Source organism: Pseudopodoces humilis, chromosome 1, assembly GCF_049639895.1.
Source record: "Pseudopodoces humilis isolate 2021_Gansu_Grassland_sample_001 chromosome 1, ASM4963989v1, whole genome shotgun sequence".
Classification (NCBI taxonomy): domain Eukaryota; kingdom Metazoa; phylum Chordata; class Aves; order Passeriformes; family Paridae; genus Pseudopodoces; species Pseudopodoces humilis.
Window position 1 is genome coordinate 135167998 of NC_142200.1, and position 288358 is coordinate 135456355.

General features: G+C 40.3%; 1 protein-coding gene and 1 long non-coding RNA gene across 3 annotated transcripts; both read left to right on the plus strand.

Moving 5' to 3' along the window:
* Positions 1 to 13821: 13821 nt before the first annotated feature.
* Positions 13822 to 25678, plus strand: LOC148185232 (uncharacterized). The gene is made up of 3 exons (XR_015774142.1): positions 13822 to 13959; positions 21771 to 21957; positions 25205 to 25678. It is a non-coding gene; the product is annotated as an uncharacterized LOC148185232 (long non-coding RNA).
* An 8444-nt stretch (positions 25679 to 34122) lies between these two features.
* On the plus strand, positions 34123 to 220005 carry GPR158 (G protein-coupled receptor 158). Of its 2 annotated transcripts, XM_088065160.1 has the most exons (12): positions 34123 to 35192; positions 49329 to 49434; positions 113033 to 113135; positions 119346 to 119563; positions 138282 to 138350; positions 167676 to 167785; positions 196031 to 196269; positions 207320 to 207458; positions 211435 to 211540; positions 213423 to 213569; positions 214321 to 215143; positions 215270 to 220005. In XM_088065160.1, the coding sequence occupies exons 1-12, from the start codon at positions 34321 to 34323 to the stop codon at positions 215773 to 215775; spliced, it is 3438 nt and encodes a 1145-aa protein (XP_087921286.1). In that variant the 5' UTR covers positions 34123 to 34320; the 3' UTR covers positions 215776 to 220005. The 2 variants fall into 2 exon arrangements, with proteins under 2 accessions (XP_087921286.1, XP_005518791.2); XM_005518734.2 differs by having other exon boundaries at positions 214321 to 220005.
* Positions 220006 to 288358: the final 68353 nt, after the last annotated feature.

Genomic DNA, 288358 nt, shown 5'->3' on the forward strand with positions numbered 1-288358 from the left:
GCAGAAATCAGCTCACCAAACCCTATAGTTCTGCTGTAAATCTGAGGAGAGATAAGAGGCATATGGCAAGAGCTCTGGTAGGTCCTAAATCATCTACTGATGAATAGCAACAGAAGACCTTTCTCCCATATTCTGCCCAGCCAAAACCTGACACCAGGGAAGGGCTGTAAATCCAGTACATGAATTTTGAATTTGTTTTACCAGCAATGACACTCTCCTGAGTAGGATGTGACAAACTAGGAAAAGAATTTGAACTCCAGCTGGCTTCCCACAAGCCAGGGAGACCATAGAATCATAGCATGGTTTGTGTTGGAAGGGACCCAAAGATCATCAAGTTCCAACCCCCCTGCTGTGGTAAGGGACACCTTCCACAAAACCAGGTTGTTCAGATCCCCATTCAACTTGGCCTTGAACACTTCCAGGGATGGGACATCCCATCTTCTCTAAGCAACCTCTTTAGTGCCTCAAATCTCACAGTCAAGAATTTCTTTCTACTATCTAATTTAGGCCTACTCTCCTAGTTTGAAGCCATTTCCCCTTGTGCTATCACTACATGTCATTGTAAAAATCCTCTTCATTTTGCTTGTAGGTTATTTACTGTAGGTAAGGTACTGGAAGGCCACAATGAGGTCACTCCAGAGTCTTCTCCTCTCCAGCCTGAACAATATGAGTTCTCCCAGCCTTTCCTCGTAGCAGAGGTGCTCTAGCCTTATTGTCAAGTGGTGGCCCTCATCTGGACTTGCTCTAACAGGTCAATTTCTTTCCTGTGCTGGGAATCCCAGAGGTGGATTCAGCGCTCCAAGTGGGGTCTCACAAGAACAGAGTAGAGGGGCAGAAACAGGTGCCTTGACCTGCTACCCACACTGCTTTTGATACAGAAATATGCTGGAGAAATGCTGCCTGACTGAGGAAATAGGCAGGCTGTTTCTTTAAGGGCATAAAAAGATCAGTGTCTGAAAGATCTCCTGACACTATAGGGATGACATTTGCTGTATGACATTACATGAATGTTAAGATCATTTAGAGTGAGGTCTCTGCTTGGCTTTTACACTTCCACAGTACAGTGAGGTATTTAAAAGATATGTAGAATCTGGCACTTAGAGAGATGCTTTAGTGTTGGGCTTGGCAGTGTTAGGTTTAACAGTTGGAATTGATGATCTTTAAGGTCTTTTCAAACCTAAATGATTCCATGATTCTATACTTGCTCAGTTGTTCCTGTTGGACAGGAGGGGCACTGCCAGGGTCCCCGCTGTGCACTCAGAGCTGACAACATTCATAGGCATCTTCCAGATTTCCTGCCTTAAAGTAACCTGAATTTATCACCTGGCAAACTCGGCAGTGAAGTCTAGTTTTTATCTGTCACAGAGCAGACAGCAGTGGAAATGAAGGTTCATTACTTTCTCTCCAGGACCGCAGAGCTCCCCGTTTCACCCACTGGCTGCTGGCTGACAGACTGGCCGCTCTGTCTTCATAGCTGACAAGGGCTGTTGCAGACGCCACCTCACCACTGATCTGATTATGTCGAGATGAGGGAGGATGTGGTTTTGAAACCTTGAACGCCCTTCAGTCTCCAACTGCTCTGCCGTGTGGCAGCTGCTGTGTGGTGTGGGCTCTTCAGTTGTCTCCTGGATGAAATGATCTCATTAGGTGATTTCAAAGAGCTGGATGAAGCAGAGCCACCTGCTTTCTCAGAAGGAGAGTCCCATCAGCTTTCCTGGAATTGATAAAGCATATGTGGAAGGGATGTCTGCATCCCATGAAAACCATACTTTAAAGACACAGCTCCAAGATTTCTTTGTTTGGAGAGAAGTGAAACAGACCAGCCCTTTGCCTCTTCTCCTTCCAATCCTTTCCCTCCCCTTTACCCAGGCTTTTTTATTTACATTATATTTCCCAACATCTCAGGGATATTTATCAGTCACCAATATTTTTTATTCTGGTGCATGTAATATGGATACATAGGAATAAATCCCCATGGGGAAACCTCACTTCTGGAATATGGGGATTTTTGATTTCTAATCCACAGTGGTAAAATGAAAAAAAACCCCAAACCCTTCATCCTGGAGTAAGACCAAGTCTGGGGGTGTATTACCAACATGGTTGTAATTATATGTAGTGCCATGTAGGAACATGCTGGTGCAGCTCTTCTACCAAAAAGAGCTGTTGCATTGTTAGAAGTGCTGCTCCTGAGACTCAGGAAGGCAAATTCTTGTGCCTGCCAGTGGAGTGGAATGGGTATGGCACTTGAGGAGTGCAGACTGGGCATCCACATTCCTATCTGTCCATGGGCTGCACAGAAGAACCATTTCTGGGAACAGATGGAGACTTGGGACTAAATTGCCTCCGGTAAGAAAAACAATAGCTCTGATGGAGATTTTTCTAATGGAAGTATCTACTGCCTCCAGAGTGGGTTGATATTAGCAGCTCATTTCATGCAGATCATAACGTAGCTACCTAATCTGCCTTTAAATGGTGGCCTGCCCAGTTTTGTGTTGCAGTATCATTTCCCAATTCTACTTCTGTTCTGTAAAACAAGCAGTATTAGAGCCGTAACTGAAGCTACCAATTGTGGGGTGGCCTGTTATCTTTTTAATAAACATCATGGGCTATTTGCTCAGCTTACAACTGACATTTTTTCATTGCAATCCTTTTAAACATCACCTGTATTCTGGAAAGCCAGGCTGGCTTTCTGCAGTGTGTGCACATCGGTAGCTGAAAGGTATAAGGCAGCATTCAGTTTTCCTGATGATGCAAAGGGCAGACAGAATCTGCTGCTCTCCTCTTGTGCTACTGCCTTTGTGGGGCTTGCAGATGAAGGTTTTTTGGGTAGGAAATGTGGCTGGGTAAATCAGGAGGGATCATGTACATGCAGAATGAAAGTGCCGTTCCATGAGGTTTTTTATGTTAATGGAATTTTTAAAATTACAGTTGGTTTAATCTTCTGTATTGCTTTTGCTCAAAACCTGAGGGGCTGCTAGTTAGATTATGGAAAACATGCACTCTCATGAGCTGGGTTTCTAAGACCTTCTCAGAGCTATTAGAGAAAAATACCCTTTTCTCTCAGCATCATAAGTACAGTCTGCTGTCTTCTCCTGTGATCTTCAGACTGGTTACTATTTAATTATTGATATTTACAACCTGGCAGTAGTTAAATGTGGCTGCTGTTCTGAAGGTAGTCTTTATATGTCTACATTCAGCTAGAAAAATATTTGTATTATGATGAGTCACAGGAACTGATTTAAAATGCTGCATGTAAATATCTATACAGCCTCTATCTGCAGCCTGAAATCCTTGGCGTAAGCAGCGGGTGCTGACTGAAGTCTGCAGGGTTTAATCTGACTGTTGTTTCCCTTTGCTGACACGCAGGGAGCTGTGTGCTTGCTCCTGTCTCTCCTTGCTTGGCAGTGACTGTGCCTGGCTGGGTGCAGTGGTGGAGCCGAGACCCTCGGTAGCACCCCTGCAACCAAATCCTCCTGCTGCCTTCACCAGATGCATGAGACACTGCCTTATGGTTGCCAAACCCACTTTGCTTTTCTGCTTTTACATTTTGGTGTTGGTTCCCTGAGGGATTTGCTTGCAGAAAGGCTCTGCAGTGACAGGAAAGGCACTGCTTTCCTCCTGAAAGGCATCCCCAGCCCTGGCCTTTGCTGCTGGGGTTTCTCCAGGTGCCTGAGTCTCCTCTGTCATGTGCATTAGCAGCAGTGCTGGAGAACAGCCGTGGAAGGCACCAAGAGCAGCCATGCTGCTGGATGTGGCACACCTTTGGGGAAACATCAGTGACAGCAGCTCGGGCACTGCCTCTCTTTAGTTCCAGGTGGCTCCAGCAGCAGGCACCGGGGTGAGGATGCTTTTGCCCTACCTTCTGCTGGAAGCACTCTGGCTCCAACTGCTGACAGCCCACATTCTTCCAGTTGATCTTCTCCCTGCCCATCCAGCTGGATGGTAGGTTTAGCTTTCAGTAAAAATCAGACCAAGGGATCCATTAAACAATCTCACATTAGGGCCTAGCAGTCTGGGTAGTCTCTCTTGCAGGCAGGTTAGTCATGCCAGGATTTTACACTGGTGGTTGGATGGGGACCCATTCCCTACAAGTGCCCTGGGTGCCAGTGCATAGTGGTTCACACTCTGGAAAAAGTGGGCTGTTGTTCAGAGCCTGGTGACCTCTGCTGATCTACTGCTCTGGGGACAGGCTGATGAGGATTAACTGATTCATCTGGGGCCACCAGCTTTCTCAGCTGGTTGCCACTCCCAGAGAAACAGTATTTTCCTTCATCAGACTTGACTAATTGTAAGCCTTTAAAAATGACACTTCCAAAATAGAGGGACCTGCTGAGTGAGTTATTAGTCATCCTTATCTGGGAGGGAAGCGACGGTTGCTGTAAGAGCTTCTTTATCTCTGCAGCACCATGTTCTCCGGAGAGGGGGCTGTGGGACGCCAGGTGCAGGGAGCTGCCAGACACCTTCCTTCAAGGGGACCAAAGGGTAGAACAATTTGTTTCTGAAGGGCTATCTCTGCACTCTTCAAATCACAGCTTTGTTTTTAAAAGCTGCTTATTTTTAACAGGTTGCAACTAACAAAGCCACCTGTATTTTTCTGTTGATGTGTGACACAGGTTGGATTTTGGGGCTTTTTATGCAAATAGAGGAAGCTCAGTGGATGGATGATCCAGCTCTGTGTCTCAGAGCTTGCAGCAGACTCAGAATGTCTGACTGGGAATATTCTCACTCTGCAGAAGTGTGATCCTCTGTTTGCAGGCACAACGGAGCCCAGAACACACTTTGAAGAATGCTGTGGTTGAATTCACTTCCGTATGTCCTCTGATACCCTTCCTCTTGGGTTTAAAATGATTTCTCACATACTTTCCAAGCTTAACTGTGTTGTGACTCCTTTTCTGTGCTGATGAAGAAGTCTCCAGAAAGCATATTGAGCATGTTAGATGTGTACATATGTGCAATCCACTGCTGGGAAATGGCTAGGGCTGTACGAAACTGGTCTTGTCCTAAATGGGTACGTGAGAGCATCACTTTTTCTTCTTTCTTTAGTCCCCAAATGTCTTGAGAAAGAAGAAAAAGCCTTGTTCAAAACCTTTCTTAGTTATGCCCCCTCACCCTCTCCCTCCCACAGCAGCCCCAAGGAACCTCTGGGGAATGCTGCCCACCACAGCCAATAAGTGTAACTGGTAGATGTCTTCAATCAAAGAAGTTTTGAGTTTGATCTGTGATTCAGAGGTTCACTCATTGGCATTTCCTATCAATTAGCAAAATACTTGTTCTCCAGAAAAATGGCAGTGATCTGCCTGTCTAAGTAACTGAATTGCTGTCAAACTGTCGTCCATCCTGCCCTTCCTTCACATAATGCACTCTGTACAGAGCCTCTTTAATACAGCAGCATTGCACAAGAAATGACATTTGGCTTTTGCCTTGAGAAGGGTTTGACAGTATCTTGCCACTTTTCCCATTACAAGTTTTATCCCTAATGAGGCTGAGAACAGGGGCTGCTTTGCTCCTCTCACAGAGATTGTCACAAATGAATTTACCCCCAGTTTCTTGGAAGGACCCATCAACACCCAGTTTACTGATTAGACCTTGGGAGTCTAATCAGCAAATTCCTCTGGTGCAGCAGAGAGATGTGTCTCTGCCAAGCCCTGGCTTCTGCAGGTTGAGGAGCTGCTCTGCTGTTTTCATTAGCTGTGATATCCACATAGGCATTAATGGGTCAGGTTTTGCTCCTTATCTGTGACCTTCAGTCCTGTTTGTCAGGACACTTGTGTGATAAAGGAGTGCGCCTCCCAGGTTGATAACATGGTTTGTTTTTCATGGGACATGTATTTGCATACAAAAAACACAGTATTACTTGAAAAAAACAAAAATAGTCTTAAATTTACTCTTTAAATCTCTCTTGTGTTTAAAACATTGTAGGCAAACTCTGTACCAAGAAGTATTCACAATTTCTGTTTCAGAAATTTTCTGTTTTCTTTCTCCATCAGCAGAATTGACCTCATCTGGACACACAGAGGGGATGATGTCAATGTCAGGGGCTGAGGTTGACATAAGGTTCCTAAGGCTATCATCCTGTATTCTCATTTTCCACTGGAAGAAAAACAGAAAAAAAAAATGCATTAAGCCATTTTAGAAGTCAGAGTATCTAATCCAATCCCTTCAAGCCCCTCACTACAAGAAAAACATTGAAGTGCTGAAGCGAGTCCACAGAACAGCAAGAAAGCTGGTGAAGGGTCTAGAGCACGAGTCTGATCAGGAGCAGCCAAGGGAGCTGGGGGTGTTCAGCCTGGAGAAAAAGAGGCTCAAGGAGGATCTTACTGTTCTCTACAAGTAACTGAAAGGAGGTTGAAGCAAGCTGGGGTCTTCTCCCAGGTAACAAGAAGAAACAACCTTAAGTTGTTCCAAGGAAGGTTCAGACTGGATGTTAGAAAAAATTTCTTCACCAAAAGGGCTGTCAAGCCCTGGAACAGGCCATCCAGGAAGGCCATGCAGTTACCATTCCTGGAAGCATTTAAATTACACGTAGATGTGGTGCTTAGAGACACAGCTGAATGGTGACTTTGGCAGTGCTGGGTTACTGGTTGGACTCAATGAAGCTGAAGGGTCTCTGCCAAACGATTCTATGATTCTGTGTAAAGTCTTCTAATTCAGAATACACCACCTACTTATTGATCATGCTGCAGAGTTTATAATTTTCCATACATTGCGAAAGGTTGTGAATAACTGATGAGGTAATAAATTTTGTTTCAGCACATGTTTCTGGTTAAAGTCACATATGAAAGTGCTCACAGTTTCCATTATGGTTTACAAAACAGGACAAAATGTCTAATGGAAAATTTAGATTGTTTTTCTCAGAATTTAGCTAGGTTAAAATGTTGTTGAAAAAATACCTTTTTCATTTATACACATATAAATTCAGAGTGATTTCCCTTTTAATGATAGACCAGATATGTGTCATCACAGTGACAGCTAGCTAAGTCCCCTGGCTGATACAATGCTGTTTGTCAAATAAATGGCAAGGAGAGCAGGTTGCAGGAGCCTCTCCGCCAACGAAGTGCCTCCTGCCAGCACCGTAGGTGGCTGACGGACAGTTCCTTCCAAACAGGGACAGTTACATAATAATAACTCCACTCTGTGTCAGTGCTGATGCTAATGTATGCAAATAATATATAATGAATATAATATAATTAATAATGAATCTGCTATAATGAATCCAATTAGATTTCTCTGTATATAGAAATATGCCAGACTACCTGTATCTAATGCCATGATAAGGAGAGAGAAGAGGACTTCAGCCTTGGAGACATCACCCCTGTCTCTGCTCCTGGAGCTGCTCTGCACTGGGCTGGGGTCCTGGTACACAGCAAAAGTCCCAGCCCCTGCCAAGTCCTGGTGGCTGCTGCAGCTGCCTGGAAAGAGAGGCACTGAAAAAGAGCTGAGGGGATGCAGAGGCTGGCATTGCCCACTTTACCAGGCTGCAGTAGGTTCAGATGTACAGCTGGCCAAGACCAACAGAGTAACAGAGACCTGTGGAGACTGATCACCTGCTTTATGTTTCCACGGGCTCATATTCACGTCTCTTACAGAATCATAGAAGAGCCCATGTTGGAAGCAGCCATGAAAGATCTTCTGGTACAACCTCTTATGGGAAAAGGAGCCCTATCTAGCACCCTGAGACTGGCCCAACATAAAAACCTCCAGTGATGGTGACTTTACCATATTCTTGGGAAGGTTGTTCCACTGTAAAAAATGTCTTTATTCTATCATGGTTAGGTTACTGCTATTCTATATTTGGTTTCATGACAAATCTCTTTGAATGTTTTCAGCATAGTGAGCAGACTCTGCTGCACCAGGAGGCTGGAGGGGAAGCTGCTGGCTCAGTAGTCATGAATAGGACACTTCCAGACTTCATGAAAGACAGGTTGTTATTTACTATGGAAATTTTTCTTTAGGGCCTCCTGTATACTTACTATGTTCTGGTTCCTGCTGATCAATGTTTCTGTTGTCTTGATTAATCAACTGATCTTGTGAAGAGTTTTAATCAGCTTCAGTGTTGCCAGGAACTAGCCCCACTTCAAGTGAAGGAAACATGACTGTCAGCAGCTGACAGGACATGCAGCTGCTCATTGGGCCTGAGGCTGAATGTATAAAGGCAGATTCTGGGAGAAGGAAAGAAGATTCTGGGAAAGACAAGAAAAGAAAAAAGATCAGGTAAAATACCAGGAGGCCAGTGCTGTGAGCTGTGACTGTGGACAAGGCACTGGCACCATGAGCATGGCAACATGCAGGTGGCCAGAGTGGTGTCCAGTGGGCTTATCTACTGCCTGGATTTTTAGGTCACACAGTGAAAAGTGAGGAAACACTGCATAGACTTCATTTAGCTGTATTTGTACCATTGGCCGTGATCCCTAGGGGACAGATTGACTTAAAATCACAATATTTCTATGTAATATATTTGTGTTCCTTTTTGTTTGTTTTGCAAGCTGTGGATTCACCCAAATTCATATGCCAATATTTTTCCCTTGTAATGACAGGAACCACAGTGACAAGTACTGTGCATGTATGAGTTTGTCCAGCTGTTCAAAACGCAGTGAAACTGTGGGCACTGCTTCAGAGAGACAGATCATGCTGCTTCAGTTGTCTGGGCAAGGCAGCTGGCTCAGACGTGGCAGTCAGGGAGCTATGGCCATGCTGTGCCACACAGCTGCAGACAGGCCAAAGCACTCATAGGGCGCTCAGCTTAATGCAACCTGTGTCCCTTTAGATGGCTCATGTAAAGTTCCTGCTTCCCATCCTCCCAACACAGACATCAGGCTCCATCTAAAAGACCTATTAGTTTCCCTGCTCAAATGGAGCACAGCATAAATGGGATCACGTTTCCCAGGTCCAAGCTGCACCAAGCAAGGAAATACTTGTTTTGACCCCCATAGGTGCAGGGTTTCTGCTGCGCATCCCAGGGCATGCTGGAGCAGTTCCCCTGCACTCCCACACCCACTGGAGGTTCACATCCCATCCAGTGGTCCTCTCCTTGCGCCTGGCACTGATACTGACCTGATGGCTGCATTTCACAATGAGATTTGTCTTCTTTCAGCTACAGCCTGGTGTCCACCTGGTCTAGCTGCAGCTCTGCAAGGCACAAACTGTCTCACATGGTGATGCCTCACACATCTCATGGCACATCTCTCCCCAGAATTTTAACTACTGGGTGGTTAAGTTTGTCTTACAGGGCCAATGGATTTGCATCCCTGACTGCTGGGTACCAGCCAAGGAGGTGAAGTGGCTTCTTTTCACCATCTTGAGTAAAAAATGCCCTTTTTAGGGCTGACTCCCCTACCAGCCACCAGTGACAATGAACACTGGTCACCAGTAGCATGACTCCCTCACCATCATGGGCAGCTGTGCTGGACCCTGCTCTAAAGCCACATCTTTCTATGACCAAACTCCCTCTGCCTTCAGCCTGGTACCAGAGTTGCACAGCAGATTTCTTACCCTGATGAGAGCAGAAAACTGATCAGCCATGAGGTGCAGCCAATGATCATCCTTTTTACAATCCAGTTCCTTTCCAATACATTCATTTATGACTTTTCATATTCCTACAATGCATTTTTCTAATGACTTAATTATATTATCTGTATGCTGAATATGTGTTAAGTGGGATCCTATTGTTTGCAGCTGGTGATCTGTAAACATGAGCTGAAAGGAAGAGGGTCTAGGAATGCCCTTCACAGAAATTCCTCCACAATGAGGTTGTGGATGGAAAAGAGTTGAAAAATGGACAATCTGCTACTGCTAAAGCAAAAGAATTTCTATAAGGCTTCAGTACTAAATTTCTGATAACAGGCCCAGGGGAGAGAATTACTGCTGGAAGCTCTGAGCCCTACCTTCAAGATCACTCACTGATAAAGAGGCCAGTTCTCTGGCAGGGGAGAATTCTTACTTGAATTTACCTGAGCTCTAAGGAAGCCCTGAAGCCATTTGCTGCTAGGAATCTTCACTTGAGCATGAGCTAAGATAGGGGTTGATTCCTTCCTTTAATATCTTACCTCTAATATGAAATTATCTCTCTTTTTAAGGCCAGCAGATATCCCTCCTTGCTGTTTGCAGTCCAGCTTCTTTCTGTTAATCCAGCAGATAGGATGTCATGGTTTACCACTCATATCTGACACTCTTTGCCTCTAATACTTTCCTGTTAATTTATTTCCCACTAACATTAATTAGAATGATCAAAGTGAGGCTGAGGCTTGTGGTATCATTCAGTCACATTCTTCTACCTCTCCTACTTTAAACTGCATCTAGATTGCTACTACGATTTAGCATACCAAGGCCCACAATAATATTGAATACTGGAATATATAGAATCATTAATATTGTCATGCTGCTCATCTTTTAATGCCAAAAGTAACCATTTCCTTGTTTGTGTCCTGCTCAGTGCCCATGTACCACAGTTGTCTCACCTCAGCCTCTGTCAGTTCTTGAAGGGATCACAGACAAGCACAACACCTGATGACTTACTGCCCCATGCTCAAGCACACCACTGCTTCAGCTGTACACATGCAGCAATAAGGCTTCACAGCTTTAGGACTCTGAGGTTTCACATTTGTCTGTCATGCAACCCTTGATCAAGGCCACCAGGGGTTTCACAGTATTGAGTAGACACTAGCTGGTTTTACTCACCTGGCCCCATTCTCTGCTGAAGAAGTTTTCCTTTTGAGTAGGAGGCACATAAAGCTTTAGCAGATCTTGGAATTTGCCTTTGTCATTAACATTGGCATCTGCTCCCCAGCAGAATGGAAAAGACAGTGGAAAGAAAGGCACATTAGCCTCACAAACTGAAGTTTGTGATTTAATATGTAGCTGCCACTACATACTGAGAGTTTGTAATAGACGTTTTTAATTGAAATTCATGAATTGCTAATAGACAGATTTCTAAAACTATTCCACTTACCATCAATCTGCCAGCATAAATGACTGACAAGTACACAGTTGGTATAAAAATCCCTCTTATATCCCTTTTATCAGCATTGGCTACACAATTCTGTCCATTTTCCACAGAAAATCAATAGTAATAAATAGCTGTCACATTAGGGCCATCACAGTGTCACAGCTACAGATTCTTTGCAGGCCCAAAACGTTGGCTGGGCTATTTTTTCTTTCACAGAGACCATCCAGGGATCTAGGAACACCAGAAATGAGAGAACTGTTCAAATTACTTTTGGAAGATTTCTTCAAAAGAAGTCACAGCCTTCTTTATGAGGAGCTGGGCTAATCTTCCAGAGACCAGTCCAGCAGCTCAGCATCTGTTTCTGTGCAGGAATAGTTTTCTATCTAGAGTCTGGCATTTCAATTCTCTTGAGTTTTTCCAAGAAAATTTATGATAAAATAAAATAAATAAATTTTCCTATTTTATCTATTAAATATTCACTCAGGCTCTGTAGCTAGGCCTTCTTGTAAACTAAAAAGCACCAAAACAAGCCTTTCTTCTCTATGCCCAGCTGGGCTGTGTGGAAAAGCCTCCAGGTAGGACTGTGCATCTTGAAGTTTTCAGTTGTTCCTGTTCCTTGGTGGGGAATTACCTCCCTGTGGGCCCTGGTGCTGTGGAAGCACCATGTTCTGGCACTGAGCTCTCTCAGTACCTCCTTTCCCAGGTGCACGGTGTCTGTCCTTGGAGAAGGCTGTTGTGCAGAGGTGGTGGAACCAGGAGGTATCTGCAGCACCCTGGTATCGCCTGCCCTCGCTGTCAGCAGCTGCCATTAAGGCAGGATTTGACTTTATTTCAGCGGTGCCCCAGGAGGGATCAGTGGAGGGCCTGTTCTGGGCAGGAGTGACCTGCCATCGCTCCACTGACCTGACCCAGACCTGAGAAGTGTTCTGACTCAGAGAGCTGAGAGGTTTCATGTGGAGACAAGGAGATAACAAAGCCAAGAAGCTGAGAAAGGAACTATTTTTGGAAGGAGCTGTTGCAAATTAAATTCAGATTTAAGAATAAAACCAAAAAAGTAATGACAATTGTTTTGAAAAGGCTCTTTTCCAAAATGAATCTGCAGTTCTTAACTTGGGTGATTTAAAGGCTCTCTGGAAGGCTGCATGGGTCTACCAAAGCATGTTGAACTGAGTGGTTCTCCTGGGAGGGTCAGTAAAGATCAGCTTGCTTCTGAGTGCCATCAGCACGAGGCTCAGTCCCAACCTGCTCCTGAACACCACATTCAACCACATCAGTGTTGAAAGATCTACAATAAGAAAATCACATATTATTGTTAGTTTTTAAAAATGCTCCTGCCCTTCTAAGGGAACTGGCAACAGGCAGAGGATGCCATAGGCCTTTGCCCAAGGTCATCCAGAAAAGCATCCTGACAGTGGACTGAGCAGAAGAATCATGCCTTGCCACCTCAGTCTGATCCTTGCAAGTGCCCTCAACTTTCACAGGGCTGGAGACCTCAAACTGTGCCAGCTGTTTGAATTTCACTGAGGCAATGAACCTTGGCATCCTAACTCCAAGTGTGCAAATCTTTTCTCTTTTTCCTCTTCCTTTATGTGTAGGCAGAACCACACTACAGGATGGTTTTGATTTCATTTATTTGACTCCATCTGATCCCTGTAAGTCTATTTTATATCCCTCAAGTAAAACACTGCTCCTCTGTAAGGCAAGAACAGCTTTTTGTCATTTATCACCTTGCTCTTTTATAAACAGACTCTGTGTTAGTGCTAAGTACAATTGGAACAGCTCAAAAGAAACATCTGTTGTCATGAAGGATGAGTCTGAGATTCTTCTATACAGGGTGATTGGAAAACCCAGGAGTCCCTGCCTCAGTGCAGAGATGTGCTATGTGCACATTTAATCTCCCAGCACTTCCAGCTTGTGCTGCCTGTCAGTGATGCTGATGCTTCCAACCTTCCCACGAGTGTGCAAACTGCTTGAGCTATTAAATAACTGCTGCATTTCCACCCTATACTAGCTTGTATCTGTGGTGACAGGAATATTTCCTAGGACTATAAGTCTGTGATATATTTTTTCATCTGTGGGTCGAGGGCAGAGGTTTCAAACTGACTCTGGCTACTGATAAAGAAGGGTTCCCAGAGACAATGCCTTCTCCTTTTCTCCAGCAGCTCATAGGCAGAAATTACATCAACTAAAGAGATCTCCTAGGAGAATGAATGCAGGAATATCTCACTTTGCTGCTTGCCTCTCCAGCTCCTGTCAATAATTGTCTTTTTAAGGGATATGGACTCTGCAGAAGAGCCTTGGTATGTATGAATTCTGCAAGGACAACACAGCTGGAGGAGGCTGAAACTCCCTGGAACAGGTTATGGAGAAACAGGACATCTGTGTGGCCGTCCCTCGGCTGCACTTCTCATTGCTGTGCAGATACTACAGGATATTGGTGGTGGCCTTGTTTACCTTGTTCCTGCCTTGTCCTTGGGAAGAAAAGAGATAAGACCTGTTTATATGGAGCAGGAAGAAAGGATAGGATAAACTCACTGACTGAACAGGAGTAACCAGAGATGGAATGTCATTACACTTTACAGACCAGGCAGGAATTTGTAAAGCATCTGTGTATCCTTTAGTGCCAAGGTGCCAAGCAAATGGGTCAAGACTACAGGTGGTGAAAATAATTAGGAAGACAAGACACATCATTTTGATAAACTCATTAATAACAATAACAACCTCCATTTCATCCTAAGAGCTCTGAGGCTAATCCAGCAGTTTTATTTCTGAGTATTCTTGAGTGTGACTTTTAAAAAAATCTCTTTGACTAATTCACAGCTTTCTGTTTGGGGAAAAGCCTTGAGAGGTGCTGCTAATGAAGACAAATGAAGGAAAAGGAACTTGACCCCAGAGTATGAAATTTTGCTCATTAATTTGCGCTTCCAGTTGGCTGATTGATATTATTTGGATGTAGATGGGGTAATTAATGACAGGAAGTAATGCAGCAGGATATGAGTTGTGCAGAATGCATCTTGGTAAATCTACCTTTTATTATGTCTTGCCTTATTTATGTGTACTGTATTTGTTATGCCACTGCCTGATGTAGTTACCACCTTTATTTGGAATTTCCTTAACTTAATAGTTTTCTTCATTCTTTTACGCTATTTTGGGATTTTTTTTTGTTTATGTTTCTCTAAGTAACAATTTCCTGGTCTGTTTTTAGTAGCACAAGGATGCATTTTCATGGTCATATGGAACATTTCAGCATGTGAAACACTTCTTACAATAGGAATTGCCATTGAGATGAACTATACTTCCTTCCTTCCTTCTTCACTGGACAGCTATTGGGATTGCCAGTAAATTAATGGTCACAAATCTCCCATGTACTCTCACTCACATTATTTCACTAGCCCAGAAGGAAATGAGCTAAATATGAAATTTTTTACATTTTTGAGGTGGGTGGAGGGTGAAAGAACTCTTTCTAAATGACACATTCTTCTGGGAAGTAAATTGTCTTATGGTTTAAGTCAAAGGATTTTAAACCTGCAAAATAACACTGTGCTTTTAATTTAGTCCCTTGATGTATGAACAATATACATCACCAAAGGAAAAGTTGAGCTTAGAACAGTGAATGATGTGAAATGACCTTTGGTAAGGTTCTGTAAGTATATATGAATGTGAATAATTTTCCACAAACTTACTGGGGTGATAAGAGAATCTACCCCAAAAAAGTTATTGACCTTAATCTTTGTCTGAATGCTCAGGCTGTTGCTATGAGTGTTTTTACTCAGGTTTCCCAAAGAAGACTCTGTTTTGTACGTTTGTCTGTCCACCTGTCTTTTACCACCCCAAACTGCTTTGAATCCTTTGACATAAACCTGGTACTTGCACTTGAGATCATACAGTGAAACCTTTTACGTAATGAATAGCTCATAAAATTAAAAAAAAAAACAACAAAACCAATAAATAGCATTCTTTTATGCAAGATGCAAAGCAGAAGATGAAAGAAAGTGCCATGATAGATTAAGAATGTGAATTTAAGAATTAGTGCCTGTATGAGTAGAGCTATTGTCATTCAGAGCATATCAACACAGATTCTTAGGAGGCAGACGAAGTGGGAGTTACATCTTGGGGCTACATGGCAATTGTTTGTGTCTACCTCTCTGGATCAAGGGGACTGAGACTGCTTATCTTGGAGTTGAAGAGGGAAAATGACCTCATACGTCCTGCAAGGAAGAACATTCAGATGAGCAATTATCAGACAATAGCTGACGCTCTGGAATTTCCTCTAGTAACAACAACTTGATTGCTTGTGTATTCTCACAGGCACTGAAAGGAGAGGTGGGGAGAATCAGGTACTCCAACAACTTTGATAGTCTCCATGATTTTATTTAGGACACATTGAGATAGAAAGTTGGAAGTGGTGTTATAGAATTGCATTCCTACTGAGTGGGACTGTGTGGTTTGGGTCTCTGTTGTTTTAGATAAGATACTTTAGAAAAGTATCTTTCTCCATGCCAGATGTGCCATGCTCCATCCTGCTCATTTAGAACATGGGCATTTGGATGTCCATGGATGATGAGCATCATCCCAGACACAAAACTTGGGGTGTTTCCTCCTGAAGACACCCAGTGTTGGCTGCAGGGTCTTTGCTGCACCATACAGAATGATGTATACTTATTAGTGTCCTGTACACTATATATATGGCATTTGCTTGTCATTTTTGATCACTATGCAATGAAGATAGTTCCAAGTTTGCATTTTACCCCAGGACTGTCTGCATTCCTCACTTTTTATAAATGAAACACATTAGGAAGAAAAATCTCTCTTTAAAATTACTTACTTTATTGTAACATGCTCGGAAGAGTTCAGGTATAGGCTCAGTAACTGATCTTTAAGTGACCTTGTTCTTTAATGTGCTTCAAAGAACTAATTCCACCTTTAAAGTTCATAATAAAACACCCTAATAATGAATATTAATCCTTGTGGGCTATTTTTAGGAGATTGTTATTATCTGAAGTGAAAGTTCAGCTTGCTGGAAATATGTAACATAGCCAAGAGAAAGAAAAGCTCTCACCCTCTCCAGTGAGAACTGCAGAAAGGAAAAAGCAGGCTTCTATCATTCAGAATTTACTGAAAACATGTTGAATGTTTATTTGAAATGAGAGGAATGGCCAGCCAGCTGGCAGCCTTCTGAAAGTCTGTGTGTCTCCTCTCAGCAGATGGTGCACACAGAACCCAAACACAAAGCCTCCTCCTTTTGTCTGAGGTGCTTAAAACGTGCTTCAAGGCAGAACTGTGGGCTGCTGTGCGACCACTGCTGCTGTCTGCAGGGGACTAGAGAGGGTAGGAAGCATTTTAAGATGAATAAAAGACCATTTAATGTAAAGTATTTTATTGTTTTCCTGTTGAAATAAGCTTAGGGTTGATCTTTTTGTCCCACGGGAAAAAAAAAATAAGAAAAAAGGAAAAGAGACTTAATAATCGTTCTGTGTAACACTAGCAGTCAATTGCACAGACTTTGTTCTCTTCCAATCTCTCCTGCTCTCCTCCATTTCCCCAGAACACGCATCTTTGCCCTTCCCCACAACTGCTCTGCTGTGATCTGCCCACATTCATTCTCTGTAACTCAAATTCATCCCATCTCCTTTGAATCAGAACTTTTCTTTTACTTTTTCTCCATTTCTCCCCTAATGATTATTTATGAAGTAAATTATGCACATTACAGCTTGTATGAAAATAATAAATGTTCTTGCATAATTGCTATAGTAAACCGTCTGGGTAATAAGCCCTGAAAATTGCAGGGAAAATGCCAAAACATTTCATTGTATAAGCGCCACGACCTGGGAGCATGAAGTGCCCGTGACTAATAATTGGTCTCATTAACTAATCCGATGGTGGATGTAAAGACAATAATTAAGTCTGTGGCATTTCTGACTTTTCAGTCAGAAATTGTGAAGCCATCGTTGGTAATTGGCCACTTTGAGGGGTGGGATTAGCTGTCGGCCAGTTTTCCTAGCAGGAAAACAGCAGTGATGAGCGTGCCCTGCCCGCTCCCGGGGCGGCCGGGGATGTCCCCGCCCGGAGCCCCGCGCAGCGCCGTGTCCGAGCGGGAGGAGGGCACCGAGCTCCCCCTAATGTTGTTTCCATGTCCTACAGCCGGCTCTGCCCGCAGCCCCGCCTCCCGGGAGGGATGCTCAGGGTACCAAACCCCAACCAGGAGCCTTTCCTGGCCCGCCCCAAAGGTGTTTGCTCGCTCCACTCTTAGGACTGGGCCATATAAGTTTAATCAGAGAGTCATCGAATGGTTTGTGTTGGAAGGCACATTCCAAAGGCCATCTAATCCAACCCCTCTGCCACGGGCAGGGACGCCTTTGACTCAGTTAGGTCTCTCAGAACCCCGTCCAGCTTGACCTTGAACACTTTCAGGGATTTGCCTCTCTGGGCAAATAATTATGAATTAATTAATTAATTTACTATTCTTGCTGTTAAGCCTCCTAGGAAAAGCTCTTCATAGCCAAGCAAGTTGCTAACATTAAAGCGGGAACAAAGTGAAAACTAAATTTCTAGTTTAAGGATTAAAGGCAAACTCCACTCACTGACATGTCAGAAGATTGCCTTTTACTGCTGTGGGTCATCAACACTTTCTGGGCCCAGCCATCAGGATAGCTTTTTACCCAGCAAAACTATTGAAAGAAGGGGAACAGACAAGCTTTAGAAATATTTATTTGACCTTGTGTGACTTAAGAACAAAATTTACAGATGAAGGAATCTTGAGTTCAAGAAGTAGTGTCGCTCACTCTCTTGGATTTATCTATCATAAAAGTGGTATTTCAGATTTTACGGTTCTCTCAGAGTAATGTCTAAACTAACCTTAAGAAGTGGAATAGACTCTGTTGAGATTTGTTAAAACCTTAAGTGCAAAAGTTCACATTGTGACCTTAACATACTCTGTGCATGTCTGTGGATAAACATCCACCTCCAATAGCCCTTACTTATCACTCAGAGAAAATTCTCACCATTTATTTTACTGTGTTGCCTTCAGGCTGTCCTAATTTTCTACAGTACCATCAAGATCCACGAAGCTATTGTAGGGAAAATACAGATTTAACATTAGCTGCAACCTTTGTCACAGCAAGAAGTTAGACAGGACTCTCAGAAAAAAATCTACTACAGGCAGCCAGCACCTCATTAGAGGAAAAATCTGTCCAAATGTGGATTTTTTTATGAGCAGTTTGAGCACTTTGCCCTGAGGATAGATGCAAAAAGTGTGAATAAATCAAGGGGTAAAATAACTGCTATAAAATCTTTCCTTGAAAACATTACTCCAGGGATCCCAGATATTACTTTTCCCTACGCTTATATTTTTCATCCATCAGAGTTTTTTCAATGTGATCTAATTCTGCAAATCCTGAAAGGTCACTGGTTGTAGGTGGATTTATATACTTCTGTTATTTCAAATAGAAATATAGCACTGAACTTTGTGTTTGGCCCTTTATATGTCTTCAGGAAATTCTGGAAATGAAATACTGATGGATAACACAAATCCTATAACTAACCCCTGCCATTTTAGGGACAAAGAAAACTGTTAGTGAAAATGAAATGAGCTTCTCAGCTGTAAAGTCTTGCAGCATAGAGGAAGTGACAATGAAACCAATGGTGCCCTCAGCCCAAAGTCACTGCTAAGAGAATTAAGAGTTAGGAAAAAGCAATGTACCCTGTGCCAAAAGGGTGGCTGAGGAGCGAAGGAAGCGTGTGCTACATGATATCAGAATTGTTCCCAATGCTTCAAAATGTTTTAACAAGCATTCAGATATGTTTAGATCATATATACAACCCACAGATCTGAACATTTACACTTCCCCTCTAATACAGAAGAAAGTAAGTATAACGTTTACTGGGGAATGGGCAGACTAACAAAGAGACAAAGGCTTCTCTTCAGTAAAGAAGTGTTAGTGTGTAGGTAGGAGTAATCGGGCAGGGAGACGGATCCTCAGGGACCTGAAGAGAGAGCACAAGAGTGGTCAGAGCTCTAGAAAATATGACCAGAAAGGAAAAGGATTGAAGTCCCTGTGGTAGCTCAATCCAGATAAGAGAAATCTGAAAGTGGATGTGTGCAAAATCTAAATGATGCCTGCAAAGACGAAAGAATGAATAGTTCACCATATCCACTGTGTTAGCACAAGAATAATAGACTGACAGTGCAACAGGGATAAGGAAGATTTCCTGGGGCAGGCATTTGGTTGCCAGGGAAGGCTGTGGAAACTCCATCACTAAGGAATTTTGAGAAATTATTTAATCCTAGACTAACAAGGAGTATGATTTCAGTTGCATTTTAGTGGCAAAAGTGAGTGACTGAGTCCAGTGGGGCAAAGCTTTAGGGGAATAACCCTTTTCAAATCTGATATAGAGGTACAGACATGGAAGAAGAGGGAAACTGAGGGCCAAAACCTCTGAGCTAGACAGAATTGATTTGCACTAACCCCAAGGATGAATAAGAACTCTTAGGGCACAGACCTTTCTCCGGTGCTCTAACTCATTAGGATCTGAAGAGCTGTGTGCTAAATTTAACAGTGTTTGCAATCTGGTATTCTCTAAAAGAAAATATTGAAAGAAAATTTCCTGTGGAACAGAACTAGCTACCAAGGCCCTTCTGCCTCTGTGATAAAAAGGAAGGGAGTCACAGCACAGAGCAGATAAAAAATGATTTGGGGAAAGCCATGAAAGGCACCAGGAAACATAGCTGAAAACTATGCAAAAAAATGCAAATACAGACCAGATATAAAGCGAGAAGCTGGGGCACAAGAGATGACAGGTGTTGCAGTGAGATTAACAGTTCCTGCAAAGATTAAGAGTGGCCACTGCCTCTAAAAAAGAAGGGAAAAACTCCAAAGCTTGCAAAGCTGCAGAGGGAACAGCAGGGTGCTGGTGAGCTCTAAAAATGTGGGAAATGAAAATGAAATGACTTGAAAAGAAAGTCAGTGGAGAAGATAACCAGAGAAAAAGGAATGAGGGAGGAATAAAAGAACTATGAGACTTAAAACCTTTACAATCACATATTATCACTTTCCAATAAAATGTGCCATTACTAGATTCTGCCACCACAATCAACATAAAAAAGAAGAAGAGAAATAGCAAAGATGGAAGAGTACCAGGGATTTACAAATGATTTGAAGGAGAGTGTTCAGGTGACAAGAAATGGAAGATGGTAAGAGGTGATCGACTGGCCAAACTGAATACAGGAAAGAGATCAATAAAGCAACACCAAAGGGCTGGCTGCAAGTGAGAATGCAGAGCAGGGAGAGAGAAAGAGAGAGAGATATCCTGTTTAGAGAGGTGCAGCTAAGCTTGAAATGGCTGAATTTATGGGATGAAAATAAGGAAAGACATGAGCAAATTCAGATGAGAGTTGCAGGCCATCTCACACTACGAAACAGCCGAGGGACCACTTGGAGACTGACTGTCCCAGGTGCAGATTGCACCTATAGAGCTAAATGTCCAGACCAGGATGGGACGGCTGTGACCAGAAAGCCTGTTGAAAATGATCCAAGGTTGGCATTAATGTCCTAAAACTTCCATGGAAGGAGTGCTGGGCAAGGCCAGCACCCTCCCCGGGGCTGCACTACCTGTGCAGGCTGGGTGCTGCTGCTCAGGACTGTGCCCTTGCTCCTCCTGTCACAGATGACTCCCACAGGGGCCAAAATTTCTAGAGAGAGGGAAGATTAAGAGTCTGTGGGGCGGTGTTTTACCATTATTACTGATAGGACCATACAAATTTCATTATCAAAAATAAGGTGGCTCAAACCAGAAAATATTAGGCAGCTGAGTAAGGTCATGAGTTAAAAGCCTGTTCAGGTAAATACAGCATCATCATTTCACTGCCAGAAACAAAGTTAATGATTTCAGCTGACAGGAAGATGCAGAATTGAGTCCAACTGGCATAAATGTAAAATGTATGCATAATGCATATTCTTGGAGTAGCAGAAATGAAAATAGGCTTGGTATCATTCCACTTTGATAAACATGGAGCTTATCTTCTGTTTGCAATAGGAATTTATCAAGTCTGATGGCCTAGAGCAAAGTGGCAGGGGAACATCTGCAGCGTAGTGAACAGCAGTGGAAAGCACAGCAGAGGTAGCTATACACCTTTGTGGAGCTTGAAGGGTGCAGAAAAAATAAAAGTTCTTCAAACTTCAGTCAGAGAGTATGCCTTGGAGCTCAGCTGACTTAACCCTTACCTCTCATCACTGCAGTCTTTGTTAGGTGCTACTCCTGGACATAATAGGAATGCTGGAAGAGCTTTTCCTCCTCTCTAGTCCCCTGCTCCTTCCCAGCTGTGTGAGATGCTGTACCTTCCTCTTCCCATCCTTGCAAACGTTGGCTCTGGCATTGCCTCAGCTGAGCAACCGAGTCTTTCAGGGCTGAAAATGCAGATGGGGTTGGAGCATAAAAGGAACATGGTTAGGACAATCCATAGGGTTTAAAGCATGTGGATGTGCAAGTCTGTGTACATACATAGTTGAATATGTAAGAGTGCAATGGAAGAGACAAAAGCAGAGGACTTAATTAGTATCAGAGGATCAGAGCTATTTGCCAGAACAGGAAGGCAAGGGAAGGATTTTTTTCCCCCAGTTTTGGACTTTTTTTTTTAAGCACTTGGTCATTTAATGGAAGTACCTGATGTGTTTGGTGTGTGACAGCCCACCAGCACAAAAGCATTGCCATTCACATCAAAGACAAAGGTAATAGGAGACACATCTGCAGCACCTCTCTCTCCCAGGCACCAAACCTGCGCTTGTATTTCACTGAGTCGTGCTGACTCCTCCTTTAACTGCTCTGGTTTCAGGCAGACCTTGGTGAACCCCAGCCAAGAGTACACAATTTTGTGCTTGCATCAAGGTGGGGCTGCTGGGATACACACTCCTGGAAGACGGGTCCCACCAGAAGGTGGAAAGGTAACCCTGACACTGGGACACTGAGCTGCAGAGAGAAGATCTGATGGGCAAGCAGATGATGTGAATTTTACCTAACAGGTAAATCACAATGTCAAGAAAAAATTTTTCATTTGGACAGAGGTGGGGAAAGGAGAGTCCTCCTGCCTTGAGCCACAGAGATGGAGGGACCCAATCCAGCTACCACCGCTGAGTTTCCCAGCATAAGCTACAGTGCTGCACAGGCTCTGAAGGCACACACTTCCTTTCTCTTCCCATCTTTAATGGCTTTAATGGAGCCCTAAAGCCAGCTTGTCTTCATTCTTTGGTCTTCATTTGTTGTGATTAATTCTGTACAGACTTGGTGGAGATTTAAGAGCCAAAGTTATAGAATATTTCTTCGTAGAGTTAGGAGGAAAGTTATTACAGCTGATTTTACTTTCAGGGAAAGAATGAACTCACGAAATATTGCAGCTGATTTTTATAGAGAAATGTTTCTACACAAACTAATTTAGCATATTTAATTTAAAAAAGCATTAGATCCCCTTAAGTACAATATTTCTGTTTTAAATGAAATTACAGAAAGTCAAATGGAATGGCTGGAGGAGGAAAAAATTATCTAGTCTTGTATTTGATTTCCCCAACTGCTTCTTGTTGGCTCACTGAGCACATTCACTTTTCATCAAAATGGTCACCAGAATTTTGTTCTGCTCAGTTTGTTGCAGAGCATCACAGACACTGCAGATCTTAGGAGAAATCTATTTTCCCTCCTTCTCCCAATGTGTTAAACTGCCATCTTGTAAAATGAACTAACCTTGCAATTTGGTATTAAAATAAACCTCTACGCAAGTCGTTTTTACAGCAGGAACAAAATTTAAGCAATGAATGCTGATACGCCTACACAAATACACATACATGCACACACACCCACACACAGCCATCCAAAGTGAAGACTCAGTTCCAGCCTCTGTATAATCTTGATCTGGGTTGTGCTCATTTCGGATGTGGAAATCTGTAGGTTTTGTGGAAAATGCCTTAGAACAGCGTGCAGGGCAGTGATAACACATTTGCAGAAGGGCAGTATAAATAGCAGATCTGAGATAAGATGGCTGATAAGTTCTGGCTTATCAGGCAGAAGATGCCTCTCCTGCTTGTGGAAAAGAATGGTTGATTTACATACCTCTTAACATAATTCTTTGATACATTTTAGGAAAAAAAAAAGTAGAATGCTTTGAATTTTCCAAACCTACAGAGTCCAAGTCTCACTTTCCAAAATGATTTTTAACTAAAACATCATGATTCAGGAGAATCAGCAGTAGAGAGGCTGCTTACACTTGCTGAAATTATTAGCTACAAATGACTGATGCTGAAAGCAAAGGTGAAGGTTATGTGTCTTCTAATTACAGCAGGGTAAAACCACATGACATTCTCTTGCAAGGAAGTGAAAAAAAGACATTGGCCTGAATTGTCCTCAGCAGAGTTATCTGTAAAGGGAGGCCACTTTCCACAAATCCTGTCCAGCAGCATGGGATTGGATATACTTGATCTGTCTCTTATCTAGCTGCTGTTTCAAACTTTGGAACATACACCAAGGGTGGACAGAATGAAGGACTTATAGTGCCAAAAGCTACATTAATCCATATCTTCCCCTCGCTGACATTTAATGTTTGCAAGGCACAACATCAGTCCAGGGCAAAACTTGACGGTGTCTCTCCTTTGTCAATGTAAGCTAAAACACTGACTCTGGCAAAATCTGTGAGTGGTTTACTATTGATTGCAGTGTAAATAGATTTTAGCCTTTGCATCTATTTGAAAATGAAGATGGAGTTTAGACAGACCAACTGAAAAAAGAGTCGATTTTGAATAGGGAAGTAGCACTACCAGCTGTGTACTTGTCAAAATAGGTCCCTGGATTATCTTACTATCATCAGTATTTTTACTGTTCTGAAAGCTGTAATTTGGTTTCAATGAAATACCTAGAGCTGGTTGGCTTCTCCTGCAGCTACTGGAAGTCTGTTTTATGTGAGGAACTGCATGTCCTTAGGTAGGTTACTCAGAGTCTGTTACTCAGATACCGTATCTCAGTAAAGGAAAAAGAAACACTTGGTAAAAGTATTGTCTGGCTATGAAAAGTGGCAGACTGCTGTCCTGTTACTTACGCTGCAGTCACAATGGGCCACTGCTTACATTCTTGGAAAAGAATACACTGACGTGGCTTCCTTGCTTTAGTCATTTGGTGTAGCTGAGTCAGAAGAGACTCTGGTTTAACAAGTGACCTAGCTCATCATTCTCTTTCTGGAGCACAGTGGGGATCAAGAAGCACACTGATTTTTGAGAGAGCTAGTATTTTAGCCTGCACTGGCAACAGAAAGGCATCAAGCCCTGCACTGGACTGATGCTGTCCCTGGTAAACATTTAAGGAAAGAGAGCAGAAGGTACGGGTAACAAAGCTCTCAATACTCTAAGTCCCAAGTCCTCCCCTCTGCCTGTCCTTGGTGCATGTTCCATAGATTGAAACAACAGCTGGATAATATTGTCAAGACAATTCAAGTACACCCATCCCACGCTGCTGGACAGGATTTGTGAAAAATAGGCACATTGCACAAATTATGATTTGTAGTAAGTAAATATCAGCAGTCTATTAGATGAAAACTGAATATGAACAAGTATGTCCTTGAAGCTACAACTTAATGTGTAACTGACACACCTGTGTTTTGATTTTAGTATTTGAATTGCCTTTAAAAGGCAATTGAGATACTCAATGCAAAAACTAAACCACTGGCTATGTTATGCCTTAAGATAGAAGAATTGCAGGGTGAGGTTAGATGTAGAAAAACAGTTATCCTTCTTTTGTATTGCTGCAAAGTAGGTTGGGTTTTTTCCATGGGAAATCATCACTCTTTCTAGAAAAGGTAAATTGAAATGTTCCTCTGAAATTGCTTTCCTCTTGACAATAATGGCTGAATCCTCCTTCTACAGTATTAGCTTTCAATCTTTTCAGAAGCCTCCAAGTTCTACAATCGGTGGGGAACTAGCAGTTTCTGCTGAATGTCATCCTTGCTCACTTGAACCATAGATTCAAGTCTCCCCAGTTTTACAGACATGTACAACAACTCCCTTCTGCTCTTTAACTGACCTTAATTTACAGACATATACAAAAATTCCCTTCTGCTCTTGAACTGCTCTTAATTTTGAAGATAATTCTAGAGGAAGGCTGGATTGGCTGAAGAGATGACTTCTTCTGTAGGGAATTTTTTCCTCAGTTCAAAGACCAAAAGCTCTTAGCCCCACAAAACCTCTTTACTGTCTGTATGGATGATGTGACTCTGTGCATCTTTATTCACTACAGGTCCTAGTTACCAGTGATCCACATCAGGAAATATGAGCACCACAGCTGCAAACAAAGGGCATCGATGATGAGAGACCTGGAAGTGTATTTGTCAGTCTGCTCCTACCCACTGTCTGCCTTATTTCCTCACATCTTGCCTCCCTCTTCAGTGCCAGAGGACTGTCCAGATCAGCCTTACAGAGCTCCCACCCCAACACTGGTGTGGCAAATGACTGTCTCATCTCTCATCTGCTACCCCTGCTTTATAGGGTTTGTAGGACTTTTGAAGGTTTGGCCTGAAGCTTATCTGGCCATGTGCCTTCTTTTCCATTAAACATGCTTTTATAAATCAAAAAACATGGGTGTTTTGCAGCCTTACTCATATGAAAAAAGGCTGCATCATTATTTTCTTTTTCCTCACTGTACTACCTCCAGCACCTTACCTTTCTCCTCCAGAGTGAAGTCTGTCTGACCTATAGTAAAGCAGAACCTCTCTTTTTAAAAGTTATGAAAAAAAGAGTCAGAAAAATGAAATTTCTTTGCTTCCACTTCTTCCTTCCATCTCTGATATCATTGTTATGTCTCTTTTATTCATTGTTTAAATAAAACATGTACTCCATCTCACCTCTTGCTTTTCTGTTGAATGTGGAATGGGGCAGGAGTAGAGAGAAGATAGTCTGGTTTTCTTGCATAAATCTTGTTTCTTCCAAGAAGAAAGAGAAAAAGGAGCATTTTAACCGAGAGTTTATTTTGAATATTTTATCAGCCTGAAAGCAAGGGCTGCCTCAAACCTCAAGGTTCATGAATCAGTAGCTTCTGCTATTTGCTTCTTATTTCAAGTGGACAGCTCTACATGAAACAGCAAAGCTGTTAAATGACCCACTTAACATTACATCATAAAGCAACCAGTTCCAAACAGAACTTATTTTGAGATTGTGATTTAGCTCCCAATTAATTCAAATTATTCCTCCCTTTGAATTTTATTTCCATTAGCTGACATCTGCAAATTCTTAGAACAAAATGTAACAGGATGTAGGTTTTTATAACATTTTAATGGGAATTCTGTATTCTTCCTTCTGTATATGAGGTGAGTGGGCAAATTCTTATCTATATAAATTAATATAATTTCATTGGCTTCAGTAAAGATATGCTAATCTACATCAGATGGCAATTTGTTCTGTTTTATGTAACGTAGAGAAAATGCAAGATGATTCCAGTCTTGAAATATATTTGAAAAAAAAAAAAAAAAGTAACTGGTACAATAATTGGGAGGGAGAATACTTCATCTAGACATAAAGTTAAATCCAAAGTAGTTACCATGCCATCATATTGTGGGTTACATCTTTGAAAGTTCAAAAAATGTTTTTAATGCCCTAAATCCCTAAAGCAGCAAGGAAGGAAACAACAGCCAGAAATTTACTGCTGTACAGACTGGATTAGGATTGTATGCACTCATGGTTTACTGCTTGATAACAAAATTATTTTTTTCTTGAGATATTGTTGGAAGTACTATGAATGTTATTCTTGTTGTATGAGAACAAATAAACCCACCTTGTCTGTGCTCTTCTCCCAGTGATTATTCTTCCCTGATAGCTCTGGAGGATGTAGCTGTTAAAAAGCACTGTATTCATTTGGATGCTCATTGTAATCAACTAGTTCATTACTGAAACCAAGGTGCTCAGAAGAAACTGTCCTGGTTGAGATGTTATTTTCTGATGCTTATAATGATTTTTAAACTTTCTTTTTCAGGTGATTCCTCCTTTATCTCATCCTAGTGCAATTATCTCTCATTCATTTCTTGCCTGCTTCATTCTGACCCTGACAAGGTGCTGGACTGCTGTTGGACTGTCTCCTCAAAGTTGTGGGTTTGAAGCTCTTGCTGAGAAGGGTCTCTACATCTCTCTTGCCTTAACAATGTCCTAGGCCTTGGCTATTAACCAAAAAATAAGCAATCCTATCACCTCTGCCTGTGCTTCAGCAGACATCCATTAATCTGTACTCAAATACACAAGTTAGGTGGTAAAGGACAAGAAATATTTTTACCCCTTGAATGGGTGCTGCTCTTGCTGCAGCTAAGGCAGATTATCAGGGCATTGAGCACTCCTCCTCTCCATGTGTGCTTACCCAGGGATTGGGATCTCATTACTGCTCACCCAGGGATGGCTGAGGGTCTGAGCTCAGCAGCTTCTTCTGCTGCAGGGGCTGGCGATTCATGTCAGCTTTTAGGCTTCATGAAACAGAACCAGAAACATTAATCTCTCCTTTTGGATATAGCAGTGAATCTACTTCTACCATTATTAGGGGTGTTGCTCACTTTATGTCCTTATTTAGCACTCAAAATTTATACTGGAAATTAAAGGGAAGTGGGATTTGCTTTCTGAATGCAGCTCAGGTACTACACTAGTCATTTATTCCATTTGCTGAGCACTGACTCAATTGACACGGGAGTTTCTGGTTTATAATTTGAAATAAGGTATTAGTGGAAAGTGGTTCAGGGTTCTGACTGCTTTGGGTATGTGTTCTCAGCTGCAGTTCTGCTCTCCTCAGTGCAAGTGTGTTACAGTGTGTGTCCTCGCCACAGAGGCTGAGGGCACCACCAGCTCTCAGTTTATGTGCACAGTGTTTCACAAAATTCACATCATGTCTGTAAAGTACAAGCAGAGTGGACTGCTTTGTTTGATTTGTATTTAATATGGACTATATTTAGACCTACATTTCAGCATCCCCCATCTTTTCCCAACTGTGAATAAGCTAACAAAGCTTTTGAATAGTGTTTAGAGTCTGTAGAGTCTGCATCTGTATATTAGATACAGCTGCATATCAGATGCAAGTTCTACATAAACAATTAAGAGTCAGAGTCATCAATGTGTTTTCTGACATTTTCTCCTAATCTAGAATAACATTCTCTGTTGGAGATAAGATGTGATCTTTCAAGCATATACTACCACTTGCTATTTCAAGTGTTTGGGGGGGAAATTCTAAAGTTGGAAAAAAATCATGCTGTGCATTTTCAGAAGAAGAGATGAGAGAAGTGATAAAGAAACTAATGAAATAGATATCACCAGAAGACTCACAAAATAATTATCAAATTACTTTTCAGTAATGATCTAAAAATAATAGATTAAGATTAGCCATTGTGAGACTGTCAAGAAAACTCCACATGAAACAAGCTGAGTTTTCTTGTTTGACTCATGACTGACCTCATGGATAGTGATGAAGCAGTAGGCATGCTGTATGTCTGCATCAGCAGCATTCATTATATACACAGCTTGTGGTTCTCATCAGTAAGCTGAGGAAATACTGTGTAGGTGATTCATGAGTGGGTAAGCAATTGCTCCTGAACTAATTCTCAAAAGTAAGTATCAAACTATACAAAAGTGTACTATCAAACCAGAAAGCTGCTTTCTAGTAGATTCCTGAAAGGTTCTGATCTCAGATATATTCTGTTAAATAGGTTAATGAACAGATTGGCTAAGGAAATAAAAGGTCAAATCATTAGCAAATGACTACAAGAAAAAAGGAGATAGTTATAAGTATTTTAAAAAATGGAATAGGAGCTAAATATAATTTGGAAAAATCAAAGGTTGCCTAAAATCACATTGGTAAAATTCAGCAAATACAAGTACAAAATACTACCCAGAGGTAGCAGAGCTCAAATCCTCAAATAATAATAGATCATAGATAACTGGGAAGCAATATGTTTTGAAAGGTTATGAGGATTACTCAGCATTACAGACTTGAGTAGTGGTCAATACTGTGTTGAAGGTGAAAAAGCAGGCAGACCTCAATGTGGGGTATATTAACAGAGAATTTTACACGTTCTAGAGATGATGCATAATGGGAGGCCTTGTCTGGGACACCTAGAGATGGAGGCTGGCAGAATGGATAGTCAAGAAGAGAACAGCAGGACCAACAACAGTTTTGGAAAGCAAAGCCTGTTATAAAGTTTGGTTAATTTAGCCCAGATAAAGGAAAAAAGGAGTAAGTCAAAGTGGTGTTTTGTGGACAGATTCTAACTTTTGATGATTGTGCTCTGAGAAGAAGACAAAGAAACAAAGAAAGTAAAGAAGACTTGGAGTATATTATGGTGTCCCCTCACCCCACACCTGGTGCTAAGGTAATGAAATGTGGGAGAAGGTGGTTAGGGTGGCTGCAGGGTCTACCTGACTGGAAGCTCTCTGAGAGCAGGCAAGCAAGGCCCTGCCAGAGACATTTGTGCTGTACACAGCCCTGCTGCAGTGCTGGAGCACTCTTCTAGATAACCTCTGTCAGATTCTTTCTGTCACAACGTTTCTAAGAAAGTATCCAGTGGGTTGGAATTCCTCACTACCAGTGAATATCATTAACTGACAGGTAAACTCTTGCTGCTTCTTTTGTCCACTTCCAAGTAAGAACTTCAGTACTGTGCATTTAGACTATTTCCTCCTGACATATTTAGCTGATGGTTTAAATTCATTTGTGAGAGAAGACAAGAGAACTAGCAAAGCCTGGTTTCCAGTGGATTTGTGTTCACTCTTTCTCTCACCCTCTGCTGTAATATCAGCATTTCTCCCAGCCCCCATGGACTCTGCATTGTTTCTTAAAGTCTCATGGCTCTGTGCCCACTGTCAACAGCAGTTGCAGCTCCCTTGTCTTTTTGAGTCCTACTCTATCAGCCCCCTTGGCTGTTCCCTCCCTGTTGGATAGGGAGGCTCTCCCACATATTCCAGCTGTTTTGGGGGTATAGTTATGCTTATTGGCCAATATGAGTGGCCAAATCAAAGACCAGAGAGACTATTTAACTGTTGAATTCACTCTGAAGCTTTTCCCTCAGCAGAAAAATGAACATGGGTTGCTTTCTTTGATCCAGCTGTGAATTTCATGACATTTGTAGAAGCTTGTAGACTGCTGTCAAACTTACCTGAAATTAATAAAGGGATCAGAAGTCATTAGCAGACAGACAAAATATATTGCTTCTAGAATATTATTTGTTTAAGTACTCAAGCTAAAAGTGGGAGTACTTTGAAGAATACTTTTCATGTGCTTTTAAATACCAGAAGCAGCGATTTTGATAAACATTTTGTCTCTGTTTTGGGAGAGAAATACAACACAATTTTAAAAGTTTTGGCACTTACTCTTCTGGGTTTTCTCTGTATATTTCCCAAATAATTTAGGACAAATACTAATAAATGAGTCTTTAAATATATTTCACAACTACAACAGTCTTTCCTTGCTTCCACCTGGTTTAACAATGCAGTAATTCTAATGCTTTTAGCATTTCAAAGCATTTAGATAAACCAAGATCTTTTTGCATCAGCCATATTTGAAGAAAGTAGGTTACACTTACTCTAGTCTGTTAATAACAGCTAACATTTTGCACTACTGTTCTTTCTACACTGTAATTAGACTCATGTAGAGCTGACTTCAATCTCTATAAGTAATACAGTGAATTGAGATGCTTTATGTATAGGTATTTTGAGCGAAGCAATTGCAATAGTTTTAACAACTCAGAAGTATTCAGGACAGTGGTCAGATGCCTCCTGATTCCTTGCAGTGGATGGCTTGATGCAGCACCTCTGTCAGAACTGAGGCAGAAGCATAGGAAACATTATTCAGTCACAGTAAGCTTGTGTCTCAGGGGACTCCCAGTCCATTTTCACATTGTCTTGGTCACAGCTGAACAGATTTCTGACACCCTCAACTGACTACATATAACAGTCCAGAAATTTTAATGTATTTTAATATCAAAATAAAAATATAATGATTACAGGTTTCCACACTCTTCCAGTCACGTAAATAAAATATTTGGTAGGTTTCCTTAATCTAGGAGTATACTATATTTCCATATTGGCAATTCCCTGGATCTGGGGATGGTGGGCTTTGGGTCCCATGGCATAGTGTTTACAAAGGTGTAAGATGCACATTTGCAATGGCTTAAAAGTCTGTGTCTCATTTTGGACCTGGCTGTACACAGTAGCTGTTTGGGATCAGCTCTGAACTGACTGCAGAAGGAAGCCCTACAGGGTAAAGAAGGCCTCTTTGAATCCTGTGTGATATGGCTGTACAAGACTCAGCCTGAATCCTGGCACCCTGAATGAGAAAGTCCTGATTAAAGCCCTCATCCTCTCCCTCTGACTCACAAGTGCTTGCATAGAGACCAAACACACAGAGCAGACTGATAGGACAGGAAAAACAGAGACTTCTAATGCTTTAGATTAAGGAAGACTTCCAGCATCTGGAGGTGTGCACTAACCCATTTAGGTCTTTGCTCCTGGCAAACCTTTTGGTTAAGAACTACAGCTTCTGGGGTGTTGGTGAGGGACAAGGGGCACGGGGAACAGTAGGTGCTACTGGAGAAGGGCGTGTGAAAGGACTATGAGATGATCAGGAAATACAAGGGACTTACCATGCAAGTACATTAAGGGGATATTTGATTATCCTGAGATTGTGTGAATGTGGCCATTGAGCAGGCCTAGTGCAATTCAGACAGGCATTACTGTCAGGCTAAAGTAGGGAAAGTGAATTTCCAACAGGGAACTGACCTCTCCTCTCCTTTACAGCATCCCTTGTCTGTCAATAAAGAGAATCAGCCCAGGCACACCATTAAAAAAATGTATTTATTTATGTTGCAACTGATATATCTCCATGTAACAGATCCAATGTTAGTTTAGCTCAGTCCTGAGAGTTGCTGCTTGTCAAAAGCTCTAGTTCTCTCTTATCCACAGAAAATGATGCATCTTTAGGTATTTGCTCAAAGCAGACTTGGAAATAAAGACTCCCTGTGCTGTGCTAAACTGTAAATAGCAGCTTTTGAGCTTCTCAGCATAAGCAGTTTCTAAATAATCTCACAAACTATTCACTTGAGGGAAAGTTCAGTACAAGTAAATTATTCTTACATGTTGAATATCCTCTTCAACTGCAGCAAGAGACAAAAAGAATTTATAACTTTCTCTCTTAACTAACATGTGATATTATAATTATTAAAGGTGTCCATAGGTAAAGACAAAGTCCTTAGCATCACTAGGATGTATGGACTGCAAATGTCATTTACATTTAGCCATTTTAGAGTGACTATTACATCAAGTGTCATTTCAAATAATTCTAAAATAAGATTATGTTTTAAGGAGCAGATATAGCTTGTCAGTAGTTTAAAATTAGATTATATGTTCTGCATAACTGAAATCTGCTCCTTATAGGATGTGCATGCACATGGTGGGGAGGGGGGAGAAAAGAAAAAAAAAATCCGCTTTTCTCTTTTACTACTCTTTTCATCTGCACTTTTGAATTCCAAAATGGAATTTTATATTAATCAGGAATGGAACGTAGTTAGGAGATTTTGCCATGGACCACCTCCTCCGAAACTCAGCCTTTGCTGTCTCCTGTCACAAATCCCTCATCCATTAGTAAGATATTGAGCAGGTGCATACCTCTGCCAAAGAAAACGCACCAAGTTAAACACATGTTGAAATGTTTTACTAAGCTAGATCCTTATTATTGATCACGATGGCTTATACGGAAAATTGTAACTACGTCTTCTAAGCATTTGTGTTATTCCGAGGGGGTTTCCACAGAGCAGGAGGAAAGCTGGGTGATCAGCTGCTTCGGCTCCACACAGGTGCTCTGAAGGTCAGTGTTAAAAGCCATTGGATTAAGGGCTTAGTTTTGAAAACAGCTGTAGGAATTAGCACCTTGGAGTTAAAACATTAAGGGAAAAAAGATCACGGTTCCAGAAACACAACCAGGCAGGCACCGTAGCTGCAGGGAGCGGGAAGGTGGCAGAGCGCCCGTTCCGGCGGGGTGCGCTCCGTGCCCATGGCGAGCAGGGCGAGCGGGGCAGCCCGGGCCAGGAGATCCCGAAGGCGCAGTTGCCCATTCCCACTCAAACGTCGTTCCCTTCGCCAAACGCCTTCCTCCTGGGCAGCCCGGCTGGCCCCACGCGTCTCGGGGCAGCCGAGCAGCCTTTGCCCACTCCGCCCACCCTGGAAATGCTGGAAGCGAGAGCGCTTTCCCGCAGCGGCACGCAGCCCTGACAGGCATCAGCCCACGCTGCGGATCTAGCTGGAGCTGCCTTCCCCCGCAGCGCCGGGCTTCTCCTGCTCCCCGCAGCGGAGCGGGAGACACGGAGCGGGCTGTTTTGGGCACCTTGTCCGCTCTCCTGCGCTCGCCCGAGGCCTCTCCCCCGGGTCCCGCCGCTCGCCCCCGGCGCTGGGGCGCAGCGCCCCCGCCCGGGCCCGGCCGCCAGGTGTCGCTGCCTCGCACCGCGACCGACCCCCGCGCCCCGGCCCGGGCCCGGCCGAGCCCCGCGGGTTCCCCGCCCGCGACCCCCGAGCCCCGGGAAAGCGGAGCGGCTCCCACCGGGACGGGTGCCTGCCCCGCCTCCGTCCCGAGCTGAGCCGGCTGCAGGTGAAGCCAGGTGCCTCTCCGCGGCAGCAGCAGCACCGCCTCCCCCGGCACCGCACGGCGCCGTCCTCCTGCCCCGTGAGTGGCTGCCGGCTGAGTGACAGGCGAGGCGGCCACATAGGGCGGCCGCTGCCTGGCGTGCACCTATAAGGGCCGGCGGTGAGGGGAGCCGCGCGGTGTGGGGCTGCCGGTGGCAGAGCCGCCCGGTGAGCATCGTCCCACGGCTGGCGTCCTCGCTCGCAGAGCCGAGCGCTGTCGGAGGCGGGCGCCTGCCCGCTGGCTCCCCGGCAGCAGCCCCGCCCGCCGATCCCCGCAGCAAGTGGCAGTCCCGAGCCGCGGGCCCCCCTCTCGCCGCGGCGCCCGAAGGGTGCGGGGCGGCGGAGCGCGGGCGGCGGGGGGGCTCCGCGGGGGGGACCGCCGCCGCACCGGGCCGCGGGCGCCCCCGCCCCTGCGCGCTGCGCCGGGCAGGAGCACAGTGAGCGCGGTGGCCGCGGCGGGAGGAGGCGCAGGCGGGCTCGGCTCTGCTGTCGCCGGAGGGGCTGCGCGCCGCTCCGCGCCGGCGGTGGGGCTGTGCGGAGCCCCGCGCTCGGGTGGTTGCGGGCGGCACCGCCACAGGTGACTCGCGGGCCTGGGGTCGCGTTCCGCCCCGCTGCCGTTCGGCCGCCTCTGCGCGTTCGCACCCCTTCGCCGCGGCCGCCTGCGCGGAGCCCATCTTCAGCCGCCTCGCCGTGCCGGCGCGACCGGCAGCACCGGGGGACATGGCTTTGCTCCGGCTCCTTCTTCTCTTGCTCCTCGCCCAACGCGGGCTGGGGGCTGCCGCCGACCAAGGGCAGGCAGTGCGCGGCCGGGAGCGGGCGCTCGGAGGGAAGCAGCCTATTTACAACCACATCAAGAGCCGGGAGCCTCTGCCGGCCCCGCGGAGCCGCTCTACAGAGAGCACCATCTTGGCGCAGCGGCTCGCCGAGGAGGTGCCCCAGGACGTGGCCTCGTTCCTCTACACGGGCGACTCCCGGGAGTTGCGGCGAGCCAACTGCTCCGGGCGGTACGAGCTGGCCAGCCTCGCCGGCAAGTCGCGCTTCACCTCGCACCCCTCTCTGCACGGCGCCCTGGGCACCCTCACCCACGCCACCAACTTACTCAACATGATCCTCCAGAGCAATAAGTCGCGGGAGCAGAACTTGCAGGAGGACCTGGAGTGGTACCGCGCCTTGATCAGGAGCCTGCTGGAGGAGGACCCCAACATCTCCAGGGCCGCTATCACTTTCAGCACGGAGCCTTTCTCCTCCACTCCCCAGGTTTTCCTCCAGGCCAGCAGGCACGAGAGCCAGGTCCTCCTGCAGGACTTGTCCTCCACGGCTCACCGCCTGGCCAACGCCTCTGTGGAAACAGAGTGGTTCCACAGCTTGAAGCGCAAGTGGAGGCCACATCTGCACAGGAAGGTCTTAAACACGGGCCCCAAAACTTTGGAGAACAGTTGGAAGAGGCGGGAGAGCTTCACTGCTGATAAGAACCACATCAGGTGGTCCTCACCATACCTGGAGTGTGAGAATGGGAATTACAAACCCGGCTGGCTAGTGACTCTCTCGGCGGCTTTCTATGGGCTGCGGCCAAACCTCCTGCCCGAGTTCAGGTAAGAGGAGTGTTCTGCTTGCTTTCTGTCGAGAAGGGGAGGGGGGAAGCAGGATTGGTTCTGCCCCCTCCTAGGGAAGGGCATTCGGGTCTCTGGGTGACCTGATCAACCCCTGCCGCACGGGCTGCTCAGTCACACCGCAGAGCAACCTCAGGCCTTCCTGTTGAGCTGTGCCTTCGGGAGCTGTTGCTCCGTAAAAGAATCGCTGTCGTCTCCGTCTGTAAGACAGCGTTTGCTTTACCTGCTCCCACTGGAGCAGGCGTGCATGGGGCTTACGTTCCTGGCGTGCTTGTGGCGAGGAGAGCAGCAGTTGCCAGTTGAAGTTTATCTGCGTCTGCAAGAGGAAAATGCTCACTGAGGTGTTACTTCTTACTATACTGTGAAGTTGAAACTAGCTGGACCTCAGCTGTGCTTTTAACCTGCTGGGAAATAACATTGTTGTGCCGGTAAACTGCTGTTTCTGGTCTCCAGAGCACATCTGCCGTGGGGTGCTCGAGCCTGGTCAGTGGTCAGTACAGTAGGTAAATAAGTGTGGGTGACTGCAATTGTGTCATAGTTCATGTGGCTATAACCTGAACTGGCAGGAGGAAAGCTTTCCTTTGACATCATCACCTTGATATTTGATACCTAGCGTATGTAAAGGTTTGCTTATTTTTTGTTGCTTTTATATACTTTGCCACTGAACTGCAACTAACAGAGGAAGATAGAAAAAGGCTCTTTCTTGTGTCTTTGTATTTTGACACCAAAGAGATTCCCTCAAAGAGGAGAGCAACCTGTAGAGTGTGAGATGCCATTTTTCTACTGCCACTCCTGTGAGGGGTTCACAGGGAGCTTTGTTCAGTGGGGAATGCCCACTGCCCAGAAGCAGCTGGCATTTCTCAGGATGAGAGAGGAGCACAGGATTTATTTTGTGCAGTGAATTAGTAGTAGGTAAAGATTGGTAGGAACATTTTGCCACAACTAGGTGACAAGGCAATAGTGTCTGCAAATGCTATTTCTCTTGGCTCACTCTGAAATACAGTGCGATCAAAGATACAGAGAGCATACAGAGATATAAAGAGTGCAGTCATTAATCCTTGAAAAAACTTGAAATTTGTTGAATGGATAATGGCTGGCTATTTCTCTGTTGAATTATCTTTTGCCCTGAAATTTTCACACCTACGGGGATGGTAGGGTTAAAGTAAAATGAGCTCATCTGTAGGCTGTTGGTGAATTCCTCTTGAGACCAAAACCCAGGAATAGGTTTACTGTAGAGCTCTTTTGGACCCTAGGGAGTTCAGAGAAGTCAGGAAGCTTGTCAGGGATCATTGAAATGCAGTGTTCAACATCTGATGAACTTTGGGATGTGAATGAAAGTTAATGTAGGCTGATGGTCTCTTGGGGATAGCTTTTGCAGAACCACTAGGCTGGAGGTGTGGTGGCAGCCACAAACCAGCGCTAAGAATATAAATTTTGATATAAAACTTAACTCAAAGGAGCTTCAAGATTGACTTAATTGAAGAGGAAATAAACCCATTTTTTAAGCAAAAGAGTCTAAAGCTCTGATCCCTGCTCTGCGCCTCTGCCAAGATTGTGTGATGCCCCGAAGCATCTCAGTGGTGTAGGTTTCTGCTGTGGCAGCTTTGGTGTTCAGAGCTCACCAGGGCTGTTTTGGCATAGCCCTAGCCAAACACGGCAACCAGTAGATGTCCTCCTGGATGCAGTACAGAGCACTGCATTCCCTGCCTCATCTTCCCAGCCTCTTTTTGCCATGTAGGGGTCACTTCCGTTGAACACATAGAATAGCCTGTTATAACTGATACTTCAAAGGGCTTTCACTGAGCTCATCTAAACTTGGAGAACCACTGCTTATTTAGAAGATCTTGGGATGGAGTGTGCTGTGCAAGTTCAAAGTGTTGTGTTGCTGTTATACTGAATAGTTAGGATGAAACTAACAAAGATTTGTTTTATCAACAGAGATGAGTTTGTAAGCATTTCTGAAAAGTGGGTTATGTCTTTCCAAACTATTAAAGAAGCAGGTGGAAGAAGAGAGATTATAAATATATACACATTCTGGCAAGCTAAAGGAGTTAGCTTGTGTTCCTGATTTGAGGTATCCTAGATGAAAGATGGGCCTTAATATAAGATTATTACTTGGAATATTGAGAAAGTAACTTCTCAGATACATAGAAAATAGTATACACAAAATATGCTTCCAAGACTTGTAGTTTGTCTCCGTATTTACACAGTGTTTTCAATGCTTAATAGGTACATAGCCTCAATATGAATTTTTAAGAGAAAAAATGGTTTAAAGCATGAACACATAATAGAAAAATTTTATATCCAGTGTGGTCACTGGAAAATTAGTATGAATTACTATAAGATGCCTCTTGAAGTAAGCTTTGCTTCCCCTCACCATCAGTCTTTGAGTGACACAATATTTTGAATTTAAATTTTTATTTAAGGCCCATATGGAAAAACAATGTTTTTCAGCCTCCATCTTTTGGGACAGCTATGTTGGTTCTCCCAAAAGTGTATCTTTGAACCATCTGTTAGAAACATCTTAATGAATCAGTTACCATGCTCCTCCCATTTAGTAGTCTGGCATGATATCATTGATGATAATTTAGTGTATGCCACTTGAACATTCTAACAGTTTGTGTACTTTCTTTGCTCACGTTAGGTTTAAGGCATGGTACAATAGGGTGAGATACTGTTGGGGGACAGATACATTCAGGAGCATGCTATATCCACGAACATGAGTTCCTTCACATTACAGAAGGAAAAGCTGTTGCTCCTTCTTGGTGTCTCTTCTGTGGCAGTAACAGATGAGCTTGTTCATGTAGGATAGCAATGGAAAGAGTTTAAGGAAGGCAGTGCTGATAATTACTACTGCCTGTGTTCAGTGCATGCTGCTACTGCAGTGCTGTTGTCAGTCATGTTCTGAAAGTGCAGCAAAAAGCAGCAAGCTTTGTTCTTAACATTGTGAAGAGTTACAGTGCTTTTGGCTGAGGATGTGAGTGTTACAGGACAGGTCTTGCAGTTCATCTGTCTTCAGTTTCACCTCTCCCCTTCCCAAGAGATTACTGCCAAACTGCCCCAAATGAAGGCAAAGGAGATAATGTGGTTAAGTTGTCTAGCCATGGCTAACTGAGATGTTAACAAATACTGAGATGAAGTGGAGAAACCAAAGGCAACTTGATTGTGCTGATACCAGAAACTGTTCAGGCCCAGTGGGGCCACATTAGCCTAGTACAATGCTAAACTAGCAGTGCTGGCGGTCTGCAGCTTCTTAGCAGTGCTGAAGTTTTTTGTGGTCTGCATTTGCTGGTCTTTCCACCCAAAATGCATGGAGAGAACATTACTGCTACCTGCTTATAAGATGCAGAAATCAGGATCCACACAGACTTGAAGTAATCACTTGATGTTGACCATCCCTCCTGTTTAAACTGATGCCGTTTGCAGCTGAAATTTGCCACCTAATGTGCCTAATCACTCTGGTACTGTAATGCTGCAGGGGGTAGAGCACAGTAGCATCTGTCACAAATCTTCTGTGCCCCTCCTCTGTACTGCCTATCACATGGTCAGAATGAACCATATTTTATGGCACATGACGACCCAAGTGTCCTCTTTGCAGCCCTACTGAGAAAGTGGAAAAGTGTGAGAAGTTGCATGTTGTAAATACGATTCCTTTTCTAAAAGTATTTTCTTGGTGCCTGGAGAAGAAATGGGAGGTCTTCATTGCTTTAGCAGTCCAGGAGACAAGTGGGAAAGATCACTTCTTCGTCTAGAAGAAAGATGACTAAATAGTCAGCTAATAGGAAAACACTAGTTAAAAGAAAGTCCTCCTGGGTCACTGAGTCAGTCTTCTGCTGTCACAGGCCCACTTAATGTCATCAGTTGACAAATCTCCATCTTCAAGCAGGTGAATTTCCCTTTTGACTCTTCAGTTCACTGGCATGCTGGACCTAAGGGTTGGATAACTTCTCCTGATTTCTGATCTGAATTTATTTGCCGTCAGTTCTCACGCATTTATTCTAGTCCAGAACTGTCTTCTATCTGACTTAGCACTCTTAGCTGGTGTTTACTGCCCTGACTTATTTATAGGCAGTGGCCCCTTCTCCACCATTGTTTACTAGACTACACAGACTGGCTTTCTTTAGTCTCTATCATAAGCTCTCTGTTGCCATGGTCCCTCTTCTCAAGTCCTGTTCCAGTATTTCCTGAACATGGTTAGTCAGATTCATGTGCACTGTTCCAGCCTTGTGCAATGACATCAATTATCCCCAAACTCTGATGAATGAGTTGCTGCTTTTGTGGTTCAAGATGTTCCCTTGTGTGCTGTTCTCATTTTCTTTAACGCTGTGTTGTAATACATCTGCATTTTGAGAGCTGGTCATTGGCCTCACATGATTTCTCATTGTGGAGGTCAGATTGTCTTCAGGATATGAAGCACTGGCTTTCTTTTCCCCTCCCACCATATTCCAGCAAGTTTTTCACCAAATCCAGCATTTGCTATCTTTTCTTAAGGTTTTTGGGGAGCATCCATTGGAATAATGTCTATTTCAGCAGAGAAGTACTCAATCAGCAAGCTGAATAAGTTGGGGTGGCTGTTTGGGGTTTGTTTGTTTGCTTTGCATTCTGTTTTTAAATTTTATTTTATTTTGAATGGAGTCTTGTTCTGGATCATTTACAGGTAACTTCATTCTGAAGTTCGGCCAGATTGTGCTACATCTTCATATTTTCTGTCTTCCAGAGGTTTGCTACTTCTCTCAGTTATTGGAAAGATATCCCTTGATGCAAAGATAATCTTTACTGCACGGTTAAATGGAGCTGTTTCTTCCCTAAACGCAGTGTAATGTAGTGATTTCCACTGTACCATTAGCAGTTACTTGGACCACTCCAGTGTTAGACTGTGATGGGACCCTTAGTTAAGGAAACATTACTAAAGGCAGATTAAACCATGCAGGTAGAATTATTTGTGACAAATAAGTAATTTCATAGAGATTATATGTATGATTCATTATTCTGCTAAATATTTCACAGCTATTAAATTACTTGGTAAAAAAACCTGAACAAATATAGACATGAAAAAAGGAATTTTACAAGTGGGTAATTTTTTCTTTTAGACATGGTTTAATTTCTTCCTTTAGCCCCCTTTTTTAGTTTTCCACAATCTCTCTTTAGTCTGAGTACTGAGATAAGAGAAAATTAATTCTAATTGTTTAAGGAGACTTTTTAATTTTGTGCCATTGTGATGTGACATTAGTTGTATAATACAGAAAATATTTTAAAATGTTGAGGTTGACTTTTTTTATTACATGCCCTGGCCCTTAACATGATTGAAAGTGTGTGTGGATTTAGAACAGGTTTCAAAAACGAAAAGGAATAATGTATTTCCTAGAATTTCTGAAATTCTTGCATTTGTATTCTTGAAAAGAAGTAAAACAAAGAAGCCTCTCATTATACTGTCTATTTGTGGAAACCCTCAGGATATTTTAAGTATTCTCTAGGCAATCAATTATGTCTCTGACAATATTTTTCATATTAGGTCATGGATATGGATAGAAAACTGGGTGTTGAAAAAACATAGGAAAGGAACAATAAATAGGGATTTCTCTTTTAGAACCATGATTCAGCTTTCTTCAGTACTGGAGAAACAGAAGTGGGTCTTTGAAAAAGAAGTTAAATGTGGCCATGAGAGAGTTGAAACACATACTGCATTCATGTCCACAGTTACATAGCACATGCTCAGTTGCAATAAAAGGAGCTATATTTTTTTTGTGTCAAACTTCTGTTTCCAGCTCCTTTGTTCTCCTTCCCCATCCCACTTGGGCTAGACTTCCAGCACAGGAGGTTATCAAAGCTCTTTTGAAGGGAATGGACATGTAGCAGTCCTTACTGAGATTCAGCTCCAGGACTGTTATCTATTCTATTTGTGAGTATGGGATGAGATGGAAATCTTCCTAAAGGTAAGAAAAAATGTACTGCTGTGTTAGGTCAAATAAAAGGTTTCCATAGCCTTTGCTCCAAAAGCAGCTTCTGGCAGATATTGAAGGGAAAATGTCAAGTACTCCTATCCTGGTTATATCCAATTTATCAATGGTAAGCAATAAAAAATAGTTTTTTTTCAGACTTTATCTGAATGACTGGATACTAAGTACATATTAACCTGACCTCCATGATTCTCATCCATGTTTTAACACACTTTTGTCTTCTGCAATGTAGTTTGGCATTGCATTCTATAATATATTTATATATTCCATAATATCCATCTATTATGGGTTCCATAATTTTCTGGTTTTAAATTCACTTCATAAATTTAAATTCATTGTGAGATCCTAGATTCTTGAATGAATACTTTCCAAAGTGTTTAATTGCATTTTTTCTGTGTCAGGAGGGTTATATTAAACATTTTTATCGCTTGCAGACTTTGCCACTGGCTGCTCATTTGTGAGGTGCAGAAAAGTCAGTGGTGAAGTCCAGCTTGTTAACTTCCCGGCTTTTGTTTCACTGATTCATTCAAGAGTGATGAAAATAACTCATTTTTGTCAAAGGTGTCTTTACTCAGAGCAGTTTTTGTATCTTGGTTGTGTATTATGTTAGACATTCTACTTCAGCCTTCCACTTTCTGAGGTATTTGAAATGTTTTTAATTAGTAGAGCCTATCCTTTTAACATGCTGTTTCTAAAAATATCTTGGTTTTGTCTTACATTCTTGTAATTTGTATGTTTCTCCTTGCCCAGGTTTATGCCTTTCAATTTCCTTTTTTTTTTTGAGGTTGGCTTCCACTTACTTTTGAGTTTTAAAATGACCTTGTTATCTTTAAATAAATCTTCAGTGTCACAGGATTTGGTATAGTTAGGCTGAGACCATCCCTCCTGTGAAGGATTCTTCTATTTCAAAAGCTCTTTGTGTTCCTAACATATTTTCTTCTACTGTGCTCAGTTCTTTGGGACCCTTTCTTTTCACCTGCTTCTTTGACCCCATGGATGGTAATGGAAGCATTAAAAAAAAAATAAAATGTAACCTGAATTTGGCTCCAAGACCTCTTTTCATAGTGCTAATCTAATGTAAGTGGTACTCTACCATCACTGACACCTGGCATTCCTATACAAGGTGATGCTCTGTGACAGAGTTAAGATGCTAGCAGCAACTTGAGCATCCTCAAGCAAAAAAAAAACCCAAACCATCCCTGCACCTCAGAGTATCTAAGAAACTGACTAAACTGCAGGGGAATCCCCAGGGAGGCAGCACTGCATGCCATAAATCTGAAGGCAGATTTAAATTTGAAATAATTCTTCAGACAATAGAGAATTCAGCTTTAAATATTCTGCTCTTGTAGTACTGTTTCAGATGGCCTAGAGGGATTTTCTTTGCAGGTAAACCCTAATTTATGTTCCCACACTGCTATACGTTACTCTTCAGTTAATTTTCTTCATAGTGAAAGCTGGTTCTCTTATGAAAATGTGTGCTGAAAAGCAGCAGTCATGCTAGGGCTGAGGAATTAGTGTAGTCTGTCCTGTTAGTAAGGAATTGGTAGTAACTCTTTCCAGGTTAAAATCACGTGTCATGTCTCAGTAGCTTTTGTTAATCTGGCTGGTTATGCACAGTAATGATTTCAACAATGTCCAAGTGATGCAGAATCCTAAATTTTAACTTTCAAAAGCAAGCTGAACCTGCAGAAGCTGCTGTTTGTCAGCCAGACTTATGGCTGGAATTCATTTGTGAATTTGACACCAGGATTATTTTTGGGTGCTCAGTTGATGGTACATTGGAGAAGCCTCAGGTGTCAGGTAGTATGCAGTATTTGAAGATTAATATTCTTGAAAGTGGCAACCTCCAAAATGAGAGTGGTCAGAAAAGGCATCTGCCCTGAAAACACTGGCTGTGCTAAATACAGTGTGTGTTTGTCCAGAGGAATGGGCATTTGCAGATTTCTGATGGCTGTAGAGAACTTGTTTTTCTTAGCTCCTTGTTTTGTGGTAAAGAGGACTTGTGAAGGACAGCGTGGAGGGCTGGATGAATATGACAGCAAGAATCTGAACAGCTGTTTAGATGTGGGGAATAGTGCCCACTTCAGTGTGTGATAACCATGCCTTATACCTTAATTATGGGTGCTCACAATGCTTATGGGCACAAAAGTAAGTGTACAAACTTAGAAGACAAACTGTGTGTTTAGCTGAGCTTTGATGACCTCTGTGCCAAAAAAGCTTTTGAAGAGCTACAGAACAAGGATACTGTTTATCACCATTTAAATGTTGGCAGACTATTATTTTGTACAGTTCTGGCTTAAGCTGACTAGGAGAAAAAGAACATGCTCCTTTTTTTTTATGATGTAACAGTACAGGCAAAAAAATTATTCTGTAAATAGGTTTTACAACATGTTGTTACAATGAAATATTATAACTACTGAAACTATCAAGATAGCTAGTAGGTTGGGAAAATAAGCTTAAATCAATTTCTGGCACAGATTTCAAGGCAAGCAGCATGCCAACAAACAGTAGTACTGGAAATACGGACAGACATTAAAGCTTCTTAAATCAAACCTCTGGCCTGACAGAAAATCCTTGATGACATCATTCTTCAATGATTTTCTTATGTATAATTTAACTAATTCTTTCTTAACTGCATGTTTAACATGGCCATGCAATCCTTAGCTATCTCTTTTGTGTGTGTAAGGACTGTAAATTTGTGTCAGGAAACAAATATCTATTGTTACAAGGAGATTAACGAAATATACTTACCTGCCAGATGGTCCACAATTACCAGTAATATTGTTATTAACTTATGGCTGTGGCTTGGGTTCAGCCAGGCAGCGTTGCCAGTGTGGATGAATGTGTTACGCTGACAAGCTGAGCCTACTCTTACACCCTTGATATTTGTCTTGATTGCTTCCACCAAGATAGCAACACTGCAATTATTCCCAATTAGTTTGATAAATATAACACAGGGAGTTGGTCCATATACGTTCTAGGAGGATGTGCTCTTCCATATGTTCCATTTTCCGAATGCTGAATCAAAAATAACTGAAAATGTGGGTGGCTAAACAGGCTGTGCCAGCTACTCTATTAATCACAGATGAATTTCAGAAATATATCGTGTACATATTGGTGTACTCTGTGTAATAGCAGTGGGGTACAAGTCTGAGATGGTGTTTTAAAATGGCAAAGGATCTGAAATGAACGCAGTGGGAGTCTCGTACCATCATGACACTTCTTTTAAATGCCACACATACGCTTAAAGAAACTTTGCTTTTGAAAGCATTGTGTCCTCAAGTAGTTTAAGACCCTGGTACTACTTCAGATCTGTGATGTTACTATGAAACACGTATTGCAGAGGTCTGGTGAAAAAAGAGTAATAATTGCACCATGGAGAAAAACAGTTGAAATCCTATGGCAGCTTGAAATTGTTAGGAGATACTGCTTTCCTGTTCCTGCTTCTGCACTGTCCTGTTTCTTCTTGCTGTAGATTTTCACCCCAGAAACTCACAAAGCTCTGAGAAAAAGGAAAACCACAACAACTTAACCATATCAAAAGTTCAGGCTGTGCTACGGAAAAGCTGCAGATGGGAGAAGAGTGTGTAGGTAAAAAAGTTTGCATTCAGTTCATGAAGATTGGGTTTTGTGAAAGACAAGCACTCTTGTAAGAAAAGTTTTAGTACAAGAGAAGCAAAAAGAACATCGATTTAGTTGGAAATTAAATAATTTTATAGTGTTTGTGGAAGAAGTATTACAAAAATCTTTTCAAGCTTGCATGGCTTAACAGGGAGGTCCTGACAAAACTTAAGCATAAATTAAAACTACAGGTGGAAGTGGGGCCAGGTGACCTGGGAGGAATATGGAGACACTGTCTGAACATGACTGTGATCATGAGTATCTTGTATCAGCAAATATAAAATAATAAAAATATAATTTAAAAAAAAAAAGTGGCCCACAGGACCAGGGAAGTGATCATTCCTCTGTACTCATCACTGGTGAGGTTGTATCTTGATTCCTCTGTTCAGTTTTGGACCCCTCACTGCAGGAAAGACATTCAAGGGGCTGGAGCAAGTCCAGGGAAGGGCAGTGGAGCTGGTGAAGGGTCTGGAGCACAAGTCCTGTGAGGGAGCTGGGGGTGTTTAGTCTGGAGAAAAGGAGGCTCAGGGGAGACTTCACTGCTCTTTACAACTACGCAAAAGGAGGTTGGGATGAGGTTGGGGTTCGTCTCTTCTCCCAAGAGACAGATGACAAGTGATAGGACAAGAGGAAATGTCTTCAAGTTGTCCTGAAGGAATTTTACAGTGGATATTAGGAAAACTCGCTTCACTGAAAGGATTGTCAAGCATTGGAACAGGCTCCTGGGGCTGAGTAACTGTCCCTGGAGGTATTTAAAAGATGTGGCACTTAGGGGCAAGTTTTAATGTTGACTTTGGCAGTGCTTGGTTAGTGGTTGGGACTCAATGATCTTTAAGTTCTTTTCCAAGGTCTTTGCTGCTTTATGGAAAAGTGTACGTTGTGACATAGAATGTTGCCAAGTCCAAAGTACTTGAGGTGTCTCCCAAGAACCTACAGGCTGATCAGTCTCACCTCAGTCCCTGGGAAGGTGATGGAACAAATCATTGTGGAAACCCCTTCTGAAACACATGAAGAGGAGGAATGTGATTGGGAGTAGTCAGCATGGATTTCTGAGGGGGAAATAGTGTTTAACCAGCTCAGCAGTCTTCTGAAGGCTGTGTCCGATTGGAGGTCAGTCACTATTGATATACTCCTGTGTATTGATACACCAGTTAGTCACCAGTGTGTGCTTATGGTAGAGAAAGCCAACAGCCTCCTGGTCAGTGAGAGGAAGTTTTGCCAGCAGGTTGAGGGAGGTGATCCTTGCTTTTTACCCAGCCTGGTGCCATCAAGAGGGCTAAGTCCACTTCTGGGCTCCTCAGCACAGGAAATGTGGGTGAACTGAAGCAAACCTAGTGAAGGGCCACACAGATAGCTAAAGGTTGGAGCATCTGGCACACAAAGACTGTGTGAGCTGGTACTGTTCAGCCTGGAGAAGAAAAGGCTTCAGGGGCACTTTATATGTAAGTACCCAGTGAAAAAGAAGAGAGAGACAGGCCTTTCTCAGCCTTATGAAAGGATGGAAAGCCCAAGAGGCACAAACTGAAACACAAGAAATTTCATTTAAACATCAGAAATATTTTTTTTTGGACACTGTGAGTTTAGTCATTCACTAAATCAGGTTTCCCAGAGATGGTGAAGTCTCCATTATTGAATGTATAAAAAAACCCCGACTTAACTGAGCCTGCTTTGAGCAGGTGAATGCACTGAATGATCACAAGAGGCTTCTTCCAAAGTCAGTTGCTGTATGAATCTGATTTTCACATCTATTTTTAAAACAATAATTGTATTAAGGAACTTTCAAAGGATGTAAGTTCTTTAATCAATTGTGATGTGAGAAGTCCAGAAGTATTTTCCTTTCTTTCTAGCACCTGGCTGAGTGTTAGGATGCTCTCCTGCTTTCTGATGCTTGTCCCACTAGAACATGCCGCAAATTCTTCAAATTGCAGTGCCTCTGGTACAATGCCATACTGAAATGCTTTCTCAGTGTACTTACTGACTCTAATTTCTCTGGCTTGTGTGTGTTGTCTTTCTCACAAGTAACCTCTAGGTAAGTTTTCTTCGGAAAATATTTATATCCTTTTTTTACTGGCACTCTGCTTCTATAGAGTTTGCTTGTGATAAGACACAGCAAACTCTTAAATGTGTTTCTTCTCTTCTGGCAGTGATTAGTTTGTCCTTTATTTGTGATCTGTACTTAGCAGAAGTGTTTGAGGAGGAAAAGGTGGGTTTCCTCTCCTACCAGTTAAAAGCAAAATGTACACAAGGGAAAAACTTCCCATGTAAAGGAAATCAAACCTTCTTCCCTCAGGTGCTTCAAGTCTCCCAGGTGAATGGGTTGCATTTCTATTAAAGTTGGATCATCACTGTTTTTCCTACTTGTATAAACGGTTTTATTTGAAGTAATCAGGGTTGTGCTAATCCTTTATAGGTTTGCCAGTGTGACTGGTGTATAACATGAATTAGGAGAGCAAGGAGTAGTGTTGGTCCTGGTCCTGTTGCCTACTTTGTGCCTCCTGTCCTCAGCCCACACACTAATATTTGTCTTAGCTCATAAAGGTCCAGAAAATAATAGAAACCTATTGGGTGGGATCTACCCATGACAGGATGAGTGACCTGTTGTCTCTCTGCTATGGGCATCTGAATCAGACACCTTCTTTCTGTGTTAAATTTGTAATCCACTGATATCAGCATTTTGAAGAGATAATCTGTGCAGTATGGCAGTTTTTCCTTTTGACATTATTGCTCACCTGGAGCATGGGTAAAACAGTTCCTTGGGGTAGAGTTATGGTTTGAGCAGTCCTTGGTGAAACTGCTGTTCAAAACAAATGTATAAAGGCACAAAGCTGTAAATCAAAAATATATCAGAATTTTCCAGAAGTGTGTGGTGTGTGCTATTTTAAATTTAACTTGCTAGAACCAGCACTTAAATATTTCAAGTAATTTCTAAATGTGCCCAGCATTATATTGTTTAGATTCTAATCAGAAGACTGGGTGGGGTTAAGTGCTCCTGTACTGTCAAACTTCCTACTGTCTGTTTTATGTAATTTTCTAATGCATTCTTCTGACCACTTACATGATGTAGTTGTTTCTCCATTTACTATATAGCATGTCTGAAGATGATTTCAAATTTCAAATTTCCAAATTCAGCTGTTGTGGACTCTTGTACAGGGGTGAGATATGAGGGAACAGTATTGCCCTGGTTTTGATCAAGCTCACTCATGCCCGTTCCAATTTTGTTTGTATATATCCTCTCAAATATATGGGTCTGTTGCTATTGTTGTGTAATTGGCATTAATTAAAAGAGGGAACACACTTTGAGGTGAATGAGGTGCTTCTGAGATAGAGCCATGCCCTTGTTAGTTCACAGCCTGAAAGAAGGGAGATGATGGTGTTTGTAGTTGTGGAAGTCCAGACTGTGGAAATGAAAACATCTGTCCCAAGTGGCTGAAATGATTGACTTGAAAGGAATGGTATTCTAGATTTAAGATAGTAGCACAGAGCATTCATCCACTATGAATGAGTTTGTGCAATGATTTAGCAACTACGAATTGCATATTGACATTTTTGTCAAGTCTGGACCGCAGCAAAGCAGTCATAGATGACACACTGACAAAATGATGCTATAAATGTCCTAGGTCATTCTGAAGAATATGTAAATCTTTGAAGGCTTTTTTTTTTTTAAGATCTAGAACAACAGTCTTGTACCTTTTTTCTTCTGATGATTTTCAAGTTTTTTATAAAATAGTGCCAACTTTGAAATTGGCTTGTTAGCTTTTCTTTCAAAAGAATTTTTGAGGTAAACTGTTGATGGCGAAACCTTAGAGACCCCCTGGTATAGGGCTTACATAATTCAGATGGTCCTTCAGCACATGTGTGTGGGAAACTTTTGTTTTTGGTTTCACAGACATCAGTGGTCTGTTGCTGGCTTGTGCAGATGTTGTATCAAGTTTTATTGCAGAGCCAGCTGGCAGAGGAGTGTGGAGAGGGCTTGGATGCCTGCTGGAGAAGTTTCTTGGGCTGCAGAGAACAGCCCTGAATGTCTCTGGAGGCTGGTTTGTCTCTGGGGACACTTACAGAAAAGGTCTTGCCAATTGTTTTGGCAAATAGGATTCCCAGGAGCAAAGGGGAGAATGTAGTTTTTGCTGGATGTTGGGTGAGGTGCGGTGTCTGGTGCCTTGCACTCAGAACTGGCTGGGAAGGTTGCTGGCTCCAGAAAAAGTAGTGCACATCTTTTCCTGTTTTTACTCTGTGTCTTTACTGCATGGTAAAATGTGAAGGGCATTACATTGTTTGGACATACAACTTGTTCTTAACTGCCACCCTACTGCTAATGTTAGATTTACTGAGCTCTTGTCATAGTACATCTCAGTAAAGTGTAAAATAAAAATGTGTTTCTGTGATGGTGGCTCTGGGAGCACAAAACTTCTCTGGTCTTAGACATTTTATCAAATTCCATATTTAGAAGAAAGATGTAGTTCTGCTTTTCAGGCTCCAGCATCATAGAAAAGTTTAACTTATTTCTGCAGTTGTGTTCAAGGCTGTTTCTCTCTGTTTTCAGAGGTGTTGTCAAAGTCGACATCAATCTGCAGAAGGTGGACATTGACCAGTGTTCAAGCGAGGGATGGTTCTCAGGGACGCACAGGTGTCACCTCAACAATTCTGAGGTATGTCTGTCCCTAAGGGACCTCACTTCAGTAACAAATCTTTACAATGAGTAGTGTTCTGTAGTATTAATGTTACTTATTTTACAGACATTAAATGCGGTTTTTTAGGGCTGAAGAAATCTTTGTGTGAGGTGTTGTGGAATGCATGAGTGTCAGAAGTGCCTGCATTTCAGAATTATTGATGTTAAAACAGAAGCAAAGTTACTGTGAAGAGATAAGTTACAGGGAAAAAGATTACCAATGAAATAATTTATGAGGTTCTGCTTTCCAAGACAGACAATTTTGTGCTCAAAATCAAAATAGGATTTTAATGTCAGTGTCGCTTTTGTTTGGACAGCTTTGCAAAATATAGTAGAAGTAGCTGAAATGCTAATGGTAATTATTCAGGAAAACATGGTCACTTGATAGAGTGATACAGAATAACAGGCAGAATTGGGTACTGTAATTCATTCTTAGTAGAAATGCCAGCGTTTTGACAGAGCTGACTAAAATGTTTGTGCTCAGCTCCTTCCTGCTTTCCCTTTCTTCTGAAGGTCTGTGTCTGGTTCCATCTGTCAGCAAATCATAGATCATTCAGACTGGCCAGTCATATATGTTCAATTAAACTTTTAAACAAAATACATTTTGATTTTTTCTTTTAATTCTGCTGTGTAAAGGTGATTTCAGAGGCACCCATTTGTTTTCTGTGAGAGTAGGTACCTTGTGCACTTCTGTACTTTTGAAAATGCCAATGAAAATGTGGGGAAAGTTGACATATATCTACCAGAAGTCAGGAGATGTTTGCCTAATTTTCTGTAAAATGCCAATTTACCAAAACCAAGTCTAAGTTTAGAAAGACAGTTGGTTTTGATGAATTCAGTTGCTAGCATATTTGAACAAGAGCTCAGAATTATTGTAAACATCTTTTTTTTTTTTGGTATTTTTGTCTTTGATTTTTTTCATAAAGTAAACTTCAAATGCAAAATGAAGTCTTTGATAAAGACCGATTTAAGATTAAATATTTCTGCAAGTGGAAAAATATTTTTCCTTGTCAGCTTTTTGACTTCTGAGTTCAAGGGAATAGTTTTTAAATCCCTCATGTTTCTTCCTATAAGAGAATGTTGTTTCCCATGTGATCTGGTAAACCTTGTTTTTCAATATATTCTGTGTGATTATATACTTTGGCAAGTGTTCCTCCTTCTCCTAATGTCTTATGAGCAAAATCTGTCAGCAGAGGGGTGGGACTGTAAGTTGCATCTCCGCAAGTGAGAGTAAAAGGGGAAAAAATCCAGTCCTAGATATTTTGTGGTTTAGCCCCATTTGGTAACTAATTACCACACACAGTCATTCACTCATTTCCCCTGCCCCCACTACCATGAGGAGGAGAATTTGGGAAAAAAAGTTAAAAATGGTGGGTTGAGATAAGAACAGTTTAATAACGGAAACAAAGTAAAATATAACAATACTGATGATAATATATATGCTATTACTAAAATGATGTAAAAAATAAAGTGAAACCTGAGACCAAGCAATGATGCATGATATCACCTGCTGACTGATGCCTGTCCTGTCCCCCAGCAGCAAGTGACCCCTCCTGCCCAACCCTTCCCAGCTTATATACTGAGCATGATGTTCCATGGTGTGGGATATCCCTCTGGCCAGTTCAGGTCAGCTGCTGCTTCTCATGCCCCTCCTCACTGGCAGAGCATGGGAAACTGGGAAGTCCTTGATGTAACATGAGTGCTGCTTAGCACACTGGTGTTTTGGCTCCTGCTGTCAACATTACTCTCCCAGAGAATCCAAAACACAGCAATGTACCAGCTTCTGAGAAGAAAGTGAACCCAGGAGAAGGTCCAAGACCTTGTATGGGATTTCATACTTGTTTCATTGGAACCCACTCTGTGGAATAAGGGTAACTTAGATAGTTGTGCAACAATATTTTCTGCACAGTTTTTCTTACAAACGCTAATGAAATCGTATTCCCTGTGCTCTCTTATCTACCTAGGAGCAGTTAAACAAATGCCTGCTGATGGTTGAATGCTCTGCCCCCATTTACAAAGTCTGTCTCCAGCAGAGTAGGAGGAGAATGGAGATCTCTGGATTTCCAGTTCAGCTTTAGTTAGACCCTCCTTGCTCACTTTAGTTTTGTTAGGTCACTTGAGTATTGGCTGCAGGGTAGCCTCTGTGCAGACTATTTGATAAGTCTTTGCCATAAGGAATTTCTGATTTGGCTCTTGAGTGTTTATTGCATAGTCCATACCATGTGGCCAGGCCACCAATACCATTAAACCAAAGGCATAAAGCTCAATATTTCAGAATATTTAAAAATTTCAGAAATACAACTCCCTTCTTCTGACATGGTATGAAAACATAGTGACTTTATGCAAAAACAAGAGGAAAAGACCAAAGTTATGGATTAATCAAAATGCTTTCATAGTGGCTAAAATCTACTAGGCACATGGCAGACAAATTCTCCTACTTTCTGTGCTGTTCTGAAGTGTTTATTTTCTAAATAAAAATGAGTTGAGATGAGGGAGATGGAGGTATATGGCAGTGACTGGAAACATATGGTAAGCCAGTGGTCTGTATGTGCTAGACAGAAAAAAAGAGAAGGCATGGATGGGATCCAACTTCCACCAGAAAATAGAGACTGTTTTTGAAAGTACTGTAATTGCCTTCACATAGTCTGGCACAACAGCATCAGGAAATGATGCTAACTGTGGCACTGGGATTTGTCTTTGGAAGGTCATCAAGAACAACCAGATTCTGATGGGATAGTTGTAGTGCTAGTCCTTGCTTGGAGAAAAATAGTGTCAGGCTGGGTGATTTAGGTGTATTACGACTCAAATATGCAAAATGCTGAGACATACTAATCTTCCTTAAACTTCCATCTGTCCTTAGATCTAGGTGTTCCTTAGGATTGGTGCCTCTTAAATAACTTGCTTTATGTTTGGTGCCCTCAAGTACAAAACAGAAACAAGCACTGAAAACTTTGGATTCCCTATTTTTGACTACTTAAATTCCTAATATGTAGTGAAAACCTTTCCTCATTTATTCTCTTTTGTGGGCAGTACATATACATCCCTGATATCATAGCAACCTAGATGAACAAGAGTGCCCTCCTTTAACCTCAGGGTAACTGGACACTGCTCAGCCTAATTAGGCAGGAAGATGAAGCTTGACACAGAAAAGCCAAATTGCAGCCATGGATAAAGTCTATTTCAGTTGTTACTTTTTTCTCCTTTTTTTTTTGAATAGCTGAATCAGCCAGAAAGAGGCTGATGGCCAGGTGTTATTTTTGTGGGAGAGTGCTACATTCTGCTTCCTGCCTTCTATCTTGACTCCCAAATAGGCAACAGCTTTCCCAAAAGCTTTTGGGCAAGAGATTTGGATTCTCTGGGGCTGCAACAAGTATGACAGGTAATATCTGCAGAGTTAGAAATAATTAAGTTGGGTAGGTCATAAAACGATGCAGAAAAGTCTGAAATTAACAAACAGAAAAAGTGTAGTTACCCAGTAACAAATGGAAAGTAATTTCATTGTACAGGGAGTGCTGTACAATGGACCTTCAAGGCTGGTTATTTGGAGTAAGAAAACATTTTCCTCATTTACATTTAAACATTTTACCCATTTGAAACCCTTGAAAATTTGTACTATATTGGATTTCTTCTCCATAGATGCTGACAGCAGCTGCTGGCACTTTTAGTAACAACTTTAGAGTCCTTGTGGAGACACCAGCAATAACGTCAAGGCTGAGGAGCATCTGAAGAAATCAGCTGGTGTGGCCCCTTGAGCTCAGCTGGATCCTTCCAGCCAGCAGCATCAGTCTGTGAGCAGTGGCAGCAGACTCCACGCTGTTCCCCTGGCCTTAATGAGCCTGCCAACAGCTTGCAATGTGAGGCAGGCTCAGCTGACATCCCTTTGGGTTTCAACAGTATTCCACAAATGACAGTGAGCAAAAATATCTAGAGGAAATGAGGGAAGCAGAGTAAACAAGAAAGCTGCATTGCTGTCTGTATACAGTGGCTGCATATCTGTGTTTGTAGAAGGATGCATAGGCCTACTGTGTGTACTATTTGTTGTGCACAAACACAAAAGCAATTGAGAAGGGAAAACAAATGAGCAGTGCAGCCAAAATCTTTTTTCCATTGTTTAGCAAAACATTTGGGACCATCATATTTTATTATACTGTATGCAAGGTTACAAGCAACTGAACAAGAGGGAGGCAGGGGCTGATTAAAAATAGAATTGTAATGGGGACTGAGCTGGGAGAGGGGAGTTGGGAAACCCAGTGCTTTCCAGGTTTTTCAAGCAAATGCTTTTCAGTGCCCTTGTCAGACTGGGAAAAGGCTATTAATGTGCACAGTCTGTGGGAGGGGAACCATGGCAAGAGATTAGCATCTGAAGTCATAACCCACTGTGTCATGCTCAGTGTCATTGATTTTGCTTATTACTTGCATGTATTTTCTGTCCTATCCATTAGGAAGAGTGCAGTCAGAATTAGAAGAATTTGAAAGCAAAGCTGTTTGGTGATTCAGTCTGAGTGAATGGGTTTATGGACTATAGTTAGCTTGCAATTTGGAAATAATAATGACTTTTGAAGCTACAGATTGCATCCAGCATAGGATAAGAGCAGTACCCAACCAGAGTTGAGAGCATGTCAGGATGTATTTTCACTTAAAACAACATCTTTATTGGCAGAAAACAAATACTAAATGCTACAGCAAATCAATCCTGGGCTGAAGGGGGAATCTAAGGCAGAAAGGGCAGCGGCTCATTTCAGTATTCAGGTAAAGAAAACATAGCCAGCACTTGGATTCAGAAGCAGACAGGCGTATCTGTTCTCTCCAACAGCTCAGGGTGTTTGAAGAGTATGCTGTAGACACAAAGAACATTTCAGATGCTATTTTAAAAATAACTTGTGCATCATCTGCATTCATGGGAAAAGTCCCCTTATGACAGTAAACCAGATCTAATCTGGCACTCCCCCAGACACTGTTACATAAAATAAGGTGGAGGTTTGTCAGAGTTCTCAGTGATAAACAAGGTGCTATGAAAACCAACTTTCAGTTTAAGGAAGAGCCAGGTTGCTTAGCTACAGTATCTTTGCTTTAAAGACAAAAAATTTAAATGAGTCTGTGTTTTGCAGGAGCTAATCTTGGTTATCAATGTTTTCTTCAAAGAAGAAAATCTTTGCAAAAATTCCTTTCATCCTAGTTAGCAGTCTTAACTTGAGCATTTAAATTCATCTGGGTCAGTTCTATTTGCTTCAGTTTTTCCTTCCCCCAGAGTTAAAACATGAAAAGGGGTAAATGGCTGGCTGAATGATGTTGTCTATCAAATTAAAATAGCTGGGAGATTTTTTGGTTTATCTTGCATATGACAGGTGATCTGTTTCCAGTTCTTTCAGATCTGTTACTGCAATTTTTGGATCTTTCTCTGCTGAACAGAGATGTTCATGTCTGATCCTGTCAGGCAATGCTGATTAGTTGAACTGGTGCTTCTTCCCGTTGTGTTTGGGAAGAGGTGAGGCCCAGAAATTTAGTTGGCTGGTGGAACACGAACAAAATATGCCTGGTGGGAGCAAAGGGGAAGTTGCAGATGGAGTGCAGGGAAGAGATCTTCCCAGGAGAGAGATTGAGCTATGAGACAAGAGCTGTTTGGCTGGGGCAAGAGAAGGAAGTTCAGGGTGTATTGGGAGGCACAGAAAACCTTGCAGTGAGGAGCGTGGGGACTGTAGCCAGGCTGCACCATCCTCATGGCAGACTGGCTGTGAATTACCTTTCCCAGATGTGAAATGGCAGAAGCTGTAGCAAATCCAGGCATAAACAGAAAACAGCTTCAGAGTTCTTTTGTTATCACTACATTCAGAGGCCTGTACAATGTCTGAAAAATGCCTCTAGTAGCCTTAAGCACATTAGATGCATGCAGTTAGATAACTATACAGCATTTTGGTTTCAAAGCATCTTGTCTGCTCTGTGAGAGATTTTACAGGCTTGTATTGGAAGGTGCGCAAGTACTCCCATATCTTGTGAGGTAATACAAAGACTATTACCCCCCTTTTACAGCTGGCCCACAGGCACAATTGTTATCTGTAAACTGATAGACTGGAATTGAAGAGTGGTCTCCAGGTGTGGGAATTACTTTCTCCAGAGTTTGATTTCTGCAGAGAGGTGTGCCAAGCACGTGAGTTGAGAGTCCTGATGTGCTCCAGCCAGGACTCAGGCTGGGTCATCTTCAGAGTGGGGTTTTGGGGTGCATCACAGCAAGTACCCACACCATGCTTCACATATTTCCAGCAAGACTTAAGCATCCTGATACATTTTTGACACCTGTGTCTGATGAGCTTCAGTTTTCTTAGTGCTCTTGGCTTGTGATAGAATTTTGGTCCAAAATGAAGTCGCCCTAACTCCTCTTAGATAAACACACTGTTGTTGTCATTGCAAAGGACACAGCTTCCTTCTGCACAGACCTGTGCAGGCTTAGTTCTTGAGTTAACTATCAGTTTACTCAGATAATATACCGCAGAGGGTTATTTCCAGTGTTAAAATAGGAAAATTCTGTTCATGCATACATACTGCAGTTAATTTATTTTCTTGGAAAAAAAAAACCTGTTTTGTTTTTTTTTTTCAAGACTTGAGAAGCAGTTAACCAATAGAAAAAACTTTTTGTCTGTCTTTAAAAAAGCTTTTATCAACTGTAATAACTTTTTCCTGCTTTTTTTTTATATTTCATCATACCTACACAAGAGGCAAGTTTAATTCAACCTAGAGAAGAAAGTTCCTTCTTTTTTCTATAACAAATTAAAATTAGCTTGAAAACATATTAAAGATCTCATGAAGAAAAACTGGAGACAATAGCTGCGGAGTCTTTATATTCAAAACAATGTACTGAATCATAGCAATAACCTTAATGGAAAAAACTAATTTAGCTTTATTTTTAAGCACAATTTTATAACACTAGACATTCAAATACAGTCATTTTTGTTGGTGACTTCTGGTAGGAGGTAAATTCTGTTTTGCAAATGAAAATTGACTGCTTTTGGCTTATCTGTGCTTTTATTTACATCTCAGTAACTCATATGATTTTTTTCTTCTGGTTTGCATTTGCCAGTACTGTAAACTGATGGCAATCAAGTGCTGGTCTCCTGGAAATTTCTTAGTCTTTACTAACCTACTTCGACTCATCTTTTGTTTTTCTTTAATACTTTCTTCCTTGTTGCTGTTTGAGTTCATGAATATACTAAGCATCAGTACTAATATGGGAACGCAGAACATTTGATTTTTGATCATTAGATTTGGTTTTGACTATTTTGTAAGCTATTACTGAATTTCATCCTACTGCACTTCTTTATTGTTCATCTCTTACTGTTCATCTGTTCATTTTATTCACTTTTCTACCACTGAAAAAATAGTGAAAGGAAATACACTTCTTTCCAACATCCTATGTATATAAACTTACTAAATAAATAAGATATTTATTGTCTTTGATTATTCCTTAATTTACAAAAGATGATGAGGGAAAGCAGATATTGCTTAGAGGCCAGTTAGACAATATGTGTTATATTGTGCTGTTTTCTTCTTACCACAGGATCAGAACCCCTCTGAAGTTAAATTTGGTCCCCAGATTTACCTTGACTATTTTCAAAGCAACCAGTTTTCATTTACTTGCATGAAATAGGTAGTAGGATTTGATTACTGAGCTCTACTCTTCTTGTCAGAATGTAATAGCTAGTTTTTTTTCACCAGAAATTCCATCTAAACATTCTAATAATTTTTCCTCTTTCAAATATGGTTGGCTAGGGGAAAAAATATTTGTGAAGTAGTGTAGCTATGCATTCTAATTTAGATGAAGTGGGTCCCATATCTTTCATCTTAACTAGTTTTTGTCTTACTGTCACATTTTAAAATAAAACTAACTCAGTGGGCTTGACCTGTGGCTGCAGGGCTGAGCAACTGGGCAGCAGCTTTGTGCAAAAGGTACAGGGGGTCCTGGTGGGCACCACGCTGACCGTGAGCCAGCAGTGTGCTCTTGCTGCCAGCAGCCTCGGGGGCTGCGTTAGGCAGAGCTTTTCCAGCTGGTCAAGGCCTCGTCTGCAGGGCTGTGTCCCCTTCTGGGCTCCTCAGTTTGAGACATGGATGCTCTGCAGAGAGTCCAGCCAAGGGCCACCACAATCATCGAGTGCTTGGAGCACCTGTTGAATGAGAAGAGGCTGAGCAAGCTGGACTGGACAGTGTGGAGAAGGTTGTAAAGGAGACAGACTCCTGTCAGGGGAGGACAGTGACAGGGCAAGAGGTAGGGCTTCGGGCTGAAGCAGTAAAATCCCCTTTTTTTGATTGCACTGTGAGGGCAGTCAGGCACCAGAGCAGGTTGTCCATAGATGTGAGGGAGTGACCACCATTGGTGATGCTCAGAACCTGAATGTGTCTGGCCCTGGTGACTCTGGTTTAGCTGAGCCTGCTCTGCGCAGAGCTTGGACTGGATGGTTTTCAGAGGTGCCTTCCAGGCTCAGCTGCTGTGTGATTCTGTGGTCAGCTGCTCTTTCATCCTTCTCATGATTCATTTTTCCTGTCTGATTTATGTCCAGAAAACATGGCATCCCTTCTGAGCTTTGCATTTCCACTCTGCTTTATTTATACTTGTGTCAAGACTCTTCCATTGCCAGCTGCTTTTGCTCATCACTTTTTTCTTTTAAATTTCTAATACGTGCGTGAAGATGTGCATGTAAGTTTTTTGAGAAATCATCTGCTTTAGAAACTTTTTCTATAACAACCTCAACACTTCTTCCTTCTACTACAATAGAAAAAAGGGAATCAGTATATCCAGATTCTTATTTTTTTGGGTAATAGCTGTAAGTAAGCATCTCAACTTATTTACTTTCAAAACTTCTCTGAGAACTGATGTAGTAGAGACAACACTAAATTTTGAATTATGCTGGCTTGCTGCTTGCACAAGGTTTGAAATATTTTTATCCCTTCATATATACTAAGTATCTAATGGTAAAATCTTTGAGTGGAGGGAAGATCTAAAATATAGATTTGGTGGTGCATTTAATTGGACAACAAATGCTGCATTATAAATGGGGAGTTTTTCAAATAGACTACAAGGTATAGAATACTGTCCTAGAGTTAGAGGATTGCTAGGGCTGTTTAGTAAATTGTTATAGATTCTCTTGAAATTAAGACATTCTGAAACTTGTTATTCTGAAATGCAGTGAAGCATCACCAGCAGTGCATTCTCCTGAATTAACACTTTAAAAAAAGTATAATTTTGAAATATGAAAACATGTATTTCAGGTAGCTTCTCTTGGAAATAGTATCATTTGAAAGACTGAGTAAAACTTGATTAAAAAATGTGCATTAATCTTAATCCTTTCTTATGGGGAGAAAATGAAAAAAAGACACTTGGGCAGAGTCCTGCTGTATGATAATGGCAGATGGTTTTGTGATACATTTTGACCATTTCTAGAATCCTATCTACCAGTCAAAGTCCCATCAAATGCATGTCTCTTTTTCCTCTTGAAAAGTTTAAAATCTTTTGATACCCTTTGTCCAGTTCCATCACTGATCATATCTATCTTATACTGTTGGATATTCATTGAGTTATTTTAGCTTAGCCAAAGCATCTTATCTCTCTTCCAAGAAAGGAAGTCAAAGAAAGCAGCACTCTAGAACTTGTAAACTTTTTAAAGACATGATAAAACATCATTGCCTTCCAATGTGTACATGACATGGTGCAAATTGTTTATAAGCATGTGAGAGCAAATATTTGCTCTGTAGAGCTTAAACTCTGTAATTAATGTTGTTCCACTGCCCTTCAAAGTAAATGTTGCATTACACTGGCTGAAGGAGGCATTTCTTGGTAGCTTAGTTTTACATAATTTTTATATGGATAACTAATATATGATGCTTGTTTGAAATAAATGTTTAAATAAAATGCTGCTGTCATAATGATATGAATATTTGGAAATATTTTTGTGAAAAAATGGTGAGACTGATTTTTTTCTTGGTAGTAGAATGAATTTTACTTTTTAAATTTGAGTTTTCTCTGTAATACTGATTACTTTCTAAGGGACCACTTTATTGCTACATAGCCTGTGAATTATAAAAAGCAATTCTCATGAAGTATTATTCAGTAAGCTACTTAAGGAAGAAATATTTTTGCATGTTTAATGCACATTTCAGTTATGTTTCATTTACATAGGTGATTGAGAGTGGCTTTTAACTATGCAAAAGTGGATTATTCTGTTTTCTAACATTATTTTTAAAAAATGGTACATTACAACAGTCATTTTTGTTACAAGTGTAACCTAAAAATATTTTCTTTGGTGATGGTATGATTATATGGAGAGACAGTGTGCATCTTCATCATTGTGTTGTACTGCAGCAGATGTTTCCCCTATCTGTGTATCTTTGTTGAAACACTGCTAAATGGTGAAAGTGTTGAAATACCCGTAATAATTGACATGTATCAACTTTGAATTCCTTATTTCTCATTGAATTATCCATAGGCTTTACATTAATTCTCTTTTTGAATTTGTATGTGTGTTACACAAGAAATGACTGCCATGGGTCACAAATGTGGGAAAGAAGGGGAAGCAGGTGTGGATGGAAGCACTGGGTACATCTCTGGGGCCCTGGGGCCACAGAAGCTGTCCCCATAAATTGGGGCCACAACCTTCACAGTCCTATCCAAGAAAGAGTGATGGAAGAAGAGGAGGGCATGAAAAGCATGAATTCTGTACAGCAGCTATACACTTACCTCTTTAGTAATTGTTTAGTAATAGAATTGTTGCTATTAACTTATTACAGAAAAAGAGCACCTCACTTGTCCTTGGCAAACATCAAGCATTTGACTGTGCTTTTGCTCCACTCCATTTGTTTTTGCCAAAGATATAAATACTGTTACAAAGAACAGTCCTTGTGTTTTGTGAGGTTTTTTTCCCTCTGTTATTTCTTGCCTTGATTAAGTTCCAAATAATTTTGGGTTGCAAGTGTAAGAATGTTTGTAATTATCTGTTCAGGTCATCCATAGCTGTATGGCTTTATAGCAATAGCTTTACATTAGGAATTGGTCTTTCAGTCTAGCATGCAAACAGTTCTCACTAATATCATTTGAATCCTTGTTGATCCTCAAGAACAGAGGCAGTAATCTGTGATCTCAGCAGGGAGGAGTGGAGCTGCTGACCTGTTGTGTTGGCCCTCAGAACTCCAGTTGTGCTTTGTTCTATGACCAGCATTTTTGAGTGCATCCTCTGCAGAGAGAAATTTTGGATTCTAGAGGGAGAATGAAGGCAGGTGGGATATGTTCTTCCCTCTTGCAGCAAAGGCTAATCAGCTCACCATTCAGGGATCATTCTCTCTATCACCCTTCCAGGTACTATTGATCTTTATGTTCAGTTTAACCACCAGTACAAGCAACTGTAAATACAGTTCTGTGGCCATTATCCAAATCGTTAAGATCAGTCTGGTTTCTGGCAGGCCTTCATTCTGACTTCTGGAGTACCTTTGTGCAGATTAAATGGAGTCTTTTTCTGCTTCCCCTTTCTAAAAGGATGTTACCACTAATTATTTTTGCCTTTTGATACAATGTCATAATTGGGACAGTCAGACCATTTGCTTTTTACCTTTTCCCCCTACCAAATCCCACACCACATGTTGCCTTTTCAGAAAAAAAAAAAACCCCAAACAGCAGTCTAAATCTTTCATGAGTCTGCAGTCTTTATTTTAAAGTGGAGTCTCTACTTAGCTTAGCCTTGGGTTTAGATTGTGTTCCTTGTTTTGGGTAGCATGCAGATGTAAATGCTGCTACCTCTGTGCAAGTCTGCCTTAAATCTGATTTTGCTTTTCTCCTCTCTAGATTGACTACCCATTGAAAGGCTTTGGAGTTGTAGCTTTTCTAAGATTATTTATTTTGCCCTGATGACTCTGAGTGCAAATGCATTGTGATGCTGGGGATATTTGCATTGTTAACCAGGAAAATACAAGTACAAATATGGCCAAACTTCTCTCTCTGGTGTTTAAATGCAGACCAGATAGCTTCCTGGAAAACCCTGATTAGCCATTCCCATGCCATTGGAATCCAGATAGAGATATTTTATTTATATTATTATATGAATTCATGCGGTTTTTTTTATTATAGGTGGTTATACTGTATCACCTAACACTTGCTTTTGTCTTAAAATATACAATAAAGTTTGAGAAGTGATGAATCATTTCATCATAGGGAGCTTGGTCCTGTGTTCCTCCTGGGGAGCACCACTGGACTGGTCACATCTCTTCCTGAAAACAGTCTGTAAGAAGAAAAACAACACTAGATTTTGGATGCCTGCCTGAGACTGGCAGTTTGGCTTTTACAGAGGAAATGCTACAGACATGAACTGAGTGAATCTTCTTCAGGATAAGATAAAAGAAACATCCCAGCTTTTTAAAAGCAGCTTGTACAGTTTGCTCATTCACCTCAAATCACTGTGGCCATATGTAAGGAAAAAGTACAGTCAGAACAGTGAACATTGTACCATTTATTTTTTTTTGGCTATTTTTCTCTACTTGTAGGAAGTAGATTCTGCCTTAAACTACTATTAGCACTGATCTTGTGAGAGTTGACTCAAGAAACTGCTCTGACAGGAAAAGTTTATGTATTGGAAGGTTGGTGAGTTGTCAAAACACCTAAAGATTCTTAAATTGCTTCAAAAGTGACTGCCAAGTACAACCTAATTTTTGAATTACTGTCCTTATACAAGAATTAAGTTAATGGCATACCTTCCAGGGACAGAGGCTGAGAGGGTTGTTAAACTGCTGTTATCTGTATTCATAAATATTTTCATTGAAGTCACAAGAGAGAGCAGTTACTTTCCAAGCTTCCTATCCCTTTTCCTTGGCTTGTGTACAGTATACTTGGTTACCTTTTCTAGTGTGATTTACAATTGCTTTTAGGAACACTTACTTTCATGACAGTAAATGTGTCTCTGTTTGCTGTGTCTGTGATGTAAAACCCACCACACTTTTCCCAGTGAAAGTGGGCTTTTTAGAGAGGAGTTCATAACATTTGTTTCCGCAGCTTCGTAGAACTAGAGCAACTCTGGCACATTACAAAATACATTCTCATTATCATTTCTCCTGAATAAACAGTGCCAGGGGCCCTTCCTATGAGATTAGATTGTGCCTCAATGTTCATCAGGACTGAAATCTCAGTCAATGGCATTCTGACAGAGACAATTCTTGGGGAAAAAGAGGAATAGATAAAAACACTATTTTGAAGTATTGCTGAAAAAAATACTCATTTTTGAATGTACGTTGAAAGGACTGATGCCCAGTTTGTCAGTACACCCAGGAAAATTCTGACAGAGAAGCCATGTACTATGGCTTTGTACAACACAGCTCAGCAGCTTCTAGGTCACAATGAGAAGATCCTTTTTAAGGAAAAAAAACCCTGTAGAACTCAAAATTTACAATAGTAAGGAAAAGGTGCTTTCATATATAAGTAATGAGGGAAAGAGATTAGCTAAAAAATTAAGTATAATGAAAGATAAATAACAGCAGCCTCTTACTTCTAGATGTAATTATTTGAGAGAGCATAGTGACAATATTAACTAAATAAATCAGATGGGAAAAAAAGCCATTTTATTAAGTTTCTCAAATACATAAACTGAGAAAAATGCCATCTTATTAATATAATTGTTTGTATTAACACAAGTGAACCATTTTTATTAAACACTCTGTAGAAAGTTGTTACATGCAAGTTAGAAATAACTTACATTTTAGACTCTAAATTTAGACTTGTAGATAAATCTCAGTCAGACAGTATTTTTAATTGGTAAGTCCCTGGGTTTAATGTTAATTTTGGATTAGGTAGAATGAAGGTAATGCTGAAATTGTCCTGTAATAAGACTTTTTTTACCCAATAAATATAGTTCTACCATTACAGGAGACAAGGATTCCTCAGCAATCTTCAGATAAAGCAGAAAAAGATGTTGTTCCCATTGTGATGCTGATTGAGCACCTGTGAAGTTAGTTTGTCCACGTATGATCTCGGGGTTTTCAACTATGCCACGTGCCTGCACCCTAAAATCCTGCTTGAGTCACGGTAGCAGTCTGGGTGGGCAGGCAGCCCTGCTCAGCTGCTGGACCAAGCCTGAGTTCTGGTGTACTGATTTTAAGTACTATTTGTAGGATCACAGAAATTTGGCAACTGATAACTTATGTTTTGGGATTAAATGAGGGGAAAAATATGCTATGGTTGAAGAGTTATGTCTTGGTTTACCTCTTTGTCACTGATGCTTGGCTGTAATTTTTTATGATAGCAGAATAGCTTCATTTGAGAAGCAGAAAATTCCTTCCCTACTGCAGAATGTCCTAGCAAAAAATTAGCACAGAGTAGCCACAGAGGAAGTATGTCTTTTTGGTTTGAGGCGGATGTCATCCTTTCAAGGGGAGCTTAAAATATAAAAAATGGGAAAAAAAAGTTAAAAAAAAGAGTGGGTAGTACTATGTATTGTATACTGTAGTACAGGTAGGGCTACTACATGTAAAGCCAACAGAAGCTGGTTTGTCAGGTTTTAACTTTTTGTCATTGAAGGGTGCTGCCCTTGATTTCAGTTTAGGACTGAACCTTTTGCTACACAACTTTGCTGTTCAAATGATTGAATGTTATCAAACAGCCTTTGAACTCATAAAGTAGTGACAAAGATATTTGAATGCATTTAGAAGTTTCCAGAGCTTTCTAAAATGCTTATTTGGAGAGAAATTACTGTATTAAAAGTTCACAAAATGGATAAAAAGACCTTAAACCTGTTAAAAGAACCCTTCTGAAATACCTTTGTTCTTCTTTTCCCTGACACCTGAGCACAAATGGACACTGGTCTTCCACATCCTGCATGAGTGCTTGAGATTCACTCATTAAATCAGGCAGAGGTGCCCAGTGATTGGTATCTTCCCAGGGGGAAAAATTACCTGTGCTGGTTTTACAGGTGTACCTACAGTAGCTGGAAGTTCATTAATATTCTGTAGTATCCTGTGGTCTTTCAAAGGACAGGAGTTTCTGAGGACTTTCTTTGAAGAAGGTGGGAAAACCATTATGTTTTGGTTTTGCTCTGCCTGAGAAGTCAAAGTAGATCAAATAACTCCATTATGCAAACAAGTAATGGATGCATTATTCATCTCTGTCGTTCCCATTTCGTGCATTTTGTATATGATCTATTTCCTTCCATTTAATGAAGAAGATAAAACCCCCTTGGTCCTGCACTAAGTAGCTTGTTTTTTTCTTCTTTTTTATTCTCCCCTTTTTATTTTTACAATGTTCTTGCCAGTGCTGTCTGCTAAGAATTCAAATCAGGGTCAGGGTGTCCAGTTTACCTAAAGTGAAAAGGCCAGACCTACTTTTAATTCAGAACCCCAGCAGTGGGCACGATGGTTGAGATTAGTTTTTCTGCTACATTCCGTAATGGATACATAATTGCATGCCTGGAGAGAATGAGAAACGCTTGATTTGGGAATTAGGCATTCTAGGAAAGAACCCAACTAAATTACTGTGGCAGTGAGCATATCTTGCAGTTTGTTTCACACTTCACCCTTACCTTGAAGGGAGGAATTATAGAATACTTGAAGATTAATACTGATAGGCTGATAAAGGGTTACATTTTCCCCTTACTTACACAGGGTTTACTTGAATATGACTGCACAGATTCCAAAGAACTGCTTCTGAGTTAGGCTGTGAATTCATCGTCAAGTCTTGTGTTTCTGAGCAATTTCAACCTGAGGCATTGCTCTAGCAAATGGCATGCATAAGGTGTTTAGTTCCCCCAATAGTTTCAAAACGTGACTCAGAGGTTTTCAAAATCATTGCTTTTTCCTTTCCTTGCTGTTTTATATTTGTGCCTACTTCCTAATTTCTGTGTTTACATATTTTCTACACTTACTGCTACCCATCCAAACTCAAGATCTCAAAATTAGTCTGTGCTCTGGCTTCTTTATGAGACAAAATCAGGTTTATGTTTGTCCAACCATATTAGTGTATTGTACAGATATTGAATTCAGAGATAAAAATTAAATTAATTTATCCACCTGAAACTAAGTTACTTTAAGGAACTTGAGAAGCATCTTTCTCTGAGGTTGTATGAGTGTTACTGCTAAAATCAGGGGGAAATAGTTCCTGAACTTTCTTCATATCCAGGTCTATTGCAGGACCAAACTTACAAATAATTTGAAGAATTCAGTACTGTTTAACACTGACTGCAGATATATATCTTAGCAATTTCCAGTCCAGTGTTTTAATGTTCCAGGTGTTGTTTTCAACTTGTTTTTCCCAAACATTTTTATTCACTTTGCCTACAGTATTTGTCAATTAATCATTAGGTAGCAGTACCACTAAAGAAAGGTAAGTAAACTAATATGTACACACAGTCTGTGAAGAGGCCACCAGGGCTTACACTGTATGCTTGCACTGTATGTACCAAAATTGAATTTTTATTTATGAACCATTAGTATAATTTAATTACTTTTTTTTTTTTAAGTTTGTGTATTTCCAGCAGAAAATGAGAAAAGGAGGTCAGAAAGCATGACTATAAATACACAAACTGTTTTTGGAAGCAGAGCTCAGCTCTTAGAAACTTTGAAAGTTCAGTTGCTTTGTGACAGATAGATGCTGAGCAGACTAAATATTCTTTTTCTATGAGTGTAGTGAAAAATTAAGGAATTGCATTTCTTGGGGATTTAATTATAATTATCTGTGCTGTCTTTAGTGGCTGTAGGGTAGTAAGACCTTAATGGTCTTTTTTAAAAAAATCTCACCATGTTAGGAAACAAGGCTTGGAAGCCTTGCTTCAGTATCACAGTGCAAACAAGACGAGACCCAGCACTAAAAGAGAGGTTGGCTTTCACCCTCAAATGAAGACTCTGACCTTGAATCTTTTCTCAGATAGGTTCAAGGTCTGAGGTCAGACCTTTTCTGCCCAGAGAAGCAGTGGATGTCCCATCCCTGGAAATGTTCAAGGCCAGGTTGAATGAGGCTCTGAGCAGCCTGGTCCAGGTGTCCCTGCCCATGCAGCGGGGCTGGAACAAGATGACCTTTAAGACTCCTCCCAGCCCAAAGCTGTTCTATGGTTCCATGGTCAGGAACACATTAGGAACCAGGATGGAAGGCCTTCAACCTCAATGGTATTGAAATGCCACTGTAATTTTCAGCACAAGCTGAAGTGCATTGCTGATATGAAGTCTGGCTTGGGAGTGACTGAAGAAATGAGGTCAGCACACTGGAAAACTTGTCTTCAATCAGGAAAGTGTACAGGAGCATCCCTTCAGATTTGTGGGCTACCCATCTTTGTAGTGAATTTTTTATATGCCTCCAGGAGGAGACTTGTAGTACTGAAAAGGATTGTTTGATAGGAAAAAGTATTTTCACACTTTAATAAGGATAAAAGTGACAAAAGTTTGTCAATAAGACAACTTTCATCTGCCTAGACCAGTTAGCAGTGGTAGCAAAGAGAGATAGGTAACAGAGAATTTGGGGCAGTTTGCACCAATTCACACAGGTCTTGGTGCTGCCTGGTTAGGTGCAGGCAGCTGAGTTGTTCCTGGTTGTGCTGAAGATATAATTTCCTGAGTGTTGCATAAATACCTATGAACACCACACCTCATAAGTAATGTCCAAAAAGTATGAGCAATATCAAGAGGAAAAAAACCTGAGGAAAATACCTCAATATACAAAGGACAGCAAAGCCTTGTCTGTGGTAATCAAATGGATTCGCCAGCATTTGTCTCAGTAACTGAACACTAAGTAATTTAATTATGTTTGACAGACACAAAGCAAGCCATTTTTATTTGAAGACTGATAAAGGCATACAAAGAATGCTGAGAGTGCTAATATATTGTCTACTGAGCTTGGTGAGACTCCTCAGGAAAGGAAAACCATGTTTAGAGTTTTTCATGGTGGGGACAATAAGAGAGGTTTGAGAAAATCAGAGATGGGTTGAGCCCTGTGGCTCTCATTTGTTACCTACTGAGAATCTTTCCAGTCTCTCTTCTCTGGCAAAAATGTTATCTTCCCTACTGAGTAAAAGTCACGTTTTTTGACTGGTCAGCACTGTCACATTAGTAGAACTGATTATTTGTTTTAATAGACCAGAAATAAATACTTGAGTTTTCTTACTGATGTGGGTCACTGTCTCTACCACTGCTTGGTAGAAATATGGAAAGCTTTTTATGTACTCAGAATGACGTGTAAATTGTATCACAGCTTTGTTGTTAGAAGCATGTTGAATATAAATTTAATGAAATACAGGAGAATTTCCATTGCATTTTCTGAGAAAGATGCTTATTGCCCTTCTCTACATTAGTTACACTTCAGTTCACAGGCTAATGGTTATAGTGAGGTGATATTAGAAAAAAGTGCTTTTTAATATAAGACTTGGAGAACCTAGGAATCCTGATTTCTTTGTTACACAAGACAGAGTGTATTTTAAAAATCAATTTTTATTTAATGAGAAATTATTGAAAGCTATTTTCAAGTTGGTTTTTTTTTTTTCCTTTTATCCTTCCACCTTCAGTCTCACATCTTGGCAGTCTTCAAGTTTTTTAAAATACAGAAATATTTCAGCCTGAGCAACACTTTTTGCAAGATCTGTTATTAGCTGATTCCAAGGAATTTCTTGCTGAAAAAGGGAAGAATATTTACTGCGTGGTTGACACAGATAAGATCTATTGCCCTCTGCGTCCACAGCTTGTTCTCATTAAGATCAGTTGGCTTGCACTGGATAAAGATTAATTTTTCATTAAGGCTTCAGAAGGGGACAAAAAATATTTAGTTTTATGTGTATCTTTTTGGCTTCTAAAATAATTTATTTCTATTCTTTTTTTTTTAATGAATAGTGATGTTGATTTATTTCTTAGGAGGAATTGTTTTTATTGTCACCCTAGTCACAACTAGCCTTACTTAGCATGAACATTAAAAACAGAATTATATTTTCAAGTCAAAAACCCCTAAGGGATCCTGCTATCCATTTTTACAGAAGGAATTCCATCAGTCTGCTGTTACTTTTATTTCAGATTATTTTTCTCTTGCACTCAGGAAAGTTTTCATGGTTGTGTTGATTGTATTATTGTAATAGACTGGAGCTGCTCTTTCACAGTCTCCTACCTTTGCAGGACACAAATGCTGTAACTATTTCAAAGTGAAGCAAACAGAAATCAAAGGCACCAGCTGAATTACTGAGAGAATTAAAAATCATGGAGTGGTAGCAGGCATAGGGATTGAACAAGAAGCATTCTCATGTTATTACTGATAGAGAGTACCCCAGGCCTTTTTTGTTACCTCTTTTGTGAAACAGTTCTGTGCAGTAATTTCCTGAGAAAAGAAGCCAAAATCCACTTCTGCAGCACAGGTTCACAGAATCACAGAATATGTTGAGTTGGAGGGGACCCTCAAGGGTTATTGAGTCTTTTTCAGCAAGGAATTCCTTGGAATCAGCTAACACCAGGCCTTGCAAAAAGTACTATTCGGCCTAAAATGTTTCTATATTTTAAGAAACCTGAAGACTGCCAAGATGTGAGACTGAAGGTAGAAGGATAAAAGGGAAAAAAAAAAAAGCAGCTTAATAATAGCTTTCAGTAATTTCTCATTGATTAAAAGGACCCAAGAGTCTCACCATGTTCCTGAGAGAGAAATTTCAAATGGAAATTTCAAATGGAAAATTAACTATTTGGTGGCATGGTAGGTTTTTCAGGAAAAATAAGTCTCTTATTCTGCATCTCCTTTACTGTTGGTTAACTTGTGCTATAGATACTTGGCAATCAAATGAAATTTGCTTTGTTTGTGAAAGTGTGCTTCAATCTAAACTATTCAGCCTTTGTTTTATCATAAAGTAAGTCTTCTTGAAAAGCCCATTTTCTGGTGTTCAGCCCATTTTTATGGTTCTTTCTCTGGATTTACTCTAGCCTTCCACTGATCCATCACAGAATGTATACACCAAGATTGGGCACACATCCCAGAATGCTTCACCATGGCTGAATTCAGAGCTGATGTAATATCCCTACTTCAGTAATTGATATTTATTGTGGCATTATAGTCAAAGATTAGGTTATCTGTTGTATTTCAGGTGACTGGCATGTTTGCCTTTTGGTTTTTTTACATATTTTTGCCTTCTAAGTGGATCGAAACTTAAGAAAGAAAAAATTTTAAATATTTATTGGTATCCTTGGATGGAGTCTTTAGTGAAGTAGGAAGTGGTTTTCTTAAGTTCACTATGCATTGATATTTTAACTCAGCTTTTTGCTGCTCTTGAGAAATTAGAATTTAAATTACATGGAAGTATTGCATTTGTATATCTGTAACTGGTATGAAAATGTAAAAGAAATGGAAATTTGAAATGAACTGCACTTTCAGATCCATAATGCTCCAGTATTTAGCTAGGATGCTTCCCTGAGCAGGTGGAACCTGCTTGAATCAGCTGTGATTATTTTTTTTTGATTGGCCTGTCACTGATAGGTCTATTACATATTGAAGCACTTAAGAAGTATCACTGAAAATAGCAGGTGGCATAATACCAAATGATTTTACTTATGACCCTTCTAAGGCAATATTCAACAGTATAACTTGCCTAGATACCACTTTTCCTTAAAACTTTCCAAATACATTTACTTCAGATTGAACTGGATGTTGTCAGCTGTGGTGTGTTACTCAGAGTCACTGTGCCAGTGCTTCATGTCAGGTGTATTGAACTGAATCTTGGATAAATTACCTGAAATCAATGAAGTTGCCCTGATGCACTGAATTTTGAAAGTTAGGACTGAGAGGAACCACTGTTTTTGTATCACTTCAGTTAAAAAATTAAATTTCTCTCTTTGGCATGTTTGTAATTACTCATTCAGTTTCAATAAGGTTCTTATAAAGGTATTTGATCATGGTTGAATTTCTTACAGTCATCTCTTACCAACCATAGGAGGCAACAAGTTGTTACGAAAGTCTTCAGCTGGCAAAAGTAATGAACCTAATTTACATTTTGAGCTTATGTAACTTCAATTTCTAATAATTGAAATGACTCAAGGACATTTTGTTGGATAAAGGCAACCAGTAATAGAAGTTTGTCTGGCAGAAAAATATTTTTGAAAATAATTGATTGTTACTTTTTTTTAAAATAAATTAGAGTGTCGTCTCCCAACCTTTAACTCGTTCCTGTAGCAGTTTTTGACTTCTTTATTTGTCCTTATCTTTTCTGATATTTGAATGCTAAGACAAGATGCTACCTTTTAATTATGGCTTCATGAATGCCACAATATATTAATGTTGTCTCTTCACTCTTCGAGTATTCCCGTCTTGACATATGTCAGAATTAACTGTGCTGTCATAGCAATGAAAAGTAATTGGTGATGATTTTTGATTGTTGATTTCTAATCATTCAAAAGTTTTCTTTTGCTGCAGAGTTTCCTTTTGCTGATTTCAAGTTCAGTGGTTAGCAGATCCTGTGGGTTTTCTGAAGGTCTGAACTTCAGTCATATTCTGTGTAACTGCTTTCTCTGACACTCCTTCATCTGTTTTAGCTCCTTGCTCCTTTAGGTGTAAAATTCAGATTGCATGCTCTGTGAACCTCCTTAGCTGGCTATGAGATTCCTATTTTTCCTATTTTTTTTCCTAGTCTTGGTAGCACTTTTTCTTGATTATGCCTTTCTCTTAAACAGTGGTTTTCCAAGTTGGACTCTACATTTCCCTAGAATATCAGGAGGAGTTTCCCTTATGTTCCTCTTTTTTGAAAGCTTTTTTATATTAACTATTTATGCATTTTCTGCTAGGGGAAGAAGGTGACTGGATTGATTAATTTAAATTAGGTATCCTCAATATATGGCTGAGTTACCTATCCAAGTCTGGTTTTCATTTAAATATCAGAAGACTTGAATAGTGCTATCCAGACTGCTGGCACTGAATTTCTTGCTTCTAGGACTTAATGCTTGTTCTTCAAAACTGAAGAATTTTGAATCATCATTTTGGGTAAAATTTTGTCCTGCTTACAAAGGTGGGAAAAGCCTGGAGATGTTTCTGTAACAGCAGGGCAATGCAGCCTATGGGACACAGAGTCTTTCCTTTGCAGTTTCAGCAACAGCCTGGCAGCACCAGCAATCAGGGCACAGATGAAGTTTCATGTCTGTAGTAGCTACATGACAGGTCTAGACATCCCTGTCTGGCTAGGACAGTTCTGAAAACCGAATATCCAGGCATCTTGATGGAAATGGTCAGGATGGTTTTGTGCTGTTTCTCAGGGCATGAGATTTTCTTTCTGAAAACTACTGCCCCCTCTTCCCCCCTCTCCAGCTGCAGCTGTAGGAATTAAGTGGTTTCTGGGGCTCAAATGTGAAGTGTAATCACTGCATTGGGTTATGGAACCTGACACAGAACAGGTCCCTGTCACATCTACTAAGTGGCCATAAGGAATACAGGGAAAATATTACAAAAATTGCAAAGAGGAAAAGAAAAAGCACATGTGTTTAATAACAGATGAAATGACTTTGTATTTCTAAGGTTGTTCATTGAATGCTTGAATTGCCTCTAAATTTTAGCTGCTGCTGTTCATTATAAATCTTTCTTGATAAAACTGATTATTGCATGTTCTGTGGCCTTTTGAAATTGACAGCATTTAATTTTGAAGACCCACAAATTAATAAGGTCCAGCCAAATGAATGAGTCATTAATGAGATGGAGCGTCCTGTTCCTGTCTGCTCAGTAGCCATACCATCACCCTTTTCTTCTGTGTTACAGACACCCATAGGCACTTTTTCTTCCATCAGTAATTTGGAGCCCTGGGATCACAGTAAGTTGCTGAAGCTCCCATCGGCTTGAACAATTTAAGGTCAGCAGTGGGAACAATTTGCAGGCTGGTTAGGACTAAATCTTCTCTAATTACTTTTCTAGATATCTTGGCCCACACTCCAAACAGGGTAGTTGGACCTCCATTATCCTGAAGGTGCTGACCTACTTCTGCCCTGGGCTGCTCTTGTCATCCAAATGCTTGTCTCTCTTTCCTCTGTGATACAGTTAAATATTTCATAAAAGCTAACCTGGTGGGTCAAAATAAATCTTGTCATAAACATAAACTTAAAATATATGAAACTATATGAAAAATATATATGAAATATATGAAAAAACTATATGAAAAATGGTGAATCCTTTACAGTCTGTAGAGTTAGGATAGTTCTTCATCCTGATGTAGCTGTTGGCTTGGGAGAAGCAGATCTGCCTCTGTTAGACAGAAAGGGTAGATCTATGATTTTCAAAAGTATCCTCAGCTTTTTCAATCAAGTTCTGAAAGTTTATTCTGTTAATGTTTAGTGTAATATATTTTTCTTTTAATTAGCAATCATTGCCTATGTAGAACCAGCATTTGCTGAAAATTGATGTTTCTATGACTATTTTTTGATTATATCTGGAAACTTTCTCAGTGATATTTTTAGCCTTTTCCTGTCTCTGCACATTTCTAATTTTTGCTCTATTTTCTTGCCTGTGTCTGAACAGATTTGTTATTTCCTGCTGGCTAATGGCTTATAGTAGTAATGGTTGCTGCTGTAGGAATGGATTTTGATAGGCACATTTCAAAACTTCAGGAACGCAAATACGAACTACTTAGGCTGTCTCTAAAGTAACAGAAGAAAGATAATTCTGTAGAACAAATGAAAGGCCTTTGGTCTTACGAAATTTTGTTTCTGCTCTTCTGGAGAAGTTTTCCTAGAACTGATACTCTGCTATGCTGAGAATATCAAACCCACGAACTTCATTTATTAATATTCATGTTTGTGTTTTCTCTGTTAAAATTGACACACACAAAGTCCTTCAAGGCTGCTCAGAGTTCAGTGCTGACTTGACTGGTGTAAAAAGTGTCAGTTCCTCACCTCTGCTTGGTATAGTACATCTTGTGGGGAAAAAGTAGTTTTCTTCTGCCTCCAGCTGTGTTGTAAAAAACTGTGAATTGTCCCTCCCTGTTCGCTTGTTTGGTTTGTGTCATTTTGAAAACATCAATAGTACCTCTAGTGAAGCAGGACTTTGCCAAGCTGGAGAGTCAGTGAAAGCACTGCTTAGAATACATGTCTGGTATGGTAAACACCAGCAGAACCCACTGGATAATGTTTGAAAAGCAGAATGCACAATTTGTCATCAAGCATCATTCCCAAATTTAATCAGCTACTAAGAAAGTAAACAGGCAGTAATTGAAACTAAATCAAATGGGAGTGGAATCAGAGTGAAAAATCTAAAGTTGTTCTTGTTATGAATGTCTGGTTATTTTTTACTGTTTAAGCATTAAATTGAATTTCATGTTGATGAAACACATAGTGTGAGATGCTCATGAAATGAACAGCCAAGTGAGATGGTGGCTAGGAAAGGGAAGAGTTCTTGGATTCCCTGGTGAACATATCTCTTTCTTGTTTTGTATTAGTGAAAACAGCACAATTTTTCATTAGATGGATAGAGTGTTGAAAATTGTCTTGGAAATGTGCCTGATTTTGACTGAGGGCTGTCTGTAAAACAGTGCATGTGAAAAGGCATGGCTCAGTGTGTGTGTGTGTACATAATGTAGCTGTTGGAGATTTGCATTTTATTTTGGAGAAAAAGTTGTGTAAAGAAAAGTTAACAGAAAAGGATAATTATTTCTTTCTCCAAATAACAAAACAGACAAATGCAAAAACATAAAAATTTAAAATATGATATGCAGCAAAATCAAAGTGGGGCTTTGTTTTTAAAATAGGTAATATCTCTTAAGTTCAGAATTTTTTTTTAAAGCAGTGCTGTACAGTATGGACTGGGTCTCTACAGAGGATTTTGTGTATGGTGTGTAAGAAGTGCAGGGCTGTGCTCCTTGTTGGAATGGGGAGGAATGCTTGTAGTGGCTGACATCTGCCTCCAAGCCCAAAGTGTGCTGCTCCCTGAGTGTCCATCAGACAGACTGTGCCTTTCCTGGGCTCTCAGGTGCAGGTCAGCTCTGCTCCCTGTGTATTCATAGCAGTGGTTACTTGTAAGCAGAATCTACTGTCTGTCTCCCAGGATGATATGACATTAGTGGATGCCTGTGGTGACAAAAGCTCTGCAATTTTTCTTCTTGTTTTAGGCTGGTTATTTTCTCATTACTTTCAGCTCCCTTTCTTGGGATTAGCTCTATATTAGTTAAATTTTCTTAGGCCATGCTTATTGACCCTCACATATTTGTTTAATTGCCTGTCATATTCACCTGAGAAATGCAGTTGGAATGAGTTTTCTTGTGAAAATATGTTGAGCATTTCTGTTTCTACTGGGAATATTCTTTCAGCATTTATGTAAAATTCTTGTTAAGTGGCTGAATATAAATACACACTGAAGCATGCACATAGCTCCTTTGAATGTAAGTAATTTTATTGATTAATCTGTTAAGTGTATATAATGTTGCCTCCCATCACTCCCAAAGAGGCTGAGAGACCCAGAAAAAACTCAGGTTCTTCTCTGGCTGTGACACTTGTGGCAATGACTTGACTTTCTTAGGAGAGCCCAGGCAGGCTGAGCCCTGCATTCTCTGCTGCTGACTACAATCACAACCACCAGCTTTAATTGTTTGCTGTAGCCTTTTGGATACAGCTCTGTCGCAGGGAAGAGAGGTCTGTTTTTTCAGGTTCTTAAGAGAACACCATCCTTCATTGTCCTTCTCTTCCAACACTGGTTTGTTATTTTCTACAATAAGATCTGTCAAATTTTTTTTAGTCCTTCCCCACAAGTGGAGAATAAGTACCAGAGATACTTTCTCTTTCCATAACAGTGACAGTCTGGGAAGGAAGATACCAAAGGTGTCAAGCAGGTGACAAAAAGAGAGGATTCCTTTGTTTGCTGAACAGTTCTCCACTGAAATTCCTTGAGAAGGGAGCGTTGTGGAGGCTAAAAGTTCACATATGTTCAAAAACTGTCTGGACACATGAAGGGAAGCAAAATCAAATGGGGATTAAATCAGATGTGGGTTATGAAATTCAGCAATAAAGCCTCTTGCCCATGAGCTGGAAGTTGAGGGAGTGTTGTAGAGGAGTACCACTGTATATTATTCCAGTCCCTATGGACTTTCCCACATTTCCTCCTTGCCATGGTACCAGACTGGATGCTAAACATCTTCTTGGTCTGATTTAATGTGCCTGTCCTGTGCTCTTGAAAATTTTCTTTAAAGGATGCTCATAAAAACATCAGATGAGGTCTCTGGCTGTATAGAATAGAAAGTAGAAGAATTGTTGGCACAGTGTAGCTTTCTGGCTTTATGGAGAATGAGAAGGGTTAAAACCAGTAATTTTCTGATGTATCCCCTTGTTCTCCATCACTGCAACTTACTGAATCCTAAACCTATGCTTTTGTTTTTGTTTTTTTTTTTCTAAAGAGATCCTCTTAAAAGAAAATTTTGGACAGGACACATACAACTGGGATCTGTTAGAGGTGGAAACATTATAAAAATTCATGTTAAAATTGAAAATCTACACTACAAATCGCACAAAAGTACATGAGTAGATTAAGAAATTTTATCCTTCTGCTGAGTATGGTTACATTTTGTTTTTCTGCTAAGTCTGCTGCATATGTGGTTATCTTTTGATTGTTAGTGGCTAATAGCTTCTTGACTCCTGCTGCAGTCAACCTGTGCCGTCTCTCAAGCCAGGAGTGGTTCCTAATGCACGCCTGGCCCACTGGTCTGCTCAGCTGGGGCTGTGCTGCAGGTGATACAGGCTCTTCCATTGCACCCTGGCTGTTCAGGCTCAAAAAAGGAGTAGATGTCCATTTCTTCTTTCCTCTGCAGTTTTTTTCAGCTGCCTGTCCTGAGCTGGTAACTCCTACCAAGAAGGAGCCTTACTAACTTGTCTGCAGCTCTCACTGTATGCAGGTACTCCCTTCCTGGAGCTGAGCAGCACCTCTGCATGATGCAGCTTCCCGTGGCGAGCTGTGAGATTGCTCTTGCCTTTTAGCCGCTACGATTGCAGGTCCATTAAGGCATGAACATGATCCAACAGCAGAATTCCCCCACAGATGCAGCACCTCCAGCAGCCCACACAAGTTCAGGTTTTCTATCCAGCATCTTGTTTTATAGCTCTTTTCTTATCCAGCACACCTGCCAGTGTATCACGTCAGCCAACTGCTACTTTTCACACTCCATGTGCATATTTGTGCCCAGTGCAAAGGTATGGCAAATTGGCTCCTTTTATTCCTTTGTGTTTTGTGTACGCCTAAAGTCTGTAGCTGTTTCAAATTATTACGGGATGCAAAAAAATATATACTGTCATTCCACATCTAGTTATTTCAGTTATTTTCTAGTTATTTCAGTTAAAGCAACAAATATAGCAATGTAATTGAAAGCATTCTGGTTTTTGTTAGCTTTGCTAGAGCTACCTGCTTACTTAACCCTGTCTGTACAGCTGGGATCATCATTATTATTTTAACCCATCTCTGGGTTTGTGCAATTAGCGGTTTCTCCTCAGTGTTAAGCCAGTTGGCAGTATAAGTTATCAATATCAATATCAAATATCAAGCTGTCTGAGACCTTGCTGAGCTGTCATAATAACACAACCAGAATTCCCACTGCCTGATATCCATTTGCTCAGCTGGCAACATCCCTCAGTCACTTGAAGTGGTTTCTTTGGAGGAAAATGGTCAAGAGATCATAAGACCTTTGATGATCCTTGCAGTAATACCAAAGTGGTGACAAATCCCTTCATCGGTATGGAGAGATAACTCTGGGTTCTCCTATGATCTTGGGTTTCTGCTCCTTGTTTGAAAGGAGACTTGGACATGGTTTCTCACAGAAGCTTGGATTGGACAGTAACACTACAAAATTTAGAATATCATTTTACACTGCCATTGGAACAAGGTAAGATTGTTAAGATCAAAGTATTGAATAAAAAATTCTTGTTTTTTTTTTTTTTTAAAAAATCTCTGTGTAGTTACTGAAAAAATTGACTTCGAATTTCACATGTAGTGGGATCACTGGAAGATTGCTACAATTTCTGTATTGTTTCTATGAATTTTTAAAAGATATTCTAATATTTTTTTTTGGTTGATTTTGAGAATCCTGTAGAGTGAGACAGAAAGTAGGACAATTCTATTTAACTGCTTTAAATTTCCTCTAGATTAGGCTTGAATAGAGCCTTATATTTATCCCCTTTTGCTGCCACTGGAGTGTGATATCACAGAAGGACTGTGTGGTCCCTGTTTACTTGCCTTGGTCAAATTTAGCCTTAATGATATTTTTTTCATTACAGTGGTTACTGCAGTGTAAAAAGCAATGAGACAAGGGAGTATATTGCAGTTGGTTACAAAGTAGCTTTATGGTGCTGCTACAGAAAGAGCTTTTAGGGTATACTTGGAAATTCTTATGTAACCTTGTATCATTTATGCCTTTGCCAGAGTATTTGCTTACTGTGAATTGTGAGATGTGACCCTTTGATACCTGCTTCTAATCTTGCCTCTTCCCAGTTCAAATATAACTTAAAGATCCAGTATATAACAATTTTTCTAAAAAATTAAAGGAGAAGGTTAATGCTTCATAGCCTTTGAAATGTTTTTAAGCTATTCTTGGCTAGTACAAGGATTTGATTTCTATTTCTGGCAGCACTTGAATTATTGGTTGCTAATATTGCATCCAAATTGAAATAGAGGAAAGGAAAGTAAAAAATTATATAAAAATGAAGTTATGTGATTTTAATGTCTGCTATTGTGCCACTTACCAGGAATAGAATAAAATGCTTTCTACCATTTGGTAATTGAGAATTGCTGTGTTCCATTAGCACAGCCAGTGTTCTGCTGCTGCTGGCCCATGAGATACTAATTTTCCCAGCCTTGAACGATTTTCTGTGGGGAGCTGTGGAAATTTGAGTTCACTCAAATCTTGCAGTGTAACATTTAATCTTTGAGATCTTCAAAGACATAAAAGTAATATGCTATGGAATACAAAATCACTTAGTATTCCTCTGTCTCAAAATAATTGCAGGTTAATAGTTATAAAAGTGAATGTATTAATGTTGTTGAAAGAAAATATTGGTGGGTTTTGTTTTGTTTTCTTTCCCCCATGCAATCTAAACCTAATTGATAATTTACTTAGGGCTGTGGTTTGTGCATACGTGAAATGTTTCCTAATTTTGGACTTGTATTAAACTAAAACTGAAAAATACGTTCCTATCCAAGAATACTGGGGGTTTGAATCAGTCAGCACCTGTCAACTTGATGAAGTGTGCCACCTTAAAATTGTTCTGTATGGAGACCAGTCTGTAAAGTAAATACCAATTTGGAAAGTCTAGGCCACATCAAATCACATATCTTGGGCTCAGCTGTGGCTCTCCAATTTCAAGGCCACAAAGAGAAAATACAAATAACTGGTCTGAGCACCTGCATAATCCAAAGCACAAAATATCACTCAGTAATTCCTGCTGTGGAGGAAATTTGTCTGTTCTAAGACATAAGTAAAAGCTGTCAAGTCTGATAAATTGTAACTGAACTCAGTATCTTTGAGAAAAACCTACCATTTGAAATTAAAGACTAATCATCAAGAAATTCCTTAGTTCCTTTGGTAATCACTTTGTTACTCATGGCTGTGACTGGCTCATACTCTGCTGTTGGGGTGAAGGAAGGAGTTATTTGAGTGGATTAAATGTATGGTAATGCTGTCCTTTGTCCATTTCTGCCTTTCTCCTAGTGCACTTTTTTCAAACTGTAATTCTCAGCTTGGTGAAAAATGTGCACAGTGATGTGAAATGGCTAAATTAGAGTAGACTAAAGACTAGCAGGAAATAAAATTACCAGAGAAAAGACAATGAAAGAAGAGAATATCAGTTATGGAAAGCACCTCATCCTATAATATAGTGAATATTGCAACTTCTTTGCCAATGGGCAGAAGTGATGCATATCAACTGAGATAATTATGTAGTGGTGTTGAAATCACTAAAGTCGTTTAAGTTTGATTGAGAACAGAATTTGTCCGCTTACGATCCATTTTGGGCATATTACTCACGTAAAAATACAAAGATGGGTTTAGTTTTCTGAACAGGTGTCCTTAATGTTTATTTGAGCAGCCCTGTACAAATGTTCTGGAAGTTCTGCTCATCATGCAGGGTATTTCTTGAAGCTCTAATGCAAAACTCTTGGATAGGGAGAAGGATGTTAGGTCTTGTAATGCAAGTGTGAATTTAAGACTGCACAACCAAACTGTATTTTGAACTGGGAGTTGTGCACAAGGTGATAGGAACTTATCTCGCTTATCTCTTTATTGATTCAGGAAGGCTTAGCAAGGCAGGATTTTGAAAGACACGTCTTTGACTTTTGAATTTAGCAGGACTCTTCCTTGTCTGCTGTGCTTAGTTATTTTTACTTAGTTATTCTCAGTTATTTTCTCACTAATTCTCACCTGACCTTTTGGTAACTCTTCTGTTAACAAACTGTTAATTTCTGGATACTGAGCTCAAAGATGTTTTGCAATAGAAAATATTTTGGGAGGAGTTATTTTTCCTAATGTCACCCATCTCTCTTACACTTTTGTCTCTCTGAAAATCTGATAACAAATGAATGATTGTGCTGTAAGTCCAGCCTGTAATATGGTGACACCATTTTTGGTACAGCCAACTACTTTAAAAAAAACTGTAAGGTGGTTTTTTAGAGATAAATTCTGAATATGACATACTGCAGGTTTCTCTAGATTCTTCCAGTTGCAGTGCAGCTCTACATCTCAAATATGCTCCTTTTATCCACATAACTTTACATTATGTTTCAGTCAGTTGTGTAAACAAGAAAAATCACAATATAATCTAATTCTGCATACTTGCATAGTAAGGGACATTTTATAAAAAGTATTACTTTTAATTTTCTTCAGAACATGTTTACAATTATCTGTGTATTAGGTATATAACTGCTGTACATACTGTTGTATTCTGAGCTGTGTTCTTAAGCAGTGAAAACCATTTACAGTTTCCTTTTATTTCCAATTTAACAAGACATTGATCTAGTACCTTAAGGTATAGACAGATGTCTCTAGCAGCATTTATTTATTTATATTCAAACATAATGCCAACAATTGTGAGTTGAGTTTTGTCAGCAGTTTTGTTTTGGAGAATTTAGATGGGTTATCCTGATCCCTGAATGCAAGGGGGATCTTTAGCATCCATGTGCTCAGCAGCCAGGGATAGGCAGAAGGGACTTAGTTTTATCCTCTTATCAAGGCTATAAATAACTTTATAATTAAAACATACAGCCTCTGTGAGTTGAGGTTCTGAAGTAATTTCAGTGTTGAATGGTATTGATGCCTTATCATTAGACACATGGTCTGCTAATTATGTCTGATTTGGGCTGTGCCTGGAGTCTCCTGTAGGTGAGGACCATGAATTTTGGCCTTGGTTTCACAGGGGTTGTGGGTTAATGGAGGCTGCTTTTCTGTGCAGCAGCTCACATTTCTGTTGTTGATGTAACTCGGGATCTTATCAACTGCCTGCTGAAGCAGCTTGTAAAGGTAGGGTGTGATGCATATAGTAAGTGTCCTCACTGTTTTACTCGGCATCTTTGAGTGAGTTTTTGCAGAGGGAATGACAAGAGCTAAGGAATGAGCAACATTTCTTGTATAGGGAGACCGGAGGGGTCCAGATTGAGCCAAGAGTATGGACAAGCCTGTGCCCAATCCAGATTTTAGCTCCTGGAGTTCTGTTTATCAGCTCTCCTTAAGAATATATGTGTACTTGCTGAGGTGTGTGTTCTCTAAGCTACAGTGACTCCAGTGTTCTCCATCCCACCCTCACTTTGCAGTAGCTCCTGAAGTCTCATGTAAGTTATTCTGGCTAGTGGGAGAAATGATAGCAGGGGGACTTGCAGTGACACCGAAGATGCTTAAATATAAAAGAGCACCCAAATTAGGGAAGAGCCACTCTGGCTCAGTAAACTTGTGCTTTTTTGGAGCAGCCTGGAGTTCAGTTGTGCTGCCTGACTGCTCTGCAGAGAGCATGGGCAGGTGGCTCTGCTTCTGCTTGAACCTTTTCCACATGGTTTGCACGCTGGCTCAGAACAGCACCATTGCAACCTGCTTCAGCCTACCCCCATCACACTGACTTTGACTTTAGCACTACAGTCAGGGAACTAGGAATTAATGAAAAAAAATTTTTGAAAGTCCTGAGGAGTGATCATGCAAACCTGGGTGGATGTGCTGGTCCAAACAGGCACTCTGCGCTGCTGCAGCACCACGGTTTCCCAGCGTGCCAGCCAGCCTGTTCAAAGATGGTATCTCTGTGCTGCACTGCGTCCTGCAGCATCAACACACCCACTGCCCCTGCTGCTTGAGTCCTCATCTGCTCAGGGAAGTAGGCCTTTTAAAAATGTAAACACATTTGTGTCAGTGGATTTTGTGGATCTCTAATCAATTGCATCCCTTTGTGCAGACAGCCCTCAAGCCGCTGATTCTTGTAATGTATATCAGAAAAAGTGGCAGTATCATGCAGTCACATATATACACGCAGATTAGCAAGTCATTCTGGTTTCTCTGTTTTATGCTTTTTCTTCTAAGTTGCCTTCACTTGCTGTTTCAAGATAAGTGCTCTGTGGTGTAATCTCAAGCTTGTTTCTAAGAGGTAACCAAAAAATACGGAAAACTGAGACATATTGCCCTTCATTCTTCTATGTCAACTGAAGTAGAAAATCTGCAGGAAGATGGCCTGAAGATTTCTGTTAGCCAGTGGAAATTTTGCTGATTCATGCCTGTCACAGATCTCCTAATGAAGGAGAGTCAGGGAGACAGATTGAATGCTTTGGCTATGCAGAGGGACCAGGAGGCTCGGCTTCCTCCACATGACCTGCTTCTGGAGAGAGCTGGCACTTGGTGTGTTTGTTAACAGGGCCTTTTCAGGTGTATTGAGCTGAGGCACCCTGGAATCAGAACACACACAAGAGCAGGCTGCTGTAGAAAATGTTACCTAGATCTACAAATACCAGACTGGGAGCATTACCTGCATCCATAGGAAGACAAGACATTTAAGTCCAGGGAATTATCAGATGTTTCCTAGCAAACCTATATATGGTAGACTGAATCACTGCTACCCCCAGCCTTCTGTATGTCCCTGCTGTCAGAGACTTACACACTTCTGCCACAGGGTGCTGCCAAGAGATTGTGGGCAGGTTTATTATCTGCATCAATTTTCTATGATGAAATTTCATCAATTTCTATGTTATTTTTTCCTGAGTTTTAGTGCAAACCCACCTTTACCAGCTGATGATGGTAAGCTGATGATGGTAATGTGTCTGAGGCAGAACAAATAGCCAGGGCAGCAATGTCCTCAGCAGTGACAGCTGGAGCCAGCCCTGCTGACTGTCATGCTAAATGTTCAAAATAATTAACAACAGGTAGGTTCTCCAGGGAACATCTGCAAAACTTGTCTGTTTAGCATGTTTATGTGCCTCCTTTCCTTGTGAAGTATGTGAACACTGCCAGCCTTTTGCACAGCCCTCTGTGACCTCCCTGCTTTAGGCATGTACTGTAAACTGTGCCTTCTAATGTTGATGTGGTCTCAGACAAATGTCAAAATTATGTCAGGGTAACAGGCTGCTGCATTTTATTTGTGGCACTGTGACTATCAACCTGATAGACTCCCAGAGTGATTCAGACAGGAAGGCCCTCAGGAGTTCATTTAGATGTTCCTAGTCTTCCTGAGTAAAATGTGAAATGTGTCGGCTTTAACCTTTTTGCTGAGGTTTTAAGTGAAGCTGCATTGCTTCATAACTTTGTCAAATATGGGGAATTGAAACATAAAAAGAAATTCAGGGGAATGGGAAGCAAGTTGAAGAGAAGGTATTTAGAGACAGCCGTTGATTAGTCTAGTCCATGAGACTTTGCCAGAACAGCCATGGGTAAGATGGTCAGTTTGAAGGAAGAAAAATTAGATTTCTAGTGCTAAATCTGACAGCAAGGGATGAATCTTGAAAAATTGGGTGATTCTAACACTGGAAGCACTCAAAGGGCAGTTTAATCAACAGCACTGCAAACCCTGTAGCAACAGTAAAAAAATGAATGGGACCATCTTCACATTGTTTAGAAAAGGAAACAGACTTATATGCTGTTTCAGATTAACCTGATACTTTTAATACCATTATGTATGAAGCACAGTGAATAAATGCCTAACTGTGTTTACATGTTTAAACATTGAAATTTATTATTAAATTTATCATATTTATCCACTTCTGCTGACAGCTTTAATGAACTGCAGGTCTTAGAAGTTTTATTTTCCCTGTGGTCATTCATGAAATCATTATTGAAGGGCTGATGGAGTCAGGCAACCAAGCTTTCAACAGAAAACCTAACTCCATTTAATTTCCCCTAACAAGAAAAGGAGAAAGCTATGTATAAAATTGAAGATCTAATAAGTATGACAAGTCACCATGTAACTGGTGGGTTTCTTTTCTTTCAATAATATGCATGTTGTCTCTTAACTTTTTGATGATAAAATGCTACATCACTCCTTCTTCCTCCCATCCCCCTGATTCAATCTGCCCCTATGGGAAGCTCCCCTCCAAGTTATATATTTGGAAAAGTAGGACAATTTCAATTCTTCCTCCCAGAAAGGTGCCTTCTTCTCAGGCTTCTGAGTCATCATGGCTGTGACTCACATGGCTTGCTTTCATGAAGATGAGTCACTCCAAATTTTCTGGCATTGAGACTGTCCTACTCTCTATCAGTGTGTTATCTGCTCTACACTGGAAATGCTCTGAAGCATAGAGTTTAAAGTAAGCAGTAGTGAAGGGTAACAAATGAGAGGGAAAATCTTCAAGTGATAGTGGGGGAGACAGGAAGTGGAAGAAGATGATGGTGATAAAGTATAGATTATTCTTGTGACATTAGCTGATTTTCCTTGGACTGCCAGGTTCCATGGACAACAGTTCAGGAGACTGTTAAAGAAAAATTCTTAGCAAGTTAACTGTGAGAAAGAGATAGAAAAGTCTTGAAGAGGCTGAAATAGCTGATGAAACTGAGAAGCCTTTTTACCTTCCCATAGCTAGGAAGCATGTCAGCAGGTATAAGCCAAAAAGCCAAAGTAGAATAATGATCATGTGCTGTATAAACTACAAGAGTAAATATTTGCCTTTTTGTGAGATGGTATTTCTTCTCTTCAGAGGGACCTAGAGGAGAGTAGTAAGAGCAAAAATGGGTTTTGCTTTGATCATGTGGCCACAGACATGCACTTTGAAAAGGCTCCCCAGAGGCTGGACAGGTTGTCTCTTTGAATCTTCCCCCACTTGGCTTTTTCTCTCCTGTGTCCTTTTCTTGAATGTGCTGAAGAGCTTCAGGAGCCTGCAAGGCAAACTGAAGTAAAGCTGAGGGATCTTGTGTGGCTCAGCTCTACTTCAGCATTGGAAGCTGGAAGGTCAGAAGATGCAGCAGAAAGGACACTGGATTAGGAAGCAGATTTAGATTCAGTTCCCCATTGTATGACTTCTGTCAAGTCACTGAAGGCAGCAAAGAGGTTTCTTTCTGTCATGCTGAGTACTGTCATGCTGAGTACCCCCTGCATTATGGGAAATCTTTTTTTAATGCTTTTCCATGGAATCTCACCATGCTCCACTCTTTTAATTTAAAACGCATCTGGAGGAACAGTTCCAGCTAGTATCCTCATTCTGCAATAGCTCAGTAATTAACTCTCAGACAAGAAGAAGACCAGATTCCAATATTATTCTTTCTGAGTTAATGTAAAACCACTAGATCAGAGGAGTAGCACGCCACCTGGCTAGTGCAGTTCTTAGGTGGGACACTAACCTTCCTTTTGTTGACTTGTGTAACCAAGGAACCAAGATGAATCCGATGGGAGAAAAGGGTTGTGGAAAGATCTGTTCTGGAGCCAGATGGTCAGAGACCTCACTAGACCTGGTGGAAACTTGTCCTCTTCCTCCTGCATATGTCATTTCTGGGTCTTGTACAATGGATCTTTTATTGTGTTTAATAATACTTCAGCTACATGGCTGAGGAGCTCTCTTATGTCCTTCGACCCTTCATCTCCTGTCACATGTGCAGACTCTGGTGATTCATGCTTTTTCGTGGGATTTACATGATGAGGGTTGAGCCATGTTCAGACAGGAGGGACTTAAATCTTTCTATGTCCTGTGCAACTGCTCTTTTCCAAAAACAACTAGAAAAATGGTGGAAGGTGGTGGGATGCTCAACTAGGCAAGTGCAGCAGCTGCCTTGGGCAGGGACCCGCTCCTGTCAGCACCAACGTGCCTGCCAGGTACAGCTGCAGTAAGGTCAGGAGCTCTGGAGTTCTGCACCTTCCTCAGGTGTCAGCATCTGCTCAAAGAGTGTAAAAGCCTGGTGAGCTCTTGTTAAGGGACACTGTCAGCAGACTAAGGGCCTTCAGTACTCTATGACCCAAGTTCTGACTTCTTTTTTGCAGGCGATGGGAGGGTGGATCGTTACGGTTAGTAATGGGAGTGAGTGTTAGGACTGAAGTCCACCTGCCATTTTTGGTTGTCGTCCTGAGCAGACTGAGGTCATGGATACCCAGAGCTGAAGGGTGGGGAAGGTTATGTCACCGAGAAGCTTTCAGACTTAACCAAAATACCTGAGCTTCCTTGTAATATTATCTTTCCTTCAGAGCAATCTCTTCAAATCCAGCAAAGAAAGCAAGCACTGCTTGGGAATGTTTCTGCAAAAATAGCAAAATAGAAGTAATTTTCAAAAATTACATCATTTTGATTATGTAACAGAGTTTACATTGTTCTTTCTGCTATGTACTTTATTTGTCATGGTTATGTTTTGTAAGGGGCTCCACAACACATAATTTGAAGGAATTCAATTTATTCTGAATTAAAGTTTGTTATTTGTTGCAACATGCATTTTTGTAGTTATTAGACTTAACATCCAGCACTTCCAAACACACGCTGAATTCCAGTCAAACCAGTTGATAGTGTCTCTTTAAATTTATTGCAGTGCTTTCATCGAGCTAACTAGCACAATAGTCAGTGCCATGAAGAAGCTTAAAACATGCATATTTTATGAGAATTTCAGAGAGCTGCCACACAAAAAGAGAAGCAGGCTATGTCTACAGTGCTATCACTTCACCTATTGTAACCTTCTCAAGGTTGTTTTTTAGATAAAAGGAAAACTGCAATATATGATCACTGCAGAGCAGGGTCAAAGATCATAAGAAGTGGGAGGAAAACAATGATTTGTGTCTGAGGGCATTTACTTCTTGTCACCTTGGTGCATGCCATCTGATCATCAAACTGTTCAGAGCTTTTTTCAGGTTATTGTTGGAGTCATTGAGAACATGTTAACACCCAACATTTGTTTCTGGATTTTGGGGTTTTTTTCCTAAATGGTTTGAATTGTTGGCTGGGTGTTTCCTGTTTTTTGTTAACGCTGAAGGCTTGTGACAGCTGGGAACCACACAGGATTCATAAGATATATATAGCATCCTTTATAGTCAGTTTCTATGAATGCCTATGAAAACAGCTTTTCCCTTTAATGAGAATGAAGGGAAAAGCTTGCTAGAATGAAATGCAGTAGTTGCCTGTTTAAAAATAAACCAGCACAGTGTGCATCCCAGAATATTTACAGGTTAATTCAACTATAAAACACCTCTGGGAATAGTAGTTCAGGTCTAGAATTACGCAAGTAAAACCAAGAGTGCGACACACCTTGTGTTTGCTAGGCCATGAAGAAATACGTGGAGCAGTATTATTGCACATAAATATATAGGAAGAACTGCAGCTTCTTTTTGTCTGTTGGCAAAGGCGGCAGCCAGGGACAGGGGTGACCTCCACACAAGATGTAGCTGGTGCGTGCAGAGTTCTCTGGGAGTGGGTGGCTGTGCAGAAAAGCCAGCAGAGCTTGTTCCTGCTGCTGGGGCTGGATGGGGTCAGGCTGTGTGCGACTTGTGTGGCTGGGAGGGTGAATGAGCCACCTGGTGAGTCCATGAGGATGGTGCTCCATGTGCAGGATGCTCCTAGTCCGTGAAAATATGTGGGCTGCTGAGCATTTGCTCTTGCCTAGCATTTGTTTCAGATTTCTCATGAGGCAACCTTTGAAGGACTATTTACACAGAAGTAAAAGAGGCATGATTAAGATAGCTGTCCCTGGAATTATTTTCCAGTTTTTATTCATCGGCTTTGTTTGTATGCCATCTTTTCTTGTTCATGCTCCTGTCTGGCTGATCATACCATGTGTGATTATCAGACTGCTTCAGCTGGCTTCCCTCACAGCAGCAAAAATGTGCGATTCCAATGGCATTTGCTGGGCACTTGTTTCTTTCTTCTGATCTCTGCTGCTTGGTTTAACCAAAATCCTTCATGCCCAAGCTTTAATAGATCTCTGCCTCTTGGAAAACTCTTATTTTCCACCTCTTGATAGGATAGCTGTCAGGAGGAGTGCCATACCTTCCTTGCAGCAGCTCTTGAGACAGGGCCTGAGCTATCTCTGACTATGATGGGGCTCAACCAAACAGGCCTCAGTAGAAGTCACATTCTTAATACTTCACTATACTGACTTCAGACACCTTACATGCAGTCAGGAGCCTGACTTCCTGCACAGGGCATGTGAGCCTGGGCTTTGTGCTCTGGATGTGCAGTCTTGGATCAGCTCAGTGACAGGCTGAGCTCAAGTCTGCCAGATGGACTGCAGTACCCTTTGCAGCACAGGCTGGAGCAGGAGCTTGTTCTTCATAGTTACCCAAATCATGTAGTCATCCTGCAAACCCTCTGATGTTTGCCTCATTTTCAGTGTCCTGCTCAACTACAGCAGCAAATGAAGCAAAGGTTACTCAGAAAGCAGGTGCTGTCAGCGCTGAGATTTGTCCCAAATCCAGGTCTAGCCTGTGTCCTGAATGAGGAAGAGGCAACAGCCTTGGACTTGTACAATTACAGACACTATCGTGTGTTTCTTTTTCTTGTCTCAGTGTTTGCTGGGCCATCCTAAATCTCTCCTTGCTTCTGCTGTGAGATAAAGCAGTCCTATAAGGCTCTCAGAAATATGAATTTCAGGATAGTGGGTTGGAGATAGATGTGAACAGATAAACCATCCTAGAAAGTCTGTTGCTATGTGAAAAAACAAATTAAAAGAAGTCCAAATAATCTAGTTGGAAATGGCAACAGGATACCACTGGATCTGATTTGTAATAGAACAATCAGTCACGGGATTCAGAGCAAGTAGATGTGTAATATTTACGTTATATAACTTCAGAGAATGGTGGGAAAAGGAGCCATTGCAGGGCATTCAGAAGTGCAGCTAATGGCAGGGCCGTGAAAGGGCAGTCCAGGGAGTCTGCAATGGAGACCAAGGCTGGCATGTCCCCAGGAGCATCGCAAGATGGTCATCAGGAATGGTTCTCACCTGCTGGCATCATGTACATCTCAGTGAGCTGTGCTGGAAAAACTGGAAAACAAAGGGAATCACAGGAGGGAAGTGAGGCTGCAGTTTTCTTTCCCCAGCTTTCCCAGGAGCTGCCTTTCTGACTGATGTGCCCCATAGGAAGGATCTGTGACTGAGCAAGGGGGCTCCTGGGAGCCATGGCATGAGGCAGGGCTGGGAATAAAACCACTTGGTGAGTAGTTTCTCCTTCCCATCGGTCTGAAGCTGCGGCAGAGCTGGTCAGAACTGGGGGCAAACTGCTCACAGTTCACACTGTAGTGAAGTGTCAGGTATAGATTGTGTTTGAGACAGACTCATGCCTTCTGCAAGGAAAGCATTCTAAGTATGGGAAGATGGTTCTTTAGTCTGGAAGTGGTGGCAGAGAGACCAATGATCTCTCGTGTTTCTGTGGCCTGGTTTCCATGCTCCAGGATCACTTATCACACCAGGATCAATTATGTAATACATAATTCCTGGCAGTCTGCTTCTACAGCTGGTAGAATGATGTGTAATACATCTGTGAGTGAGATGACTTGCTTTGCATCATTTGAATGAGCAGAGTTTCTCTGAAAACTTTCTAAGGTGGTGGTCTTGTTGCTGTCACAAATTGCTCAAATGGCAGGAGACAAACCCCAGCATAACTGTGAAGCATTGAATAAATAGGTAATATTGGATTTCACTTTTATGATGAATAACAGGATGGGTAACAGCTTCTAATGGGAAGGAGTAGCCAATAATGACAGAAATGATCCTGGGGCAGCTTGAAATTATTCCCATATGGTCTGGGAAAGATTTGTGGTGTCTATAAATAAGCAATTAATCTTGTGAGGGAAGGAAAAAAGAAAAATAAAAGAAGGAAACTGTTGCTACTTGAGTAATCTTAGTCTAGCAGTCTAAAGGAGTGGGAAAGGAGTAAACAGCAAAGATGTCCAACCAATTATCTAGTAAGGCAAAAAGAAAACAGGATGCTATTTTTCTGCTATTTTTCTGCAGGAATCTGTAGTGTATTCATGTTGATACTGGTTTAAAGCTTGTTCAAATGCTGTAATAAGGTAACAGGGGTTTTACTACTAACTTTGACTGTATTTGACTTAAATTCTTTATTGTACTTTTTTTTATCCTTTTATTTCATGCATACTAGTTAGAACTGAAAAAATCTGAAAAATGTACAAGTTTGTTTTAAAAATTTACTTTGTAGATATGTTTTCTCCATGATCTAATATTCAAAATTCAAGCAGTCTCTGTTGGTTTTCTTGGACTATATTTATCTCATATATTCTGTGTTCTTATTTATCTTACAAATATCCAGCTATTAGGCATTTGTCATTTGGTTTTCATTGTTTGCACCATTATTTCTTCTGGTAAACTGTTCAGCTGTTTATATGTGGGAGTTTAAATAATGGAATATTCATTGAAAGTTTTAATCATTCCACAGTATTATGTGAAGAAACATTATGAAAAGATATCAAATTTCCATTTAATGATTTAAAACCATTCTTAAGAATGGTAACGTATATTTGGAATGATAGCTATTTATATTGGTAGAGTGTTAAAGAAAGCATGACTTCTTATTTATGAGATCAATGCAATAGTCCTAATATAAGCACTTTATTCTAAATAGTGCTTTTTTCTTGAAATGCACAATCAAAAATTAAAAAGGTATATAAAATTTCCATCTTTTTAATGATAGTCACTTCTAGAGAAATATCAGCATTGTGTGCTTTCAGTCCACATCCACTGAGAAATTAAATGAAAAATCATTCCCAGACAAGAAAAAAAACATTAATATAGCTGAAAGTGTAAATACGTATCTGATAATTAGAAATCTTATTAGAGTATTATTCGAATTTCCCAATACACCAAAAAGCAAATCTTAAGTTCAAACAGAAGGCTAAGCGCAAGTGCAAGTGTGTTACCCGTATCTTCATTGGAAGGAGTAGCAGCACACAAATCAAAGACATTTGTATCTGTCAGTAAGGATAATGGCAAAACCCAATAGTAATTTTAGTCAACCTTGAACTTTATTTTATTTTTTTAAATGATAAAATTACCTTAGTGAATTGACACTTTAATTCCTCCATTTTCTTGCTATTCATGTGTTTCTGTTCTGACATTGAAACACTTCCTTAGTGAAGGTATCTAATAATTGTTAAAACCCTGGAGACTTACTAAGCGGAAAAAGAAAATAGATGTTTCTGTGTCCTAGACTCTGACTTCTATTTCTCCTAGAAATCTTTTTACCCCATTGTTACAGTGCTTAGCAAAAGCAGTACTTCTCTTATGTGGGAGAAAGAATAAAGGTTTCTTGCTGTGTGCTTGCTTTTAAACATAGCAAACCAGAATGTCTTGAATTAAATCCATCAGGAAAACAAGACTAGAAAGTAATATTTTTTGTTCATAAGTAGCCTATTTGTTCATAAGTTTCTCTGTAGCCTATTCTCATATTATGGCTGTAAAGTTGCATCTGCAGCCTTGGTAGGATTGAGGGCAGTCTGATTAACAGTGTCTCAACAAAGTGCAGCAGCCCCCCAGCTGTGAGGAAATTTCCAGTGATTCTCAAATTTCCAGTGATTCTCAAATTGGTATGATGCAGGTCAAAGCTGCTCAGCTTGCTGTCAAGGCTACAAAGGTAGCAGATGATGGATCAAATGCTCATGTGTTGTTTGGCTGGGAGTAGGGCAGTGGTACTTACCAAACTGTTTAGGTTGCTTTGTATTATCTTTGGACATTTGGATTTTTAGGACAGAGTCTTTTATAATGCAGACAGTTGACCTCCCTGGTTGGGAAGGGTTCATGAAGAAACAATTATGGCAATTATTAATTTTATTTTTTTTTTTTTTTTAGGAGGGGGGATAAAGTCTCTGATGGTGAGGTTGTTGGATAAATTTTGCTCACGAAGCTGGTTTCTGCTGCTGATAATAAAATTAATTAACCATCGATAAGCAATTTGGATTGTATATTGATCCTTACTTCGTTGCTACTTTGAAATGGTTGGAAATTATTTTATTTTTTTTATTTATAAATTATTATGCTCAGAAAGCAAGTTTTGGGTCTTTTCTCTGTCTTTTCAAGATGCCATCAATCAGTAGGTGCCTGTCTTCTTTCTGTTGTTGGGTACTTGCAGCAGCTATTGGAGTGCTAATGTAATGAATTTTATCTGATGTAATTACTCAAATGGGGGTGCTAGACACAGGAGACATGCTCTTGATTAGCTGTTGTGAGATGACCCAATCTGCAGCCAGGGCAGTGCTTCTACAAAATGTGGAAGCTGTGGTAGAGATAACTCTAAGAAAAAGAATGTGTTTTTTTTCTGATGACTTCTTTTAACTGATAAAATGTCAAACATATAGGAAACTTCCATATTTCTACAGTCACTTTTCTATCCAGGTCACACAGCTGAAGTTGTGATGGCAGAAATCTACAAGCTCAACAGTAAAGAAGTGTTGAAATAGAGCTCTCTTTAATAGTGTTCAGTGCAGCCCTGGGATAAAGAGAATAAGTCCTTGTCAAATTTGTAAACACATTCCAATATCACAATTTTACTAAACTGGAAGTCCAATTGGAAGTGTTTTAGAGGTCAGCCATCCAGGTTGAGTTGGGACTGACTTTTAGCTCAGTGGGGAATAAGCACAACAACCTAGGCCTGTGAGTGATGGGAGCAGGGGGAGTCTGTGTAACTGTTGGATGTATTTCTATTGTAATTTTAGTCTGGATTCCCATGGAAAAGATGTATTCACTAACCATGTTGTGTGACTGTCAGGTCATCTCAGAAAATTTTGAGCCATTTGTCAGTATGACAGTAAGTCACAAACATGTCTTGTGTGTTTTATGAAGAGAAAGGAGTGGAGGAAAGGGGAAGCTCTCCATGAGGTGAAATACATGGGGTGCTTCATATGTTTCAGGCAGGAGATGCTGTCAGAGTCCCAGCCACGTGAGATGATTGAAGCAGAGCTCACAGTGAAAGATCAGGTACATCTGATAAGAAACCAGACTTCCTTCATTGTACTGACTATAGAGATTTTTTTTAGATGGTAACAATGGCATCCAGAGTAGCTGGAGAGATGTTAAATCCTATTTCCAAGCACCCTTTATATAGTCTAAGGTCTAAAAGCGGGGAATTTATATTCTGTCTATACTATAAAGCACTGCACAGCCTGTACAAGCATTTTTCAGAAAACTAATTTCTAACAAAATCCAAGGGACAAAGCTTTGTGCCAGCCCATGAGCTTGCTGAATTCTTGCCTACTAACCACAAAGGGTAGCTCTGCAGACTGCTTTGATGGAACTCTGTTCCTCTGTGGCCTTTTGACGATTTGCTATTCCTTAGCACACAAATGGGTAGTAAAGTGTTACACAAAGCAGTATTTTACTTGTCAGCTGCACCCCTGCTGCTGATGCTTCCCTCTAGGGAGCCATTGAGTTAAATGCTGCATAGTCAGCTGGATGTATTTTTCTTCTCTTCGATGGAATGACTTCACCTCATTACCTCCCAGGTGAAACTGGATCTGTCTGCATCAGCAACCTGCTTCTGATTTCAAAGTATGAGTTAGAATTTATGACTGTTGACTGTGTGAGGCAAAGACATTGGAGCACTAGCCTATTTTAAATCTATTAGACCAACTTTCTCTTGCAATCACTGCTTCTGGAAATAATTGCTGGGTATTCTTGGTCAGTTTTGTTTTCAAGTACCACAGTAAAAAGTTGAAAAACATAGGAAAGGAGGGCAACACTACAGAAGAAAATTTAAACTGTGACTCCTGAGAAATGGCACACTAGTCTTAGATGTAATGTTCAAATAGTTCTTGCAGATCTCCATTTATCAGTTTCAAAAGTGTATTGCTAAAAATTGAAGTATGCAGAACATAAAAATGCACTAGGAAAAGAAGGGGGAATCATACTGGTTTGTTTGCTTCTCTACGATAGCAGCTTAGATAACGCAGGCTGAATGCTTTAGATTGTCTTTGTAGGATATGTTTGAAAATTCTAAAGCAATTATTTAAAAATATGTAAATCATTTCTATGGAGATGAGCAGTAACAAATAGTTAGAGTGTAAGCTAGGATCCACTGTATCTGCAGTTAAAAGCCTGTGCTCTCCCAGGGTGTCTGCATTTCCAGAGTGCCTGAATCCAGGCTGCCCAGTGTGAAGTTCCTTGGCATTCATCTCCTAGTAGGCTAATCCTACACTGACAGTTCTAAGGAGAAATCTTCTTTGTTCATTGTCCCTCAGCATTCAACATAACCTATTTAATGCAGGCTAAAATAAAAAATAACACACTCAGCTGGTTCTGTTACTCTAAAAGCCAGTGCAGAAACTGAAGAAGTTGGATCACATGGAGCAATTTCACGTGCATTTGAGGCAGCTGCAAGCCAAGAATGAGTGGACTGAAAAAACATCCTCAAATTCTGTCTCCAGGTGTTGTTTCATACTTCTGCATGTGCTGCTATTTGCAGCACTGTTTCTTACAGAGCCCAGGTGGGAGAAGCACTTCCCACAGAGCCCTTGGGAGCACTTAGTGTGCTGGTGCTCCCAAGCCTGCATGCCTTGTTTCTGTTTCCCTTGGAGCTTACCAGCTCTCCATTAGCAACTGCTCTGATGACACAAAAATGCTGTAAGTGTGATACAGATCTCTGGGGACCAGGTGTCTAGGGAAGTGGACAGAATTTGTTTGGGGTTGTAGGGAGCTGGTTCATCCTGCCTGAGAATGCCCAGCTTCTCCAGCCAACATAAAGATGCCTTCTGAGTTGATGTTCTTTTTAGATAGTGTAGTTTCTTTGCAAAATAGCTCACATAAACCTCTGCTTGATTACTTCTTAACGCTTAAGCAATTCATGTGATCTGTGTTATTGGGAAGAACACTGTGTTTGAGTTTGTCCTTCATTCATTAATCAAAAGTGGTAATCATATCAAACTGATCTAACAATAGAATTGAAGGGAAAAGTCAGAAGCAGAAAGAGATTCTGAAGGAAATTAAAAAATGGAAGAAAAAGATCAGCAGAGTAATTTCTGCAGATGCAGCTCAGGACTGGGAAGATGCCTCTTTCTGAAAGGCAAGTGCTCTAAAGGCAGACAGGAGAGACTGGAGCACTAAGTGAATTCCCAGGCGAAAGCCTGGGAAGGGCATCTCCCAGAGCTCAGAAATTCTGACACTGCTGGCTTCTGCTATCCTGCTGCCTTGTCCCTGCTTGTTTCTCCAGCCTGTGAGTTCCTTGGGCAGGGATCATGTGTCTCTGCCATCCAGTGCTCTCATGAGTGCCATGAAATATTTCAGTGCTCCAGTGAAACATGAAAACTGAGAGGGCACCTTGAGGAGGGAAGTGTGTGATAAAAAATGTAACAGGGTTTTTTGGTGTGAGGAAATGGGACACTTCCACTATACCCTACTAAGTGTCGCTTAATAAATTACTTAGTGCTGCAAAGAGGCATGGAAGCACTAGGGAGGTGTGAATGGATTAGCTGCCTGGCACCTAAAGGGTGCATTTAAGAGATGAGATGCTTTTTCTAGGGCACATTCAGACACTTGAGCTAAAATGCCCAGAGATCAGTATTTTACATTTTTCTGTTGAATCTGAGACAAACTACTTCCAGAATAATTCTGGGTGCTGAAGCAGTCTCTGGGATGGGAGATGCAATTTTGGGTCCTCCAGCTCCAGAGAGGACCTGCACCTCTGATGCCTACAGTTCAATGGTAGGTGTAGGTGCTCCTGGTTTTTCTGTGCCCAGCTGGAAAAGACCAGTTCTGCAGCCATTATTGAATCGGTGTTTTAATCATACAAAATTTAAGCTCTCCCTCTTCTCAGCAGTATTTTTTCACTGGAGCGGATTCAGACAGTTAAATAATTTAAATATGACCCAGACAATTCTTATTTTGCAAATAATAGTTGAAAAGTATTTGCTCAGCTGTGGCCTAAGGTAGTGCTAGAGTTTTCCTTCAGCCCATATCTCATAGCTATAAGTTAGCAAAATAGGAAATGTCCCCATTTTTCAATGGAGGCCCTGGTCTGCTTGTCTCAGTTGGTAGAATTCAAGTATTTGTGATACATCTCCCACATGACAGAGGTTTGTTAGGGAAAAAGTGGTGTCACAGCTGCATTGCCATCAGCACTTGCAGGCAGATCTGCTGCTCATCCATGGGCTGAGCATGACAGGAGGTGTGGGAAGGGTTTTCAGTCTGATCTGCTGATGAGGATGACTGCAGGATATGTGTGTGGATAGCTGGAGGTCCTTTCCCCCTGAAGAAGGATGGCTGTGGTGCCTGTGTAGTCAGCAGGGACCCTGAACAAGCAGCTGGGTGTGAGGGCAGGTGCCCAAACCCTCCTCAGGCAGGAGGGGACGGGGGAGCACAGGGGAGGTCAGGAACATCTGTGCTGTTGACTTCCTGTGTACAGGCTTAACTTCTCTTTTGAACTGAGCATTTTCCTCTTGTTCCTGTTGAAACAAATAATACATCTAGACATGCTTTTTAGGCAGGATTCTGTCCGGTTAAACTGGGGAGGACCATGGACCACAGCCTTTGCCACTGGGCGGGTCTGGTGCTTTCAGACCACTTACTACCTCCTTGTGATCCACATTAAATAGGGCAGAAGGTAACAGTGCTGTGCTAGGTATTTTTTGGCAGAAAAATTGTGATTTGCTGATGGCCTTTCCCCAGATAAATGCTGTTCAACTGCATTCTTGTAATTAATATTTAATCAGACACTAATAGTACTTTATGCAGAATTCAGATGTGCTGGTGAGACCTTGCTGCGTCTCAGAGCTTAGAGTGGTACTGCTTAGGGAACAGTTGTGTCTATATTTTAAGATGGTACATTGACAGATAGCTCTGCTTGCATCTCTGCAGTCAATGTAGAGGAAATGTATCATAACCTAGGTAAACAGGACTGCAATTTGCTTTGCTCTATGAAATTTAACAACACTGAGAGAAAAATAAGAGCTTCAGGGGCTACAGTTCCTCCAGGAGGCTGGACAGTACACTTAGAAAAGTATAATGATTATTGGAATGGAACCAGCATTTACTACTATTTTGTTTGGTTTGTTTACTTTTTGTTGCTGTTCCGAAAATTTTACCTACAAAATTGAAAGTTAATAAAAATTACAGTAAGTTTTCCTTTTTTTCCTCTCCATTCTGACCATCAGATCTCTTAACTGTGCTATTGAGCAATGTGGCTTGAGTTCTTGCTTTCCTGAGAATAAAACTTCGGAGTGCACTGCTAAACAGAAAACCTCAAAGTCAAGCTATGATTAAAATAGTCAGTGAAATCAAACTGAAAGCTACATGTGTACAATTAAGAATAATAATGGGGAAAATCAATCTTCCTGGTGAAGTGAGTGTTGGCATAGTAGATACTGCCTTTCAGGTTTGAAAGAGACTGCTTATAATGTGGTTTTTTTCAGTTGTCATTCAATGCAATGTTAATTACACTGTGGGGTTTCCCCAATGACATGTTTGTTGAGCTCTATGTAAGTGACAAGATGATTATGTCTAAATGATTGGTAAATGTTTTGGCTTTGAGGGCTTAAATATTTGTAGAAATGATTCCTCCAAAATCTAAGAAACGCTTGACATCTTCAAAGAATAACAGCTTTGCTACACATCTTATTTTAGGGCTGTATTTTATTTGTCTTGCTCATTTTGGTAGTTTCTTACACCAGCAAAACAACCATGACAATGCAAGGGGTTATTCCAGCATAAGAAGCAAATCAGGATAGGGAAGGTGGCAGACTCTCCCATGCAAAGAAGGAATTTCTGTCGTGGCCATAAGACATATGCAGCCATGACACCTACTTGTTTTAGAGCAAATGAGGAGAAAATCTATCTGAACTTAGTGTCTTCAAGTGCAGAGTGCTTCTTAACACTGTGGAAGGGTTTAATGGAATTCTGCAAAGTTATTTTAAAGGATGAAATTTTGAATCCCGACTGAAATCCAAAATGTGATCCTAATAGGAAGAATATGCTAATGATTTTTTTTTTTCTAAGGAGCTGCTGATACATTCAGTTAAGGAGATGTGTAAGGAATATGAGTTTCAGGGTGGTTGCCTAAAAATGTTTAGTGACTTTCCCCCAGTTTTTCAATAAATTAAGAAGCGTGTCTTGGACTGAATTGAAAAGTGGAACAAAGGACTGTGTGAAGTGGGAAGGAGAGAGTTTTAACTGGCACAATATCAGGTTGTGCAGGTAGGGAAACCTCCCAAGGCAGCAAATGGACTGCAGACAGGAGGGGGAGAGGGCAAACCCAGCCTGTGCTTTGGGGCAGATGGCATTTCCAATCCAGCAGGCAGCTCTCATGAAAATGAGTTATGGCTTGAAAAGCACAGTGGATTTACACAGCAAAGGGAGAAGATGCTGTTTGGAGAGAGATCTGGGTGATGACTGAAACAGGGAGTTCTCACAGCTCAGGTGAGTGTTACTGCTGTATAAAAAGCAGCTAATTTACTGACAGGGAAAAGGTGCCTCTGGGCAGTCAGTTCTGCCAGGGAAACTGCTTTTTTCAGACAAAGAATTTGGCAACTTAATAGCTATTTTCGTTGTCTAATAAAATGGGAGTCAGGCATAGCACAAAAGGCAACAAGCAGAAACTGATGTGCAGAAAGTTCCACCTGAATGTGAGAAGAATTTTGCTCTGTGATGACCATGCACTAGAACAGCTTGCCCAGAGAGGGTGTGGAGTCTCCCTCACTGGAGATACTCAAGAGCCATCTGGTCACATTCCCAATTCACATGCTCTAGGGAACCTGCTTTAGCAGGAAGGTTGGACCAGAGACTTCCAGTGGCCCTTTCCAACCTTAACCATTCTGTGATTGTATTCTGAGCCAGCTTTCACTGTAATCTCAAGTGATGCTATAAATATTCCTAAAGGATCCTTGGTTTTCACGGAAAGCACTCATAGAATTGTATAACTCTCTTCCTCCCTCAGAGATCCCACAATCCACTTTATTGAGTTCAAGAATAGCTTGGGGATTTTTTTTCCCGCCTGCTAACACTGAAATCCAGCTGTGTTTCAATGATAAAACTTGGCAGTTGGTTGGCACCTCAAGGCAAGCTTGCAGTTTACAGCAAGGAGAAGGGCTTGCTCAAGCTGTGGATTGAAAAGGAAGATTTTGGCATTAAATAGTTTTAGGAAAGTATTTATTGATAAAGCTGGAATTTGGTGGGGACCTGGGAAGTCATGTGGCTTAATGGGTATAATTTGCTAATTGGCAATAGTAGCAGGGCTGCCCCACTTTCTCATCCTTTTGGAATCTGCTGGAAGCTGGTATCAAAGGTGACACTTAATGCTGAGGCGATCTTCATTCTTTAGGTTTTATAACTTCTTAATAGTCCCAACAAATAAATTTATATTGAAGAACCTGAGGATAAATTAAAGTTTAAAAGCAGAAGGAGACAAAGTGGGTTTGATTCAAGCATCGTTAGCCAGTAATTTCAGTGACTGGAAGCACTGGAGTTTTGATTTATTTAAAACAAGGGAAAATGAGAATAGAATTGGATCCTTCTCATTTTGTCTTTCAAGTGCCTGTTACAATAAACTTCATGTGACAAAGACCATATATGTCTTTTGTTCTGTGCAGCTCTATGCACATTGTTGTGATTCTGAAAATAGCCACTAATCATTTCCTGAAGAATTGTTCTTTTCGATGAACTGCTGTGTATTTTCAGCTGCTTTTGATATGCCATTAAAAGCTGGTTTGCCTTTCAAATATATTTCCTCAGTTCTAATTTGGGGTTCAGCAGCACAGGATAAATGGCTTTGTCTGGAAGATTTAGAGATTACAAGAAGTCTGAGGGAGGAAGCTACTGGAGAGGGTCCTTTTTTATATTAACTTCATATGGTTGGTAATCATGTGGATTTATGTAATTCATATTTATTACTGTAAATTAACAGCAGTATTTACTTTTATTGCTAAGAGATTAGTACAAGATGAGACTTTTTTTCCCCACTCTCTGTGTATTTATTTTGGAGTTCTATAATAGGAGTTAGGAGATGTGGCTGAGGAGCGTGTGGCATGTTTCTAGGGAGAAAGACAGTTTTAAAGGTACCTGAGTAAAATTTTGTAAAGTGCTAAAGAGTGCAGGTGAAGGTAGTTTCTGTGTGAAATCACCTGTCTTGCAGCTGTGGGAACTATAAGAGAAGAAGCCTGATGGGTGCAGAATATCCAGACCCATCCTTCTCCTGTCTCACATGGGGCAGGTGGAGGGGCACTGGCACTCACCTGGCTGCTGCTGGAGGGATGTGCTCTCTAGGTGGGGGTGTTTAATTGCCCACTCACTTCTTCCTGTTTGGTCCTTACACAGGGAACTTTGTGCTCACAAAACTAACTGCTCTACCACAAGCCTATAAAAATGGTGGATTATAATTTGAAAAGTAGCCAACTGCTGAGTGCATCCCAATATGTGTCCCAAATTTGCTTTTAAAATAATTAATTTTAGTGTCTATAACTTGCTCTAACAGTACCAGCATCACTACCAACATTAACTGTTTGGGTTTTTTTTTTTTTTTACAAGTCAGAGTAAATATAAACAGCATAACAGTCTCAAAAGATAGCAAGTACAATTTTGCTTGTCAGGTGACTTTCTGTATGTAACAGGAGTACTTTAAAAATACTTACATTAGAGTCAGCAAGTTACTGCTTTTTAGAGCAAGAAACCTTTCTTTTTCTTTTTTTTTCTTTTTTTTTTTCCCCGTTTCCCTATGGGTATGATGCTGACTAAACAGCCTGGTACTACTTCACCAAAACGTTTCTCATGGTACAAGGCTGTATGAAGTCCCTAATCTTGAGATGTCTTAAGAATTTGAAAGTGGGATCAAAAGAGGAAGTTCCCCACCCCAGAGAAGTCCATAGATAAGGAAAGGAGTATCTTGTATCATCTACAAGACAAGTGAGAAAGAAGCCTGTAGATAAGCAGAGGAAATACTTTCCTGGTGAGAGCTAAGTAAGGATTGTTAGTAGGTAGGTCACATTGAGAGTCTGTGGAAGCATTTATCCTGGAGTGACCGTGGCTGTGAACTTCTGAACATTTTGGACCTTACCAAGAATCTCCAAACTTGACCTGGAAGCTTGCAGGCTCTGCAGGGCTCTGCAGGGCTCTCATGCTGCCAACAGAGAAGGCTCTGCTTTTTTCTCTGATGTTTCTGAATTTTTTGAGCTTTCAAAACATTGCCTCTAGGTTTTAGGGTTTTCATTACATATTCTGCAGCTGACTGCACTGAAAAGTTGACGTGAGAGAGAGTAGGATTTCACCATAAGCTTCTGCCATGGTCCATTCATGCAGTTTTGTAATTCTATAATACAGTGAATGCAATCCTATAATAAGATAACTAAGATTGAACTTCTGGGTATAGTTATCATATTATGGGATTGTATTCACTCTATTATAGAATTACTACTTTAATATATAGAATTCAGAAACTTCCTGGAATCTGTGAAGCAGTAGCAGTACTTTTTGAGAGTTTGCTCAGACTCAAGAAAACTCCATGGAAAACTCTTGTCTACAAATTTTGCTGGTTTATAATATGCTTACCATGCAGAAACATGTTAATACAATTTACCTGATGGTTTGTGTTTGTTTGGTTTTGTGCTTGCTTGTTTGCTTGTTTTAATAAAGTGAATGGTTGAGATGGAATTTTTCAAGTGTCAGGACAGAAATCTGGAAGGCGCAGTTTGTGTCCTATTTGCACTTTTAAAAAATTGGGAAAAATGCTGGTCAATGTATTTGAACTGGAAAGGCTCTTCAGACTAAATGAGTTGGTTCCTGGACATGTGTCTTGCTTCATAAGTGTTTGAAATATGAGGCTGTTGGAGTGAGGCAAATGGAGAGTCTGTGGTGTTCCTGGGGAGGAGGGGGGAGGCTTTTCTGGGGAAGTGGGTCACAAGTCCTATGTCCTTAGCGATGTGTTGTGCTCTGCAGAATGAGAGATGAAAGGACAGAGGGCAAAGCAGTAACAGAAAACATAGTAATAAGGTAATTTTACAAGCTTCTGTGCTATAATAGTGTTGTTCTGGAATTGTGAACCCTGGAAACTGCAAGTATTATTTATTTATAAATATGAAACAAAATCTCATACCTTTAAACTGCAGTTTAATGAAGTTACTAACCAAAAATTTTCTCTCTTAACCTGTAAGTTGTTTCCTCTTCCACTGTGAACTTCATAACATCTACATGTTACCAGCTAAAATCTGTGGATGTGAAAAAGGACTTGATTCCTCCTTGATTTATCCTGGCGGTAACTTCACTGGTCTCCAGAATTTTTCCAGAGGATAGAAGTGGTAACTGCTGCCACATGTTCAAGTTATTTCAAAATGAGAGTTAAAAAATAATGATAGAGAGCGAGGGTGGGCGCCTGTGTGCACACGCCTGTGTCACATTTAAGGCTGGCAGGTCTTTGGTACTATTTTTGTAGTGGCTTCCAATAAAAATGGGTTTGCTCTGTCAGATGGAAAGTAAACTTGACATTTTGTTCAGTCTGAGGCAAACTCTTCCAAGCATCCTATTGTCTGCTGAGGTTTATATGTCTACAGTGTACTGCTACCAGATGCTGTTTCACCATTTCTGAGAGCTCTGAAAAGAAAAGGGACATTTCTATAATTAATAATGGAAAACAATTTCACTTTTCATGATGTCAGAAAAGATCCAATCCATCAAGCTTTGTGAAGCAGCTCCTGGCAGCTGCTGAATAATAGAGAGAAAGCTCCAGCTTGCTTTCTCTTCAGATGATGTACCATATTACTTGTTATTCATTAAGCCCTGTTTTCATGCAAGTTCATTAAATAGAATTGGTGAGTGATAGGTACTGTACTGCCTGAAGGCCACTTTGATTCCTGCATTTTAGTGTTACTCTTCTGCCACTGTATACTTGCCAGTGCTTGAGGAAGAAATAATTACAGTGCAAGTAAATGTGCTGAATGTTCTGACATTGATAGTGATTCCTAGGAAATCCGCTTCGAAATTTGCAGTTGTGTGTTTCAGACAGTGTTATCAGTAGTTATCCTGCCAGGGGAAGGAATACAAAGTTCCAGAGTTTCTGATTCCTGGGTCTGTTTGATGCTTTGCTCTTGCTTTGTGCTGCAAGCAGGGACATCACAATGTATCTATGTGGTGTGGCTGTCTACTGTTTGGGTTAGCAGGGAACTCATTTTGGAATTGGGCAATCTGTCCCAAGGTTTGGGACCTTGGCTCAAAAACAGGCCATTGCTGAACCAAGGGAATGTAGCCTACTGAACAAATTGGGAAAAAATAAGTGTATTTCATCCTTCCAGCCTACATTTGAACTTAACCATTGTTTTGGGATGCGTAGTGTTACGCATCTCAGAAGATTGATTAAATGTACGAGCACTTCTGTGGTAAAGATTAGTTATGCTATGGATTCATACAAGAAAAAAGCTGTCCTTCTTCAAGATCTCACAACAGAGAAGGGCTGCTACCAAGGTTTTAAGTCACCTTGGCACACTTATGAGTCTGGACTGTTCTGTGGATTCCCTGGCATAACACTGTCCCAAAACCCCTCTGGAGCTCTGGGGCCACTTAGGCTGTGGGTGATGTGCTCCAGCAGACATCCACTTAGAACTGCTGTGGATGCAAGAGGACTCTGTGACACAAGGACTCCCTGCTGGAGGCAGGACAAGGGAATATGTACATTCCTATAGATATCTGGACACAGTTCTTAGGCTGAATGCTCTTTACAGGGCTGTATCAAGGCTCATGTGCCACTGTGACCTTCAGAGAGCAGCTTTATAGTGTGTGGCTTTCCTAATGTTAAATGGAGGAAGGTCTTAGCCTTGTATGAAGGAGGAGCACAGCTTGGGCAGGAAATAGCAGTCAAGCAGAACAGGGAAAAGTGTCTTTTAATCACCAGGACACAGGAATAGCTTTGTTGGAATAAGTGCAGACCTGAAAGAAAAATAATGATGGGCAGAGAGAAACATTAAATATCAAAAGCAGACATTTAGAATGAAACTTCTAAGGAATTTACATTCATGGCCAAACCCTCCAGCTCCAGAAGGCAATGGAGGAGTGAGATATGAGTCATCAAGGCTACATTGGCTTTGGAAAAAAAGTAACAATCTAGATTTGAAATAAGTGAAGCAGAAGAATAGAGGAAATATTTTTAAGATGTTTGTCTGAATATGGTGGCTTCATATATAGGGCTTGATCACCAGCCCTCTGGCTAGCCTTAGACCTAGAAGTGAAGACTTGCCTATGGAATAGTTACTACTCAAAATTAGGACATTTTCCATCAAATCTGATAAAGGTTGCAGGAAAAAAAGCAAGTGTTCAGAGCAAAAAGCAGGATTTCATTTTTGTGGCTGATCTCTGAGGTGTCCTGGATGAGAGACTGTAAGCAACTAGACAAGTATTAGTTTATCAAGTGTATTGCTGTTTCATACTAGGTTGTTATAACATTTTGTTTCTGATTTGTTGCCCAAAAAGTTTTAACTGTCTTGCTCAAAGCACTTTTAAAAACTCTTGTGCTTGCCTAGTGCTGAAGAAGAGATGGAATGAGCTATCAAATAGCTGACAAATAGTGGGTGCTCTGTTTTCATGGTGCTGGTGGGACATGCAGCACCTCTGTGGGACTTGGCCTCGTAATGAGTGAGTGTGCAGCTCCAGGCTGTGGAGATCAATGTGATGCTGTTGCTGTCAAGTAGTGGGATTTGGAGAGGATCTTTTTCTGACAGCAGCAATATGGTGCTTCTTCTCACTGTGAGATTGAAAGCAATCAAGAAGAATCTGTAATTTAACAGAGCTCAGATCGTGGTTAAACCCAGAAGCTGTGCTCTGAACTTTAATTGTGAGGGACATTCCAACCCTGAGGATGGGAGACTTGTGCCTGAACATGGAAATATGCTTGACAAGTAGAAAAGTATCATATTCTGATAGTATCTTGTACATAAGATTAACTTTCCCGATGAGTTGACACATTGTCAAACTGTAGAGGCTACAGTCCAGAATGAAGCAAAATTAATGAAAGGATATTGATCAAGTTGTGGACAGAGTGAGTGCTCTGCTGCAGGATTTGGCTGTCTTCTCAAATTAAAGAAATATACTTTTAAAATGCATGCTGTTGATGGACAGAACATAGTGGGGAGTTTAGTTTTACCAATGACCAGCAATTAGACAGAAAGATTCACGTAATTAACTATGTCAGACTCTTATTTTGTAGTAGAAGAGGCTGTGTCCTCATTTAAGTACTAGTGAGGTGGGTATTTTCCTTCCATTTCTGTCTAATGTGACACCAATATAAAAAGAAAAGAATGCTGTAAAACTGACCAAGTATATTAAGATTTGAGCCTTTATGTAGCTGTCTTTTTAACCAGGTTCCACACAAAATCATCAAGTTAATTAATTCAGTGAGAATTAATGTTGTAACTAGGAACATAACTTACTCAACTTCACCCAGTTGGACTCAACTCAAGACTCCTGGCAGTCTTGAGTAGTCAAAACTTCTGGAAAAATAGTTGTAAGGATGGGCTGAACACCAAGGAACAGAAACATCAGATTAATATAGCCTGGTTTCCTAATATATTTCCTTACCACAGATCACAACATGGGTCAGGTTGGAAGGGACCACAGTGAGTTATCTGGTGCAAACTCCCTGCTCAAGCCAGGTTGAGCCCATTGCACAGGATTGTGTCCAGGTGATTCTTGGGGACTTGCCTTGTTGAATTTCAGACAGTTCCTCTCTGCCCATCTCTCCAACCTGTCAAGGTCCCTCTGAAGGGCTGCAGAGCCCTCTGGGGTATCGGCCGCTCCTCCCAGCTCTGTGCTGACAGTGAACTTGCTGAGGAGGCCTCTGCCCCTTCATCCAAGCCACTGCTGGGTAAGTTAAACAATGCTGGGCCTGGTATTGAACCCTGGGGGACCCCACTGGTGACAGGCCTCCAGCTACACCCTGTGCCACTGAGTATCACCCTCTGGGATCTGGTGTTCAGCCCGTTCTCAATCCACCTCACTGTCCCCTCATCCAGCCCACACTGTGAGTTTGTCTGTGAGGATGTTGTGCTGTTCACTGATGTCTAAGATGGCACCAGTGCCAGCTAAAGCTTTCCTTGTGACTGTGGCATGCTCAAAGAGCATTTTCTGGTGTCTAATAAAAGGTATGTTCTCGTGATGTAGTCTCCCCCTCAGCAGTGACACTCAGGGTATCTCTTCTCTAGCAGGATCTTATTTTCATGACACTTGTGGGAATTTAGCAAGTTTCTGACTCCTGCTGCACTGTCTGGAACCAGGCAGTAAGTCCAGAAAGTGATTGTGGGCTGGGAAAACAGACACAAACTTGCAGTTCTTTTCAGTGTGGTTATGTATGTCTTGGTAGTGTGTGGAATCAGCGTAAAAATCGTGTTTTAAGAATAAAGAAGTAATTACATGAATGGTTGCTAGGAAATGCAATAGAAATGACATTCTGCTGGCTAGAAAATGTTGCTTTAGCAATGTTGTCCACATTAAAATTATTAAGATATCATGCACTGTTTCCCACCATTCTATTCCCCTCTTTGAATTATGTGTCTAAATTACCTACTGATCATAGCAGTTGTTTGTTAGCTTTTGGATGAACCACAGGAAATTTTTTCCCTTTCCTGCTAGCAGGGCCAGCAGGCTGTCCATGCTGGAAGCACTTCAACAGTCAGACTTTTTCCAAAAAATGGTGCATTCTCCTGGATGTTTGGCTGTGCCCTTCTGTGAGATGAGCTGTGCAATTCCTGTGCACCCCCATCCCCTGCTACTGTTTCCTATTCTGAATAAGTTTTCTGTGCTTAAGCACCACAATTGTCATGATGAGTTGCTGGGTTGGATTGGCTATTCTAGTATTTCCTCTAAAAGTCTGTTTTTAGTACTGTAAATAAATATTTTTAATAAAGTTTATAAATGTGCAAAATGGATTTCAGAATGGAACTAGTTTGCATTGTCATAGTCCACTAATTGCATTTATTGGTAGAGATGGACCAACTGAAAATTTGGTTAAAAAAGTGACATAGATAAGTAATATAAAATTAGGGGTGTTCTGCATTTCTTAAAACACTGCCTCTTTTGTAGGGATCAGGAATAGATACAGCTTTCCTCCCCGCCCCCCTGCCCAAATGATTTCATAAATGACTCACATTCTTGCAGATTCTGGCAAGCTTTCTTAATCCCCTGTCTCACTGTGTGGCTCATCTTCCAGGCAAACTTTGCAACAGTTGCTGCCAAACTAGAGATGAAAGCAGAAGTAGCTGGCAGAACCAGACATCCAGAGGTAAAAGACCTCTGTGTTTTGGTATATTACTTGAGAGCTTCTGGAAGGTCTTCTGCAGATAATATTTGATATTTCCAGTATTGCCCGTGTGTAGAGCCTGCAACCACCCTAGTGATAGGAAGAAAGGGTTAGAGAAACAGTATGAAGAGAATTCTCTCTTAGTTAAGGCACTGAGGAAGTGACTGAAACTGCTCTAAATGAAGTTTAACCTGTGCTAATGGTGAAAAATGTCTAGCTCATCTTCAAAGCCAAGGATATCTGGCCCTGAGAAAGTGCCTTCAAATTAATTACAGTGCATTATTTAATGGCTATAAAATTTTCAGTCCCTTTGGTGTCTGTTAACAGGTTCCCCTGTAATTGCAGTGCAGTTTTCTAGGAGAGGAGACATCGTAATTTTATTGTTTAGTATGTTAACCAGAAGCAAAGTTTGATGTATTTGAAAATGATATTCAGGTTATCAGTGTAAATTCCAGACTATCAAATAAAGAGATTTTTAATTTTAAAGTCATCTGATTGTAGATTGCACAGGTATTTTCAGCAGTAATGAAAAATCTGTCTTAAAAAATATCATTGCTGAGAACCTGAGTGTCCAAGCTACCCATCCACTGAAAATTGCTGTGATTGTTGTACTTTGATCTGTCTGGAAAGGATCCTGACTATGGGAAGCTTAGTTTGTAAGCTGACTGTGGGTTCTCCATGTGCATGACAAGAGCTGCTGCTGAGTTTTCTGCTCCTTAGCCCCACCATGGCTCCCATGTAACCTGCTTTCAAACACTGCTCAGTTGAACTTACTCCCCTTTTGCCATCCTCCAAGAAGGAACTGTGATTTGTATATATTTCTGATCTCCTCTCTTCATTTATTTGCAAAATGCTTCACTTCAACCTTTTTTTTTTCCACAAGCACTTGCATGTTGGTAGTGTTTGTCCACCAGTGGGCTGATAACACCATCACTGTTGAAGTGAAGAAGAGAACAACCAGAAGGGAATCAGTCCTGTGTCCTCAAACATACAGCCTGATCACCAAACTGACACACATTTCAAAAGAGGTTCATTAGATGTTAAAGACTCTACAGTCCCTAACATTTAGTGAATGACATTAACTTTTCTGCTCATGGTTTGTCATGTGTAATCATTATTTGTGTGAATGAGCTGAGATTCCTTTCCATCACTATTTATTCTCATCCTATGCTTAACAAAAGCAGAATAATGAAAAATCAAATTAAAAATCACTGAAGAATTTATAGCAAAGCACTGAACTGTAAAGACAAATATTGTCCTGACAACTACCTTTGCTCTAAGCTGAATCAGATCAGCTATTGCTGTGCTTTGACTGACTCAGATTTAAACAAATCAATGTTATTCTAAGTCTCTTGTTGCTGGAAAACACATTTTTAACTTGAATATAAAAAGTAATTAACTCCACCAATGCATTCAGAAAGGAGGAGAAGAGCTACAGGGGCCTAAGTGACCCTGCAGTAAAAGTATAGAATAGCCAACCCTGTCCTGTCTCTTTGAACCAAAATGTTGTGTTTGAAAAGTTAAAGCATAGTGTGGTTGGCAAGCTGGCTGCCTCCCGAGCTCTCTGGAGGCAAGCAGGGCCTTCCAGGTGATGCACAAATTTCTTGGATGTGTGGATGTGCTTACTGCTTGTGAGGCTTTGTGAGGCTGCAAACACTGTAACACAGTACTCTGGTCTTGAAGGGTAAACAAAATGAGAAATGACAATGGGTAAAACCTTTTCAATGAAAGAGCTGTCACTGACTTAGGCAAAGAGACTTATCTTACATTTTTAATTTTTTTTTGCATTTTATTATTTGTTGTTGTGGGAGTTTTTTTGTTTGTTTTGGTCTTTTGTTTTGCCCTTTTTTTTTTTTTTTTTTTGGTGGGTGAGTGTGCTTGATTTGAGAGGTAGAGAGTATCAGGAAAATCCTCCTGGGATTTTGGAGGACACCAACCTGCTCTAGCTGCTATTGTGTGCCAGGAACAAAATTACTCTACACATTGCATATTCTAGAAATCCCTTATGTGCTGCCCCTAACCAGAGCAAAGAAACATGGGCTTACTTGTATTATCTTTGTTAAGCTTTATCTATCATGACATTGCCTTACTATGTCTTTTGAACAAGGCAGAAATTCTCATTGCTGTATGCATGTGGAAATACAGATTTTGAAATCCGCTCTTTGAAAAACTTGAAGTACCCAACTTTTTTTTTTTTAAATTTTATTTCTTTTTTGGTTTTTTTTTCCTTAAGCTGTAAAATTACTGGTTTTCCCCCTCTCCTTCAGAGCACCACAGCATGGATTTGTTTAGTCATTTATCTGAGTTTCTAAATTACATGTGGGACATGATGCCATGAGCTTTCTCTTAAACTACTTGTTTGTTTTTTGCCCTTTTCTCCCCTTCTGGATGTCTCACCTGCTTTGTGTGTCTGCTGAATACTTTGTCATTTGGTTTTGGGCTAATCACATCTGATGAAAGGCTTTGTCTCTCTTGTGCCAGAAGATTTGGCTCAGACTTCCAAAGCAATTGCACAGGTTATTTGAAGGGTTTATTTTCTTTCCAACAGAGATAATCTTTATCACATTAGATTTTACCAACTTCGTCCTTTTCAGCAAGAAGCATAAAATTAAAGCAATACTGACTTTTAAAAAACTGGTTTAGATGTTGTGCTTAAATGTGTTAGAATCTTGTCTTGATTCAAGAGCTATTTGTTTATAAATAATCTCAAGATAAATATTCATGGAACAGCTAAGGTTTTTTTGAGCTGAACGTATGATTTAAAGGTTACTATAAAAAGCTTGGGAGTCATTACATTATACTAATACTGTAAAGCTAAAAATACAATACCAGGGAACAGACAGGTGGAATAGATGTGCTCTGTGAATTCTACAGACACCTATTACTCTCAGCAAACATGAAGATGAAGCTGATCTTAGCTGTAACCAAGCCATCTATAAGAACTGGAAGTTAAAGTGATACAAATTCCATTTAGGAGGGTGGTGTCCTGAAGGGCATATCAGTGAAGGGTCACTCAGTAGCCACCTGCATCATTCGCTGTTTGCCCCAACACTGGCTGTTGGCACTTAGGAGGTTGTGATACAAGCCTAAATGGAGCTTCTGATCCAACCTAAGGTAGCTGCTTTTATGACTTGATTAAAGTATGATTTTTTAAAAGCTGATGATTACTGATAAGGCAGAAATACTCAGGAAATATGGTAGGTTTATTCCCAGAGCTGTGCTTTCACATTCATAATGAAATTTGAAACCAGGCCAGTTTTATCCTTTTTTTTTTTGCTTATGTGGAAGCAGATATTTTCCACACATCTGCTTTTATTCAGTGCTAAGTTCTATATGGATCAAATCTTAAGTAACTTAGCATCAGATTAATATTTTACTGGCTGTATCTACAGAGCCTGTTGTGTATCACTCAGTTCCTGTGCTCCTGAGGGTCTGAAGCCCATGGCCAATTCTGTGGCTGAGCAAGTCCAGCTTTGCAAGGCTCGGGCTCAGAGTCTGCCCCTGGGGCTGCTGGAACCAGGTGCCACTTGTCAGGGCAAGGACAGAAGCTGCTTGCTTGTGCCTGCTGTGTGTCCTGTAGCCAGGAAAAGCCTTTATCTGTAAATGAACATAAACAAATCTGGACTTTGTTTGCCAAAACTCCTTTTGTACAGCAGAAAACAGTTTATTACCTTTTTCACCTTAGTACTTGTCACCATTGGTAAATAAATTATTATCTGTTAAATCTTTTTTAAAGATTTAAAAAGAGTGATTTTTTTTTTTTCTGAGAATGTATTTTTCCCATTTTTGACCTCGTAGTATTTAGTGTTTTTTCCTGCCCAGATGCTGTAATTTCTTTTAAAAAAGTTGGGCTGTAAATAGTTTTGTTTCCATGCAATGTTAAGCACAGTTTGAAATTGCATCTAGAGGGATCTAGACTTCTTTCTACTTCTCTCCATCCCACCTGTTAACATGATATTCTGATCCCTATTACATCTTTGCTGGGATCATTTGCTGGGACCAATTGACTGATGGCTTTTAAGCTGTATTTCAGCTGCCAAAATCTGGAAAAAAGGATAATGTCCCAGACCAATAGAAAATAACAGCATTTGAAGTATTTAATCTGTTTTCAAGTTCTAGACTGGTCAGTGACAATAAAATAAAAGTTACAGGGTTTTTTGGGGGGTGAATATTAGATGTTTGTGAAGGATTCATCAGTAAAGCATTTGTTTTAATGCAAAACAGATTCATGAGCCTACAGCATAATTGATATGAGCAATTCTATGATTCTATAAATTTGTTCAGTGGCAAAGGATTATGAACATAGTACTTGAGGTGCTGCAGCATTCACATAATACAGTAGGAGCTACTTCTTTTCTTCTTTTTCTTCAAAAAGAAAATGTAGTCTCTATAGCAGCATGTAACTCCATCCTACAAAGCAAGAAGCCAGAATGCAGAAGAGAATTTTTTCTCTGAAAAAGTATTTTTACTACTTTAACTGCCTTTCTATGCTTGGTTAAAGAGGTTTGGCTGTCAATAGACTTGCACACACACACACTCATCCCACTTAAATTTGTCCTGTGCTCTACCCTGTCAACAGTCACATTTCTCCAGGGTGAAGATAAAGTGTGAAAAAAAAAAAAAAGTTTTTTGCCTTCTCTTTCCTTTTTTTTTCATATTTCATGCTTATACAAGAGTTGAATGAATTTTCAGTGTTCTTGCATACAGGTTTCCTACTTACTAGTTGTTTTCCAGTAGCACCTGCAGGCCTGCACTGACATCAGATTCAGGTTGGCAAAGAGTGCGAGAAGAGATGATGCTGTCTGGGGAACTCAAACAAAAGCCAAGTAGCTTCCCCAACATCAGGCAGAATTATGTCACAAAGCTGATAGCTGAGATAATAAGAAACTCTTAGCTTTTTTTTTTTTCCTGAGTTTTTCTAGAGTGTCTACAGTGCAGACTGTCCTCTCTTGGTGTACATTTGATTTTTTTTATACTCAGGTATTTTTTACTGAACCCTGTTCTCTGCATCGTCCTCCCAGACACAGGCAGTTAGATATTGGAGCATATCCTAAAGTCACAGACAGTCAAAAACAAGTGAAAAATATGAAGGTGAGAGGACAGAGGCTGTTTTAGTTAAATCATTCAATTGGTCACTGAGGAACTGCTAGTGTCTAGTTCACATTCATGGTGTTCCTTGCTATAGGTACACCTCTAGTCATGGGAAATGCATGTAGTCTAGTAGTCTACTGTCATCTGATGGCATGAAATAAACTGCACTGGAAATCATCATTTTACAAGTGTTTCTACCTTTATGTTGCTGCACTGTTTCTTCCCTCTGTACTAGGCAGTCAATTTGACGTACAGAAATGGTCTGACAGTAGATGTTCTGTCATGGTAATAAATTTGCTGTGGTTGACCTGATGTCAAAACTAGGCAAGAGTGAAGCTGAGTTTAAGCAAAACTTGATTCACATATTGCTACCTCAAAAAATTACAGCATATTTGAAAAGTATGGGGTTCCTGTTGGCATAGGTTTTTTTCTCTTTCAGCCAGGTCAGGTTTATGTCTGCAGCCATTTTCTTGAACACGTAGGTGTCTTTTTCGTAGCTGGGCTAGCTCCACTTCGCTGTTGTTTGGGGGGCACAGCAGAAGGCTGGGGCTTTGCTGCAGGTGTTCATGTTCTTGCTCACGTAGTGAGCTCCAGCTGAAACCCACCTGCTGTGCTGGGGAAAAGTGCTGGAAACCCTTCAGGAAAAAACCCACAGCTGTCTAATGTCCTGCCTAGATCAAATGTGCAAGAGTCAAATTTGTCACTTGGTCAGTTTATCAGCGGGACAGGCTTGATTATAGCTGTCTTTGCTGTTTGTTGGAGATGAACAATAGGGCAAAAAAACTGGAGTGATACATGACTATGGGAAAAGCTGTTGAGAAAATACTGTCAGTCTGGAAGGAGTGCCTGTTTGTTCTTAGAAGTATGCACAGAGTATCTTGTAATGTTTTTATGCTTGAATGTACATCTGAGACAGTTGTGTGATCATCTGCATGACTTTTCTTTTTTTTCCTTTCTCACAGTGCATGCCAATTAAAGGCCTTGGATTTGTGCTTGGAGCCTACAAATGTATTTGCAAGGCTGGATTCTATCATCCCAACATCTTCTCAGTGAACAGCTTTCAGAGTAAGTGCCTTTGCTTGAGTTAAAAAAAAAAGAAAACAGAGCTAGCATTAATAATGCAGGGCTGCTTTTTATCCTCATCAGGGTTATACAGTAAAATCCCAGTGGTTTGCAACTCTCAGATTATATAATCACTTAAGGACTCCTAGCCCTTTGGTTTGTCATTCATGATACTCTTGAGGATCCTGTAAAACATACCCACTTGAAGAATATTTGATTTGTAAATAAATTAAAAAACATGAAAAGAAGCCTTGCTAAGGGGAAATAGAGATTTCTGGCATCTGTGCTCATGCACAAGTATTCTGGAAATTAATCTACTCATTTTCTGTTTAGCCAGAAGAGATGAAAATGCCCTAGCCCCTCTGGCTTTGTGGGGGCTTTAATTGTTTTCATTTTACTCAATTTGCGAAGGAGAATTCAAAGAAGAATCCAAACTCTTAATATGTGCTGATGAGGTAATAGAGATGGCTCAAGCCTGGCTCAAGTCTGTTTGGCTAGATGTGTGGATAACATGCATCCTGAACATGCCCAGGACACACATTGTATGGTTCTTAGACTGAATTGCCCACAACAGGAGAAGCAGAACTTGGTTGATGGTCATCAGGGAAAACAGACAAACTGCATGGCCAAAGCTGATGTCTGTCATGATGTGACCAAATCTCTGTTTGGATTTTGTGCTGAAATGGTTGCAGTTATACTGGTAGAGCTCAGGCTGCAGTCACAAGTGCGAAGCTGCTGCTTGGAGGTGTAACAGGGCATCCTTCTCTGCCTCTTGCTTTCAGGTTCACCTCATGCCCAGCTTCTTTGCACTATCCTTTATCCAGAGGTTCATGTCATCACCTCTTGCTGTGAGATCAGTTTGTGTGAGATATCCAGGGAATGGCAGCGAGTGACTTTCACTGAGCTTGGTCCAGGACTGCATGTATTATCTCCTACCTTGTGTGAAAACAGCTGTTTCTGTTCCCCAAGAGAAATACCTCTAGTACTAATCAACACTTAAAGTACATATAGATATAGGGGATGTAATGTCTCCTGTACATGTTTGTAGAATAAAGAGCACAGTTTGTTCAACAGTTTATCTGCTGAGTGTTTCCCTTGTTTTTTCATATTGTAAAGTGGTGCAGAAGGCAGCCTTGTGATAGTGCCATTTCTCTGGGCTTGTGAATGTGTTGCTAGAGTGAGGAGGATGTTTGGTTCTTCCTGAAGTGCAGTGAGTTCTGGTGGAGTTAGGATTTAATTCCTTGAGAGAGCATGTAAAGAAAACTTCATACCAAATGACATAGAACACACACAACAAATGTGGCTAGAGATCAAAACAACATTGATTATTAGGGATGAGATTAACCGTATTTCATGTCAGTTGTGCAAAATACATATGCTTGGTATGTATTAGTCACCTAGGTTTCAACTGCAGTCAGCATCAAGAGCATGGCTCCCCTGGAGGGTGATTTTTCTTTAGATGGAAAAAGCAATACCTCCATCTTTTCTTCATTTGCTATAGAATGAAGAGCCTTCAAAGCTATTCAGCTCCTAATAAAGTGAAATTTGTCTCAAGGATGTTTGTAAATGCTGATACTGTAGGCTGTAGGAGGCCAGTTTGATTTGAGCCTTTGTTGCTGCGAGGTAACTCGAGTTTTGAAACAGTAATGAAGAAGTTTTTTAATTCATCTAGATGCAGGTCCATGTGCCAAGTTGTATAGATGATTTCAGAAAGTGAACAGTGAGATTGGAAATGACTAAAGTAATGAGAAGAGCCTGTGGTTCAAAGAAAACTTGGCCTTGTCACACAGCTGAATTCTGTACAAAAAAGAGGAAAAAATGACATGGCTAAAATGGCTGTAGTATGTATTTGGTGGTTCAAAATGATGTTAACATAGGAATTCTAGACACGAATTCTGCAAGCAGTTTTGACAGAAGCTGTCTGACCTGGAGATCTCCTTGTGGAGCTAAGTTGGTGAAATCTGATGATAAAAGAGATGGAACTGAATAGGAACGTTAATCATTTAGGAAGTATTCCTAGAGGAAGAAAATAAAGAGGCAGCAAAGATTTGCAGGTCTCAAGATATCAGAAAGGAGATAGAAAAAAATGACCAGCTTTGTACTTCACTCAGTTGAAAAATTGGATTGTGTTGTGTCTTGAAATGGTAGCATTTCTCAGTGATGCTGGGATTGTGCACCACAACAAAATATGGATAACTATGGTTGCACATTGTGTCAGAAGTGTCCAGCTTTTGAGTGGGGGAAAGGTTCTGCTTTTGGCCCAGATGAATGTTTTGGTTTGAATCTGAAAGATAACTGTATAATACATCTTTGCAGAGATGTTGAACACTCTACACTGTTTACTGGTCAGCTCTGTGGGAACCTGCAATGTGACGTAAACAGTGTCCTGTGTAGGAAAGATTCTACAAATCAATTGCTTTCCTGTCTTAAAGCAGCATGGTGTAACTGCTCCCAGGGAGGCTGCACATGTTGCAGGTTCCTGAACAGTATGTAGGACAGGGGCACAGCTGGAATTCAGGCTATTCTCTCACTGAATACGAAGCCAGGTAGGAGGGCATTTCTCTCCCAAGTCTGCATTCGTTCTTCAGAACTGACGGTACCAAAATACGTAAAGCCTTTCTATTTTTTCTGCTTATGTTAATGAGGACCATGAGTACTAGAAGGGGACAGTGTTATTACCATACTTCCAGGGTGTCTTTTGAGGTTGGAAATTGATTTTAGAAAAAACCACATTTCATATACACAGGTTGTATTAACCTGTAAGTGCTTGAATACATGGTTATGCACTTTCTCCTAATGGCTCGTTTTTAGGTAGCACTATTAGTATAGGTAGAATAGACTAACTGATGATTACTTACATTTTAATATTCCTGTAACACCCTTCTCCAAAGCACTTCTGTTCTCTGCCTTATGAGGCAATCAGGTTTGCATTGAAAACTCTTTAGCAGAACAATGGTGCTTTTTTCAGCCTTGAAGTTTGTTCTGCATCATCCATATACTGCAGAAATTCTCAGCTCTTGCTGTTTGGATGTGGAACTGCCCTGCTTGTACCACAGTGGCTCTTTTGTCTGAATATGGGACTTTGCTATCTCTAATGCTACAATAATCACATAAAAATTTCCAAGGGGTGTTTCCCATTCAACAGGAATTCTCATTTTTTCACACCTGTCCTTTGGCTTTATTTCTTCAACAGAACCCACATGTGCAGATCTTTGCACATATGAAGGTTGTCACTGACTTCAGTGATCCCTTTCTGGGGTGAGGCTTATGCCCATGGCTGATGTCCAGGTTTTGGCGCCAAGAGGTCCAGTTACATTCTCACCAAGTTACTGCAACATTGCTGATGCAACTGGAGTGTTCCTAATTTACTCTATTACAGAACAGGAGCAGAATCAGTCTTCTTTTCTGCTCAGTGCTCAGCATGCACTGCGCTCTCTGTGTTCATGTGCTGAGTTCTGACTGGAGTATGGGATGATTTGGTTTGGGATAAAGCAGTCCCTGCCCTGGCTCTCAGCAGTCTTGCTGCCTTTCTTACTTTGCAGGAAGAGCTCAGCTGGCAATGTTGCAGCTGCTGAGGCATCCCTTGCGTGGCAAAGTGTCCTTAGGAGAACCAAAGCTGATGAAGAGTTACCCTCAGGAGAACATTTCAAAAACAGATGGGCCAATCAGACAGAAAAATCAGACTGGGATGGAAGAGAGAAAAGCTAGGAAAAAAATATGGTTGAGTGGAAATAGCTGAAACATGAAGCTTTTTGGTTTATTTTATTATACTTCATGCTAGTTTGTGTCCTTATTCCTACTTTCCACCTACTTTGCTTTGTTCTTTTCTCCTCCCTTTTTATCCTTTTTCTTTTTTGGTTCCTACATTTTATTTCTGTTCTTTTCTATTTTTACACCTTCCTCATTTTCAGTTTTAACTCCTGCAGCACAGTGTTTGCTTCCATCTCATTTGTGACAGTGCTGAGACTGCTGCTGCCTTACACAGAGCGGAAATGACTTCTTACCCATCTACCTTACCAGCGCCTAGAATCTTTTGTCCTCTTTGGAGGAGGAAAAGCTTTTTATTCACTGTGGGGAACATGTAATCCCAAAGAGCTGCTGAGATAGGACAAGGCACAGTGAAACATCTAGCAATTCTGTTAGAGGCACTCCAGGGTTGGCTTGGAGTGTCTGTGTCTTGAATTGATGTTACATTGACTTTGGTGAGGGGACAGGACCAGACAAAAAGGGCAGAAATGTTCAACTATCCATTGGGCAGCTGTGCCCTGAGACATAGTCAGGGCAAGGGTGTAGGTGGACAAGATCCCTGTCAGTGGTGTATATAATGAACAGTTCTTCCCCAAGAATTTGTTAGAGGGTCTGAAAAAAGTTCTTTTTGTCAAGGAGAAAAAAAAAATGCAAATAAAAAAACAATATGGCAATTGTTAATTGTTCCTCATTGCATTGTGGAAAACTTCATGTAGATCCAATTTTTTTGATCCTTCTTTTTATTAGCTATAAGGAAGAATCACAAAGAATCACAGAATCCAGTCGGTTGGAAAAGACCTTTAAGATCGCCAAGTGATCACCTGTGAGCAACCCCCACCTTGTTAACCCAGAGCACTGAGTGCCATATCCAGTTGTTCCTCAGACACCTCCAACTCCATTTGTTAGTCAAAAGATATTCACAGAAAAATCAGTCCTGGCTGGCAGTGCAGACAGAGCAGGAGATGTGCATCAGTGATCTTCCTTTGTGTACAACAGAGAATATCACAGAAGGAATAGATTGGAAAAGACCTTTGAGATCCTTGAGTCCATCCTATACCCAAACACTGCCATAGACTAGAGCATGGCACTGAGTGCCACATCAGTCTTTCCTTAAACTCCTTTGGGGACAGTGACCCCACCACCTCCCTGTGCAGCCCATCCCAGTCTCTGAACCAGACACCAGACACATCTAAACAAAAGCTTGCTCTTGTGTTACAAAGTCATAGCCATGGGATATTTACTTCAATATGCAACTGTTTATTTTACTGTAATCCCTGTAGTATGTGATGAGCATCCACATGAAGACACTCCAACATGTGATTCAGATAAGAAACTGCTTGATAAAATGAATATAGTGTATTTGCAATGACTTTCAAGGTTGAACATTTCAGAAATAAAGTAAGTGCATCAAGTTTAGGATCATGTTAAATTATCAAACCATATTGATGTAATATTTGTGACAAGTAGTCTCATAACTGCAGGTCTTGATTTATATTTTTTCTGTGTGTAAGTTTTTATACTGCAAATAATTTATTTAGTTGACAAAATAAAGCTATATTTGTGAGAGGAATTATACATAACACACCATTGATTTGGCTTCAGCCACATTCTGTTGCTTCTGTGAGCTCCTAAGGCTGTCTTGCCTATAAAAAAATTCTCAACAAAATATTTTTTTCCTTTTATTTAACAATGTTCTTTCTTTTTGTCCCCTTTCTCTTTCACCTTTTAACTCTACTCGTAGCCTGTAGGGTAAGCAGCCTTACAGGGGTTTATGGGCAAGTGTCATGGATCAGAAAAATTAGGAATCCTTCTGTGTGTGCTCTAGGTGGATGAGTTGTCAGTTCAAGTGTCATTGATTTTCCTAGACAAAATATTAACTTTCCAATAGGTTGCCTTCCTGATGTGCTTGTGTGAACAGTGGAAAACTATACTTAGTCTAAGTGCACTGGGTTTGCTTTGGGGTCAGAGTAGTGAAATCATGCAACAGCCTGTTGAACAAAGGATAATTAAGAAGGGTTTCATCTAATTTGAAACTAATTAATTCACTAGATAGCATTTTTATGAAATTGAGGAACAATCTACAATAGGATCAGAGCTTGTACTATGAACATTAGGTAGTTAATGGGTCTGCCCTTCATCTGTCTAAAATATTTTCCTTACTCTCAAATGTTTAATGTAATTTTTTTGCCCATTCAATATTCTTCTCCATAGAATTTCCTCAGATTTAGCCCACTTTTAAATACAACAGGAAAGCATTTGATGTTTAATAAGCTCACTTTCCCTCACTGGTCTGTGTTTTCTGAATGTTACAAAGGATGGCTCAGCGAGAGAAGCAGCGCTGGCCAAGCTGTTTGGTAACGTATTGAGAGAGAAGGGGAGGGAAAGGAAGCCCAGCACAGGACTGGTGATGAACTCCCCATCCAGTACAACTAAAGGTGTCTCCCTTCACTCTTCTGATACTTTCAGGAAAGGATGCAGAAAATCACTTTTCTGGCGGTGAATTGTCAGAGGAAGTCTACACCTGCCTGCCCTGCAGAGAAGGATGTTCTTTCTGCACAGATGATACCCCCTGCTATGCACAGGAGGACAAGTACTTACGGCTGGCTATCATCTCCTTCCAAACGCTCTGTATGCTGCTGGATTTCATAAGCATGCTGGTGGTCTACCATTTCCGCAAGGCAAAGGTAAACCCGCGTCTTTCACTTCGCTGTTCCTCCTCACGGCGTGTGGAGCTTATCTTGGGGCTATAGCCTCCCATTTTGGGAGTCAGCTTCTCAGGCAAGGAGCACGGCTCTAGGGGGGGGTGGAGTTTCCAAACAGGAATGTTTTCCAAAATTGTTTATGTGGTTTAGTGGAAAACAAAAAACAAACAAACAAACAAAAAAACCCCACAAAAAACCCCAAAAAAACAAAAAACAACCCCAAAGAAAGCTGAGCAATTTGTGTCTTCCAATGAAATATGCTTGCATTTATAGATGTTCAGCGAAAATCAAGGAAACTGTTAAGTAATTTTGGAAAATCAAACCAGTTAATTGTGCACATGTCTAAGGGGACGTGGGGTTTTTAGAAACTTGGGATCATGAAAGTCTCTGCATTACCTCTACTGGGAATGATGTTTGGTTTCAATATATTTGAGAGACTAGCTGGAAAATAATTTTGGGAAAGAGAAATCTTTCTGAATAATTCTAGTTACTTGAGAGTTTAAATGTGATTCTATGGTTAAAGATTCTTAATTTTTTGACTAAGGCTTGAGTATACTAAGGAGTGTCTGTAAATTGCTGATGCAGTATTTATGTACTAAGTTAATGAACTTTCTGCTTTTACCTGACTGAAAATCTGGTGACATCTCTTGGAATCTCACTGTTGCCTCAGTAAATGCAGAATATTCTCTGAAACTTCAAATTTTCTAAAAAGAAATTAACTGAAACTGGCATATATTCACTACCTACATTTGGGAAATGTAGGTGTGCACACAGTATGGTACATTATTGAAATTAATAGCTTCATTCACTTTCTATAACTAGATCAGTATTTCCATTTTGAATTTTGGAACACTTGATCCCACAGTTTCCCTGATCCTGCAGTGTCTGTGTTACAAATGTGTGGCTTATTTTGAAAGACTTTAATATCCTGCCAGGAAATCACGGAACGAACAGTAACATTCCTTTTTTTTTTCCCTCTTCTGTTTCTGACAGTGTCTTTGTATTTAATGATATTACATTAAATGATTCAAATTATTTAATCTTATTCATAAAGTTTTTTGTTATGAAAAATTTCTTGTAGGCATCTGTTTGGTTGCTTGACATTAACTTAGCAGAAGAACTTCATTCCAGTTTTGTGAGGTTTTAATCTGGTAATGTTTATGTCTGGTAATGTCTGTGATATTTTTAATCATAGATAACATCAAGACAAGCATTTCTTGTGAGCAAAAACTATTTCTAGACTTACAAAGTGATATGCAGCTATTGCAAGCTGGGCCTGACTTTTTTTACATACTGAAATGCTGATTGTTTTATAGGAAATATTTCTGTTTTCTCAGAAATAAGTTGAGGAATAGTTTTCACTTTTGCACTTGTATACTTGCATATGTTCTGATATAGATATCTGCTAGAGTAAAATATGTAACTTTATTAGACATAACACAGAAATCTTGTGTTTCTCAAAACCTGCTAGTCATGAAAAACACATTTTTACATTTGTGATTGTTAGCCATTTCTCCAAAGTAGTCTAAGAGTAAAGAAACACATGGAGTCTGAATCTTTAATACCAAAGCAATACTGAAGAGGCATATACACATCTTTCATTGTTTCTGAAGTGCTTTCCAGTCATTAGGAAAAAGTTTGTGCTTATTTTTTTCCAGACTCCCTCTTACCATTAGAAATCATGACATATGAATGAGGGAGAATCAGACACTAAAAAAAAAAAAAAAAAAAAATTTCCCTGAAAGAAAAATTATGCCTTTGAGACATTGCAGTTCATTCAATTGACCAGAGGTGGATTCAATTTCAATTTTGGTACCTTACAGGGGAGTTGACTTTTCTCTAAATGTGTGTCTCACAAGGAGAAGGGAAGGAAACATGAGACAAAAGAAATAATATGGTGATTGACAAACCTTTGCATTATGATTGAAGTTTTCAAGGGATAGAAACTGATAGATTTTTCGTTGCTTTTCTTGTAATTCAGTTGAGTTTTTCTTGGATATTCCTTTAGTGTTCTTTATCATGTTGGTACAGCATGAAAAATATCTTGTGTGTTTACCATGAAATGAGAAGTTGCATGAAGAGCAAACATACTGAGAACAATGAGTATTTGCAGAAGAAAACTGCTGGTTACATTGGAAAATGACAGAAATTTGGAGTGAAGGAAGAAAACTAGTAGCTTACTATGTACTCTCTGCCAAGGAGGTAAAATCATGAAAATGAAAGAATACATACTGAAGTATATTCAAAATATCTGCTTTTTTTGAGAATTTCCAACTGTTAGTGAAGCAAACCACAATTAGGTTAGTGTATATGTCTGTGATCAAAGTTAGTGTTAAACTGCTCATTTCCATTGTGCTGTGTGGGAGTCAGAGGAGAGCATTTCTTTGGATTCTCTCCCACATGTAACACTACAGTATTCAAATGGTTGCAAAAATAGTTTTTAATGCAACTCTATAACAGAAAAAGCAGTATGCTGCTTTTCAAGAAGCAAATTTCAAAGTGGTCAGGGGAGCAAAAGATGGGAGTTGAAAATAAAAGATGTTAAATGAAGGCTCTTTCAGTGCTGAAAGGAATGAAGAATAAATATGTGGCATTTTGATCTGGCTGTTGATTAGTAAAATCAGAAAGTAAATGGGATCAGGTTACCTCTTTAGTAAAAGTGACTGCAGAAGACTTCTCAATGCTTGTGGTAATTACTGCCTTCAAAAAACTAAGGTCCTGAAAAGTTAAGGTCTGCCAACAGAAAACACTTGGGAAGAAACACCCCAGGCACCTTGGCAGTGATATTCTGAGTATAATAATTCACAAAAAGAATGATAAAAGTCCATAAGTATCCTTTTGGTTATGATGGAAGTGAAAAGACATTTTTTTGTCTTAAAAGAAAATCAACTTTATCAGTAAGAGCAGATGCAGATCTCTTATAAATTTTATTAAATGATTGTAAGTATTATTATAGGTATTTGTATTATTATTTATATATTATTATTAGTAGTAGTAGTAGTAGTATTTAGGGAAGTGAAAAAATACCTCAGCTATTCAGATCACGCTGGTTGCCCTTCTTATGACCAAGCAGTACTTACAATGGAAAATTGCCATTGGCCTAGTTTTGTCAGCAGTGTGGAATATATGTGAGATCCAAGGCAGCTGCTAAAAGACCAACCAAGGGTTAAAGAGCGCTGCACTGCCACAGAGCATGGCCATGAGAACAGAGACCTTTTGGGCAATTACTGCCAAAGTGTTGCTGACAAAATGTGATGATACAAGTTTAATTTGACATGATCTTTATTACTGACCTAGGCTGTAATAATAAGACTCTACAGAGAACCTGGTAAATACCAGCTTGTGAGTTCCCACTCAGAGTTTGACAAAATGAATGGTAATAAATAGGCAAAGCCTATAGCAAGCCAGATGAGTAGCTTTTAAAAGCCAGGCTTCTCTTTAGAGGGACTTCTATAAGTCTCTCAAATTTTAAGTCTCTTCTTCTAGAACTTCTTAAGGTTCCTCTGAAGAATCCTCTTCAGACTTCTGCCTAGAAAACTGCTGAACTATTTACTGTGTAATAAGTTTACTTTAATAGCTGTAGAGGAGCAAGGGAAGATAGGAAATGTGACATCTGTATTTATAAAGACTCCCTATAATAGTGACAAGAACTGAAGATCAGTAGGTCCAACTTACACACTTGAAAATTCAGAGTAATGGTAATAATAGAACTACTGGGTCCCTGGGCAAGTGTGGGAAGTGGGCTTTTGTGAGAATGTGATGCTCTCCAAATGTATTTGTATCTCTTTGAAGGGGGGGTTATGAGCATGAGAGTACTTCTTCCAAGGTCTGCCACCGAAAGCTCTTAAAAGTTATGGTCTCAAGGGACTAGGTGAGCTGCACTATTTCTAGGTAACTGTCCTGGGTTGATTATGATGTTAAATTGTATCCCCATTCGTCCACCTAACCCAGACACAGGTTTTGTATTCTTAAAATTCCATCCAAGAGTAAAAGAGAGTGGAAAAGAAGCACCGAGTCTGTTATCAGAGACTGTACTTGCTCCCCCCGCCTCGGGAGTTTTGACTACAGCACAGACAGACAACAAGACACAGATCGCCTTGGCTTTCCAACTAGCCGGAGCAGAGAGGTCTTCCTGGATTGTTTTCTTTCCCTTTTTGAAACAAATCGAACCTGCTCTGGACTGGGGACTCGGGGGAGCACCGGGAGCTTGCACCCGTGGACTACCGGGAGCCCAGCCTGGGCAGCGGCATTTTCCAGCGCCAGAGGGACTGATAACAGAGCGAACACCCACAGGAAAGAGACCCTCTGAAGTTTGTCATCTCTTCTGAAGGGCGAGAGGTTTTGTAATTTGATATCGTTCGTTTTTGTGCTGGGTAGTGCTGTGCCTGTGAAATAAACAGGTTTTTTCCACTTCTCTCAGAGAAATCTCTTCCTGAACCGGTTGAGGGGTGGGAGAAAAGGGCCATGTGGGTTTGCTTCCCGGGGGGAGCCCCACTGGAGGTTTTCTCCCAAATTTGCCCTAAACCAGGACAGTAACCAAGGGGTGGCAGAAGAATAGACAGGGCAGGAAATACAGTATAAAATCATGTACAGCAGTGAGATGTTGATGTGCAAACATAGATATCTTCATGGTTCTTCTTAGGGTATCATTAGAGGGATTAAAGATCAGTGGGTCTCCCAAATGTTCACAGGATCTCTCAGATGTTTTTTAGAAATGGAGTACATGACACACCTTTTAGTTGTTTTATGTCACTCATTGGCAAAGAAGAATATCACAGGTCCCAAACTATAAAGCAATTCAAATAGGAAGGAATCACAGAGGATATATATATATACACTTATATATTTCTAGGGTGTTTAAACACAGTGATTTTGGTGAAAAAATCTGGTGCTGCAAGGCTGTAATTTTATTGTTGGAAACTTGGAGGATAGATCAGGAAGGATCACTCCCAGCTTCTTTAATAATGCAGCACAGGCTGTGAAGTGAGGACACAAGAGTCTAAATCAGAATATCTTTTGTTCTCTTGGCAAAGAGTCATAAAGCTAGATTTCATGTCTATTCTTGAAAACCTTGTAGTTATTAATGTAGACTTGCACATTTGACAAAACAAAATGCAGCTTGTTCATCCAAAACACAGTTGATCCAAACTACTGGTACCACCAATCAATCTTCAAAGTAGTGACTTCAAGCAGTGGTTGGAATTGGCCAAAAGAACAAAATGGAATGGCAAAAAGAAACTGTGACAAAGCTCCAATCAATGCTGTGGAATTCATTTGAGGCTTTGTCAAACAAAGTGACTGAAAGTGACTCAGCAGCCCTGAGATCAGCTCAGCAGTAATGTTATTAAACTGCAATAGTCATAACTGGAGAAAGTCACAGGCAGAAAAAGGTGGCCCTTTGCCAACAGAAGGAAGAACTCCAAAACGATAAGAACAAAAATAATTTGGAAAGAGGCACAGAAGGAGTAGCAGAAGCTAAACCACTAGTGAAAATCTTTGTAGGGAAAGACAGAAGAAGATGAAAAATATAACAGATAAAGAGGATATGCTACTGCTATAATGGGAAAAGACAAAGCGTTTCAGCAGGAGAGTAGATGGGGAAATAAGCCAAACAAAGAGGAAAGAGGAAAAATAATTCATAGCTGATACAGAAGGGAAATCAGAAGTGTGGATCACTTCAAAGAAGTCTTTGCTGGGGACAGCCCTTGTGCCAATCAGTAGTGAAAGCTGGAAGCCATGAACTTGGTATTGACACAAGGTGCAAGAGGCTCAAAAACTCCAGGGAGATGAAAATTTGTGAAATCCCATCAGAAAAGCTGACAGCACCTGACAGCACCAGTTTAATTCCACTGAGGGAATTGTGTAGTGAAGCCTGGGAAAAAGAGATCTTTCCTCATTAGTGAAAATGTTGGAATTCTATTTTGACTGCTCTGACAGTGATTTTCCTGAATCTGACCTGGGAAGATGATGAGGCTTCTGCAGTGTCAGAGAAGTAAAGGGACACTGGATGCAGAACAAGGAACAGGCTCAGTGCTGTTGATGGTCATGTTATGTGTCTTAGCAATGACAGAGGGGTCTGTAAAGGCTGTTAGGCTCCTCTTATTTCCTTGGTTTTCAAAGGTTTTGACAGAGGTTTGAGTATCAGAAGATTTTGAGAACAACTTTCAGCCTTACCAAGTCAGATTTTCATGGCTGTATACATTAGAGAATGTATAAAGCATTCTCTAAATTGAACAAGTAAGGAACAAAACAGCTCAAGGTGATACTAGCAAACATCTTTATGTGCTGTGGCATTATTATTGATTTAATAATGCAAACATCAGGACAAAAAACACATCCAAAAAGAATGAGGCTAAGCTAACAAAAGCTGTTAGACAAGGGCAGAAATCATGGATATTAAAACAAATATTCTCAAAAATGAGAAGCTGAACAATGATTTTGTGAGAAAAAGGCATCAACAAAATAGGAGAATTCGTCTGTATGAGCAGTGCTATGTGGACCAAGGGCGAGCTCAAACAGGGAGTGACCAACTGCAGCACTGATTACATGCAGTGTAAGGGTGGCAAAGCTACTGGAAAGAAACTGAACATTTAAATAATTATGAATAAAAATCAGATTTTTTTTTTTAAATTTCAGACTTAACATAGGGCTAGAAAACTATCAGAGCCTTAAAGAGAAAGCCAGCTGCATTGTAATCATGTTTGTAAAAGTACTGGACTGTGGAAAGACATTACCTGCAAAGAACCTAAAAGGCTCATCAGTTATCAGGCTGCCGTTTTCAAGTGAATTGGAAGAGCTGAAAATAACTGACCTTTGCATAGCAGCCTACCACCTCAAACAGGGAGCTCTCAGGCAGAATACAACCACTGTGAGGAATTGTAAGTGTCCTTAAGAAATGCCAAGAACCTCTACTGGCAAAGGGAACAGAGAAGTTGATCTCAGCCATAGAGTGGAAGAGACTAATTGCTCCTTTGCAATGAAGGAGAGATGAGAGTGTGCCAGCCTTGACTTATGCTAGACCTTTTCAGAAGGGTCTTGTTTGCTGGGAGTTCTCGTTCAGATCAGTGCTGAAGGCTTCAGAGTAGTCGCACTAAAGCCAAACTGCTTTGCCCTCATCTCACCACCTTGCAGTGCTGCCAGGTTCTGACAGTAGGGGAGCAGAGAGCGAGCACGGGGATCTGTTCTTTCCATCTTGCTGTGGCCAGCATCTCTGGATGTAAATCCAGCACGTCAAGGTAAAATTGGTACCAAGTGAGCACACTTGGAAGAGGTGGTTTGCAGCTCTGAAAAATAATGGAAAAAATGCTTAGAGTTCAGCAGAGTAATTTGGTATTGTCATATGGCATTAACAATGATGAAGGACTGTGACAGAGCACAATGGAATGAAGGGCTTTGCCCTGTTCAAGACCCTTTCCAATTGCAAATATTGGAAATTTTAAACTAAATTATGTTTTATTGTACTGGTCTTCTCCACCCCTACCTTCTCCAACCCCCACTTTAATGAACATTCAGGAACTGTTGGAAATACAGAAATACAAATACTTTCAATGAGAGGAGGACAATATGCATCTTGAACACTGATCAAGGTAAATACAGCTAACATATAGCTAATCATCAACAGGAATAAATATTTTTCACTCTCTTGAGGGAAATGTGGCAAATAATAGCTACAGAGTGTTTTTATATGGTTTTTATTCTGTCAAATACAGATTTTCAGTTTGGAGTTCAGGGTGGCTAGATACACTCTGCCACCAATATCCCATTTTTTTTATTTAGAGTAAATATATTTAAGTGTTCTGCTAAATACGATTTCAAAACTGTGAAGATAGTCCCTAAGCAATGCAATTTTAAGCACTGCACAGAACTGCACATAGATGGAAAGGCAACATGCAAATTTGTGCTGTAGTTTCCCTTTCTAATATAGAAGAATCAAGAATGTCTTTTCTCCCTTACTGCTGCTGTGATAGGATACAGTAATTCAGAATGAGGTAATCACAGGCTATTGATGTGTGATACATCTTTAAATATTAAAGCATGCTGGCTTTGCAAACATACCTCTTTTTCTAATGTAAATCAGCCAATCCTTTTTTCCTTTTTTTGACTCCACAGTGTCATCTTGATGTGCTTATGCCTGGATGGCTTTCATCTTTGGTGCACATTCTGCTTTTTTCTCCCTAGACAACAATTTCTGACATTTCAGCTGAAGTGGAAACTTGATAGAGGGAAGAGATCTTGCGCAGATGGAGCAGCTGCCTTTACATGCTGTGCTGGTGGGCATACCTGATAGTTCACTCAACATATGCACATTCTGTGCAGTGCATTAGATACCCTTCCTTCACCCTATCCTAGGGTGAGAACCTAGTTTCTTGTGATTTCTCAGGAAGTGTGTTGTAGTCTTCGGGTGTGCAAGTTTAAAGATATTGCCGATGTTGTTTTCAAAACTGTTGTTTTTAGTGGAATTCTCACTTCCTTTATTTGCATGCCCCTTCCCATTTTTCTGTGTAGTTCAGATGTGCCTTTAGAGATGCTGTACTTTCTTAACTCCCAGATAAATAATTTAAGAGTGCCATATGGGCAGTATAAGAAGTGGAGGGGCTGTTAGCCTGCAGCAACAGTTGAGTCTCAGGGAGGATGGACTGGCTGCTGGAGTTCCCAAAGGCAGCAGGCATTGGTAGGCATGGCTGCAGGGTTTGCAGGGTGTTGTGTGTATTCACTTCATAGGGCTAAAGGTTTCACATGAGTAGTCTGTATTTGCATTCTAATACACAGTTTAGAGGCATCAAGTACTTGTGAATAGAAGAATAAACTGCAGGCACTGTAGGCCTAATGAATACAAAAGTGTGAAGAAAATAAAGGTCTAGAAATGAAATATGTTCATTGATTTCAGTTCAGCCTCATAAAAACGGCTAATGGGAAGAGCAGGGTGGTAGGAAGCAAAAAATGTGCTCTAGATACAGTCTACTCCTAATGGACAAGGTAGGTCATAAAAATAACTTTTCATCAATACTCAGCAGTAGCTCTAAGGATTCAAAAGCTGCAATCTTCTCTGTATAATTTTATATTAAGCCAATGCTTTTCTCTACAAAGTTGAATTGCACAACAAATTAAGGGAATCATCTGGAAAACATTCTTGGTTTTTCAAGGAATGCACTGCCTTCGAAGTGATGTCAATCAGCCATGGATTGTGACACATTTGCTCCACTTTGACACTGAAAATGATTCCTGGCCTTTGCTTTCTTAATCTTAATCTTAATGTCTTGATGCATAATGCGAATAATTTTTACCTTCTGTTCTATCAGTACTCCACAAACTCTTCAATACAGAGTCCCAGAATTCAAACAAATGGAGCTGATAGTGCACTTGCAGTGTAAAGGTGCTGGTTATAGCTGTCACCAAAGAAAAAGCTTGCCTTGAAGGCCTATGTTCACTTAATTCTATTACACTATTATTTCATTTTAAAAATAAATTATGAAAAATTAAGTAATTGAATTCTTGAATTCCAGCAAATATTTTCCAACAATTACAACTATTACAGCATAGAAAAAAAATTTCCAAAGTTGTTTCAGAGTCACAAATTAAACTGAGCAAACTGCTAAGATTTTTGCTTGTCTGTTACTCTGGGATTCCTGCTGAGTCTTGTACTTATAGCCTTTACAGGTTATCTGAGTAGACTGACCAGTCTGTCACATGATGATTAGCTGTCCCCACCGATTCTTTGATGCAGTAACTGCAGGACAGTTGCATTTATCTGAAGTTTCATTTGAGTTCCTGAATGGGTATTTACAGATTTGCTAGGAAGAGACTTCCTATCATGTCAGCAGAATAATGGCGACATTATTTATTTATTCTGCTATTTGTCTTGGAGTTGTATCCTGCTGTGAGCCTTCCTTGTACAATCGATAGCAATAGCAAAGACCCTGGTAGCTTGCATGAGGTCTTTGGCACGCCTCCCTCTCCAAGAGAAGACTTCTGTCTGAAACAGACCTTTTTGTTTTAAGGGTCTAATAGCAAGACCACATTTTGATGTTGAAAAACCAGTTTAACTAAGGAGAAGTTCTTACAAAGATGAGAAAACAGTTTTTTTTTTAAGTTTTACCTAGAGAGAAGAAATAAGTAACGTAAATTAAGAAACAGGGAAAGTAAACACCAGAAAAAAATGTAGCATGAGAGCTTTCAAATAGTAGAAATAACACTGTATTGGAAACCTCATTCTAGGAAAAGTCTTGCATTTTTTACTGCATGTTTGTAACTGCAAAACTTTTAGTTAATGGTAGAATGTTCAGAGAAACTTCATGCTGTTTTTAATATTTTGGTTGTTTGGTTGGTTTTGGCTATATCATGTGGTACAATCTGAATACAGGTCACTGAGACTAAAACACGTTCCTGTTCTTCATTATTTTCTTCATCTCTTTGGGTAAAAGTTGAAGGTTTTTAGGAACAGGCTCATGCTGTCTGCTTCTCATTAGGACTTTGTGCTATGAACACAGTCACATTGCTTTTTGCCTTCCTTGTCCCAGCCATGCTTCCCACTGTCTGGAATAAAACCGTAGCATTTTTCTTTGACATCTTCTCATCAACTCCAGTACAGCAGAAAAGATCTCCTTGGTCTCCTCCTGCTTCCCTCTAGGACATCTCAGCTACTGCTTTCATAGTTACTGTAGCAACCTGCTTGTTACCAAACGTCATTTTGGGCTCTGGAGCTCGCTGTGCCTCTGGCTATGTCTAAGCCTTGCTCAACTCCTTCTGAGCTCCCTTTTAAAAAATGTTTTCTGCTAGTCAGCAGCCCTAAGTTTATTGTCTCAGCTTGGTGTCTTGTATCTTGAGTGTTGCAGTGTCCTTTCAGCTGGCTGTGGCAGATGCAGTCACAGCCTGCTCCTGTCTGTTCGAAATGATGCTGCACATGATTTACTGCTCTAACACTTCCTGTTGTCCTCATTGCATCTCCCTCTTGACATCATACCTGAGCTGTATAGCTCTGGATTTTTCAATTCCCACGTGAGCTTTTTTCTGTCTTCTAATGCCCTTTCTTTGATGTAGAAGTGTCAACACCAGCCTCATCTTGTTTTCTCTTCCAAAAAACACCCCTTGTTCCCTTCATGCTTTCCTCATGTTTGGTGGAGGCTTTTTTAGGTCATCCCCTGCTCTCTATATCTATATCATATCTTCATATCTATGTATCTATCTATCTAGATATCTATATATATCTATATATATCTATATCTATATATATAGATATATCTATATATATAGATATATCTATATCATGTCTTCAGATTCAAGTGTTGACAAAGTATGTGACTTAGAGTGGGATAATGATAGGCTGGGACTACTAATTGCTAGTTCAGAAATGTGATATTGCCTTGTTGTTCCATTGTTCTTCTCATCTGCCATTATCCATATACTGTCCCTTGTCTTAAACTCTTAACTTTGTGCAGATAGCACAGACATTTTCACTTTTTCCTTGTGCAGGGTCTGCACTGATCTGAGGCTTCCCTGGGGCTGGGCCTTCCTTGCATAGGAGTATTTCCTTCAAAGACAAATGTGCTTTTATTTCCAGTGAAACATACATTCCATGATCTAAACTTAATGAGAGATTACTTAGCTTAATAAATTCTGAAGAGCTCAAAAATTTCACCATTTTTGAGATTAGGATTTCTCAGATGCAGGTATTCATTTGGACTGGTTTAGCACTTGGCTCTTGTAAAGTAAAAGTGAATAAAATAAACTGACGTTGGATTTAAAACCTTCAGAATGATGAAGTTTTTATTGATCTGAAATTAATATAATGATTTTCATCTTAGTTAATTTGCCTTCTAAGTCATGAAAATAATGAGATTTTTTTTTACCTCAATCAGATTTATTCTAACACTTCTCACACCATTTTCAGTTTGTTTCCTCTGAGAAATTATGAATCTTGAACTTTGCAGTCAGGTTGGTTTTTTATCTTTTTACCGTAAACTGTTTATTTCTGTGTGATTGAACTAAAATTTATACAGACAATTTCAGTGAGCTGTGGTTTATCTTCTGTAATAGGGGAGGTCATGTTGAATAAGAAAGCTGAAATTTAGTTCAGACATTCTGAAGCTATTTGTAAACTAAATAGAGGAACATACTGAGCCTCACCTCCTGCTCCTGAAATTCGGTTTCCTATTTCATCAGACCTTTTGTGTATTCAATTTAATCTCTTGGTGATCAGGCAGCTATCAATATTAGAATTCATTTTATTCTTGAAAATAATATCTTTGGATCTTCATTTAATTTCTGTGTTAATTGAATGCATAACCTAGTGAAACAGACACCTCAAGTGATCCAGATTTTTGATGATTATCATTGTACATATTCATCTTTTATATTAACCATACAGCTGTGCATAGACTGAAATTGAACTTAGGTGTTTATTACTCATTTCTGATTTCCTTTCATGTATATATTCACCACTATTGCATGAGAAGCAGGTATCTTGGTCTAAGCAATATGTCCCCAAGGAAGGAATTTCTGCCCTTATAGGAAAAGATGTCCCTGGGACATTAACCATTTCTATTGTGAGGGTTCTTCACCAGCAAATACTGTTTCCTCAAATATCTGTCTTGTAGGTGGTGTAGTGCAACTTAGATGAAGCAATGCCCATGTTTCTAAATGCAGAACATCTTACCTTCATCATGATTTATCACAACAGATTTCATTACTTGTGTCAAAGAAAGGATTGAGGGCCACATTAATTGAAAAATAAAATATTTGTGGATTTCTTGGATGCCTGACATTTTGTGTACTTTTGAAATAAAATTGCTTTATGATTGACGGCCTTTGTTTTTCCTGACTTTTTTTCAAGTTAAAAGTAAATGTAATAATTATATTCTGTTTGAGCTCAGCTATAACTAGTAATAGAAAAAAAAAAATTGATCTCCATGTAAGTATTCTTCAAAGGCTTGAAAGGGGAATGAAAGAACATTATGATTATATTTATTTGGTTTAGGAATACTGCACAAAACCTGCACATGGTAGAAAATTCTGACAATTTGTCAATACGTTTTAAGTGGCAGCCCATAATTGTAGGCCTGTCTTTGGAAAATTTGGGTTTGCTGTGAATATTTCTGTACGTGCAATCTGTATTCTAATAGGAGGCTATGATTCAAATAGGTTAAAAGTATTTGTTAGTGTGATGAAAGGTTGAGCAGGACACATGATTTCCTCTTCATTATTTTACAGGGAAATTTTCTAAGGAGGTAAAACTCCTTCCCCCTTGAATTGAATAGTTTTTCCTGCAGTTAGATGGGAATGAGTTGCTTGAATTTTGTACCTCAACCAACAATAATAAAATTAAAGCAAAGCCTTGCTACAGAATTCAACATTTGTATTTTCATGGGTAGCAGTCCTAATAAGTCCCTGAAGTTATTATAAAGAAAATAAATAACTTATGACACTACAGTTATAGTGTACTAACTGAGGATTCAGAGGACTCCTTCCAGTTGCTTTTGTGCCCATTCTTTAGTCCCCACTGTTGCTCTTCCAGGTGTGAATAACATTAGGATAACCATCACTATGAAATGTAGTTCTACTCTTTTCTGCAACTCTTGATATCGGTGTCTGGGAACTGGCAACTTCTGTCCCATAACAGAAGAGCCAAACATCTTGTTGCTCAGCCTCAGGGACAGAAAGAGGAATCTCTGCTTTCTATTTCTTAAAAGTCAACTTTAATTGAGATAAAGTTCCTGAAAATTAGCACTTCAGTTTTTCCACACGGCTCTTTCTCTCTCTTCTAAGGAAGACAGCAGTGTCTTTGTGGTTGGGAAAAGGTATATGGGATAAGAGGAAAAGGGTTCAGTGGGCTTTAGAAAAACAGCACATGGAAATCAAGACAAAAATATAGTCATACTGGAAAAAAAAATTATTTGTTGGGAAGGTGTATTTTAGTAAGAAAAGCAACTGGTAATAAAACATTTCAACCAGCTCCACTTCAGACCATGTGTTTTCAACTTGACAAAAATATCTTCTCACTTCTGTCATTTAATAAAAAAGAATTTAAAATAAATAATAACAAATTATAAATATTTTAATATATATACTAAATATATATAAATATAAATAAATAATATATATAATAAATAATTTAAAATAATTTAAAATAAAGGACCACCTGTACCAGGAATAAAAAGAATTTGAACAGGAAGAGTTTTCAGAGAAGTAAGAGACAGATTTGGGAATACAGTCCTATAAAGTCTCATCACATCTCCCATGTCCTCATGTGCAGAGTGGGGTGGATCTGCCAGACCTGCACCACAAGGGTCCTTCTGGGAGCACTGAGAGCGAGCACACTGCCTTCACATCGACCTTTAGCTACTCTTTTTGTTTCACTTCTTTGAGACAATTTGCATGGTAATTCTTCTAGTCACTTCTGTTGGGGTCAGAGGCACAGAAAATAGGCCTATATATCTGTGGTGCCTGGCTCTGACACCCAAGAGAGCACTGAGCTTAGCCTAAAACCATGGAGGCATGGAGGAGAAGTTAAGAAACTAAAAGTGTGAGTGTGCAAGTTAGGTAGAGTTTTCTTAAGTTACTGGGTGAGGAGGTTTAAGTTTAGGGTTTAAGCTATATTAGTGAATAAGAGACAACATGGAGGATTTAGGGCATTGTCCCTTTCTCCTTCTTCCTTCTTCTTCATCTTCTTCTTTTAGGAGATTTTGGGTAGTAATGAGTGTTTGGATAAAGAACTCAGCGGTGTAACACACAGTTGTCAAGTCATTGGGTCACTAAAATAAATAATTTACTTGGCATTTGATTATTGGACAGATAGACACATAAAAGACCTTGGAGAGAGGCTTTGTTCTCCATTTTGCACCTTTCTATTTTAGCCCCTTGTACTCTGTATATATGTAATATAGGTAAGGAAAGAATAAACAACAGAGCCCGAACACAAGAAAACTGCTTCTCTCTCATCAATCTCAGTCCTGGGGAAAAAGAACCTAACCACCAGTTGGTTGTGACCAGTGACAACTTCAAATATATCAGCTTAGCACAGCAGAGCAAACCTGTGCTCATTTTCTATATTTCCTTGCTTCTCTACCATTCAGTCACGTATGCATATGTACTTTCCAGTTACATGTGGAGTGTAGATACACTTTCAGTTTAATAAATATCAATGTATTCAAAACTGAGATCAAAGAAGTGTATCTGATTTTTTTTTCTAATATGATTTTTTCTATTATATATACAAATTATATATATAAATGTAAAAATAATTACATATCATAAAATTTTAATATATAAAATAACAATTTATTTTTTTTTATATGCTTTATTTATCTGAAAGGCATTTCACATTCTGGTGAAACCACATTTGTAAAATGAAATTTTCTGTAAATCACAGCCCTCCTTGGTCATTCTTTATATTACGAAAGTGGCAGAAGTGTTTAACAAAATATGAAAATATGCCTACCTTCTCCCCTCACTAGGTTTCTATGGTACCATGCTCATTTAATACACAGTGACATGTGGCCCTGGAGGAACCTGCAGTCTTCCTGGACTGACACCAAAAGTCTACAGTTCAGTTAATTCAGTATTACACAATGTAACTTACACAGGATGACTTTAATTTTATTTTGGCTTTTATAATTTTTTTTCTCCACTATGAAAATACTTTAACACTTATATCACTGATTTATGTGATGATATTCATGAATTCAGTGCTAATTAATGCTGTTGTATTTCCTGGATTGCTTAGGACCACAGACAGTTGAAATGCAGTGTCTTTTGTGCTTGTTTTGTTACACTTGATGCAACTTGGGCAGCTAGACTTTTTTAAATTTCCCTTGTGCAAATAATTATTTAATATTTATTTATGACCCTTTAGCAGTGGCCAAGAGGCACATATGACTTTCTTAACAGGTTTTTCACAGAAATGGTGTTACTTTCTGAAATTCAAGGATAAGGAATGACTGTTTATCTCAAATGCTACTTATGATGCCTGGATAGAATGGGTGGATGGAAGACTGAGCAAATCCCAAGGCATAAATCAGTCTTTCACAAACAGTGGTTTTTGCAGGCCTAGAAAGGTGAATGGTATAGGTAGCTAAGTATGGAAGTTAGTATGAAGCTAGAAGCAAAATAAATTGCAGCATTACTTAGGTGTCAACAGTGTGTAACCAGTGAGTGAGACAAGGAAATCCAGAAAGGACAACAGTTCTACTGACACCAGTAAGTAACAGCAGAAATTAAACCCTGAATGGGAAATGGACATACAGACAAAGTGGCAATAAAGAGACTGAACACAATACGAACAGCCAGAAAAATAAGTAAAAACAAAATAAATCCAAACAAGCAAGACAGATGCAAAACACCCCAAGCAGCTATTAAAAAAGAAAAAAGGAAAAGAAAAAGAAAAAAACACAAATATTGCACCCAAGTGGAAGAAATTCCCACTGCATGAAATTTCAGGGTTGTGTCCTAAAACACCCTAATTTATGTGAACTCCATTGGAGAATTTTATTTGTGCAGCCTGTATAGGTGGACATCAGCTGGTGGAGACTTTGGGCTGTCATAGATTTCCTTTCTTCTGTTTATTTTCTTCAAGGAACAAGGGCTTCTTTTCCTGAGGTGTGTGGGTATATTCACTGGTGTGTGTCTTGCAGATGCCCATAAAGTGAAGCATTTGTTCCTGCCCCCAGCCATGCCTTAGGGACTCATATTTGCAAAGTCTGTACAGTGGAAGATTAAGCTTTTGCTGGAAAACCTGTTATTCACAGACTTCTGGAAATACCTGTATATCTAATAAATGTTTTTAGTAAATTAATTTTGAAGCATTCTGCTTTAGTTTGGTTTTCTTCTCTTTAGTTAATCCCTGCTATTAATGTTTCAGTGCTGGATAATTTTTTCTTCCTGGACTTCATGGGCTATAGTGGTCATTATTGAAGAAAAAAAAATACTTTAAAATCAAGTGTTAAAATATCTCTTTTTCTTTGCAGTAGAGAAAAGCAACAGTTTCAAAAATGTAGTTTAGGAAAATGCTTACACTTCAATTTCCAACCTGTTTTTCTTTTATCTATACTTATGTAAAAATAGTTGTACTATTTTGTATTTGAAGTTTTGAGCTTTTCTTCATCATTGTGGATAGCACTCATCCCTGCTGGAATGTCTATTCCATTTGCCAAGGAATCCTGTTTAGAAGAGCAGTGATACCTGTAAACATTACAGATTAAAACCGTTCTCCTGGTACCAAAGACTGAGGTGAAATTACAGCCAAAACCTGGATTCAAGCCCATTCTGAATTCCAGCGTTGCTCTGTAAGCCACACTTCTTTTAGGGCAGGAGGCAGAAATGCAGAGGTAGAATATGCAGAGAACAGTCCCTACCAGAACACAGGTGAGAAGAAAATCATGGGATAGTTTATTGTTATGAAGAAGAGCTGGAAATGCTGCAGCTCTTTGCCCCATCAGGTTATCTTATGATCATGCTGCCCAGAAACAAGCTTGATAAGAAAAGACTAATCAGGATGTGAAAAACTTGTTCAGAAAAGGATGTACACATGGGACTTGAATGGACTTTAGAAGTTTTAGTCAATTTCCATCTTCTCTATATGAAGCTCATTTCAGTTGCTGTGTTGGTCATTCTGGTATATAGAGATTCATTGTACATAATAAGAAAAAAAAAAAATACTCTTTAGTGGTTTGAGTATTGCTCAGACATGAAAGACATGAGCTCATTGACTTCTGCCAAAGCCTTGTATGATGTTGGAGCCACCCGTGGACGGGAGGGCACTGGCATGATAAAAAACATTATCCCACCTCTCAAGATCTGCTTATTATTGGCTTCTTCCCTTATCTGGCTCAAACCCAGCTTCTTGCTAAACAAAGATTGATTTGTCATTGTCATCCTCTGGTGCTCACAGGCTCCGCACCTGGGCTGTACCTTGCGCATATCAGCAAAAGCACCCCTGCTTTTGAAGTTGTCAATTCTTTGAGTCATTAACCCTTAACATTTCAGTTTCTCACAAGTGTTGCTGTTCTGTCTTTAAGATAAGGCACAGTTCCACTGTACATAAATCATCAAACTTATTGGAACACACTTAGTATTAGGAAAAAGAATTTTTATTTTTTTAAAATTTTTTATTTTAAGTTTTAAGAAAACCATGTTGATTTTCTTAACCCACATGTGGTGAGGAAATGGCATAGTATTTTACAATCCTGACAAGTTAATGAATCAACATCTTTGTAAAAAATTGTAAAAAAAAAAATAAGTACACTTGCAGTTTAAGAGCACACTCTTAAACTCTTAAAATATTCAGTAAAATTGTAGATTATTCATACTTATTATGGAAGCCAAGTCATTAATGTTAAATGAGAAAAAATATTCTAGGGACTTCTTGAAATTGAAACAATGCAGAACAAATTCTACAATTAAATTCATGTCTGTAATTCCCATGATTCCTAAGTCTTGACACTTGAGAGCAAATTTAGCAGTTTCAAATCAATCATACAGAGGTAATGTCTGTTGATTAGAATTTAACATAGGAAAAAGATTTTTTAGATTTGATTTTTGTTAAACACAACCATTGTAATGGGCCTGTGATTTAAAGAGTGTGGAGCATGCAAGCATGACAGACAGCTTAATAAACATTATTGTTTATACACTGACAAAAGTGAGGGTACCTTTATGAAAATGGCACACAGAATTTTCTAATATTTTGTGTTGGTTTTTTGTCTTCTAGAGTATCAGGGCTTCAGGGCTGGTGCTGTTGGAAACCATTCTTTTTGGATCACTTCTTCTGTACTTCCCAGTAAGTCAAAGTATAACTTTAAAAAGAATTATACCCTTGCCAACATTTTAAAACATTGTATGAATGACTCTGGCGAAAATGCAAATGCAAAAACTATTTATTAATTATTAGTTTAATCTGACTACAAAATGTACTGTGTTCTGTAAATATTCATAAAAACACTCAAATGTTTTACTGTATGTGTAGTAATTCTCCATTTTCAATTTGGTAAAAATTGCAAGTTGTTTAATTGGAAGTTTTTGGGTGTTCTGGGTTAAAATGAGGTTTTGCTTTGAAAGACAGTACCTCTCTAATCTATGGTATGGGGGAGAAAAGGAAGATATGTAAAAGAAAGAAACTGATTTTATCAAACATTTCTGTGTAATGTAGTAGGAAGAAGATTATTTTTTTCAGTGCATTACTGGCGTGTATTTTGATGTTCCTGAAGGTATGTGGCCTCTTCAATACCATGTCTTTGGGAAAATTAGATGGCATTACCCTTACCCTGTAAGTGGGAAAAAAAAAGAACTATATGAGGAATATATCACAAAACTCATATGTATCCATTCTCCTTTCAAAACTCCCGGAAAAACTGCGTTTGTTGATTGCCACATAAACCCAAAACAATGACTAGATAAAGCAGGACATCAAAGTGTATATTGAAGAAGTTGATAGAAAGAGCATGCAGGTTGGGAGACAATAAAAGATGGAGTTGTGGGCTGAGGAGACAATCAAAGATGGAGTTGTGGGCTATTTTAAAATATGTTTATGTTTTCTTTCCCTCAGTAATCAGAATTTCCTGTACTTTTACAGACCATCACATAGTTACTGAAAGATGAGCTGGATAGCAAAACTCTTCAGTAGCTGCAGAACAAGTAGGAAATAAACTGCAGCAGAATGTGTGAAGAGTACTATAAAAAACCACAAACCCTGGTGGAATTTTTATACATTCTTTTTCGAATAGTGCAGGCCTTTCAAGTTCTAATGAAAAAGTGTATGCATTTAGGATAGTTTTATTTATTTTTTCATCTTTCACTTTGCAGAAGTCAGGGAAAGTTTTTGGTTTTTTTATGTTGGACAAAAGTTTTTTACAACTTGCAATAAATACATCTCCCATGGGTTTTCAGATGTTCTTTTGTGTATCTTTTCAGTGAACAGAACAGAAAGCCCATGCACTGCTTCCTCAGCTGGTGCTGTGGAGCATTTACAGGAATTCCTAGTGTAAAGCATTATGCAAGAGGTTTCCTTTCCATGGCTGTCTCCTCTTTGCTTTCTCAGAGAACCTTGGGGCCAGGTAATGGCTTCCCCAGGCAGATGCTCAATTAGAACCAGTCAATGTCTGTACAGCCTCAGCTCCAAACTCTGAGAAGCCTCACCACAGCTCATCAGAACTGTGTCTGCAGTCTGTTCACCTGTTCTTCAGTTCATTTCCCAGGGCTTGCCTTGGTCCTCCATTTGTTGTGTTTCACGAAGGATGACCACTCTTTGGTGGCTGGCTGTCTTCAGGTGCGCTCAGCACCTGGGACACTGAGATCCTGCTGTGGAGAAAGATTTGTCCCAGCAGTTGACTTGAAGGACTGTGCTGTTGGATGCAAGAGCTGGTGGCCATCCGCAGTCTACAAATGCAGAGGGAGAAGAAAGGAAGTGGTTCTGGGAGAAGCAGTTCAATAACCCAAGCATCCCTTCAGCTCTTCACTGACATTTAAGCCCCCCCCCCTTTTTTTTTCCACTGACATTAAGGATGTTAAATGTACAGTGAGTGCAAAATGACAGTTTGATGTATTATGAGGAAAAAAATTTTTGCTGGAAATTCCTGATTATATCCCATATAGCCCATATCCCAGATGGGATGTAGAGACTTGACCAGATTTTATGTTTCTGTGCACATCTCAAGCTCCTAATATATAAAACTCTGCTGAGAACAGATTCTATTAGAAATGAATAGGCAAAGTGTACGACTTGGCTTCTCTCTTCTAGCAGTTTTATGTTCCCACGCTCTTTGCTGGGAACTCTTCTTTCTTATACAGGGAATTACTAATCAGGCTGTTACTCCTACAGACTTGGGAAAAAAAAAGAGAGCAATTTTATCATTTCTATTTTGAGGATTTTAGGGGAGGTATGTAGCAAATGTGATAGTGGGAGGTCCTTTGCATTTTCAGATGGAGAAATAAATCCTGATTCCTCCAACCAGAAAAATATACTTTTGTAAAATCAAAGAAGATCAGAAATATCAGCTTTCCAATATCCCTGCCTCTCAATTCACTGCAAGCAAGTTTTCACCAATTTCTGCTTCAGGGCAAGACAATGAAACAGTAAATGTGTGAAAGCTATGAAGCATAGTAATTTTAAGAAAGAAGAGCTGCAAGGTGTGAATTATGAGGGGTGAGTCCTTGGAATGTGAACTCTCTATGTTTTGCTGTACATGGACAGAATCTAAATGTGCTCACCTGCTTATTGCCTGGAAAAGGAGCACAAAGCAGAGCAGAATGACATGGGAAAGACAACCCAAGCTTTAAACAGAATCTTGTTTGCACCAGCTTACACTGACACACATATTCATTCATAGCAGGGTGTAGAGCATATTGTCAATATACGTGTTGGTCATAAGTCATGTACCTGCAAAGCAGATTTTGTTTTTCCTGGGTCATATTTATTTTCCCCTTCATGTTATTTGGTGTTGTTATTTGTTTCTGAGAAGAATTGGGAATATTTTGGGACCTAGAGATGTGGTTAAAGATGTAGTAATATGTGCCCAGAGGCTTTTTCATTGTTTCAGCTATTTGATTTGGTCCTCATTTTATACTAGAGGAGTACCTTAGAGGTCTAAGACTAGTTAATATAGCACTCACATCTTATATGCCCAAATTAGGCTGTGTTTTCCACAGGTAGTATGAAATGCCAGTTAATGTATGGAATGGAGTTCATAAGCACCATTGCAGGAGGTTGTTTTTAATATTAATTAAATTAATTTAAATTAATTTTAATTTTAATATGAGGTTGTTTTCCTTTTCTGTCATCTCTTCTTCTTCTATTGTGATTTGGAATGTAAAACTAAAAAGCTTTACTTTCACACTCAGCCAAGTGTGGAATTACACAGCTTGGCTTAGTGCATGTAACAATGTAAAGATTTAAGGGATGGCATTTCAGTTCTAAATAACTGAAATCTCTATTCATCTGAGGATTCAGTGCAAAATTACATTCTTATTTAAAAACAAAATCCCCTCAGATTTTCTCAACACTGCTTTAAGTCTTTGGCATCTTTGTTCTCCACTCCTCTACACTTCTCTAATTCTTTCTTTTTCTAGATCTGTTTACTTAGTCTGTCTCAGATTGTTTGAGAGCCTTCAGCATACAAATTTCACTGTGTCTAGAAGGGGTTTATTGCATCGTTTATTGCATCTCTGACTCTCCCTACCCTCCAATTAAATGGAAACCAAAACCTACTTTGTTACATTGCTGAATTTCTTTCACTAATTGTTGTTGCTTTCATGCCTACATGCAGTAATCTATTCATAGTGTAACATCATTAATTGAAAAATAATATCACCAGTCAGCTGCTTTTGGTGAGAAAAACAGCTGTTACAATGCCCTTCTAACCAAACGGGAAGTGCAAATGATGGTCTCCACCTAAATTAATTATTCAAGTTCTGCTATTCTCATAACAACACTGATCTTTCCTGAATTATAAGCAGGCAGATGAGCTTTGTCTATTACAAATGCATAGATTTTACTCAGAAGTTTCTGGGCAGCTCACATTTCTGAAGTTGTCATTTCTTATATTTTCTGCAGTCTCATAGTAACATCTCTAATTTGCCTTTACTTAGTCTTTCCAATTATCAGTGGATCTCCTCCAAATGAACACTAGGCTTTCTAATTGATTTTTGTTTATATTTCTTCATCCTTAGATTTTCAACAGAAAGCCAAAACCCAGCCATCATATGGATGAGTCCCTTAATTCCTGTACTTGGCATCTGAGGGGAGGAATCTCATTACTTTCCTTGTCCAGAAATACTAACTATTTTGAAACCTTTAGACCTTTCTTTACTCTCTGTCTTGCTAATGCTTGGAACTTGCTACCACAAGTTTAAAGACTCTTTGCTTGCTACAAAGGCCTTCAAATAAAGTGAGCAGTAGCACAATGTTGTAAGAGAAAAGCCTGTTTATTGCATTAGAGGTCAGATCTCAGGTGACTTTAGACATCTGTAATGGACACAAGTTGAAAAATAGGAGATTCTGATATGATATCAAGAAACTTTTTTTTAAGTGTGAGGACTGTCAATTACCAAAACTCTTTGTCCAGAGTTTATGAAATACCCATCTTTGGAGGTGCCAGGACTTGACTTGGCCCAGGTCTTGAGCAACGTGACCTACTTTTGGGTAGGGGGCTGAGCTTGATGACCTCCAAAGCTCCCTTCCTAATGAATTTCTGTGAATCTGTGTTTTTTATGTATATATCCATAGCTGAGACAGTCACCCTATGCTCACCAAATCCCGAAGAGGAACTGGGCCTTTTATGACTTGTTTGAGACCTGCAATTTGAAGATGAGGTGCATGGACTTCATGGACTATAAATGAAGTCTGAGGTACTGGCCTCAAATGGTGATGAATTCTGCCCTAGGCAGCTAGGATTACCTGGTATATTAAATAGTTCCCATACTGCTAGTCTACATTACCTGAAACTCCAAAATACAGGTAATGGATTGCATGATATAATTATATGATATAATTTCTACAATCAGTGATTAAAGTTAAGTGAGTATGATGATGCAAAGTCCAAGGGAATAATTTCTTCTCCATGCTCTTGATAAAGCAGCTAAGAAGTAATAGATTTAAGTTCCAGCAAGTGAAAGTTGTTAGACAGTGAGGCTGAATGTTGTAGCAGTGAGGTCCGCTAGGTCGTGGGATGGACTAGCTTGGGAGACTGTAGAGGATCTTTTTAAAATCTTACAATTTTTTTTCTTTCAATCTTCTCTTCCTTTGGCTAAAAAAATCCAAATTCATTACAGCTTTCCCTTGTTTTTCCAAACTGCAAATTGTAACAAAGCAATATTGTTACTAATTTAGAGAAATAGAGCTGTGGGGTGGGGGGCATTGACTTCCTAATGCTGAGGAAGTAGTTCAGTCCTGAATCCTGGAATAAACTTTGTGCTCAGACTTCTTGTTGCTTGTATTAGGTGTTAAGATCTGTTTCTGGGGTTGTCTTATTCCCTCTTTCATACTCAAGCTACAATCACCTACCCTTTTGTGTTATGAGAAGTGATAGAAAGTGGAGAGTCGTGGAGCCCATATGGATATGGGGTATTTTCCCCCTCAAATGATCTGTATGTGTGTTAGCATGGAAGAAATGAGCTATGAAGTTTGAGAGCCTGAGACTATGGTAGTGATAACAGTCCTGAGCAGAGCAAGGTCAGTGGAAAACTCTGGTTTTGATATTAATGAATGTGAATATAGAACATTGCAAAATACTCTTATGCATTTGTCCCTCAGATAAGGGATGTGTTACAAAAGCACAGTCACCGCTTATTCCAGACACATTGATGTGCACTGAGGCCAACAGAAAAATTTGCTTTTTCCAACACATTTAGCGCTGCAAGTCTGCTCTGATACCCCAGATGTTTCAGGTTGATTCTTTTGCAATTTTTTTGCATTGCCTTTACTCACAAAATAGTGTTTAAAGCTTTTAGAATGAACACGCCACTTTATTCTTGTTTGGGTAAAGAACACACCTGTCTTTGGTGTTCAGGTCACTGAAGTCTGAGGACAGTGCAAATATCTGCTCTAAAATAATCACTACAGATTTCTTTAGTACTCTGTGAAAGGGTCTTTCCATTTTATTTGGATCACAGTGGATTAGCTATCCAGACAATGCAAAAGGCAGATTTTAAACACCATGTTGCAAGGATTTTATATGTACATTGTATGCTTGTGCATAGAGGTGACGGAACCAGGCAGAAGAAGATGCAGTAGTTAATCTCTCTTGGTCAATGTCCTTGTCAGATGAACATATTTTTGAAGTTAGCATGCAACCAGTAAACCAATACCTTTTTTTATTGAGAGCCAGCTTACTTTAAATGCAAAACCCAGAAGTCAGCTGGTGTAGCCTCTGCATTGCAGGCTACAAAATACAGAAACCTCATAGGTACTGGAAACACTTGTGTCCTTGCCCTGAACCATGCTAAGAAAAATGTTTATGACTGTTTTTACTGATAGGAAGCAAACACTGAATATTTTCTGCTTTTTGAATACACTTATTTAAAATGTCAGAAAAATAAGATACATGTGATAGTTCTTCATGGTTCTGTTGCCACTAATCTACATAGCTATCCTAAAAATTCTGGCAACTACTGTCAGGGAGATAACTAGAGGCTGTTGTTTATGTGATTATCCACATTAAGAACTGTGATTAGGCAGGGCTGTATGTCTCCTGATCTTAATTACATATTTTCTCTGTGTGTATGACAAAAGTTTAGGGTATTGGAAACAGAGTAGAGCTATGGCATCATAAATTCTAAGAGATTATACAGGTGGATTTTGGTGAGGAGTATTTGTGTATGTTCTCTGTGTTTGTGTACGTCTGTGTGCTGTGTTCCCAGGTTACCTTTAGCTGGAAGGGACCTCAGGAGGCCTCTACTCCAACTTCCTGCACAAGGGACAGTCAGCTGTAAGATTTTATACAAAACAAGATTACTAAGGGCTTTATCCAATAGGTCTTAAAAACTTGCAGGGGTGGAGACAGTGTGCAGGCATGCAATAAAGTAACATGGTTGTAATTTTTTTAGATAGTGGTAAAATATTGGATGTTGCTGGAACATATCATGGGACTTATACATGGCAGGGCTAAAGATAGGTCAGTGAAGGTACAGGCACTGATTTTACTATTCTTTCACATCTTGGACTCCCATTCTCATCCTTCTGGCATTACTTGTGATACCATGACAAAACTCAATCTTCCCCTTCCATGGATTTGAAGGTGCAGTAGGTATTGTAGGAGGGCATTGCTATTTTTGCTACTCTAAAGCTTTTTTGAGAAGTTCAAAGGGCACATTTGTCAGAGTCTGGGCTCACTGAATAGCCAAGTATATGTGTGAAGGGCTTGAGAGTAGGAGAGAAAAGGACAGCAGCCAATGACCTGAGCCAACTGCCACGTTGGGTTTTCATTGACCTTTTTATTTTAAAGTAATATCTTGCACTGCCAGCTTGCAGGCACTTATGTAGTACAGTCTTGCCAGCCCTTCATTCAGAGAAATCAATCTTGTAGTGAGGGGAGCAGAGCAAGGTCTTGTGGTCTTTCCTCTTTACTCATAATTCCACTGAAGTAACTTGCTTGAATAAACTTAGATGTATAAGAATTTGTAGATAAAACTCTACATTAATATATTATTTTCAAAGAAGTGATGTAAAACCAGACTACAGTCATGAAAAACAGTGTACAATTTTTCGCCAGGGGCTTAAAATTTTTTCTTAAACAAATAAATAATGAATTAATTAATAACTAAATTAATTAATATGCACACCTATATAATTTTATCTATTATTTCATTATATATAATCAATATTTTAATTAATAATATAATTAATTAATTTTTAAATAAATTGAATTTTTTTATACAGTTTGAGCAGTAACACGAGCACAAGTCTAAAATGTGCTACATTTGAAAAGTAAAAGTGTGGGGAACTCTTTTCTGTTCATAAAAAGCTTTGAAACACAAAAACGATCAGGGGGTAAAATGTGGGTGCATTTAAATGAAGGAAAATAGTGCTGGGACATACTCATAGTGTGTTCCTAACTAAAGCCTGGAACCATGCTCTAATAATCCATCCTCGTTGCTCTGCAGTAAAGCTGAACCATTTGGTGCTTGGCAAGGTGAGCCAAGCTCAAGCAGGAGACCACAGCAGGGCCACTTCCATGCCAAAGGATTACTGAAGAGCACCTGATTAAAAAAATGTAATCACTGAAAGCCTTCATTTGGCCCACTGTTTCTGTTGAATTAGAGTTAGAATACAGGAAGTTTTACGTAACTCTTTCATGTTTAGTATTTTAGATATCTTTTATATAATTCTTTTTGGGTCTCAGTGCATGTAAGCTAGAAAGGATTGGAATAATTTTCTCAGCCAAACATTTTGATGACCACATTGATCACTTGGCAAGGGAACTCAGTCAATAGCAAGATGCTTAGAGTATGTTTGAATTTTACTCTAGTGACTTAAATTTATGAAATACTGACACATGAAAAAAAGGCACTCTCATGTATTAGTTCAAAATATGTGATAGGACTTTTGAATATGAGATAGAAAGATATTGAAAGACAGACATTTTTATTCAATTGTAAAACTGAAGAGGCAAGATGTTTTGATAGTATAGATGAGCCAGAATTGAACTGTGCCAGAAAGGAAAACATGAAAAATTTTAGTCACCACATACATCTCAGCAGGGCAAAGTGATTTACTTTCTCTCATTGTTTTAGCACCTGAGAGACTGCATGTTGGTGGGAGATAAATTTCAGTCATTCTTTTACACTTATCCAAGTGTCTTTCAGTGAAAGTTGGGGGCATGTTCCTTTTTTCCCATCAAATGCCTTTTCTCTTTGTTTAGCCATGGTTTCATACCTAAGACCTAGGGAACAACACCTATAACCAAATGAAAGCCCTGTAGGTTGTCTTTAATCTTGCTGAACTTGCTAGGTTCAGCTGTTGCCTGCTTTGTGGTTGTGCATCAACAAGAATCTGAAGCAAAATGAAAGCAGAAGCAGTTCATTCTTAAGGAAGACTTGAGTTAGATAAGCTGATACTGCCACGCTGTTTCTGATATGAAAATGGGTGCAGTTGTAAATCAGTGCTATCAGGGGAAACTGGTGATCATAACTCACCATGCCTTGGAATATGAGGTTGAGATAAGACATTGACCAGGCTAATACGTACAGGTAAGGTATAAAACATGATATCCTACCTCTCATCTTCCATGTCACTTGACAGAGTACTCTGCATCAACACAGAAGAAAAGGAAAAGACAAATTCTCCATCTCAAAGATTGTTCTCTGTGAATAATACAGGAGCTGAATTATAGGGTTTTTTCTCCTTTGGTTTTTCTTCTCAGTCTCTCTTCATTTATGTATGAATGCATTAGGTATTTCCTAACCATCTACTCAGATTTTAAGTGTTGCACCATTAATGGTTAATGATTAGGAGAGATAAGAAATTCAATACATTATAATGGAGAAAGAGGAGAGTTGATGTTTTTGGAAGAGATCCTTAGGAAAGGAGATTTCATCTGTCAGAGATGGGGCTGCCCATAGTCATTCTACAAGCTGAGAATTGAGAGGGTGCAGGCAACGGTATCTTTATGGTTTTTAATACCAATTCCTAGGAGTTAAGCAGTTTGCAGACTAAAGTATATGAGAACTAGTGAAATCTTTGCACTGGAAAAATGTTACAGAATTATAATACTGATAGTGCAAAGTTTTTATTACTGTGTAGCACTTCTAAACATCTCCTTTCTAAACTCTGATATAAGAGATCAGTGGAATTTTAATCAGTGGTTTTAACCCAAGACCACATATCATCTGATGTAAATAGGAAATTAGCTTTTTGCTTGTAGAGAGGAACTGGAAAAAGTAATATAAACACTCATGAGAGTAGAGAAAAGTTTACAATATAACATGTAAGTTACAATATGAAATTATCAAAACACATCAACAAATACCAATGCACAAGCTATTTTGTATTTCTGCTAGTATTGATAATAGTAGAGTTGTCTGACAAAAATATCAGAATTTTAATTTGCTAGGATTAAAAAAATGAAGAGTTAGGGGCCAGCAGGTCAAAAATTTGCCACATAACTAGCCAGATGGATTTCTGAAAATGAGACATTCAAATGACCAGTACCTGGGTCTAAATCTACATCATATCAAGTAGGGAGAGATGAGATTTCTGTTCTTAAAAGTAGCAACAGTACTGCAGATGCAACAAAAGATGTTCATTGGAGCAAGCAATTAGTCTTTACAAAAAGCAGCCTTTTCCTATGTGATACAAACTTTCTCATATATCTCTTGGATATAACTCTGCTTATTAGAATCACATACAAAAAGAACTCTTTTCAGCAAGCAGTGTTTTATACAAACTCTTTAATTTCTAGATTTTATGCCTTTGTGAGACTAAGCACAGATCTGCAAATATATGCAAGTTTTGAGGAAACTGTTAGGAAATACCATGTCCTTCATGACCAATATACGGTATCCATGTGCTGATCTCTCTGAAATCTGAATCCAAAGTAAATTTCTTGTAGTGGCATGATGCTGTGCAGTAAGTTCTGCACTTTTTTTTTTTTTTTTTTTTTTTTTTTTTGCGCGGGGGTGGGGGGAAGAAAAAGCAAAGAGAAATCTGTCAGTTTGATCAAAGCTTTTCTCAGAAATGGATGGCAGGATTTCCAAGCTAATAAAATTTAAAGAAATTCCAAGGTAATACATATGGACAAAATACCATCAGAAGATAAAAAGATGAAATGAGTCTTTCATTGCACAAAAGTTTGTAAGTGGAAGAAAATAACATTTCATACAGTTCTCTTACATATCATTACATGATAATTTATCAAACTTAAATTATTTCAGTCATTCATCATTTTCATTACTATTTGATGTTAATATTTTAAACAAGCCAGTATGCCAGAACCTTATTGCATATGGTTTAATCAGTAAAAGCAATGTACAGAGAAAAGGAAAAGAATGATAGTGAGAAAATAGAATAGAGAACTTTCCCCTGAGAATTAAAACACAGCAAAAAATCTAATATAGGAACTGGAAAATTAATCCAAAATTGAGCAACCAAACAGTATAGAAATGAAAACAAGACACAAATGACATCTTGTACTTTAATACAGTCAGGATTCTTATTGTCACGACTACATATTATAGAAGATATTTGTAAAACCATGGATTGTACATTCAGTGCTTGTTCTTTGCTTGCATACAGTTATTTCTCACTACTCCTTGCAAGCTTTCTTCTGCTTTCCTAAAACACAACTTACATAATTGTAGAAGATAAATATTTTATTCTTTCCTTTTGCTTCCTCTGTATTGATGTGCGGTTTCTCATCTCATATTTAAATTATGAGCCCTTTGGTACAGGGATATTTGGCATTGCTGCACTGTGTGCAGCAGGGTCCTGATCAATGAGAAAGAATCACATTAATAATGTCTGTTACTAATAATAACAGTGAAAGTGTTTAGAAATAATTTATTAAAGGTGTGAGCAAGGACACAGTTACTGGTGAATTTCTCATATCTTCAGAGGACTGGTAGCATGCAACTGTTTTTATACTTCTAGAGAGTATAGGCACTTTATGAGAATTATCTGAGAATATTTGAGATATGCTTGAAAAGATTAAGCCTAAAAAATACTAATAGAAAAAAGCCTAATACTGGTTCCACATGGAACTGCTCTACTAATTTCTATGGAGACGCACCCAATTTGTATGAGAAGACATGCATTAGATGATAAACAAAGCAGTTGGAAATAATAGAAGAAAATTAGATGCACTAGATTAAATGCTCAATAGAAAGCATCAGTCGGTGGGATTTAAGGTGACAGAGGGAATAGTGGAAAAGCTGGCAATGTGAAGGGGCAGCAGCAAGAAGAGGTCCCAGTTCTACTCAAATGAATATTTCTGTCCTCTTCTGAACAGGCACAGAAGGTTGAATTTGTCCTTTTTTAGGGGCCTGACCTGAGCTCATAAGGTACAGACTGTCCCAGGGAATGCATTCAAGCATTCCATGTGAACTGGAGCAGCTCTGTTGGCATGGGTTGAAGGCAGACCAGCTCCAGATCCCTGAGCTGCCTCACAGGGGCCATGCCTTGACACATAATGGATTTGGACTCTCTCAAACTAACCAGTGCTTTGAAACTGCTTTTCCATGGTCTGAGTAGGGTTACCAGTCCCTTGGTTTGGCGTTGCCAGCAAGACTGCATCCTGCATTGTCAGCTGAAGAGGCTCCGAAGGAAGTTTGTGTTACATAGTTTGGCACCAGCATGAGTTGGGAGGATTCAGATACAGGCTAGATTAGACAGGGTTTTTGTGACTTACAGCAAATAGTCCTGAAGCTAGGCCTTTAGATGCCTTAGATCCCATTGGCAAGTAATGATTACTGGGTTACTTGTCTGGTTTTCTCTTATATGTTGCAGACAGTAGAGGGTCCTTGCTTTGTACGTCCTGTGTGAGATTGATTTAAGGCTGGTGAGAAAGACATTGAGCCAAAAAGCAGGCAAAAGTAAACCTAAGCAGTTATTTGGAATACCTGGAAACTTTATCAGTGTCAGGGACAAGGATGGTGTCAGGGACAAGGAAGGTGAAAGGCCTTGAAGGGAAGCTGTGTGAGGAGCAGCTGAGGTTAGCTTGAGGTCTGTTCAGCCTGGAGAAGAGGAGGCTGAGCGGAGACCTCACCGCAGTTACAACTTCCTCCTGAGGGGAAGAGGAGGGTCAGGCACTGATCTCTTCACTCTGGTGACCAGTGACAGGACCTGAGGGAATGGCCTGAAGCTGTGTCAGGGCAGGTTTAGGTTGGATATTAAAAAAAGGCTCTTCACCCAGGGAGTGTCTGGGCACTGGAATAGGATCCACAGAGCAGTCACAGCACCAGCCTGACAGAGATCCAGAAGCATTTGGACAATGCTTTTGGGCTCATGGTGTGACTCTTGGAGCTGTCCTGAGCAGGGCCTGGAGCTGGATGCAAGGATCCTTGTGGGTCCCTTCCAATTCTGCATATTCTGTGACATTTAGGAAAAAAGGTAAATGAAGTTGTGTTGGCATAAGGAAGTCCCTTTTACTTTTCCTTCAAGCTTTGTATCTTGTTCAGACATTTTACTTCCTTTTGAATTTTGGAATTTTCTATAGGAAATAATTTGTTCTAAATAACCACAGTTTTTAAAGCATGGATCTATGATTTAACCTTCAGATATCTTCTTCTATGACAATCCGAGTGTATAAGTTTTCACATTAGTCAGAGTAAAAAAAACTGTATGTATTCTTTGAGTATGTTTTTGAATGTATAAATCTTGGTCAGTTTGTTAACAACTTAATCTCCAGCACATACTGAAATGCTATATACAGAGCAAGTGTTCTTAATGTTCAACTCTTTCTCTTAAATTTTTAATCTGGCATCACCAGCATGCTGAACCCTTGAAATGTGGGAATTTGAAAAAATCTGACAGGGCTTGCTGGCCCTTAGAGTCAGCTTACTCTTTTTTCTGTCTTTATTGATGGCATTGCCTTGAAATCTGCAGAGAACTGATCTATAAAAGTCTGTGTAGTGGGTTATTTAGTCAGCTATTTATATCTATATTTATTAAACTTGTATCTGCTTTCCAAGCCTTAAGGCATTTTTACATCTTTGAAATCATAATCAAAATAAGTTACTGCCATAGTGGCAGGCACTCTCTCTTCAAGTATTCACCAATTGTTGCTACAAGAAGGCAAAATGCTGCCATAACAAGTATTATAAAACCCTAAGGAACATGTTTATTAACCATTAATTCAATGTAAGGCTCTGTTAGAATATCATATGCTCAGTTGTTTAAAGACCCAGGAATTTTGAAAGATAGCTGAATCAGAAACATACTCTAAACGCTTACCATGTAAGTCTTAAGCAAGATTAATAAGTCAATTATTGGCAACCATAAGGTATCTGCCAATTTCAGATGTCACCAAGAATACATTAAAAAATCATAATTCCTTTTTTAGCTGCTCTTCATGCAACTTTTCTGGAGCCAAAACATATTCCAAGTTACTCGATTTGCAGAACAGGAAACTTGATCTGTTTTGATCCTGAGCTGAGATGTCTTTATGTGAGCTGTAATTACTGCTGTTGGTTGTGGGATTAGCAAATAATAAGGAACACTTCTTGTCTCAGGCAGGATGTCTTGTCTGTTTAGGATAAGGGACATCAGTGTTTGCTACATTTGAAAAGGAAACCTCTAGTATATTATATTTTTCACAAGTGTCTATGAACTGGGCTAACCTGATAGCATCAAAAGCCTTTCATAGCAAATGATGTAGTGAGGCACTCATGAGTGCAAGGCACTCATTTCTGGTTTTACTCTGCAGTGTGTATAGCAGACATCAGATGTGATCAAGAACTTGTAGACGTGAAATTGATAGATAACTAATTATATTTGATACCATAATTAATATGTGTTACTGTTAATAGTTACAATAATAATAATAATGGATCAGATTAAATAAGGAAGTTGACAGAATGAATTATTGAGAAGACAGAAAAGGGGAGAAAAATTCTCTGTTACTCTCGACAAAAGCAAGAAAAAGTTTGGAACTTTGATCTAACTTCAAGTAATGTTTAGTCTTAAATCATTAAGAAATAGGTTAGAGAACAGGAAAACATTGAAAGAAGTTGAAAGCATTCAGAGTGAAAGAGGGAAAATGGTATAGAGCACAGAGAAGTTCCTGTTGCTAAACACGGAGTGCTCTATTGGTCTAGAGAGAACAGCAGACATTCTTGGGATTTTGAGTTGTCTTGAGTTACCTAAGCAAGTTCGAAGAAATGGGTTTTTTACCCTCCATGTGTGTCTTTCATAAAGTAGATGAAATGTTGTGGCATGATACACTGGATCTGCTAGGTTCATTTCCTCAGACTGTTTAAAGTAATGCATTTTTCTCAGACATGTCACAAGCAATCCCATCAAAATCTGCCTGAATGGATTTGTTTTAAATCATAAATATTTGTGTTATATATAGTAAATGTTCAAGAACCTTGAAGAAAAAGAAGGTTATGGCCTTCTGAGTACTCACAGATCCTCAACTAAATATGAGTCTTGAAATGTTTGTTTTGGGCAGTCTCACCACTTGGTTGGTTTACCTCATTGCTATCTCTCTATCTATCTTAGCAGCCTGACTTTTCTTTTAAAAAATTGCTGTGTTTCTCCCTGGCCCCCTGGCAGTTATTTTGGTTTCTCTTTGCCATCTCATTCTTAGTTCTGGTGCCAACTATTAATTTTGCTCTTAAATATTTTGCCCTTGTCTTTTATGCTGTTTTTATTGTATGGTTGTTTATTCAACACCACAAGCATCTTTGTAGGGAGGGTGGAGAAGGAAGTTCATATAAATAAATAATTGCAGTTAAATGCAGTGCCTAGCAACAAAATGCAGTGGAATAAGTCTCCCCTGCTAAAAGGTGGGCCTTTTCTTTGAGAAATCAGTGAAATGTTTGGAGGACTCCCCCTGTGCTCAGGAAGGAGTGGAACATTTGAAGAGAGCCTCCTTCTGCTGTTTTATTTGTTAATGAATGCATTTTGTGGACCACGAGAGTGAGTTGTGCCAGGAATGCAAATGAGTAATCTTCTCTGGGAAGGCTGCTATTTTTAATGCCTTATTTTTGCAGCTGCAGCAACAGGAGGGATCCAGCAGGTACTGGTTATAGGTATTTTGGTTGGAGGAAACCAAAGATGATTGAATAGTTTAGCCACTAGTAGGGAACATGTTTCCTCATACACCTTCAATTTTTATCATGGCAAGTCTTTTAAGCACTCAGCTTACCATTGGGTAAGCATTGCAATCACAGATTGCAGTGCTCAATTTTGGTGTCTTGAGGTCAAGTGAGGTACTCTACATGACAGGGCTATGTGGTCAGTCAGGGACACAGACACCAGCGCACCTGCTTTGTTTGCTTGGGCAGTGGGATGTCCTGGAAAGAAGATTTGTGCTTGTCATCTGCCTAGTTTTCCTGCATGGGAAAATGCCTTCCTTCTCCAGGGCTGCAGACTTGAACTCTTTCTTCAGGCACACCATGCAATCTTCACTTTCTTACCAAGTATAGGTGGTAAAAGCCCCAGCCTGTAGACAGCATTTTTATCCAGTATCCCACTTGTTAATGTTTTCTTTCTGGATGTGACACTTGGGTCCTGTTCCCCTCTCTGGCTCAGAAGATACAAACTTGTACCACCTTGAAGAAAGTTTTACTGATTTGTCTCTAGGATGCCGTAGTATGGGAGGTGTTCAGCCTGATGTGCTGATACTGTTCCATTTCACATTGCTCCATTATGCAGTAGTAAATGGGTATAAGCACAAGTATTAATCAAAGTCCACAGCAGTAGGAAAGATGTGGTACCCATTGGTTAGATTACATATTGAAATGGGGTGATCTAGCTTTATAACTGCTTCAGGGAATGGTTATTTTTAGGTGTGAGCAGAAAGTAGCATATGGACCTCAACTGTTGTCACTGAAAAGTTGTAGCTTGAATTTGGTTGTTTTCCAGGTTAAATCATTCACTGTCAAGAGCGTTCCTCAGAAACCTGCTAATTGTTGCACGGCAGACAGGTGTGTTGTTTTGTCTAATCCCACTAAATTTTCAAAATAATAAAAAATTGCTCCTCTAAGGTTTTTTTCCTTATTCACAAGTAATTTCTTTATAGTTTGTGTACATGTTTGAAATTAATGGCAGTTACAATCACATTAAACAAACCCTAAGTTACAGAGAGAGCATAGTACAGCAAAACAAACTACAAGTCCTAGGGTTGTTTTGAGTGTCTGAGTTCAAATCTTTAGGACCTGAAAAGACTTCATGTCATGTGCTGAAAATTATTCAAGTTTTTAATGATAACTGAAAAAGACATTAAATATCAAAGATGTGCTTGTCTAATGCAACCTTACATCTCAAATGTTTTTGTGGTGTCTTTTTCTTTTTGAAAAAAGAAATTGCCCATGTCAGACAATTAAGAATTCATCCATAAGTGCATTTGGTAATGCAGGTTTCTGGAAAACCTGGATGTATTCCAAGGCTAGAAAATGCAGTATGAAAATGCAACATTTGGAAGATGAGATGTGCCTTTTATTCCTTCAGGATTTTACTGTTGCTGATTGTTCAGGTCATGAGCAGCTATAAAGATCTTTCATGTGTCATGAAACTTTGTTTCCAAGAGAAGAAGTTAGTACCTTTAGTTTCTCCCAGTCAATAATTTCACATTGTGCAACCTGATTCCTCTCTTTCCTGCATCATTGTACTTCAGACTTCTCATTAACTGTGCAGCAACCTCCATAGACTCTTAAAAGTTTTTCAAGTCCACACTCATCTTCCTGAAGATCTGCTTCAAGATTCATCTCTCCTACTTTCCTTTTCTATGCAGTTTCCACAGGGAGATTTCTCTTCTGAGTTGTTCTGTTCAGTTGGTTGCCACCTACATGTGTTGAAGCTTTTGAAGACTGCTCTTTCAGAGTTGAGTATGTTGTTCTCAAACTCTTGAAGAAATATTCTTCTCAGGTCTGTACTGAAGAGTTCTGCTCAGGCTCCTCTCAGTCCATCCAGCTCTGGTGCTGGTACATTGCTTGAGATTACGCCATGACAGTTTGTACGCCTAATCTTGAGAACAGTGCTTTCCATTTTAGGACTTTTTAATTTTTCTTCTCTAATGGAAATGTCACCTGTCCCTTAGGAACACGGCCCTCAGTGTGCTAATGTCTCGGTTATTTTCTATACCATCTTATTTCTGTGCTTCTGCATTTTTCAAGAGTTGCCTTAAAATCCATGAAACATAACTTTTGTTCTAGGTTCATTTCATTCCAAATTAGTTCAGTGTTCTAAAGTTCTTTGCTTCCTTTGATACACCCAGCTTAAAATATCAGTAAATATTAAATTAGGCTAAATAGTTCTGAAGGTTTTTCCAACTTCTTCTCTATAGTATATTAGAGTTGAACAATAGGCTTTACATGGTCTGACAGGTTGCTAGCTGCTGCCTGCACTTCAGAAAGAGGGAATGCTGAAAACTCTGAGTAAAGCTTTGGAGTAGCTATTTGCAGTGCAGGGATTATATATATATATATTTAATTAATTTTAACTCTGAACAACACATTTAACCATAGGCTCTCTCTAGCCTGTGGAGGGAAGTAGGCACCTCTGGAGGACAGTGCTCAAGTGCCTGTAGAAGGATGATGTGGTTTGCCCTCTGCCTACAGTGCTCCCCATTGAGTACAGAGGGAGCTTGGCCTGGCTGTCTTGGAATTTAACCATTCACTTTTCTTCCCTGGTTTATGTGTGCAGAACGTCTGCTCCAGATTCCTAGTCCCAGTAGAAATAGCTGGATTATAATATCAAACCACCCCAGTTTAATGTGGTGAGGAGAGTGAACATAGAGAGTAAGACTTTCTCACATGCTGTGTGAAGGAGTGTTTCATGGCTCATGGAGATGCCCTGTGAATTGTTCTGCAATAAAGCGTATTTCAGGATTGCAGGAGACTGATACTGATCTGTGTTGCTTTTCATAAAGCAGAAAACATTGGCACAGATACACCCAAATTATGCTGCTATTTTGGAATCAATGTGCTTTAGAATCAATGTGCATGAAAAGCAACTAACTTTTGAAAGGGAATCGTGATTTTACGGGCAAAAAAGAAATCGCAACAAAGGCATCAAATCTATTTCTGAATTTAAGTGTGTATGTATTCAAATATTTATACAAGCATGTGATTAATTTTATGCTGTTCTTTAAAAATCACCTGTGTGGCATATGTGACTGAAAGAAAATGACAGAAGAGCCTGATAATCTTGAATATAGAAATTTGTTCTGCTAAATTTGTTTTAATTTCTCAGTTATAATTATTTTTCAATATCTGCTCAACACTGTATAAATATTTTTTATGCTAAGATTTCTATTAAAAAAAATTTATTTTCCTTTTGACTTGACCAAAAATGAGCACTCTGGCCCTCTTAGCCAAGCAAACTGTCCAAACAGTTCTTTTGGAAGGTAAAAATGTTCATATTCATGTGATTGAAGAACTACAAGAATGTCTTCCTAGTAGGAAGAAAAGTAGTGTTTCATTCCTTTTTCCATAATTTCTACTGTGGAGTGCATTTTGAGTTTGCAGATGTGGCTGGTTTCTTCTGGACTTCATTAATTACCCATAATGAATTAATTATGTTAATAACATAATTTGCTTGATATGATTAGTGTAGATTGAAGATTAATGTAGATCGTGCCAGCAGAGTATGTCACTCATTTTTTCAATTCATCCAATTACCGGTAGCTTCAGTTTACCTAAAGCAGATTTATCAGACAGACATCCAGTCTTCATTAGGGAGCATTAGGAGATGGAGTGTTTCCAGCACTTCTTCTGGAGGCTGGTCACGCCGTGGTCCCTGGCTTGTGCCTACTGCTGTTGTTGCTACGGTGCATAAGCTGAAAATGAAAAGTCAATAGTTCCAGCAGAGATGTCTGCAGTAAACTGATCAGCACCGGCTGGATTGAGATGTCCGGCTGGTATTTTGTGGAGAGGGTTTTTCTAAATTGCTTGTTGTCAAAATAAATACCAACAAAAATTGTCCTCAGGAGGATAGCACACAGTTTTGTCCTGCTCTTTGCTGTGGTTTAGCAGGGTATTTCGAAGTCCTGGCCTGTCCCCATTACCTTTTCCAAATAACCATCTTAATAGTTGATGTGAATAAAATTCCTACCTTGACTCATGAACCTGCCAACATGTAGTTCAGAGAGAGCATGTGCAGCAAGGAGGGAGGTATTTCTGGAGAACCTAAACCATCAGATAGCTTTTTTTTCCTCACAAAGTTTGTTTTAAATACTTCTCTGGCTTTGTTAGATTAAGACGAGGAGATAATTATTTTTGGAACTCTAAATACTGCATGTTTTCTTTTTCCCAGGTATTTGGAAACACTCAAATAACACCCCCCCCACACACACCTTACAGTCTATATTTGTAGGGAATTCAGCTATAGTGTAACAAGATTAAAATGTCTATGTGAGTCTCTTTTATGACCTGTGCCTTGCATTAAGTATACTTGACAAATTGCTCTGAATAATTTAATCTGTTATGTCTTGATTTAGCTGCAGCTCTTGCAAGATTTATTTTAATATAGACTACTTTACTGTTATGTTTTAAAGATACCTTTTTCCTAAAATCACAGATGTGGTCTTAAAATTAATTGTTAGATTTTCGTTGGTTTTAATAAAATAATGAAAATACATACCATTAAAATGTGTCAGTGGTTTGGCAAATGAATAGGCCAAAGAGATGTCAGGGTTTTTTCATTTGATATGGCTCAGTTCATTAAAGTGCTTCTATTTCTGTTTCTTTGGTTACCACATTTCTTTTAATAAAAGAGGATAGTAATGCACCCAATAAGTAAGTTTAGGGTTTTTTTTTCAAATATGAAGTAGGTAGATTAGGGAATTCAGTTGCCTATTGTGATTTACCCAAGTGGCATGTCACATGGAAAAAAATGTATCTGAACAGATGAAAGAAGCAATTGGATTATAAAACTTAACTTGCAGAAGAAGCAAATATTTTAGAAGATATTTTGACTTTGCAGCTTCCTTTGATTTTTCTCTTTTAAATTTTACATCAGCATGAACAATTTTTGGTGTGCCTATACATTGCTGAGATAAAACATCCTGATGAAATTATTTCTATTAATTTTGAATTATGTTTTTTTAATGTAATGCAAACTGTGAAAGTAGAAGCTTTGAATGATTAAGGAGCTCAGCTTCTCCTCTGTATTTCGCTTGTGCTTCTCTGCTTAGCCTTAGTGTGCATGAAGCTGGAGCCCTGAATTCCCCCTCTGCTCATCTTTGCTTTTAGTGTTGCTGCTGGCAGATCACGTCTAGTAATCTTCACTCTAAACCTGACCATTTGCTTGATCAGGAAACACACATTTTCATCCATCTTTCAGTACTTAACTGGAAAGGAGGTGAAGACCTTTTCTTCTAAGTTTAAAAAACATCAAATGAAAGAGTGCAGAGCATCAGTGGTATATACACTGCTCTAAGCAGTCTTTTTGAAGACAGGAAGACAGATTTTTTTGAAAATATTTGGGTAGTTGCCTTTCAGTGAAGTCAACAGCTCCTGCATCTCTTACTATCCCCTAAGTATCTTTAAAATCAGATAAATTACTATGCATTAATTTTGTGCTTTCAGGCTGTGGTTGATGACTTTTGTGGGTCAGGAAAAGCATTTTGCTCTGTTAGCTAGGTAGATTCTGGTAGGCTTTACGTTTTAAAACACAACAGTTATTGTTTTTAAAGTGTCTTGTTTAAACACATTTGAAACTTTCTGAGGCAGTGTCTTGATTTCAGTGGAAACTTCTGACATCCAGCCAAGTCCACATCTGGCCAGTTCAGGTGTCTGAGTTGCTGAGATGAACCAACTCTCAAGTCCTCAGGGACTGACCTCTGAGGCTGTTCAGGCTGCTTTTAGGGTATTGTATTAAAGGTTGTGAGGTTGTCAGGAGGAGAGCCAGTGTATGTGTGGGGATAGACATCTACCAAAGACAGAGAAATAGCTGGAACATCAAAGCAGATGGGTGAGAAGGTCAGTTGGGCCAACCAAGCTCATTATTTTTTGGACTCCCTGAAAAGTATTTTCAAAAATGAAGCAAAAGCTGCTTTTGCTTTGTGCTACTGGTGAGTTAGAAGTACACTTGAGTGAGAAGAGGGAAAGGATAGTGTACAATTCAGACTTTATTTTCTCTTCTGCCTGACATGGGACGTGATTAAAACTATTAGATTTTTTTCAGCCTGGATTTTTCAATGTTAGGTAATTTGTTCATTGTGCTACACTTAGGCATGGTCTTGATGGAACTTCTGAGCCTCAGACCTTCTCCCTGTCTTGTACTGCTTCTACAGAAGCATTCAATAACCAGCAGTGGTCATTTGCCCCTAAGGTACTGGACTTTCCACCTCCAGCACCTCAGTGCCTATAGCCCCTTAGAGTGGGAGGCATCATACTTCCTGAATGATCATGTTTTACCTGTTTAGTACCTGGGCCAGTACCATTGGAATCTCTCCTTGTATTTGAGAAGTTTGCAGCTGAAGTTAAATAGGTTATTCTATTACACTGGAAAGCTAATCATGATCTCTGTGTTTGGAAACAGATGCAGAGAATATGTGTGATAATCATGTTTCAAGGTGATTTCTGTTTCTCCTCAGTTCCTCAGAGGGTTCCCACAGCAGCCTGGGGCAGAGGTCTAGTCTTTTTGTCCTAGTCCTAGTACTTGGAGTACCCTTCAACCTTAGCATTTATAACCAGTTCATGTGGGGAGTCAGTTGATGTCTCCTAAGATAGTGAACTGTTTTGTGACAAAGTTTTATCTTTTAATAGGAAAAAGTCCTGGATTGCTCTTCTCTACTGTGTGGGCCTTATTCGGTGTAAAAATCCATTTGTTGTGATCAAATCTGTCTACAGAATGCAAGCACATCTCTTTTTAAAGCTATTGTGGATTACATGTTAATTTTTTATGACTTGATTTTATAATACTATTCATTAGGCCAAAGCAAATAGGAGCAGTGAAGCTGGATCATTAAGGCTTAAGCAAAGGCTAGAATTTATGGTGAATAAATGCATTTTCAGGCCATGTGTTCAAGTCACTTGGAAATAAATATTTCCACAGCTAATAGGGTCCGTAGCATATCACTTTTTCTCCTTAAACTGGAGGAGATACATGACAGCATCTTGGAAATCACATGGATGTTTACATTCCTCAAAATAACCTATTAAGGGTGTCTTGTCAGTAATTATTTGAAATCTCCCTTATGAACAGAGGAAGCCAAAAAAAAAAAAGGAGGAAAATAATTGAAGATATATCTGTAAAAAGGCATTCTAAGTATGCATTCTTTTGTCAAACCAGAATGATCTTGAAGTTTCTGTTTGCTTAATCTCCAGTTAAATCTCTCAGGGGGCTAAATGAGCTCCACTGTAAAATATATATTCCATAAAGAACTTTAGAGATCTGTTGTTACTGCCTGATGGGGATGAATCCATAGTGTAATAAAACCGTCTGATAGCAAAGCATTCTGATGAATGAAGTTCTAGAAGTCTGCCCTTTTATTTTACACTGGTAAAATTTTTCATTTACCACTGGTACTGGTGGGTATGTGCTTATACTGGGTCATGGTCTTCCAAAAGACTTTACAAGCAAGACATGTCTTTGCTGAAACAGACAGAGGTTTAATATGTATTAATAGTATTGTATTAATATTAATGTATATTAATAGTATAAGATAATCAGTGAAAGAAATACCAGTATCTATAGTTGAAACTATAGTGGGAGGGAAAATAGGATTTCAGTGGGCCAGATTTCAAGCTGGACTTGTGTGGGTGATGAGGAAAAATTTGTCTTCTTTTATGAAGAAACCCAGAAGATCTTACTTAAATGGCTGCAAGGATTTTGCTTATAACATACATCTTATCTGAAATGCAATTGCCCCCAGCAGCAGAGTGCTTGCAATGCTGTGTACTGGGAAGTTGATTCAGTTCCAATTCAGAGGCAAGAATAAAACCTACTGAGTAGTTACTGTGGTTTTGTGCAGCAAATATGTGCTTTACAGAGGCATTTGAGCTAATGATCAGGTGTAGCTCTGCTTTAAAATGGTGAGATTTGCAAGGACAGCAAGGTTTGATGGTACTGTTTGCTCACAGGCCTATTATAGTAAGATGTAATGTCTTAAAAAGCACATGTGGTTTAAAAAGTGGGATGGAAATGGAGGGAAATGTTCTTAAGTAATTAGCCTAAATATATATTTAGCTGTCATCATACCTCTAAAATGTTGTGTGTGGCTGCACCAGAAATATTTGTGGATGGTACAGGGCTGGCTAAGGAGCTGTGCCTTCGCTAATATTTAAGCAGATGATCTGAGCTGTGACTCATGTTTCGAGCAGTGGTATGTGGTGCCCGTAGTGTGCACAGGCTCATGAATGCCTTCATTCATCCCATCTGTTACGATGGCACCGTGCCCACATGGAAGTGGATTGGTCCCTTTCCTGGGAAGTGTAGTGCCAGACTGTTATGAGTTTGGATGGCAAGCTTATCTAACATTGCAAACAGCATCTCTGCTGCAGGAAATCCCTTCTCAGTGTTAGGACTGAGGCTTTAATAGGTGACTTCATGTACCCTGGAGGATATTCTATGTGTTGAAAGAAACTACTGAAACACGGCAGAAGGAGGAAGGCTGCCCATCCCTCAGCATGGCAGGATACTGAGGGGAAGTATCTGATGGCTTGTTGCGTAGCAGAATTGCCAAGTGACAGCCCTAGACAGCTGTTGCAGTCAGGCAAGGGCAGATGGTGTTGTGCAGTGGAACAGATCAGATGGATCTCTTCACAATATCTCCTAGAGCTTGTTAATGGAATTAGCCCAAAAGGCATTATCTTGAATGGCTGTGTCATGTCCTGCATTGAACTGTGCAGAGTACTTGCAGAAAATTCTGAAGTTCAATTTAAAAAGTACATAGTTTTCCTGTAAATTTCTTTGGGTTAAGTGAACGGAATTTTAAGATGAATTTGATTATTTGCAAATGGGAAAAAAAACCCGTTACTTTAGCATCACTTTTGTCTAAAGTGGGTGACTTGCATCTCAGATCCATCAGAAGATGATGCTGATGCTCCAATTCTACACTCTGAATTTCATTTCTACCTATATAACATGGATGACATCCCTGTCCACAGCACTAGGAACTAGATGATCTATAAAGGTCCATTCCAGCCTAAACCTTAGCATGATTCAACAACCAAGGACAAAAACAAGAAGAGTTCAAAAGTTTTGAAGACTTTGGGGCTTTCAGAGTTAAGGTCCTGCTCAAAATTTTTCATGTTTAGTTTTAGGATTTTTAGCATTGACAATACATGTATTTTTTTTTAAGCTCTTTGGCTTCTGATCTTTTGAGACTTTATAGTGTTGCCCATTTCCTCTCAACGTGAAGTATAGCAATTTGATGATTGTAGAAGAAAATGAGTTTTTGATCTATTCACATGACTTCTGTGGCTTCAGAATTGAAGTAAAATGTACTTGTCTTAAATACATTACAATATTGTTACAGCTGGCTATAAAGTGCTTGGCTTAGTCCTAATGCAGATTATTAATTGACATATAGTGAAGCAAATTCCCTAAAATAAATGCTGTGGTGCCTTTCTAGGCAATGGAGATGTGTACTGGAAGCCTTTATTAAGCCAAGCTCCTGTCCAAGTAGCTGGACCTGAACTTTTTCAAGGTACTTGATTTTATCCTTGGGTTATCTGTGGAACATATATTAGTAGGCCTGATTTACTAGACCCCCTAAAACAGTGTAGGAAGAAATGATATGTTTGATTTAGGCAGATTGAATCCCAGTCAGTGCACCTTGGGGAAGTACACAGTATTAAAGTATTTTTGCCTGGATCTGGTGCCAAGGTGAAGGGCAGAATTAATCATCTTTTAATGTGCACAGTAAAGGTAATCTGAAAGACAAAAGAGCATTTTGCGTTGCACAGTTTTGCTGACTATTAACATTATAGGGCTGTAATAAGGTGGATTTTTTTTTTTTTTAATTAAGAATCTTTCTAAATGCTGTTTATCTTTTAAGAAGCAATGGCACTGAGCCTATAAAACTCATTAATTCCCGATTTTTTTGTGTAGATGAACTCTGTTATGATTTTGAATGTTCAGTTGTTCAGTGTTAGTTCTCTTTGCACTTTTACTTTGTTACCTGTTCTGATAAAGAAAATTTGCTGTAACGTGTGAGGTGCTTTTATTGACTTCAGCTATTGTCTTTAGTGTGTGTTTGTCTGTTCATCATGTCAGATGAGTAACTGAGCTGGCTGATCGCTGTGTCAGCAAGCTAAGTCCCTCTTTCGTGTCCGTAATTCTCCAGCTCTAAACACACTTGACAGCTAGCTGGTGACCTTAGGAAGTCTTTTCATCTCTGACTCCACAAGTGGTAGCGTGACTACTGGAACAATGTTTTGGCAAGGACAGTAATAGCTTAAACCACATTGAGTTTAAAAGCAAACATCTAAACGCATTTGTCCAAATGACAAAGACGAGTCACAGTTCATGAAGTCTCACGCACATCTGCAGTAACTGGGATATGAACAGCCACTGTCTGGCTTATCTTCTTCTGGTTTCCAAATTATTTTCCCCAGACCTTTTTGTTTAAGTTTAAGCAGAAACTGATGTCTAGTATTTAAGTGGATGCCAGGAGCCGGCAAAACTGATGATAACACATTTCTTTATGTACAGTAAAGATGTTTTGTTCCATCCATCAGCAAAACCTCCCAGCATTTTTAAGAAGAGTGTGGTCTAATGTACCATAAACACATAAAGAGAAAATGAAATATTGTCAGGTTTTTGGTGGGCAGGGTAGTCTTTTAGAACTGAGGGATTCCCTTGTTCTGAGAGCAGCCTGGATATGTGGGTGCGTTTGGTGCTCGTCCTACACTCCTCACTTGGAGCTCAGCAACCTTTTGCTGCACATTTGTTGTCACTTGAAGAAGACAGCTCTGGGGATAACAGTAGGGAATGGGGGCTGTGATAAGGTAGAAGAGGCTGATGCAAAACAAACCAAAGACTTCTGTGTCATGTTCCTCTTTTTTGTTTGGGTTTTGGTTTTTTGTTGTTTTGTTTGGCTTGGTTTTTAGGAGGGGGTTGGTTTGGTTTGGTTTGGTTTGGTTTGGTTTGGTTGGTTTGTTTTGCTAGGGAGAGTGAGCAATGGAGTGCAGCAGTCATACTTTTGACCAGATTCTTTGCAAGAACTATATTTCACTTGTATTAAAAAGTTGAACAAATCTTCCAGGGATGTGTTTCTATAGCCCCTTGGCTCCAATGCAGTAAAGATTGTTCAATTTAAAAATTGTGCCTCTAAAATTCATGGTGTTTATAAGAGACATAATAGTGACAAGAGCTTAGAGAGGGCAGTCATCTGAACATCCTGGTGAGCTCTGATGGGAATGGGAATGACATATTCTTAGAATAGCCTTCTGCAATGCCTAAGAAGAAAGCAACACATACATATAGCAATTCTGACTCTTCAAAGCCTGGGTCCATGACAGACCATGTGCAAGAATAGGTAGAAATGGACACTGGCCCTTGTGGAGGCAGGGTTACAATTCTCCATCATATAAACACAGGAAGATCCAAAAGAGACTCAGACTTGGATGAAGTCTTACATCTGCATTATCCTTCACCACTGGTGAAGGAGGAGTTAAAATGTGTCTTTTTCAAAGGGGAAAATGAGAACAGTTTTCTCCAGCAGAGCCTTGCCTCTGCAGCCTTCACGGTGAGCTGTCAGGCCAGCTCACACCAGGCTGCATTTGAAGTGGTGGTTTCTTGGCTGATATCTAGCCAAATGCCTCAGCTGCTCCTACAAATGATTCAATGCAAATCAATGAGATTTTCTAGACACAAGCAGTTAATGTTTCAATAAGCAGCAGCAGATGAAATTGCTGTGTCAGATTGCATGGCAAAGAGAGCTGTTGCCCTTGTTCTGAAAATTCTATGCCTGGAGAGTTTTCAGATCTTCCCATTTCAATTATCTGAAAAATTCTGCTTTCAAATTAACTTTGAAATGTTCAGAGTCTCTTAATGCCAATCTTTTTTTGACATAGTTTTTCTTGTTTGGAAGAGTCAAAAGATGAAACATGGTGTTTTCTACCCCCTGGCAAATCTCAGGAGACAAGTTACTGCTACAGACTTTTCTCAGGTTCTGCAACTGTCCTAATGTATTTAACTGTATGTTAGGAAACTGCTGCCATTCAGCAGAATGTCCTGAGAAACTTTTTGTGGATGTGTTGTTTGCCCAAGCATGGTCATGCATATCTGGATGCATTTTGGTTTTCCAGCTGAATTTCCAAGGAGAAAAACTGCGGCCTTTCCTACATGCACAATTTGTCAGAATCCCAGAAAATGTCTACATTGAAGCATGTCAAATCAGGAAAAAATTTTTCACCCAAAGGATGGTTGGGCACTGGAACAGGCTCTCCAGAGCAGTGGTCACAGCATCAGCCTGACAGAGTTCAAGAAGCATTGGGACAATACTCTCAGGCACACTCTTGGGGTGTCCTATGCAGTGCCAATAGCTGGACTTGATGATCCTTGTGGGTCCCTTCCAGCTCAGTACATTGTGATTCTGTGTCAGTCCAAAAAAAAAAAAAAAAAGTGGAAAAAAAAGCAGATTAAATTTTGCAGTACAGTTTGATTCAGCAAATCATATTTTTAAAAGAAATAGTTTGATTCTGCTGTATAAAAAAAGCATTCCAGTGAAACGCAGCAGCTTCCATCTCTCTCAGCCCACATCTGCCATTTTTGCCCCCACTCTTCGGAAGAAGTCTATGTCACCCAAAGGATGTAGTCCTGGGCTTTTGGCCAATATCCTGAACTTGAATTCCCACATAGAAGAGCATTTACTTAGGAAAATAATATGTGGCAGCCAGTAGGCACAATACCACCGCTGCTGCCAGAATGTACTGACTGTAAATGAAGCTGTGACAGATGGCCTGAAATGTTTCAGTGCTTGCTTTCTCTAGACCAGGATTACCTAATTAATTTGTACTATGGTGCAGTGGGCTATTTTACTAGGTTCTGGTCAGACACATTGAATGCATGGGATCTAGGTTTGCTGGACCAAGCAGGGTCTACAGGTGGGGTAGGGGCAGTTTTCCAACAAATCCCTGGGACAGCAGGCTCCTTGGGACCAGATGAGTGGGAAGGAATATGGGATCAACCCTCAGGACACGAGGGACAATGTCTGCTGGAATGAGAAGAAGTGGACTCCTGATTCAAATTGTGACTGAGTTCACTGAGCTATCCTTTTTTTTAGAGAAGAGTAGTATTTCACTTAATAGTGAAGCTTCTATATGCACTATAGCTACAGAATTAGCTTTCTTTTACTGCTTATGGAGTGTTGTTGTTGTGTCCTTGTAGTCCTTAGTAGACAGGGAAAAAGGCTGGTAGGACATTTTTTATTTGGATTAGAGAAATGCATAGGTGAACAAAAAGGTTATTTTTCTTAAGAAGGTGGTGATTGATGCATGGAGAGATTTGATATAGCTTAGGTGAAATATGCAGGGAAGAAAGAGTTAAATGTGTCATAAATATTTCCTATTTTGGATAGAAAGAAGCTAGTGCAATTATTTTTAGTTTGACAGAGAGAAAATGAGCAACTATCATTTTGCTAGGTTTATTAGGAGTGACTTTGAAGTGTAACCTAGTAAATACAGCCTATCAAACCAGAATTAAACCAGCTGCATATTACTTGAATAGCTCAGGGAAAAAGTCCTTGTCTGTTCTATCCTCCTCTCTGGGTACATGTTTTCACTCAGTTAAGAAAAGTCAGTGGAATTGCATTTAAAAGTGTTGTCACTTCACAGTCTGTCACAGGGCTTTTGCCAACTCCCTTCAAAAAGGAGTTGGTGCCTAGAACTGTGCCAGCTGGTTGATCTGATCATCCCAACACTTTACTAGAAAATCTAAATATACAGCAGTATGAGCTGAAATGTGTCTGCTGTCCTGTTTTGAAACTATTCTGCATTTGAATGAAGAACTACTTTCTCATGAAAGCAGTACTGAAGATCTCTCTATCTTTCTGTTCTATAGGTTGTCATTTTGTATTTTGAGCCAAGTATATTTCGCTGTATTCTCCTAAGATGGGTTCGTCTTCTGGGCTTTGCTACTGTTTATGGAACTGTGACACTCAAGCTGCACAGGTATTTCACATATTAATTTCCATCTCTGTGGGAGTATGTGCAATCTGTGTGGGTACTTAGATGGAAGAGCTGCAAATATCATAAACAAGTGCCATTTCTACTGTGTATTTCTCCTCAATTTTCCTGTTCAAATTATATGCTACTAATCTGAATTGAGAGCTATGAATGCTGACAGGATTTGATTAAAAATATATATACATTAACTGTTAAATTGTGCAAGAACCCCTTTTCACAGGAGGTGAATGTGTTTTCCTTGAATATACAAAATACAGAAGTATTCATGAAGTGTTCAAAAGTTTCCCTGTGAAGTATTTGCAGAGAGATGCTTTTGAAGTGTTTAGGCACAGCAATGGTGGGTAAAGCAAAAGACTGGTGTATATACTTACTGTGTTTTCTTATGGCTTTTATGTCAAGGGCTATTTTCTTCAGGCAATCATAGCAGGCAAGCTGCAGACTCACAAGCATCAGTACCTGCCAGCAAAAATAGGAGGCAATTTCTGGGTTCCATGGGGTTGGCAGTGCATTTACATGTGACTCAGAGATTTAATATTTAGAGGCTCAACTTCAAGTCCCACTTCTAGAGTCCCCTTAAAAATTAAAGTGAAGAAATTGAAGAACTTTTCTGTGTATGCTGGATAAATCCTAATACTTTTCCCTCTTTAAACTTTAATGAAAGAAATTACTGATACATTCTGTAAGTATTTTTATTCAACAAAGAGATAAGCAGTATATTGATACTTGAACATACTGGATGAAGTATGCTCACTCATCTTTTGATCTTAGTTTTATTACTGTGTTGGCATGTTAGATAGAGGAGGGTTGTTATTATGCTCATTAACTGAATGAGAACTGAAAATATCTTGTGTTTCATGATGTATTATTGACTAGTCACATTTTAGGTGGAAACCCCTGTTTTCCCATTAAAACTGAGCTCCTTCTTGCAGCTCCTTTTAATTTGTGTCCCTGGTTACAAGTGTACACTTAGCCTAGTAAACTGTAATTGTAAAATGCTGTGTCTGGCCACATCTTTGCATTGAAATTGACCAAGAAAATCCCACACCTCCATAGTGTTTTCTGGGATGAACAATTTCTGATGCAAAAAAAGTAAAACAAGAAGAGCAGTAGAGAAGAGAGGGAGCTGGTGACTTTGCTAGGATGCTTTGTTATCCATAGCTCAGATAGATAAAAAGCCTAAGACTGTGGGTGGCTCATGTTGTCACTGCAGTTCTGCTATCCTAACAGGTTCTTTATGTGGTTGTACATGATGTGAGGAAGCAGCAATCCTGACAGGACTGTTGATCTTCTATTCATATTAGGTGAGGATAGGCTGCAAAACTGCAGAAAGTCTTCTGCTTTGCTCATTCAGCTGTTTGATGTTACTTGGCACCTGTGCTGACAGGGTCAGCAAACAAGACAAAATTGAATAAGAAACCAAGAATGCACTCCATCCTCATCCTTGATCATCACAAAGCATTGAAGGATAGCAGTGGATTGGACTGTATCACTGGGACAGTTGCCTGAAGGCTGAGGGAAGTGATTATTCTCCTTTATTCACACCATATCTGCAATGATGTGTCCAGATGTCAGTGAACTCATCTGAGTTCGATGAAAGGCCATTAAAATGGTCAGGGCTTGGAGCACTGGTCCTGCAAAGAGAGGTTGAGACAGCTGGGCTTGTTCAACATGAAGAAAATATAGCATTGGAGGGAGCTAACATGAGCTATCCAACACCTACAGGGAGGTGAAGCTGTGTTCTTGACAGCAGTGTACAGTGGAAGAACAAAAGACATTGACAAGTTGAACTAAGAGATTTCAACTTTATACAGTATGAATGAATATTGGGGTCAATGTTATATGAGGAAAGCATTTTCAGTGTCAGAGTGATTAAGCAGTGGAGCTGGTTGCTCATGAGATTATGAATTTCCCTACTTGGAGGTTTTCAAGACCCAACTGGATAAAGCCCTGGGCAACCTGGTCTGGATTCACTATTAACCCTGCTGTGAGCAGTGGATGGCCTTCTGAATAATTCTGTATTTCTTTGTGTAACACAAAGAGGGAAAAAACCTATTTAGTATGTTAATCTAGAATTATTTTCTGTAGGAATCTATCTTTTGTTTTCCAACCAGATATCCTGACCATTCCTTTCCTACATTTGTGATATTTTGGTCTTTTTTGGTACTGAATATCTCAGTCCCAGAGTATGCCTTGCAAAAGACTGAGCCAAGTTAGATATATATTTTATTATACACATTCACAGCAGTTATGCTGTTAGGAACAATGTGATGTTAATAGAAATGTAGTAGAAAATTTTGGCAGATTAATTCAATCCACAGGATTTACAAGGTTGAGGAATGGCTTACTGCAGACATCACAAATACTCCTGACAAGCACTTGTTCTCTCCTGCAGCTAGGCTGTGTCCTTCCTGGGGGAAGAACCAATTGCCATCAAGGAACTTGTGATTTTTCTGAGTTAAATGGGAAAACCAGTATTGTGCAAAGGTTAATGATAACAAGAAAATCTAATGCTATAGTTCTCAACAAATGAGGTGCATTAAGTAGCATTAGAGTGTGAAGGTTAACCAAAGCCAGGTAGGAGTCACTGGAAACACCTGGGGCTGTTGTAGTTTTTTTAAATTTCTTGTAGCTCCTCGCTTCCTAAAGAGGTTTCAGAGGTTTTGTTAGGGTCAAACATCAAGGAGAAATCAGAAAAAAAGTCAAAAGCAGATGCTTAAGGAAAAGCACAAGAACAGGGAAATCATGTACTGATTCATTCTTTGAACACCTGTCACAGTCAATTTCTACAGTGCCTCATCCTTAATTGCCTCTTTCTTATTCACTGTGCATTTTTAAAATAACGAGCTGATGTTTATGGGGGTGGAAGGATGGGGGCATGGAAATGAGCTTAATTTAAGAAATCTAGCTGAAGAGCTATGAACATAAAATACAATACTTTCCTTAAGAATGAATTTTTCAAAATAATTATCTCAAGAAGTAATGATGTTTCAAATTTAACTTTTTGGGTTTAAAGGAGATGCTGATGTTGCACCTTTCACTATATCTCTGTAACTGAAGACTCTGTGTCCTTTTTTCAAGCCCTGTATTTTATGAACAGGTTACCTCATTATTTTTAATATTGTGTGAGCTTCTGTCACCTTCATGTCAGGATTAATTCAGGATCCTTCCTTCTGGACTAAAGCATAAGAATGAAACGAAGTAGCATACATAAAGACAAATGTATGCACTTGTGTGTATATCCATAGGATAGTTTTCAGATATTTTAGGAAAAGGAACCCAAGGAATGGGGTCTCTAGTTCGTGAATCTCCATTTCTTAAGAGAGAAACAAGAGAGTGGGAAAGTGAGGAGAATGAGAAGGTGTGGGGAAGGTTTCAGGTATGAGAAACATGACAGTGACATAATCCACACTTTTTTGGAAGCAGTGATGGTGGGATGGGAGTGTTAGTGGGAGAAAAAGATGTTAACACTATGATGCAATTCTGCATTTCATCTAAATGCTGTGCTAAGATTATATTGCTGTGCTTTGCCATCTGGTACAGTTGGAGCAAGTAGTGGACCTTCCTACAGGTTTTGGAGGTGGTAAAGAAAGGAGGAGAAAAGCAGTGTGTATAGTGTGTGGGTGTCTAGAGGCATGTTTTAGTGGGGGACATGAATTAGTGGCTCATTTGGCAGTGTTAGATGTATGGTTGGACTTAATAATCTTAAGGGTCTTCTCCACCATAAACAATTCAAAGATTCTCTGGTTCTCTGGGCTGTGGATCAGTATTTTACTAAAGAGGAGGCTCATGCTAGCAGAGAACCCAAAGAAGGTGTCAGTTTGTTTCTTGAAGCATCAGTGGTGAGAGATGGTTCCAGCCAGGACAGTGATAAAGTTAGCATCAGCCAGGAGGGACACAGCCAGAACCCTGGGGTTGTTGGAGATGTCTCACACCATGTTCAGGGGGGACCCAGGGTTGAGGGTGGGTGGGACATGGGGACCACTCATGTGTGAATCATTTGCTGAACTTGTGCACTCTGGTTTTAGTATTATTCGTTGGTACTGTTTCTTTTCTTATTTCATTGCTGCTTTGCTAAATTGTTCTTATCCTGTGATCTTTACTTTTTTGTGCTTTCAGTTCTTCCCTTCATCTTGCAACAGGGGGAGGTGGGGAGAAGTGAGCAAGTGGCATGTGGTCTGGGGTTTTACAGTGGGAAATCTGAATTTGGGAATACCATTCCTAACCACAACACATGGCATATATGACCTCCCTCAGGTCAGCTGGGCTGGGAAAGAGGATACAGATGATCTTGTCTAAAAGTGTCTGGTGGCAATGTGGTGCAGAAAGGGGCAGAAGGTACCTTAGCAGTTGGAACCTGTACAGCTGGATTGGCCAATATTTCAGAGGTCATAGGGACAGTAGGTGATGGTTCCATATTGCCAATACACCACTACCCAATGGTTCCATGAAATGGGACACTAGTGATGAAGCACCGCCCAGAGTTTTGTCTCAGAGAAGTGGTTGCTGTGTAATTCAGCTTAAATTGGCAAGCAAAGTTAGATGAGCATGGGCTGCAGTGGTGAGCCTCCCTGTTTTTTTTTTAAATGAGTCAGGCCCTTGTGGTTATGTTGGTTAAGCACTCAAAAAAAGTAGAGGGTTTACTTCCTCTTGAATAATCATTTTTTCTTGTGGAAGGTGAAAGTGAAATGCCTTTAGACAGATGTGTTCACTGTTGGATTTTGCCGCTGGATGTGTTCCGTATTGATTTCTGTAGTCATTGTTATCTCACATGAAACAAAAGGAGGAAAAATTGTTTTCAAGGCAGATGTTACTGTTGCAGAAATGCAGTGTCCGGAGTGCTAGTCTGATACTGCCTTGTTGAATTGTTTTGGTTTTTACTGCTTTAACTTGACTGATGGGATTTCAGTCTGTTTGGAATACAGGAAAAGGAGTGGTTTGGTCAAGCTGTAGAGATTTTTACACTGTAGGGGCTTTCTATAACTTCCAACCAATTGTCTGTCTCTTCCCTAGAAGTGGCATATTTTAGCACCTGAGATTGTACGAACTGCATCCTACAAAGCTTTGTGAAAAACAGTTTTGGGGCAGAAAACAGACCTTATGAATGCCCCCACAGAGCAAAGGCTGAAACCTGCAGCACCAGCAGGTCCTTCTTTGCCTGGTCTGCTCTGGGTGGTCAGTGGGCACACTGTGCTGGTGGCTCCCACACTGTGCTGGTGGCTCCCACACTGTGCTGGTGGCTCCCACACTGTGCTGGTGGCTCCCACACTGTGTCTCAGGCCTGGCCGCTGGAGAAAGTGGCAGAGAAATGAGGATTTTAGGGGCTGGGTACAGAGTGAAAGGCCGGGGGATGCATTTTAGGGAGGGAAGAAGCTGGGCTTGCTGAAAAAATGTCTGCACATACAGTAGGAATTCATAAGGAATGAAGTTTCAGTAATTAGACCAGCCATGGAAAAATCTGTTTTCTTGTCAGCATGTCTTAACCTAATTAATTAATTTCATTAGTATAATTCATGCCTCATGTCTGCCATAAACCTTTTCTACTTTGTTTACTGATTTTTATGGTATTCAACAAAACAGGGCTTTAGACAGTAAACCACATATAGCGTTCTTGCATGATGCACATTCAAGATGAAATTCTTATTGTTGCAGCTCTTCTAGATTAAATGAGTCACATTCTGTTGCACTGTGGCTTTTTTCGCAATAAAACCTACATTATTAAAATCCTATTTAGCTCTTTTGTATCTCTGCCATTCTCAAGCAGTAACTAGCCTTAACTAGACAGTGTAATGGTTCCATTTCATATTTCTGAATAAAATATCTACTTTCTTATCTATAAAGTAGCAAAATGTAGCAAAGCTGTTAAAAAACACAGTGCAGAATTAGTCTTGATGGAGCACCATGTAGAAGTGGGACTAATAACATTATCTTAGAGCAAAAAAGTCAGCAGTATATCATGTATTTAAGATTAATAAGGCACTGGGATCCTGGAAAATATTCTCATCCATGTTCCCATTAATATTTCATTTATATAAATTGTTGTAGATACAGCTGTAAAGTTCCATGGGCTGGTGTTTTAATCACCTTAATGTAACAAACATTCTGCTTTATCATAGCAGACTGAGTTTGGCTAGGAAAGTTCAAAGAGATGATAAAGCAATTAATTAGTTTTAATATTCAATTACATTGTTATCATGATTACAAAATAAACAGCAGTGGGTTGGAAGGCACTTTATAATGGTCCATAGGTATCACAAGACCTCTCAGATGTCTTTTGGTAGCATGCAAGAGCACCCTGGCAGATATTGTGACAAAGGGCTGGTCTGGCACATCAGGTTAACATGCTAGCAGAAGGGCTCCAGAGCTGGAACTGGAATCTGTCCTTTCCAAGGACATCCAAGTCCAGGACCTCCCTCAGGTAGCAAAACTCTGCTGTGAGGAAATACCTTCCAGGCAGGTGTGCATTTGTGCATGCATTTGCAATGCCAGTAATAATAGCTCTACAGACTGTTTTTTCTCATTATGTGGGAAGGATGGAACTGGTCAGTGGAACAAGGTATCTCTCCTGGGTGGGATTATGGTATAAAAGAGAAACTAGGCATTACAGTGCAATACTTGAGTTACAGCTATTTGTGGAGGAGTGTGATGGGGGAGTGAAGTATGTGACTCACAGATGGGCTGGTCACAGTGGAAGCAGAGATTTGCAGATCACATACCCTGATTGCCAGTGAAGAGTCATGACTGGAGAGGAGGCTTCTGGTGGGCTACTGTGAAGGATGAGGAGTAAGCCTGATACTATTTAACATTTTCAGTTGCAATGAACAACCAAGAACTAAATGATTACTCACAAAATTTGTGGGTAATGAAGCTTGGCGAAATAGTAAATTCTGTTTCAGAAAGTCTAGTAATGAAAAGTATTCTGTAATAGAATCATAGAATATCTTGATTTGGAAGGGATCCACAAGACTCATCAAAGCCCAGCTCCTGCCCTGCACATGACAGCACCAGGAATCCCACCATTAGCCTGACAGTATGTCCAGACACTTTTTGAATTTAGGCTTGGTGCCATGACCACTGGGGTCAGGGGAGCCTGTTCCAGTGCCCAACCACACTCTGGGTGAAGGATGCTTTCCTAATATCCAGCCTAAACTTCCCTGACACAAACTCAGGCCACTTTCTTGGGTCCTTTCACTGGTCAACACAGAGAAGATCAGTACCTGCCCCTCCTCTTCCCCTCATGGGGAAGTTGCAACTGCAATGAGGTATCCTGTCAGTCTCAGACCCATGAGCCACTTGCTCACCCATCACATGGTGTGTTTATCCAGCTGTGAGCTGGACATCTTGTGCAGAAGGATACTGTGACAGACAATATCAAAAGCTTTGCTGAAGTCCAGAATGTTTATATCAACTGGCTTTCCTTGATCAACTAGGTGAGTTACCTTGTAATAAAAGGAAATTAAGTTTGAAAAGCAGGATTTTCCCCTCATGAAGCCATGATGGCCTCGTGACCCATGACTGTGTTGTCCTTCAGGCGTCTTTCAATAACTCCCAGAATAATCTTCTCCTGAATTCTACCAGTCACTGAGGAGATATTAAAAGGCCTGTACTTTCAGAGGATCATCCTTTTTGGGACACTGGGACAACATTAGCCATCTTCCAATCAACTGGGACCTCCACAGATTCCCAAGATTATTCAAAAAGCATTACAAGACGCCTTGCAATGAATCATCCAGCTCGTTGAGTGTTCTTGGATGAATCCCATCAGGCCTCATAGACTTAGAAGGATCCAGCTGGAACAGCAGATCTTGTAGAAGTTCATTCTTAGAGCCACAGTTCTCCAGCTCAGGGCACTGGGACCTCCTTAGCCCATGATCTGTGTTGCAGACAGAGGCAATGAAAGCATTAAACATCTCTGCCATGTCCGTGTCCCTATTGTTGTTGTCTTTGTCAAACAGATGCATATGAGTGCAGCCAAAAGGCAAATAAATTATAACTAGGGACTATTTAAAGACAAAAAGTTATGGAGAATGGGAGGTTAATCTGTAGGGAATTGATTTTACAACAGGAGACAACATCTTCAAAACTCATATAAATAAATGCAGTATGTACTATTCTTGAGATGTATTTTTAAAGGAGATATACAATAGGTGGTTGTGGTTCAGAAAATATTTGAGAGCTGGGAAAATGCTTGATACTGTGGAAGCTAATCTGGTTTTTTGATCCACAAGAAGATTGAGAGATGACTTCTTCCGTGGTGTATGAACAAGCAGGGAGAGGAAAAGTAGTCACAAAAGACTCCTAAATCTATTGGACTACAGTTTAATAAGATTTGGTAGCTGGAAACCAGAGACAGAGAAATTCAAATGAGCAATCTGGCATACATTTTTCTCAGAAGGGTGCTTAGCTATTGAAAAATCCAAATAGATTGGAGGAGCAATGAGAAATTTTTTGTGCTGCTTCCAGTTCAAGACTGATTCCTGTCTTGGAAGATTCTGTACTTAAGTACTACTGCAAATGGCAGGAGTTTCAGTAGAGAAATGTAATGGGCTGTGTTATACAACTGATCAAGCTGTATAGTTTAGTGGTTAGTCCAATACTTGGCCTTTATTTTACAAACATGAAATAAAAATTCTATTTAACCATTCTTTCTAGTATAGATCTAGTAAGATATTAAGCATATTCATAGACTGAAATGACATATAGTGGTGCTGTTTGTTGAAGAGTACCAGCGGCTTTGACATTCATTATTCCTGATCACTTACTCTAATGTAGATCCTAGGTACAGAGAAAACCAGTCCCTGGTCCAAATAATCTCACATAAAAATATTAGTTGCTCTTTTATGGACTTCTATGAAGGCAAAAAATTGCCATTATGATCTTGAAGAATTGCGTATCTGATCAGTAGTAACCAACCACTGGTGACATAAAATGCTGTGTTGCTCTGCTGTAACATACACAGCTCATTTGGCTTTTTCCTTTCTCTGATAATTGGTGAGTTATCCTCACAGATGCTTTTCTGAAAGAGGCATGAGATGCTCTAGGAATTTTATATGCAATATATTGGATCCATGATCTGAGCTGGAAAGACCAAGATAATGCTGACTTGACTGCTTGAAGCTTGGGAATGCATACACAGTAAGTCCTGTAGAAAGTTTTAGTATTAATTCAGTTGTAATTATGAAACTATTTATTTTAGAACTAATCTGTAACATTTTCACTTAATATTCACTTCCAAAAAAAATTGTGTTAAAAATTAAAACTTTTTTTGCTCTAGAGTATTACAGCAAAGGACAAGTTTTGGATGTTCTTGGGCCCTACCTCCTTCATGTGCACACTGTGAGCCTCTGTTTATACTTGCATTTACACATTTATGGTTCAAGCTGGAGCCTCTATTTCTGGCAAATCTAAAAATCCTAGCTGTTAATAATCAGTGAAAAATTTTGAGTGCCTATTTCCAATGTGTGAATTAAGTTAGCTGGGAGTTCTAATGCTGAGCTCCATTATTCAGGGTCTGAGTCTCTTCCCAGCCATCAGCAGTGCTATTCTCTGGCTGTTCAGGCCAGCACAGCTGTCCTAGTGGAGCCATGTTCTGCTCTTGACCTCTGCTACAGCAACGTCTGCTCTTCTTCTGAGATCTTCTTGAGCAAAAAAATTCCTTCTCCCCCTTGCTGGGCTTTTGGGGAGATGCCAGTTGTTCCTCACAGGTGTGCCTAGGGGAGTGCAGGGCTGCTGGTGGGGAGGCCCCTGCTCTTGGCAGGCTGTGCCTCAAGCACTGGCTTGCACACAGTTGTTGGGAAGTGGCAGCCATTCTTGTGATCACAAATCTTACTAAGCTTTTTGTTCCTCCTTGCCTGTCTTTTTATACAACCATTAAACCTCTCTGACTGCTATCAGTCCTCACCAATGCATGCATTCTTGTTTTCATCATTCTGTTCTGAAAAATGGCAGGCATTGGCAACCAGGGATTCACTAGTTCTGCCTTGTTGTGTATATGGATCAGGGTCTTTGTCACAGATATTTTCCATCATTTCTTTGCTATTATTTTCTACTGTTCACTTGGGAATAATGCAGATAGACATTACATGTCTGAAATCATACATCAGTTCAAACTACATAAATTAATGGCCTCTAAACAAAGAGGAATGTCAGAAGGTACTGGGGCAATTTCACCTGGGCTAGTAACAAGAAAGTTGATATGTATAAGAATGTATGGTACCATTGTCTTACTGAAACAAGGCTGAAAATCTATGAATTGTTTAGTTCCAGATGTTGCAATCAAACTTTTGAGCACATTTTTGCAGATCATCTGTTCTTCTCCTTTACTTGCTTTTCTAGTTTTTGCATGTGACAAGCTTTTACAACTTTTTTCATGCTACTCTTTTGTGAAGTTATGTATTAAAACTTAATATTTTAAATTATTTTTCTTAAACCATGTATTTTCTAGCTCCCCTGTGATTTCCTTCAGTTTGTAAATGACCATCATACATTCTTGAGATATTTCTCTAGCACCTCAGAAATCACTTTCATGTTGGCTTTGAACAAAACTTCATATAGTGCTCAGAGGCTTGAAACTGATAAAAGAGCTGGAATTACACTGTTCCAACCATCCTTTAGTAAAAGCCTTAATTGCTTTATGCAGGATCTTGCCTCAGCAATAAGTCTGCCTTCTATCTTAGACTGGACAGGCTTTTTTTTCTTTTAAATCGGATTAGCATAATCCAGCTCTGGACTTTGTTCCTCTGCACTTTTTCAAATGCTTTGGAGAATGTGGCTGCAATGACCAAATCTCAGTTCTAAGTTTCTGTTCAATTTGCAGATCATACTTTGCTAGCTAAGAAAATGGCCTGTGTGTTGCTCTGGGATCCTTGTAGGGCATGATTGTCAAAATTATGTTAAAGTAGCAATGGATGGCTTCTGGTGAGTGTCAGCTACCATTGGCATGTGAAGAGCAAAAGCCCATTTGTGTTGATTGGTAAACCAGGACACTGTTGTATGCAGGAAAAAGAGACATTGACTGGTTTACCATGTATGACTGTATGAAAATGTAGGGGTTTGCAAGACCATATGCTATGTAATGTTCAGTTTTGTCTCTGGCTCAGTCTCTTGTAATGAAATTTTGTCAGTGTGTATCCTCAGAAATACTGGCTGGTGCTCAGTTTGTTTGCTTCCTAAGATGTTGCCTCAGGTCTGGAAGCCAAATCAACAAACTCCTACTGTGTTTTGCATTCTTTATTGGGGTTTGCACTCATGTGTGCACAGCTGCACCATCAGGACCACAGATGTGAGCAGGGCACAAAATCTGTGTTGACCATTCTCTGTGTTTTCATACTCTTTTTAATTTGGGTGGCAAACATGATGATGCCCACTGATTATTTATACTCATCTTTGAACTTTGTTTCTGTGCTTGCTGTTTCTCTCATGTGGCACTCTGGTATTTGTTTATCTTTGCTCAGAACTCTTAAGTCTCATCAGATATTCTCAGGGTCTTGAGCTATCCTGATTCTCAGGATCAGAACTACTATAACTGTGCTGGAGTTCTTCCTGAATGGTTTTTGTGCTAACAAATGGCTTTTGTGTTTCTGGCTGAAAAATTAAATATGCCAAAGATAAAATGTCTTGCCCAAAGGAGAATGTATGTGCCATACATAGAAGCATGGGACAGGAATACCCAAAATATTACTTGATCTTTTTCCCACAAGATACAACATCATGTGGATACCTAAATGCCTTAGAAACCTGCAGCAGGGTGCCAAACACAGAATCATAGAATGATTTTGGTTGAAAAATGCCTTTAAGATCATTGAGACAAACTATGAACTTAACACTGACAGGTTCACTACTAAACTATGTTCCTGTGTGCCACACTTACACATCTTTTAAATATCTCCAGGGCTGGTGACTCCACCACTTCCCTGGGCAGCCTGTTTCAATGCCTGACAATCCTTCCCAGGGAGAAATTTTTCCTAATATCCAGTCTAAACCTCCCTTTGCACATCTTGAGGCCAAACTGAAGAAAAAATCTAGTTCTTAACAAATAGCTGAGGTGTGCATCTCACTAACATAGGGATGGTGCTTCCAGTCCTGATACTGGTGTGCTTTTTTGCTAATGCAGCATTTCTGTGCCATACCCATAATGTCTCTTGAAGATGAGAGTATGGCACAGTTGCCTTAGCATTGACCTAGTCCATGTCCTCCAGGTTTTCCCTGGTTAGGGCACCCAAGTATTTCTTTCAAATTCATATTTGTATTTAGCCTTACAGAGGCAGGGTTGCATCTTTAGCTGTCTTTTAGCTTCTGAAGAACCAGAATTACCTACTTCCTTGCTTGTTTGTCAGAGCACCAAGTGACTCTGCATTTAAGCTGTTGCCCTGTGGCAGGCAGCATAAATCGCCATAAAACTATAGGTCATTTGTGCTCCTATGAATGTGCTGTGTTCTGTCAGGATGCTCCTCTCTTGTTTGTTCCTTGCTTCTCCAAAGCTGAGCAAGACCAAGAATGAGGTATGCTATTATCCTGTTAATTCATACCTGTTTTTGTTGGTAAAAGCTATTAAGTGAGTAATTTCCAATTATCTATTTATCTATATGTATAGATAACTTGACTTGATCACTAACTATCTCTGAAATGACACTTATTTTACATCAGCTGTGCATTTACTTTGAGCACTAGGCATTATTTCAGCTGCCATGTTGACTTGTGAGCCCAAGATCACCTTAAGCTTAATCTTATGGTACTTCATTGGTTCATTCATCACTCCTGTGGAGCCCAGCAGCATTGCTAGTTTAGTCCTGTGCAGAGTGTAAGATCAAGCAGGATTGTGTCACTCTTCAGTCTTTCTTCAAACAGGCATAGCCTTAGGTATGGCATCTTTTTCTTGAAACTCTATGACCAGTGTTTGAAGAGTATAGATGCACCATGAGGTGCAGTACAGTGTTTATTGTAGATTTATTCACATGCCTTTTTGCCCCACAGGTCTTCTGATCCCAAGTTCTATTTGGGTAATTTAATTGCTAGACAAATTCTAGTGGCTGTTTGAAGGGCTAGTTCTGGGATCCCAGTAATTCCTTTCTGAGGTTTCTTTTTTTTAATTGGATGTCAACCACAACCAGGTCTGTTGTTCAGTTTCTCCACCTTAAAATGACAAGACCAATTCTTTCTCATAGGTATGTTGCAAACTGTCTTGTTCCCTCTTTCTTTGGACTGTCTGTTTGAAATACCACTCCTATGAAGGACATCCTGCACTTTGAGATGTCAGTGCAGCAGTTCTGTAGCTCGCTGCCAGTGTCTGTGCCTGCTGCTCATGCCTCAGTGCTCCTGGTTCTACAGGCACAGCTTGCCTGGGTTTAACTCCAGGCATCATGAAGCACTTAACCTGCTGCTTGAGCTGGGAAAGGTGGATAGGCCACAGAAAACCGAGAGTTGTCTGTGTTTTGTTTGTTTTCCTTCTGTAGCGTTCAGAAATCACGCAGAGCCAAAGTCTGCCTTACCCACTGGGCACAATGCAGTGTTGTGTGGCAGGAGGGGCACAGCCACAGCTGCAGTAGCTCTCTGCCACACCTTCCTAAGGATGCAGATCCCCTCAGCTGACTAATGCCTTCTTGGACAGTCACAGAGCAGCCAGCATGTCCTGCCTGTGACATCTGCAGTCCAGCCAGAGTGCACGGGCCTTCTGAGCAAAACCAAACCACCCAACCCAAATCCCTTGAGACTTCAGCTGTGAGGCTTTTTTAAAGAAAAAATACAAAATTTATAAATCAAGTCAGTGAACTTTGTAGTTGTTTTCTGCACTTTTTTACTAGAAGCATAGTGACTGTAGTAAAGCCACTGACAAAGGTCATTCTGCAAACACAAACAATAGTATTTATCCCAAATCCCAGGAGGGTTTCCTGGGTGGGTTCATTAGTTTCTGGAACAAACACAAGACTGTCAAGAACAGCAAAATTGAGTATCCTGAAAGATACTGGAAATCAAAAACAGCGAGACAGGTTTTGTAGCTGTCTTCTCAGAATGCAGTGAGCATTGAAGCTTAGCTGTTTCCTGGGCTTGCAGCCTGGATGCAGCCCTAGCAGGCTGGGATGTATGAAGAGCTGGCAGCACGCCCTGCCCTGGACAGCCTCAGGTCTGTCATCATGCACCATTAGCATGAAAAGTCAGAGGCATCCATGTCATTTGCAAGACTTACCAGATGGAATACAGAAGCCAAATTATGTATCAAGACTATTTTCAGTGAAAACAAAAGTGTGTCTTCCATTCCTTTTTGTCTCCATGCTCAGTTAAACCAGACTTACTTGTTTTATTATCATCTTCATGCTACATGAAACACATCAAGATGGCTTATATTCAAGAGTCCATATCTCTTGTGTAATTAACTCTTGTTGCATGGATGTCACCAAGTCTGAATTTGAGTCAATGTCTGACTATTAATTAAAAAGGAGTCTTATTAATTCCCCCTTTTCCCCCATGTTTTCTTCCTTGGGTTATTTGTTGTGAAGCAAGGTCATTGCCACTGCATTTCTTAGCACTACTTGATGTCTCTCTAATTGCAATATTTCTTTTTAAACAACTACTCTCTAAAAAACCAGCATGGCTATCAACATTTCTAATGTGTATGTGACCACAAACGGAAGATGGAACTCTGCCCTTAAGTTTATCTTTGCAGATATTATGGAGCCTCAAGCTTATTGCATTTTACTCCCATTCTCTTCAGTCCATGTTTTTGGCAATAGGGTCTCATTGCTCTGTGTAGGTCGATTGCCTGTGTCTGTATTTTTTATGTCTTTTACATTTGATTTCAGTGAGAATACAGGAGTATTTTATCCATCTCATAGCAATCGACTCTTGCTCTTTTGTCCTAAAAATTGTGGCATTTAGATTAGCTCTCCTGTGTTTTATTAAGTAGAAACATTATTCTTGTTTTTTTTGACAACTAAACCTTTGACTGAAATTTAAATTATAATTTCTTTCATTATTCTATGCTGAAAACAAAACAACAGTTTGTGGAACTCAACACATCAGATGATGCTGTTTCTTCCTCTGTGAGACAAAACACAGAAGATGAGAGTTAGTATTTCTTGCAGTTGGCTTTTTAAACTTGAGTATTTTATTTCAGTATGACAAATAGAACATTACATTTATTTATTGAAGTTGTATGTTGCAGTGATATATATAAACATGCAGGAGTCTGAGTAATTGCATTGCCCTCATTAGAATGAGTGACAGTACTGTATAGTAATAAATTTGAAAAATAAAAGTGAAAATGTGTACTTCATTGGGCCCCTGAGAGCATAATTTGTGATGCCTTGTATAATTTTCAGTCAAAGCTCAGAACAAGATCATAGAACAAGTTATACAAAAGAGCTTCTACTGCTAACTGAGCTTTTAATACTGATACAGTTCTAAAGCATATTATATCTTAATATTTAAGGTCTGATTAAAAAGCTTGTTACAGAAAGCATACCAAGAAAATTTAGTTTCTTCCATCTATACATCTGTATATCAACTGCACACAGATTACAGAGTCACAGAAAAGCTGAGGTTGGGAAAGGCTCCTGGAGATCATAGAGTCCAACTCACCTGCTCGGAGCAGGCTCAGCCGGATCAGAATGCTCTGAGCCATGTACAATCAGGCTCTGAATTTCTCCAAGTTTTTTCTTATGTTTACATGGGTTTTCCAGGATTTCAATTTGTGCCCATTGCCTCTTATGTGGTCATAAGGCACCACGCAGAAGAGTCTGGCTCAATCATCTTTACTCCGTCCTATGAGATATTTAGATACATTGGTAAGTTTCTCCCTGAGCCTTCTCCTCTCCAAGCTGAACAGTCCCAGCCCTCAGCTTCTCCCATTAAAGCCATCAAGTCCTTCAGCCATCTCTGTGGCCCTTCACAGGGCTTATTTCCATGATGTCCATGTCCCTCTTGTACTGGGGAGCCCAGAGCTGCTCCCACCAGCGGTGAGGAAAGCACAGCATCTCCCCCTGCTACTTGCTGAACATGCTCTGCCAGGTATGGTCCAGAGGGCTGGTGGCCTTCCTTACCACAGGGGTACGCTGCTGGCTCATGCTCAGTTTGATGTCCACCACTATCCCCAAGTCATCCTCTGCAAAGCTCCTTTCCAGCCGGTCGGCTCCTGGAATGTGCTGCTGCATGGGATTGTTCTTGCCCAGCAGGTAATTATCAAGATATGCAACTTTAATTATTTTCATAAAATTTAAATTCAGACAGACATTCAGAAACCAGTTTCCAAGAAACTGTAGCTTCCTCAGAAGTACTCATGATAAACCTAATTAGCATTTTTTTTCTGATTGCCACACATGCTGAGAGTAAACATAGTTGATTGAGCATTTACCTGGCAATAGATCATGGAAGCTTATCAAAGAGTTAATTTTCATCAGATATTGCTGACACTATGCAATGATTCCAGACTACTAGTCTTTAAATTTCTTTTAACTGTGTGGTTTTTTTTATATGCCAAAACAGGGGGTTCTTTTGTACTGCTGTGTACTGTGCTGCTTGCACAAGTCAAGCTGAAGCTAATCAGAGCACAGGAATCCATAGGGATACATTTTATTAAGAGTCAGTTTTATACAACTGGGGCTTTTTGACCACTGGATTTTCTTGTCATTTGTATTGTTACTATGGTATTATAAACTGAAGAAGTGCATTCTTCTCTTTTTTCTTTATTTGACTTTGTTCTGACCAGAATTTGTTTTCTGCTTTAGCTGAGAAATTATTTTGCACATTGATGTTCATTTTCTTATGCAGGCTCTTGTTCTTCTGTCAGGAGAGGTGTTTGACTTACTAAAGTACCTAAAAAATTCTATTTTGGTCTGCTTACCTTTACTGTTGATTTTTTTTTCTAAATTTCTTAGTGAAGAAAACAAGTAAGTTGGGAAATTTGTCAGGGAATTCAGCTGACTCTCAGCTTGGTTGTGAACTAATGTCTGCTTGTCCTCTGCATCATCTATATTTAGAAGAAAAGACAGGAGTTTGAAGTAATGAAGGCTTGGAAGCTTTGTCGTTGTTGCTTTTGAGAGTGGAGAATGTAAAATAAGATCACTAGCAAAGCAAAGGGAGGTCTGTAGTAGTACTGCAACCTCTAATAGCCATATCTGCACCCCTATATTGATAGATTAGAGGCATATTTTTATATTATGTTGTTCCTTCATGTTAAACATCTCCTGAGAGCCTGGAACTTGCAGTGAAGCTTCTGTGGAAACCTTTTCTATTTACCTTCATGTTAGACTTTCTGTTCCACAGAGGGTCACTGCTCCTGTGTCCCAGCAATTGGCCTCTTGCTTCCCCCCCCTGTAGGAGATGCTTGACACAGTCTAATAACTCACACCCCAACTGTACAAGGTCCTCCTAACCTGCTGTCATTGATCTGGTTTGGATCAGGGTTGTATCAGAGAATTTCTCAATTTCTCTCTTCCAACCTTGGCTGCTCTGTGAGTTAATCAACCAGAGATGTAATAACTCCCCAGATGCCAGATGAGCTTTTATACCCTTGCCAGCATTTTCACTCCATTTGGTGTAAGCTACTCCAGGTGCACATTTACAGAAGAATATTTTAATAATAACAATATTTTATAACATGGAAATTTTATTCAATTAAGTTAACATTGTTTATGGCTTCAATTTCTATTGGTGTTGCCACTGCTATATCTTGTGACAGGTGGAGATGTTCCTGATTTTATCTGTTATAAAAGTGGTTTGAATCTTATCTTTTGCAGGCAAGCTGAAGAATAAACTTTCCTTTGGAATACACATGAAGGCCTTAGCCATGATACCTGCAAGCACAACCATGAGATAAAGTTAATATTTATTCCAGAAGTGGAAGGAGAACACAATGCTGATAAAGAGCTTCTTTTGCAGTAGAATTGATACAAAACACTGCTGCCTGTCAATCATATTATAAATTGGTAAACATTTGTTTTATTAAAATGGGCACAAAACTAGCAACAAACATTGTAACTAAATAATGCAGTTACGTGTCTTTCTGTACCACATTTCATTAACTCCTGTCAACTTAGCATCATATAATAAGGGTGTTTCCAGTCTAGCACCTCTTCTGAACTCTGCTAAGTATGGCAGTCTGCATTGTGGATCAAGGGAAGGATTGTATCCAGTGGGTGTGATTATTACTCTTTCTCAAACCTAAAGGAAGTAAAATAGTCAAGTTTTTTCTGCTGCATCTGAGTTGTTTAATTATCTAAGTAGGAGCACAACTCATCAAAGACTGGACCTTTCAGTGTGTCCTCCTCCTCTGTCCTCATGGTTCAAAAGAAATATATATTTATGATTATCAATGAAATTGTAAGATTAGGAGGATAGTGTGTTAAAAAAGTGAACATTTAGATGGCTTCATTTGGATATGTAAAGATTCACATGCTTCTGGTCATTCAAAATGGAAGAAATTTAGCCAGTTCACAGTAACTTCCAGCACTGAAACACTCTGACAGAAGGAAAATGGAAGGACAAAAACACACTCTGAAAGACATAAGGGCATAAAAATGGTGGCTTGTTGCAGTATATAAAGACAGGATGGGCTTCTGTCCCTTCAACTGCTGATGTTTGCTTCCTGCATCTTTAATAATGAATTGCCATTTTAAAGTAGTATGTAAGAACGTCATTGCACAGCAGAAAAGGAAGTAAGTGCTTGCAAGTAAATCTGTGAGGAGACAGTTTAATGCCAAAAGATTTTGTGTATGGTGCTTTAGTCAATATCTGCTCCACAAATACTGTTCTTTTCCTAGTCTCCTTTTTACTGTTTTTTTTTTTTAATGCAGTATACTTAAACCAGTTTATTTTGAAAATTACTTCTCTTGAGATGCATACTCCTCTGGAAATGCAGCTGGACCCACAGTCAGTGACACCCTTACACTGTGTGGAGCTTCTCCTGCAGGATCCTTCTCTGAAAAGGCAAAGAGAGAACTCAGAAAATCTGATGGAGGGGTCAATCAGGTGACTTATTTTTTTGATGGAAAACCTGAAAGTAATGAGATGCATCGGACCAGAGGTAGCAGTGTTTGTGCCTAATTCTTGATTCATGTGCCGTGCTCTTCCAGGCTGGTCTTGATTTGATCCAGCTTAATTAATTTTAAAGTTACATCAAATGCTCCACAATCTTTTCTGTTTCTAGGAAATTTTGTTTCCAGATTCCTGCATCTGCTCCAGGTCTCCTAATGTTACCTGCTGCTGTCTCCCAGATCTGAGCTTGCTCAGCAGTCTGTAGATCAACAGAGAAATAGCACTTCCATCAGAGACATCTACTGACCCCATTGTTTCTTAAAAAATTTTATCTTTAATGTCTTACAAATATAGATAATGCCAGATGTCACATGGCGTTTGAAGATCCACAAGAAAAATCTCATCATCATGAGAAACTTTATAAAGCAAACACAATCTGACTTCCAAGGAGAAATCGATTTTCCTGCTTTTCATCTCTTGCAAGTGGAATATTTAAAAAAAATCATTAGGTCGCTGAAGCTTCTGTGATACAAATCCAAACCCAGACTCTGTGGTTAGCTCTTGTAAATCAATGTATTTGTTCCTTTAGAGCAGGGTTGGAAAGCTCCTCCTTGCTGGGGCTGTGGAGACCATGCAAAGGTCTATGCATTAGGGGGGTCCCAGGGGTGTCAGCCATGAACTGTCAGCCTCGCTGAAATGAGGAGCTACATCTGCCCTGCAAGCTGCAGGATCTCAGATGCTGCTCTAGAAAATCCAGTACCACAGTTGTATGATATTATTAGAAGAACACTGTTAAATAGTTTTGATTTTGTTAAAACAGCTAGTAAGACAAAAGAGATCACATAGCAACACATTTCATTCTGCTTTGGTGTAGAAACTTGCTGTGTAATTAGAACAAAAAATAAGTAAAGGATGAGATATTTTTAGTGAAATCTTTTTATTTTGTTCAAATCTACAATGTAGCACACCCAAACTAACAGTTACAGTATCACATTTAACCACTAGCCAAGTGGGATACAAAGGGTAAAACAATGTGGTGTCTATCTGTGAACAAATAATTTATCTGTGAAATTATGGTTGTTTTCCTTCAGCTGCCAACTACTGTTCAGTGCAGTTCTCAAAAAACTAAGTATAGTGATCTGTAAATATGCTATGGATATATAGTTCAGTCCTCACAATAAATGACTGCAGAGTGACTTATAATTCACTCAAATCCACTAAATTTTTATTCACTATTTTTTGATCCAGTGAAAACCTTAGATTCTTCTTATATAGTACCTGAATAAATTATTCTAATACATTTATAGAAGTGGTGAAAAACATAGTACAGCTGCAGTTATTTGCTATGTCTTTATTAAAGCAGTGACTTTTCACATTGTGCAAATGGACCAGAATATTTGCCATCTTTAGCTTAAAAGGAGTGAGGTATTTTGGTTTTCTGGCCACATTAAAAATGCTGAAAATGTACTGTTTCTTTTAAGTGCGGCTTATCATTCTCCAATCAGAAGTTGCCAGGGAACTTTAGAAGGAGAAGAAAGGACAGAAAAACACAGAATGGCAGAATATTCTGAGCTGGAAGGGACCCATGAGGATCATCAAGTCCCATAAGGGGAACTCAACCCATCCTTGGTGTTATTAGCACCATGATCTGACTATATCTGTCAATATAAATAGCCACTCTCAAATTTACTTTGGTTTGGATTTGGGCTTTATCCATTTCAGGACCTTCCGTGTTTGTAGTATGACTATGTTAAGAACAAAACTATGAGCTTTGGCATGAGGTTTGCCCAGCTACCCTATTGATGATGCTAGAAAATGCCTTTGAAAATTGAAAAGGTTGTTGAAATTGTCTGTGAATGTTTTCAGCAGTGGAGGAGCATTGTTAGAGCAGCACTAACAAGGAGGGGAACTTTTCATCCCAGGTGGTTTTACTCATCAGCCTTTGTTAAATGGAACACTGTGAGCCAGGTTTATGAGGGGAGTTGCCTTTTGTACATTCAACTCCACAGTAGTCTGTGAAGTAAATTTTGGAATGAAAGCCTTAAAAATGTTCTTGCCTGTTGTAGGAAAAGATTACCAGGAGGTAGTTCTTGCATCTGTTTTCACAGTGTAAGCTTCCTGATAAATATTGACCTTGAGATCTTTTGTACTGCCTTTTCTGAAAGTCTTTTATAAGGCTGAAGAACTCAATGGCTTTGGATTTGCAAAAAAAGATAATAACAACCTGATGAATTTTAAGAAGTAAATAATTAACTTAGCCTGACCTTATATAGGCTGAAGGATTTAGAATCTTTAGACCAAACTACTAGCAGCAGGAGTCTTGAGGATCTATGAAGTAAAGTTCTTGTCACAAAATCACCACAAATTTTAATGAAGGAAAGACTTCAACATGATTGGTTTGCCTATGGAGAAAATTGTCTGAGGAGCTGAGCTCATTTTTCACTGTGTGAGGGATGTAGTTATTTAAACGTATCTGTCAGGAGGAAAATATTGAAATGGTGATGTTAACCATTCAGTAGCAGACTGGAAAGAGATGGCTTTGTGCCTATCCCAAGGACTTGGGATTTTCAGAACTTCAAGCATCAGGTTCTGTGGTCATGAGCTCTGTGTGATGTAACCTTAAGCCCAAGTAGCTGACAAAGAGGAGACATTAAAGTGTTCAAGGGCAGGTTGGATGGGGCTTTGAGTAACCTGGTCTAGTGGAAGGTGTCCCTGCCCATGTCACCAAGGTGGAATGAGATAATCTCTAAGGTCCCTTCCAAACCTAACCAATCTGTGATATGCCACTGCTAATTGTCTGGGCTTTTTATTTAATGGTTTACAGCATGCTCCACAGCAGCTCTGCCTCGTCAGAGTTTGACAGCAGAGTGTCAGACATTTCACTGGCACTCTGTCGTTCTGCTAATCTCAGCAGGATTCATGGGGGTATTAGTGCAGTAAGTGGTTTATTATAAGAGATAATTAGCACAAAGCAGATGAGGATTTAATAAATAAGGAGACTTGGTCTGCATCACTGAAACCTAGTTACGTGACATGAAAAGTCCCCTTGTTGAGCCTTCTTACCTCTCAGCTCCCCAGTGCTTAATACATCCATCAGCACACATTCAGGATTGGAAAATCCTGTTGAGGAGTGGCCATTTCTGATGAGACCTACCTGGATGATATGGTGATATAAGCAAAAGCACTTCAAAAAACAACACACACACACACACACACACACACACACACACACAGGCAGAAGCTCCAGTATCTCCTGCAATGAGAGCTGAAACAGATGCAGGCAGCAGGGCAGTGAGCTGGGGAGCAAGGAGGCACTGGGGAAAAGCAAAGCTCAGCTGGTCTGTCAGAAGACTCCAGCTGCAGTTCTTGGAACTGGCCGCAGGCAGAGAAAGCTTTTTGTTCTATAACCCACCAGGAAATTGAGCTTTTCTCAGGTGGGAATTCAGACTTGCAGGTGAAAGGAGAAAACAAAACCTATGTATAGCATGAAAAATATCAGAATCCTTGGCTATATTTAAAGAAATAACATTTGCTCACTCCAGGCTTACCTACAGATTGGCAGACAAAAGCTACTTCAAATGAATAAATTTTCATCAAAGCAAGTAATATTTTTAGACCTTTTCCATGTTATTAAATATGCAAGAAAATGTTAGTCCAGTGCTGCTCACATGGGAGTGAGTGAGTGGTTCTGATTGCAATGGGAAATCTATTGTTGTTCTGTTGCCTCCCAATACCCAGAGCCTTTCGTTGAACTGCGTGTGATTTCCCTCCCACCTTCCTCAGTCTGCTCAAACTCCTGAAAATTATGCCAGTGTTTATCCAGAAAGGGAACTTTCATTCAAGGACTGTAGGATTACTTTTATATGTGTAGCATTAAAACTAATCTAGGAAACTACTGTGTGGAGTAGGTTAGCATTAAGTCATGACACAAGTCGCTTTGCTTACTAGAGGCAGATTTTACCAGGCACTGAGATAAAATACATCTTCACAGCTTGTTATTCTAGCCACACATTATACATTTGTATTGAATTAATTTCCCACAATAGCAAATCACTATAAAACTCTAGGGAAGATGTCAAGGAAACTGTAGTTTCAAAATCACATTTTTGAAAGTAAATATAATTTGTTGCAGAAAATGTTTCTGCAGCAGAAATGTTACAGAAAATGTTTCAAAAACAGCACTGCTTCTCTCATAACTAAATGCACAAAATTTTCTGATTGGGAATTTTTATTGTGCCATTAAGATATCCTCACATAGTAATATTGCCATTTATTGCCACAGTTCCTCCAGATAAGGATTTGAAGTCAGGTACACTTCCAGTAGAGAGGAATTCTGCGGCACAATCTCCCTCCCTGTATTTCCAGCACTATTGGTACCTATAGTTTACCTTGTAACTATGGAGCAAGCTTGTGGTACCATTAGTGGCCTGAGTGAGCAGACACAGAGTCACAGCGTGGGGCAGCTTGGAAGGGACCACAGTGGTCATCTGGTTCAGCCTCCCTGCTCAAGCAGGGTCATCATCCTAGAGCACATTGCACAGTATTGCATCCAGATGGTTCTTGGATATCTCCAGTGAGGGAGACTTCACAGCCTCTCTTGTTCTGGTGTGTGATCACCTGCACAGTGAAGTTCTTCATGAATTCAGGTGGAGCTTCCTGTGCATCACTTTCTGTTCATTGCCTCTTGTCCTGTTGCTTGCACTACTGAGAAGAGCCTGGATCCATCCTCTTATGCTTTCCAGCAAGAGCCACTAACTGATGGTACGAGTCTATCTAAACATGATTTCTGAGGTCTTGGGCCTTTAGTGTTGTTATTCTTTATTCAGTCATCTCTCCGATGTGGAAATTATACCTGCACCCAGTATTTGTGTATGTGTGTGTGTCTGTGTGTCAAGTGTGAAGTGTAGGTTATCTTTTGTATTCACATGGTGCCATTCACATCTTTTGTATTCACATTCGTGTTCCACTGGTACCTTTTCACTTTTAGTAGAATCACATCAGTTTACTAACTAAAAGTAAATAGTGGCATATTCACTGTTATTCCAGAAAAGTAGATAAGACATACTCCCTGCACTGTAGGAGGGCAATATACTTCCGAAGGGCTTGACCCGTTATCTTTCTGATGTAGCTTTTGTATCATAATAAAAATCACCAGTCTGGAACAGAGCAGTTTGACAGAAATGACTCAGAAGAGTCACAAAATGACAGATGCTAGAAATAAAAAATAAACAAACTGTGCTAGGTCATTGCTGTCAAAGCAGGATCTCACCTGTTGTTTCTGCTATTTCTGCAATGGTAGTTCGGGGGCCATCTTTTTGTTGATATGACATGAAAATGTAATATGGTTTTATTTATTTTCTAATTGCATCTTAGGATATAACTACAGCAGCAGCCACATGCTTCACCTAATGTTTCCAAGCTGGTGATCCCAGCCAGTCCTGTGAACCAGCATGCTCTGTCCCTCTGCTTCACTTGCAGCATCGCTTCCCTTCCCAGCTGCTGGGCTTCCCTTGGCTCTCAGTGTTTGCAATCAAGTCCTCTCCTTCTCCATTAATATGGAACCAGGCACCCCAAAGAAAATCTTCAAACTGTGTACCTTGATTGTCCCCAGACTTGATGGTGCAGCAGAGTTGGGAGTTACATGCAGTGGTCCCCAGGCAGTTCATTCAGCCTGAACTGCACCTTCTGCTTACTCTGTAAAAGGAACAGCTATTGCATTTCAGCTTTAATCCTGGCTGTAGATGTCTGTGAGTCAAAGCTTTGCTTGAAAGCAGCTGTGTTTTCCAGAAGAGCAGGTGAAACACATTGCAGTGCTCTGTCTGACCTGCCTGTAAACAGAGCTGATGATATGTCACTGGAAATGATTGTTCAATAATCCAACAGCAGTGCAGAAAAGTGGATTGCATATGCTGAGTGGTTTTAGGCAGGAGTATAGCTAGAAGATACTGAGGAACATGGTTAAATTTTCTCTTCTGCTTTAGATCAGTGACCTAAACAGACCCCTGAGCCTCTACCAGGGCACTGACTGGTGCTGCCAGTAATTTTGGCTGCAGATAGGACAGGAGGAGGAGTCTATCCACTTTGCCTTACTTGATATTCATAATTAAATATTACTTTGCTCAGGAACTTGAATCTGGGAATACATCTAAATTCATAAATTAAGTAGCATCTGAGGACATTCCTGGGCACTGGGACTCCATCCTCTGTCCTGCTGAATTGTAGTGCTGAGGGTAAGAGTAAGGATGCTGGCTGTTCTGTGCCGGTTGGCTTCAGTGCCAAGGGTGACCCAGGGCATATTTGATTTCCTAGCAGCAATGCAGTCCACCGGCCCCACTTCCTGCCTCCCAGTCAGAATTGTCTTTTATTTGTTCAATAGCTAGTTTGACCCAATATAGAGGTGTTGAACTGAGTGCAAAAGGGGGACTTGAAGATTGTCTACCTGGAAATCAGGGCAGGGATTTGAATCAGTAATTCCCCTGTTTTCTGATAGAGGGTACCAGTAGTCAAACACCATGTGTTTGCTGAGGCAGTCTGGTCTCATACAGCAATTAAATTTTTTTTACAGTGAATTCTGATTCTATGAGTCAGAGGTACAGGAAAGATAATGACCTTCCAGTCTGGTGAGATGTACCCTTGAGAGAGGAACTCCTGGGCAGTTGTCTCTGCTTTGATACATGTTTAATAATACATAGAAGATGAGAGCAGAAAGAGCATGTAAATCAATGTTGAGGAGGTGAACAGTGAGGTTTTGGATTCACATTGTGGCAGGAGGATGAGGGAATTTCAGCTTGGGAGCTTGTGTTCTGCCTGACTGCTTTTGTACCACAACCTCTGAAAAGGAGATTTGCAACATTACTGATCTGACCCAACTTTCTTTACAGTTTTCCAGAAAAAGAATGGTTGAAAAAAGAAGCATAAAGGTTGGCTTATATGTAAGCCTACGAGCCCAAGGTAGAAATGATTGTGGTGGGGGATGCTTGTTTTTGTGAAAAAGAGGAGAAAAAAATGAAATGTGATTTGATCCAACTTGGAGGGGGTTTGACTGTTGTATTGCAAAATACTGTTTGTTTCACTGTGCTTAGGTAAAGAATGTAACAGCAGCCCATGCCTCTCCCTTAGAAAGCTGTCTCACAGGCAGCAGTTCATGAACTAGTACTGAAAAAAAACGAATGGGTTCTGCCTTATCATGCCCAAAATAGGCTCACATGTTGACTTTCAGCTGAATCATCAAGAATTTGCTTTGGAGACAAAATACAAAAAATTTCTAATAGTTCTCAGCTATTTCTCTAATAATTAAATTATTAAGTAATTTCTCTAATAATTAAACATTCATAAAAATTTACAATTATATTTTTCTCAAATGGCAAACTATAGCTGTGAAATTTTCCAGTTCATCACAAAAAGAATACATTTTTCTTCCCTTCAGGGCAGCTAACTATTGACCAGCATTCACAACAGGGAGAGGGGAAGCCTTTGCCTCCTGATTTTAATAAAAATCAGGAATTTAGTGTTTAGAAAACAAGAGTTCACCAGTGCTGCCCTGGAACAGTAGTGCTGGGCTGAGCAATGCAGAGGCAAGTGGCCTGCCTTGCCTCTGTGGAGTTTTCTGTCTCTCCTGGGTGAAGTCTTTGGGAGTCTGCTTCCAACATAAGGCACTTAGCATCTGTAAAGGGAGAGCAGAACATCTATCAAACATGGAAAGATCAAAAACTGTGACTCCCTGTGGAGTGACTGTTGGGAGGGAAACAGCTGAATAATGTTGAACATATTCAGATCTCTGACTTCACCTAATGCACACTGTGAAGGCTGTGTTTGTAGTCAAATGCTGATTCATTGATATGGATGCAGAAAACCTTTTGTGCTTCTGCCTTTAAAGACACTTGTCTATTAGTTGTTTGAGAGGCAACACTGGTTGCTTCTGCCTTCTGTCAGACAAATACAAACATAAATGTTAACCTGAAGTGTGATTTTGTATTGCTGAAAAGGCAGGCTTAGTTGTGGAATGTCTTGGGAGGTGGCTTGATGCTTGGTACACTGAAATAACTTAAGAGCTGACAAGGGAATTTTAAAAATCAGCTTTAGGGAGAAAAATAATCATGATCCCAAGACCTCAGTGATAATTTGTCTCTTCATGGATATCAAGACTGGACATGCTAAAGCTCAGGAGTCAGGAACCACTGTGGTTTTGAGGACAAAGTCACTGAAACAGTTAAACTCTTCACTTTGAAAGACTCCTCACCTCAGTGTCTAAAACAGTCTTTAAACTTCAGCTCATCTGCTTCTAACAGTCTGGGTACATAAAAACTTCCATGATAGCCTTTCCTCAGTGTTCATCCTTTTTAGCTTAGCAGGGCCAAGGCAGGAGCACTGCAATGCTCCCAGAAGATGCTTCTGGCAGATCCCATGGTGCAGGCAGCCCAGAGACACATTTTGTGCTACATGAAGAATCAAACTACTCCTTCTTGCAAGGGGATTTCCTCAAATTTTGGTTGTTCTCATGCTCCTAGGAGGACCTTTTTCTGCATTAGCAGGTGGTGATGGATAGAAAATGCAGGTGCTATTTCCTTGAACAGTTCTTGGTGGGAGTAAATTTATCTTAATAATAATTGCAATTATTTTTGAAGTGAGCATTGTGTATTCAGTAGCTGTTATGTGGTATAAGTGCTTGACTTGTGGTGTGGCTTTTCTTATGATGGTTCTGCCCTAGTTCAAAAAACGTGTTGTTGCCTCTAAACAAATCAAACCCCATTTAATTAGCAAAGTGCCTTCCACAGTTGTTTCTGTGATGAGTAGGTTATTGTCTCAGTTGCATCAAACTCAGTGGGAAAAATATCTAAGAAGTGTTAATTTGTTCTCTGGAAATAGCAGGATTGGGGAGCAGACAGCATCAAAACAAAATAAAATCTCACATACATGGTTGCTGGTTTATGGAAATGACCTTTCATCTTTCAAAGACAGAAGTCTTCCACTGGGAGATGGAATGTACAAAACACCTTGACAAGACAGTCTGTAAATGTGTGTCTCTAACATAAGCATTGCTAATATTTTCTATTATTGCTATGTAACAGTCTCTGGGCAGCAATCAGTTCCATTTAAATATGATTAATATAAAAGTAATAATGTTCCAAACTTCGTTCTTATACATACTGTCAAACGAAAGACTGTTGACTTGTTTTTTAAAAAATCTGCTACCAAAATAAAATGAAAGTCTAATTCCTCTGACGCTACTACTGCTCTTCTTAATTCTGCACTGTCTGAATTTTTCAGGGTTTTGAAGGTATTCCTGTCCCGAACGGCTCAGCGTATTCCATATATGACAGGTGGGAGAGTGATGAGGATGCTGTCTGTTATTCTTCTGGTAGTCGTTTGGTTTCTCATTGGCTGGACTTCTGCAATAACCCAAAATTTGGAGAGAAACATTCCACTCATTGGTCAAGGGCAAACATCTGACCATCTGATCTTCAATATGTGCCTCATAGACCGCTGGGATTACATGATGGCTGTTGGTATGTTAATTTTCTAGCTTATCTTTAATTTCTAAAATAAAGGACTTGATGCATTTTAATTTTTCTTTTTTTAGAATATCTTAAGGTTTTGTCAGACTGCCTAATATGTGAGAACTATGGCAGTAAAATATCAGCAAAAATGTTTTTTAAATGGGCTGAGAAGTAAAAAAAATATGGTGACACTTCTGTGACTTTCAAAGGTTTGTAACTTGGATTGTAGTAGGAAATTGATGGGTGCTCAAGACATTTCATCTTTGAAGGCAGAAGGAAGAAGTATCTCTTCTGCTATTGAAGCTCTTTGATGGTTCTTCTACTGTTGAAGTGAGAAATTGTGACTAGTTTAATGAAGGCTTTTGATTTTGCACCACAGAACTGGACAGAGTTCTTGTGTGTGGAGAGAAAGAACTTCCAACACCACTCATTCATAACCTTACAGAAATTGGTATCAAAGTACAGGGAATAGGAAATGAGCATCAAATGCACCAACTTGAAGTATTTGTTAGATGTGCTTTGCGTGGAATAGACAGGAACCCTGCAGAAGTCATATAAAGCAGAGAAAGGATTAGTTTTTGTTTCCTTAACTCTGTAAGAAACAGTGCCAGGGTTCAGCTATACAGGGAAATGTGCTTTCTCCCATGCAGTGCTTCCACCTAGAGCCAGTGTTGCTTGTACAGCCCAGGCTAGCCACCTACTATCTCAAATACAATGTTTTTGAAATCTGAAATGAATTCCTACTTTTCTGCCCTTTCCCTGCTTCTCCCATGGACATCCCACTGACAGAGCTCTGCTACTGAGGATTAGGGAGAAATAATGGTGGCTTCTCCACATGAGAGTGCAGATGAGATGGACAGAAGTGTTTTCTCTGAGACTGGCATACAGAAAGTCAGTGTATGACAAAACATTGCTGCCAGCTTCACTGAGGAGCTTCCATGTCTCCAAGGTTCCCCTGTGCTCTGCTTTTCTCTCCTTTCTGTAAGATTTCAGAGGCAGTCAGGCACAGGGGTACCCCATCTCTCAATATGCTCACTGGTAAACCACACAGAGAGGAGTAGGAAGGAGCATGTTTTGAAATGCATCTCAATTTAGTCCTTTTGGAGAGTGTACTTTGCAATAATGGAATAGTAGTATTGCCAGAGAGGTTGTAAAATTAACAAAGAAGAGTTAAATATTAAACACTTGATGATGTCATCTGCACTAACCCATTTTGGATCAAAATTTTGGTGCATTTGACAGTGTAGTTTTATTAATATTTTGATAGCGATGGTTTTGCATAATGGCAACATGTTTTTAGTCTCTGGGTTTTGTAATTCTGGTGGTGTAGTGATTAACAGCTCAGATCTTAATACCCAATTATGATCCATTGTATCTTTTGGCAAGAAATTATGTAAGTTGCTGTCTGCCTAGTTTTGGAAAAAAGGTATGTTTTTAAGGTATGTTTACCTTTAGAAGAGTTTTTAATGTTTTTCAAAATACACTCAGGGGTAGTAGAAGCAATGTGAACTCTCGAGCCTGGAAAATTGGGCAGAATTTTTTTTTTTTGGTCATTTTGTCTTATCCACACTACCTCATAAACAGAATTATGCAACTCTTCAGTAAACTATGCAGTCATATTAGTGGTAGCAGGAGATAAGCTAAAAGACTGTAGCTTAAGATAAGATAACAAGACCGTAGTAACATGTGTGGTCTATATATAAATATATATATATTTTATATGTGTGCATGTGACTTCAAGATTTTTATGGCCAATAATGGCCTGAAAAGCTTAGTCAATAGGAACTCATCCCAAAATTATATGCTTCATCTCAGAAATATATCAGAAGTAATGTCCTTTACACAGAACTCCTTTTATTCCTATGGCAGCAGCCTTGCAAAATATAATGTCTAATAAATTAATTGATAGATTCTGCTCTTTGATTTCAAATGCTAAAATAAGAATAGTGGATGGCAATTTATGAAAGACTTGATATTTCATTTTATTCATTCAGGCACAGTATTTTATATAAATCTAGCGAGCATTTTGCGATATATTCTGTCACTTGTAGCCCTTGCTGGAATACTTCCCTATTTCACTCAGCTGTCAACACTTCACTGAAATGTGGACAGGGAATTTTCAAGGTCACAGATTAGTGAAGTGAGAATTAACAAGGCTCTGCTACAAAGTCATAATGAGATGAATCCTTTATGCTACCAGTGATTATTGGAATTGGGATTTATGAAGCATTTTCCACACTAATCACGCTACTTAGACTCTATCTCCGGAGACTTTTATTGCAGTGAATGTTTTATATTTACATTTCCATTAAGTTTAAGAGGATGGTCTCTGTGAGACACATAGGGACTTACACACAATGGTTATCACCATTTCTGGCATTGCCTCTGTACTCTGTGATACGCTGATGAGAAAAATTAGCATTCAGTAAATCTTATTTTATCTACATAATGTAATGTAAGTTGCTGTGAATTTTCCTTCAGGTTTGTAAGTTAGTGTGTATTTTCTTTAGGGTTGGATACTTGTGGGTAGCTTATTTGTCACTTGCCTTATTCTTTTATTTCCACTGTGCTAGTTTCTGCATCCCTTTCAAGGTCGGGGCATCTGTCTCATGGAAAAGCTATGGCATGCTTGACAGTCTGAGACTGCAGAGAAAGACCTGAGGCCTTGAAAATACTCACCCACAAAGCCTTTTTCTTATGGCCTGAATATATTCTATACCTGTACCTGTCACCATCAGATTTTGACTTAGAAAACACCTCCAAGTGATACCTGGTGATATTCCAAGTGATATACCAAGTGATATTCTAGTACCTAAGGGCTTGCAGTGTTGCAAATCAAGCTATTACTCTTTATCCTCAGGGAAAAACATCCTGTAAGTGTAACAGATATTGGCACATGATTTAAAAGAGCTTCCCAGAAACTGGAAAGAGAGACAATATAATAAGTTTAATGAACAAAGCCCGAGGGAGGAGACAAAGACAGGCAGGGACATAAACATGCATGCAGAAGCACAGAAAGCAGAGGTGGAATCTTAACAGGTGGATGTTCTTGACTTCAACAGGGCCAGTTTCACCCCAAATGGATAGGGAAGTTTTTAAAAATCACCCATGCATTCTGTGTGTGTTTTTTAGTTTTTATTTAGACCAGAACCGAATGACAGGTATTAACTAAAAACATGGAGATATTTTTCCCCTGCACCTGTTTGATTTCTGTCTAGCAAGAGCAGTGCTGCTCCACTGCACTGAGCTGCTACCATGGCCCACACATCTGTAGGTCATGCTTTGGGTCTTGGGCATCAGGAGGGTTTCAAATATGAAACTTCCTCATAATTACTGCATGCTCTCAGCCAGGAAAAGGAACAAAGTGAGTATTTTTGGACTGTTCCCAGAAGAACTCCTTCCCATTGTTCATTATTGATATTTAACATACATAATCTTTGCACCTAAAGAGGGCATGAAGTGCCAGGATGGGCTCTGAAAAATTTGGCATCAAGACTTCCTGTACAGTTTTGAGCTAGAGCATTGTAATACATCCTTATGAGGCCCTTCATTACATTTTCTACAGGCCCTCTTCTGCATTTAGTGAATGAGTGATTATTATTTCTTTTTGTTATCACCATTTGATGTGGCCCTATGCCATATTTGGGGTGTGTTTTTCAGAGCATGCAATGGATAAAGAACGGTTAGTTTTCAAATGGGCATTTTTAAACCTGTTCCCCTTAGCATCAGTGTACAAATATTATAGCCAGAATTATCCATTTTCAGTGTCTGTCTTGACACATCGAGGGACTGGTTTTTCAGAGTACTGTTTATAGTCTCCTCTGTGGAAAGAACAACAAGGAGATGCTTAGAATTCAGCACTGGTGTGGATCTGGCTTAATTTCTCACATTAGATACTCGAAAAATGTATCATGTAAAAATAGTGATCACTTGTGAAAAGCTTATTCTAAGTGATACGACCAGGGCTGTATAAAATGTTTGCAGCAGAGATAGGAAAAGAACAGTTTTACAAAGTGCCGTCAGCTCTGTCTCTTTTCTGCTTGTGAACCACTCCTCCTGCCACCCTGTACACCTCTTCAGCAGTCCTCCCACAGTCCACATCACCAGCACTGTGCACAGTTTTATGTCACTAGGATAAGGTAAACCTGGAAGAGTATGAGGGACTGCACCAAGATGGGGAGTGCTGCTGGCACCCCCGGGTTTTGCAGTTTGAGTTGCATTACCCCCAGCAGTAACATTGCTTTTTCTTGTTACCTGTTACATGATAAGTGAAATTCCATACCCTTTACTTAGGCATGATTTTGACAAAATATTTCTGCACAGGAAACCATGTCTTTGTTGCCTGGGCCACGTGTTTATGTATTGGTGAGTGCCACATTTAGTTGCTTCTGCAAGTCCCCTGTGGTTTAGGAGAGGCTGGAAGGTGCTCTGACTTCCTTTTGTCTTTGCACCACTCTTTTTGGAGCACACTACTGCTCCAAATCTTTCCAATATTTTAAGTACTTTGGATGCCATTGGCATTTGCTTGCATCCTCTTTAAGATGTGAGAGAAGAGGCCCCACACTCAGCCAGTTTTCAGCTGATCCTCTTTTTCCTCTTTCATCCACACACAAGTGAAGAGGATGATGGGGCACGTGGAGACAAGAGTGTCCGGCTGACTTTATAACAACAGTGAGCTGTGGAAGTCATGAGGCTGGACAGCACATCTGTGCACAGGAATTAAGAAAGTGCTTGAGTATAGGGGCTAAAAGAAGTGCAGAAATGAGAGAAGCTCCTAGAGACCTGAGACTGGCATGTGTTTAGTGCAGTGAGACTCCTAGGTCTGTTGCTCACACACAGGTCAGTGGATGTCTCCACTGCCAGCAAAAGCCATCTCTAGGACACCCATAGACCATGGTCTGCATGTCCATTGCATCACTTTGAGTAGACCTGCAAGGCAGTCTTGTGATGGTGTGGGGGACAGAGTGTGCTGTGCCTCCCCACCAGCCCAAGGACCCCACTCTTCTTTCATAGCCTTCACAGCCACAGGCCGTGGAAGTTCTGTGAGGAAAAAAAGTCTGAATCTGCCACCATCAATTCTTGCATCACAAATAGCTCTCTTTATTGCTGTGCATAGCTAATTAAAATGATGCTGAGATATGGTGGGAGAGACAGATAAACCTCTGGTAATTTATAATTTGCTAGGAATAACTCAAGACTAAAGACTTGTAATCACAGTTCATTGAAATATATGAAAATCCTTTCAGTTGAAGAAAAAAGCTGCTCCTATGACATTATGACATGTGCAACTCTCCAGGTGGGAGATTGGACACAGCGATGCAGAAAGAGATTGCGTTGGCTGGCAACACAGGAGCAATCGAGGACACAATTTTTTTCCAGTTTTAAAATGGTGCATGCTCAGCTCCAGCTGGCACCCTGAGTGAATGAACGGATGGAAGAGCTGTGCTTCCAAAGCCATAGCTCACTTTATTTCAGTAAACAGGATTTAAAATGTAGTGAAGTGTGGTAGAGAAATAGATGGGTTGTCGTAGCGTGTTATGGATGTAAGTAGAGTGGTAATCAGTAATTAGAACTTAAAACCTGGGGGAAAATGGCATAACTGTTGGAACAGTACTATTTTACCAACAGTGTAGAGTTCAGAATACCAACTGAACTTAGGCAAGTCACAGCTTTTTTTATGTCACCATCCCTGGGGAGCAGTGGCCTGGTTTTGGCCTGTGGTGGTGCTTTTTAAACAAGTAAGTGCAGTCAGACATAAAGCTTCATAAAAACCCATGAAAATGGGCTTTAATCTTTCAGGGATGTCTTCTTTTTGCAAGTAGCTTCTGGACAGCAGAGTGCCAGTGAGCCCAGGAATAGGTGTCCTGGCCCCAGGGAGCCCACAGCCATCTTCACTGAGGGGCTGACATGAAGAAGAGAATGAAGAGAAAGGCATTTCTGCCAGGGTAGGAGGGCTGAGAAACAACCAGGACAGTCTGAAATAATTTACTTTCCTCTCCTGACCATGTCAGGAAGAAAACCCAGAGTTTAGGACTTAAGCTCTTCAGAAATATGGGTGAATTTATTTCCACTGTTGTACTGCAATGTCAGGGTGGCATTATCCCTATTTTACACAGGCAGAACTGAGGCACAGTGAGATTAGGGTTGTATGGTCCATTTAATATGGTTGTTCATGTTGCAATGTCTTTGGTTCAGTTACAGAGCTTAGTCAAATATATTTGCAACAATTGTATGGTCTCACTGGTTACAAATACAGCCCCTGCATGCTTATTTTTGCTGCAAATTGCAGCAAGAATGCATATTTGGCACCCAAATTGCAAGAAAAATTCTCCCACTTCTGTAAAAAATGATCACCTCTGCAAAGTTTGGATTGAATGGGGACTCAAATGCGTTTTTTTTTAATATTCATAGGAGCCTGAGGCACAAGCAGAGTTAGAAGTCAGTTGTGCATGTGTGCTAGACCACTTTCCCCCCTTGCAGTCTTTCCTGTCATTCAGTAGACATCCAAATGTCATTTGCAGCAAATTGCAGAGCTTTCGTCATTAGGCAGCCTTGATTAGGTGAAGTGCAGACATCTGCATAGCAGGAGTGAAAGCAGAGATGGATTCACGTGGGGATTTCCTTCTGCTCCAGCAACGCAAACCACTGAGTGTTTAGCAAAACCTAGAAAATCTATTAACCCAGATCTTTTGAGAAAGTTTGATTAGGTCAGAAATAACAACGCTGAGTCCATCCTTTTCTGTAAAGCAGATACATACCACAGACTGTGGACATATGTCATTGTCCTTCGTTATCAGAAGATGCAGAGTATGAGCAGTGGCCTAAAATTATTTCAGGTGAGCAGACATGGCACACACTTTGTTGTAACAGGCCAGTGGCATCAGGCAAGTCTGGCCCACTGTATTGGATGATCAAGCTAAGTGCTCCAAATTGCTTCATTTTCTAAAGACATAAATAGCATCATGAAGACAAGGATGAATCCTGATTTTTAAACACCAATGAATGTACGAAGCAGGTTGATCAGATAATGCAAAGACCAGATAAAAGGTTCTGTGGATAAGAAGTAGGTAGTGACTAAAGAGAGATATTTAAAGACTAATTCATTTGTGCACATGACATATTGAGGTCACTTTACATTTTCATCTCCTACTTTCCATTCATATCTGCATCCATATATGCCTTTGAAGCAACTGTGCCTTTTCTTAACCTCTTATCTATCAGAGATTTTCTCCCAAATCTGTATGCCTGTTTTGGACTATTACAGAGTAACTACTGCAAGGTTTTTTTCAGAACTGTATTATGTTTTATTGTTTTGACTCTGCATTTTCTGTCCAGAGAACAGCTGTCTGCTCTCCCTCCTAAGAAATTCCATCATTTTTTCAAAAGGGGAAAAGGAAGGTTTTTTGGTTTTGTGCTCAATATGTGAAAATTTATAAGCCTTGTGCTAAATCATAGGATCTTGTGTTTTGAGCTTTGAGTTTGCTCTTCAACAGGTATGCAGTATGCTAAGATATTCCTTTAGTGGTCAGAAAGTCACTTTTCTACACCAGACTTTTACTGGAAAATTATTCAGGAAGCCAAATAGAAATTTCATATCACATTTCACAGAATTTTACCATTAAAGATATTTGGTGCAAAACAGTCACTAGTGTCCCATAAACAACAGATGAATTGTACATTGGAACCTTGCTGCATGGTGGACAGATGTACTCAATTATCTAACTATCTATCTATCTATCTATCTATCTATCTGTCCATCCATCCATCCATCCATCCATCCATCCATCCATCCATCTATTGCTATTTATATGTTTTTTATTCATTGGAGTAATAAATACATTAATATGTTACTTTATATTGAGAAAGTACAAAGGCGATGTAGGAAACATGGCACCTTCAGATTCATAACACCTTCAGATTTTTGTTGCAAATTGCACTAACAATCTGTAGGTAATTATAGGAACCTGACTTTCCCCCCAAACACAGCTTTTACATGATACATTTAGGCTGTTTAATTAGTGATTTAGATAATAAATTAGTTTTCTATCAGTCTGCTTTGTTTTGTCATTGCTGACGAAATTATTGTAATGTTGGACTTAGCAAGTTAAGGAACTCTGTTATTTTACCTTATGTTTTAAGAGCTCTTCCGTATTTGTGTTCCATACCAGATGTCACAGTAATTATTATCTGCAGACAGGAATGCCAACTCTGCTCTAAATGTAAAGCTTTCCTAAAGGCATTATGCACTGAATGGTACAAACTACTGTTATGCTTCAGTACATTAATACTTTGAAATTGTCTCTTGTCTTAAGAACTCCTTGTAAGTATGACTGTGAAACTGAAAACTGAATTTTTCAGAATTAATCAGATTTGGAGATCAGATGCAACCTGCTTTCCTACTTAGCCCAGCTAATTGAAATGTTTGGGTTGTGAGGGTTTGTTTTGGTTTTTTTTAATGGAAGTATGGTTTTTCCATTTTTATTTGCTCTATATAAAAAAAAACAAAACACCAAACCCCACTAATTCAAAATTACAGCAATTTTATTTTTTCTTCTAAAAGTAAGCAAAATTTGGCCTTCACTCTTTAGTTCAAATAAAAATACTTTCAGCATATGAAATTTTACATGAGTATTTTAATTTCATTGAAAGCCAAACCTTTTCAAACTGTCAGCCTCTGTTAGCACTTGTAACTGATCTTTTCAGTCAGAAAGAAACTTGGGGCTCTTCCCACTACAGCTGAGAAAGAGGAGGAACAGACCATAGGTGGTTTTGTGGAGTGTGCTTGTTATTTCACAATTAGCTCATCTATTCAGTTCTGCTGCTCATGTTGGGGAGCAGGAGAAGTTTGGATGAAAGGCAGAATGTGAGGAAATAGGCATTGTCTGGCATGTTAGAGGAGCCCTGCTGAACAGTGTTAGTATGAAGGATTTCCACAGAAGACAGGACAGTAAGATATAGTGATCTGGCTTTAGCAGCCTAATTCTAACAATTTTCTGCTTTTCAATTTCTACTAAATCATTATGGAGCAATTAAAGCAGTAAATTAGAGTCATTTAAAGAGCAGTACATTTCAGTGCCATGATTCTGCATACGTGAGGCAACTACCTAAAGAAAAAAACCCAAGCCGCGGAGATTTGTAAAAATTTTCTTTATTCTTATTCCATTGAAGCCAAATTTGTATTCCAGTTGCTCAGGAAAGACTTCTGGATCAAGATGGCTTGGTAAGCCATTCTGTGCAGGAGTTTTTAAGAAACTAAAATGATAGATTTCACTTATAACATAGCTAATTTTCTAGAAATTAAATGGAAGTAGCGTCCAGTTTTCCCAAGTTTGTGAGGAATTTGAGAAAAACATACTTACATGTGTGCTTTTGTTAAGCTCAAGACCAGGCTGGGATACACAGTCTCAGAAGACTCATACCAAGATTTTTTTCATTTTGACACTCAGTAAGGCCTCAAATCCTACTATTACTTAGTCAAAAGACAAAATGTTTATTATTGTTAGGATTTGGTGAGGAAGAACACAAAACCAGCCATTTGGATCGATTATATTCCTTCAGATGTTTGGGTTTATGTAACTGGTAAGGCTGTTGGGTCTGTAAAGGATGTGTTCTAATAAAAGTTATGATCCTGGAGATAGGACATACATTTTTCATTAAGAAATGTGCAAAGAGTTAAAACTGAACTCTTGTCGTAGTATAGAGAGATCGATGTAACTGAATTCATTTTATCCAGACCTGTGTCTTACTGATTTTAGCTGGAATTAATAGCAAAATTAGAGTCTCAAAATGGTATAACAATATATTATAGGTAAGTTACAGCATTCATGGACTACTAAAAGTGGAGGAGCTGGCGGACCTGTTCTAATGAGAACAGGTGCTCCCATTTCAGTGAACTCAGTGCTGATATTATATTTCAGTCTGGTGGGGCTTACAAGCATTTGTGTCATCACTGAAAGCAGACCAGTAATTATTTGCTGATCACTTCCAAAGGGTGATGTCACTGATCACCAGCTTTAGTTACACTATAGAAAAAACATTGGCAAAAATAAGTCTGAAAAATAATTAATTTTCTATTATACTGCATTTAATTATAGTTTTTATTGCAAGAATTCAACAAGACAAAAGTGTATGAGTAACAATGGGATCACAGTTCCAGTGAAGCTGGTCTGGAGCAGTGCTGGCATTGCAGGGATCTAACATGGAACTGCACGTTGCTGGGTGACACTCAAACACTTCCAGGCATTGTCAACCCAGACTGCAAGGCAAGATGGACTGGCACCAGCTCTATTCATAACTACATGACAGAGCTGTAGGGGTTTTCTTCCTGGGAGTTTTTCAAGATGGTTAGGAAATCACTTCATTCATATGAAGATCAAAATGATATCTCATCAGGCTGTCCGCTGGAAGCTGAAGTCAGCATATTGCTGGGTGCAGATGAGCTAGCTCTAACTGAATATTTTAGGCTGATTCAGACACCTTTCTTCCTTTACTCCTTTTTCACCTAACAGAAACACATAATTTGTTTTAAGTCCATTAGACTCTCAGAAGTGACTCATCATATTATGGGTACCAGCAAAATTAACTATCATGAACAGAGGAATTTTTTAAACTCAAAATATGTTGTTTTATCTAAGTTATAAACCTTTGAAATGAAAGTGTTGTCTTAAAAAGCATATAGTCTGGTAGTAGCACTGTATCTGTCTCTAAAAAGAACCATAGCTACAATTAAAAGTATTTGAAGTGATGTCAGACTTCTGTAGTACTTATTATAAAAACAAACAAGACATTTTTAGGTATTGTCTCAAAGTTTGTCAGTTGAAAAACTGAGATACCATGAATGCCGAGGTTCCTGATCTGGAAAAAGATGTGTAAAATTAAAATCAAATATATCATATACAGTGATAATATCCAAAAGAGTTTGAATGCCTATGTGTGTACTTATATACATGTGTATTGTCTTTGCATAGATACTCACACATACAGAAGATACTGTAGTGCTTCAAATTTCCTTCCGTCTATAAAACTAATTTCAGATTATTTCTTTTTGTTCTTCTCACAGCTGAATTTTTATTCCTCTTGTGGGGTGTTTATCTCTGCTATGCAGTGCGGACAGTCCCATCAGCATTTCATGAGCCACGTTATATGGCAGTTGCAGTTCACAATGAGCTCATTATCTCTGCTATATTCCATACAATTAGGCAAGTGATCTGTAGATCTAGTAATTAACCATTTATCTTTCAGGTTTCATATGGTGCAACTTAGAGTGGGTGAATGGGATAGGATGCATAATAGAAGGTCTTATAAATATTTGTTTCTGCAAATTAAGTGCTTAACAAAAACTGTTCCCATGGGATTCAAAAATTCGAAATTTTATAATTAGGGTTTTCTTCAGTATAGTTATGTGATATTTTCTTGGCTCAAAGTTCAGTATATATGATAAATTAGGTATAGCAAAACAACTGTCTGTCTTCAGTCATCTACATACCGCTCACTGTTTTGTATCCCTAGAAAAACAGCAGGTAAGAATGTTGGTTTGTATGAACTTTTGCTGGTGTGTCACAGATTGATGAGCTGCAGCTATATGTTAAGGTTATTGTACTGGTTTGGGCATGAAGCATGGTGTTTTATATGCTGCCATAAAAAAATTGTTCTGCATATGATGCTTTATCAGTAGTATAAGACCCATATTTCTTCTAAAATCTATAATGAGCCCTACGTTTCATACTTGTAAATTATTTGGGTAGTAATAAATAAATAAGGTTCTTTGCTAGAGCTACATGAAATTCTACTAAATCTAGCTTTTCTACAAAGTACCCTGTAAAAATGAATTGAAAATGCAAATAGAAAATGCAAAAGAGCAAGATAACATGAGTTTCATCTCATCCTGTAAAAACTCTCTTAAGAGTTTGTTCTGACATTCTTACACCTTCTTTTGCCTCCTAAGAGATTTTATTTACTAAGATTTTTTTTATTTTTCTTTATTTTTTTTTATTTTATTTTACATTGCTTCATTGACAGTCTTTAATTACTCTTCTCTGTTCCTTGGTCTGTCTTGGCACTAACATTTCTCCTTGTCTCCTTGATTTTTGCTTTTGTGGTTTCTTCTGAGTAAACATCAGCAAAGCAAACCCTTCATCTCTGTTCCTTCCTTGTGCTCTTTTCTCTTATCATTGTTATACAATTCACTACATTTTTCAAGCATGCCATTCTTTTTCCTTCCCCTTCTCCTAACACTATCTCTACACCCACATACACTAAAAATCTGTACTCCCTAACACAAACATCTGCAAAGTTATTTTTTAAAATCTTTATTTGATGGAACGATTCTTCTTTTAATTCCTGTTAGATGTAAAATTCACTTACAATATTTTGAGTTTATTATAACCAATATGACGGCTTCTCAGTCACTTTTCCCCCCATTAATTTATATTCCTAAATTGTGTATTGAGCCATGTTAGAAGACACAGTTCAGAGCTATTTTGTGGGCTGCAAGTTTCTTTTAACAATAGAACAGGAAGCAAGTAACCCTGGATGAAAGAGAGGGGAAAAGAGGGATATGGGGCATCTTAATAAATGCCTTACGAAGGAGACACAAAGGGATTCAGTCTTTCAGTTTGTCTTATTGACAATCCTCTGCCTGTAGCCTAAGGTCTGCTGATCCTATTCTTCCTAATTTTTTTCTTAATGTACATTTTGTTTTGATTCTTTTCCATCTTTCTGATGTATGCTGGTTTGTTGAAGAAATAGTGTGTAGTGTTTATAGATAAGATTGAAAAAAATGTACACGATCCCTTCTGAGATTATGTCCATTTCTGCATGCACAACTCTTAATCCATTTCCTTACTTTTTTTTTTTTTTTTTTCATTTTGCTTCCATCTTCCTTGCCAAGTTCTGGATGCAACTGAAAGGGCAGAAATGTAAAATTTAGATTTATATGACATACCTGAATTGTCATGAAGTTGAAAGTGCTGGAGCCTTGAAGGACATCTACAAGGCAGCCATCCAGTTTGAAAACTCCCAAAGCTCATAGAAGATTGATGAGAGAATAAAACCTTGAACTGTTTACATTTTGTTTTCCTTTGAAAGTATTCCCATTTCAGAAACAGAGGATTATGGATTATCTTCAGATCAGCATACTGTTAAATTCCTGCATTGCTCTTTCTCTTATATTACTGAGAAACCCAAAATTTATATGGAAAAAATCTCATTCAGATAGAAATCCTATCTTTGCTAGGGCTGAATGGCTACTACAAATGTGATATTGCATTCAGAGGCACGGTATGGCATGGATACCTTAATCAGTCAAGGTCTCGAGCGTAAAGCAAGCAAAAAAGCCTTCACCAAATCTGAGGATTGGATCTGTTAAGGGTTAACCAAATCCAGTGGCCATCAGGATGTGGGTGCTTTCTCCCATCTGTCTGATGGATCTGGCTGCTGTTGGTTGCACTGCAGGTTGAACAAGTCCATGTCAGAGCAGTCACACAGCACCTGGCTGGCCACAGGGGTGTGTGACTGCAGGTCCAACACACACAGCCTGGTCCTGTTCCTCCTCTGCAGCTGGGCTTGGGCTGATGCTTTGGGTCTTCCCAGGGAGGGTCACCCACCTGCTGCCTGAGGTTTGCTCATCACATATGCACCATGGAGACAGTGGTGTCACACATAAGAAGGATTTAATGAGAAGATGGGAGATACATCAAGTACAGAGCTCAGTGACAACTTGCTTACATCTCGCTAGCCATTTTATCCCCCCCTTCTTTCCATGCTTGTTTTTCCCCCACATACCTTATACCCTGTCTGTCCCAGTCCTGTCTTCTCCCAAATAAACAACCCACTCTCATTATTTTTTTCCTATTGGTCACAGTTTTGCTACATCTGTACTCAATTTGGTGTTTGTGATGCCATTAGCTAGGCAATCACAAGCTTATCTGCTGTTACTGATATAGTTACATCAGTGCCACTGACCTTGCAAGTTCTGCTTCCTCAAAGGTCCTTCAATTACCTGTGAAGTTTGGCCATCTTTCCAATTACTCCCTATTAACCACCCATGAAATCCTGCCATCCTTTACAGCGCTGTCTGTAACTTCTGTTCATTTTTTGCTCTGTTATTTGTTACATCCATCAGTTTCTCATGTCATCTTCATCAATTCAGTTGTGTTCAGTTTGCTAAATCTCAGGCCTGAGACTCCTCATATTCCCTCACACCCCAAAGCAACATCTCTCTAGGAATTAATTAACTGAAATATTTTGTTGTGTTCATAAAATATTGCATTTACAAAGTATTAAACAAGTAATTATAACTGTATTATTGCAACATGTAAGCCAGTGTTTTATGCCAGACTATTTCTGTTAACAAAAGCTTCTTCAAAATGTGCATCTGTGAACTTGGATAAGTAGCAAATGTCATTTCTATCTGAATGATTTTTGTAAACCTGGAAATTGCAAGCCAGCAGTACATCTGTTCATCCATTGCACTGCTTACTGCTCTGTCTTTGGGGGCTCACTAAAGCAGACAAGCCACGCATGCTTCAGCTTTAACTGCTCCGCTTGTTCCACCAGTCCTTTAGAAAGGAAATGTTTTGTTTGAGAAGTTCAGCTCCTCATTTCCAAGCATTCACAGGCTCCTGAACCCCGCAGCAGTGAGCTGGGTGGTCCTGCAGTAAAGACCATTTCTCTGCTCCCTGCTAAAATGCATTTCAGTTCAGTTCTCCCTTGGATGGCTTATCAGCTGTACTCGGTAGCTGTGATCTGTGGACATCCTGTGTTTATAAAGTGCACTGCAATTCATCATAGTACATGTGCTTAACCTAAAACCATCCCTTCAGCTCCTTAATGCACGTAAGCTGGCATAACTCAGGCCAAAGAAACTCTGACAATGTACACAAAGCAAAAAGACGGCTCAATAGAGTGAGAAAGATGGAATAAACAGTATCATTTAAGGTGTGTTGTTTCTTTTTATGTTTTGGTTTGTTGCTTGGGTTTTTTTCAAAGTTGTTTTGAAATTTTAGCATATAGGGAAAGAGTGTGGATGTAATTTTTAGTCCGTATGAAAGCAGTACAAAACAAAACCAGTTGTGTTTGGCCATTCAGTGAAAAGAAACCTAAGGAATACTAAAGATATTAAATATAATGCACTGGAGAAATACAGTGAATTGCAACCCTGAATTCTATTTTCAGATTCATTCTTGCTTCAAGACTTCAGTCTGACTGGATGCTGATGCTGTTCTTTGCACACACACATTTGACTGTGACAGTCACCGTTGGGCTACTTCTGATCCCTAAGGTATTTGAGTCTGCAGTCTCTTCTCTCTTGCCGTGACTGAGGAAGATAAATGTTGCCATTTACACAGAAGCAATTCTGTGTAAATCTACAGAAACTGATAGAAAAGGAGGATGTAGAATTTGGCTATTTTGCCTTGAAAGCTGTATTGTTTTTATTTTTAAAAAGTATATATTTTCAAATTTTCTTTCAGCTTTCAAAATTCCAGGAGTTTAAAGTACTTAAATGTTGATGTGATTAATACAAGAAGGAAAGAATCCTGCCTAATTGTGCTTTCTTTTAGGTATTTGTGTGACCATGCTGCTGCCAGAGTTAGCTGAGATCAAACAAAGAATTTAGGCAAGGTCATAGAAACACTGGAATCAGGAGGCTGGACTAGCCATGAGATAGGGAGGTAGTTCTTTAAACCAGGCAGTACAGGCTGAAAAAGGAGAACCCTTTGCAAGGCAGAGCCTGGGACAGACAGATGCTGCCCACTGGGAGGAGACGTGGCCATGGCAGGGAGCCAGGAGCAGTGCTGGGTCCCAAGACAGGTGTGTGGGGGCACAAGTCGATGGTGATGGAAGGAGTCAGGGAAGAGCAGAGAAACCCCTGAGCTGCAGCTGGGACACGTCCCGAGGGGGCACCACTGGAGCGAAGCCCCAGCGTCGTCTCACCGGGGGCAGGAGATCTGCGGGTGGCTCCTCCTGTCCCTAACCACAGTCCCCAGGAATGGAGTGGAACTTCCTTCTTAGGACAGTACCCCAGTAAAAGGAATGACTCTAATGGGTTTTGAAATGACTAATCATTAATCAAAAGCTCAAGCGTCCAAATAGCAGTAAAGGTGAAGAAAGAGCATTAAGCAGTTCAGGTTGATAGAATTTTCAGGTTAATGAAGCTGCTATTCCTGCCTCTTTCCTGTGTGTCAGAACAGAGTTTGCTGATGACTGTCAAATATATGTACATTGAACAGTCGTGACAAGGGACTCATTTGTGAAGCCTTAACACTGCATAACCTTGTTTTATTTTAAATTACTTTTCTGGTCTTCAGCAATAATCTTATCTTTTCTATTTTATATTCATGTACTTTATTACATATCTTCAGAGGTGTCTTTCTAAACTAGCCTAGAAAATTTATTGACCTTTCTGAAGCTGACTCATAACTACTGATCAACATTTTCATTTTTAGCTTATTATCTGTGTTACATTACACAGGCTTTTCTTCCAACATACCAAAGAATTCAGAGAATTAAGATTCACAAGGTTTAGTTCTATTCATGAAGTCCTGAGCACAGATGACTGTGTGGACAATAGTAACTTCACATGAGTGATTCAATATGAACAAAGCAATAATGACAACCTCACTCCAACACCTGTTTCAAGGATTTGGTAAAACATAGAAGAAAAAAGTAGTCTACTTTTTCACTAGTTTCTTTCTTTATTTTTTCCACCTTATGTCTCCCTTTTCAGGATTAGGATCTAAATTAGGAGAACTGCTTTCTGCAGGATTGTTAAGATGTATGTGGTATAAAATAGTGTCTTACTGTTTTAGCAGCCTAATTGGAAATAATGTCTGAAAGTCTGTTTTCATGCCAGCTTAATTGAAATGCCATTTAAAGAGGTTCAAGCAAGTATCAAAATATGTAGGATTTTTTTTTCCTTATGCAAATCTCTAAGATTTAACAAGTTCAGCCATCATTAATAAGAGTTTCTTCCATACAATACTGAGACTCCATAGGACACTACTTAAGCCAGTGGAGTTTACAGTAATGTTTTGAGTTTGACAATCACATCAAATCTATAGAAGGGACGTTGTACCATAAAAAACTGTTGTAAGCTCTTGCACTGATGTTGAAGTAAACTTCTGCACTCATGGCAACATATTCTTTGTGAATACTTATTGCAGTTTTCACATTCAAGCAATAACCCAAGAGATGATATAGCTACAGAAGCTTATGAAGATGAGCTTGATATGGGTCGGTCGGGATCCTATCTGAACAGCAGTATCAACTCAGCATGGAGTGAACACAGTTTGGATCCTGAAGATATTCGGGTACATATAACTCATTTAAATAGCATTCATTTTCAAGAACACTCTTTCCTACAAGAAAACTCCAACTTGCATGCATTTGTTTCTCTCTGCAGATGCCAGCTGGAAAATTCCAGCTTAGATCTTTTATGATTGTGGTATCAGGTCATGTAAACTGTTGTGGGAAGTATTTCTGAGTGTGAAGAGATGCTGCATTACTAGTTGTAGTAAAAGTCATAGTGGTGGCCAAGGAGGAGGAATCATCCTCAGCAAGAGCTGTTACTCTGTTTACAGATTCTTTGAATTATCTTGAAGTGCAAACAGCTTTTGGTTTCATTTTAATTAGTCATTTGTATGTAACATATGCATAAGCATACATAACTAGAAAGATAAAATTTTAAAAACTTGATTAATGGAGAAAACTACTTTACTCTTACTTTACATGATTAAAGGCCTTATGTTCTGAGAACAAAAAACAACTATAGAGTTCAGCAGGAAAGCATACACTACAGCACTGTAAAATCTGAAATAGTATAAATGAAGTGTGCATGCTGTGGAAAGTAACATGTTTGTGCCTGAGGGTTGAATTATTTTTTTTTTAAGTGGAAAGAAATGTGATTCAAGTTGATGGAGAAATGACATATTCAAGAATTAGAAAAGAGAGTGAAATGAGTTTAATGCCTTTTTTAGAGCAATAGGTCTTGCATTCATCAGGCTGCTTGTTTGACTGTATTCACTGTCTAAATACTAGTTTTGCCATTCACTTGCTTTGCAGGATGAGTTGAAGAAACTGTATGCTCAGCTTGAAATCTATAAAAGGAAAAAGATGATTGCTAATAACCCACATCTCCAGAAAAAAAGGTGCTCTAAAAAGGGCTTGGGGCGCTCGATAATGCGGCGCATTACAGAAATCCCCGAGACGGTCACCAGGCAGTGCTCCAGGGATGAGAAGGACCTGATGGAGCACAGTGCTGTGAAGAACTTGGCCACACTGAAGAAAAACCCACCAGATTCCACAAGTTCTGCAAAGCCAAAAGAAGAGACTTTGAAAAACAGAGTCTTTTCCTTAAAAAAGTCCCACAGCACTTACGATCATGTTAGGGATCAAACAGAAGAACCAAATGGCTTAACTACAGAAAGTGCAGAAGTTATAGCTGCTGAGAAAACACTTCTGGACTCCTTGAATGGTAACAAATTAGCCAAAAACACTCCTGAAAAAGTTGAAGCTGTCTCCACTGAATCAGTCCCTTTGGTGTGCAAATCTGTAAGTGCGCATAATTTAAGTGCCGATAAGAAGCCTCTGCATCCAAGAACATCTGTGTTACAAAAATCCCTCAGTGTTATTGCTAGTGCCAAGGAAAAGACTCTGGGACTAACAGGTAAAACACAAAGTCTAGAAGAAAGCACTAAATCTCATAAATCTCAGCAGAAGGGTAAGGAGGCTAGCAAAAAGCACTCAGCCTCCGATAAAGGGGAACATAAGGATTCCCACCGGAAAAACTCTACCCAATCTGAGGAAACAAAGAAAACCCATAAATCTGGAATTATTAAACAGCAAAGGGTTAGTCAAACACCTGCAAATTCAGACACAGGCCCAGGTAAGTCTCTTCACAAGGAAAATTTCAACATAGGAGAAGTTTGTCCTTGGGAGATATATGACCAAATTCCTGGTCCTGTGCCTTTTGACTCTAAAGCTCAAAAACATGTATCTATTGCTTCCTCAGAGCCAGAGAAAAACCACCCTTCCCAGCCAAAGGGGAAGACTCATCATAAGCTGAAGACACCTGAGGGGCACCAACAGTCAAATCAGAAGAGCTCAGAGAAGGTGGAAGCATCCACTCAGGAGACACAAGAGCAGCAGATCTTTGAAAATGAGAAAAATCAGTCAAATTCCAAGTCCCAGGTCTCTCCTGGGCTGAAGTGTGAGAATGTTAATAGATATACACCTAATACCCGTGCTGGGGAGCAGGAGGAGCTGCCCCAGAAAACAGCAGAAAAGGAAAACCTCAATAAATTGGCTGAACAGAAAAAAATTGCCTCTTCTGAGGGAAATGTGCTTTCATCTAACTCCCATAAGCCAAGTAGTTACCTACAGCAACCTTTAGCATCTCGAGCTGAAGTCTGCCCTTGGGAGTATGATACAGCAGATTTACCAAATGCAGAAAGAAGTGTAGCTTTATTGAACACCTCTGCTATAAGTGCAAATAAAACAGCAGCACCTCGAAAATAAGAGGCTTTCGGACTGAGGAGAGTAGCAACATTGAGAAGACAGACAACAGGAAAGACAGAGGGGACTTAGGCCAAAAGGATCTGAAAATTCCTAAGGAGCATCACTTAAATTAAGGGAATCAGCACTATAAATAAGTAGGAGTTAAGCAAAGTAAATTATCGTTATTGTTGTTATTATTTATATGTTGAGTGCCAATAATGTGATTAGCAGTGCCCAGAATATGGTCCCTGCTCCAAGGATTTTACTGTGTCAATGAAAGAAATCTGCCTTTGTGAAATCAATTCTCTTTTAAAAGAAAAAATAATAAGATGATAGCAAACGCACAGTGTAGATCTTAACCAAATTATTTCTGCATGCCGTAACTGGCTGTAATTCACCCTTGGGACTTTAAAGATCCAGCAGAAGTGGGACACAGAAAATGTCCTGGTCACAAAAGGGGGTATCAACGAGCAGCTTATTAAAGTGACGACTTTTCACTTTACATATTTAATCAAAATAGCACTGCTAACTCAATGCATCCCAAAAATACTTTATAAAATGATTGCTTTCATTTTTATTACCATGTGTTTAAGTACATTGTTGTGTCTCATATTAAAGCATTCCAGATTGTATAATTTTTGCAAATAACTTTGATATTATGTGACACAACAGCATATTTATGCAATCTGCAGATACTTCCTTCTAATTGCAAGTTAAAATACCTGCTGTAGACCTTTTTGTTTACATATAGAAATGCAGTAATCTTTCACTGGCTATGGAAGCTGTAATTCGTATTGAGAAATTCTTTTGGGCTTTGGAGATTATTTTTTTTTTCTTTCATGTGATTTATATATTGATTTTTTTTTTGTTTACTCTCTGTTATTTATAATTTGATACTGTATTATTCAGGGGTTTTATATGCAGTAGGTTATGCACTTCCCTTTTAATGCTCATAGACTTTGTTAATTGTGGAAATTCAGTTGTCTTAGCTGCATATACTGGTAAGTCCTAGGACAACTTCTCTGGGTTCTTGTTACTAATTGGAAAATACCATCTAAGAGACGAGAAATCTTACATTAAACAGTGAGAGTGATGATCTTGTTCATTATTTCATACTGAACCTATCCTGTTAAATAAGCAAGAATGGCAATGAATATACCCCAGAAATTATCACCTGTTTTACTAAAACCAAGCAGCTCTGGGAGAAGTCTTGTTTATGGAACAACGCTGTACTGTTTATCCCTGTTGGCAAACCTCAAAAAATTGGCTCTTGGAGTGAGGAGAGAACTCCAAAATATTACTCTTCCCCCATTAAGCAATACTGGGAACAGAAATGATGACATCTCTCTCCAACCCCCCAAAATGTTTTGACTTTTTAAAATTTATATGTACATTTACAGTAAAAGTTAGTGTTTGATACAGTGCTACTTTTCAACAATAGCTGCAGTCCTCATTGTGCATATAAGCTTAATTCACAGGTGGCCCATTCACGACTAGGAGTCTTAGTGACAGTTCACAATCAGGGCCTGAGGACATGTTGAACAGTTCTGAGGAGTATCAGTAGTAATGAAACAGCCCCAGCCGTCTCAATGCTGTACCAGTAAAGTGCTGTTCTCAGGAATTGGCTATATATGGAGTGTACTCCAAAACAAAGACAGCTCAGTCCTAAAGAACTTGTGCAATTTGAGAGAAGTGATGGGATCCGGTGGAAGAACATGAAAGATGGATGATTGAATAGAATGTGTTGTTTAATATATATATAATATATATAAAAATAGATATTTATATATGTTTAATATATATATATAAATGTCATATCTAATACACACATGCACATATACGTATGTAGTATAAACTGATTTTTGTGGCATCATAGAAAAAGTGGCTTAAGATAAAATGCAATGAGCAGAGGGACTTAGACAACCTGGGCATGAGTAGGGACTTTTTCTGTCCTTTAAAAAAGAGAGGAGTCTATGGGCATGTCTAGACTGACAGATCAAGATGGATCTGATTTTCCTACTACCGCTGCTAAGCCCAAACCTGGAATGTGCCAACACCTGAGCCAGCTGGGGACAAGTTGACTCAGGTCTTGGTGCTGTCTAAAAATCTTACCTCACTTATAAATTCTGCTCATTAGCTCCAGATTAAGTGACTGAACTGCCCCAGCCAGCCTGGTCATCTAGGATAGTGCTCAGTTCCACCATGGGGATGTGCTGACTTAGGTCTTTACTACCCTGGGCTTCTCTGACTCTCCCACCCCTCTTTTGTAGGGCACAATTATGGTGTAGGAGATCTGACTGGGACCCTTCAACCCAGAATCCCTGTTCCACACAGGAAAGGGAGTCAGGCATATGAGTCTGGGTGCTTTGGACATCAGTGCACCCTCTTTGCACACACAGTGCCGCTGGCATCCTGTGTGCAGCCCAAATCCAGCTCCGTCCTTAGAGCTGGGATTAGACCTGGTGTGCTCAGATTCTCCCTTCCCAGTCCCAGACACTCACGGGATTTGTCTGTAACTTGTCTTGTCAGCTTCAGTGGGTCTTGATCAGCTTTTCTAAGAAAAAATAACCCTGTATTTCCATGGGAAGAAGTCTATCCTAGGAAAAGAGCTTTCTGCGAGGCCTCCAGGAGCACACTGACCCTGTGTGCAGAGGAATACACAGTTTTAAAGCTGCTGAAATGGTGACCATCTCACAGCTCTCCTGTCCTTGAAGGGAAGTTCTGCAGTGTCAGCAGTGGTTTTTGGGATTGGGATTGGGGTACAGTTTATGGCAGGCTGCCCTGACTCACTTATGGAAGCCTGACCATGAGGTTAGAAGTGGACATCCATGGAGGGATCATGGAAGGAGATACTTGTATGCACTCACTGCCTCTTGGAGACAGGTGGTTGCAAGGAGGAGGCACCAGCCTTCGTGCCCTTGCTCATCTGATCCTCCATCCTTTACCTCGGAGCTGGGCAAGGCCACACTGCCCATGCCCTGCTCTGCAGGAGCCGTGTAGGGGTGCGTTGTGCACCAAGGATGAGGGGATCCACATCGGCAGAGTGTCCACGCAGTACCACTGCCCCTTGCATTCCTGGCAGGATCAAGCCCTTCGTGCATGACTGTGTCTGTGCCACCGCTCTGTATCTGTATTTGCTCAGTTTCTTTTCCCTTTCTTTCTGTTTCGAAAGATAACTTCATTAGAAACACAGAAACAAAGCCCACTCCTTGGCTGGTGTGAAACAGCCCAGCTGCACAGCAGGCAAAAAGCGATGGCTGGTTAACCAGGGAAGGCATTGGCTTGTAGATTCTCCTTTGGTTTAGATTTCTTTCATCCTGACCCTTTCCCTCACTTCTTAAAAACTGTCTGTTGTGGTTCTTTAGGCTCATTGTAGTCACATACCCTAAGACTAACACAATTGGAAAACTTTAGAAAACAAAAAAGCTTTCCCCAGTTTTTTAAGCAAGTAATCTTTGGCCTACAGATTCAATTGGGACTTAAATTATTTCACATTTAAGAAAATGAGGGGCCAAACTTCACTCAAGTATCCTATTTCACTATGATGCTGCTAGAAGCATTGCTTAATGAAGACATACTAAGTTAGACATAAATGATGTTTTGTATTTCATAGATTTTTCTCCACCAGCATATATTGACTAGATTGCTTAGATGTCTTTTTCTGGAATTTCATTGTCATTGTTCAGCCAAGAGAAGTGCAACTCTAGAGTAAAGATGTTATAAAGATGTTTTCTAGCAGATCTGTTAAGAGGAAAGACAATAAACATGGAGGTCACAAACATTTGCTAGGTTGTCCTTCTAAATGCATGTGCAAGCTGCATATCTCCTTTATTTCTAAGCCATGGTTTATAAATAATTAGATTTATACCAATCTTATTAGACTTGTATAATTTATGCAAGATTATGTGCTTTAAAATATAAATCAGTACACACCTATCATCAGCTTTGGTGGCATCATAGACCTGAAACCAAACAAGACATTTATATTTGCTCTCCTTAGGCTTTTGCATGCATATGACAACAGGCAGGCCTGAGCAAACACTGCCTTTGACTTTTAAAATTTTAGCTACTCCAAGTTGTAGAGTATATAAAGCTGTAAGTCTCTTCACTTTATAATGTGGTTCTTATGACAATGTTATCTGGCAACCAACAGCATCCACCATGAAATACTTGATAGATTTATGTTGTAATGTGTTGCAGCATGTAAATAATGTAACTTCTCTGCAATAAAGCACATTTATATTAAATCTGTCTGCAGGCTTTTGTGTTGTGATTTTCTGAAGTTCTTGCTGATCCAAACTGAATGAGTTTCCCATCAAACTTGTAAAGTAACTAACTTCACAGCTTCTATGATCAGATCATGCCATTATCATTTTCTGGATTTTCCCTTTTCATCAGAGCAGATATGTATTATGTTCAAGATTTCATGTTAAGGAAATAGATTTGTTTTCTCAGTGGTTGCAATTTTGAGGTCAAAATTGTTGAGTCCATTCTATATTCTTTTGAATTTAATGGTAACCACAGTGTTAGAAAATAAGAGGAGATAAGTAGATGGCATTTTATGATCTCGTTGTAAAATCCTGGAGCTCATCTGTACTATGTGTTTACATGCCTAAATTCCTCACCTCAAATATCTAACAGATATAGGAAAGATACAAAGAATGGGAACAAAAAGATGAGAGACAGAGAATGGCAGCTGTGCAAGTCCAACTTGTTTACCTTGGGAGAGAGATAGCGAAGAAAGAAGGATGAGACCTATAAAAATTTTGAATGATTGAAAGGTAATTAGGAGTCTGGAATTTGCTGGATTTTGTCATGTAGGAACTACACCCAGGGAGGCCATCATGCAGCAGCTTAATGTAAATTAAGTTTTCTTCTGCATGTGTCATAAATAAATTGTGGAGCTCATTTTAACAGATCACTGTGCATATCACGGGTTCAAAAAGCATTGGAGAGGTCATGGAAGACAAATCCGTCAAGATCCCTGAACATGGTGGATAGAAAACTCTTAGATCCCTAACCTCTAGATGGCTCATAAGTAGTATAGTTCTCTTTGCATAATCACCCAGTTCCCTCACTTTAATCACCCACTGCTCGGTATGGTGCCACATGAACGTTTCATCCAGCACAACCTTTATACATTATTATATCTGCATTTAGGCTCACTTAGTTTATTTTTAGTTGTCATCCTGGTGGTTTTTAATGACTGATTATTGATGTACAAGTCCTGGTAGATTCCTGCATGGGCATTTGTGTTCACACGTACCTCTCCTCCCAGGGTTTCCTGGTTGGAAAGAAGGGAAGGGAAATTACTTATGTTCTTTAAATTAACTCCTATACAAGTCCTTTGAAAGCAAGAAGTCCAGATATCAGAAACACAAGGCCTGGAGATTTTTCACTTCAGGATGCTCAGCTCAAACTGAGGGAAGTTTTGCTCTCTCTCACCCAGCTCTCTCAGGCTGGGTGCCTTTTGAGCTCCACTTCTAAAGTTTTCCCTGGTTTTAAGAAGTAAGGAAATTATTTCCGCAGTTTTGTGGCTTTGGAAGTCATCCAGAGATGTATTTTCACGCACACTCTTTCTTCTCCTGTTACATTTTATGAGAAGAAACTGTGGCTGTACCTGCACAGCCATGAGAGGCTGTCCGTCCATCAGCCTGGCACCCAGGGGCGGGGTATGGAGAAGATGGGCTCTTCACAGTGGTGCACAGTGGGATAAACACAGATGCAGGCATAGACTCAAAAAGGAGAGGTTCAGAAAGAATACTCAGAAAACTTTTTCACCATTACCATGAGAAGTCAAACAATGGAGAAGGTTACTCAGAGGTTGTGCCTTTCCCATCCTTGGAGCTTTTCTTGGATAAAGCCCTGATCTTGTAGCTTTGGGCAGCAGGTTGGATTGGAGACCTGCTGAAGGAACCTATCATCCTATGCAGAGTGTTTGGTACTAGAACGTGCTCTTCCATCACCCTCTGGAAAGCCTGTAGGCAGATACCATGCAGCTCCAACTCCCACCCAGGAGCACAGGACACAGATTCATTTATATCACATGAAACTCTGGGCAAGCCCTCCTAACAAACACCAGCTGCTGAAATAGAAAGGCATTTGGCTTTTCCTCTGACCCCACAGCCCAGAGTTACCATGGTAACAAAGTTATGAAGAAAATAATTTTGTTAAGAGCCAGTTGGGAAGTTTTCCTGCCTGTGTTTAGTGAGTACTTGAGCTGGTGCACAGTTGAAAGAAACCCTATAAAAATTGTAATGTCTTTCTCTAGTAATTTGAGGATTTTTTTAAAAATCAGTACTGGATTGGATTCTGAGGGACCCATTAAAGTAATTCTAAATTTTGGAAGGTTTTGTGAATGCAATTCTTCAAAAAGGCAGTTGTTTTGATTCAGGGTTACAGGTCTGCCTGCCTGTCTGTAGAGAAGTTATTTCAAGCTGGATGTGCTTTTTTACAATAACACAGGATTTCTGACAGGTTGAAGCCAACTTTTTCCAATTCTGAAGGACCTTTTTCATCAACTTGGAAATTAGCTTTGGCAATGCTTGAAATTTAGTAAAATATATGGATTATTTCACTGGGTTGGCAAGCTGCCATCATGTTGCAATATTCAATCTTCTGGTTCTTTTAACACCTGGAAGATAAAATATTGTCTCTCCATTTATGCAGCTGTTTTGGTTTTTTTTATTTATTTATGAATTAGCTCTTTTAGTTACTGAAAATATACAGACAAATGAACCCTGGACATTTTACCATGAAATTACTGGATTTTAGCTTTCTGAATGTACGAATTAGGTTAAATTTTGCCTTGTGTCAAAGCATGAAAAAACATTACATTGTATCCAAAATAGCCATATATACTTTTGAAATGTGCACTTATGTTCTTCTGTATAATTTAGATCTACATATCTTACATAGGAGGCACAGAATCACTCCTGTGGCCTTGTAGCTCCAGAAGGCAAGGTTTTCCAGTAGACAAGAAGCTGCTTTTAGAAGCAATTAAGAGAAAATTGCTAAGCCTGCTTAATGAAAGTCTTTTAATGAAATGCAAACCGGTGTCTTTCAGATCTATGGGTATAAAATGTGTGTGAAGTTAGGGCTTTTCTGTGCCTTTGCTTCTTGGCTGTTGGGAGATGTTCAGAGGAAGAGCAAACGCAGATGCCTCTCTGGTCCCACCACAGCGTGGGTTGTCATGACCACGTGTGTGACCTCTTGCTCTCCTGATTACAGTTCACCTGCTGTGCCCTGATTTAGTGATGCTGAACCATGGAGTAGGCTTAAAAACCTGATTTTGGCTGCTCTGCTTGGCAAACACCCGTGGTGGTGGTTCCCTGCAGTACCTTTTCCCTGCTGCTCCACAGAGGTGACAAGAGCAGAGGCCATGAGGAGGGTTTGGTGCTGCAGGGCTGCCAAAGCTGGGCAGGATGGAGGCTGCCTGGCTCTAAACACTATTAGTTAGTTGTACTGCTTGACAGATGATGTTGGAGTTTAGACTGGTTGCAGTACTACAGATAAAAGCCAGGTTGATTTGACATATTTCAGTGGTAAAAATAATATCATATAATGACGTCTTTGTACTGAAATTTTTCTTAAGCTGCAGAAGGGTAAGAACTGTATGGTTCCAAAGCAGACATCTTGGAGACATCATCAAAGGAAAAATCACAGCAGCACTGGAGAAGCCACCTGTCCAGCTCTGTTCCCACATCATCCTTCATGATGTCCTTGGCAAATATACTGGGTTTGTGTAAACCTGCAAAATTGGTTAGTGCTACTCTGTATGCAATGGTTTTATATTTATACTCACTTTAATGCTTTTGGTTTACAATGTTTCAGTTTCTTTTTGTTTATAACAGTTTTGTTATCTCTGTGATTTTTTTTTTTTTAATTCTTTTACAGGAACTTGCTACTGAACTTGATTTGTATCTTATCAGCTCCATTCCAAGGCCAGCATTATCCCCACAAAATTATTTGTGTTTGAAATTAGAAAGAATAGTTTCACAATTCATGTAATTTTCCTTCAGAAATAGCTAAATATTTTAAAATACAGATTTCATTATTTTTATTCTGATTACTTTAATTATTCTGTTTTTATGACCAACAAAATTGCAATAAGTAAGAATTGGTAACATAAAGCTACATTCATTACTTTCTAGGTGTCATTTAGATATATTTTTCCTTCTAGGATTTATGATGAATTGTAGATTGCAATTGTACATTGCATGACCTTTCCATGCAACTGTTGGTTGTCTACATTACAACTAAAATTGCAAAGTCATACTGAAAACAATCATTGCCTAGGTAGGGACTGAGTTTTTTGGATTTGCCCTCCCACCCATATATGACAAGAATTTTTACACACAAACTAAACTACTTGCTTCAGTGTTTTATTCATTGCCTTGTAAATGTAGATAGTATTCTTAATTCTTTGGGAATAATATTATAATTCAATATATTTCAGATAATCAAAAATTGATGAGATAAAACTGCATCTTCTTTATTCTGTTAAAAATGTGAGAGTGAAAATGTGAAAACCTTGGCATCTCTGGGGAAGAAGAAAAAAAAGAGAACTTTATTACTTTCACATTCAGAACCAATTATTATAGTATTAAGGAGCTTAGAGAAAACTTGTACGTTTCTGATGATTGATCAAATATTGCTCAGTATATTCTATTTATTTAAAATACATGTGATTTCAGCTGAGTATGCACCTTGTAGTTCTTGCCCCGAAGTCAATTTTTGCTAAGGATAAAAATTACCCAGTGGGGATGGATTTCAACAGAAGTTGCAGAAACCACATATATATATATATATATATATATATTAAAGTTCCATGTCTGCTTATGAATTTGGTGTTTTATTCACCATTTTACGCTGTTCCTGCTTTTACCTTGCAGGAAATTGCCTTTTTCTGGAAGTAAATTATTTGGATATTGTTTCTTCAAAAGTGTGTGCATGTTTGAAGTGTCAAACAGGTAGCTTATAAAAGGAAATGCACTTACACAAAACAAACACTGCAGCATTTTAGGGGCTGCTTAAGCAGAGCTCCCACTTTCTTCTGCTCATTTGTTGTCTCCTCACATGGAAAATGTATTTTCTCCTATAACTTAATATGACCCAAAAGAAGACCTAGGGGACAAAGAGGCTATCAGTTATTGAATGAGAAGCAAATTATAATTCTTAGCACAGAAAACACTGATTTTCATAGCCACCAGAGAAGGAATTTAGTCTCCAGTTCTCTCTGAATTCAATTACTTCTTTGAAAACTCCAGTCTGACAGACTGGATTATTGGTTTTGATGCCATGCCAGATCTTTACAAATGGCAATAACAAATCTGCGAAGTCAACAGTAGTCCATGTCCTTGCACAACCCCTTGGAGAAACAACCTGGTGGGAAAACAGGTGGACTCTTGGCATGGGAAGCTGTTGGTAACAGCACACAGGACCACATATTGACTATATCCAGAATTAATTTTGCACTACCAGGAATGAGTTATTAGAGCCAAACAGGAAAGAAAACTTTTAACAGCACAGACACCTTTTCAGTCAGACTGGGATGGAGAGTCCACAGGCTCATACAAACTAGGCCAGTGGATAAGCTGGCCTGTGTTAAGGATCTGGTTCATATTCATACCAGGGAAACAGAAACCTGCTGTCAGCAATCCACCTGATACAAAACTCTTAAGGAACAAAAAAGCATTCATCATTCCAAGAGCTGCCACTGCCCGTTCACTTTCCTGCTTTCCAGCTGGTGGTCCCACCAGGTGCTTACTGCCCTTTGTCACCCTGCAGGTAGTACAAAAGGTTTGTCTTTTCATTGGAAATGTCGCAGCAGCTTATGCTTGCTTCTGCTCTCTTTTCAGCCAGAGGCCAGAAGCATTGTGCTGCAAACTAAAGCTCTTTTCATCTTTTTCTTCTGGCTGTTCAGCTCCCTTCGGCTCCCTTTAATCACTTTCCCCAGCTCAAGTCCTGGGCAGATGGCAGCACTATTATCCTCATTTCCTTCAAACATTCCGCTTTATTTTTAAAAACCATACTACCATACAGACTAAGGCCATCCTTGTGAAATACTTTACCCCTGTCCCAAACCAGGACAAAGCCACACTCATCCACTTCTCTGCCTAGCTGTAAATGCCCAGTGTAATATTTGGCAAACTGTTAAGGGGCACATTCTTTACCTAGGTACTGGTCTGGCTCCCAGGCTCCTTGTGCCTTGGTCTTCTGTCATTGTGTGAGGAAGACCTGACTGCTTCCTACTGATGGGAAAAAAGATGCAGATAAAATCTCGCAGTCTTCAGGTACTTTTGATAGCATTAAGAAACCCATGTGTGATACTGCTCCTCACCTTCTACATGACAAAGGATTATATAGTGTTGAATGACAGTAAAATGTGATTCACAAAGCAGGTTATTATCAACTTTCAGGTTATAGAAGCTTGGTTATCGAAAGGCATTTTACACTGTGTGAAATTTCCTCTTGGCTCTTTTATAATTTGCAATTTTTCTTAGCAAAATAAATAAAACCCAGATGAACTCAAAGCTGAAGTGACCTGACCTTTTTCTATATGAAAATTAATACAGTCTCCTGTGTTGTTAAATGTGGGAAATGAGTATTTGTTGGTTTTTAGCACCAATGCAGAAGTTGTCCAGAATTTCCCCTGCCCACCTGAGCAGCTTGCTGGTGCTGTTGTAGCATTCCAGTGTACACAAGAGCAAATTAAAAATCCTCCTTGCTTCTTCAAATGCTATCCAAATGTCATAAGGCAGGTCTTGAGTATTTGTGTCTCTGGTACATCTGGTACAGTTTTATGTGTCTGTTTAATTTCAGCAGGTCTTCACCTCTGTTCAATTCCATGGAGCCAGGTAAACTCAAATAAATTATATCAAAGACTATTCCTCTCTACATCCTTAACTAAAATAGCTCTGCTGTGTTAAACAGAGCTGACTCTGCTCAGAAGAAAAGTTATGGCACAATGTGCAGATCAACTCTGTTGTAAGCATCCAGTTTGTTTGTGTTTAATGTCACTGTCACAGCTTTCATGCATAGTAAACTCAGATCTTGAAGAAAGCTTTAGGCGCATTTCCTGATCCTCCTTTCTAGTGTTCTCTACTGATCTCCTTCAAGGGCTGCATTTTCTCCCCCTCTTCTCTTACAGAATGATCACAACGAGCTCATGTACCAACACTGGCTCAGCTGCACGGTTGTCTCTAGACTTGCACATTTCTTTTGTAACCCCTTTTGCGTGCCTGAGGTCCAGCTCTTGCTTGGCCTGATTGGAGCTCTTCTCCTTCAGGGGGATTTGCCAGCTCAACCTGTTGCTTCCAAATAGGGCACTGAAAGCAAGAGTCATTTAGAAGCCCTAAAAATTTAGGTATTCTGCAAAATCTTATCTACCCCATCTCTCCCATGTGCTTCCTTGTCTTTTATTCTCCATCAGACACAGAAACTTTGTGTTCATTTTCCTCTGCCTTTTCCACTAGGTCTGTGCTTGTGCCTTTGCTAAAGCCCCCTATTTTTTCCTATTCTTTCAACTTCAAAATCATTTCCACCAGCAAAAACCATGTGCTCCATTCTGACATCCCAAACATTCATCACCCTTCACTTTGATATTCTCTCTGAATTCTCTTCTCCCCATGGACATATGTTTTGCTCCAGACCCTGCTGCCCACCATCCCCCCCAGTCTTCCTGAATTCCCTGAGCAGCACAGGCAGGAGTGACAGCATCATTGCATCAATTTAGGTTGTGCTGGGAACTGTACAAAAATGCACATGCAAAATTAAGTGCCAATTTTATTCTTTTTTTAGTCTTTACAGCCTACGATTATGGGAAGACAAAGCCAAAAGCAAAAGAGGAAGAGGGATGACTATCACGTGAGTATAATGAACACATCACTGATACTAAAAAAAAATATTCCTCAGTTTTTCAGCTATATTTACCTATTAAGATATTGTTAAAGATCCATAAAGGGTATTTTTCAGGGAAAAGTAGAATACAAAAGAGATAAAAATAATTTTAAATTATTAAAATAATTCTGTTGACAAAACTAAATTCTGCATGTATCCATACTGATTCATGAACCAGGAACTCTGCAATAATGTAGGAAGGCTCCATACTTGTTTACTTACATAAACTACAGATTCTTAAGATAATTTTGTGTCTCCTTTTTCTGAATGCTTTGCTGACAGCAGTGTAGCCATGTGCACAGACTGCTGCTTCTTTCAGGTCCAGCTCCAAAACCTATGATTTTCCTTTATTTGGACCATGTTGGATTAGGATTTGCTTTGTTTAGAAAAAGCTGTTTCAGTGGCAGCTGGCTGTAGCAGGGGCTGTGGTTCTGATAAATGAATCACACTCAAGGACAAAGTCCCTGCTGCTGTTCTGCTGTACCTTCCAGATACATCCTTTAAATGTCTTGGATTTTGGATTGAATGCTCCTTTGTTATTATTATTACTAGGAGGAGGAGTCCTTTGGCCTTGCTGCTGTTGTCCCTCTGCTGTGTGACGTTTTGATGATGCTGTTCATACGCTCTGCTTTTCCCAGCTCTGTGTAATACCACACTTCTCTGCCTTGTTGCTCCTAACCAGATCAGCTTTCTGGATGAGGTACTGCCTGTCTCCTTCTACTTTGCAATGAATTTAATGCCTTGCTCTTTGGAGTCAGTAGACACCATTTATACATGTCATGTAAGTGTGGTTGTGGCTAGCAAGTTGTCCATTTAACTGGACATTTTCTCTTGTGTGCAGCCCTGCAGGGGCTTTGACATGGCACTGCAGTGTACAGCCTACTCATTGAAGTATTTTGTGCTCCCTCAGTGCCTGTGGCAGTCTCAGCTTCCTCAGGGGTGTATTGCAGTGGTTTGGCTTTGCCAAGGTGGGATTCTGCCCAGTTTGGTGGCATTCTGTACTGGCAACTTGGTGTTTCTCTTGCCTTGTTGTACCCAGAAGCAGATGCTTTTGGATATTTGGGACTGTCTTGAATGAATCTCCCCATGTAGAAACCTATATCACCTACATGTAGGTGATTCTACCTTGAGGCCTTGTATGGTCAATGGAGACTTATTCAGTATATTCTGTGGATTCAGTGGCATAATTCCTTTCACACTGAAGACAGTGCCTACAGGAGGTAGTTGCTATCTATCCATTTTCTGAGGGAGATTAGAATGACTATCTCAGATTTAGAGGTATCCAAGATGTCTCATTCTAGGTGAGATGTGGGATCCCACATAGGACATGATTCATCCTGTATTGTACATATTGGCACTGCCAATGCCTTAGATTTCTTTCCAGCCTCCCAACTTTTCATAAGGCAAGGATAATTTAAATGCCTGATCTTGCATCACTGGTGACTGAGTAAGGCAGAAGAGAAACAGGCCAGAAAAAATCCTTCTCTCTTAAACAGAACCCATCGTACCTGGTAGTATTGGTCATGTACACAGAAATAATACACTTCTTATCATCAAAAGGGAGATCTATCTTTTGTGATCTCTCCCAGGAGCTGAATAGGGTTTTCATTAAATTGAAGTGTGTCCATTTGGGTACTTTTCACTCTGTTTATTGCACACTTTGTATGGTTGCATGTTGTATGTATGCTCTTATTTGGTCCCTTGCACCCAGTGAGTGGGCACCAGCCTACCCCTGGGGGAATCACAAAACCCCCCAACAAGCTCAAACAATAATTATTTCACTCTTTCTGCAGCAAGGAAAATGTTGTGCTTTCTGCAGTAAGAGGTGTCTGAAGGAATAAAATGTAATTACAGTTCCACCTAGAGCTTGGTCAAGCTCCATCTGTCTTGCTGAGATGAACGCTACAGCTAAAGACTGTGCCAGGAGTTGATGTGTAGGAGTCTGCCTGAGTTACCAGCCTGTTGTCTGCTCCTTTCTGTGCTTCTGTTATTTAGTGGCACTCTGATAGGAAGCCCAGCAAAGCCACAGGCAGTTTTTCCACCAATTTAAGTAGGTTTAAATTAGGCCCCATAATAAAAATTCTCTCTTTAGAAAACAGGATATAACAGAATGGTGAGGAGCTGTGAGTGGCTTAATCATTACATTTACTCAGCTTTATGACTAATACCTGTGTCAGTTAACAAGTTTTATTAACAATACAGTGACCTTGAAAACTCTCTACGTCTGACTAACTCATTCTCTTTTTTGACTAAATTCTCTGTATATTGATCAAGGATGTAATTGAAATGATGTCATGTAAAGTCACTGGAAGCTTAAAATTATTTAAATAATATATGGATTGCAATTTCACTTGATATAGTTTTTAAACATTGGAATAACACTCTAAATTACTGAAATTAAGGGAGTCAGCATACTATCAGTATCAGGTAAAATGTATGTGTATAGTGAGATGAATATTAAGGCTATTAATCATAGGTATGAAGCATTAGGTAGCACAGTGTTATTCCAGCACTGGAAACCATTAAATGTGGATATGATGAATTTGAGGTCTATAATTTGCCACTGTTGAAAATCTGTATGACAGTGAGAATGGATATCCATGAAGTGTATGGATTATAATGCTAATGTGGCAGGTGATGCCTAATGTGAGGTGAGGCTTTAAAGGTGCTCCATGTAAAAACAAGTGCAGAAAGCTGGACAGCTACTGTGAAGTTATGAGGAGCAGCTGAGATTCACTGCATCAATGGTGAGGGTAAAAATTGTACATCATACTCCAACCCACTCAGAGATCCAACCACCCCTTTGTTCTGCCCCTGAAATGTCACTTACCACTGAGGTAAATCAGCACATCTACTTAGCCATTTCAGTTCTTTCTCTTCCTCAGAAACTTATATGACATAGCACAAGTGTGATTTATGCGGTGTGATCGCACCTCCCAAGATACATAGCTGGTCTGCTTGCTGTTGAAGCCAGTCTTCTACACCACTCAACAAAATAACATTCTTTCTTTGAGAAATGGATATCCATACGTTTCTCTGTGCATGAATGTTGTGGTTTGCCTGGCATTATAGCTGCAGTCCATAGGAACCATCAGAGTAGTAATCTGTTTGCATCAGTAATGCACCGTGGTCCAGCACCGTGACTCCATGTTCCCCCAGTGGCCTCACTGACTCAAGAAACAGACACCAGAGCCACGCACAGATGAGACCTGACCTCCTTCCAAACACTTTCTTACTTATACCCTCTATTTAACCCTGCTTAAATGTGCAAGGACAGCTCTCCCAGGTCAATGTCTTCATTCAGGAATACGATGATGGCACCAAAAGTTTCTGAATGGCAGCAGGACTCGGCAGCTTGGGGTGTGCTCTGTCACCACAGTGCACAGGGAGGATGTCCACCTCTTCAGCACATCCAGTGTTTGGCATCATGACCTGGTGAAGGGGCTGAGCCCAGTGCAGGCAGGTGAAATGGAGCTTTCTGTCAAACCTGCAGTACAGATCACAGTGGTTCACTGAGAGAACCACCCTTCACACCACATTCCAGCCAAATCTGTGCTGGGAACCAAGAGGAGCCATGATTTCATGCACTGCAGGGGCTGGGGAAAAAGGCAGCAAGACAGAGAACTCCACCATGAAAGATATGTGGGAGGGATGAGGGAGGGAACTGAGGAAACCTGGGAAGTATCATCAACTTACTCTGCAAAGACTCTCCAAAATAGTATCCATCTGAGTAAGAGCCAACATCTCTGTGAGTCTCCCTGGGTCCCCTCTACAGATATAGACTCAATAAAGTTGGTTGAGTCTGGGACACAATTAGTCTCCTCTAACTCCATATGTAAGACATCAAATAAAACAGCCTCCCAAAAATTCCTGCAAAGCATTGGAACAGGCGTCCCAGGGAAGTGGTTGAGTCACCATCCCTGGAGGTATTTAAAAGATGTGTAGATACGGTGCTTAGGGACAGGGTTTAGTGATGCACTTGGCAGTGCTGGGTCAACAGCTGGACTTGATCCTAAGGATCTTTTCCAACCTGAATGATTCTGTGATGGTATTAATTTCTCTCTCTTGCACATGAAGGATGTCAAGGTTCAAGTTCAAGCAACGCTGGCCACGTACAAGTTTAAAGATTAGTTGGGGTAAAAGCCCCACTGTTGTGTTAACTGGGAAAGCCACATTTTCCTCCCAGAATGCTGTTAAACTTAATTATGAGGAAAAACACCTTTGTATGTCAGGTTTGTCAATAATTGCAATTGCTAAGTTTCATTGAACTTTAGTGGGTATGCTGTAATTTTTTTCCTCAGTATTCCAGAATGATAATTATCCACTTTAATCTTATTTTGAATATGTTTGAAACACTTCATAGAAGTTTGTGGGAGTCTCAAGTTTGCACCAATGCAATTAGTTTGCTGTCGGTAGGTAAGTGAAGCCCTTATTCTTGGTGCTGTCCCTGTGCCTGCAGCTCCTGGCCACCCCAGGCTCTTCACTGTGCTGTGCTCTTCTGCCCCATGAAGGTTGCTTTGACTTCAGCCAGAATCCATCTGGGAGAATTGACAGTAGGCGGCCAGCAGTGGGTCACAACTCTCTGCCAAGAGTCTTCAAGCTCTATCTGGTACCATACTTTAATGAATAACCAACCAAAATGCACAGCAGTTTATGTAGAAAACTAGGTTGTGCATGTGTTTTATATATATTATACCTATACATGTATGTATATGTGTGTGTGGTGCATATATACATGTATATATGCATTTGTGCATACATATATATGTATAAATGCATTTTAGGCAGACATAGAATCATACAGCTATCCCTGATTTATCTCCAAGGTGCTGTCTAAATACCCTGACATATAACAGCAGTTACTTTAAAAAAATTCCAACCTAAAGCTCTAAAAGCAGGAGGCTGGTACTGCATGGTAACTTTCTTGTTATGCAGATTTATCCCATCACCACTGTAGCTGCAAATCCATCAGGCTGCACCTTTCTTCAGTGATGTTTACGCAATGCTCCAGAATTTAATTGATGAAGTAAGATGACAGTCAGTCTATGTACATCGAATAGAAGCTACTTTGGAAAACTGTGACTCAGAGTGGAGTGCTGTTGGGGAGGTTTTCTGTCTTCTATCCACTAAAGTGAGTCACTGTGGAGTGAACTGCTGCTTTTTGCAGGCAGACCTTTAGACAAGAGACTGAAATATCAAGGAAGTCTGAAACATGAGCCTTGTTCTAGAAATCCTTTAATGTGAAAAGAAGCCTATCTACTCCAAGGTACTCTGGCATGAGATGCTAATCCAAGTTGGCTTCCATCTCGCTTTATTTGGTCATCTCTGGCTGTGTTTTTTTCCAGGGTCAAGGAAGGCTCTGATGGTGCTACCTTTCCCATTTAGAGGTTACCAATGTACAAAATACATGAACATTTTAGGTGAGTGTTATAGATGACTATGGTGTTGCACCTCTAGTCTTGATTGATGCTGGCAATATATTCTGTTGTTAGGATTGTACTGACAGTTAAGGTTCATCACATAGGGCAGCAGCCTGAAGAGAACTAAAATGTTTAAGTTACAAGAAAATATGTAGCAACTTACAAATTCAGCCTCTTTTTAAAATCTAAAATATGAGCATTTTTGAATGTAAAGCAATGCATAGCTAAAATACCTTGGAAACCCCAGCTCTTCCCCTTTAGCAACAGCAATCCAACTTCCTGTTTCCCAACAGAGCTTCTCTGAGATGTCTGTACTTTGAGTGGACACACAGTGTGTTGCCATTAGGGATGAACTAAGGAGGGCTGGAGAAATAAAAGCCCTGTTCTGTGGAGAGTATCAATATTGCTTATGTGGGGTTTTTTCAAGCTTAATTAAAAAAAAATCTGGGAAGAGTGACTGCAGCTTGGAAATCATGGCAACATCCTGGTGCGTTGCCGTCTCTTGTTTGACCACGTGTACATTACGAATTCAAGAAGCTCCTGCTGAGGAAAGGTACATCAGTACATTGTCATCAAAACATTCAATGGGATGGCATTTTCCAGCAGCAGTATAAAAGGCTTCATGAAAAATAAACCTTAACCATCTCAAGGGAGGGTGTCTGTGCTATTGTCCTGGCACAATAAGCATCCTCTGTAGCTTAGCTTTTACCCTTTGATATGCTGCTTTCAGAAAGGCATAAAAAAGCTTCCTGTAGCTACTGCTGCCATCTCCCACTAAGCCAGATCTCTGTGTGGCATTACTTCTCTTCCTCAAACTTAGTGCTGAGAAAGTCAACAATGCTGAGAAAGTCAACAATAAGATGAAAAGGTGATCTTAAAACTGTGTCTAAAAGCCATTGTTTGCTAGGAAGGGAGCTGGAGGGGTGACTTAGGTTTTGCACCTCTGTGGTTGAATCAGAGAGAAATGCATTCCTTCCCTCTCCTCCTCCTCCTCCACCCTTCAGTAATAAGCAGGAATAATGCAGTAATAATGCAGGAAGACATTTGAAATTAATAGTTCCTTGATAGAAATGTGTATCTTTAGTTTCCTTACTTAAATGAAGGGACTTATTAATTGGAAAAAGGTCAGCTTTTGTTTACATGTATTTGTATGAAATAAATAGCTGCAAGGAGGACCATAAAACCATAAATCCTAAAGCCTCAAACATCAGAGGCAATTAAAACTTTAGGCTTTGCACATACTGAGAGAAAGAGTGGCTCTACAAAAATAACTTTGAGGAGGATATTTCCACAGCAGAGAAGTAGCTAACTCCTACATGCAGCAACACATACATGCAGCCTACTTTTTGTCAAGAATGGATTCCAGGGTCCCAGAGGTCCTGTGTGAATATTGTCACTCTGCATTCACAGCTTCACACACAAGAAAATCCACTGCAACTTGCACTTAATCCTTCACAGGAGCCTGGGAAACTCAGCCTGAGCTTTGCTACATTTCAGAAATTTTCTTACAAATCCATGCCCACCCCACTGCAGGTTTCATAAGGACCCCTTCATTGCCCAGGGGAATTAATTATTCTCATCTCCTCTTCTGGTCTCTGGGAAGTAACAATTCAGGCAATCATCAAATCATTCCTTCATGCAGAGGTGGATATACCTGGGTTTGTATTTAGGCCACCTAACAATATGAAACTGCTGAAAAGGGCTGTTCCAGCCCTTTCCCAAACAACTGGGGCATCACTGATGTTAGCTGCTGAGTTTTCAGCATCTCTAAAATACTCTTTTTACAATATTCTTTCAGAAATAAATCCCACAATAAACACTTCAGATTCCTAGTCTGATTTTAAGTATTCATTCAACTCTGTTTAAATCAGGTGCAAAACAACAACATCTCCAACACTGCTGACTGTAGAAATTAGTAAAAGATGATATTTTAAGCAGAATTCTCTGTGGGAGGCTCCATTTTCCCATTAGTAACTTCCTGATCCTTGATTATTCTTCCGTCATCACTGGTGTTTGTAATTCTTCTCATTTGCTGAGAACATAATTAATATTATGCACCAGATAGGTAACAAAGTGACTTTTAAAAAACAGTAAACTAAATCACAGTAGGAAGCCAGGAGTGTACCAGGCTGTGGATAAATCAGTAAAAAGGATCACCAATTATGAGGCCAGAACCTCACAGCTATGTATGTGGATGTGTATTTACAACTGTCTCTTATTAATTTATTTATTCTTTCTCTGAGCTTCAACTAATGTTACCCCCCTGTGAGGCTGTGAATGCATTCATATGTGAATGCATTAATAGTGGGCATAAACTAGGGAAAAAAATTCATCCCAGCATGTTTCCATCCAAAGATGTAAAAAACTTTGATTATTCAATAGGCAAGAAAGAGCAATAACAAAATCCTTTTTCTTATATTAAAATTAAATCAGAAATGCAGGAAAGAGCAGCTTGCTACCAGTCTGATTGTTCCAAGGGCTGCAATTTAGGCCAACATTAAGGCAAGTTATTTTTTAATATTTTATAATTAAAAAGATAATATAATTATTTACCTAATTCTGATGGGAGACTGTCAGTCCTTCAGGACTTGAGAAGTCAGCCTCCTCTCCACTGTGATTTCTTTATTTCTTTGTAAGTATTTTATATCCAAGTTTGAATCTGAAAGTTTTTCTGTATGGGGTTTGTGTATATTTCAGGTGGTTTCGTTAAATTAATCTTCCTGGAGTACCATGATGCTTGCCATGTTACAAAGAAGCACTTGATGCTCTGAGAAATTTGGGGTAAAACCAGATCCCTCTTATCCTGGGGCTTCCCCTTGGGTGTTATCACTTCCTTCCTCCCCTTCAATAGGGAGCACCAAAATCCTATGAATACCAAGATTGAGTCATTTGCTGGAGAAAGACAACCTGGAGAAAGTCAGCCTTTTTACTATGGCAATTTCTGTAAGTCAAAACCTGACTGGTAAAAGATGTGACACCATTTTCTCACTCAAGACAAATTTAATTCTTAATAACTAAATAGTTTTATGGACAGGAATAAAAACAGAATGTATCTCTGATTTGCAGTTTTCTCTTTTAAGTCCTCCTAAATAAACTATCTGTATAGACAAATTATATTGCACACATGAGGTCAGTGAAAACATACAAAATGGGTTAATTAAATTCCTTCTATTTTGTGACTCCAAGAGTTGACATAGATACTATCTTCAGAAAATAGAATGTAAGATATACCAGTCAAAACTATAATAGTGGTTGTAATAATAAAGTTTAACATGAGTGAACCTTAATATAAAAACATAAATACACCTCTGACCGAGTAGACTGACTCAGAAAGGAACCAAGTGGAGAATCCTAGAGGGAGAACACAAATAGGTTGTCATTGCTTTCATGGGTCCTTACAGAATGAGCAGCCTGTCGAGAGGCAGCCCTCACTCACAGTATCTATCCTGAACTTCACTCTCCTGTTGGTAAATCCTGCTTTGTTGTGGTGATCAATTTTAATTCCTCTTTCTGGTCACAGATTGACAATTTGTGATCTGCAAAAACAAACTCCCAGTGCAATCTCTTATGCCATTTTCTTTTCCTTTCTATGATTCTTCCTAATCTAATTTTCCCTGTTCCCTGCCTTGCTGCCACTGCACACTGAGCTGTAGGAAAGCACGGCCAAGCTTGGGGCCCTGCCTGTCCTGGGAGGTTGTGGAGCCTGGAGGGTCCCTCAGGGAGTGTAGGAGAGGAGCTACCACAGGCCACCCATCACCCCCCTCAAGCACCTGAACTACAAACCTAGTTTTTAGCTGGCAGAACTAATTCAGATTAACATAAACTCCAATTATTCCTGCCAACCACCACTCTCTGGATGGCATGTCCCACCTCATTGCTCACACAACTTTGCTGCAGTAAGGCTTCCTGAACTGCTCTCCATTTCTTATATTTTAATGTAAATTTTTTTGGAGGGCAGTGTTATCTGCAAAGGATCTAATTTTATTGTACTTTTCCCACAGGACTTAGTGAGAGGATTACATACCATTCCTGTAGAGAGTATTGTAGGTTTACCTTGTGCCTGGCCAAAAAGGTATGTATTCTGATTGCTTCATTAGCTGTAATTGACTCTGGTAAAAACAAAACAAAACAAAACAAAAAAACAAAACAAAAAAAAACCCACAAAAACCCAACAAACTTATGTTAGAGAGCCACCATTTTTCTTTATCAAAGTTCTGGCAAAGTTTCATTCCATTCAGTTTAAAATGGTTGTTACAGTGAGTTACATACCTCTGAAAATAACCCTGGGTGATACATGTTTTTCCTGAGTTATCCCTATTTGTTAATGATAAGGACAGACACCTGTGGCTTTCTGTTTCCCTATTACAGCCATTGCATTTTAAGAGCTGAAAAAAAGCAAAGTGAGAAGTGGGAGATCCCGGCAGCATGGAGGTGTTTAAGCCCACTGCAGCTGGGCCATGTCCAAAGCCAGACTGTCAGCAGACATGGTGCACAAGTTGCAGACAGTGATTCAGATCCTGATGTAGGATGTAGTACTGAGCATAACATAAGGCTATAAAGGAAACAGGTAATGCCCTATCCCTACTAAATACAGCATGAGGTATCCAGAATTTAACCTTAAGTGTACAGCGGTGACACTTGATTAAAAGTAAAATACACAAGCCAGGACTTTTTTGTCAGTCTATCTGATATGCATTTTTTGGTATCTGAATAAAGCAAGCCAGAGGGGATATCCTGTATGAAAAACACTGCTTGTCTTGAAAGTTCAGTTCATTAAATCAAATTCTGACCTTTTAGAGTTTATACTAGCTGAGCCTTTCTGGTCCCTGGATAGCAAAACTGTTGGTCCACAGATCTGACTTTTTCATCAAACATTCCTCAACCATTTCCAACCATTAAATAACCCTCCTTGTTCTTTGAGTGTTTTCTGATGCATCAAAACGCAAACAACTAAAGGGCATGTATGAAGAAACTGTTGAAACAACATGGCTTCAGTTCTAAAGGAAATAGTTTGTAAAATGAAATCATTCCTACAATCACAAATTTCCAAATCAGCACAAATGTATAGTTTGTATAATGATTTATGTAATATATAATACATATAATTTATGTATAATAAATGTATAATGTCTGCACACATATTTAGGCACACATGTACTATATAAAAATCTGTATGTAGCCACATGCACACTCAAGCAGATAAGACATGCTTTAGCTGGCTGTGCTGGGCTGTCACCTGAATGTATCATGTACCTTTAACTCCAGCCTGAGATGAACAGATTGCTGTCTGAATGGAGCCTTTTTATAGCACTAGTCCATGGGGAAATTCTCCAACAAAACTGCTTTTCTGATCACATTTGCAATTCATATATGGTATGAACAGGATTCTATTAATTGAACACTGAAAAAACATTCCTAATTATTGCATATATTATTAATGACCTTCATGCCTCTACAATAAGCAAACCAGCAATGTTCAGTACCAATGTACGTTCTGAGAGTTTTCTCACAGTGAATTCTGTGCAACTGCTCTTCAAATGGTTATTTTTTCCTAAGGATTTCTACACTTAGATGACAAATCAAGCTTCTCTAATTGCCAAATTGTATCTGCTCCTTCACCAAGAGACACCTTACTGAGTTTCTGAGTCAGAGTAACCAGGCAACCCTAAGCCTCTAGACTAGGAGGCAAAGGAAAACGTGTACTCCTACAGCAAGAGGAAAAATTATCATTTCAATCTCTATTCAAAAATTTGTCATAATAGAAACAATGTTTGCTGTGACTCAGACATTTCAACAGGTGATACAAATCCTCAAGCTCAAGATGTCCCAGTCAGAAGTTGAGGAGTTTTCTGACAGTTCTCTCAACGCTGCTGGGCAAACTGGAATCCTGGCAAGAGCTGGTCAGACAGCTCTGGGCCTCTGAGCTCCAGCATGGAGCTCTTTTGATTCCTCTTAACTGTGTAAAGTCATACCAGGGAGATACCAATCTGTTGTTTTTCCTGGTTCCTGATGGTCCAGTCAAAGCCAAGTCTTTACAGCACAAATTTCTGCAAATGATGACCTTCCACCACAGGCAGATGCATAAGCCCAGTTTTGCTTTGGCTCCCTGAGGTTTATCTAATGACCTGACAGAGACCACAAAATCATATTTATTAAAAAAAATCCCAACTTTAAAAGTAACTTTGTAAATATGTATATATGTACATATGTACATATGTATATATGTATATGTGTATATATGCACATATGTATATATGTGTATATGCACATATGTATATATGTATATATGTCTCTCAGAAGAAGAAGCCAGAGAAAAGGACCAGCAGCACTGGTCATGGTTCAAAAGGTGGCTAAACTGAGAAGCCAGGGCATTCCTTGTGGTGCTCCCCCTTCCTGGGGAGTGTTGTCTCTGCTGTGGGAAGTGCAAAGAACAGTGCTTTGAAGCAAGGAAAGCAGCGGTCTGGAGTGTTACATATTCCATGGTGCTTGTGTGCATGTCCCTCTCTCAGAGCATCTCCCACCTCCAGGCAGCTGGGAAACCTAGATGAAATCTACTTGCTACAGAAGCAGCAGTTCAGGCCATCAAACCCCCGTCCTAATTGCTTCTGATCAACTTGGCTGCTGGATGCTGAGTGCTAAAATAGCAGAAAAGTGACAGATACTCCTCCCCCCAGCTCTCCAGCCTTGCCTTCTCTAAAAGGACGTGTGTGCTTGCTTATGCCCAGCCTCCTCCCTGCTCCCTCTGGGGAGCTTTTCCCCCACTTGTGGCTGTCAGTGAGGCCCAGTGAGTCTCTTTTGCATCAGTGGCTGTGGTTTAAAGCTTTTCATCGCAGCCTAAAGAAATGCTCTTCTACCTTTAAAAAGCTGACACAACACCCCCAGATCATTCAACAGCACTTAGGCACCACAGGGTGCCTCAGGTTCAATAACACAAGACCACAAAATGTCTCAGCTACACTGCAGGTACACATTCCCAGGGGAGCAATGATTCTGCAAGTGAACATCAGACTTCCTTCACCTAAAAAGGAAAATGAAAACTAAACACTGGAATTATGTTTGCATATATGTATTGCATTTAGTCTCCTGTTTGCAGGTCTGTTCTCTCTCTGGGGGATGCTGGAGGGAGCAACAGACTTTGGTGGTCCCTCTGGTATTCTCTGATAACTCTTGGAAGATATTCACAATCTTGGAAGAGCCTCTTCTCTTCTCTTCTCTTCTCTTCTCTTCTCTTCTCTTCTCTTCTCTTCTCTTCTCTTCTCTTCTCTTCTCTTCTCTTCTCTTCTCTTCTCTTCTCTTCTCTCCTCTCCTCTCCTCTCCTCTCCTCTCCTCTCCTCTCCTCTCCTCTCCTCTCCTCTCCTTTCCTCTCCTCTCCTCTCCTCTCCTCTCCTCTCCTCTCCTCTCCTCTCCCTTTTCTTTTTATATCTTCCTTTTCTTCTCCACCCCTCACCTTGCATCTCCTCTCTTTTTTCTTTCACACACCATTAGTTTCTTCCAGTCACTTGCACACTGGGCCCTGGCCTAGGAACTGACACTGGTGCCTCTGCCACAGAATTCAACATCCTCACAAAGAAAAATTCTGCTCAGAGCATTTCCCCTCGTGGAGGAAGAGGAAGAGGAAGAGGAAGAGGAAGAGGAAGAGGAAGAGGAAGAGGAAGAGGAAGAGGAAGAGGAAGAGGAAGAGGAAGAGGAAGAGGAAGACAGGGCCCCAGTCCTGGATAGGAATCAGCTACATGCTTACCCTCAGCCCTGGACCTAGCTCCACTAGTTTCACTGGGACATACATAGTTATTTCCATGATTTCCCATAGGTAAAAGGTATTTGTAAAAATGCATAAATTAAGGCCTTAATTGACCATTTCTTTTAAGTAAAGTTGCTTCTGGATTTAGATACAGTTTGAGGCATAAAGGGATGTGGCTGGCCCTCATACTGAGTAATTTTTGATTCCTGCCGTTGTTAAAAGCTTATTGGATTACGGTGTTGGTGTGCTGGGAAAAAGTCACAGCATGAGAAATGCTGTGATCCTGGAACCCAAGCAATGCTGTGATCCTGTGATCCTTGTTCCCAGGCGATGCTGTGATCCTGTGATCCTGGTTCCCAGGCGATGCTGTGATCTGTGATCCTGGTTCCCAGGCGATGCTGTGATCCTGGTCCCTGACTCAGGGCAGCCTGGCCGGGCAAGGCTGCGCACTGCAGCAGGGCGGGCAGGCGAGAGGGGAACATTCGAGGCGCAGAACTGATGGGCGAAGGACACGGGGCAGTGCCGGGTTCCTGCAGCCGGGCTGGGAAGCGGGAACGGGAGTGACTGGCAGAGAAAGGGCTGCAAGTGCCGGGCACGGGGCACTTCCCTGCAAACTGCCCGCCGCCACTTAGCGCTGAGCACCGAGCTCGGAGGATGCTCCCGCAGCCGCCTTTGCAGGACGCGGCCTGGCCCGGCGGGCGGAACTTCGGGGATTTGGGGAATTTTGGGAATTTCGGGGATTTCGGGAGCGTTTCCAGGCTGGCCGCGGGAGAGCGCGCCCCCTGGCGGCTCCGCACCCTCTGCCGGGGTCCGGGGCGCCGCTTCCAGGGAAGGAGCAGGAACGGGAAAAGCCGTGCGGGGCCTGCCTGGTGCCCAGCCATCTCTGTCATGGCATTACTCGAGCTGTTCACAGCACCACCAAGTCCTGTTTCGCAACTAAATAACATTTCCCCGTTTGTACGGGTCACCATACAGTTAAAGACTTTCCGTGCCAGTTCAATGCTTAATTAGGCACTCGCTCAAACCCAAACCTTCCCAAACTATACGATCAGAGTAACGAATCTAAACAATGCCTTATCTACAAATCTCCTAAGTATTTACATTTCTTAGTGAAATCTGCTGGATTTCTGTGGTATGCGGTTCTCATAAAAGCAGCTGAGTCAGATCAGTAGGTATTTTTGATTATACAGTCTTTTACCTGTAATTAACTGCAATGGGAAAAGTTCCCCCAAGTGGTTTCCAAGTCTATTGCAACATAAAGTAAAAGACGTGGATGGAAGTGGAAGGAAAAATTCCTTTATTTATATGACGGTTACAACATAATAGAAAAGAGAGATGCAAGGTAAGTGATTATATAAGTATGATATGCAGTATTTATGCCTCTCCTCTTTACTGTATTGCCCGGTTATTTTGGTAATCAGAATAAAAGGAGCTGCCTGTGCTTCCAGGACAGGTGTTTTATAGGCAATGAGAGTGCAGGTGGAGCACTGTTCCCAAGGCCTTAGCCCAGGCTGCAGAGGGCAGGCCCAGGCACTGAGAGCAGCCCTGGTGTAGAGAAGTGTGTGGGCAGCCCCCTCTGAGCAGGCACAGGATGGGAAGAACAAGTCACCACAGCTTTTTTCTGGGTGTGCAAGCACTAGGCAGCAAAGGATAGAAAACAGGGCAAAAAAATGAAGGTAAGGGCTTAAAATGCTCTTCTTTTTCTTCTGTGAGCAACTCCATGGACCCCTTGGGCCCTGGTTGGGTGCAAGGCATGTGAGGCTTAAGGGACTTCGTAATACAAAACAAAACCACAGCATCTATGGCTCATGTTCTGGTGCTTTCTGAGACCCTGCAAGTAAAGAATGACAGCAAAAAAAGTTTAACATTCAGGATAATGTGTCTGCAAACACTATAAAGTCACACTGGCTGTAGGCAGTGGGAGGACGGGACCATTTAACCAAGTCTGTCTAAGGCATGGGCTAACAAGCACCACACCTTCCATCCCCATAAAATCATCTTCTCAAAAAAGAGTGGATGCAGAGTGAAAAGGAACAGTATCTACCAGAGCATTATGTGCAGCTCGGGGGCTCTCATCATAAAAGCAGAAGCTGGTTTTTGTCAAAATACACAGGGTAAAGGAATGAAAAGTGGAGCACAGACAGTGGGGATGTAACAGCTGGGACACATCAACTCCTTATTATTTCCATACTTATCCTCTTACTCCAAGAGGGCATTGAGACTACAAGTTAGTGAGCAAAACTTCAGGACTGAAAAATGGGGGATTTAATTTCAAACAAATAGCCGAAGTTTTGATGCCAGGATGCTGATGGCATTGAGGTGCCAGACCTAGCCAGGGCCCCATAATCCTCTCAGGTCATGCAGCTGGCCGTGCCTTACCCTTGCTGCAGGAATGGCAGGTGAGCAGGAGACAAAACACAAGCTGCAAATGGAGATGGGACCCTGAATAAGTGAGGAAAACTTCTGAGTCACAGCAAACTTCAGCCCTATTCTTGATAGCAGCCAAAGGGGAAAATTAAGTAATCAGGAATTAACAGCACCAGAGTAGTAACTAAAAGAGGCAATGCCACATGCCACAGGGTAAATACTGTAAAATTTGGAGCCACCTTCTTTCCCCACACTATAAAAGCATAAAATAGCCCTAAAAAGGTATTCTTTAAGATGATCAGTGTATGTAGCAGCTACTGTTTGAAGAGACTATCACTGAAAACACTATGATCAAAGGGAGAATCACTAAAACATTTTATAAGTGACAGCTTTTACAAGGTGAGCAGTTATTCAGCAGGGCTGCACCTACAACACTGGAAGTCACTCTGCAAAATTTATACACAAAAGTCTTAAAACAAAATGAAGGCTTTTTAATTTTTTTTTATTCACCCACTGTGAGAACGACAGCACAGGAGAGTGGAGCAGCAGCCATTGCTCATTCCCATGGCCAAACCCCTTGGAGTCATACACATTTTCTTCGTATTTGAAATTCAACCTGTTTTTCACTGTTCCTCTCACAGCTATTACATCCTCTTTCTGCCTCAGTTTCAAAAGATGCACTTAGTATGAAATTAGCAAAATGAGAATGTTTTTAACACGATATAAAATGGAGATGGGCAGGTTTGGGTGGCAGAGGTGGCCCTGGCAGAGCCGCAGGGGGGCTGTCGGCTGAGCTGTGCACAAGGAGGAACTAAAACTCATTGTGAGTGGGGATGGTGTGCGAGGTGACAGGGGAGCCCACAATCTTTGCAGTGTGAGTTTTGGCCCCTCCAAGAAGGTAAAAGGAGCCAAAGAGTTCAGTGAGGTGCCAGATAAACAGGAGATAGTATTTCACAGAGCTTCGAGTTTTCATCCTTGAGCAAAGAGCATGAGACAACATACATTTCAGTCATGCTTTGAGGGAGAGAAATGGACTTACGAGAAGTTCATCCAGTCACCTCTGAAGCTGGGTTTCCACAGAAAAATGATGAGGAATATTAATTTTCCTTCAGTCTGCCCTCATAGTCATACTCCAAATCTGCTTTGTTGCAAAGTAAATTGTTCTAAGCATACCAATTCTGCCTCCTTTGGTGGAAGTGCCTCCCTATGAAAAATTACCCCGACCTTGAGTTGTTGTAAACCATATAATGAAAAAGAGGCACCAAAATGTGGTTAAAATTGGATTTCTTATTGTGGTGAGGAAAGAGAAATGGAAAAACTAAGATATGCTAGTTTCTGGGAAGGAAGAAATGAGATACCTAGAGTGGCAAAGGTCTCTAAATTTTCCATGCACATGTAATTTAGAAGGCAATATAGTGATAAAATAAATATTAAATACGTATTAGATTTAATTTCAATATTCAAAACAGGTAACATATTAAGCTTCACTCCCCCTTTTTCATAAACAGTGCCTCTCTTTACTCATCTCAGAATAAGAGGTGCATAAATCTTTTATGTGACTAGAATAAAGATTGTGTGGTATTTTATTCAAGGAAGGGTCTATGGAAAGAAACTTGAAAGCACTGACATACCCTAAAAGGATATGTTTAACAAATGCCCTCATTACAAGTAATTCAGTTCAAGCTGCAGAGCTGTATGGAAGTCTGTGCTTGAGCAGACATAAAATCAGAACCTGATTTAGGCTGGAAGGGACCTTCAGAAGTCCAATGTGTGGTAGCAGGAGGGCTGGAGTGAGAAAATGTCATGCACTTACAGCACAGGAATGGAAATCACAGCACAGCTGTTGATCTTGTTCTTGGCATTCTAATAAGATGTTGCCAAGGCAGATCACAGCATCTTTCAATGAGATGAAAGAAAGCTTTCACTAAGAGACATTCAGCTGAGAGTTCAGTAGGAGGCCAGACTGAGATTAGTCCAAACCCCAAGTTCTTAACTTCATGTTTCACCCTTACAAATTCAGATGCCAAAAAAGAATACTTGGAATATAACAATTTTAAAAGGCCACTAAACCTCCACAACATGACAGCTACAGAGACAAGCAGGTGACAGGGCAAGCACTGGAGATGTATGTGAGGGCCCAGGAGAGTGTGAGGTGTTCCCTAAAATCAGTCTCCATTGGTCCCTGGGGTGAGCAGTGAGTAAAACAGGTTGTGCTCTAGCACATGTGCTGGGTAGCAAAGACCAGCTGCCTTTCTTCTGCTCTGCCATGGGAGAGCATCACAGAGCATCTGCCAGGGAAAGGGATGTGAATGCCAGGGTCAGCTCTGCTTTGGCAGCTGCAGCATCTCCCTAACACCCCTTTAGTTTACATTTAAAATGTGAAATATCTCTACTCTGGATCTGGAGAAAACCATGACACTCACAGTTATGTGCCATCTTCTGCTCCCTCCCATTTCAGTAGTGGGGACAAGACAGGATTCAAATAGCAACAAATTCTAGTTTAGAAGGTAAAGTCTGGCCAAACATGACATGGTTTTGTCAAAATAACAAGTGAATTTGTCTCATTCACTCTTGCCATCACAGGTGGACATCACTCCTATAAGGTGATTGAGGAAGCCTACATGGGGAATTTCTGGGCAGATGCTCTGGAAGGATGCTGCAGGCTTCAAGAAAGCCTGATTGCTTAGGATGAGACAAAATGCTTCTCCCATGGTGCTATGCAACACTAGGTAAATTTACCTCATCCTCTCTAGGTCAGTGACCTTTGCCTTGCCCCTGAGACCTTTGCCTTGCCCCTGAGACTATTGGCCCCTGACCCTATATTTAACCTGAGACACTGCAGGAAGTCGGGGTCCTTCTGTCACTGGATCCCTTTGGTAAACCTCTCTGGAATACCATACAGGAGACCCTTTCTGTCTTTCTTGGCTGATGTATCAGTGGTGTGTGTGTGAGTTTTGGATACAGTGACTGTCTGTGCCAACACGGCTTTCTCAAGAGATGCTTTGGACAGGTAGCAGTAACAATATCCATTTACCACACTGTTACAGGTGATGGCAATGTGTTTTGGTAGCACAGCTTCCACCTTCTTCCTCCCTGCAGGAATGTTACTTTGCCTCCTGCTGCTGTGATCAAAACATTTGAAAGGACAAAGCGCCTGTCAGGTCCCAGACATGCTGTGGCTCTGGGCTCACACCCCAAGGTGCCATTGCAGCCAGGGGGCTCCCACTAGTCAAAAGGGCAACCCTGCCTCCCTCCTGTCTTCCCCAGAGGCACTCTTAAGTGAGAGTTCATTTGTTTTGGAGGAGGAGGATGTTTTCCTTGTCCGTGGGTCAGCAGAGAAAGCCATGGAGGAGAGGGAACCTCATCTGGACAGTGAGTGGCACCTCAAAGCAGGAAGGTGAGGGGTTAACTACCTGTCCTCTGCAAATGAATCCTTAATGCCTATCTTGAGCCAGTGATTTTTTCACTGAGGTAATTATTTCAGCTGAAATCTTTGCATTTCAATTTTCCTAAATTAGACAAGAGAAATCTCAGGGACAGACAGAGAACAGCACAAGCACAGACATGGACACGACAGAAATACCAAGGATGTCTGGACAGATGCAGACAACAGCTTAAAGTTCAAGACTCTAGAATATTTCCTGTCTTTCTCTAAGAGAACTTATAACAGGCTGCAGTAGTCCTGTAACAGTAGCAGTGCAGGAATACTCTTTACTGACACTGCCCCAATTTTTTCTATCTTTTTAATTTCTGAAAAGATTAACACAAGGCCCATCAGAAACTAGACTTTCTCAAAAAGATGCAATAATTCACATTTTGATCCACTCAAGGAAAGATCCATCCTAATATCTGAGAAAACATGAATAATCCTGTATCCAAAGTCAGGGGCAGAGTGGGGAGGGAAGGCGGAGGAGCCTGTGTGGCCATGGAAGGGGACAAGGCTCTGGCCATTCTTCCTGCCCACATTGCCAATTTACAGAGTCAGTCCTGCCAGGGATTTGAAGGAAAATACCCACTTCTGTGGTTTTTGCAATCCCCATCAAATCCAACTCCCTGGCTTTTTCACAGGAGCTAACAAACTGGTGACAGTGTAAAGAAATATCTTTAACACTGCTAAGAAATTACTTTGAAAGACACAGAAACAAGTGTAAGTGAAAGACACACACAAGCCACTGTACAAACATCATTTGGTGTTGCTGCTTGAGCCCACCCATACCCCAGCACAGAAATCCATCCAGCACCCACACTGTTGTCAGCAGGGTTAAAGGGCTCAAGCTTCTGCACATTTTCTGAATTAATCTTTTTGAGGAGTAGATGTGGATGGAGATGAAAAGTTTTGTTTTGTTTGAAAAACACACCCTTGTGAGTGCATTCATCTGAGATACAGAGCACATCTTTTTTTTTTCATTTTTTTCTATGAGACCAGCATTTCCTGCACCTGATACCTAGATCCCAGAGTCAAAATTTCTCATTTCCAGGAAAGCAGGGTTCCATCACACATAGTGGTTATTTGGGAAGGCAAGCATCAAATACTCCCCCTTTCTTCTTATTTACCTTCAGATTTTATTGCTGAGGACCACATAACTCAGTATGATATATCCCTCTGGTCAGTTAGGGTCAGCTGTCCCAGCTCTGTCCCTGCCCAGCATCTTGTCCCTGCCAGCATACTTGCTGAGGGAGGAGCATGACAAAAGAACAGTTATAGAAGGTATATAGCATTTTTGCTAGCACTATTAAGAAACAACCAGAACGTTGGTGTATTATGAACACTGTTTTGGTCACAAATCCAAAGCACAGCACCATCTGGACTGCTACACAGGAAATAAACCATCCCAGCCAAAATCAGAACACATGGAGAGGACATTTGTGATACCTACAGTCCCTATTTATGGATGATCATTCACACTTCTATTACCATCACTCAGCACCAATTACATTTTGCAGGTTGCCCCCCTGTGGCATTCTGTAATAGAAAAGCAATGAAATTGCTCCACTGGTTGCCCCCCTAATCCAAAACTGGAATTTAGTCAATGATGACATTATATAGACATTTTGCTTCCTTTGAAAACTTAGCATGGCCCCTGAGAAATTAACACCACATCTTCCTACACTGACTGCTCTGAACAGTCACAAACTGAGAGGTAGTATATGGATCTAGATTTGTCATGCAGAAAGCCAGTCTGGCCAGCTCAGTATTACTTCCTCAGGAGTGAAGGCAAATTTACTGAATAGAATAAACCAAATTAGCTAGGAAGCATTTAGCTTAATCTGGTAGTAAATATAGATTGTCCTGAAAGCTGACACCCATTCCAGGTATACATTCATACTGGAAGCTGCCTGCTGTCAGGTACAATTAGAACATATAGAACCTTTTTGGAGAAAACATTCCTGTTTTACATGTCTTCTCAGAGCCAGACAGGTATTTATGCCAGCACAGCATAGCAGTGCCATAGGTCACCAGGGGGAGGGGATGGCTGGGGCTCCTGGGGTGAGCAGCAGCAGGCCCATGGTGGCTCAGCAAATGCACTCCCGGTCCAGCTGTGTGCACTCTGGGAGCCCTTTGCTGGTGAGTGAGCACCACTGCTCTGCTGTCATACACAGACAGTGCACTGCAGGCTTCTCTGGGGGCCAGATGGAGCCTTAAACTGGTATCAGTCGAGTGCTTTCCACTGGAGTACTTAGAAATTGAGTCCAGGCCACTTCAATACCAGCTGGTTACTGACAAAAGAACTAAACTAATGTCAGGGAAACAGAAAAAAAAAATATCAATTGCAAAGTTTTTGAAGGCTCCTAAAAGAACATAGTATTCTACAAAAGCCAAGATGGCAAAGTTCAGTAAAAGACTGAAAATTATATAATTTTGCTTAAGCAGTGTTTTCTCTGCTTAATGTTTAAATCATTCTATTAACCAGTTATTTTCAGCATAAGATCTTGCTTGCTAAATGCTAAAGCTACCCATCTAGTCATGTACATGCTCAGTTCAAAGGTAACTGCACTTGGGGCTCAGCTGCAGCCTCAGGCAAGCACAAAACCTTTATTTAACCAGTGCAATGCCAGAAGTCTCCACTGAGCCAGGGGAGTTAGCAGGGATGTCCAGGAGTGCTTGGTCCTCTGGGGGTGCTGGTCAGTTACAGCCCCCAGTGAAGGCACAGATGTACAGTGTTTGTGAAATCCAGGCCCCACAAGGTTTCCAGGGGTGAGAACTCTAGACCTCATCCAGAGTGGGATTCTGCTTATGTCTGAGACATTGAAATGTAGATGTAGCCAGTGAGATCTGGGCTCCGCTAGTTTCAGGTGCATCAGGATGAGGGGGAGCAGAGGTGCCTGACCCTCTCCCATGGCCACATTCCCAACCAGCCAGCATGGCTGTGGGCAGTCTGGCCTTTGGAGCCTGAGAGCCTGAGAGGGATGAAGCCCACTCTGCCAGGGGAACCAAATCTGTGACAGCCTCAGTCATACCTACGCTTCACCAACATTATCGACCTCTTCTGCTGTAATGTGGGTTACTTGCTTAGCTCACAGATATATGTGTATATAGTTATGGATTACTCTCATGCTGAATTCAACCACATGCAAAGGCCCAGGTAGTCAGACAACCAAGTTATTGATTTCCAGTTTAATTATAGAGCTACATGTAAATTTAGGAGAGGATAACCAGAACAGCTTAATGTAACACCATGATAAAAGATGGGGAAATTCGTCTTAGAGCTGTAAGGCTTCTTTATTTTCCCTCAAACTAAAAATAAATGAAGCTGTTTCTTTCTGCATTGAGGAAATCTAGAGGACTATACCATGTGTTTTCTCCCTTGCACAGCATAAGTCAGGTCATGATTGCTTCACCCGACATTGGGATACCATGCATACAGTGCAGACTAACCTACTCCCAGATGGTGCATGACAGTCAGAAGATAACAGGATGAGCCCTTCTCCTTGGCTGACCTTCTCCTTGATGCTTCTGCACTGACAAACCAAATTGCAATTGGTTTCCATATCAAAAGGCTGCAGAAAAAAATGAAATGAAGGCAGGCTGCTACACTGAGGAGATGCCAGCATGGCCATAACACTTGCCAAGTGAGTGTAAGTGATCCCAGCTGCAAAATGGAATAGCTGGCTGTTAGATAATCTTTTTAAAGTAGCCCCCCAAGAAATTAAATTATATCTCATTTCTTAAATATGTTTTGTGCTACCACTATGATGAAGCCAGCCTTGTTAACTTTTCCTTTAGACAGGCTATGTCAAAGCCCCAAACACAAATACTGTCTGCTGTGCTCTGTCTCATTTTAAAATAATGATTTAAAAAGCTCCACCTTAAATGTTTGTTCCTAAAATTGGTGTATCTCTGTACAAATGCAAAGTAGGTGACTAAATGTTCTAGGACATGTGGCATGGTGACAGTCTAAATCAGGTGCTGTAATCACCAATTTGCTTATCCTTACGGGTATCCAATCTGAGCAATTCAACATCCTGAGCTGTGCCAGCTGTGAGCATGGGTGCCTTGCAACTCTACAATACAGATTTATGATGCATTTTGGTTTCTCTCTTGTACTCCACCAGCAGGCGTATAAGCACTGCCCTTGCTGGTGTGCTAGCACTACTCTGATAGCACTTACCCATTTACTCTGAGGTCGAAGGTGTATCACAGCAAACCTGTCAGAGCTCATTATACACATGCTTTTGGATTCCTGTGCGGTGATAATCACACAAAGCTCGACAAACTTCCTCTTCTTACACTAGGCAGCATCTGCTGATATTTAAGCCTCATCTACCTGTCCATCATATCCAGGGCATTTTGCTCAGGCAAAGGGAGGAAAGCAGAGCCAACTGCAGTTACAACCACTCATGTAGGTGCTAATTCTCCTTCCCTTGGCTGGGGAAGAGATGTGAACTGTGAGGTTTGGAAGACCACTTACACCTGCTGCAGCACCCAGCAGAGCTGCCAGAGTGACACTGGCCCCCCAAGAGCCATGGACATGTGCCCTGGGGCAAGGGCAGCACTGCCCCTGAGCAGCCGTGGGACCATCCAGCCAGCACAGGGGCGTTTGCAGTACAGGGTAACCCACAGTTACCTAATAATACAGGTTCTAAAAGTTGTGGATTCCCACTCAGCTACTTCTACAGGCTGGTCATGATTTACTGAAAACTTCATTTCACTCTGAGTAAGAAATAAAAATTGTAAATTTTTGGTATACTTGAGGGTACTCCCAGACTTACCACCTTCATTCAAATGCTGACTGGACTTAATGGATGCTTTCCAAATTAACAGAACTCTAGGATAATTAAAAACTCGAAGGGAGGGAAAGTTACCAATGGTATGGCCATTATTTAGTACAGATTAGTTAGGAATAGACTAACGCTTGCACAAGGCCATATATGTCATCCGGAACATAAAACTCATACTTGGCATATAAGTCACAACATTTGAGCATTTCAGTCCTTTCTGTAGCATCAATAAATATTTTGAAAGTTAAGTATTGGAACATATGGTCTAATCCTCAAAATTATAAGAATGGAGTTCAAATATTGCAGCTGAGGATTTTTTTTTTTGCTAAAATTTATAAAATGAAGCAGAAACTGAAATGCTAAGGATGCCCCTTATCTCCAGGAAATGAGATTTTAGATGAACACAAAATATTAAAGGAAAGCTAAAAAACTTGTGAGAGTTGGCACAGGTAGAGCACTACATAAACAGACACATAAAATTGTACTAACTCTGCCAGGCAGAGCAAAATGCTGTTTTGACTCAGTAAGAAGTTAAAATAAATTGCACAAAGCAGCTGAAGTTCTTTTCTTTAAGGCTGCCATATCCATGTCCTGTAAATGTGAAAATGAGGTAATCTATTAGCTCACCACTCACTGTGACATCAGTTCCCAGTTCTTACCACCAGTTCCAGCATCCCACACATTCTCCCTATCAGCATTTTACTGCCCTCAGACACCTAACAACCTTTCTTGTTATGAGTCAATCTATTACATAGCTGCTATGGAAATTTGTGGTGAAATATTTCTGCTTGAAGAGACTAGGGCTTCACTTTGTTCCCCTGCTCTGCAGTGGCCTGGTAGCTTCCACAGGGACCTCCCAGGATCATGCACTGCCAAACAAGGACTTTGTGGAGGTACAGCTGCCTGTACATGGCATTTCCCTCTGGGGAGCTTCCTTCTGGTCAGCAGTGTAAAGGAAAGTCCTTTTTGTGTCATTCCACCTGGCATGGGATTTGGGCATCAGTTGAATGGATTCATAAAGTCACAAGAGCAGTTTCTGTGTGACTTGAGGCAGGTGGCAGGGAAGAGGAGCTCCCAGCTGGAGGTTAGGATCCGTGAGCAGTAATAGCAGCACATCCCCTCTGTTGTATGTCTGGGTGAGGGGGAGTGCTGATATCTCACACTTCAATTAAAGCCAAAGTCACAGAAGACTGAAGCTGCAAGGTCTGACCCACTTTTCTTCTGACAACACTGAAGGACTGCTTTGGCGACTCACTTGCACTGGGCCTGCCCTGTGCCTACAGCCATAGCTCTGTGAGGAAATCTCCCAGCCACTCTATTTTCCCCAGCAGGTAAACTGTGAAGTGAATATCACAGGTGGGACACACAGAGGCAGTGTCCTCACAAATGTCTCTTTAGAAGTAGAGAGACTGCTCATGTAGACTCTGATGAAGAAGCTCTGATGATGAATCCCCAAATTCCCAAGGCTGGCTCTCCCACCAGGGGCCGTTCCTGGAAACATTCAGGAGATGGTGGAGAAAACATGTGCAGGAATGGAAAAAACCTGACCTAGGGTGTGACTTTGGTGTCAGGGTGTGCACTGCCCAGCCACCCACCTACTCATGATTCCCTGTTCCACACCAGGTGTCCTAGCCTGGGTGAGTACACAGTGAAGCTTGGAGCACCCTCCCAACCCAAAACTGCTATGCATAATGGGTGAACTGATTTTGGCTGGAGTGGGTTGGTTTGTTCTCTACTGATAATATTGACATGAGTTTGGAGGGAACTGCCCTTCAATAATTTTTTTTAAATGTTTGGGAGAGGTGTGACCCATGTAGTACCACTTCTTTAGTGCAGGAGCAGTCCTATAGCTGTGTGACCTGTCTTTACCATGACATGCAGAATGCTTCTACCAGCTCTAGGAGATGTAGGGTACACAAATATCTCAAATATTTTAAGAAATAACTGCACTTGTAAAGACAGACATGAAAATACAATGCAAGAGCAGTCTGTAGGTGCAAATTGAAATTACCCATCATGCTTCCACTGTAAAGGGAGTCAGTTCATTTTCATTTCTGTCTCTTAATGAGATGGTTCAGAAACTCTGTAGCATTTTCAGGCTCAGAATGACTGGGAAGGGACTCTGTTCCAGAAAAGCCTGGGCTGCTGAAGTGAAGCTGGTGAAGTCAGTAGTACTAATCAAAGTGAAGGTTTGCAAAATCAAACTTTTAAAATTCACATAAGCAAAACAAATGAGATTTGTCATCTTTTCAGGGTCTCTCTAAGTAGTGGCCTTTTCTGCAGTGAATGTCATCTGTCCAGCAATGAGGCAATGCTACCAATGTAAGCAACCACTTGCATCCACCATGACTCCAAATCCAGATTTTCACAAATTTCACCTGTATGAAATAGTAGTATCAGTTTTGGGAGCCCAGCCTGCCCTAGGACTGCACATCACAACAGCCCCAGCATTGCTGTTCTCTGTTTGAATACAGAAATGCCCTTTCTAGGTACTTTATGACACCAAATGTCATCTTGACTACATTGAGATGAAGATTACGGATTACTTCTATTAATTGACTGCACATACAAAGACTTGTGATGTAGAGCAGCAGGTATGTGTCTGGTATATGAAGACATGGGGCTCCTACTTTCACCAGGAGCATCCCCCCTTGTCCAGCCAGCACTGCCCACCCCATAACACGAGTCCAGATCCCCACCCACCCACTAAGGCCAATGAAGTTGTAACTTTGGCTCACCCTGTAATTACAGCTCTTACTTATAGAAAATGATTTTGCTTTTATAGCAAATGGCTTTGAGGTAAGTTTTTCACATTTCCATGATATTAACAACTATCAATTGTTTGTTTCTAATGCAGAACCCATTTATATTTATGAAAAGGAATGTGTCAGAAAGTACCAGCAAATTATACCAAGGAAATCTCAAGATGGTTTCACAAGTCATTATTATCATTCTGTGAGGTCAGGAGGAAACTGGTTTGTTTAGTGACACATTGTTTGATTTAGCAGCTGAGTGACTCACACCAAATTGAAGATTTGTTGCTACATTGAATGCTTAATTGCAAAGATAAGCTGCGCTGTTAGTTCAAAGATAGTGTGTAGGCTGAGATGAGCAGATGCCAAAATTGTGAAGACAATTGCTGAAGTTTAAATTACAAAGTCTGAATTGAAAGCTGTGATTAAATAAGGACTGTTCTTCATTAATCACTATTTAGGTTTCCCCCTCTTTGTTTCATTCTTCACTTCAACAGAAGCAACACAGAGAGGACCTGAAGCAGAGCTAAATATCAGTGACTGATTTGAATCTTGCTTACATGGATCCTCCATTTCCACTATGTAATTAACACCAGTGAAACTACCCAGGTGCAAAAGTAATCAGAATTTTGGCTTTATTCATTCTTTTCTTCTGAGATGGGTTGACAGCACACAGACCCCTCCCACCACTTCTGTGTCCTGTGCTTGTCCCAAAAGGCGTGTTTGTGAGCATCATGTAAACTGAAGCTCACTCTTTCCTCGCTTGCTGTCTCTGCTGCCAACAGGAGCAGCTCAGCTGAGCACCGAATATGAGCGTTGGCTCACTTGTGGCCGGCAGCCGACAGGGTCATGGAAAAACCGGGATGCTGAGTTGGGTGCAGCTGGACCCCTCTTGCTGGGGCTGCCCGGGGCTGGGCAGGACAACAGGGAGGGGAAAGAGCCACTTCTCTTAAGAGTCAGTTTTAAAAGTGCTGGCAGAGGCGACCCTGTTTCTTATCTGGGAGCTGAAAGTCTTGTCTCTGTGTCCTGATGTCCTTGCGGATTTAGAAGGGAGGTAACAGAGATGAAGCTCTCCCTGGAGAATCAACTGTGCATGTTCAGTCTTAACTTTTCATCTGGTAAATCCAGGAATGACATAAACCTTGGGGGCAGGAAAAGTGTGTTTGATCTGGAGCAGCAGGTGGAGGCAGAGGCATTTCCTCCCTCCCACAGTGGGTTGGCAGGACGAGAGGCTCCCAGAACCCTTGGGGAGCCTTGGGCTCCAGACATGGCCAAAACACCCCTGTTCACGGTAGCGGGGACAAGATGCAAAAACTCCCCCTCGTTGCTGCGAACATCTTGCTTTGCTCACCAGCAGGTGGGGTAATGTCTGACACCAGCAGCAGCTCCGGGTCTAAACTAGGAAAAGCTTAACTATCTGTGAAGTGGAGCCCGGATGCTCCCCAGTTTGAGGGCTCGCTGCTGGCTGCTGCCCGCTCGGACACAGACGGGCGCATTCGCTGTCTAAATCAGGTGCTGGAACGTCGCTGAGGCTGACAGAAGCAAAGATAAAATTGTGCCGTGGCGTGATGCCGTGACCGCCGCCCACGCCCTCAGCGCCGTGTTTGCGGGGACACTGCTTGCGCTCATTGCTGGACCGTGCAGTCCAGCGCCGGCTGGCAGCTCCGCATCCCGGTGCTCCGGCACGCCGGTGTCCTTGGGCTGCACGGCGGGATCATCCCGTCCTGTGCTGCGGGATCATCCCAATCTGTGCTGCGGGATCATCCCAATCTGTGCTGCGGGATCATCCCGTCCTGTGCTGCGGGATCATCCCGTCCTGTGCTGCGGGATCATCCCAATCTGTGCTGCGGGATCATCCCAATCTGTGCTGCGGGATCATCCCAATCTGTGCTGCGGGATCGTCCCGTCCTACGGGAGCATCCGCGTCCTCTGCTGCGGGAAACGCGTCTGCCACAACACTGCCCGCTTCTTTCTCTAAGACACCGGCTATAAAACGCCCTCTGCATTTCCCGCAGCCCGAAGGAGCAGGAACACGCTGATAATTGCCGTGGATCCCAGGAAGCTGCAGCAGGGCCGCCTGGCTGCTAACCCCGCAGCACGATTTTGGCTCGGGGAAAACTAGAGGAAGTATTTGAACAGGGTTAACACACAGTGAAAGCTAGGAACAGAAATCATCGATAAATAAATCCCGGAGCTGAAATCCTATGAAATGGGCGCCAAGACAGACGCAGGGGTAGGTTTGTGATGCTGTGGGCACGATGCTGCGTGGCTCATGACATAGCCCAGGACAGCACCCAGAGGGGAGGGGACGCAGCTGTCATTGTGCCTGTGGTGACAGTCCCTGACTGTCACCAGAAACCCAAACCTGAGCGGAGATGACAGAGCCCTTCATCTGCAGAGGGCACCCCAAGCACATCCCGTTGCTCTCGTCACACCCTAGAACACAACACGCATATCAGAACTCTACAGCTATCGTAGTTTTATGGAAGTTACAGAAAATAGTATTTATTATCAACGCAAAGACAACAGTTTCCTATTGCCTTGGGGAAGATTAAATAAGGACCCATGAGTGGGATGTAAAGAAGCAAAGAGATTATTTGATTCAGAAATCATGGGTTTGGGGGCAAATTTCAAAGCAAAGCTTTTCCTTTTTCTAGGAGGGGGTACAACAGCACCGAGTGACTCATCACTCCCAGGAGGGTGAAAACCCTCCTACCTCTCCTGTGAAAGCGCTGTCTGTGCCCAGTTGTTCCCGTGAAATAACAATATTGGCTGCAGGGCTTGTTCTCCCTTGCAAATAGATTAGGCTGCTGCCGTTTTAGCTTATTGGAGATATTGCCCTCAACTCCCAGGATTACCTTATCAGCAGCAACCAGATGGAGCGTATCAGTCATTCCACACCTGTTGATCCTACATGGGAGCCAAAAAATTAATTGGTTAGAAATGTAAAAGTAAAAACCTAAAATCATGGGGAGAAAAAAAACCAAAAGAGATTAAAGGGGGAAAGTGGGGAGGGATGGGAACTTCTTGCCTGATATTTGTAGGAGTGCCAGCACATTTTGAAGGATGTCTTATGCAGCATCTGATGCAGTTTGCAAACGCGAGAGGGTGGAGACCCCGGAGAGAAGATATTTTTGGCAATAAATACCTATTTAGCGGCTACCAGCAGTGTTTAATTTGCATTCATATGACTCGTGGAGATAACAGCAAATTCAAAAAGCTTTATAAAGGGATGCTGCGCAGCGATGCTGTCAGCCTCCCTCTCCCGGAGTGCCGCTTCTTCGCCTCGAAGCGCTCCCAGCGGGAATCGGGGGTCCCCATTCGGAGCCGCGAGGAGGAGCTCCCGTCTCGGCTGAGTCCCCATGCAGGGCTCAGCCACAGTCCCCCCTCTCTGTGCTCCCCCTCTCTGTGCTCCCCCTCTCTGTGCTCCCCCTCTCTGTGCTCCCCCTCTCTGTGCTCCCCCTCTCTGTGCTCTGGAGCGTGGGGCAACAACGGCCCCCAGCCCGTGACCATCTCCAAGTGCCCGAGCCACGAGCCTGATGCAGATTCCATCTCCACGGCTGCCACGGGAACGTGTTCCATGACAGCCTGGGAAGCAAACACACGACAGCAGCATCAGGATTGTTCTATTTTCTGTAAATCACTAGTCAGATTTTGAGTGATGGGAATAATGACACCAAATTAGGGGGAAATTCATACAATGGTAAATATGTAAAACCTGATATTTCTAGTGTTGTGCTCTGTCCTGAGGAGCTCCGGAGCTGGGGACGAAGTGAGGGTGCAGGGATGTTCCTCCTGCACCCCTGGGCACCGTGCAACCACCGCAGCGCTGGAGGAGGCGGCGGGGTGGAATTCACCCTGCCCCACACCTCGCATGTCTCCCCGGGCGCTCTGCAGACCGCTTCACTTTACCCACATGATGTGATTGATGGCAGCTCTGCCTGCCAGGTACGCGGGCTGTGGCCGGGCAGCAGCACAGCAGCCCCCGATGGCGAGTAGGGTGTGCCGAACGCCCGGGCTGGAGCCGCGGAGCGCTGCGCACCTCCAAGGAGTGCCCGAGGCTGCCTGGCAGGTACAAACCTCCTGGGGACCACCAAAATAAGACCTAGAAGAAGCAGCTGGCGTGCGTGTGCAAGCAGGAGACACACAGCTTTCCTGCCTTTGTCTCTGTAGGTAGCAGTGGGCCAAAGACACGGGTGGTGCCAGAGGTTTGTGGTGTAGAGAAATGGAGAAATTACCTATCACACCCCAGGGGAGCCCCATGCTGAGCAGTTACTCTATAAAGCCTTATTTTTAGACATGTCTTATCATTTCAGTTCTCTGAAACTGACTTTGCGTGATTCAGACATTTTGCTGTGCTGTATTAAATGACAGCAGTCTTTCCATACTCCTTTATTTATAGATACAAAATTAAAAGGGTGCTGCTAGAAACAGCCAGGACCTAAGTCTCCCGTTCAATTTGCACAGCACACATTATTCCTCCTTGTTGTTTTAGCATAATTTTTAGTTAAAATTGGCAAAATTTTTAGGCCAGTCTGCATTCATGACCTTTAGCCCCAGATATGTTAACTCCTCACTGGAATAATTAGGCTTTTATTCTCAATCTTTGTATCTTTTCATTTTCTCCCTTTAAGTGATACAGGCAACTGCCAGCAATTTCTTATTCTCCTTGTTTACCGTAGTCAGACTTGCCTGACCTCTTAAGAGCTCCTTAAGAGGAGCTGGATTTTCATACTCTGCTTCTGTACAGAAGCCCACAGCTGCTCCCATTGCATGGACCAGTCATGCTGGGGAAAGCCAATGATGTCTTAAAGAAGTCCATAACACTTGAAATGGATGTGAGAGGGAGAACAGTTTACAGACCTGAACTATTTTCATGCAAATAGGTGACCACTTTCTCAGCATTGCATTTCATGTCCTGTCATATGTAACAACAGTTCTGTTGTCCTCAGTGTACCAGATAAACCTCTGGGAGCTGGGGACTGAAACAGAAGTCTGTGTAGCTGCCACCAACAGAAGTATTCTTGTTTTCCCCCTAAGGTGTAGCACTGATTATGAAATGGCATCAGAAGCCTTGTTTGGCACAGCAGTGCCCTGTCCATACTGCCAAATTGTTGGTTCAGCTCCTGGTGTGTTTCAGCAGGGTTCTTGAAGGCTCTCTTGATTCATTCTCAGTCCCTGGATGGAGAGAGTAGAGCTCCTGATGGGCAGTTTGGGGTGAGTCACATCATGTGGCATCATGTGCTTTTTCTGGCATGTTCAGCATTAGGGAAATATGTAGAAGGTTGCCTCCAAGATGATTAATAGTGAAGTGTAGTTTATCTAGAAAAGGTCTGCATACTGGTTCATAAAAAAAACTGCTGCAGAAGGGCCTATACCAGGAAAAATGGGTAGGAATCCTCTTATGTGACTGGTCACTGAAGGTTTCTGCAGTGTTACTCGTCAGAAATAGATGCCTGAAAGGCTTTACCTACTTCACCTGTCTGTTACAAGTGTTCTTTCAGATGGGATGAATCACTTTCCTGGAATTGCCTGTTCCTCTTCACTGACTCTAAAGAGAGTTATTTGTCTTCATTTAGCCAGCTAAATACAACCCCAGGCAACCAATGGAGAAGAAAAAAGAGCTTTTTCCTCTGTAAGGAATAGGGTCTGAGTTTCTCACTGACTCTCAGTACGGGAGGTACAGAAGGTTTAGGGTCAGTCTCTGCACACTCTGTAGCAGCGGAGGGAGGCAGATGCCTCCAGGGTAACCCCGATTTATGGGCAGCATTACCCTGGCAGTGCCCAGCTCTCTGGGCTCCACACAGACAGCACCACATGCTGCTGCTCCACAGGGAGCTCACACCACTGCCCCAACACAGCTGCAATCAGTCCAGCTGAGGTGAGTTGAAATAATTCCCTGGAAATAAATGGAAGAAAAGAAACCCCAAAACAACTGAAATCTATTGTGGCAGCTCTGTCACTCTCTGCATCTACCACAGCAGAAAGCAATCCTTCATGGAAGAGATGCCTCTTGGAGTGCCACTAAAGGACCCATAAACATAGTCTCTATAAAAATAGTCATCAAATACGTGAGTGAGAGCCAGGAGGATGAAATTTCTGTAATTTCAATCTTTGTGCAGAAAAGTTGTGGGAAAGAGAATATAAATACACGTATATATTTATGCACTAAACATTGTCTGTCAAAAAGATCACAGTAAGATTTTTGTCTTTTATGAAACAACAGTGACATCCAGTGGCGCTATAGGTATAGCCAAGGAAAGGCAAAGCTTTTCACCCTGGGATGGGCTCCCTGTGCCCTGCCCCTCGTGGGAGGCTGGCAGGACACAGGCAGCTCCAGCTGTCCACAGCCTCTGTAAGGGGTGAACCTGTAAAGGAAAAGAGAGATAGAAAAAAAATGGTGTTTTTCAGAGCATAGAGTGAGGACACACGCATTTCAGATGCTTTGAAAAGAAAAGCAGCCAGTTTTCAGAAAAACAACAACTTTGTGTCAATTAAAGTCTACTTCCATGTAAACAAATGCATCCTTTAAAAAACCTACTCCCAGGCATTTAATTTCACTTACTTAAGACATAATTAAAATTGCCTTTCCCCTTTCTTTAATTTCCCTCCCATTTTCTGTTTTCTGTACTGATTTATGACTTTCTTTAAAATATTTTCCTTGGGCTTTCTCACTAATCTCTTCCAATTTCCCCTTATTTTTCTACCATTTAGATTTGGACTGGCTCAATTAAATTTTCTTTTTTACTTCAGACTGGTTCTCTTGAGTAAGCACTCAGGGAGCATCTGCCTCTTCTGCTATCATTTTGACTTGTTTATCACTTTCCATCGATTTTCCCATAGGATTTAATTTTAATCCAATTTACAGTGTCACTAATCTGGGTAGTTTCTTTTAGTTAGATTTAGATTCCAACTAATTTCCTCTCCATTGACAGCTGTCCAACTCGCTCCATTTAAATCATTGTACTCACTCCGTCTCGGCCACGCTGTTCCCTTTCCAGCTGGGGCTTGCTGGCTCTCGCCTGCTGCTGCCCGGGAAGCGGAGGGAAGGGCTGGATGGATGGCTGGAGATCAGGTGGCAGGAGGCAGGGCATCGGAGGCAGACAGCCTCCCCACCCTGGCCTCCAGTTATTTACTTGTGGCCAGAGCAAGCGCTGGGAGTGCGAACCTTTCCTCTGTGCCAGCATCCCCGCAGTGCCGAGTGCCGCTGGGTGCAGGAGCACAGTGCCAGAGACACGGGCTCCGCAGCATCCCGAGGGACATCAGCTTCCCATGGACACTGATGGGAGCCGGGCTCTGTCTGCATGGCTGTACCACTCCTCGGCTTTGTCGAGGATGAGTTATTTGCCGGGGCACATCTAAAGAGCCATTAACCAGTGGTGTGGAGCCAATACTCAGTAACAAAAGCATCTGAAATCCTCCCCCTCATCGTCCAACCATAATGCCTGCTCTTGTTCCCAGAGTAAAATGGTCAAAATTTGTTTGTCAGGCATGAAGCTACAGTGAGCCGTGAATGCTCTTCTTTCCAGGGTAGCTCCAGGAGGTATTTGTAGCTATATGATGCTCCTCTCATTTTGATTTCCTTTTTTTTTCTTCTGTCTTATTTTCTTTTCTTGCATAATTCACCCATCCAATTCCTTCTTTGAAATGTAAATGAAGAAGCTGTTTCATCAGATCTATATGGAAAATCATAAATGTTCTTATCTCTTAACAGCCTAACCGCACATTTGGGGAAAAAAACCCTACATTATAATATGGGAACTTTTTTTTCCTCAGAAGTGTAATTCTTTATAATAGTTAATTAAAGATATAAAAGTACTCTCTCCAGCTATTTTCCAATAGATCTGTTTTGGCTTTCTTCTGTAGAAATATTAGGAAAATCCTTAAAAAGGAATTTATAAGTAGCTATGCTTGGAAGCAAAGCTGCAGTTTTTAGCTCAGCTTACACTGAATATCACCACCACAAACCTCAGCTGAATCCATTATAAAACATTATGTGCTCTTTCCCTGCCATACACCCATCTCTTGTTCAGTTGCCAACTGGCTTAACCTTTCATCAGCAAATGATTTTCACTTAATGAGAATTTACTCTTAAGTGCCTTTTCCCTCAGGAACACACATTTCCCCTTCATCCAGCATGAGTCTTCCTATGAAGATTGCAGTGGCTATTGGAGCACGATGAGCCTTATTACAGCTATTGATTCATCTTAGGCTTCTGCCTGGACAACTATTTGCACTGAACCACCAAACCATCACGCACAAGGATCTGCCTTCATTTTCCAGTGGCTGCTTGTTTTCCTTGTGGGAGCATAGGCAGGCTCTCCCTGGCCAGCTCCAGTGATCTTCCGCAGCCGCGCTGCTCTGTGCCTTGTGAGGACACTGAGCAAAGGCAAGGTGGAGGCTGTGATGGGCTGTCACCTCTCACAGACTGCACAGGGATATTTTTAGAACCGCACATCTGACACAAATTTGACAGATGGGAACTGGCTTCCAGCTGCTCCATCTCTAAGTGACTTTTTGAAGTAGCTCTGTGCTGCTCCCCACAATGACTCCTCTGGATTTCCACTCCTCAGAGCCAGGAGAGCAAAAGGCTGCCTGACACTGCAGGAGGAAAATAGAGAGAGATAAGAGGACAGCAAGGGTAGCACCTTGCTGTAAACATGGGCAGGGTGAAAGTCATTATAGATATCTTCAAGGTGTCCTGTAATGTTCTTATCACGACATGGGCCCACTTCTTTCTTTTAATCCATGTGCTTGCTTAACTTTTTTCAAATGACAAGTCCCACCAAGATCTAATAACATTCAAAAACACTTGAAAGAAGTTGCATGAGCAATATCCTATTATTGTTCTTCTCCTCTGCATTGATACTTGCTGCATTGCATATTGAATGTGTAAACACTTGCTCTCAAGCTATGCCTCACTTGTTAGGAAACTGCTGCCATAACACCCTGAGATGTATGCAGTTCTGGGCACAACTTTCTGAGGAGCAATTTGCAAACAAAAAGAAAGTAATTTCCTTCCAAAAAATTCTCTGAGAGAGATGAATCCTGTTTCTCAGCTGTTTCTAACATCACTCTGGATCTGGTGTTCATTTACCTGGAGGTCTTTAGTGAAGTGCTGTTCAGTTCATCTGTTCAATGTTTGTGCCTTCATTTTTTAAATGGCCACAATGTTATTTTCAGTCTCCATTTTTCTTTTTTAAAAGGGAAAAATAAGCACTATTGTCTTGTCTGTTAAAAGATGAAAGCAGGCTTACTCTCTAGAACCATTTTTAAGTCATGAGGATGTTTAACAAGCTGTGTTAGAGCTGTGCTTTATCCCCTGCTCACCTCTGCTGGACCTCTGGCCTCAGCTTCCCAGACTCCATGGTCCCATGACTGGATGGGAAGCACACCAGGGAACAGGGCCTCAGCTGCCTCCTCTGCAGGCTTCTGTGCTCCCCCAGGCCTTCCCAATCCATCCATCCATGGATGCAGGGAGTGAGGCTCTCACAGGGGGTGGGATGGGTCTTTACCTACAGCACCTTTCTCCATGGGATACAGAAGCTGGGAGAGCCAACCATCCCTGCCCTAAAATTCTGGGGCCAGCAGCCGAATTAAACTCCTCAAGTGAAGACAGGTCTACCTCACACATACCCTAGAAACAGAGAGCTGCCAGATACCCTCCCCTTCTCTGCTGTGACCAATTTATCGAGTTAGGACATTAGGCATAATTAGTTTTACTGCTGCATTTGCAATCAATTTAAAATTAGCAACTTCAGTCTGTTTGTTTGTTTGTTATCAATGAAACTATCCAGGGGGCTGAAAGTAAGTGCAAATTAAGAAATAATTGCAGAAGTTTATAGTTCAAGTCAGGCAATCTCCTTAGGGGTTTGGGGCTGTTTAAAAGATACCTGTTTTCACCACTGGACCCCGATCCCACCAGCACTTGTATGCACAGAGTCAGCAGCTTACATTTTCAGAAATGACTAATGGTCATTGAAGTTTAATATGAAGGAATTGCTATCTGCCTGCCCAGCACCTACCATGGTGCCTGAAATCACCTCAAAAATGCAGACTTGTGAGGCCACTGGACTTGGTAAATACAGGGCAAAGTATGTCTATTGTTTTCAGATCTTTGGCATACCCATTTAGTCCCTTATTCCTTTATTTCATGGACAATTTGCAAAGTAGGGTAATAGAACCATGTACTCATGAGTACATGGTTCAGCACTCTAAGGTGCTGAAGTAGGTATCTGGGTGTTCAACCCTGAGTAAAGGAGGTGTTATCAAAAAAACTTCCAATTTTAACTGACATCATTTGTATGCACGTCCCCTTAAAAATCTTACCTTGAAGGGAAATTATCTGGAGAAAGACTATCCTGCATTGACACAGAAACAAAATGAGTGATTTCATGATGCTTGAAGTGATGGTGGCTCCTCCAGTGGAACTGGATGGGAGCAAAGCTGGTGTTTGATGGTTCCTGCTTCAGTGCAGCTCCCACAGGCATGCAGCTCTGTTACCATAGCACCAGGCTCTCCTGCAGCACATTTTCATCAAGTGCTGGTTAGGATCTTTCTTCTTAAATACAAGAATCCAAAGCAAGTGACATGTTAATGGAATGTCTTCAAAAGAAAATATACACTCAGATATTATTTTATTGTGATAAAGATGCTGAATCTGCAAGTTTCCCTTTGATTTTTCTGTCTCCTCTCTCTCAAGATTTTGAATCATCTTCCATCAATATAATATAATTTCCACTATCTGGAGTGGAAATTAGCCATGAACAATGGAAAATGGATAAGAGAATAAATAGAGGTGCTCCATCTCAGCACAGCACTCTGGATTTTGTTTCTTATCATGGTGTGTACTATAGATACTGAACAAACTGATGGATAGTAAGGGAAAATCCCCATCCAGTCTGGGTTCAAGACCAAATTGAACATATGAAATAACAAAGGAATTCAACATGGCCGTAATTCCTCCTTATATTTTCTGTGTATGGGCTGGGTTTAGGAGCTTCAGGTGTTTTTGTGTGTTGTAAAAAATAGAAGCCTGATCACTCCGGATCACTCAGTCCCAAGTAAAGAAATAGTCACCTTCAGAGCACTTCTGATCCCATTGCACCAAGAGATAGCCCAGGATGTTAATGGTCAGCCAGGTGTTATAATTAAATAGGATAATGTCAGCCCCATGCTTACAGTTTTTAAGTAGGGAGAGATTTTTAAAAGTGTTCAATTTGTGTCTCTAAGTCCAGAAAGCAGTTCATCACTTACAAATATCTAAAACCATATTTTTTAGCTCCACCGAAAAGGTTTTGACTCAATCTATACATTTTTATTGGATTATCTGCTCTCATAAATCAGTTTGTTCTCAATAAGCATCAGGAAGTTGTATCACTGCTGTCTTCCCATAAATTTAGTATCTTTTAATCAAAGAAGGAAGTTTTGTATTGTGGTAGGCAGCTTATAAAGTGGCTTTTACCAAGCTGAGCCACTTATTTGTAAGCCTCTCTATTAGGGAGCTGCAGATAAGCCATTTGAGAACTGAGCAAGGTCTGGAGGCTGGAGACCAGGGGCTGTTTCCAGCGATACTGAGGCAGATTTGGAGCAACTGCCCTGGAGTTAATAGCTGGATGGATAAAAGCTGAAAAGTCCTGCAGCCACATGCTCATCCCCCTCAATGTGCAGGTGTTTCTTCTCTAGAGCTTCCTGTTGTTATGAAATGAAATGTTTTGTTCAGAGGGAAACAGGAACAACACTTTGTTTTTCAGCACCCTTTTAATCTTGCAGCAGGATTAAAATGCTTTTTGGTTTAATGCTAATCATATGCCCCCTGATTTTAGAGTGGCCTGCAGTTCCTCTAAATGGTTCGTGTGGTGTGACGAGGCTGCTTCTGGGAGGATTAGAGAATTGTGCATGTCATTTAAGGTCAAAAAGGCCTCCCATTCATTTTCAAAATAACAAAACTTCTTTTCCTAAAAATCCCTCCCTGTAAATGCATCCATCATCATAATAAAAATAATAATATTATTACTACTAATAACATCAACAATAACAACAACAACAACAACAACAACAACAACAATGAAAGTTTGGATATACTTTGTCCACTTCAGAGGCCTTGCTAGTAAGGGAAGCACCCCACATGCAATCAGCTGTGATTACTGTGTGCTCTCAGTGCCAGAGGGGAGGCCCTGAGGTACCCCCAGCCTTTATTCCTGGGTGTTAATCCCTTTTGGCACCCTGGTGTCACCAGCGAGGCATATCCCAGGAATGGGGCTGGTTTCCTATGAGACTTCTCCTTTCACCAAGTTGGGAATTTCTTCATGTATTCCTATTTCCTCTACCTTGTTTTTCCCCTCAGGCAAGGCCACCTGAAAACTTGGGTTCAGGATTATGCAAACACAGATTAAAATCTCTTTAAGGACCATAATATCTGTCTGCAGATCTACTGCACAGTTTGAAAAGAGCTATTTTACCTACATAGCCTGTTAATTTCTTAGACACAGTCATGAAAGATAGACTAAATCACCTTGGAGAATGAAGTTATTTTCTTATAAATTAGGCCTTGGCACTTTTCTAGTTGATACATTTATCAAAAATTTTCAATATCTATTCTTAACCCTCTGTTACATTTAATTTTAGTTCACGCAATATAGCATGGTGTAAGATATTCGAAGGTTTGGAGTCTTTGTCAGCAGTAATGATTGGCAGCCTGAGGCAAAAGTAACTCATTATAATGGGAAATACATAGAATAGATTCATTTCATTTTGCATTCAAATTATTTTTGGGGAGGGAATTTTCTATGCTAGGTTAAACTCTCGTTCCTCCCGCCTCCTCTCACTTCTCCCTCACATATTTAGGTGGTTCCTGCTGATATTTTTACTGCTTCTTTATTGCAATATATATATTTTCAAATATTTGAGTGTTTTAATTTGTCCCAAGAGTGAGGGATCAAACAGTGAAAATAATCTTACCTAGCTTAGTGCGATCTGAACTGATCTCCATCTTAAAATAGGTATTCTTCTGAGGCGTACTAGCTTTATTTAAAAACATTTCATTAAGTTGCTTGATTTGCAAATTAGTCATTTAACATTCAAATCTTGTCTGTAGGAATATGCTCCGTATAAGATCAGATTAAAACTCCTGAGTTGGGAAAGACATGTACAGAGAAGGTGAAAAGGTAGTGACTGTTTCTCACTAGCAGCAAGTAGAGGACATTAAATAACATTTCCAGCAAGTCTCAAAAGATGAAGTAATTTGTTACAGAATCCAAAATGAAACTGTGGAATCAGTTGCTGCCACAAAACACCAAATGTGGATACCCATACAATGCACCGGTGATATGGTAATGAGCTCACTTGTGTTTTTTTCCAGCTCGCCCTGTTGGGTCTTACACTCTCAGGTTCCTGTTGAGTTTCTTACCCTACATCTAGAAAATCAATTAGTTTCAGAATAACAGATAACAAGTAAGTTCATGCTAATCCATGGATGTGGTGGGAATTCTTCCTATAGATGCCAAAGGCGTAACTCCCTCACTCCATGGGGGCAGGACACATCAGGCTCAGGACAACCTCCTAGTCCTATCCTCATGGCCCATTCAGCATGTGAAACAGATTCACCCTTTTGTTTCTTAGCCCTCAAGGAGACTGATTGCACTCAGATGGTAGATGGCTTTTTGAAAATAAGGAAACAGAAGTCGAATAGACATGCACCAACACTTTGGCAGGGAAATATGTTTCCTTTCTGTGCCAGTCCTTCATTGTCCTATCAGGTAAATACACTGCCTGCCAAGGAGATCTACTCTTTGCCCATAGGAATAAGCAAATCTTCACCATTGGGTTCCAGGGAAGGCAATAGGAATGAAGCAACCCAGACTTGAGAAATCTAATCATGGTCAGACGTCAGATTCATGTCTTTCTCCTCCCATTAAAATAGAGAGAATACATCGGCATTTCTTAGAAAGTTGTGCCTGAAAGCTGCTGGCAGTAAGTGTTTTGCATCATCCACTGCCACAAGCAAGCCCAAACTCTGGCAAGGAGAGCATTGCACAGCCCCAGGATGTGGCTCAGCAGAGCCCAGCACAGGCTGCTCCTCGCTGAGCTCTCTGCTCCAGTGCTCTGGGGAGCATTCGTGATGTTACCAGACAGCACTTTTTGGAAAAACTTGGATGCATTAAAGTAAACACTGCCTATTCTTGGGAGTCAGCTATGAAAGGCACCTCAGGAAGCTCTGTGCCCTCTTTTTCTTTTGCAAACTGTGTGCCTGTGGATTAGCTAAACTGAGGACATGATCTGAACTCCATGGTTGTTGCTCTATTGGGAACATCGGAAAGAACAACACAGACTCTCTCATGGAGTTCAACTGGAGAATTTTCTCCTCCGTTTATTACCTCAGGTCTTTTTTATAGACCAATACATGAAAAGTACAGAAAAGAAAACTCTTATTGGTTAGTAAACTAACACATCACCATCATTGGTCAGTGGGGTTCACCACCCCTCGACTTTCTCTTGCAAGAAAACAAGGAACAGACAAACAGCACCTGCAAGGCTGCTTTCTGTCTCTGAGGATTGTTTTAATTCCTCCCCATGATTTCCCAGGCCACTTTCATGGGCAAGACTGAGAAAGCTGTGTGGCCTGCTATTTCACAGAAATAAAAAAAAATAATAATAATAATAATAATAAATATATAAATAAATAATAAAAATAAAAAATTCTAAAGCTGCCTGCTTTAGAATTAGCATCCATACATGGTCATGAGCTCCAACAATCTGCCTGAGCTCACGGTCAAGCTGACCTCCTCCATGGTCCTGACCTGAACTCCATGGTCAAGCTGGGTTAGCAAAGATAAAGGGAATTTTCTTTACTTCAAGGGGAAATCATGTGGCTTGGTAGCCTGTTATAAGAGAAAGAAAAATTTGATCTCTTTGATTCTTTGTGCCCTAATGACTTAAAAATATCTGACTTTCCAGGTGGGTCCCACTTCCTTAGGAGTCAGTGTGCTGTGTCTGTCTCCTCCCTCCTAATTAGAGCAGAGCTTAAAAGTAGTATTGATAGCTCTTTATATGTATAGCTTATTTGTGCAATTTTTTTTGCAAGGTTAGCTCATAGGAGGATGTACCTCTGTCATTCTGTGGCTGCCCATGTTGCCAGTGACCATTTGCTCACCAAATAGACAGGATTGCCTCTTGAAGAAAAGGAAGTCAGACAGTGCAGTGTAGAAAGAAGCTCCACAGCACTTCCCCAGCAATCTGGCCTTTAGGACTCCCTGAAGGATCAGTACACATCCATTTGTTGTAACACTGGGGAAGATACAATCCTCCTTTATGGTCACCCTAACGCTGTTTTTCTAGGCTGATGCACTATGTCAAAGTCAGGCAGCTTCACATGGCAGCACTTTGGCTCCTTCTGATTGAGTTTTTTGTCTCCTCCATCTTGGCAGCTCAAAAAATCAGCTCCATTTGATTTGAAATAAAGACAATGGATGTCAGCACTGAAAATTTCCAGTCTTTGAGAGGAGAAGAAGGAGTCAAGCAGCTGCCACGTGTACAAGCCTTCTGTGAGGGCTTTTCTCAGACTCAGCAGGGAAAATGAGATTTGGGCAGACTGTGTAATCAGTGGTTCTTTCCAGTTCCTGAAATAGGGCAAACAGACTTAAACATCCAAATTAAAAAATGCAGCTGAACAGGCCGTAAAAGAGAGTACCTACAAAATTAGCCTGGTTTGAGCTGTGCTTTTTGCAGAGATTTTGGCTACCATGCATGAATAGCTGTGAGGAGAAAAGAAAGAAAATAGAAGACAGCTGTGCAAAATAAATATTACTTTACCTCTGTTTTAAGAATAAGATATCTCTAGGCTCAACTAGAGCTCATCTCTAGAGTTTGTAATAGAGGGGTATTATTTTTTGTAAATGAAAATGTCAGAAGTCCAATATACAGATTTGTGAGTTTAATAGAAATGGTTTCTGTTGTGATGATAAGCTTTATATTCTAGTCACGATGCATCAGCAGTTTATCCTGGAGTTCATTCTGAGGAGGTAATGACTAGGAAAATGACAAAGAAAACTGTTACTGACCATTAGTGAGCAATCACTCTGTCATATTACCAAGATAATTTAGATAAATATGGGGTTTAGCTGTCTCCAAGGGAGACGGGATGCTGATATCTTAGATAGTGCTGCTTTTTAAAGCTTTTCCATTTGATGAATATATATTTTTGCCTCAAAGACATAGACTAGCTCCCCATATCTTCCTGATGGAAATAGTAATAGCTCATTTCAGTGCTGTCATCTTTGCTCAGTTGTGTAAAGCATGAAGCTACAGAGTTTTGCAGCAAATATGGAAAGCTCTGTTTGGAAACATAAGGTATTTAATAAATGAATGTAGAGTATACCATGTTTTTCTTCAATTGGCTTCTATTATTTTAGCAGCTGCTAATTATGCAGTGTTGATATTTAGAGAAACAGTAACAGATTTATCTGTTCCATCTGGATAATCAGGCTTTTAGAGCATGTCCTTCTACCAACATCGGACTTTACTCTTTGTGTTTCTTTTTTTTGATCCTGGGGCCATATCAGGTTAAATTAAAAGGTGCAAATTTCAGTTGAAATAACTAGACAATTTTATTCTAGTTTTTAAAAGTTGTTTCACTGTAGTCATCACTGGCATAAGATGGCTTAGAAGGGGCTGCATTGGATCAGATGAATATTAAGATTTGGATTCATAATACACAGTCCAAAAACTTCCAAGATGCATCTGCCAACACTAGATTTAGGCACCCCATATAATATGGGTTTTTCCATGTTGTACAAAAAATATCACCTCTTTCTCCAAAAGCAGAGTTTTGTGGGAAGGTTTTGCAGCAGCCACATGATTGCTCAAGTCTAAAATAAGATATTCAGGTGCAGGGGACAAGAAAAGCAGTGTTTGCACTTTGAACATGCAGGTGCGCTATTACACTCATGAGGCAATCCTGCCCAGCATGTGGAAGTGCTGTAAAGCCACTGCTGTAAAGAATTCAGTCACCACAATCTCCACATGTTCATGAACAGCCCTGAAAGGGATGTGCTACACATCATGCTTGGCACAAGCCACTCAGCTCCTGTTCTGTAATCTGAGACTTCATTTTTAAATTGACTCCACATTCTTGAGCATTGTCAAAGTGATGAGATCTACCTGGAGCAGAAAATACCCATGGCCAGGACCAGAATCATCCTGATTCACCTCCAAGGACATTAACTCTTCAGGCACAAATGGCAATTTGAATCTTCAACTTCAGTAATCTTTTAACTAGGGATCAGACTAAACAAAAGAAGGGCTCAGGAGGCTCAAGAATTGATGTTGCAGTAGACTCGGGATCAGACCCTGCTACTCCTGAACTTGTGGTCAATGTTTTCCTTTCAGTGTCATGCTTTTTCATCAATTAATGTGGCACAGCTGTTGAATATTAGAAGGTTGAAATTAAGTCAGTGGATGGGATATGTTGTAGATGGAAGGACAGAACTGGCACAGGGGGGTTGTCAGATGGGTGGGCTGGAGACACAGGCTACCATGTCTTGGAGTTTGATGGGACAGAAATGACACCTGTACAGTGCACCTCGCTTAATTTGGGATGTAAAATAAACTGCTACAGGCTTTCTGTGAGGCTGAGACCTTATGGGGCCCTGCCAATCCCTGAGAATAATCAGCAGCCCTGACTGCAGTCCCCATTCACACAGTCCTCCAGAGTAGGAAGCCTTTGCTCTCTAAAGGCTCCATTATTTTTTTCACATTTAACTCATGATTTCTCAACCCTTAGTGACAGCTCTGCTGAGTTAGAGCAGATACAGCCACTCCAACTAAACAAATACTCAGCAAAATAGGGAGCTCGTTTTGGGTACCTGGGGACAAGTAATTCCTCTCTGTTGCACTCACCCTGCCTGGTGGGAGGCAGTTCTTCTGCCTGCAGGCAAAAATGAGAGAAGGAAAGCATATAAATTTTGACCATTTTGACCATATTGTTGATGCAATTCACTCAATTTGCTTACTCTGTTGTTTTATTTTACTCAGGCCAGACTTGCCTGTTTTTTCAACCTATTTTTAGCAGAAGTCATATTGGATGCCATGGCTATTTCCATAGCAACAGGCTGTTCTGAGTCTTGATTAGGATTTCTTGGCAGTGTTGTTTTCCCAATGTCTATTTTTTTGAAGAAGGAAGCTTTAGTCAAGCACAAACCTTTAAAGACATGCACCAAGAAAACAACTGTAAGTGGATATAATTATTTTCTGGAAAAGAGAACCAGAATTTAGTAGAATGTGTTTTTATAGGATTTTTGAATACAGAACTGTGAGATAACATATATACTGAATATACAATACAGTATGCAGCTCCAGAAGATGAATAAAAACATCAGCCTCAGGAGAACACTTGTTTCTTCATATTTAATCCACGTATTTTTCCGCAAAATGGTGGGTTGCAATGCTTTGTGTCTTTCTGTACAATGGATTTTTCCGGTGTTCAGGTTCCTCTTTTGAGTCAGATGTGTTTTCACCAAGGCTGTCTGGCCTTTAACTGGGGACCAAAGGGAGATAATATGCTTCTGAAGTCACTAAGCAGGCATTCAATTTTATTTGTTTTATTTCCCCCCCATCTCTACTTTTCTGAAGTTTTCAGCCCCTATGTGTTTAATTCTCTGGAAGTCCAGTTCTCAAAGGGGTTAGGGGAAGCATATATACTTGTTATGCAGTCAAAAAACTTGTGACTAAAGTTGCTGATGAACTGGCATGATCTCTGTAATACTGTGTAAAGGTTTCAGGAGCTTTCAGATTAATATGAATTAATCCTAAGAAATAACAGAAGAATAAAAAAGCCCCAGTGCACTGTCTGCAAATAGTAGCATAAAGGCCAGCAATCATTTAATTTGGTTATCTTATGTAAGCAAAAATTTTTCATTTAAAAAATTAAATTAAATTAAATGGTAAATTAATATGAGCATGATGGTCTTCCAGGTTCCAATCAGTTTTGTGCTGGCAGAGTAGAGCTGCAGAGCTGGGTCAGTTATAAAATACCAGTTTTGACCTCTTTGTCAGGCTGAGCACTGCAGGTTAACTTCACACAAAGTCCCTGTTTGATCAGTCTGGTCATTGGTCAAAATGTTGAGGCCTGCCACAGATGGACAAAACATATGTTTTATGATATATATGTATATGATATATATCATATATACGTATCTCCCAGACAGACCCTAGTGTGACAGCAACTACCACAGGACCCACTACTGCACGGTAAGATGCTTGTCACTTCACTACTTTTTCAGTTATTTTCTTGTATTTGTATTTAAATAATTACTGTAAAATGTGGGAGAGTATATTTATTGTTCAACACTTTTCTGACAAGAATGGAAGTAGTGGTCAGATCACAACCACAAGCAGCCCAGGGCCTTGCCCTGAGCAGTACACAGCAGCTAGAAAGCAGTAAAAGAACAGGGCAAGCTTGGAATAAGGCCTTCCAGCTCTACCATTCCAGCCTCTGAAAAATTATACCTCTGACACTTTTTGAGAGAGAAATAAATAATATATATTTCATTTTTGTCAGTGGATTTTTCTTCATGGAATTTGTCTCATTGGTCCTGTGGAAATGCCCATGTGGACCAAATGTGGAAGTCATAATTCTGCAGTAAGGAATAGCAGTTTTACTCTACTTTATGGGGAAAAAAAAACCTTATTTGATTTGCTTTGGGTCTATGAATTTTTCATCTGAAGTCCATCTACTCTTTCCTCACTGTTATGTTCACCTTGCTCAGTACACCTGTGTTCTTAGAGAGTAACTCTTTCCTTTACTGTTAAGCAAATGCATTCTAGTGTAATTGATGGAAGTGGCATTATATCCATAACCATCCTATTTCCCTTCCTCTAAACTTCTTCCAGTTCTATTGTGTTCCCTGTGGGCAGAAATCTCTCGACCAGAACTACCTAAACAAGTGAAATTCAAATACATCATGCATTGCTGCAGAGGCACAACTATGTTCACTGGTTTGTGCTCTGTTCCTTTCTTGTAATTCCTCATGTTTGGCACATTTCTTTGACTGCTGATGTTTGAGATTGCAATTTTAGTGTGATACTTATAACCCAAGTTTTTGCTTGTCAGGTCAAATAAGTTTTCATTGTGTTTTATATTTATCTGAATTCAACCTAATTTCCTAATTTTTTTTGCCCAGTCCATCATCACTTTCAGGTTCTTCTGCTGCTCTTAACAACCAGCATTAGTGTTTTCTCTCTGAATTACTCTGTGTCATCAGCAGACCACATCACCTCCCTGCTCATTCCATTTCCAGGCTGTCTATGATTATGCTGCACCACTCAGACCCCACTCATAATCACCTCTACTATTAAAACTGGTCACTTATTCTCTTTTTTGTACCTTGAAACCAATTAATGTGTTCTGGCCAGAGCCATCTTTCTTCCTCCCTTGCAGCTGAACTTGTTTGACAAGCCCATTGTTCAGGAGTTGCCCAAGAACTTTTGGGTGACTAAACACACGACACCATGTATGTTGATGTCCAGATCCATTGATGCTGGCTGGAAAGTATCTGATCTGATCAAGTTGCAGCTTGCTTTGTCCATACTCTATAACTTTGCTCACTGGCCCTTCATTACATTTTTGCAGGTGTATTTGTAACTAAGTGTCACAGTAGAGTCCTGTGTCTCACAACCAGGACCTGGAGCACAGGTGGGTTGGGGCACGTGCTGTGCAAGAGCACTGGAGGTAAAACAACATGAGCATTACCAGGGCTCTCATTTTAACACTTGTGCTTTCATGAACAATATGGATACAGTTCCTAACACTTGTTCATTGCTGACAACTGGATAAGTTATTTAATGAACACGGTAGCTGTAACGTTGAAAAAAGGAAAAAGGTGTCATGTTTATAGACACATCCATGGCCACAATCACAGCCACCCCTGCAGACACCCTTACAGACAGCCCTGCAGCCTTGCATGGCCCAGCCTCCCCACAGCCACACACAGCAGAACAGACAGTGTTTTAATAGGGCAGGAGGGAAAACCCAGACTGAAACACCAACAACCACTGCCAGTCAAGCCACCCTCCAAGCTGTTATGCTTCCTTAAATTGGTGATGCTCTTACACAGCCTAGGGAGATTTTTAAATTGGTGTTTCTCACAATACCTTTATTCAGGTTGTGGATACCAGATAGCAGAGAGGGACAGACTGTGTTGATGGCAAAATGTGGGCTGTTCACTGGCAGCTGGGGAGAGACATGACAGAGAGTTGCAAGTTAAAAAGTGCAGTCTTTATTTTCTTCTATTTTTAATGGCAAAAGCAATTTGATGTTATAGGTAGTAAATGACACTACAACATTATCTTGGTTTTCTGTCAACACACATTTCCCCCACAAAGTCTTTATTTTACAAAAACAGGAGGGAAAAAAAAAATCAGCCTTCTGTCACAGTTTTTTAACATTTTGTAGTCAGCTGCTTGAGGACACCATTACACGCCAGCCCTGTTTTGAGAAGGGATTTTGGCTAGTGTTTCTTGTATTGCAAGTTATATTCTTTCATTAGTCTATTTGGAAATAGAAAATCTATGCAGGATATATGAAGTAAAAAGGATCTGTGGGAAGTAAATGAGTTCCCATTCTTGTTGACACATGCATAAGATTAGGTCATAGCAAGACAAAATGGGGTCACTTTCAGATAAAATATATGTAATAATATCAGCACAGATTTTCTTTGATTAAATATATCTTCCAGAGGAATTAAGTGATGTTATGAAAGTGATTTCCAAATATAGTTGCAAGATAACCTTTCCTGCACTGCTTTTATGACTATTAATTAAAATACATATTCCCGTGAAATTTAATATGTCAGTTGTAATAGCTTTGTAAATCTTAATGTTCTTCCATCTGTAGTTCAAGAGGTAAATTCATGGCAAAAAAGAGGACATACTCTTTCCTGCAAGGGAGTATCTGGCACTCCACAGGCATGCTGGGTGTAAATAAACATAAGCACATTTACACATACTACGTACACATATGCATACAAATACATGAAAATAAGTTAATCAAAACCTTGTTTTTCTTTTAAATATGATGCTTCCATGGTGTTTTTGTCGAATTAGGGTATTAATTCTGTTATTTGGGGGAACAAATGGTTTCAACACTGGCCACATTTTCCCTTAGCCATAAGTTCAGCGTAAACTAGACAGACACAGATTCTTGATATCTAGTGAACTTTAAACAAGAGAGAGAAATTAATAAAGAAATAGGTGTCATTATTTGCTTAGGTTTATATTCAAAAGACAGAGTCCTGAGCAAACCAAACTATTGTTTTTGGAGGACTGCTCAGTGCCCAGTGTGGTTTTGATGATTTTGGCCCCTCATTTCCTTTTTGCCTACCCTGGGCATTTCAGCTCCTAGGGGTTAAGTGCGGCCTCCTAGCCCCACACATTTCAGATGGGGCTGGCCTACATCTGCCTTGCCAGAGCTGCTTTTGTCCACTGTGTTCCCTGATAGGAGACTCAGGTGACATGGTGGTGTGTTCCTGTGCTGCCTAATAAGTCCCCCCGTCTCAGTCTACCCAAGGAAATTGGCATCAATTTTCCCAAGTGTCAAAAGGTAATCCTAAAAAGGACCTCTGTCGCAAAACTTGAGGAAAATTCAGCATACACCAGAAAATGTGCTTTGTGAGGCAGACACAATGCAGCAAGTCTAGCTATATTGCTTTGCTCTCCTCTAAACTTTTACTATTGTGTTATCTAACCTGGTGTGCGGGTTTGGGGTGGAGTGGATTTTCTTCACAACTGGTACAGGTCTGTGTTTTAGATTAGTGCTGAACACAGAGTTGATAACAGAGAGATGTTTCTGTTATTGCTGAGCAGGGCTTACACAGAGCCAAGGCCTTTTCTGCTTTTCCTATGGGCACTATGGCAAGGAAGTTGGGGGTGAATGGGTAGATGGGAGAAGACACAGCTGGGACAGGTGACCCAAACTGACCAGTGGGATATTCCAAACCATATGACATCATGCTTAGTATATAAAGCTGTTGGGAAGAAGGAAGAAAGGGGGGACATTTGAAATTATGGCATTTTTTTTCCCAAGTAACCATTGCACATGAAGGGGCCCTGCTGTCCTGGAGATGGCTGAACACCTGCCTGCCCATGGGAAGAAGTGAATGGATTCCTTGTTTTCTTTGTTTTTGTGCACATCTTTTGCTTTTCCTATTAAACTGTCCTTATGCCAACCCCTGAGTTTTGTAGGTTTTACCCTCTCAATTCTCACCCTGATTCCTGGTGGGGGAGTGAGTGAGCAGCTGGTTGCTGACTGGGGTTAAACCACAACACCTGGATAGGACAATACAACCTTTTTATGCTCAGTGATCCCATGCATCTAACTAATTTTTCTTTCAAAATGCTGGTGGGGACATTTGCTCTCCAAGACTTGTGTCATGGACATGCCATAGCCTCAATTAAAGCAATATACAATATTCAACCATTATCAAACTTGTTTTAAGTTTAGTGAGTGCTGAACATCACAACCATAAATTTTATGGGAACATTTCTCCAGAATAATGCAGATATCTCGGGTCAATGCTGCCACTGTTATGACAGAATCTTTTATACTCATAGAGCATTAGCAGATTTATTATTAAGTTTTCTTCCCTCAAATCTTCTCAGTTAATGTATGTGACAAATATAAACCTGGAAGACTGACCCTTCATAAATGCCAAGCAAATATAAAAAACATCGCAATGCTTTGCAAACACATCAGTCACTCATCTCCCAAGGCTGCAAATTTTTGATTTAAGTTGTTGCAGTCTTTCCTACTTTCCTTCTTGTTCTCTGTCTCCTTTGCCAGGTTTAGGATTGTGTCAAACTCCAAGTGAGTGTGCTCTGCTTGCCCTTCTCCTCCAAAAATCATCTGCTTCTCTTCAATGTGAAAGGACTATTTGGCTTTCATGCAGATTTCCTGTCCCCTTCAGAAGGTGTCCTGGTACATCACAATTTACCTTCACTAGGCAATAGTGAGCTAAGAGGATGCTACTTCTTTCATTTTGCATGCTAACCTCAGACCCAGGTACTTTCTTTGGGTGTATGTTTTTCAGAATTTCTCTCCAGCTGTAAGAAATTACTTTCTACTAAACCAAAATCTTGGCAAATTATATCCAGCCTTTGGTTTTATAGGATACCCCAAATTTTGGTTCACATCAAATTTAGTCCTAAAGTTGGTCCCCTTCAGTCTGATGGAAATGTAAAGAGCTGTTGGCACATGTTTTATAATAAAACATGACAAAAATCAATCTGTTCAATGTCAGGTTTGACTTCTGGATTCTGATGTCCCAGATGGCATTGATTACCCTGCATCCAGTAATTTAGTATCAATCTTCCTGACATTCTGGGGTCTCCGTAGATATATATATATATCAATGGTCTAATTTATTAGACTGACATTTTATTCTGCTATGAAACAAAAAGAAAAGGAAGAATTGAAAGCCAATGTTCATCAGAATAGTTATTTCTGATTCAGTCATTGACTTTCCAGAGCATAAATACAGTTGCTTCATGTAGGAGCAAGACATATTGCTTTTAGCTTTGCATTTAGGGAACAGATCATTCAATTCCCATTGCATTTAATTTTACCATGGGGAAAAACTTAATGTGACTTATGAATAAAATCATTATAATCATGATTATTGAGTAAGATGAGAATAGAATTTGCCAGGAACTGAGCAATTTCAATTCCTTGGCTTCATATTCTATTTACTGAATAATAATGACATTTGGAAAACAAATGAAGACTAAGAATAGCTTTGCTAAAGAGAAGACAAGAACTGCTATTTAGCAACATTTCTTTCAGGTTGTTAGAAATAATATTCCATATGCTTCAGCATTTCTAGTGTTGTAAATATTTTTCTTTTTACATAACTGACTTAAACCACATGTCCTAGAGATTAGCCAGATCCTGCTATCATCTCAAAACTGATTAAGTCAAAGTCCATATCAAAGTGTCACACTATTGGCCACGGGGATCACAAGATGTGATTTTTCTGGATTCTTGAGGACCCAAAGCTGATTATTATCAGAGTCAAGGCTTCTCCTGGACTGGGGCATTTCTGTCCACATCACCACTTGGTTTGAGCATGAGACTGCAGTTTAAGCAAATCATTAGCACCTATCATGCATGGTAATCCAAGAGCCTGCGAAGTGTCTCCCTTTTGGGTGAAACAGAGCAGAAGCTGAGCTCTGCAGGAACATCTCAGATGCTTTGATCAGCCCTGGGTATTTGGAGACTGCCCAAAGTGGACACCAGCTGGAAATCTGACCCTCAGCACCCACTGCTTCTGTTGTGCCTCTCTTCCTGCCAACAAAGACAGAAGTTATCTACTCATTCCTCATGTCAGGAAAATGATGTTAGATGAGCAACTGAAGATATTTTGAGATGTCACTGGTAGGAGTCACAGGACTAACAGACCAGTCTATTGTAAGGGCAGAAATAGACTGCTGTGTTCACTGCTGATATTGCAAAGGAGAAGGATCCTTCCCATCATTAGAATCTGAATTACCCAGTCACAACACCTGTAAAAGCTGGAGGAAGCAGGGCAAATATTTCAAAAAGAAACCTAAGATTTTACATTTTCAACTGGTGGCAGCAAGGACACTTTATATGTAAAGATTTGTTCCATGGCTTATTACTCTCCCTACTAAAACATGTTTGATTTCAAAACTGCTCACTTTGCTGAGCTTCAGCTGCTCACCTTTACATCTGTGTAGCAGTCAGCTCATCCTGGATTGCTGCAGGACTGTCTTGCTGAGGCTGCTCCATCCATGTCCAACCAACACCTCATCCAATTCCTCTCCATGGCCCCAGCTATGTTTGTACATGGATTGGTGCTGCACTCCTGGCCTTTGCTGTCCCTGACACGTGCAACACACTAAGTTTTTGAGGAGAAAGGAAGTAATCTGAGGATTAAGCTCCTTTCCCTGAGTACTACAGCAAGAGCAAAGGCAATGTGTTATCTCTGCAGGTGACTAGATGATTTCCCGGCTGGTTCACCAGTGGGGTATCCTTGAGGCATTGTTGGTCTAGATATCTGGAGCAAAGCAATGCATGTGCCAAAGAAATTTGTTTTCTAGGTGCTACCACCAAGTTCTGAGACGTGGGCATAGACTCAGACCCATCTCAGCCTTGGAACTGAGGACTGCCTCAGTGAGGATCTGCTGCCTAAAGTGAATAATGCCTTTGGGCTTTAGCATCAGAATCCACAGGTATTTGTAACATAAAGGTCAGCTCTGTATATAAGGGATTAAAACCCCCCAAAACATAAGTTTGACAATTGTGTGTTATACTGGTTTAAAAAAATTGTGTCTTACTTGACATTTTCTCCCATAAAAAGTGGCCTTTGAATGAGGAGGGGTGCGTGTAGGGAGGACTGCATTGTTCCTATGCCCTGTCTTTCAAAACTTGTATCCAAATAAGGTTAAATTGCATAATCCCACCCAGGACAATTGCTTGGATTCTAATAAAACATGTAAATATGCTAAAGAGTAAGATCCTCTTGTCAATAAAGAATTTGAATCTTTAAAAGTTCACACTAAACCAGTGGGAATATCTCCTGACAAAGGCGTTTCAGTTAGGCAGGATGCCGTGACTGTGGCTTTGCAGTGGAAGTCTGGTGAAGAAACAAACTGCTGTTCTGCCTGCATCCTCCTGTACACACAATAATGTCAGTTAGCTGAAGGGCTTGCAAGGCTTTCACTGCTACTGTGCACTCATTTCAGTTCTGCAGGCACATCTGGCAGGGTCACGCTTCACCGACACTAAGTGGTAGTATATAAATAGGTGAGAAACAAATGGAGGGATATTATCAGCCAACATGAAACTGCATCAGTCATGTTAAGACAGTTTTAAATTAAGAGCTATTATCATGTTAATTAGAAAAAATGCATACAATTATTAGTATCTAGCAAAAAAAATGTAAATAATTTCATCACAAGGAATAAGCTATGCCTGTTTAATTTTTAGATCATTGAGCTAAGTAATAACTCTGAACTGATTTAACAAGAAGTAGCCCCATTTTTGTAATAGATTTGTATTTCAAGAGGTGGTTTTAATACTTTTTGTGTGTTTGGGAGAATGTGGGATATTTTACTTTTTTCTGTTCATTTGTATGTTGCAAAAGACCAAATATATTTGTCTTTTTATAAACAGGATTATGCCAATGCTGGACAAAGGTTTTGTGAAACCACTCAGCACATGGCAACTATATAAGCTCTTTTGTGAAAACTTTAAAAATACAAAGCTCATAAGTCTCTACATTCAGTAGATGCTGCTGAATTTGCACAGACTACAGACTATAGCTGAGCAATGAGCTCTTCCATGCAAATAAATTGTTTCCTAAATTCAGTGTAACATTAGTGCCACTTAGCTGCTAGCAAGGCTGAAACTCCTCAGTGTCACTGGGATCAGTGAACTGATTCTATGAATGGCGGTATTTTAGTAAATGATGAGGAAGCAATTTAAGGAGAAGTTTATCAGGGAAATGCATCAGAGTTTTATTGTGATGATGCCTGGCTTTGGGGGAGTCACACAGTTAAATCAGCAAACAGATGAATAAACAAATTAAATGCAAAGTAGTGGAATGCAATTGATAGCAATTAGTCCAGCGGTGCTCTCCCCCTCCTTATTTTTTCAGCTTTAACTGAAGTGCAGGTATCTCTACTGAAATGGAAAATATAAGGGTGTATTTATTGCTACTAGTAACATACACTTGACACTTTTTATCTTTAAAGTGTTTGCAAAGATTAATAAGCAATCTTCACCACTTTCTATCACGCATAGCCAAAGTAATTTAAAGTGATTCCTAGATCCTCAAAAGAGAATTTGCATGCACTTGGAAAAATTGAAGGGTCTGCAAGCAGCTCAGGTTGATTTTAAGAGAAAACTGTATTAAGGACAGTGATAGCTCCACACACACAAATTCTGATTTGATTTTGTGAACTTTCTGTGCCCTCAGGAGTGACTTGCAGGACCCACAAAGACAAGGCGAGCAATTGCCCGTGTCGGTGCGAAGCTGTCACCCAACCCTGGCACTGCCTCCTGCTCTGACTGTACCGAGCCGTACAGCCCTGCATGGCAACTGCTGGCAGTGAGGAAGGAAGATGTGAAGACAGGCAGGGAAGCAGCTGCTTTCAAAAGATCTGTGATATATTTTCCCAGAAGCACATACTGCCCTCTTCCACACAGCAGCAGCAGCAGAGCAGTTGTGCTAAGGACGTTTTGCTGTTCCTCTTCCCTCATTCTAAAACCCAGCCTTACCTTTATCCTCATTCTATTGCTTCTCCAATACCTTCATAGCCCCTCTCCCTTAAAGGAGGATTAAATAATTAAATTTGCCTGTACTGAGATTGGCAGCTATTTAGTATTTCATTCTAGATGCACCCTGTGCTTGTGTTAGCAAGACAGGGAAATTGCATTCCACAAATAGATCTTGTTCGGGAAGAAAAAGAACACAGGCAGGGCAGCAGAAGGAACAGAGTTCAGAAAAAGTTCAGATTAGAAATTGCATTTTGGTGTAGATTCAAAGTCCCCTGATCGTATACCAGAGTAAAGAGGGCGGTGAGACATGGATCACACCATTGTGTCTTACCTCTGGTGGAACTAGACACTTCTAATGAAATACAAAGTGGAGAAAGGGATTTTTGCAGATGAGAGAGCCATTCATTTCCCAAAGTGATCCTGAATTACTCAGCTGTATCCCATAGCATCTTCAAGTTTGGAGATACAAGGAGGGCTGCACGTAAGAAATTCCCATCTAAGAAAAGTACCTGCACTGGGCTGGAGCATTCCATTGTCCAAGAAATGAGATAGGGCAGCCAGCAGGGATGCCAGAGAGGTTGAAACATGAGATAATTCTGGAACATTTCTCCAGAAGCTGGTGGTATTTCAAAACAAACTGAGGCAGCTGCCTTGGGTACTGGCTGTGATTTCCTGACTGCAAGCATCTATCACTCCTGCATAACACAGCTGTGACACCAAGGGAAGGACCTCTTCATTCAAGTGTATATCTATTTAACATCAAAACTGAAGCAGTCAGATTTCTGCAGTGTGAAGCCAAACACACAGAGAAGGGGGAGCCCAGTATCAGTGCTATTGAGCTGAGCATCAGCCAGCCAGTGCCCTGGACCAGTACGCCTGCAGTAAATCACTGGTCCTGTACCGCTGTAATTAGAGAGTCCCGAAAGCCTCACGCCTGCTTTGCTGCAGGATGTTCCCTTTGGCTCAGAGTGAAACCATCTTGTTTGGGTACAAAGAAGAAAAATGGAGTCTTGTGAGGGAGCAGGAGCACAGAGCAGCTGAGGGAAGAGGTGTGGCATTTGCTGGGTCATTAGGAGAATGGACATTCGTGGAAGTGAGCAAGGTTTGGTGCCCTCCTGTGCATGGATCCAAGACCATAACAACTTTCAGGAGAATACTCTCCAAAGTATTTATCACTAGTAAATGAGTGACAGCAGGAAACCCATTTCTTGCATTCTTTTTCCTTAAAAAGCATCTACATTTCCTCCACTCACACAGAAATGGAGAATGATGCTCTCATCTACTGAGAAATATGCAATTTTCAGTCATTTGTTTTTTGTCTAAGTGAATTTTCAAGTATCTTGAAGAGCGAGAAGGACAAAAGCACCTTTCACAAGGATAATTACCTAATGCACCTGCATCAGAAGAGGGCCAGAAGAGGGCCTCATATTTGATTACTTTAAAGAAGAAAAAGAATCCAGTGGCAAACAATGGAATTATAAATCTATTATTTGGGAACACGCTATGACAATAAATCAATGGCTGTATCCCTCAGTTCCATTTTCAGCCTCTGTAAACTTCTCAGTACCCCTTAATTGGCTGGATTCTCTTATTGATTTTTACAGCTTGCAGGGGTCACTAAGGTTGTAGAGAAACTGTCTCCTATGCCTGTCTGTGTTGCCACCCACTGTGCAATAGGCCTTCTGCTACCTTTTAGAATCCTAACTTGCTCTGTCTCAATATTCAAAACAAATTGTCAAAAATTAGCATTGAGTATATCAGGAGCTCATTGTCTGCAAAATGCTTGATTTTAAAATAATTTTGAATGTAGTAAAACACTGCAGAATCTTTCTACTGGAATTTTAGAATGACTGAGTTTACTTACACATTTCAATATTTATGTCTGGAAGAGAGACAAATAAAAGGAAAAAACCAGACAAATAAAAAAAGGAGTAATTATTCAGAACTCAGTGGCTGAATTACTGCTCACAGTAGATGTAGGATGATGTACCTCCCCTCCATCATTGTCATCACCTGCAAGGGTTGCTAATAGACATTATGAGGGTCTTTCATCTATAGAAGTGCTAATAGATGTCATTCTAATGCTGTCCATCATAGAAAATTATAATAATTTGCAACACGTCCATAGAGAGATGGGAACAATTAAAAAATTACTAATTGAAATAGTGCAGTGGCAATTAAAACACTTGTGATTAGCAGCTGCCGCCAAATTACTAGAAAGGGGTATTTACATAAACAAGGCCTTTCCTTTACCAGAAGGGGCTTTTGTGTCAAGTAAGGCTTGTGGTTCCCTCTCCTAGTTCCTGGGCTTCCAGCAGCAAATGGAAGGGTTCAGCTGCATGATCATATTTATACCTTCCCCCTGTAAAAAGCTGCTTTGGGGCATTTGTATGACTGGGCGTCCCCTAGTAACAAAGCAATTAAATTACACTGAATAATGAACTCCATTCTTAACCTGCAATCCAGATACAGATATTTTCCTTCTAATACACTTTTCGAAAAGTCTTCCTTATATATTCTGTGACTGTCCTCTAAAGAAATCTGTTTAGTATTTAGACCTTCAAGGTGATTCCTGTTTGAGGGACAGGATTTGTCTGAACTCCCCCTCTATGGAATTGCCTTCAATCCCTGAGGATATGCAGAGGAATAGCCTTGCCAGAAAAGGGCATATCACTGCTAGGTTTTCTTTTCTGATTGGTCTAGGTATTTTTCAAATATAAATAAGACAACATCAATAGGAATAAGATACTTCTTTAATCCACTTAGCTACATAGGTACTATTAACTGACTAAATTTCTCTTTGGTTCCAGAGCCTGTAGTTTCAAGAAGAATTTCAGTAGCAAGGCACCAAGGTGTGAAGGGGTTGGGGCCAGAGTTAACTGTGGTGCAGGGCAGAGGGAGATGGAGGAGGAAAAGGGAAGGAGAAGGGTGGCACTGGCTGAGAAGGAAGGTGTGTTTCAGCACTTAGGTACCAGTGGGAGGGTGTGATGGCAGGGCAGGTGTATTTGAGAGGCATGCCACTTGTGTCCTGTGCAAGGCAGGGCAGGCATAGAAGGTTGGTACAGAGTAATATAATAGTGTAGTATAGTATAGTATAGTATAGTATATTTATGTGATTGATGTTTCTAAAAAGTCAGAGAAGATAATCAATGAGCAAAGATGTTTGCTGACTTGTTTGCTTGTGGCTCTAATGGATGCATTAAGCTGGGGAGATGTTTCTAGAAAAAGCAAAAAGAGTAGTATTAGAGATCTAGAAACCTAGTTTACTTCACTTCAGACATCCCTCTCTTTACCCTCTCTGCATAGAAAGTATAACATGCATCCTAGGTAGGAAGGTTTTGCTGGTGCACTGTTACAGACTGAGAGAGAAGTGTCACCCGGAAACATGTTGACAAAAGGCAATTTTCACTATATATTGACAAGATGATGCAATAATAAACTATTTTTGGTCTGTCTTTTCTTTCCTTTCTTTCTTTTTTTTTTTTTTTTTTAATAAGGAAAGTCTGAATAGGAGGCCAAGAGAGAACTTATGTAAGAGAAAAAGAAAAAAGAAAAGCTATTTTATCTCCAGGAACTGAACACTGTCAACTAAGTTATTGAATACAACAATGCAGAACAGTAATATTTTCGAAATGTTTTTGTTAATTTTTATATACCACTGAATATGACTTGCCTCCTGTCAGTAAGCATCTGGAGGGGATGAGCATATGTTCATTTTTTTTCAGGAAATGAAAGTATTCAGTCAAAATGTAATATTACACACAGGCAATACAACCTATTAGTGAGAAATTAGAACTGGACAGTGTCAGCTTGATAAGAATCATAGAATGGTTTACGTTGGAAAAGACGTCATAGATATCTAACTCAACCCCCCTGCAACAATCAGAGACACTACCCACTAAACCAGGTTTTCAAAACCTCATCCAACCTGGCCTTGAACACTTCCAGGGATGGAGCACCCACAGCTGGTCGTATTTCACCACCATTACAGTACAGAATTTCCTCCTCATGGCTAATCTAAACCTACTGTCCTTCAGTTTAAAGCCATTCCTCATTGTCCTCTTACTACATGCCCTTGTAAAAGGTCCCTCTCCAGCTTTCTTACAGGCCCTCCTAGGTACTTGCTGACTGCTATAGAATATCCTGGGACCCTTCTCTTCTCAAGGCTCAACATCCCCAACTCTCTCAGCTTGTCCTCATAGGAGAGGTGCTTCCAGCCTCTGACCACCTCTGTGGCCCTTCTCTGGACTTATTCCATGATCCTTTTTGTGTATGTGTCCTTCATGGTATGTGCCAGTTCATAATTCAATTAATGAAAAAGAAAGGTTTCTCGATTATTTGAAATCTTAAGACTACTAGTTTTTCTAAAAAAGTTCTCTTGAACGAATGTCTGCAACTACATTATGCAAGAAGTCATAACCAAAGGAAGATGGTGGTCTCTTTCTACCTTTAAAACACAATTCCATTTGCAATCTGCCATCTGGGCAGAAATACCAATCCATTGGAAACTTCTTCACAGGTATAGGAGGATTCTAATACACACCTTTTGTTCATTTTATTTCTCTTGCACAACTTTTCAAAGCCTTGACTAACATTTTTTCTTGAAACACCAATCTTTTGAGCCACACCAAATTTCAGTTTCATCTCTAGGGTGGCAACAATTACCCAATGGAAAACTACAGAACAACATTTACTCTTATGGATTTCTATACCTCTGCCTTGGCTATCACATCACTGATGAAAACTGCCCATGCTGAGAGTTTTCCACTGTTGCCCACTCAGTCACCAGTAACAGCCCATTTTCTGTTGTAGGAATAGTTATTTCACTCCTCACTGTTTATGACAGAAGTCAGCTGTGCTAAGATGAACCTTCTCTTCGTTTGTTTTTTTGTTGTTGTCTGGGTTTTTTGTTTGTTTGGGTTTTTTGTGGGGTTTTTTGTTTCTTTTGCTTACTATGAAATAATATACCAGTCCTATGTGATAAAGTGTCAAAGTCATTATTCTGTGCTTTTTCATTTGTCTTATATTCTTCCATTCCTTATCATTGATTAATGAATCTCATAGACTTTTGTCTTTGATTTCTTTTTTCACCATTTTTCATATTTTATGATTCTATGCAGATGTGTGTGATAAAGACTTATCAATGACAGATCCTTCTACATCTGCTTCTTTCAAAAAAATCACTCTATTTGGCTGGATCTCTGCTTCCCCTTTTCAGAGAAGGGGTATTCAGGCCATCTCTCACTCATGACCTGCTTTATGTTGGCTGCAATTAGCATGGCCAAAAAAGAAAAAAAATTAAGATCTTATATTTGGAGTTAGGGATTTTGGAGGATTGTTTGCTTTGTTGGTAGGGTATGTCTCAATCTGAAGGTGATGTCCTATTGCAGCTGACACAGCATCAAGGTTTTGAAAATTTCAAAGGAAAATTGCTGTTAATAACTATTTTTGTTTATTACAGGGTGCACAAATCCTGCTGATCTGCTGGTCCTTATGGCTCCTCAGACAGTGCCAGAGAGGCTGACTGGACATCTCAAAGCTCACAGCTGACTGGTACCTGTACATCAGTCACTGGCAACTGATGGCAGCTGCTTTTCTAACTCACTTTACATGCTGCATCTTCCAATCCCACAGTATTCTTTTCCCATTTCCCTCCTTTTCTGAATGGCAGCTAAAGTTTTCTTCTTCTCAATGGTGGTCTCCTCTGTTGTGTCACTGGCCCTCTTTCCTATCTTCACAACAATAACAGCTGTTACTGTGCCTGCTGTGCTGGGGTTACCTGGCACTAGGCAAGATGTGCATCACCACATGACACAAATTTATTCAAGGATCCAGCCACACCAGGGCACAGGCTTCCACCTGTCAGTCCCAGAATCTGGACATTTTGTATTGTCTGGGTTTGTTCCACAAAAAT

Excerpts from the sequence above, each read along its gene's own strand:
- GPR158 (XM_005518734.2), top strand. The coding sequence starts at position 34,321 with ATGGCTTTGCTCCGGCTCCTTCTTCTCTTGCTCCTCGCCCAACGCGGG. Across the intron at positions 35,193-49,328 it reads AACCTCCTGCCCGAGTTCAG|AGGTGTTGTCAAAGTCGACA; the intron begins GTAAGAGGAGTG and ends CTCTGTTTTCAG. Across the intron at positions 167,786-196,030 it reads GTGACACTCAAGCTGCACAG|GGTTTTGAAGGTATTCCTGT; the intron begins GTATTTCACATA and ends TGAATTTTTCAG.